General features: G+C 41.1%; 1 protein-coding gene and 1 pseudogene across 1 annotated transcript; one reads left to right on the top strand and one right to left on the bottom strand.

Annotated features, from left to right (window-relative positions):
- Positions 1 to 141,116: 141,116 nt before the first annotated feature.
- On the bottom strand, positions 141,117 to 256,971 carry LOC124616688 (whirlin-like). The gene is made up of 4 exons (XM_047145023.1): positions 256,849 to 256,971; positions 186,467 to 186,598; positions 153,462 to 153,540; positions 141,117 to 141,866 (listed from the first exon to the last, which is right to left on the bottom strand). Exons 1-4 carry the CDS (start codon positions 256,960 to 256,962, stop codon positions 141,724 to 141,726), a joined length of 468 nt encoding a protein of 155 aa, XP_047000979.1. The 5' UTR covers positions 256,963 to 256,971; the 3' UTR covers positions 141,117 to 141,723.
- A 24,694-nt stretch (positions 256,972 to 281,665) lies between these two features.
- Positions 281,666 to 281,783, top strand: LOC124616944 (annotated as a pseudogene).
- Positions 281,784 to 288,358: the final 6,575 nt, after the last annotated feature.

Genomic DNA, 288,358 nt, shown 5'->3' with positions numbered 1-288,358 from the left:
CAGAAGGGACCAGCATAATCGATGTGTAAGCGTTGCCAAGGGGAAGTGGCTTTTGGCCATGCAAAGAATTTCCGCGGTGGTGCGGATTGTTGTTCGGCACACGCCATGCAAGAAGAGCACATATGCGTAATCGCAGCATCGATTCCGAACCAAGTACAGTGCTGACGAGCAAGTTGTTTCGTTCTCACTATACCCCAATGTCCTTGGTGGAGAAGCCGTAAGACAGAGGACTGCAACGAACGTGGGACCACGACCCTGGACTGATCATTATCAGAACGCAACAGCAAAACACCACGTCGTATAAAAAGTCTCTCCTTGTGAGCAAAAAATCTACGAACCAACGGATCCTCGATCCGTGACTTTGACAAGGGCCATTGCGTAGCAACAAAACTCAGAACGGTAGCAAGGACAGGGTCGGCAGCTGTGGCTGTAGCTACACGACGAAAATCAATCGGAAACGATTCGACCACGTCATCGGTTTCCGCATCAATGAACATGCAAGCAAGTTCGGAGGAATCGAATGCTCTATCCTCAGCAACAGGCAAACGGGACAACGCATCGGCGTTGCCGTGCTTAGCAGTGGACCGATACAAGATATCGTAGTGGTACTGCGAGAGGAAAATAGACCAGCGAATGAATTTCTGCGCTGTACGTGGAGGTACAGGCTTGTTCGGATGAAAAAGGGATGTCAAAGGTTTGTGGTCTGTGATGATGGTAAAGTGACGACCATACAAGAAATCATGAAACTTAGTAACACCAAATACGAGAGCCAATGCTTCTTTCTCGATCTGGGAATAATTTCTTTGCGCAGATGAGAGCAATTTGAACGCAAAGGCAATAGGGCGATCGTGCGATCCATCTTTGTGCTCAAGGACAGCACCGATCCCGAAATCCGATGCATCTACCATCAACAAAAGGGGTTTCTGGGGATCGAATGGCGTAAGGCAAGTATGGGAAAGCAACGCCGATTTCAACTGGCGAAAGGCGCGTTCGCATTCCGTCGCCCAGACGAACGGAACACCTTTACGGCGTAAGCGATGAAGCGGAGCTGAAATGGAAGAGGCGTTGTGCACATATTGATGGTAATAATGTCTTTTTCCCAGCACACTCTGTAGCTGCTTCAAATTCTGCGGCGAAGGCAAGTCTTGTGTGGCACGGAGGTGCTCTGGACTGGGATGTATGACTTGGGCATTGAGTACATGTGCCAGGTATGGCAAGTCACGAGCAAAAAACACACATTTGTCCTTCCGCAAGCGAAGACCATTTTGTCGCAAGACCTGAAATAATGTTCTGAGATTGGCTAAATGTTCTTCTTCCGTCTTTCCGGAGATCACAATATCGTCCAGATAGTTTGCAGCAGTAGGGACCGCCGCACAAACAGTTTGTGGATATTGCTGAAACAATGCTGGGGCGGATGCACACCCGAATGGCAATCGTTTGAATCGGTTCAAACCAAGATGCGTGTTAACCACCAAGACGCGCTGGGATTCTTCGTCCACCGGTATTTGCAAGTACGCATCTGCTAGGTCCAACTTCGAAAAATATTTACCCGGGCGCAGTTTGTCAAGAAGATCTTCCGGGCAGAGTAAAGGAAAAGTTGCAATCACTAGTTGGGGATTCACTGTTGCCTTGAAGTCCACACAAAGTCTCAATTTTCCGGAAGGTTTTTGCAAAATTACTAAGGGTAATGCCCAGAGAGAAGTCTGCATATGTTCAATTACACCTTGTGATTCCAGATCGTGTAATGTTCTTGCGACCTCATCACGCAATGCGTGGGGAACATTGCGCGCTCGGAAAAATTTCGGTTGCGCGTTTACTTTCAGTGCCAAATGTGCTTTATAGTTCTTAGCGCAACCAAGGCCCGGTGCAAAAATGTCTGCAAACTCTTCACATAGACGAGAAACACTGGCGGAAGGCACAGTCTGGTTCACTGATAGGACCTGATTCACTATGGACAAGTTAATCAACTGAAATAAATCCAAACCAAACAAGTTCACTGCAGCAGAAGAATGAAGGACGTAAAATGACACAAGTTTTGTTTGTCCCTTGTATGTTGCAAGAAGGCTGCACTGTCCTAACACAGGGAGCCTGTGATCTGAATATGTAGTTAGCTTAACATTTGCGGCACGCAACGGAGGTGTGTCCAGCTGTTTGTACGTGTCGTGATTGATCAATGAAACAGCAGCTCCAGTATCGAGCTGGAATGGGATCATTTTACCGTTAAAGTCCAAGTCCACAAGAAGTTTATTGTCCTGCTGACGACAAGAGCGACTGTCTCGTGCAACGTGAACTGACACTGGTACAGAATCACTTGCGACTTGACGGGATATCCGGCGATGTCAACGCACACTATTTGTGGGACGAACACAGTCACTGTTAGAGAGAGTGGCACTGGTGGAGTGGAATTAACTACATGAATTTCCATGGGCGAAGGTTCACGAGCCTGAGTATTCTGGGTTCGATTCCGATTCCGGCGCAAAGCAAAGGGCCTGGAATGGTTGTGAGTGTCCGTTCTGAGCCTTTTCTGGCAAACACTTTGAACATGTCCTCGTTTATTACAGAAATTGCAAATAGGTTGGCGTGACGGGCAATTCCCACGCGAATGTCTAGTAGCACACCGCGGGCATGATTTCACCGCATTTGCTTGCTTGCGCAGCACACGTGGCGGAGAGCTTGGTGGCAGCTGCGCGGACGGGCGCGAGGGCTGTTTTCTGTTCCGTGCAGCGCGCCCGGCGGGCTGGTTAACCTGACACACGGCTGGCGAAGTTTCAAACGATTCCTGAGCAAAGTCGAGTGTGTCCTACCGATCCAATATGTCTATCACTTGTTGAAGGGAGGGATTGGCCAGTTTCAAAGTCTGTTCTCATATACAAACATCAGAAACGTTCTGTGCAATTGCATCACATACCATAGTACCTGAATAAGGGAGTCCACATTCACACTCAAAAGCACAATCCCTAGTAAGGCCTTGCAAAGTTGCAACCCACTCCCGATTAGTTTGACCATCCGTACATTTTGTACGAAAGAGGGTATACCGTTTGGCAACTACATTGACTGATTCTTTGAAATATGCATCTAATGCAGACAAAATTTCTTCGTAGGACAGAGTAGCTACATCGCGTTGGGGAAATAATTTCACTATCACACGGTACGTCTGGACGCCTACGGTGGAAAGGAGAAAAGGCTGCTGCTCATTACCTTGCATTCTGTAGGCGGCGAGATGGAATCCAAATTGGCGTGACCACTCCGTCCAGCTTTCCAGTGCCGCATCAAAAGGACGAAAAGGTGGTGCAACTGCGTGTTGTGGCTGCGGTAGCGGTGAAGCGGTGGCTGCCGCATCGTTTTGCAGTGCACGTTGACCCTGGACGAGCTGTCCAAGTGCATCCAATAAGGCCTGCGTCTGCTGATTCTGCAAGCGATAAAATTCGGACAGTACATCTGGAGATTGTGGCGAAACCATGACACAAATGATTTAGGCAAGATCAAAACGAACGCAAAATCCTTGTTGTCATTTGTTGTGACTTGGCAAGACAGCCAAGCCACTAGGAGATAGCCGAAAGGCACGCGTTTAAGCTCACGCAGGCTGGCGTGAGGTCTGGAACAGTTAAGGGAATTTATAGTAGCAAAGAACGTAAGTAACTACTGGAATACTTAACTTTAATTCATAATTGGTGGACATCGGTCTTACGGTACATGCATCACAAGATAAATAGCAATTGATAATGGCGCCTTGCTAGGTCGTAGCAAATGACGTAGCTTAAGGCTATGCTAACTATCGCCTCGGCAAATGAGAGCGTAATTTGTCAGTGAATCATCGCTAGCAAAGTCGGCTGTACAACTGGGCCGAGTGCTAGGAAGTCTCCCTAGACCTGCCGTGTGGCAGCGCTAGGTCTGCAATCACTGATAGTGGTGACACGCGGGTCCGACGTATACTACCGGACCGCGGCCGATTTAAAGGCTACCACCTAGCAAGTGTGGTGTCTGGCGGTGACACCACACTTCCAATGTGCGTTCACCGCGATGTCACCAAACAGGGATGCGACCATCATGATGCTGTAAACAGAACCTGGATTCATCCGAAAAAATGACGTTTTTCCATTCGTGCACCCAGGTTCGTCGTTGAGTACACTACCGCAGGCGCTCGTCTGTGATGCAGCGTGAATGGTAACCTCAGCCGTGGTCTCCGAGCTGATAGTCCACGCTGCTGCAAACGTCGTCGAACTGTTCGTGCAGATGGTTATTGTCTTGCTAACGTCCCGATCTGTTGACTCAGGGATCGAGACGTAGCTGCACGATCCGTTACAGCCATGCGGATAAGATGCCTGTCATCTCTACTGATAGTGATACGAGGCCGTTGGGATCCAGCACAGCGTTCCGTATTACCCTCCTGAACCCACCGATTCATATTCTGCTAACAGTCATTGGATTTCGACCAACCCGAGCAGCAGTGTCGCGATATGATAAACCGCAATCCCGATAGGCTACAATCCGACCTTTATCAAAGTCAGAAACGTGATGGTACGTATTTCTCCTCCTTACACGAGGCATCACAACAACGTTTCACCAGGCAACGCCGGTCAACTGCTGTTTGTGTATGAGAAATAGGTTGGAAACCTTCCTCATGTCAGCACTTTGTAGGTGTTGCCACCGGCGCCAACCTTGTGTGAATGCACTGAAAAGCTAATCATTTGCATATCACAGCATCTTCTTGTTGTCGGTTACATTTCGCGTCTGTAGCACGTCATCTTCGTGGTGCAGGAATTTTAATGGCCAGTAGTGTAGTAGAGCTCGAGTGTGGCGCAGACCCCATGAAACCATGGACCTAAATTGTCAACAAGGCACTGAGTAAGCTGGTGGCGGCTCCTCTATGGTGTGGGCTGTGTTATATGGAACGAAATGGATCCTCTGATTCAACTGAACCGGTCATTGACTGGAATGTTTGGCTACTTGGAGAGCATCTGTAGCCATTCATGGGCTTCATGTTCCCAAACAACGATGGAATTTTTATGGGCAACAATGCGCCATATCACTGGACCACAATTGTTCACTCCTAGTTTGAGGAAGATTCTGGACAGTTCGAGCGAATGATTTGGCCACCCATCGAACATTCATAGGACAGAATCGAGAGGTCAGTTCCTGCACGAAATCCTGCACCGGCAACACATCTGCAATTATGAACGGCTATAGAGGCAGCATGGCTCAATATTTCTGCATGGCACTTCCAGCGACTTGTTGTGTCCATGCCACATCGCGTTGCTGCACTACGTCGAGCAAAAGAAAGTACGACACTGTTGAAAGTGTATGAACAATATATTTCGTGTGAGACGGCGGCTAAGTGCACCATGTCAAATATAACAGACCTCTCGCTATTGTTCTCTTATATGTGTGTAAATAATGTTTCTTGGTTGTTGTGTTGGATGTACGAGGGCAGTTCAATAAGTAATGCAACACATTTTTTTCTCGGCCAGTTTTGGTTGAAAAAACCGGAAATTTCTTGTGGAATATTTTCAAACATTCCCGCTTCGTCTCGTATAGTTTCATTGACTTCCGACAGGTTGCAGCGCTGTACGGAGCTGTAACGGATGTGCGTTGCAAACAATGGGCAGTGATCGAGTTTCTTTTGGCGGAAAACCAGGGCATCTCAGATATTCATAGGCGCTTGCAGAATGTCTACGGTGATCTGGCAGTGGACAAAAGCACGGTGAGTCGTTGGGCAAAGCGTGTGTCATCATCGCCGCAAGGTCAAGCAAGACTGTCTGATCTCCCGCGTGCGGGCCGGCCGTGCACAGCTGTGACTCCTGCAATGGCGGAGCGTGCGAACACACTCGTTCGAGATGATCAACGGATCACCATCAAACAACTCAGTGCTCAACTTGATATCTCTGTTGGTAGTGCTGTCACAATTGTTCATCAGTTGGGATATTCAAAGGTTTGTTCCTGCTGGGTCCCTCGTTGTCTAACCGAACACCATAAAGAGCAAAGGAGAACCATCTGTGCGGAATTGCTTGCTCGTCATGTGGCTGAGGGTGACAATTTCTTGTCAAAGATTGTTACAGGCGATGAAACATGGGTTCATCACTTCGAACCTGAAACAAAACGGCAATCAATGGAGTGGCGCCACACCCACTCCCCTACCAAGAAAAAGTTTAAAGCCATACCCTCAGCCGGTAAAGTCATGGTTACAGTCTTCTGGGACGCTGAAGGGGTTATTCTGTTCGATGTCCTTCCCCTTGGTCAAACGATCAACTCTGAAGTGTATTGTGCTACTCTTCAGAAATTGAAGAAACGATTTCAGCGTGTTCGTAGGCACAAAAATCTGAACGAACTTCTCCTTCTTCATGACAACGCAAGACCTCACACAAGTCTTCGCACCCGAGAGGAGCTCACAAAACTTCAGTGTACTGTTCTTCCTCATGCACCCTACAGCCCGATCTCGCACCGTCGGATTTCCATATGTTTGGCCCAATGAAGGACGCAATCCGTGGGAGGCACTACGCGGATGATGAAGGTTATTGATGCAGTACGACGTTGGCTCCGACATCGACCGGTGGAATGGTACCGTGCAGGCATACAGGCCCTCATTTCAAGGTGGCGTAAGGCCGTAGCATTGAATGGAGATTACGTTGAAAAATAGTGTTGTGTAGCTAAAAGATTGGGGAATAACCTGGTGTATTTCGATGCTGAATAAAACAACCCCTGTTTCAGAAAAAAAATGTGTTGCATTACTTATTGAACTGCCCTCGTATTTTACGTGGAAGTGCAAATAAAGTTACCAACACTAAATGTCTTTTACTCACTCTTACTTATTCAACTGTCGACTCTAATAGGCTATGGGCCCAGCAATGCATTTGGAATAAGTATATCCATAGCATAGTAGTGAGAAAGTATTGGAAACGTTCCAAGTAGTGCACTTGCGTTAAGTAAGAGTTATCCTTATAAGACGAACCCAACTTTTCTGTATTATTCTTCGGTATTATTCTTTACGTTAAGAGAGATCAAAGTTACCGTTAAAATGAGCGCGGCACAAATTCCGCAGATTGAAAGACTTGTGGGTCGCGAAAACTATGCAATGTCGAAATTTGCAGGAGAAGGGTATTTACGTTTGGACGACCTACGGGATGTGCTGGATGGGACAAGGAAATCCACAGATCAGAATTATTCAAGTAAGGATAAGAAGGCAAAATCAAAGTTGATATTGCTGATTGACTCAGTGAATTATGTTCACGTTGAAAAAGCTGCGACAGCGAAAGAAGTCTGGGACAAATTAAGAAGTGCATTTGAGGATGGAGGTCTTATAAGGAAAGCAGGATTATTGCGTGAGTTAATTACCACTCAGCTGGACAAATGCAAGAGTGTAGACGGATACGTCAACAAAGTAATAGCCACGTCGAACCGTCTGAGAAACATTGGGTTTGAGATCGCTGTCGAATGAATAGGGACACTACTGTTGGCAGGACTGCCCGAAAGGTATGAGCCTATGATTATGGAGTTGGAACGCTCAGATATGCCGATCACGGGCGACAGCGTTAAAGTGAAAATCCTACAGGATACAAAGAGTACTTCAAGTTGTCATGTATTGGAGATGGAAACTGCACCTGCTCTTTATTCAAAAAACAAAAGGAAGAAATCAGTGAGGTGCTACAGATGTCAGGAGAAGGGGCATATTACATCTCAGTGCAGAGAAAAAGCAAAACCAAAGTCAGACACACAGCAAAAGAGGTATGATGCTGATAGCCCAGAAAGAGGGACTTATAATAAATGTAAGACACTCTCATGTTCTTATTCTTTTGGAGATGTTGGTAATCGTCAACTGGAATGGATTTTAGCCTCAGGTGCATCTGTGCATATTGTTAAAGACAAATCTCTCCTTTATGGTGTTAAAGATAAGACTCAGTTGGGACTATCTACTGTTGATGGCAGCAAGCTCCAGTGTCATTTGGCTAGGAAACTAGACCCACATGTAAGTGTAAATGGTGAACCCGATATGGTTACAGCACATGATGTTTATTATGTAAAAAATGTTGCGACTAACCCACTGTCTGTAGGGGAAATTGTCAAGAAGGGAAATACAGTCACTTTCGACATGCACGGGGCAGAGTAATCAACAAAAATGGTGAATTTATAACAACAGCAAGTAACGAAAGGGGTATTTTTTTTAAGTTGGATACCATTGACAGTAAACACAGAAATGTTAGTCCTTCAGAGAATACTCAGTGAAACGTTTTATATGCCACCGCAGACATGGACACCTAAATAGAAAGAGTGTGTCTTTAATAAAGGATATGATAAAGGGAATACAGAAGTTTTGTGTATCCAAGGACTCTTGTGAGATAAGCATAAGAGGAAAACAAGCGAGCCTATCTTTCAAGACTAGAAAAAGTAAATTTGTAGAGGTCTTACAGTTAATCCATACAGGTGTATGTGGCCCGATGGAGTGCGAAACAAGCGAGCCTACCTTTCGAGACTAGTAAAAGTAAATTTGTAGAGGTCTTACAGTTAATCCATACAGGTGTATGTGGCCCGATGGAGTGCGAATCCATAGGTGGGAGTTATTATTTTCTTATGTTTATAGATGGTTATTCACGATATACTCATGTTTATTTTCTTAGTTCCAAAGACCAAGTGAGTGACACTTTTGAGGAATATCGTAATATGGTCGAAAGGTGGACGGGAAAGAAGATTAAGATCATCCTGCCTGAAAATGGGAGAGAATATATTAACCAGAAATTGAAGATAATTCTGGCAAAAATGGGAAAATGGGGAGGCAGTATCAACGGCCGTATATTTGAACAACAGATCACCTACAAAAGCATTAAGGAATAGAACCCTATATGAGATATAGGGACGAAAGAAACCTGACCTATGCAATGTACGGGTTTTTGGGTGTGATACAACGGCGCACATTCCAAAACAGCTGAGAGGAAACTGGAACCCAAAAATAAAAAGTATATTTTAGTAGGTTATTGTGAGAATTCAAAGGGCTAGCGATTAATGGATCCATTGGATAAAAGGATAGTTACAAGCTGAGATGTAGTATTCTTTGAAAATAGAAAGGACTCTGCAGAGGGCGAGACTACAATGCACCTAGTTCCGAGGGTGAAACCTTATGTGAAGAAATAGAAAGTGAAGAACAGGAAGAGGACCGTCAAAGGCAAATTGAGACTATTTATGATGACAATGAGCTTGAGGACGAACAAAATGAAGAGAACAACGTAAGGTGCTCTTCACGCGTACCGAAACCGAAAAATCCAGATTTTGAGATGTATGCTGCCCAGTCTTTTAATGATGAGCCAGCAACAGCAGAAGAAGCAATGAGCGGCCCGAACTCTCAAGAATGGAAAGAAGAGATGGAGAGGGAATTGGAATCTTTATCTCAGAACGAAACCTCTGAATAGGCAAATATGCCAGCAGATAAGAAACCATTACAGGCAAGATGGGTATTCACTTTGAAGAGCCCCGAAAATTCATCATAAAGATATAAAGCACAAAGAAACTTTATTATCTGTAGTCACCTATGTCTCATTGAACTAACTTTTAGCCTTGGCAGCAAAACGTAATTTAACAATTCATCGCCGCGCGGGATTAGCCGAGCGGTCTGGGCGCTGCAGTTATGGACTGTGCGGCTGATCCCGGCGGAGGTTTGAGTTCTCCCTAGGGCATGGGTGTGTGTGTTTGTCCTTAGGATAATTTAGGTTAAGTAGTGTGTAAGCTTAGGGACTGATGACCCTAGCAGTTAAGTCCCATAAGACTTCACACACATTTGAACATTTTTTGAACAATTCATCATATGGATGTGAAAACAGCATATTTAAATGGGAAATTGGAGGAGGAGATATATGTCATTCAACAAAGAGAAGTCATGAAAACCAGATCGGAAAAGGAACAAATGGTTCAAATGGCTCTGAGCACTATGGGACTCAACTGCTGAGGTCATTAGTCCCCTAGAACTTAGAACTAGTTAAACCTAACTAACCTAAGGACATCACAAACATCCATGCCCGAGGTAGGATTCGAACCTGCGACCGTAGCGGTCTTGCGGTTCCAGACTGCAGCGCCTTTAACCGCACGGCCACTTCGGCCGGCGGAAAAGGAACAGATTTGGCTTTTGCGAAAAAGTATTTATGGATTTAAACAGAGTGGACATTGCTGGACTCGATTCTACATAAAACTCATAATAAATATGAATATGAAGCAATCCAAGGCAGATACCAGTATACGCTATAAAAGGGGAAGGCAATATGGGTGGACGACTTCTTTATCCTGCGTGAAAACGAAAGCCAAATGAGAATTTTTAAGGAACAGCTGTAAACCAAGTTTAATGAGCGTGATTTGGGAGAAGTTAAAGGTTATTTAGGTATGCAGATCACAAATGATGAAGAGAGACAAGATTGAGCATAAATCAATCATTATACACAGAAAAAAATCTTAAAGAAATTTGGCATGAGTTATTGTAAACCCATAACTACTCCAATGGAAGTAGGAGTGAAGTTAAACATAAACGAGGCAGATGTGGAATGTGTTAAGAATGTTCCATATTTAGAAGCAGTAGGGAGTCTGTTATATTTGTCTCAAACGTCACGCTCTGACATTGCTTTTGCCACAAACGCAGTGAGCAGATATTGCACAGACCCAAAGGAAAAGCACTGGAAAGCTGTGAAAAGCGTATTCTGATATCTAAGAGAAACTTCAAACCACGAATTAAGATGTCATAGAGAAGGTAATGCAAAACTAGAAGGCTACAGCGATACAGACTGGGGGCGCAAATTGAGAGATAGGCACTACGCCACTGGCTGCTGCTTTAAATTAATGGGGGGGCCTCATTTCATGGTCCTGTTAAAAGCAAAAAACTGTTGCAGTGAGCACCGTAGAGGCCGAGTATATGATGCTATCTTACACCACACAAAGCATTGTGGCTAAGAACATTAATATGTGAAATAGAACCCAATTTAATCGTGGAACCCATAACGATATCACAAGTCCTAGGGCAAGACATATTGAATAAGGCACAATTTTATTCGGGACCACATAGAGCGACAGATCATCGCCGTGGACTACCTGCGCACAGAAGACATGTTGGATGACCTTCTGACAAAACCCTTGGACAAAGAGAAGTTTGAAAAGATTGTGGAGCTATTTGATTTATCCTGTGAAGGCAAACCACAAAATATATGTTCAAAGGGGGATGCTGGAATTGTGTGAAGAATATACTGTATTTCGTGTGAGACGGCGGCAAAGTGCATCATGTGAAATATAATAGACCTCTCTGGTGCTATTGTACACTCTGAGCTTACGTGTGTAATATAATGTTCTTTGGTTGTTGTGTTCGATGTATTTTACCTGGAAGTGCAAATGTAGTTACTACCACTAAATGCCTTTTACTCACTCTTACTTATTCAGCTGAGTCGACTCTTAATAGACACGATGTTACGAGGTACCCCAGACTTTTGCCAACTCAGAGTACACTCGCAGGCATTGTTCCGGTCGTCTCTGCCTAATTACGCTCTTACTATTATCGCCCAATAGTTTACTCAATTGTGCGGTGACTATTTTCCACGCGTCCTCTTAAACAACATATCGCGGCATGACGTAGTTCTCAACAATACAGCGGTATCTGCGGCGGCAGAGGACGTTGCTTAGCATCAGTTTCAGGAAGGCCGACTTACGAGAAACATAAATGTGTTCGTCTCCAATTAGCAAGATCTTCAGCAAACCATGAAATGCAGTAAGGACATGGAGCAACGATAGCAGTTAGAAGGTGAGCCACCGACGAACACCAGACTTCAATCCGCATCTCCCGAAACAAAGGCGTCAAGTGCACCATACTGCGGGTACTGTCATGTGTATTTAATAAAAATGGAGACATAGCAGTTACCCTCAGGGTGATCTCATTTTGCAAACCAGTCATTCAGATTGTTTGTAAGGTTTGTCTAAGGCAGTTTATGTTGGAAGAGCATGAACGTTGTAAATCTTGCGATTACAGAAAATCGGAATACTACAAGCTATACATTTCTCTACAAAGTTTCGTTTAGATTAGATTAGATTAGTTTTTCGTTCCATAGATCCGTGCTGAGGAGATCCTTGTGGATGTGGAACACGTCAATTTTTTTATTTTTTATTTTTTTTTAAGCTGAAATAACAATACTAATAGTATGAGTATATACAATACATCATTTGTTTTTTTAAAAAATCGTCAGTGGAGTAAAAGGAGTTGGCCACTAGTAAGTCTTTCAGGCTCCTTTTAAACTGATCTTTATTTGTAACTATATTTTTTATGTTTGCTGCCAAATTATTGAAGATGGGTGTTCCTGAGTAGTGGACCCCTTTTTGAACTAAAGTAAGTGCTTTTAAGTCCTTGTGCAGATCATTTGTGTTCCTGGTATTGTATGTATGAACTGAGCTGTTTGTTGGAAAAAGATATATTATTTAGGACAAATTTCATTAAGGAGTAAATATACTGAGAGGCAGCAGTTAGTATACCCAGTTCTTTGAAGAGGTTTCTACAGAACGTCCGTGACTTTACTCCACAGATAATACGTATTACACGCTTTTGGACTCTGAAAACTTTTGTTTGACTTGAAGAGTTACCCCAAAATATTATACCATATGTCATTATGGAATGAAAGTAGGCAAAGTATGCAAGCTTTTTCATTTTTATGTTGCCTATGTCTGCTAACACTCAAATCGCAAATACGGATTTGTTAAGGCGTTTCTGCAGTTCTGTGGTGTGCTCCTCCCAACTGAATTTATTATCAAGTTGTAATCGCAGGAATTTGAGACTGTCAACCTCTTCTATCTGCTCTTCTTCATACTTTATGCATATGCTGGGTGCAAACCTCTTACAGGTTCTGAATTGCATATAGTGAGTCTTTTCGAAGTTTAATGTCAGTGAATTGGCTTCAAACCATTTATTAATATCCATGAAGATATCATTAGCAGATCTTTCCGTCATCTGCAAACAAAACGAACTCTGCTTCTGGCAGTGTCACTGATGAGAGATCATTAATGTACACAAGAAAAAGCAATGGCCCTAAGCTGGATCCTTGTGGGACACCACATGTAATTTCTTCCCATTCTGATGATGACTGATGACTTAATTCACTAGTCCCTTGCACTGACACCCTATTTTTCCTGTTAGCTAGGTTTGTGAAGTGATCTCTGTATTCTCTCATACAGACACTGTTCGACAAGTCGGGAGTGTCACTGTGGAGTCATGAAACTAGTGTCTTACAGGCACACATCGTAAGAATAACACTTTTGTCTAAGAATATCTGATGGTTATTAGAAACTTTCGGTAATTTCCAAGAATGGTTGCCTATCGAAGTCGCTGGGACCAAATGATACATGTCGAACGTGCGATCGGAAATCGATCATGCTATCCCGGCGGCGGGCTTTGTGATCAATTATTTGTGATCGTCATTTTTATCTGTTTTCCGTCGTTCCCTTAATTGATCTAAATTACATACCCCCCCCCCCCCCCCCCCGAATTATTTGTGAGTTGCTAGGGAAATCCAGATGTTTTATGTCTATAGTGAGTGGAATGTCTGGTGTTCTTGACGTATCTTCGGCGGATTCTCTCACATGGAAGAATCTAATCCCATGTTTATGCAGCGTAGAAAATTGTTCGACATTTGTAGCAAATATGGAGTGCTACCTTCGTAAGAACAGTTTCGATGATGAAATACCATTACAATTTCTTTGCGTACAGTGCGAAAAACGAACGAGTATCAGGAAGAATACATGGTTCGACTCTTCCAAATTATCCATCCAGACCACTGTAATGGACTTTCACGGGACGACAACAGCAACGACGAGTAAGGTAAATCGTCTCCTTTGCAATTACAAGTATTTTTGTAACGCTCTTCTTTTGTCGTTGCTGTAGTAACCAACGTAAACATACTCATAACGCCCGCCAGGCTCGCATGATCGATTTACGATCGCACCTTCGATATGTATCGTTTGGACCCAGTGACCTCGCAATCATTCTTGGAAATTTCCCAGCTTTCAAACATTACGCTGTAATTTTTTTTCTCCAGAAAGCTAATTTTCATTTTAAATCACAGAAGACTTATAAACGTAATGAAATGCAATTTGGAACTGTGGTTTCTGCTTTCGTCTTTGTGCTAGTGCATTTTGTATCCTCAGTGGCAATACTGTGCACCGACATTTTCTTGGCCTCTCGTCGCTCTATTAGGTCTGCTGAATCGATAGAGGTCGCTGGAATTAGAGTTGTTAATAAGTGATTCTTCTCGCCTTTCAGTCTGCGATCAAATGATACTGTTCACAATAGGCGAGACACCTTAGTCACCACTGTTTAATGCTAGTTTCATTTCACTCAGAAAAATTTGTACCAGTGTTCATTGTCTGAATATGACCTCTTGCGTCATTGTGTACCCCCTGATCTGGCACAACAATAAATTACTAACATTTCACTCTGAGAAGGCTTAGCGCAGTGGTTGTCGGTAAGCAGCTGTTTCAGCAGTGGTGGCTGTTGTTTAAGAGCACAAGAGCACATGAACACCGCAACTTTTGAGACCTTGCAGATGTACTGGTTATTTTTCTTTGAACTCTGTTAGACGTAATGTAGATGCGGTAATCTAAAATACGTGACACTAAATCTACTGTCCCATGCTACATTGCTACTCCTGTAGATTACGTGAAACTTGGCATCAGGGTCGTGAGCACACCTTCAGTTGTGCTCGGTTTAAGGAGCTTCTGCGCATGTGCAACTGGCTTGACGTAATTGCCTTACAGGCTAAGTACAAACGGATAAACAACGTGATCGGTTTACGGCAGGCAAAGCTAGTCCTTACCACTCAGCTACAAGTTTACGTCAGTGTCATCAGGTGGTAATATACTGCAGCAGATTTTTATCCCTGTTCGATTGGCATAAATCCCGCCAGACGGTAGCTTACTCCTTAGATAAGCCAATTCACGCTCTATGCAGTAAATTAGATCAGACATCGGTATATGTTATATTTGTAGTTATATTGACAGAAAAACGTACTTTGTGGGGTTCTGAATGAGATATGATATACTGAGTTTTGTATTTTATCACATGGTACTCAGTTTGAGGCGCTGAGAACCATAAAGCACATAATGATCGATTGTGAGATTATACCATTTATTCTTGATTCTGACATCTGTTGAATGTTTACATGTAAGGTTTACATTTGCTATAGGCCAAAGTTTCAACATTCACGAGAAGCTGTCTCACTGGTAGAGTGATATTCACTTAAATGTGGAATCGACGACGGTGTGCTTTTGGGCCATCTGGTTCCCAGCGCCTGATTTGTATTCGAGTCAAGTGACCATGTTGGTAGACTTGAATTGTCCGCCCCCGGTAGCTGAGTGGTCAGCGCGACAGAATGTCAATCCTAAGAGCCCGGGGTCGGAGATTTTCTCCGCTCAGGGACTGGGTGTTGTGTTGTCCTAATCATCATAATTTCAAGGACGCGCAAGTCGGCGAAGTGACGTCAGATCGAAAGACTTGCACCCGGCGAATGGTCTGCCCGCCGGGAAGCCCTAGTCACACGACATTACATTACATTACTTGAATTTAATCATTTCCACAAGCGGCAGTTAATATTTGGAGTTGGTTGTTTACTGTGCTCGAATCGGCTGTCGTGTGCAGTGTCTCTCTGTTGAATCTGTTTTAAGCGCTAACAGAAAAATTTAGCCGCAACGAAACTAGGGCATTCCAGACCAGATCCACTGAATGAGAAAGTAATGAAATCAAATAAGCGTGACTACAAGCGAACATTTAACAAAGTTTATTCGCTAACTACTGCATGTTACTAATTTTGTACATTTGTTCGAAAAAATAAAAACCACAAAAACTCCCAATTACACAAAAATGCGGAACGGAGGGTAACAAAAGCTTAAATCTTATTTTGTTTTTTTCCCTAAACTGTACTTAATTATGTACAAAACAACAAAATTCCACAAAAACATTTTTTTTCCAGACAAGTTATGCGTATTACTACTACTGCTACGACTACTACTACCACTACCACCACCACTACTACAGTTATTTTTATTATCATTAGTTGCTGTAGTTGCATAAATATGTTGAAAAGCATGACTGTCGCACAGCAGATGCTGCTAATTTCACACATTTACATGTATCTGAAGTTAGAAATTTGTGAAAATGCAAAATGTATACTCAAGAGCCGCCACTGTGTTAACTCCACATGTTACATCTGCTATCATTTAAGAGCATATAGATGCATAGCGCAGTAAGCGATAACGAATGTTCATAATTTTTCTGCAGTTATGCAACTCGCAACTTCTTCAGTTACTTCACACAAGATTTTCGTATTCTCTTGTTCACTCTGCACAAACTTTTAGTCGTACAGGAAAATGAACAATACTTTTCTGTAGGAAATTTAATGTAGTTAAATTTTGCACTGGTATACGCTTTCACTAGAAGCATAGTTACCGAATTATTCAAGAAAAATGTACAAAAGTGATCTTCAAACGCGTTTTTCTTGAATAACTCAAAAACCGTGGCCTCCAGCGAAAACGTATCCCAATACATGATTTAACTGCATTACATTTCCATACAAAAAGATCCCGTTCATTTTTTTCTGTAGGAATAATCTGTGCGTAGCGAGCTAGAGAATAGCTTCTGTTTTATATGAAGCAAACAAATATGAAATCATTTACATCACCGAATATTGTGGATGTAAGCAGAATAAGCAACATACGGTATTAAAAGTGCATTCAGAGTGCAATACATACAATAAGTTGTAATCACAAATACTGTCTTGATGAAGCCAGCTTCTCTTTACTATGAAACAAAAACAAATATGGAAGACTTTAATCACGCAATAACAAAATCACATGGTGTTATGTGAACTTATGTACTTTTATTACGGCTCACGAATCCCTGTGAGAACAGCTCGATTTAAATGCATTGTAAGTGTACTCCTCATATTCAATTATTCTTGTTCACATCCGTTTTTCGTACTTTTTCGCATTTAATGGACAATGACAGATAAAATGAATTAAGGGTACTGACTAGTGTGGCTCTCTATTTAAATTCCTTATTTATGAATCGTTTCATGTTCTTCAGAAATACCTTTATTGCTAGATCTGTGTTGTTTACCAGCCATGACTGGACAGACTGCGTCAAGATTAATTACATATATGCAGTATGCAGCTCGTGGTCCTGCGGTAGCGTTCTCGCTTCAGGCACGGGGTCCGGGGTTCGATTCCCGGTGGGGTCAGGGAATTTCTTTGCTTCGAGATGACTGTGTGATGTGTGTCTTCCATCATCATGCCGCCGATTCCCGGCGGGGTCAGGGAATTTCTTTGTTTCGAGATGACTTTGTGATGTGTGTCTTCCATCATCATTTCATCCTCATTCACTCTCAAGTCGCCGTAGTGGCGTTAAAGAACTTGTGGAGCGGTGGCCGAACCACCACGCGAGGGGTCTCCCGGCCACCAATGCCATACGCTCATTATTATTACATATATACATTTAAAAAAAAATATTCACAAAATTAAGACATTTATACTTACTAGAAACAATATTTGTTTGTCCATTCACTTTGGTCACTATTAAAGAATTCACCAATGGAGTACAATGGTCGTTCTTTCAGGTCCTGTGCTACTCTCCTTCTGAATGTTCCTAGCGGCAGGGATTGCCCTTCTTGAGGCAGTGAGTTGAACATCTTTAGGGCAACCACTGGAAAGCTGTCTTGCGTTCCCATCAGTCGACAGCTGGGTATTTCAATGCTCCTCTTGTTACAGGTATTGTGATCGTGTATATCTTGCCTCCTGCTGAAGACTCTTTGGTTTTCTTTCACGCTGATGAGACATAAAAACACATACTGGCTGAAGACTGTCATAATTCCTAACTGCTTGATGTGATTATTCTGAGAGCTTCTTTCTGTAGAATTATCACATCCTTACAACCTGCAGAATGTCCCCATAACAGTAGGCCATAATTGATGTGGCTATGGAATAGGGCATAATATACTGTTATGAGATATTGGTCACTCAATACGCCTTTTAACCTCCTCAGAAGGTATATTACACGGGAGAGATTGGAGCACACATACACTGTGAGTTCGTTCATTGTTAGTTTCCTGTCTATCATGAAGCCCAACAGCTTGACAGCCTCCATATTATCATGGCATCCGATGTTGTTAAGGGTGCATACCAGATGTTGTGTTTTTTCTTCATTCATTTTCATTTTATTAATGATGAACCATTCTTTAATGTTTTGGAAGAGTACATCTGTTTCTTGGACTGATTCTGCAGCAGTTCTTCCTTTAGCAAAAAGGGTGGTGTCATCAGCAAACTGTAACATATTGTTGTTATAACCCATATCATTGACATAAATAAGGAACAGGTGAGGCCCTATGATGGACCCTTGGGGTACTCCATATTCCAGCTTTTGTTCTTGTGATGTTGCTCCATGAATTGATACCACTTGTCTCCGGTTTTCCAGATAAGACGGAAAAGTTGCCAGAACAACACCTCCAACAACATAACACTTCAATTTATTGTGCAGTATCTTGTGGGAAATGCAGACAAATGCCTTGCTAAGATCACAGAGCGTCGGTGTCACACTTTCTCTGTCTTCAAATCCTTGCCTTATTTTTCTGGTTAAGTCCAGTGCTGCCGCAAACATTGACTTTCCCATGCGAAAACCATGCTGTGTGTCCTGGAAGAGCTTATTTACTTCAAAATAATTCTGTAACTGGAGTTTCATAACAGACCCCATAACTTTAGCTAGAATAGGAATGATAGAAATCAGTCTGTAGCTGGACACTTCACACGGGTCACCTTTTTTGTAGACTGGTACTGTCCATGCTAGTTTAAGAAATTTTGGGAAGACACCAGAAGATAAGTATTTGCTAATTGCTATAGCTAATGGTTGAGCAAGCTCTAGAATAATTTACTTCAGCATTGTGCAAGACATACCATAGATATCTTCGCTCTCTGAGTTCTTGTATGACTTAACTATTTTTACGATATCCTTAGGGTGCACTTCCTTCCAGTTTTCAAAAGTGCTACTGGTTATGTTTCTCATGTGACTTGTGGGGACTAAGCCTGAGTCAGGTATTTCATTAATAGTATCTTTCACTATCCTAATAAAGTACTGATTGAAGACGTCAGGGCTACCGGAATTTAAGGCTGAGGTGGGCTTTTTTTTTTGCACTCATTTACCAGATTCCAAGCTGCTTTGCATGGATTGTGAGCCTCCTTAATGAACCTGTCATTGTATCTCTTTTTTGACTCCTCCACTTGCTTTCTGTAAATTCGTTTGGCTCTTACATAGTTACAATGAAGCAGGTCTCTAGATGGGAGATCTCTAGCTGCTTTCATACGGTCCTTGAAAATTAGCACAATGCATTTTAATTTGCTTAGCTCATGGGTATACCACATTTTCCCTGTAGTAGGTTTGTCCCTTCCTTTAGCTTTTCCTGCAGGATACTTTTTGTGGATTTCTGGAAATGAATCATCAAATTTAGCTTTTAATGATTGGAACAGACACTCAAATGAGGCACTGGCCCCCATTCCTGCAATTTTTTGCTGACAGTTTACACTTGGCAGGGCTATTTTAAGGTCATTTAGTCTTTCTTCTTTTATGATCCTTTTACTAAATGTGTAACTGGAGTGCCATGAGCTTGGTTGCAGTTGACTTGAGCATTTCATACTTATTTCCATTACCGATGCACTATGGTCAGCAATCATTGGTTCAACTACACTGATATTATAGTCCCAGATATTGAGGTTAGTGATAACTGTGTCTAGGTAGGCATCACTTCTTGTTGGCAGTCGGTTTGCAACTAACAGCCCATAGCTATTTATCAAAGTCTGTTTAGTACTTCCATCACCTATATGTATGTTGAAATCTTCACACAGTGCAATTTTAGATTTAAGACGTGTTAGGTAGGACAAACAGGTTTCCATTTGTGCAATAAAGTTTTCAAAATTACCATCTGGTGAGTGGTACACAGAGACAATAATAAGGTCAATATCTGTTAACACTACTGAAGCTAATTCTAGATCTAGGTCTGTGGAAAAGTTTTTTAAATCTATTTCCTTTACACTAAGAGTCTTGCTTGCATATACAGATACACCACCATGAACTGTAGTAGTTCGATACCATGAATTTACCATGTCCAAATATTCAATGTCTCTGTAATAGTCACCTTCTGCTTCATCTAACCAGTGTTCACAGATATATAAAACATCTGGTTTGACTTCTTCTACAAAGAATGGTAGAAGGTCCACCTTGGTTCTTAAACACTGTATATTAACAACTGCCATAACTACGGGCATATAACTGTCATTTCTACTGTTACTTCTGTGAGATATTATGGGGCCTTGGGTGTTTATTTCAGGCACTATTTTACTGGGGCACTGGTCGATCTCTGGAATAAAAAATGCCTGACAACAATATTCTTTGGCCATAGTGTTGTGTCCATCACCTTGTCCTTTAGATGGAAGTCCACACCAATCTTGAAGCTGCTGTTCACATCCTTTGTTTCAAATTTTTCTACATGAAAGTTGCTATACCCTGGAAAGATTTTCTCAAGGAATTTGGTTACATTTTCAGTTGTTGTGCCGTTTTTCACTTTTCATAAATGAAATCATGCTCTTTTCTCACCATATAGCATTCCTTGTTCTTCACCAGTGCCTATTATCTGATTTTTTTCTTTCTCTAGTACTTGAATTTCTGACTGATGCTATGGCAGATGCTTGAGGTCTTTCTTCCTCTACACTTTTCTTTAGTACAGTTGCATACAGCATTTTTGGTTGTGCAGATGCATTCTGCTTCATTTTGTGTATGTTGTTGGTTTGTTGTTTTTGTGTTGTGAATGATACTTGCTGATCTGTAGATCGTAAAGTTCTTTTCCTACACTGTACATCACGCCAATTTGTATCTGTATTGGGTGAAGGTTTCTCATCTGAAGGTCTGGCAAAGATGTAGGGACTGGTTTCATTTATACGGGTTCCAATTTTCGAATTGTTCAAAGAAGTATTGCTAACACATCGATCTTCTGTCGCTTCATGGACTGTAAGCTCTTTATTGGTTGGCCTATTTGTTTGTTCCAATTTGTTACATGCATCTGTCATTCTTGCAATATTTTCTTGCCCTGTTTTTGTTTTGTAAGAGGAAATACTGGTAGTATTCACCCCAATACTGCTTCACTAGGAAAGAGACCGAGAGTTGTGTGTGGAACCACGCCCACTAATACTGAATAATCAGTCTTTCCTTCTCATCCATACAGTAAGTCTCCCATGACCCTCAGTTCTGGGTGACTTTCCCGAAATATACCCCTTTTCCTAGACCTCTCTAGTCCTTTTCCTTCACTGTTCTTCCTTCCCCTTCAAACCTTCTGCCTGAAGGAGCCACTGGCTCTGAAAGCTTGCCAATTATAACAGTCTTTTGTGTGTGTGTTCTGCCACCACATGGTGAGTAGGTTTTTTGTCTATCCAGTTAAATAATTTTGTCAATAATTATAGTTTCCAAACTTTGGATCTTAGTCTCACAGATGTTTCTCTATTCAGTAACACTGCCAAATGTGCAGTTGGAAGATAGGGATCTGCTTATATGTGTAATACCATCCATCTCCAGCAACCTTGCCCACAGCAAGAAAGTCACCAATATTGCAGGTTGGTCACATGAACTTCTATAGTGGACAAATGTAATACTGCCCAGTGGTCTCTGTCTCTCAGTTACTATTATCTGACTTCACTTCTACAGGTGAAGTACTTGTACAATTGCCACTGCTATTTATCTTGACTTATTTAGGCTTGTGTCGTATAGTGCTTTGACTGATGAGCTTGTGGTTTCCACCACCAAGTTGAAGTGGGACTTAGTTAGGTATTATAAATTCAGTTCACATACATAACAAAGTAGTAGTGTTTACACTTATACCAAATTCAGTCAGGAACTATTACATATTAATTTCAGTCACTAACAATGACTTATATTAACATTCATCAGTAATGACTGTTATTTGATTTTGTTGCTAATAGGCATTTTAATATGTTGTTACAGAAGATTTATTCATGTTGAATAAATATTATTGGCCATAAAGTGAGGGTTACAATATTGGCAATATGGAGGTTCTGGGTTTATTTCACCAAGCACTACCAAGGATACAAAACTGCTTAAGCTTTGATGCAAACTTTTCAGCCAGCTTCAGGAATTGGACAGGCACTTAATTGGTTCTATGCCTGCGGTAGTTACAGATGCTGCCAGCTATCACAGAATTTCACCATTCAGCAAGACTCAAGAAGACTGGGAAGTGCATCAAAATGCCTTCTTTCAGGCAAGTAATATCAAATATCCAGATTGTTGGTAGCCCATTGTAATGGCTATGAAATCACAGTTATATTACTTGGTTCAAAAGTTGGCCCCATTGTCTGAACCATCTGTATTATCATTGTCTGCCATATTCCCTTTATTATTCAACTATTTTCCCAACAAAGTTGATTTGATAGCAAAAAGGCTACATGTCTTATAAAATATCAAGTGTGATACCATAAATTATGCAGCTTGGACTGCAGATTTGCAGAGGTAGAAAATGTAAATTCAGTATGTATGTAACCAGGCACATTCAACAAGTTTGATAAGTGGTGTAGTGATTTGCTTAGTCCTGTGTAAGGAGGTCCATACAGAGGTCTTAAAACAGACTCTTCCCTGGCTGGCATGTTGCAAATTGTGCACGCATTTGAGGTATCATAAGCAGCGTAATGGACTTTTACAGCGGACTTGGCATTACACTTGTGGCCCAAAGTCATAGTGATAAAGTGTAGCAAGTTTCCGAAACAGACTCTAACATAGCAAGCTAGCTCCATTCAGAGGTGGCCAACAGGTCTTGTTCTTCACAGACTGTGGCTACTACCAGGCTTTGTTTGTAGCAAAACACTCTGTTTCCTGTTTGCCTGGACTACTTTTTCTTGTATCCTACATTGGAATGCCACATTATGAGGAGAAGCGTTGTAATGATGGATCCTTCAGTGAAGGATGTTTTTGGCTTAGATGCATATTACACCTTTGGGTTTTCATTACATTGTGAAGCGCACTGCTTCAGTTTGTCTGTACTCTTTGAAGCCACTGATACACTTTGAATATAGTTTATGTTGCTGTTTGAACCAAGTTTGTGAAGAAAATTAACTTTCATTCCCACATTGTCTTAAAGCTAACAACAAATCTGAGATTTTACAAAGCTCACACAATCCTGTTAGCCATTAAAGTTGAGACTACAACTAAACCAGGCAGATTGGAACATCATGTTTTGTCCCCATTGGCCATTTTCAGTAAGCTTTGTTGTTAACAGTGCTTAGAAAGGCTGGAGGCCATCTATGGTTGTTTCAAGACTTTAAGCAAGCCATTAATGCACAAGTAGACACTGATTTATATCTCTTGTCTAACGCAGGTGAACTTTTTTTTTTAACTTGGATGAGTAAAACTCTTTCCTAAAATTATTCTAGTGCAGGTATACTTTCAGTTGCCTCTTGATGAAGACAAAAGGAAAATTTGTCTTGATAACACCATTTGATACTGTATCAATGTAACACATTGCCTTTTGCCATGGCCATGCCTCTGCCAAGTCCCAGATGTTTCTTGAACAGACTATTTCAATTATTCCATATTGTTTGATTTATCTTGATAAGGTTCTGGTCACTGGTCACATGACAGAAGAACATTTGTGCATCTGTGTCTGGGTTTTGTGGCTTTGACACAGAAAGGTCTTGTAAGTGCAAATTTTCCAGATACACTTTCTTTCAATCCATAGGAACTTATTTAGGCTGTATCCTAAGTAAAGAGCGTCTTCAGCTAACCAAAGGATATGTATAGGTTATTCAGAACATGCCTGTGATTAACTCCATACAGGACCTTCAAGTATTTATGAGAAAAGTGAATTACTGTGCCCAATTTTTTTGCACATGCAGCCTCAATATCCCACCTGCTAAATCATTCACATAAAGCTGGAGTCTTCTTATCTATATTTCAAAAAATGTCATTTGGATATTCAGAAGTTGAAATCAGCCCTTTGATAAGCACACTGCCTTGTGACTTATGAACTCCACTTGTCACTGGTATTGATAACAGGTGTGTCCCACAAGATGTCTGAGTTGTCTTCCCTCATAACTTAATAGATGATATGGAGAGGTCAATCACATTTACATCAAAGACATTTAAAGCACCTCAGGAACATTATTCACAGAGTGAAAGGAAAATGTTGAAAATATTTTGCAACATTATTTTGGGAAACAGCAATCTAAATTTATAATTTATTTTGTGAACACAACTATGACTATATTTACTAAATGGAAGGAAAGAATTACCCATCATCTTCAGTGCCCATAAATTTTGTCTTATTGTGTATGGTTATATGTTTTATCTTATCATAAATTGCTCATGTCACTTTTTGTGCTAAGGAAAAATTGCCATACAGCATATCACTTTCATCAATGAGACCATCATTTGACAAATACTCCATTCACTATCACACTTCTACTAATGATTTGAATGTAGATACTCTTTCTCACCTTCTGACAGACCTATATCCTAAATTTTTTTGTCTAACTGAAAACAGTTGCTTGACATATTTCCTACAGATTCCCAAGACAATTTTACAGTATCTAGACTTGATCTGCTTGTTCAACACATCTTGCAATTTCCCTCCATCAGCAGCACTAACTTCAGGTTTGTCAAGATGTCATGCTCATTACAAATTTTGAGAAATGGGGCCAGGTAGTGGTGCCATCTTCCTTACAACATCCGGTTTGCCAACACTTGCATCAGTCCTACTGTGGGATTTCCAGGATGAAGCAACTGGTACACTGCTACATCTATTCACCTTATATGGATAAGGATGTTGTGCAGTGTTTAGAAAGTGTGCTGCTTGCCATGCACTCCAGCTGACTTTACCCCAGACATTCTTTCTGTGTCCAGTGCCGACACAGCCATGCAACTCAGTTCACACCAACTTTACACGCCCTTTCTTGTGGTGCATTTGGTTTCTTCATCTAACTCCGGCAGACATCTGTGACAGTGACAGAGGGAGCATTGGAGTGGATCTTTGCAGTAGAGCGTATGTCTCTCACACTGCTGATCAAAAACAGTATACAGTGCACAACAATCGATTTCAAAAGATTTTGCACCCACAGTGAAACTAAGAATATTACCAAACCCCCTTTCCACCCAGCCTCTTAAGGCTGGCAGAACAGTTTGTTGCTTGTAAATTAAGAGTTCAGATGTAAAAGTCTTAGGGTCTGCTAAATCAGCTTTAGTGCTAAAAGCTTTCCTAGCTTCTTACAGGTTATAATGTAATGGACTGAGACTCACCAATATTAGTACATGATATGTATTTTTTTTATATGCAACATGATACACTGTAACTTTATTGTGTCTACATATACTTGTGCCTGTCATTTTCAGATTATGCTAATCATCATTTAATGAAACTAGGTATTATAATCAGTCAAAACAAATATGTGAAGATGGGGGAACAATAAGACCATCATGTAAAAAATGTTACTTTTGTTGTATTTAGGACTCAGTAGAACACTTTTATTTGTACAAAACAAAATAGATTTAAGAGTGTAGTTAGTACTATTGTAGCTAAATAAAATATCTGTTTATTTTTAGAGAAAACTTATGTATCGTAATATTAATTATTAAAAATATTCATCTTACAAAATGTAGCATTGGAAATTCTGTATTTTACAAACTATTTATGTAAAATATGTCTGTTTTGTTGTGACTCACCACAATGTCAAGAGAGTTCAGCACATGATGTTCCAGTTACCATCTCAAAGGAACCTGACTTATGACACAGCCAACTTGCTGAAGAATCACACATTACATCAACATGCGACAAGTCTCTCATAACAATCCATCAATGTATCAGTTTTCCAACCACTATTGTATTCCTTCATCATTGGATAGTCAAACAAACATGGACTGGAGCATTATTTATAAACATCTTTATAGACATTGTCAGAGCCAGTGACTGTAATCAGTGGGTGCTGTGTTGCTGGGCCGCTACAGCATGTTCTGAACAGCTTTCATCATTCAGCCCGTCACTTGTACATGGAGATCCAAAATCTCAGGTGCTACGCCACCCTGTCCCTGCACCACTGGCCAGAGCTGCTGGCTTCACCAGACAGCACCAGCTGCTGCTGTGGGGGTCTTGACAGTCAAGTGCCAACACTGCTTATGGGCCATTGGCACTGCTGAGCCATGAGACTGCCATCCAGTCAACACACTACAGTGTAGAATTGCTTTGCCACAGGCTGTGAGATTGATTCCGTGAGTCACTGGACAGGGGCATGCACCTGCAATTGCTGTAGCTTGTTAGAGGAATAAAGAATTCTTGTACATATAATTTGTCTTGCTGCAGCCATCTTCACCTCCAGTGGATGTACATAGTCCTTGCTAACCTAACGAATGCACAATTACCATGTTCAAGAACCATTGCGACCCTGACAAGAGGAATAGCTCTTCCACCTCTACATAGCGGTCATTGCACCTACTGCACTGCCACTCAATATGGGGCCAAGTGACCATCCATCTCAGGGCACCACTGTATTTTAGTAACAGCAATTGGATTGGCAGAGGTGCTAAGATCATTAACTAAACAAGTAAGTGTGTGTTTATGGTAGCCATTCATGGTGTGCTTGTTTCAATTCTTCCTGGTTTTGTGTCCTCCCCCTTTTTCCCATTCTGTATAGAATACATTGTGAATTAAGGCAACTTTATGTAGGGGAGGTGTAGGTGAGTGTAAGTAGGAGATAGATGTGTAAATAGTAGGTGAGTGTAGGTACTGTTAATTGTTATCATGTAGGTTGTCGGATTAAGAGTTCCCCACAGTTGTACACTTTTAGATAAGTGGTTTGACGTCCACAGTCTGTCTGAACTGTGCACAGAGCTTTCCCCTTTTTTTTCCTTTTCTGCACAACACTCCTTCTGCTTATTCCATTTTTCTAGTAATGCAGTTGTAAACTGCAGGACAGCACTGACAAGATGAAATGTCGATCAGTGTCCCATCAGTATCTAATGGTTTTGGTTTTTTGTCTTTGTATCATGTGGCGCTGACTCAAAGTGCCTATATGCTGAAGAGATCAGATGGATGTGGGACCAAGATATTGGCCCTGACTTTCTCAATTAAATTGCTCCATGTTTTCCGAAAAGTGGGGCACATGATAGCAAAAACTCTGCCTATGATGTACTGTGAGAATCAGTGTAAGGGAGAACGTAATGGATATGATGAAGTTTTATGGAGGATTAAAGGTGTACTGAGAGACACAGGCTGTAGCTGGGATAGTGCTTATGGTTAAACGAGTCAGTGATGTTGAGAAAAGCATGCAGCGTGATACACTGGACTAGTCTCACAGGTAATTGTGAGTTGCAACATTGAGGTTTATTATGAATTATTGAGATTAATAGTGATGATGATGTATTAGGAGCTTATGAGAAAGAAGGATTATGATGTATTGTTGAGTGGAATACCACTCAACATAAATTATAGCTGATAACACACATGTGGCTAAATGAGTCAGTGATATTGAGGAGCACATGCAGAATGATACACTTTAAGGTTTAAGAAATAATTCTCTAGTTCTTATGGGCATTATAATGTAGTGACTTTGAATGAATGCACTCCATCATTAGGCCACGTGTGGCCTACCAGGACCATCCGATCGTCGTGTCATCCTCAGTGGAGGATGCGGATAGGAGAGGTGTGGGGTCAGCACACCGCTCTCCCGGTCGTTGTGATGGTATTCTTGACTGAAGCCGCTACTATTCAGTCGAGTAGCTCCTCAATTGGCATCACGAGGCTGAGTGCACCCCAAAAAATGGCAACAGTGCACGGCGGCCTGGATGGTCACCCATCCATGTGCCGACCACGCCCGACAGCCCTTAACTTCGGTGATCTCATGGGAACCGGTGTACACACTGCGGCAAGGCCATTGCCATTGTAGTGACCTTAGCATGTATTAATTACATTTTGTGAAGACTTTAGGTTAAACTCATCTTCTGAACATGTGTCTGCTTATGTTATGAGTATGTCTGTGCTGGATTGTACTTAGGACTGATGAAATACAATTCATAGAAGGTGCTTCATTTATGCAAGAGGTTTCCATAGGAGCATAGAGGAAACAATGTACTGTAGTTAAAGTAAGTGGTTAGGTAGTAGGTTAAATGAATGTCTGGGTGAGATATCTGATCACAGAGAATGTGTAAAGGGGAGACTTAGTGTGTTTTTGATTTAATCTGGTAGAGTAGTGCTGAAATTATGTATTGCAATATGTTGATCATTGTATGACGTTTGATAATGAGGCTTAAGAGTATAAGCGCTATTGCTATATTTTTAAGTTTAAATAGAATAGTGTGTGAAGAAGAGTGGGTGCATAGTTTCATAGTGTGATAGTGTGCCTCCTGAATCCCTGCACTCCTATCCTTCAGATGTGGCCTAAAAGTGCAATTGAATGACAAATGAATGTCACTGATTGTAAGTGTTTTATGGACTAGATTTGCCTAGAGTCACTGGTGCAGCATAGAAAATTTCTCAGCAAACAGTGTGTGGCCTCTGGAAAGTGGACCAAAGTATGAATGGTGTGGACACTTACCAACAGAGTCAAGTAAATTAACATATATTAGGTATACTAGTGTCCCTGTAAAGAATTAATGCACGGTTTACAGAACCAGCCAGTCATTAGAACTACGTGAACTATAGAGAGAGTTGTCATTCATAATTGTGTCTGAGTGTTTGTTCCAAATAGCATTTGTTGGACAAGCACTGAGCTTAAGGTGGGACTGAAATTTTTATAAGAAGGAAGATCTTTTGTAGAACACCATGGTGCCAAGGGAATTTGGGACAACATATTCCAATTATCATCCCAAAGGCACGCACCTGACAAAATAGTTGACATGCCAGAGCAGCACCACATGTAGCATCAATGTGTGGCACGCCTCATAACAAGCGCCAAGTGCACTGCATTTCTTCACTGTGAGACAATCAAACAAACAGTTACTGGGGCATTATTTATACTCATTGTTGGAGCTATAAGAGGTATGATCTGGCAACATGTTGATCATTGTATGAAGTTTGATAATGAGGCTTAAGAGTATAAGCGCTATTGCTATATTTTTAAGTTTAAATAGAGTAGTGTGTGAAGAAGAGTGGGCGCACAGTGGCTGCTGTGCTGCCAGACCACTCCAACATCTGCTGGACACCTGTTATCATGATCAGCCTGCCACTCATGTGCCAAAATCCTGAGTCTGGAGTGCCATGCTGCCCTGCCTCTATGCTGTTGCCTACTGCTGTGTGCTCACGATCAGTGCTAGCCACCACTGTGGGAGTAGTGACCACCAGTTGTCAACTCAGCTCCTGGTCCATCAGCATTGCTAAGCTATTACTTTGCCTATGAGCCAATGAACCACAGAACATTGTTGCTCTGCTATGAGCTGTGATATTGACATCCAACCACACCTGTGGGACATGGGTGTCTTGGATCAATGCTGGGCTGTGTCACTGGACAGGAGCACACACCTACAACTGCTGCAGCTTGTTGGAGAAATAAAAAGTTCTCATACACACCACATGTATTCCATCTGTTTTTATGTAGCCATCTTCACCTGGAATGGCTCCCATAGCACTTGCCAACTCAACAAACACAATTCTCAGGTGATAGAGTGATCACCACCCTGACAACTAGAAGAACGTCTCTTCCACTCTACACAGTGGTCATTGCACCCCCAACCTGCAACCAGTTTTCTGCTCACTATGTTGTCATAGATAATTTTAATTTTACAAGTTTCTGTTCATTGTAACTTATAAAAAGTACTGACTTTAAGAATACTGAAAGTATGATGCACTATCAAGATCCTACATAAGGTCTGATGTCAGGCCAGTCAGGGGAATTATTGGGTTGTTGTGGTGAGTGTTGGCTGTAAGAAGTTGCAGTTTGTCTGGCATGAATAAATGAAGAAAATTAATATGGTACATGTGTTGTACCTTTTTATTTCAGACAGTAAAAACCTATAATTTGCATATGAATCCTGCAAAAATCAAAGAAATACCATGCTTGGACTTTTGCAGTGAATGAGTATGATTTAATTGCTTGATAAACAATCATGGACACTGATATGTCAAGGTAATTGTCAACACAGTAGTGTATCATTTCCTGTTCAAAGAACTAGTATTTTCCTGTCCATAATGAATTTTCAGTTTGCAGCAGTGTGTGTACTGATTTTTTAACTCCTTGACAGATCAAAACTTTTGAAAGGTTGGTGGAGGAGGCACTGATGGAAGTTGTGCTGTGAGAGTGAGTTGTAAATTGTGCTTGGAGAGCTCAGTTGGAAGAGCACTTGCCTGGGAAAGTCCCTGATTTAAGTTCCAGTCCTGCATACAGTTTTGGTTTTCCAGGAAGAGTAAAATTTTTCTGTTGTTTTTTGCAGCTAACTCTTTTGCATTTAGAATACAAAGCAATGTCTGAAATGATATTTAAATTTAAGTATTATGTGGAAGCAAGAATGTTGTGTGTAATAGAGGTGAGCTGGGATTACAATTTGGAGATGGCATTCTATTGTATTTCTTTTTCAGTTTTCAGATAGCAAATTATCTGCAGAAATGTTTTGGAACTGCACGCTGGAATTAAACAAAAGTATGGCCACATGGTTTCCTAGCTTACACAAAATGAAATGATATTGTGGCATTGACGGCCGGGAGACGCCATCCGGGGAATTTCAACAACCGAGTTGCACGTCTTATTACAGGTGACACCACATTGTGTGACTTGTGTGTTGATGATGATGAGAAGAACACAACACCCAGCCCACGAGTGGAGAAAATTTCCAACCCTGTCGGGAATCAAACCCAGGCCTGCTTTGTGGTAGGCAGATACGTTACCACTCAGTGAAGCAGGCAGACTGCCTTACACAAAATCAAAAAGATAAGTGCTGAAAGTCTTTATTCATTTATTCTGTGTTTTATGAGGTGAAAACTTCTGGAGAAAAACATTTTATGTGACATTTCAGTCCTTTTGTTGAAGAAACTAAAGATGTTGAAATGATGCATACTGAACTTAAAAGTGAACTAGATGTGGCAACAGTGAGTAGCTAGGGTTGGGATGGGGTGTGGGGATGATGATTCAGGCTTTAATACAAGTTTTGGAAGAATGTTTTAGGGAGGATTTTGTCCATGCAATTGCAGGTTTTGTGGTTGTAGTTCTCAGACGTGCAGCTCTAGTTTTTGAGGAAAATCAGTATGGTCGGTGGATGGCTGCAGTGTTGGTAGAGATGTTCCAACAAAACTGCCACTGTATTGCAGGTGTTCACCAAATACTGGTTGCTCAGGAGAACAGGACAAATCTTGAAACTTCATGGTGGATTAAAACTCTTTACAGAAGAGCTTCTGTGAAGTTTAGAAGGTAGGAGACAAGGTACTGGCAGAATTGAAGCTGTGAGGATGGGTCGTGAGTCGTGCTTGGGTAGCTCAGTTGGTAGAGCACTTGCTCGCGAAAGGCAAAGGTCCCGAGTTTGAGTCTTGGTCCAGCACACAGTTTTAATCCACCAGGAAGTTTCATTTCAGTGCACACTCTGCTGCAGAGTGAAAATCTCATTCAGGACAAATCTTCTTTGACAGACATCGGGAGACCAAGGAGAGCCCATGGCACTGGATCAACCCAAGATTCTATGTGGCATACAAGAACATGTTTAAGTGAGCAATGCATATGCTGCACCATGGCATTACTAGTTGGCTGGTAATTTATGGTATGAATATGGCAGCTACCACTAAGGTTAAGTAGCTCATTGAGTAATAATCCCTCAGACAGAGAGACTTGGTCTGTGGTAATGGTAAGAGAAACCCAATAGTAAGGAAACCAGACATTTATGGGTACTTGGTGGCAGATTCAGTTGTGATTTCTAATAATGGTATGACTTCTGGTCAACTGGTATAATGGTCAGTGGTTATTAGCAGGCCAACGAGATGCAAGTGGAGGTGTGCAGAACTTGCCATCAGTAAAGCAAAAGCCTGAAAGGTTATATGCATACACTTTGAAACTTCACTTTTCTGGCACAAAACACAGGAGCAATCCCATACATGACTGTCTTTCTTGGCTCCGACCAGACCACTTTGCTTGCCACAAGTCCAATGATTGCTTTGATGTCAGTTTGTGACTTGTTGTGAATGGCAATGAAGAATTTTTGACATTGTTTTTGTGGGATGAGAGGCCATAAAAAATTGCTGCTGCAGTCGCACCACATTTCATTTGCAGATCTGTCAATCAGTACAAATATCAGGGGAAGTGAGGTAGGTGCTCCGTCAAGGACACACTGTTGTATGAAAGTGCCCACCAGATAGTGATCTGTAGTCTTCACCCAGTCCACCATTGCTACATTTCTTGAAAGGCAGGTAGCAGGGGTACTGTCTATGCCTTTGATGAGTCAAACATCTGTCATACACTCCTGGAAATGGAAAAAAGAACACATTGAAACCGGTGTGTCAGACCCACCGTACTTGCTCCGGACACTGCGAGAGGGCTGTACAAGCAATGATCACACGCACGGCACAGCGGACACACCAGGAACCGCGGTGTTGGCCGTCGAATGGCGCTAGCTGCGCAGCATTTGTGCACCGCCGCCGTCAGTGTCAGCCAGTTTGCCGTGGCATACGGAGCTCCATCGCAGTCTTTAACACTGGTAGCATGCCGCGACAGCGTGGACGTGAACCGTATGTGCAGTTGACGGACTTTGAGCGAAGGCGTATAGTGGGCATGCGGGAGGCCGGGTGGACGTACCGCCGAATTGCTCAACACGTGGGGCGTGAGGTCTCCACAGTACATCGATGTTGTCGCCAGTGGTCGGCGGAAGATGCACGTGCCCGTCGACCAGGGACCGGGCCGCAGCGATGCACGGATGCACGCCAAGTGCCGTAGGGGACCGCACCGCCACTTCCCAGCAAATTAGGGACACTGTTGCTCCTGGGGTATCGGCGAGGACCATTCGCAACCGTCTCCATGAAGCCGGGCTATGGTCCCGCACACCGTTAGGCCGTCTTCCGCTCACGCCCCAACATCGTGCAGCCCGCCTCCAGTGGTGTCGCGACAGGCGTGAATGGAGGGACGAATGGAGACGTGTCGTCTTCAGCGATGAGAGTCGCTTCTGCCTTGGTGCCAATGATGGTCGTATGCGTGTTTGGCGCCGTGCAGGTGAGCGCCACAATCAGGACTGCATACGACCGAGGCACACAGGGCCAACACCCGGCATCATGGTGTGGGGAGCGATCTCCTACACTGGCCGTACACCACTGTTGATCGTCGAGGGGACACTGAATAGTGCACGGTACATCCAAACCGTCATTGAACCCATCGTTCTACCATTCCTAGACCGGCAAGGGAACTTGCTGTTCCAACAGGACAATGCACGTCCGCATGTATCCCGTGCCACCCAACGTGCTCTACAAGGTGTAAGTCAACTACCCTGGCCAGCAAGATCTCCGGATCTGTCCCCCATTGAGCATGTTTGGGACTGGATGAAGCGTCGTCTCACGCGGTCTGCACGTCCAGCACGAACGCTGGTCCAACTGAGGTGGAAATGGCATGGCAAGCCGTTCCACAGGACTACATCCAGCATCTCTACGATCGTCTCCATGGGAGAATAGCAGCCTGCATTGCTGCGAAAGGTGGATATACACTGTACTAGTGCCGACATTGTGCATGCTCTGTCGCCTGTGTCTATGTGCCTGTGGTTCTGTCAGTGTGATCATGTGATGCATCTGACCCCAGGAATGTGTCAATAAAGTTTCCCCTTCCTGGGACAATGAATTCACGGTGTTCTTATTTCAATTTCCAGGAGTGTAAATTGAGCCACAAATTCTGTATCACCATTGAGGTGGTGAAATAAGTTCAGTTGGCCACTGTGGAATTAGAAGTAAATAGGTGATGGTCCATAAACGCTGCAAACTTTCGGCCCTCTAGAATGAGTCAGAAGTGGTTAATGGTCTGGTACATGTCGAGTGGTTAATGCCCTGGTACATGGCGAGAAGTTCTCTATCTATAACATTCCATTTAGTTTACAGCTCTGTAAGACATCCGGAGAAAAATGCTAGGGGTTGCAAAGATCTGAGAATCTGTTGCCGTAAGACAGTGCCCACTGCTACCTGTCTGGCATCTGCAAAAAGTCTGATCAGTATGCCGGGACTCTGCTGTGTTAGTAAGTTGACTTAGATAGTGCTGTCTTTATATTTTAAAATGCTTTAAATGTTCTGCTGACCCGTCAGTTTTACTGTTTGTGGAAGCATTTTTTTCCAGTTAGAAGCAGATTTAGAGGGTGTTGCACAACTGCAACATGTGGAAAATGGAGGTGATAAAAGTTCACCATGCCAATAAATCACTGAAGGCCCCTGTATGCAAATGGTTTGAAATATTTTGAATAACTGGAATATGTTTTGGTGCCAATTCATGCAGAAGACCTTGTAGCTCAGAAAAGAAATCTCCACTTTTGTAAAACTTTCTGTGCATTAATGAGGATTCCAAAAGGATCAAGGCACTGGAGAGAATTGATGTAAATGTTGTAAGTGTTCTTGTAAGAACTTAGTAAAAATCAAAATACTGTCAAGATAGCAAAGGTAAGATCATTTAAAACATTGTGCATGAATCTCTGCCATGTCTGCACAGCATTTCTTAATCCATACAATATAAAATTGTAGTGATATGGTCTGAATGGTATGGTGATTGCCATTTCCTTTATGTCCTCCTTGACCACTGGAATCTGTGATAAATTAGTACAATTGATGACACTAAACACAGATGTATCACTAATTGCATAATTAGAATTGGTGATGATTGGTACTGGATAGCACTCCAGTATCATTCAAGCACTTAACGCCCAGTAATCACTGTATGATCTCCTTATTCCCTCTTCCTTCCCCATTGCGCAGAGTGGAGATGCCCAATTGCTATCTGACACAAAAACTATGCCTTCTGCTAACATCTTGTTCATTTCTTTTTGTGCTGCTCCAGGTTTATTTTCGAAGTAGGTGACATGCTCAGCAAAATATGGGCTGTCCAGGAATGTTCTTGATCTGATGCTTTTTTTATCTGATGTATGGGATGAAGGAAATATGGGAATGGATCAACTAGAAGCTATTAGTTCAACTAAAGAAGATGATAAAGAATTACAGCAAGCAGTGATGAGTGAGAAAGGCCTGTGGTACCTGGATAATTTAGAGGAAATAGAAAGATTAAGAAAACTTCTCATTCAAGAAAGATTAGAAGAATAAAATGTACACACATCTATAAGCATAAGTGAAAAATTAACTAATGTAGAGGAAGAAACTGGAGTGAAGAGTAAAAGTAGACATGATAATGAGTGAAATATAATTCATGGAGATTAAAATCAGGCAGTGATATTGATTTGGAGAGTAATAGTGATTTAGAAGAAGAAATTTATGGTAATAGTGAAGATGGCTATGTGAAGCTTAAAGGGCACCCAAGTAATGGAACTGGTACCTGAGGAAGATTCAAGTAAGAATTTTTTGTGAAAGAAAGGAACTGGAGGGCAATAATTATCCAGGGTACTAAGGAGCTAAAGAAAAGGAAGGTAACCTAGAATATAATCATAATAAGGAGGTGTCTCAAGTGCTGAAATGAAGAAAGAAGAGGAAACAAGAGATAAGTGTTTCCAAATGACCAGTGCTAATGTTATGTTTGGTGAAGATGAAGGAAAGACAGACTCTATAAAACCTGCAATGAAAGGTGAAACAAACAGAAAGGAAGAATAAATCCTTTAGGACTCAAGCAGTGAGTTGTCAGCACTATTGTAGATATTATTTGTGACTGGAGTGAGAATTGAAGCATTGACAGGGAAGTGAAACAAACTATTAAAGTATCAAGCTTTAACTACTGCTGTAGTAGAAGGAAAAAATGGAAATGGAGTTCTCTGTTGTACCAGAACTATATGCAGACATATTTTGTAAATGTATATTGTGGTGATAATGTTGCAACTAGAGGTGAAGGAGCAAAGGAGCAGATAATGTGATAATATGTGTGTGTGTGTGTGTGTGTGTGTGTGTGTGTGTGTGTGTGTGTGTGTGTGTTCAGAGTTTTAAGAAAATATCCTGGAAGAGTAGTTCAGTGAGAAAATTAAAATTATAACATGCTGGAGAAGATACATAGTGGAAATGTTGTTGTATGGATCTTGATGAAGATGACAAAGAAGCTGAAGAAAAAACCAGAAAAAGGAAATTGGCAACAAATTTCAAAATACTACTGAGGAACAAAGATAAAAGCTGTTAGAGACCTTGTTGAAGATCAAGAAATATTTTCTAACTAGCCTGGTAAGATAATAAATATAGAGTGTAATATCAAAGTGACTGGCAATAATCAGTTCAGAATGAAACTTTATACTGTGTCATTAGCCAGACAAATGACTACTGAGGAGCAGTTGGAGTTGATGTTATATTGGAATTAACTGTTACTTGCTGCTTCACTCATACATCAGTAGTTTTGCTATGATGGGCAATGGTGAGTAAGCAAGCTAGTAATTTTATGAAATGTCTTTGTATATAGTGGTGTAGAGAAGTATGTATAAGTAATGTATGCAGTGCTGGTATGCAGATACATAGTGAATGTATTTATATTAATTTGCTATATATCAAATTTGAAAACTTTCATTGTATTTTCTAAATTATATTTAAAAATGCCTTGATTCATTACATTTGTGCAGGTTTGGGGTTTCTCTGGTTTGCTTAGTACTGGATGTGAAATTTTGCCACCAGAGCAACACATACCAGCTGTTTCTCCCTTCCATTTTAATGTGTTATGATGCCTACATTTTTTTTACCCATTCATCCCCCTTTGATGACTAATTTATGATTGACATAGTCAGTTAATAGATCATAATCAAATGCAGTCACACCAAAAGCATCTCAAATTCCACTGTTTATTGTAAAGCCCTTAAATGACACTGTCATTGTGTCTTCAAGCATCTTGGAAGCTGTAAGAGATGCATGATGCTCAGTGTCTAAAGTGTGATGCGCTTGTGACTGTTCTAATGCCTCTGAAGCTCTTAAGATCATCTGACATTCTGCATCCAAGTTCCAGTGGACGTGAGATGAGGTTTGTTGGATTTGAGTAACTTTTGCAGCTTGAGCTCTCTTACAGCTATGCACCAAATCAGATGTACATTTGTGAGGCTTGTAGTAATAAGTTTTAAGTACAGTTCTCATGCTTACTGTCCAATTTTATTATTGTATCTCCACCAAAACTCTGCAGCTATGCCAGAGGGTGTAGGAACTCAGTATCATACACAGTAACATTGGATTTTCAATGTCACAGTATAATCTATAGACACTAAGAGTCACCTACCATCATGCCCTCTTTGTCTGCATCTCACTCACAAGTACCATTTTTTAAAAGTAGCCTACAATCTACTTGAGGGTTCAAGCTATATCCATACCAAATACCATCAAAATTGGTTGAGCGGTAGAGATGTGAAAATGTAATGAGGGAGTTACTTTTGGAATTATTGTAATAATACTGGTATTAGTTTGGAAGTATGGATTAAACATGTTGAGAATTCAGTAAGAATTGTATTGATTAAGGTGAATCATTTTATGTAGAACATAAAGGTGACAATAATTGAACTATATGAAAAAAAAATTAAATTAGTTACAAACTATGGCCTGCACACACTTTATTCAACATGTAAATGTCACTACAGATATTCAGTTTTAGGTTATGACATGTTTGATATGCCTGCCATCACTGGTGATGATGTGGCACAGATGTATAGTGAAATTCTGCATGACCCGCTGAAGTGTCGGAACATTGATGCTGTCGGTGACCTCACGAATGACTGTTTCCAGCTCAGCAGTGGTTTTGGAGTTATTGCTGTAAATCTTGTATTAAATACAGCCCCACAAACAGGAGTCACATGTGCTCAGATCTGGAGAGTATAGTAGTGACAGTGGCCTCTGGGTAACTCAGAGCTTGAGTGCGGTCCCCAAAGTGCTCCTCCAAGACATCAAACAGTCTCTTGCTTCAATGGGGTTGAGCTCTTTCTTGCATGAACTACATCGTGTTGGAATCAGGGTCACTTTGGATAATGGTGATAAAATCATCTCCCAAAACCTTCACGCACCGTTCAGTAGTCACCATGCCATCAAGGAATATGGCACTAATTATTCCATGACTGGGCACTGCACGCCACACAATCACCTGTTGAGGGTGAAGAGACTTCTTGATTGTGAAATGAGGATTCTCAGACCCCCAAATGCACCAATTTTGCTTATTGACAAACCCATCCAAATGAAAGTGGGCTTTGTTGCTAAACCAAACCATGCATTCGCATACTAATTTCCATGATGCCCTGCGGCCAACTATGCAGTTCTAACATCCAAATGCAAACCTTTCAGGAGGACTGACACTTTTATTTTATACAGTCCAATAATTGTCACCCTGTATCAACCAATAAAAGCATTTTCACAAATATGATAAAGTTCAAAAGTGAAAGAATAAATTGCTGTTTCAAAGAATAATTATTCTCCCATATTACACATTATATTCTTCAGATCAGTAAATATGTTGTACTATTCACTTTGTAAAGTAACCTGTCTTCTTCATCAGGGCTCAATCTGTCTCACAGCAAATTCCATGGATATCTGTTCAGCAGTTTAGTTGTGAAAACATAACACACAGAGTTTCTTTCACATTTAATTTATTATTATGGCAGTGTGGACTGGCATGGATTAAACACATTGAGGACCGTGTAAGCATTGTATCCTAGCTGTTACCCACAGCTGCACTTGTGAGTCAGTAAAATTAAATGTGGCTTTATTGGCTGGGAGACTCTGGTTGGGATATTCAGATGCTTGGTGAAAGTCTTTTCATTTGACATGACTTGGGTGACTTGCATGTCAATGAAGGTAAAATGATGATGGGGACAATGCACATATCCAGAAGTGAGTAGAAAAAAAAAATGACGTGGACAATAATTGAAGCCAGGAACCCATAATCAAGGAAAGCAACAGAAACTGCATGACCATCAGCTGTTCACACAGGTTTAAAAATATCAAAGAAGTTAGGAAGTTATAAGAGATGCATGATGTGCAGCAGCTAAAATGTGATGGGTGTGTGACTTCTGTTGGTATGGATGTATGGATTAAACTTGTAGAGGATTGTATAAACATTGTATTCATTATGTTGAATTGTATTATGCAGAACGTATCAAACAATAAAAGTATTCTCACAAATATGATAAAAGTTCAAAAATCAAAGAGTAAATAGCTCTTTCAAAGAGTAATTATTCTTCCATATTTCATGTAATGTTCTTCAGATCAATAAATAATGTTGTACAACACACTTTCTAAAGTAGTCTATGTTCTTCTTCAGTGTTTAAGCTATCTTCATATAAATTTTATCAAAATCGGTTCAGCAGTTTAGTCATGAAAGCATAACAGCCAGATTTACCTTCATGTTTATAATATTTGTATTGATGGTATCGAAAGAGCATCAAGTCCCTGTAAAATTCCTATTGCCACTGTACCTAACAAGAATGGAAGTGTTACAGCAGTCCTAGATGCCAGGAGACTTAAACAGATTGTTGAAATGGAAACTGACTGACACAGAAATGTACACAAGATTTTGCAGGAGTTTACAGGAGCCGAGTTTGTGAATAATCTTTACTTGACTTGTGGATATTGGCAAGTTCCTGTATCAAAAGAAGGCAGGAAACACACAGCATTTTTATTCACTGGGAACTGTTACCAATAAATGGTGGTTCCATTTGGAAAATTTATGTAAATATCAGTATTTGCCAAGACATTGGAAGTGATGTTGGAAGAGGAATTAAAGCTGAAGTCTACAACTTAACGTGGATGACCTATTGGTACCTACGAGAGTGGTTTGAAAAGTTCTCAGAACAGAATAAAAAAAAGTACTTACATCACTGAAACTTTTTTATTTTTCAATGTATTCTCCTTGTAGGTTAATGCAATTGGTCCAGTAATGTTCCAGTGCCTTGATCCCTTCTCGAAAATGAGTTTCCTCCAGGCCTGCAAAATGGTTGTCAACTCCATCTATAAATTCTTTGTTTGAAGTGAATTTTTGTCCACCAAGAAAAATTTTCAGTTTTAGGAAGAGATGGAATTCTGATGGAACCATATCAGGTGAATCAATTAGAGTAATTTTGCCATGGTTATTGCATGTGCATTGTCATGCATGTCATGCATGTCATGCATTGTCATGATGGAAGATGACTTTCTTCCTTGCTAAACCTGGCCTTTTCTTGCTTATCTTTTGTTGCAATTTCTCCAGGAGATTAGTATAGTATTCTCCAGTAATTGTTTGCCCAGTGGGGAGATAATCTACAAACAGAATCCCTTTCACATCCCAGAATGCTGATGCCATGACCTTTCCTGTCGAAAGAATTGTCTTTGCTTTCTTTGGTGGTAGAGAACCAGCATGTTTCACTGCTTTGACTGTTGTTTTGTCTCTGGGGTATAGTAGTGCACCCAAGTTTCATCTGTGATCAGAAACTGGTGCAAAAAATCTTCTTTACTTCTCCTAAAGCAGGCCAAACATTGTTCTGATATGTCCAATCTCGTGCATTTTTGATCCAGTGTCAAGAGTTGTGGCACCCATCTTGCAGATAATTTTTTCATTTCTAATTCTTCAGTTAAAATGTAATTTAGATGTTATCTGGAAAGTGTGAGCAATTTTATGCACTTTCAATCGGCAATCGGCAATCCTCCATGACCATTTTGTGCACTTTTGCAATGATTTCTGGAGTAGTGACACACCTTGGCCGACCACTACGCGGATCATCATCTAAGCTCTCCCAACCAAATTTAAATTCATTTGTCCACTTGCAAAAGTTTAATATGAAGGAGCAGAGTCCCCCAGTGTGTTCTGGAAATTGGCATGAATGTCCTTTGCTTTCATACCTTTCTTTACGAAGTACTTAATCACTGCTTGAATGTCGATCTTTTGTTTTTTCCATCTTCACAAATCACTACACGGAAACAACAGAGACATGTCACTGCCACAGCTCTCTTCCAAGAGCACTGAGGTGGCATATGTTTACAGGCAACAGTCCAATGAAGATCATGTGAACAACTCATTGCACTAGCACTGACCACTCGTGATCATTCCGAGAACTTTTCAAACCAATCTCTTGCTAAGACAAGGAAAGAACATTTTCAAATTCTTAATGAACTATTTCAAGCCTTGATGAAATGAAGAATATCTTTGAAATAACAAAAACTAAATTTATTAAGAAAGAAGTTAAATGTCTGGGATATATACTGTCTGGTGGTAAAATTTGCTCTGATCCTGAGAAAATAGGAGCAATTAAAGAGCTTCCAAAAACAAAAAAATCAAGAACAGTTCAAATTATTTGTGGGACTGTACGAGTTTTATAGAAAATTTGTACCTGTTGTTCTTGTGGTCCTCAGTCCAAAGACTGGTTTGATGCAGCTGTTGATGCTACTTTATCCTACGCAAGCCACTTCATCTCCGAGTAACTACTGCAACCTATGTTCTTCTGAATCTGCTTGCTGCACTCATCTCCTGGTCTCGCTCTATGATTTTTACCCCCCACGCTTCCCTCCAGTACCGGATTGGTGATCACTTGACACATCAGAATTTGTCCTACCTACCATCCCTTGGTTTAGTCAGGTTGTGCCACAAATTTCTTTTCGCCCCAATTCTGTTCAGTACCTCCTCATTCATTACGTGATCTACCATCTAATCTTCAGCATTCATCTGTAGCACCATATTTCAAAAGCTTCTATTCTCTTCTTATCTAAACTGTTTAGAGTCCCTGTTTTACTTCCATACATGGCTACACTCCATACAGACACTTTCAGAAGACTTCCTGATGCTTAAATCTATACTTGATGTTAACAAATTTCTCTCCTTCAGAAACACTTTTCTTGCCTTTTCCAGTCTACATTTTACATCCTCTCTACTTTGATCATCATCAATTATTTTGCTGACAAAGTAGCTGAACTCATCTACTACTTTCAGTGTTTAATTTCCTAATCTAATTCCCTCTGCATCACCTGATTTAATTTAACTACATTCCATTATCCTCATTGTGCTTTTGTTGATGTTTGTCTTATATCCTTCTTTCAAACCACTGTCCATTCCATTCAGTTGCTCTTCAAAGTCCTTTGCTGGCTCTGACAGAATTACAGTGTCATTGGCAAACCTCAAAGTTTTTATTTCTACTTCCTGGACTTCAATTTGTACTCCAAATTTTTCTTTTGTTTCCTTTACTGCTTGCTCAGTATACATATTGAATAATATTGGGAATAGGCTACAATCCTGTCTCCGTTCTTTGTCAACCACTGTTTCCCTTTCATGTGTATTGAGTCTTATAACTGTAACCTGGGTCTGTGTAAGTTGTAAATAGGCTTCAGCTCCCTGTTCAAAAAATGGTTCAAATGGCTCTGAGCACTATGGGACCTAACTTCTGAGGTCATCAGTCCCATAGAACTTAGAAATACTTAAACCTAACTAACCTAAGGACATCACATACATCATGTCCGAGGCAGGATTCAAACCTGCGACTGTAGCGGTCGCGTGGTTCCAGAGTGTAGCGCCTAGAACTGCTCGGCCACCCCGGCCGGCCAGCTCCCTGTATTTTACCACTCTCACACTTGGAATTTGAAAGAGAATATTCCAGTCAACATTGTCAAAAGCTTTCTCTAAGCCTACAAATGCTATAAATGCAGTTTTGCCTTTCCTCAACCTATCTTCTTAGAGAAATCATAGGCACAATACCTGAACAAGCATTAAATAACCTAAATCAGCATGCCCTCTTAAAGAACAACATTTCTTGGAAAAGGACAGATGAATGTCAATAACAAAAGAATCATTTGATGTAAAAGGAATGTTATTTCATCCAGATATAAACAAACCTTTCTGTCTTTCAACTGACAGTTTTTGGGGCATTGTATCAGAGCTTTTACCAATGGTTATAGTAGATAATGAGATACAACATTGAATCAATTCATTTAGCACCACATTCTGTCCACATGTGAAATGATTACAGCATCTCAGAGGAGGAAGCCTTAAGTATTGTGTGGAGCCTTAAAAAATTGTAATATCATTTCCTTGCTCATAAAAATGAGAGTTGGAACCAATACAAAAGAGTTACATGTTTACACTTGTTACTGTCCTTCAGACTAGTCACTAGCATTATGTAGAACCAGTTGGCAGCGTTGTGGAAGGTGTAGTATACCGTTAGCATAGCCTGTTCTGTTGATGGTGCAAATGGAGCAGTCTACTGCCTGTCAAATCTCTGGAACAGTTCTGAAGCGAATGCCACAAAGTGGTGCCTTCATCTTCAGAATCAGATCAAAGTCACAAGGACTTAAGTCTGGGGAGTGCTGTGGATGGTACAACACATCCCAGTCCCATCGACCGAACAGAGCAGCCACAGCTTGCGCTGTATGCGCCTGCGCATTGTCATGCAAAATGATGGGTGGTTTGCACAGAAAGTGTCACCGCTTCTTTCACAAAGCTGGTCACAAGTGAAGCTCCAAAACAAACAGTAATACTGTGCATTGACAGTCTGCTGTGGAGGAACGTAATGTGTTAAAATAACACCATCACAGTCATACACAAGAATCACCATAACTTTCATACATACTGGATTTCTGATGCACTTTTGACTTTCGTGGTGACCCATAATGCTTTGTGAAAGATGCGGCAACACTTTCTGCGCAACCCACCCATCATTTTGCATGACAATGTGCGGGTGCGTATAGCGCAAGCTGTGGCTGCTCTGTTCGGTCGATGGGACTGGGATGTGCTGTACCATCCACAATACTCCCCAGACTTAAGTCCTTGTGACTTTGATTTAAATCCAAAGATGAAGGAACCACTTCATGGCATTTGCTTCAGAACTGTTTCAGGGATTCAACAGGCAGTAGACCGCTGCATGCACACCATCAACAGAACAGGCTCTGCTAACAGTATACTATGCCTTCCACTTTGCTGGCAACAGGTTCTACACTGCGCTGGTGACTACTTTGAAGGACAGTAACAGGTGCAAACATGTAACTCTTTTGTATTGGTTGTGAATAAATAGTTGCCACTATTTAAGTTCCAACCCTCATGTTATTATGTTTAGAGACCATAAGTCAACTTTCATGATGAAATGTAAATTGAGTGATGGACCATTAATAAGATAGTCAACAATTGGATATTGAAATCTGTCACATGAGATAATCAGAAAATGTATTGGCAAAAGCTTTATTGAGATTACTTTTAGTATTAGCAGAAAGAGCAAAGGAAGCAGAAGTATACATCATGGAAAGGAAATAGTGTATGGTATTCCTTCTTTAAAAAATGCTGTGATATTTTATGTGCTTTCATAATACCTTTATGAGGTTGGTGCATCAGTTCATGCTCTGAAATTAGGAATGTCCTACCTACTATACTTCCCACCCCTGTGGTCTAGAGCCACATTTCTCCCAAACCTTAACACCTTCTCCCCCACTATCCTTCCCACCCCTCACATAGTTGTATATCTCTGCCCACCAAACCTACACAAAATCCTTGTCCATCCTACTCAACCCGTGCTCCCAACCCCTTGCCTGATGGCTCATATACCTGTAATAGACCTAGGTGCAAGACCTGTCCCGTACATCCTCCAATCAACACCTACTTCAGTCCAGTCAGAAGCATCACTTATCCCATCAAAGGCAGGGCTGCCTGTGAAATGATCATGTGATCTACAAGCTAAACTGCAACCACTGTTCTGCATAAATGGGTGTGACAACCAACAAGCTGTCTGTCCACATGAATGGCCACCGACAAACTGTGGCGAAGAAAAAGCTGGATTGCCCTGTTGCTCAGCATACTTCCAACATGACATCCTTCACTTCACTGACTGCTTGACACCCTGTGCCATTTGGATCCTTCCCACCAACATCAGGTTTTTTGAATTGTGCAGATGGGAACTCTCCCTGCAATATATCGTGTGTTCCCATAGCTGTCCTGGCCTCAACCTGTGTCCTGTGTTAGTCATTTTACTTCCTATCTAGCCCCACATTCCAACACTACAAGCCCTCTGTTCCACCATGCACTCAGTCTTTTTACTTCACTCCTTTTAAGCTATCTCCCTCCCCCCCCCCCCCCTTTCCACGGTTCCCCCTGCCCTGCGTCTAAGCTCCTGACTGCATCTTCCTGCCCTATCCTCTCTTCACCCCATCCCTTTAAGCTCCCAAAAGCAGCACTTGACTGGCCCCCACCCCTGCCCTGCTATCCCTCCCACTCCCCGCCTCAGCGACTTCTTTACCCCTTACCCCTTGCTGCTCCAATTAAGTGCTGCTGCTCACAGCCTGGCCTCAGCAGTCAGAGATTGTCAAGTGTGTGTGTGTGTGTGTGTGTGTGTGTGTGTGTGTGTGTGTGTGTGTGTGTGTGTGTGTGTGTGTGTGTGTGTGTTTTGTCTATTTTTGACAAAAGCCCATTGGCCAAAAGCTCACTTTCTCTTTGTGTTGTGTCAATTGGCGACTCAGTGTCTCTGCTATTTGGTGAGGAGCAACTACCCTTTTCATAATATTGTTACATTCCATCTGAGTTTTTTGATTGTTTGATTTTGTTTATAGTGTTTTTATTTTTCATGTTGGTATTCCAGTTGCTACAGGTTTATTTAGTGATTGGCATTTTTTATTTGTAGTTCACTGTTGCTACTTGAGTTTACATATTGCCATTTTATCATTTAGAGATAGTGAGTGGAGCTGTGGATGCAAGAAAATGGAGTGCCAAGTGGAGAAATTGGAACATTTACAATGTATTCTTTCATTTGAGTCCAATAGAAGAGCGACAGCAGTGGAGGCACAGAAACATTTTTGCCATGTATGGGAGTAATACCAGTGGACAGTGCACTACAAGAAAATGGTTTTCTCATTTTCAGGAGAATTGTTTTGGTGTCACTGACTCTCCACATTTAGGAAGACCTTCAGGATCTACAATAATCCAAATCAGTGTACTCGAAAACTGGCAAATGTGTTGAAGTATCATCATAGCACCATTGTGCAGAATTTACATGCAATGGGGAAGGTTAAAAAAAATCAGGTTTATGACTACTGTATTCTCTAAGCCAAAATAGCAAAAATCAGATGGGGGCCATATGTGTATCTCTGCTTGCTCATCATCAATTGGCTTGTGAACGACACTGACCATTCCTATCATGTATCGTTACTGGTGACAAGATATGATGTCTTTATGCTAATATTAGGAAACAAAAGGAATGGTTGAGCCAAAACAAAGCAGCAGCCCCTCATATACAGGCCTGCAGACATCTGCAAAAGACAATGTTGTTCATCTGGCAGGACAGCGATGGTGTGGTGTCCTATGATTTGCTTCCCCGAGGAGTAACCATCACTGCTGACATTTATTGTCAACAACTGAGACATCTTGCAGACACAGTCCAAGAACAACCACCAGCAAGACTGCATAAATTGATGCTGCTCGACAATAATGCCCACTTGCAATCTGCTAAACTGACAGAAAACACTACACAGGAGTTGGTTTGGGAAGTCTTCTGGCATCCACTTTATTCACCTAATCTTATACCCTCAGATTTTCACCTTTTCTGCTCTTTATCAGCCTTCAAGGAACTTCCTTTCCAGATGAAAACATGCTATGAATGTGGCTTGATGAGTTCTTTAGCTCAAAATCACATGACTGCTACAGTTGTGGAATTGAGAAGGTATCCCAGCATTGGTAGATTGTTTTAAATATTGAAGGCGAATATATTATTGACAAGTATGTTATGTGCATACATTGTGTTTATTAAACTTATGGAAAAAACAGTATTAATTTGTATATCCTCTGTGAATAAGGTTCTAGGAACATAAAGTAGCTCTTCATTAATAATAAACACAAGTCACAAAACTGACTTTTAAATTAAGTTGTGGCTGTTTATCATCCTTTGGACAAAGTAGTGTTCTGAGTATGCACTGTGTTACATTTCTCTGGACATAATAATGTTAAGTATGCCAAATTATGTTCACATTAATTATAACACATTTAATATTGGACATCAGATAATAGTGGACCTGGTTCCAAAAGCATTTTCCTGCTCTCAGTGATGAACTGGAAATAACTTATCTGTGATTGTTCCCAGCTATGAAAAGGGGGAGACAAAAGAACATGTGGAGGATGATGTAAAACTTTGCCCTACTTTTGTTGTTGTTTAGTATTCATATATCGAAACAGCTTGTTGCTACATTGGAGACAGAAGGAAAAGACTGAGAGACCACATTGCCCATGGAAAGTTAAACTCATATGGATTATCTGTAAAGTTCTTTAAACTCATTACACAAAAGAGATATTAACTACATTTCTATATTTTAAAAGTCTACACTTTAAATTTCGAGGTTCTTTGGCTATTACTGTTAACATTCAGTCTTTTCAAAAAATTTCATGAGACTCTAAGCTAATACTCGACAAAGACAAATGGAAAATACACTAAAGCCTATAAGAAAGGGAGAGAGTTCAGGACAAAAATCTTTACTTTGAAAACATAACACTAATACTCCATCACTATTGACAGTACGTTAGAGCCTCAGTGTTTCATCCTTACCATTCTGTTTCATTACAAAATGCATCAGACTTGAAAAAATGTTTCTTTACACACGTCACTATGCGCGCTGGCATAAGGATGTTTCTTACTGACACATTAATTGTTTAAAAAAGATTTTTTCAGAAGTAATACATTAGACAAGGAACACACTATGCAAATAGTAGGGAAGTGCACTTACTGACTCATATCTTAAAGTGCATACTCAGTACTACATACATATAGATTTCTTATAGTACACAGTGATTATAAGCTTTGATGTTATGTTTGAATACATTCACTCTCTCTCCCTCCTTCCCTCCCCACCCCTCCCCTCTCTATATCCCCCTGCCATGCCACATAGATGCATATATTATTTGCAATACAGCTTTGACGTTAGACAGGGGGGATGCCTCGGCAACTGCAGTGCAGGATAAAAGGATGAGTTGTCAACAGGAATATGAGTCACTGTCTCTGATGTTGCTCGTCATGGTATACATGTAACAGATTGTTCAACAAATATTAGTTTAATTGATTATAAACAATATATTGGTCCCAGTGACATCTACAGGGACTTGTATTTTGTGACCTACCACAATTTGTGTAGAAAGAAGCACAATAAGAGATAAAATGAGATAAAACTAAAATTCATACCACTATATGTCAGAAAGGATGACAACATTTTGACAAGATGGCGCGTAGAGTCTTTGTTTAACAGATCAGTCCGCTTATTACTTTTTGATCATTAATGTTATTTGCTACATTAACTCTACTGTAATCACACACAGCTCAGTGTATTTACAGGTCACTTTATTTTCAATATTTATGATTTGTAGATCACCTCTCACAGTCACTTTTCTGCTCAGCATTTGACAGAGGCTGGATAAACACATAACGATCATTCCTTCAAATTATTCAACACACATAGCATATCTAGACACTTTGTTAGAGTTTAACTATTTCCTCCTTGGTACAATGGAAACGCATATGTAATTTATGTAGCAAATGATTCATTAAAGCACGTTGGATGGTGATGGTAAGTTCTCCCCCAAATTGCACATCTGCTTTCAGTATGTTTTCAATCCACATATGTCACCCAGCAAAATCATAATGTCCACTGCAAAGTAAGCTTCAAGCATTTTATACTTGCAGTACAATTAAGATGTGACACATGATGTGAGGCACAATGTACACTTCTAAAGTAAACATCACAATCCTTGACATACGTTTGTCCATGCATAACAAAAATCATAATAAATTAACACATTTAGACAATAATACTTCATTATAGTGAACCAGATTCAAGTGTAAGAATTAAATAAGTAAAACGAAACCAACATGGAACCTGTAGTCACACCTCTTGGCACATAGTGTATTTACTTTCAAGAAGAAGACCCACTTTAATTATTTTGTTACATGGTTGCAAGTTGTACCTGAACAATCATTGCCTTTGGTGTTGGTATGATTGTCACTCCTTCACAGGCACACTCTACACTGAAATTTTTCTCAAAATAGGGGAAAGGAAAGACACAATTGTGTCTGATCACGACAAGATAGCAAACTGTTGACATGTAGTACAGAACAGCAATGGATCAGTGTTGCATGCCCATAACAACTGTAAAAGAATTTAAGTATATTGCTCATTAGAACTACAAAAGAATTTTTAAGTATCTTGCCCTTCTATATCCTAATCATAGAGTACAGGTTACTTATGAAACAATATTGTCCACCTAAGCAACATGTGGATTCCATAACTACTACCATAAATTGTTCTTATGTTAACTTGTTACAAAACACCTTACCTGCAAACACAAACACTAAAAATAAAACTATGCTAGACAGTAACTTCTGTTAATTCACTTCACTGAAAGATATTTATGCACCAAACAAGATGTGACCCCATCTCTTGCATTTTTTCCTTTGTAATATGGCTTCATTTCCTGATATGAATATAGCACTTTTATTCTCCCTGAACCAGGAAAGATGAGGAATGACAAACCTGAGTGTCAGATACATATAATTTCAAATGGGCAAGTCCATAATAGTTGCTACTTTTTTAGCTTCTTTCCTCTTAGGGAAGATTTGGGATGAACCAAAACTAAATCACTGACCTTATAGTCACTGATTCATGACTGGGTAACTTGTTATTGTGTTTGCCAGATCATTGACTATTATGTTGAAGCATTCCAAATATCCTACCCACTTAGTTTATGTAGGTTTCATTATATGAATGTTCACATAAACAGTAACTTTGGAGTTACTTCAGTCAACTGGATTCCCTTCCATGCGATGTGTTGAAATCAACACTTGTTTTATTCCATTGTTCCTGCAAAAGTTTTTCCAATTTTTGCCCATGAACTGGGCACCATTGGCTGATGGCAGCACTTCATACTTACCAATTCTCACAGTCTAATCATCTTCTATGCCTATAAACAGAGATATACTAATCATGTTTGTGACTGAATACTGTTGTTCATGTTTACTAAATATGCCACGTAATGCTATGCTATCAGGTAGCAGACTCTACTCTTTTCTCATGAGAGAGGTTTATAACTGTTGCTGGCAGCAAGTTGCAGTGATTTGGTTGTGGTGATAGGGTTAATGAGTTATATGATTCAGTGGTTGCCCGTTATGAAATCCGATTTATTTCTTTTGTAACAGTGGGAATTTTTGCCCATGGGATAGAGTATGAAGGCAAACTGAATCATTGGAGAGGTACAACTTCATGTTTGCACCCATAACAATTAATTGATGCAGTCTTCTCCTCCAAAATGTTGCTGTAATTGGTTACAACACCATGCAGATCAGCTCACTGTTGGTCATTAATATGACTTAATTCAAATACTTTGTCTACAGTGGCTGTTATTGTGTCATTGACATTGGAAGTATGTCAGATATTAAAATGCATGGCTCTAGGTTTGGGTCCTACAATCTGCACCCTTACCTGTGGATGGAACTGGTCATAGCCTTCAACTGAAGCAAATAAATTTACCTCAATGGTAAAGTCTATTAGACATAAAATAAATCTTCCTGTGGAAAAGTCTATTGCAGAATTAATCTCTGTTTGGAAATAAAAAAATGGAAAATCCAGAATGGACTGTAACAATACGAGAGAAGGAAAGTTGCCACTCACCATATAGCGGAGATGCTGAGTCATGATAGGCACAACAAAAAGATTCACACAGTTATAGCTTTCGGCCATTAAGGCCTTTATCAGCCTTCAAAGGAGAAGTAATTGTGGGTGAGGATATAGTTGGTCATGGAGACTAGATGCAAGACTTGTCCCATACATCCTCCTACCACCACCTATTCCAGTCCAGTCACTAGCATCACCTATCCCATCAAAGGCAGGGCTACCTGTGAAACCAGTCATGTGATTTACAAGCTAAGCTGCAACCACTGTGCTGCATTCTATGTAGGCATGATAACCAATGAGCTGTCTGTCTGCATGAATTGCCACCGACAAACTGTGGGCAAAAAACAAATGGACCACCCTGTTGCTGAACATGCTGCCAAACGTATCATCCCTCATCTCAATGACTGCTTCACAGCCTGTGCCATATGGGTCCTTCCCACCAACACCAGCTTTTCTGAATTGTGCATGTGGGTATTTTCCCTGCAATACATCCTATGTTCCCGTAACCATCCTGGCCTCAACCTTCATTAGTCACTGTCCTCACCCATCCAGCCCCTTCCCTGTTCCCATTCCAGCACTACACAGCCATCATTTCACTGCCACACCCAGTCTTTTAATTTCTTTTTATTTCTCTCCTTTCCACTACTTACTGCCTGCCCCCTCCACACCTTCTCTCCTGCCCTCCATCTAATATGCATCACTTCACTGCCTGCCACTCCACCATATTATCCCTCCCCCTCCCCACCCCAGCCTCCTCCTTACCCCCACCCAGTCGTCACTCCCATCATGCAATGGTGCTGCTGCTTGCAGTGTGGTTTCAGTTCTCTGAGACTACAAGCTGCATTTTTGTGTGTTCGTGTGTGTGTGTGTGTGTGTGTGTGTGTGTGTGTGTGTGTGTGTGTGTGTGTGTGTGTGTGTCTACTGCTGAAGGCCTTATGGCCAAAAGCTATAATTGTGTGAATCTTTTTGTTGTGCCTATCATGGCTCAGCATCCCTGCTATATGATGAGTAACAACTTTCCTTCTCTGCTAGGAAATCAACACCTACTATACAATAAGTCACATGACTGTCAGTGGTAATGATAGTGTGACATGTTAACTTCTTTCTTAATTTTTACTTCCATGCAGGCCTGCGGGTTGACTTTGATTACCTAGGTCACCTAATATTCTGCACTGCGAACAAATAGTGTTGGCACCTTCTTTCATTCAGAAATTTGTATGAACAGGGCAGTCAAGGTAAGTGTTATCTCAACTCCAGAATCAATAACTGCCACTGCATTGATGCCTACAGTTGCAATGGTGGTAGCTGATTGCTTCTCATTGGATTTGAACCACCGACAACTTTTGTTGATAGTTTTCAAATTGCTCCAAATGTCCACACCATCATTGTAGCTCAACATGCGAGCATCTAAATCTGTATCCCTCACATCATCTTTGGCCAGCACATTTGAGCTAAAATTTGTGGTTAGAGTTAGTTTTTCTGTATGTTATGATCACTGGGTTCATCCAAAACATGATTCTGACCTTGATGAGCTGTTATTGGTATTGTTTTAACACTCACTGTCCATGTTTACATGCATAGTTAGTGCCTGTCATTCATGAATTCTCATATGAGCCTCATCCATTTTGTTGTCATGTGATGCACAGGCATTATTCTTGACACCACATCTACCTCCCTCAAGTAAATTGATTGTATCAATTGTGGATAAGAGTTCATCCATGACATGATCAGGAATGGTGACCAGTTTTTCCCTAATACTTATTTGGAGTTTTTCCTTTAATATTTTAACTTATTAGTTAGTGTCCTTTTATGATCCCGATACTTTGTTTTAGTTAGATATTTTTCAAAGCAACCATGAAGAGGTTGTTGTGTATTATTGTATTCAGCAGGATTAAATAGTGACTTCTTTACATAATTTTTCTTGGTGACCTTTTGACCATTTCTTGCCAAAATACTTTTTTGAAGCTGTCATACGTTGAGTACTTATCCAATGCTTCAGTGACCCACAATGTGAAATCTCCTTGCGTGTATCCTGCTACAAACTAAATTATTTGTATATCATTCTAGCTAAAAAGAATGATGTCTAAAGATTTTATCAACACCACAGGATGAATTTCATATCATCTCTGTGCAAATTTTGTGAGCTGCAATTGTCGGAGCATGTTTTCCTCTGCCATATAAGCAGTAAAAAATGATATGACTCCCACAGCATGTTGTAAACGGGACATTCTGACTTTTCTTTGTTCATTGGCCCCACATATATTACCATTGTTATTTCTGTTAACATTCTCACCTAAGCTACACACACTGTCTTAATGGAAAATAGACATGGGAGGGTCTAACAATTTAGTGTTATTGTCTAGTTCTGTTATGTAAAGATGAATGGATCTAATCTTTTGCTGATAATTTCATATTTATCATGGTCATTTTAATTATTACTTAACCACATTTTTACAACTTCAGATATGCACACTTCCATATCTTTTGTAAATGATATTGGAGTACAGTCCCAATTTTGCAGTGAGTTAGGTTTTTATGATTGCAGGCAACATCTTACAATACATTTGCTCTGTGTTTGGTCCAAAATGGAGATTTTGTCACTGATTGTTTTGAATATTTCTTTATTGTTTTGTTCAGTTTAATTGGACATTTCGTCTCTCATCACAGAAACGTATTTATCAAGCTTACCATCCCATCAACACGTGTGTGTGTGTGTGTGTGTGTGTGTGTGTGTGTGTGTGTGTGTGTGAGGAATACTATAATTATAATATTTTTGTTCTTGTGGCTTGTTCATTATCCTTTGAGCATAGTGGTTTTCCAAATACACACTGTATTGCATTTCCTTAGTGATTATTTAAGTATGCCAAATAGAATTCATATTAATTGTTTGATTTGTAATGGCAAATAACAGATAATGGTGGACCTGGTTTCAAAAAGTCCCTTCCTGCCCTCAATGATGAATTAGAACTATCATCACTGGCATTGCTCTGTCTTTGAAAAAAGAGAGACAGAAGAATGCGTAGAGAGTAATGTATGAGGGCATGCTGCAAAATAATGCCTCCAATTTTTTTGTGTGAAAACTCTGAAAGCTTTGTATATAAAGCAAACATTAACAACATTTTACAACTTTATTCTTCATTTCTATATATTTATTTCTCAAATTAATGATATGAATTAATAGAGGGAAACATTCCAAGTGGGAAAAATATATCTAAAAACAAAGATGATGTGACTTACCAAACGAAAGCGCTGGCACGTCGATAGACACACAAACAAACACAAACATACACACAAAATTCAAGCTTTCGCAACAAACTGTTGCCTCATCAGGAAAGAGGGAAGGAGAGGGAAAAACGAAAGGATGTGGGTTTTAAGGGAGAGGGTAAGGAGTCATTCCAATCCCGGGAGCGGAAAGACTTACCTTAGGGGGAAAAAAGGATGGGTATACACTCGCACACACACACATATCCATCCACACATATATGTGTCTGTATATGTGTGGATGGATATGTGTGTATGACGAGTGTATAGCCTTCCTTTTTTCCCCATAAGGTAAGTCTTTTCGCTCCCGGGATTGGAATTACTCCTTACCCTCTCCCTTAAAACCCACATCCTTTCGTCTTTCCCTCTCCTTCCCTCTTTCCTGATGAGGCAACAGTTTGTTGTGAAAGCTTGAATTTTGTGTATATGTTTGTGTTTGTTTGTGTGTCTATCGACGTGCCAGCGCTTTCGTTTGGTAAGTCACATCATCTTTGTTTTTAGATATATTTATTTCTCAACATAGCCACCCTGGCAATGAACACATTTCTCCCAACGAGAGACCAGTTTGTTGATACCTTCACTGTTGACTAAGTGACTTTGTTGACCTCTCCTTGCACCATCTCATTGCTCTCAAAGTGAAGTCCTCAAAGGCATTCATTAAGCTATGGGAATAGATGAAAATAGGATGGGGTTCAGTACTGTAGGGAAGATAATCAGTGAACCCAAGGTGAAAGATTGTTGCAGATGTTGCAGCGCTCACGTGCGGTCTAGCATTATCAAGCTGAAATGAGTGTGTTTCATGTGTGGACAAATTCTTCACATTCAAAACACAATTGCAGCATGCTGCTTCTCATGTGCCAACAGTGTTACATTGCAACACTGTGTGTTACATGCTACAATTCATAGTCCTCTAGTGGCGGAGCACTGCAAATTTGTAGACATGAAGAATAACAATTTAGGATATTAATAACATTTGTTTTATTTAAAAAGCTTTAAGAACTTGCACAAAAAAATTCAGAGGCCTTACTTTTCAACATCAATGTGGCTTGCAGCTGTGTTGGAGGCAGAAAAGAAAAACAGAGATACTACAAGTACAAATTTGCAAACAGTTACAATGAAGATGAATTCTTAAGTTATACTTGATGTACTTTCAAAATTTGTTAAATTATATGGTTTAAGGAGAGCTACTGTTAAACAGTTTTATTTATTTATTTATCTGTCTGTAGACAGTGTAAAAGTATATGGATGTTGTCAACACATAAATATATAAAATACAGACACAGAGATACATAAACATACACAATTACACACACAAATAGATTCATACATTTCTTGTCTTACTGAGTTACCCATTTGGACAATGTATTTCGCTGTTGTATTGAATATATTTTAAAATTCCTCTTAACTGCAGTAATTAATCATTAGCACAATTGTCAACAAAATTTACACATTATTTTAGGTAATCCTTTAGAGAATGGTATAAAAACACTTTTCTAACATATAATTTTTTAGGATATTCCTGAAGGCATGTATTTCGCTTTTGTCTTCGATCTCTTGTGGTAGTTTATTGTATAGTTTAATTCCATTATATAGCACACTGTTTTGAGGTTACTTTTTTTCCTATTGCAATGTAAGTGGTGGCTGGATCAGGTTCCACGTTCATGGAGAGACCAGTTCATTGGGTGCTGATCAACGTCTTTTCCAATGTAGACCACTGTTTTCAAAATGTACTCATGTGGAACAGTCAAGATTCCCATAGATTTAAGTAACTCAGTGCAGTAAGTCCTCTTGCCACTTATTGTCATAATTTGTACAGCCCTTTTTTTTTAAGTCTTAAAGAAATTTTGTCTCTTCTGCTCATTTGTTTCCCAGAACATTATCTCACAACTCATCACAGAATGAATATAAGCAAAATATGTTATTTTGGTGCATGAGCTACTACACACAGAATTTTTTATTCTCAATGCAAACCATGCTGAAGCTGTTCATTTCCCAAGGGTGGTAACATGCTCAGTCCATTTTAGTTGTGTATCAACATGCATCCATAGAAACTTAGTTTGTGATACACATTCTGTAAGCATCTTTCACTTTTAAAGAGCCCCACAAAGTAAAGTAAACACACTGTCTATAGGTAAGATCTCAATAGACTCACGTGAATATCCGACTGGCTCGCTGAGCTAGAGGCAGGTGCTTAAACACAGGATAGGGTACATTGCTATTGGCTGCTGGGACCATGTGCACCACCGTGGCGCCCTCACATTATAGACGGGCCAGGAACGCACTCGCAGTTTACTGACAAATGCACAGTGTGGATTTTGAGCATGGCGTTCAGCAGTTGACCATCTCGTTACTTTGTCCACCCATGTCATGAATGGCTTTCTGCAGAAATCCCAGACTGTGGCCATTTTTTTTTTATTTGGAGAAGGCCTACAACACCTGCTGAAGAACTGGTATCCTCCATACCCTTTACATGTGGGGCTTCCGTGGCCATCTGCCATGTTTCCTTTAGGCATTTTTACAAGATCGAGTTTTTAAGGTGTGTGGAGATTCTGCCTTGTTAGACACCTTTATCCATGGAAACAGTGTTCCTCAGGATTCTGTCCAGAGTGTCGTCCTCTTTGCTATCACCATTAACTCTTTCATGGCCTGTCTCCCATTGGGCGTCTCTGGCTCCCATTTTGTTGACGATTTTGCCATCTATTGCAAACTCTCCATGGACCTGCCTCACTGAGCAGTGTCTTCAGTGCTGTCTTGATCACCTTTATTCCTGTAGCATCAACAATGGCTTTCGCTGTTACCCTGACAAAACCATCTGTGTGAATTTCTGGTGTGCAAATGGTTTCTCCCGCCATCTCTACATCTTGGGCCTCTTGCCCTTCTGTTTGTTGAAACTGCAATATTCCTGTGGCTCACACTTGATAGAAAACTCTCTCGGTCCCCCATATGTCTTACCTGGCAGCCCACTGTATGCAGTCCCTCAATGTCCTACATGTCCTCAATGGTACTTCCTGGGGTGCCAATCGAACCAACCTCCTCCATTTGTACCGGTCTCTTGTCCGTTCGAAATTTGACTGTGGGTACTTTGTTTATGCATACGCATGCCCATCCTTCTTACGCCATCTCAACACTATCCACCATTGTGGCATCCGTTTGGCCACGGGTGCCTTTTACACCAGCCTGGTTGAGAGTCTGTATGCTGAAGCTGCTGAACTACCACTGTCCTACCGCTGTGACTTCCTCCCCAGCAGGTATGCATGCCGTTTGTCTGCCATGTGTGGCCACCCCTCCTATGCCCCTTTCTCTGATGATTCCTTAGATTATTAGTATGGGGCTCGTTCCTCTTCTCTGTTACCTCCTGGAGTCTGCTTTCACCACTTGTTATGACGGCTTAACTTCACACTACCTGCAACTTTCCCAGTGGGTGTGAACCCTTTACCAGCTTGGCTTAGTGAAGTGGCCCATGTTAACCTTGGCCTTCATTTGCTTGCTAAGGACACTACTCCAGCCTTGGTCTATCGCATCCAGTTGCACGACCTTCACATGAAACTTGGCGATAGTACCTTTGTCTGCACTGATGGCTCTCAGACTGACTGTGGGGTCGGGTGTGCCTTCGTCATTGGCACCCCTGTATCTTTCGATATCGCCTTCCGGCACACTCCTCAGTATTTACAGCTGAGCTCTTTGCCTTATATCAGGCCGTGGAGCACATCCAGCAACATAGCCTTTCCAATTGTGTCCTCTGCTCAGACTTGCTCAGTGCCCTCCAAAGTCTATGTGTGCTGTATATTGCTCATCCCTTAGTGCAGCGGATCCAGGAAAACTGTCACTCACTCACTCTTTGTGGAGCCAATGTCATATTTCTGTGGGTCTCTGGTCATGTTGGTCTGCCAGGAAATGAAGCTGCTGACACTGCTGCCAAGACTGCAGTCCTTGTACTTCAGCCCGCAAGTACCTATATTCTCTCCGATGATCTATGCATTGCTGTCTGTCAGGAGGTGGTGTCCCTTTGGCATTGCCAATGGTCCTCCCTTCACAGGAATAAGCCTCGGCTCATTAAGTCTCTCCCAGCACCTTGGACGACCTCCTCTCAGCCCTCACGCTGGCAGGAGATTATTTTAACTAGGCTTCATATTGGGCACTGCCTTTTTAGCCATCATCATTTGCTAAGTGGTGCCACCCCTCCACTTTGTACACATTGCGCCCAAGTCGTAACTGTCCACCACTTCCTGCTGGAATGCCCTTCTTTTAACAGTTTACATTTCAACTTGGGTTTGCAGTTTGATTCATCAGCCATTTTAGCAAATGATGCACTGGCTGTTGACCACGTTTTACTTTTTATCTGCCGAAGCAATATGGTGAAGGCCATTTAATTTTTAGTTTTGGACCTCCATTTCTGTATGGTGTTTTTTTGCCCATTTTCCACATGCCTGTTTTTATCTGTCTCCTATTCTGTCCATAAGGAATGACGTATAGTCGTTTAACTCCTCTCTGTGTGCGTATTCTACAGTTTTGACTTGGGAACATATGGCTGCAGTTGTTTTTGTGCCCTAAAGCAAAACAAAACAAAACAAACTTTTAAAGATCTGTTTTTGGGTTTTCTGCTTATGTGAAAACTAACTTTTTTTTAATTAAAATGTTGTTGTCTACCCATGTGCGTACATGTATGAGTGTTTCTTCAGCTTTGTACTGTAGTACACTTGGTGATGTTTCACAGATTATAATGTTACTGTCATCAGAAAACAATACTCTTTCACTGAGTTTGACATTTTGGGGGAAAATCATTGATATATATCAAGAAGAGTATAGGCCCAAGCATGCTTCCTTGGGGAATACCAATATTACTGTATTCTGCACCAGAAAGGTATTTTATGGTATGACTGGAGTTTGTTTGAGAGGTCTCAACCCATTGCATTGTGTTTTTTAGGTATGAATTAAACCATTCATTTGCTACCCTTCTTATGCCTAGAGCTTCCAGTTTATTTAATAGAATTATGTGGTCTACTATATCAAAGGCGTTGTTGAAGTTGAGGAAGATACCTGTTATGATCTCCTTTATCTAGTGCTTCCAGAACATCATTCGTCAAATGAGTTATTGCTGACTGTGTGCTTTTACCAAGCCTGAAACCTAAACTGTTCTTTACACAAAAGATTGTACTTTGTTATGTACTCCATGAGTCTAATTTTCATTATGGTTTCCTTTACTTTTAAAAATGATGAAAATAAAGAGATGAGCCAATAATTTTCTGTATTCTCAGGGTCTTCTTTCTTATGCAGGGGCAGGACCTTTGCATGCTTTAGCGCCTCTGGGAAGCAACCTGTGGTGAATGATTTATTTATGATGTGTGCTAAAAGGTCTTTGATATTGTGGTACAGTCCATTAGCAAGCACATAGGCACTTCATCTATACCTGCTGAGGTTTTATTTTTTATGTTCCAAAGACATTGCTTATTTCTTCTGAAGTGGTGGATCACAGTGTCATTGTGTTTGAATCATAGCTCAGTGTTTGTACAGGCTGTAATTTGTCAAATTTGTGATGTAGCTTTATTATGAAAAGGATAGTTGGTACTCACCATATAGTGGAGATGCTGAGTCGCAGATGAGCACAATTGTCTGTGACTCAGCATCTCCACTATATGGTGAGTACCAAATATCCTTTTCATAATATTGTTACATTCCATTGTGCATTTTCCATTGAACTGTAGCTTGGTAGCTCTTTTGCTGGTACACTGATTTGCAAAGTTTGTAGTTTTTTTTAATCATATATTGTGGTAGCACTGTACTGAAATTGTATGTTTACCTGTTTTGTCTTCGTTGTATTTGTCCCCTATTTTGTGACATTTCAGGCTGCATTTATTTTGTTTTCTGTTTTTTTTATAATCTTATCATTTCTAGACCTTTTTGCTGTTATAAAACTTCTCTGTATATGTTTTTGTATGTTTGGTAGTATGTTTAAGATGCAGGAGAGCTTCTGTAAAGTTTGGAAGGTAGGAGACAAGATACTGGCAGAAGTAAAGCTGTGGGTACCGGGCGTGAGTCGTGCTTTGGTAGCTCAGATGGTAGAGCACTTGCCTGCGAAAGGCAAAGGTCCCGAGTTCGAGCCTCAGTCGGGCACACAGTTTTAATCTGCCAGGAAGTTTCATATCAGCACACACTCCGCTGCAGAGTGAAAATCTCATTCTGGAAACCTCCCCCAGGCTGTGGCTAAGCCATGTCTCTGCAATAACCTTTCTTTCAGGAGCACTAGTTCTGAAAGGTTTGCAGGAGAGCTTCTATAAAGTTTGGAAGGTAGGAGGCGAGATACTGGCAGAAGTAAAGCTGTGGGTACCGGGCCTGATACGTGCTTCGGTCGCTCAGATGGTAGAGCGCTTGCCCGCAAAAGGCAAAGGTCCCGAGTTCGAGTCTCGGTCGGGCACACAGTTTTAATCTGCCAGGAAGTTTCATATCAGCGCACACTCCACTGCAGAGTGAAAATCTCATTCTGGACACCTCCCCCAGGCTGTGGCCAAGCCATGTCTCCGCAATATCCTTTCTTTCAGGAGTGCTAGTTCTGCAAGGTTTGCAGGAGAGCTTCTGTAAAGTTTGGAAGGTAGGAGACGAGATACTGGCAGAAGTAAAGCTGTGGGTACCGGGCGTGAGTCGTGCTTTGGTAGCTCAGATGGTAGAGCACTTGCTCACGAAAGGCAAAGGTCCCAAGTTTGAGTCTCGGTCGGGCACACAGTTTTAATCTGCCAGGAAGTTTCATGTCAGCGCACACTCCACTGCGGAGTGAAAATCTCATTCTGGAAAGCTCCCCCAGGCTGTGGCTAAGCCATGTCTCCACAATATCCTTTCTTTCAGGAGTGCTAGTTTTGCAAGGTTTGCAGGAGAGCTTCTGTGAAGTTTGGAAGGTAGGAGACGAGATACTGGCAGAAGTAAAGCTGTGGGTACCGGGCGTGAGTCGTGCTTCAGTATCTCAGATGGTAGAGTACTTACCCGCGAAAGGCAAAGGTCCCGAGTTCGAGTCTCGGTCGGGCACACAGTTTTAATCTGCCAGGAAGTTTCATATCAGCGCACACTCCGCTGCAGAGAGAAAATCTCATTCTGGAAACCTCCCCCAGGCTGTGGCTAAGCCATGTCTCTGCAATATCCTTTCTTTCAGGAGTGCTAGTTCTGCAAGGTTCGCAGGAGAGCTTCTGTAAAGTTTGGAAGGTAGGAGACGAGATACTGGCAGAAGTAAAGCTGTGGGTGCCGGGCGTGAGTCATGCTTTGGTAGCTCAGATGGTAGAGCACTTGCCCGCGAAAGGCAAAGGTCCCGAGTTCGAGTCTTGGTCGGGCACACAGTTTTAATCTGCCAGGAAGTTTCAGGATCATTTTGATTGTTTTTTATGCTGCTGAAGTGTTAGAGTATTTCCCTATCCTGTTGGTCACCCAGTTACTTTTGTTTTGTTTCTTAGTGACTCTTAGTAATTTTGGGAACACTTCTTCAAACCTGAATTTAAGTTTCAATAGAAATTTCGAAAACTTCCTATCTGTATTAGTCTCCATGTACACTTCTTCCAATGTTTCATTGTTCATTTGCATGGTAAATTCAACCCTTTTTTGCTTAGAGAAGACTCTTTTACATGTGGGTATTTTAGTTTTGTTTTCTATAGCTGTGTTTAACTTTAAGAGCTGACTGGAATGATATGAAAGGCCTAGGTTACCTACAACAATGTCACAATTTCTTTCTCCTAGTCAGTATGTGGTCAATGATTGATGCTGAATGCTTAGTTAGCCTTTTGGCTGTGTTAATCAATGGTGATATTCTAAGCTGTACATAGTATTAAAATATATATTGCAGAACCCAACTGGTTTCAATGTGTTGATGTTTGAATCTCCACAAATGAGAATTTTGCCCTTAGGATTAATAACCATGGTCAGTACTTGGGTTAGTTCTGCTATGAATGTACCTATGTCACCTGTGGGAGAACAGTAAATACTATCTCCATAGATTTCTTTGTGTTTTTCTTCACTTAGTGAAATAAAATCATTTCTAACTTTATATATAATCCCTTCCTTTGCATGTATATATGATCTGCCACCTGTCTTAGTGGTTTTATTATAATGGCACACTAAATTATATGAGCTTAGGGATGTGTAATTTCAGACCTGCTACACCTGTTATGAACACAAGTGAGCTATCAGTAGTCTGCAGTTCCACTTCTAGTTGTTGCACTTTATTTCTTATGGACTGGATATTTTGGTGGGGAACTGAGAGACACTGAGCCCTTCTTACCTTGGAGCCTTCTCGTTTTTCTTGTCTTCATCTAAAAAAATAATTTGGATGTTGAGGAGCTACAGTTTTCTTGTCATTCACTTCACTATTAACTGTTGTTTCTGCTAACTTCTCACTTTTTTTAATATTTAGGTGCTATTGCTGATGGTTCTATCACTTCTAAATTTTTTGAGGCGTTTTTGTTGTTCCTGTTGGGTCTAGTAATGGTGTTGTGACTATGGATTTCGTTTTGAAGTTGTTTTTGTGTTTTTTTATTTTCTTTTTTTATTTCCTCGGTTATCAGATTCATCAGATATTCCTTTACCAAAGCCATTCAGGTGTAGTCCGTGTTGTGTGTGGAACCTACATCCTATATTGTAATTGTAATTTTATTAATCTTGTAGAGCATACATCATGTTTGGAGAAGCACATGATGATATAGAACTTCACATTTTTAAAATGTCTGCAGGCTTCATCAAACTGATTATCAGCACTCTATATCTCTGTATAAACACACGATTGCCTCATAAGATTGTGGCAATACACAGTATTCACAATTAAGACATTTGTATGTGTGAGATTTTTCAGACAGACTTAATTTCACCAAGTGAAGCTCCTGGTTTCTCTATACCACACAAATATATATTAGTTTTTTGTCTTAGTTTATTTGCAAGACTACAACCCCAGCTGTCTGAAGGCACAAACAGCTTACTATTGGATTTTACAGTCAGGAAGTCATTTTGTGTCATTCTACTAAGCACTTCAGTACAACTTTGGGTTGGCAGATTTGCACTGTCCTCATTTCTGCTTGGTTTCTTATTTGTGACTGTCAATAAAGTTTTTTCTCCTGTTTTGTTCACTTTGTCCTATTCCTCTTCAACTCATTCATGAGAACTGTATAAGCCTGCACTTCCACAGTCATCAGTATGAAGTACCTGATATAAGTTTTCTTGTACAAAGCTTTACTTCATAATTTTTTTGAATTTAGCACTTTTTTCTTGCTACTATTGCACATCACTTTTGTCAACTCTTCCATAATGGTCTCACTGTCATGTGGAAATTTCAGCATATTCATTTACTTTAAAGATGGGAAAGGATTATCTTACAAATGCTGCATGAATAGAGCAGTTATGTGTGATGGTGGTGTTCAGTTTACTTCAAGAATATGGGAACATGAATGGAAGACTATGGAGTAGAAGTAAAATATATTTCAACTTACCGACCAGTTAATAGCCCTATGGAAAGATGGATGAGAATGGATTTTTGCGGGACATATTGTAGAGCTAAGCACAATTGAGATGGTACATGAGAACAGTGGCTTTGTGTCATATGAAGTAATGAAGAGAGCACAACTGCCAAATTTATTGACTGGCTAAATTGAGTTTCTGTCTAGAGATGGCCACAGTGTGAATGAAATGAAAGATCAGGTAAGAAAAAAACAGTAAGAATTATGAAAGAAAAGCCCTGATCAAGGTGTAAGACATAGAATATGAAAATGGAGATTTCGTTCCTGTCAAGATGAAGCAAAAGTCTAAGGAAATTGATCAAGAAATATGAAGACTGATCTAGTCCAAACACCTACTGCCTAGTCTATCCAAATTTGAAAAAACTTTTTGCCAGAAACTGTGTAGAACTTCTGAAATCCTGTAAGGTCTACTCCACAAAGACCTCTTTACCAGTAATACTACCCTCACTGCACAGCAGAACTGTGATACACAGTTGCAGCCATGAGCACTGTTGCTCATGCAGCACCACAAGACATTGAGACTGTATGGAGTTCTTTGGTCTGCTCTTTAATATTATATTTTATTTACTTGCAGCAGTTTTACATTTCTAGTAGGTAGGTGTGTAAATTCATAGCATTTTTGCTTTGCATGTTGGTATTCTGGTTGCTATGGGTTTATTTATTGACTGTCATTTTCTATTTGTAGTTCACTTTTGCTGTTTGAGTTTACATATAGTCATTTGGAGCTGTGGATGCTAGAAAATAGAGTGCCAAGTGGACAAATCAGAACACTTCTGACATATTCCTCTGTTTGATTTCAGCAGAAAGGTGACAGCAGCAGAGGCAGCCAGAATTATTTGTGCCTTGTATAGGGATAATAGCATTGGACACAGCATGGCAAGAAAATGGTTTTCTCATTTTAAGGGGGGGGGGGGGGGGGGGTGTTTTGACACTAGGAACTCCATGTTGAGTAAGACCTTCAAGGGTTGATGAAAATCATTTAAATGCATTAATCCACAATGATCCACATCAGGGTATCTGAGAACTGGCCAATCTCATGAACTGTGATCATTCCACCATTATGTGACATTTGCATGCAATGGGGAAGGTTAAAAAAAGGGTGTGTGGGTACTGCATGCTCTAAGCCAAAATCACAGAAACCAACAGGTGGCCATACGTGCACCCCTGCTTGCTTGTCATCAACTGTCTCAAGAGCAACACTGACCATTCCTGTCCTGTAGTACTATTGGTAACAAGAAATGGTATCTTTAAACTAACATAAGTAAAAGAAAGGAATCGTTGAGGTCATCTGATCCAAAAACTCTCCATACAAATACCTTTGTGCATCCACAAAAGATAATGTTACGCATCTTGTGGAACAGCAATGGTGTGGTACACTAAAAACTGTTTCCCCAAGGTGTAACCATCACTGCTGAGTGAGATGTCTTGCAGACACAGTCCAAGGACAACCACCATGAAGACTCCATGAAGTGATGCTACTCCACAATAATGCCAGCCTGCACTCTGCTAGACTGCAAAGAACATTATATTGGAGCTGGGTTGGTAAGTCATTCCACAACCCTCTTATTTACCTGATCTTGCACCCTCAGAGTTTCACCTTTTTGCTCTTTGTTGAAAAACTTTCAATGAACTTTCTTTCCAGATAAAGACATGCTCCAAATGAAGGAGAATATGTTATCGGTGGCTAAAGAGTCTGTTATGTATTTTATGTATTTATTTAACTTACAGGAAAACACTATGAACTTGTGCACCAACTCAATTTTTTAAAGAAAAATATATGAATTTATAAGTTGGAAACTAAATTGTTGTTACATTTTAACAAAAAAAGACACAAAAGAATAGAAATAGATGCCCCTTCACCAATGCCCCATTTGATGCTACCCTTGTTAGTATTACCTGTATGAACATGATGCCTCAGAAATACTTAATTTGTTCAATCCATGTGATTCTAATGTAATTTATTTTGGTGTGGTTTGTTACAATGCTGTGTGTGTTAATGTTGGTAGATTTCAAATTAACTGCTACTGCTATGTTAGTAACAAAACAAATTTTGAATGGCTTTGGAACAACGTCCTCAACATCCTGCCACCACCTAGTCTAATTAATTTATGTACACATCATTTGTGGGTTTAGAAAAAATAACAGCCACAGACTAACCTAATTATTACTCTGTTAATACATGCACACACAAAAATACTAGTTCACTTCTTAGTCTGAATGTATTAAGTAATGTCCGTGCTGTGTTTATGTTGTATAGTTACACTGTCTGAATTACTGTTTGCCTCTGTGGTGAGGCCTGGTGCAGTGTTTCTGAGTGGATATGGTCTGGTCATGGTTCTTCATACTATTACATATACAGCAATGTACATGTTTATGTTATTTTCCAATGGTGTGTACATGTTTAACATTGATTCTAGAAAAACATGTATCCATGGCATATTCTAATTATTTCTACTATTAATTACATGCATATGTAATGAGAAATAAATTTTTATCATTGATTAATATTCATGTTAATTTTGTATATGTTTCATGTGTTTTATGTTGTGTGTGTCTAGTGTATTGTCATATAAGTACTGTAGTTTGCTACTTATCATAAAGAAGACACATTAAGTTGCAGACAGGCACAAGTAAAGGACACTTACATAAAGCTTTCGGCCACAGCCTTCATCAGTAGAACAGAGTGCACACCATTCATACACACAAGCAAGCACACCTCATGCGCACATGACTGCCAACTCCAGCGTTCTGGCCCAATATGCTTGAGTTAGCAGTCATGTGTGTATGAGGTGTGCTTGCTTGTGTGTGTGGATGGTGTGCATCTCTCTTTTGCTGATGATGGCTGTGGCTGAACGCTTTATGTAAGTGTCTTCTTTACGGTAAGTAGCAATCTGTCTTTTCCTACATTGTTGATACTGCTACCTGGAGTTTCCATTGTTTGTTTATGTTGTGTCCATGTTAGTGTCACTCATTTGATCATCAGTACTGGTGGTACTCCAACTATTTAGTCATCATGTCAATGTCTTCTGCACTTTCTGGAATGACGAATCTTTTTATGAATGTCGATTTATGCTTTTGAGATGTTATTAGTCATTGTGTTCTATTCTGTCCATGTATGTGGGCATATCAGTGCATCATATACTAAATTTTCTGTTATGTATTCTATTTGTTATGCTGATGACTGTATCTAATGCATTCCAAAAGGAAGCATTCTGAGGAACCAGTTTTCCTGTCTGTGCACAGATTGCTTTCAGAAAGGGCCATGTCCAACCACAAAATAAACAATGCCTTGGCTGGAATTGACACAGTGCATCCATAACCATTCCCAGATATTGGGGAAAAAGGAATAGACTCAATGGCCATTATTACATTTGGCCCACGCTTTTTGCCAAGTATCCAAACATGAATTTTTTAGTTGTTGTCTAACTTCTATGTTTGGCCCAATGCTCTGCATACACTCTCTCAGGTCTCATCATCGTCAGCCAGTTTGTTGCCAGTATGTCTGATGTTTATATTGACTGGGAATGTTCCAAGCACCATACGTAGCAAATTGACTGATGTGGCACCAAACACCCCAGATACATTAGGTAGCACACTTCGCTGCTCCTGCCTAACAGTGATCCTGTTCATGATGATTGTGAGTCTATGCACCCTTGTACTTGCTGCAGAGCTCATTACTGACGCAAAAAGTAGACATTGGTATATTCATATGTGAGTGAGTGGTGGTCAGTATCATTCCAAATTTGATGTAGCTTGTTTCTGAAGTATACTTTTGAGTTTGTTCATTATTAATCATAAGCATTCATTGAAGATACGTAATTCAACAATATGAACCACCAGTTATCATGTTACTACTATGTGTTGTATGTTTGTGTTGTTGATTTTGATAGCCAGTTGTCTTTGTGGTGTTCCTTTGAGTACTATGTATGCTGTTTTTTCTTCTGCTAATGATAATTTTTTGGTTGCACCATTCTTGTTTTGTGTGTAACATGCCACTAGTATTATTTTCCAACATTGCTCTTGTGTTGGCTGATAGATTTCCTTACAGACTCTCCCAATAAGAACTTATTTGAGTTAGTAACACTATCATTCAACTTAATTCCCACTGTAAAGTTCCCCACTAGGATAGCCAATTGCTCACAAACAGCCATTGATAATACCTTTGTAGAATAGTCCAATGAACAAAATTATGTTACAAAACCAATAGTCAATGGCCTCTCTGACCATGACATGCAGTTCCTTCTGTTAAATGTTAATACTGAACAGGATATAAAATCTGTTAAATCTGAGGTCAAGAGGGTAATCAACAAGCCAAAAATTGATTACTGTGGGACACTCCTCAGAGACAGTCACTGGACTGATGTTTACAGTGCTAATGGCATGAATGAAAAATATAACACTCTTGCTAATAAAGTGCTTTCCTTATTTGAACACTGTTTTCCCCCAAAACTAACCAAGGTTAGAGCAAAGTCTACAAAGAAGCCATGGATTACTCAAGGAATAGGGGTATCTTGTAAAACTAAATGATAACTGTATCTGTCAATCCAAAACAGTTCTGATGTTGATGCTATAGCACATTACAAGAAACACTGCTAAATATTCAGGACTTTAATATGAACATCAGAGCAAATATATTACAAGGAAAAGATAGTCATATCAGATAACAAAATAAAGACAATATGGGATATAGTGAAGGAGGAGACGGGTAGAACCAGACATGAAGAGAGACAAATAGCATTAAGAGTAAATGATACATTGGTGACAGATGTGTGTAGTGTTGCAGAACTTTTCAACAAACATTTTCTAACTGTTACTGAAAAGATGGGGTTGTCAGGTCCTGTAGATGCTGCTATGGAATACCTCAGACCAGACATTTCAAGTAACTTCTATAATATGAATTTGACCCTAACTATCCCAGCAGAAATAATGTCCACCATAAAATCTTTAAAATCAAAAATATCTAGTAGGTAAAATGAAATATCAACAGGGTTGTGTAACATATTAAGCTGTCTCTGTAACCAGTCGTTTATCAGTGGAAAATTTCCTGAATGGTTGAAATATGCTGAAGTTAAGCCACTGTTTAAGAAGGGAGATAAAGAAATAGCATCAAATTTTCATCCAATTTCACTTTTGCCAGCATTCTCAAAAATTTTAGAAAAAGTGATGTACAATCAGCTTTATAACCATCTTATCTCAAATAACATACTGTCAAAGTCGCAGTTCGGATTTCTAAAGGGTTCTGATATTGAGAAGGCTATCTACACTTACAGTGCAAATGTGCCTAATACATTAGACAAAAAATTGCAGGCAACTGGTATATTTTGTGATCTGTCAAAGGCATTTGCCTGTGAAAATCACAATATCCTTTTAAGTAAATTAGAATATTTTGGTGTAACAGGAAATGCTGCAAAATGGTTCAAATCTTATATCTCTCGCAGCAAACAAAGGGTGTTATTAAGAAAGAGACATGTATTAAGCTCTCAAGCATTATCCAACTGGGAACTAATTACATGTGGGGTCCCACAAGGTTCCATTTTAGGGCCCTTACTTATTCCTGTGTATATCAATGACCTTTCATCAGTAACATTACCAGATTCCAGGTTCATTTTGTTTGCCAATGATACAAATGTTGCAATAAATAGCAAATCAAGTGTAGTCTTAGAAAGATCAGCTAATAAAATATTTGTGGACATTAATCACTGGTTCCTAGCCAATTCTTTGTCACTCGACTTTGAAAACACACACTACATGCCATTCAGAACTTGTAAGGGGTGTACCATGAGTATATGCTTAACATACAATGACAAGCAGATAGAAGAAGTGGACAGTGTTAAATACTTGCGATAATAAATTCAACTAGGAGGAGCACACCACAGAATTGCTGAAGCATCTTAACAAATCTCTATTTGCAATGCGAATTGTGTCAGACATAGGGGATATAAAAATGAAAAAGCTGACATACTATGCTTACTTTCATTCCATAATGTCATATGGGATTATTTTTTGGGATAATTCATGAAGCCAAGCTAAAGTTTTCTGGGCACAAAAACATGCAGTAAGAGTTATATGTGGTGTGAACTCAAGAACATCCTGCAGAAGCCTGTTTGGGGAACTAGGGATACTAACTACTGCTTCCCAATACATTCTTTCCTTAATCAAATTTGTCATTAAAAATATATCACTTTTTCAAACCAACAGCTCAATTCATGGAATCAATACTAGAAATAAGAATGATCTTCACAAGGATTTAAAGTCACTTACTCTTATTGTTTTTCTGACATGTTCTACATCCTGGAGGGCCTCCTCACTACTGATCAATTGGAATGAAAGTAAATCTAATCTAATATAATCTGATGGGTCATCAACATACATAATGAACTCATCTGAACATTCTTCTCTTTCAGTTACATTAAGAGGGGTTCAGTTGTGATATCCCAGAAGATGAATCCATACATGGAACCTTGGAGATGTCCTTTGGTAACTCTTTTGACAACCATGTGGTTGTCAGAAACTGCTGTGCAAACATTGCTGGCCACCAAAGATTATCAAAGACATTAGTAATTATGGTAAGAATCACAATTGCATACTTCTGTGGTGTCTGTTCTACTGTTTGGGAAGTTTGATTAATTGTGTTGTCAACTGAGTTTCCCATTCTAAAGCCAGGCTTGTGTTGACTAAGGCCAGGGAGTTAACTATGAACTTTGAGGTGATTATGCATGTGCCTTTCTTGAACCTTATCCAATGTATTTCACAAAAAGATTGATATGTATTGTTTTATTTCTGATGGATCACTCTCCACTATTTTTTAAAATAATTACTGTGTTAGCTGTTTTACAGACTACAGGCATCTCACCCAGTTTCAGGGCATCATTTATTAAATTTGTTAAATATGGCGTTATATGTAGTGCAATCTGGTATAGTATTTCCTGGTTGATATGATCCGATGCTGATGCTTTTTTGTTTTCCAAGTCAGCAATTCCTAGTGCAACCTCCTCTTGCTCAAGCAGGCAAGAGGTAAAGCAATCCCCTTCACTGTATGTCTGAAGTGTGTATGTGCCTATGTATCTGTCCATGGATCATATCATCATAGGTGAGGAGTTTCTCAAGTAGAGATTGTGGAGTTTGTCTCACTCCCCATGTAATAGTTCTGTCGTCCTGCCTTTGTGTAACCAGGACAAGTGAGGACTTAATATTTCCTCAGTTATTATTTTGTTCCCATGTATCACATTGTAAGTGTGTTGTGATACAGTGCTCCAATTACTCTTGTCTAATTTTTATTAGTATGGTTTTGAATGTATTTTTCATGTCCTAGTATTCTTGTAGACAAATTTGCCTGTCCCAGATGGTGACTGCCTTGTGGAAGAGCCTCTCTTATGTCTCATATCCTGTTTCATTCTAGAAAGTTGAGAGCTCCAGGGAGCATCTGTCTTACACTGGTTATTGAAGGTCAATATGTATTTTTGGTGGGCAGTTTCTAATATTTACTGAAGTCTGTGTGACCTTAGGTTTAAACTTTTCTAAACATTTTCTATGTGTTGATCTCTTAGATAATTTTGAATCACCTCCAAATTTGCCCTGCTTACTGTACATTTATGAGACTATCATGTATAGTCTGTTTTTGTCTTTGTGTCAATGATAGTTGCATTACAATCACATGTCATCACATTCAGCTGTACACTCCAATCTGTTTCTGTATTTACAGCTCTATGGTTAATTATGATTATTTATTTATTGCTACTGCCACCAGTATTTCCTACATATGTAGGTGGTTGTCCTTCTTTGTTGATGATGTAGAGGTTGTTCACACTTAGGATGTTATTAACGATATGACCTCAGTCACCAGTCCAACCAAAATGCAAAACCCTGGATCTGGCATTGATGCATACTGCAGTGATTGTCTTTTTCCCTCTTGTATAATGGGCAGTCTGTTGAATAACATATGTGTATGGCTGAATTGTATGGGATTACTGGCCATACAGTGACATCAGAACCCATGTGTCTGTACCCTCTTTGCACACTGTGTGGTCCTTTAGTGGATACAGGAGTAAGGAACAGATGCTTTTCATGATCAGAGAATTCAGATATTAATTTAACAATAGATTTGAATGTAAAAATATATACAGATACAAAAGATTTACAAAACTCTCACTCTTCAATACAATGTCTATTAAGATGATGTTGAGCCCTGACCACTATGAAGGCAGGACGACAGAACTATTACATGAGAAACTCCTCACCTATGATGATATGATCCATGGACAGATACATAGGCACATACACACTTCAGACACCTGTTGGCTCAGTTGTCCAGGGGCAAACATATCACTTTTCCATTTCTTCAGTATGGTTGTTGTGAAGGCACATAAAACCAATGTTTAACTCTTGGATTAGCCTGAGGAGTTCTCCACTCTTAATTCTGCTCCCCATAGCACTGAAATGCAAGCTGTAATGTCATCATATTTTTTTATGTTTGTTTTCCAAGTAGGTATTTTTTCCTACTATTAGTGTAAGTTCAGTTTATTGCAGAATAATGTCTTCCTTTAGAATCTCATGGCAGTGGACAGCACAGTGGAGGCAGATGAGCTGGTGTAGGTAGCCCGGTGGTGTGGTGTGGAAACCTGCCATGGAGGGCTCATACAATGCTTAGTATGGAAAGACCTGCTGGCAGTGGTGTATATCTGCAGGCAGCAGTAGGTTGGACAGACTAGTGCTTACCTGAAGTTCAAACCACTGCAGACCTGTGTAGTGTAGCAGTGTTGTCACTACTAAAGTTTCCATATGACTAAATTTGTGCAATGAGAAAGTGATGAATTTGCGAGATAGCGTATGTACATGAGAAAGTATTCTTCTGAATAGTTTCACATTTCTTGTGCAGCCAAATACCAATTCCAGTTCCAAGTAATTCTTTCATATACTGCTGTAAATTTTGAGAGCTGAATAATTAGTCATTGCTATAGGTTTTAAGTGAGGGTGAACTATTTCAAAATTTATTGAAGTATGTTTTGGTAATTTAAGCATCTTTGTGAATGAAGTAATTATGAATAAATCTGTATGAAGACACATATTACTGCAATTAACTTTATTTGTGTAATTTTTGTTTCCATTCTTATGGTGAATTATTTTAAGATAATGTAAAGATGACGATAGTGAAATCAGATTTTATGTGTCACTGCATCGCAGAAACAAGTGACAGGGAGGCTGCCAACTCTTCTTTATTTAGATATAAGACTAACTTTCCTCTTGCAAATACAGTGTTTCATTTGTACTTATTTCATCTATCTGAGAAGCTGCCATTCTTAAAGTTGTGCCTGTAATTACAGATACTTATTTTCTGAGTGACTTTATTTGTATGTGAATATGATACATTACAAACTGTATAAAAGATGCCTAACAAAAGTGATGAAACTTGAAGAGTCAAGATGAAATTTGGCACAGACTATTGCAGAAGTGTAAATGGAAAGGAGAAAATGAATTGAGTATTTCCACAAATGAACGAAAGTGAGGTTATCATGAAAATAAATGGGCAGATCTTGGTGATGAACTAAAGTTATTGGCTGGTAATTACTGAAAGGTCAATAATGAGTGTACTATGGAGAGGGAGAAAGAAGGAGGTGCATGAGTGATGGGAACCGGAACAAAAGGTTTACCATATTTTACGGACTACAAAATGCTATGGACTATGACACATCTCAGTTTTTAAGCACTTTTTAAAAAATAACATGTTTACCATTTTTATTATTAGACTGTAATGCCAGACTAAAAAGACTTAGTTTGTAAAAATGAACTGACCTTTAAAATCCCTAAAAATTTTCATCTGAACTTTCTCCTTCTTCATCATCATCATAATTGTCCACTTAATATATAAAAAGGTCTTCACTGCCATCTGGAGCATTATTTCTCACTACACTTCTTGAAGGATTTAACAATGTCTTCTCTCACTCAAGCCCAAAACTGTTTATCCACTGACACACTTGTATGATTGTAGGTCATTTTAAAGCTCCCTTTGGCATGAATTCCTGATAGGATTCATCCATTTGTTCAATTTTTCTCTCATATGTACTTTAAGTAGTTTATTTATCAAGACATCAAGAGGTTGCAATTGTGAAATAAATCCTCCTGGAATACCAGCAAGCTCTGTATTTCCCTGTCTCAGTTTCTCTTTCACACAATTTTTCAAATGACTGCTAAACTGATATAGCACAAGAAGAGAACTGTTCTTCAATAAAACAACTTTCCTTCTCTCCCACACTCTGTTAATCCATAATTTAATACCAACCTTGTCCATCGAGTCCTCATCATGTTCATGAACAACACCACCTGGTGGTATTTCAGAAGGTTTCGGCATTGTTTTGTGCTTGAAAATGATCATTGTATTAAGTGTAGTACAATCAGCACATCATGAAAATGCAATGCATCTTTTCATTGCAGATGTCCATTTTTAAAACTAGTGGAAATTTAAATTAAACTCTGGGCATTTTTATAGTAATCTCAAGTATAAAGTGCACCAGAATTTTGGAGGCAATTTTTCTAAGAAAAAAGTGTCTTATAGTCTGTAAAATACGAATATGTGGAATAGAATGTGATGCGTTTTTCATTATTTGATCATGCATGTAGCTATTTGTTTATGTTTTATTAATAGTAGTAATTTGTAAATAAATTTAACTTTTGAACATTGCATATTATGATCAAAATTTGTACACACTGTAAATCATTATTTTTTCCATCTTTCTCCTAAATGAAATCATAGAAATAAAACCATTTATGAATTTAGTTGCTTGCAGGCAGTTGGGAAGATACATTGTGTATTGGATATAGTATTATGTGGTATAGGGTGATAACTAAATATATTTCAGGGAGTTAGTTCATAGTTTTCATTATGGTAAGTGTATTTTTTGTGTATTTGGTTGTGTTTTTTCTGATTAAATGCCTGATTTTTAGGTTTCTTGTTTATTCTGCATAGCAGTATCAGATGTGCTGGGTCCCACTTTGTTACTTGTAAGAAATATTTCAACAAAGTGAATTTTCATACGAGATTGCTTTACTGTCAGTTGGTTGTAGGGATACTGGCTAACACTGGAGTGATGAAAGTCAGTATTTGGGTTTGTGTATCATGTAAGTCTTATGACACTTATTGTGGACACCAATAGATGTCAGTCAATCCATTAATGTGTGTGTTATTGAAATATTCTGACGAATTTTATTATGAAGTTATGAGTAGGGATGAAATGTACACTGTCTGATAAAAAAAAAAAAAAAAAATTGAGCACACAGAAGGGGAGCAGGAAGCAGGATGAAACTTAATGGACTGAGAGAGAATGTGATATTATTTCAGTGATTACAATATCGTGCCACATTTACAAAGAACTTGGCAGTATGAGCTCACCTATCAGTATCATGTTCCAGTGCTTCTGGTCTTTATTATGTGCTAATTCAGTTGGGAATGCTGTTGTATCCTTTCCTGAGCAAACTTGACCACAACTGTTGTAATTGGTCCTTGATATGCTGGATGCTGGTGCCGGGGTGGAATTCATGTCTGAGCTGGTTCTGCACATGCTCTGTAGAGGATGGATCAGGGGGTCTTGCTACCACAAGAGTACTTCAGAATCATGCAAACAGTTCACAGTCACACACCATGTATGGATGAGCATTGTCCTGCTGAAAACAGCACCATTATATTGTCACATGAGAGATAACACATGAGGATGTAGAATGAACGTGAGATACTGTTGTGCCATTAGAATACCCTCAAATGCTATCAGCCATGATCTGACATCATGCCTGTTGGCTGCCCACACCATGACATCAGGTGCAACACAACTGTACTCTCTAAAAAAAAACTGTAAGAATGGGACCTCTCCCCAGGTTGCCAGGTTGTCATCCTGGGTCGTGTAGAACTGTGGTTCATCATTAAACACAATGCAGTGCTATTCATTGGCATACCCTGCTTCCCAGCCATACCAGTACTCCAGTCACAGCGGTAGAGGTGGAAGTGGCATGATCATGGACATGTGCGACAGTCAACCCCCCCCCCCCCCCCCCCTTGCCAAGTGCCATAAGCGAGGACAAGTGATAAGGGCACTGGTAGTATCTTGACATCCATGTCCGACTCTGTTCACTGGGAGGTCATTGACGACCTCCATTCCAGCGATCACTTCCCTATCCACATTCATCTCCTGGATGGTGTTTTGCTGGAGCAGCGGCCACCATCGTGGATGATTGGCAGGGCTAATTGGCCACTGTTCACTCGGTTGGCTGTCTTTGACCACCACAATAACGTACAGGAATGGGTGGATCACATCACGCTTGTGGTCCATCATGCTGCTGACCTGTCCATACCACAGTCTTCTGGCACTCCTAAGCGGCGCCTTGTGCCTTGGTGGACAGAAGAGTGCCGTTCAACCATCCGGGACAGGCGTGCGGCTCTTCGCCGATTTAAATGCCACCCAACAGCGGTCAATCTTACCGCCTTTCAAATCGCGAGAGCCAGGGCATGCCGTGTCATTAAAGAGAGCAAGAAAAGGTCATGACAGGAGTTCCTGGACTCCATCAACCGTTCCGCTTGTTCCACAAGAGTATGGGAAGCCATTTGGAGGATTTCCGGTAAACATAGCCGTTTACCAATAGCTGCTGTCCTGAACCAGGGATGCCTCCAAACGACACCCAGAGCCATTGCTCAGACACTGGCAGAGCATTTTGCACAAAGTACTGCCACTGCAAATCAGGATCCAGCGTTTCGTCGCTACCGTGCGACTGTCGAAAGAGCGACCTTGGACTTTTGGTCGAACAGTTCTGAGGCCTACAATTCCCCTTTCTCCATGTGGGAACTTGAATCAGCACTTACTGAGACTTCTGACACTGCACCAGGTTACGACCGCATCTGGTACTCCGTGCTTCGACATCTGCCAGCGGCGTCAAAGAAAATCCTCCTCGAATGTTTTAATCTCATATGGCAGACAGGAGTGTTCCCCACCCCATGGAGGGAGGCAATTCTCATCCCTCTCCTCAAACCAGGAAAGGACCGCACATGTCCCGGTAGTTATCGTAGTATTGCCTTGACAAGCTGTGTCGGAAAGACCCTGGAATGGATGGTTAACCGGCGTCTGGTCTGGCTGTTAGAGACCAGACAGCTCCTTAGCCGCTTTCAGTGTGGATTCCGAAAATTTCGGTCCACGGTCGACAACCTTACCCTCCTAGAGGTGGCTATTCAGCAGGCTTTTCTCCGTCAGCATCACTGTATCAGTATCTTCTTTGATATCAGTAAGGCATATGATACTACTTGGAGACACTGTATTCTTGCACAAATGCATCAATGGGGCTTTCATGGCCGCCTCCCGATTTTCATTCAGTCTTTCCTGTCTCAGTGGTTTTTTCAGACCCACGTTGGTAACACACTGTCTGATTGCTTTGAGCAAGAGAACGGTGTCCCCCAGGGCAGTGTTTTATGCGTTACCCTCTTTGCCATAGCCATCAACAGTATAACGTCTACAGTGAGGAGTCCAGTACAGTGCTCCTTATTTGTGGACGACTTTGCTGTTTTTTGTTCCTCCTCCAGTGTTGCAACCATGAGCTGTCAGTTGCAGCTAACAGTGCGGCGGTTAGAGGAGTGGGCTGCAAAGACGGGTTTGGGTTTTCTGCCGAAAAGTGTGTTTGTGTTCATTTTAATCGTTCTCGTCATCTTTTTACTTTGCCTGCCTTGCATATGGGGGATACTGTCCTACATTTTAGAGACACAGTGCGGTTTCTGGGCCTAATTTTTGACTCCAGGTTGTCATGGCTGCCACACCTACGTGACTTGAAAGCCAGAATGCTGAAGGCACTGAACATCCTCAAGTGCCTCAGCCACAGGTCTTGGGGCGCGGACAGGGCACATCTCCTACAGTTTTATGGAGCTTTTGTGCGTTCACGGCTGGACTATGGGTGCACAGTATATGGGTGAGCGAGGCCGTCTTATTTGCAGATCCTTGACGCTGTTCACCATGCTGGGATCCGACTGGCCACGGGTGCTTATCGGACCAGTCCCGTACCCAGCCTCTGTGCTGAGTCTGGCGAACCGCCACTTACCATCCGGCGGCAGCTGCTGCTGGTGCGTCAGGCTTGTAAGTTTCTTGCAGCTCCCAGATCGCCTGCTCACCATCTTGTTGCCCATCCACCTCTGGACCACCTTTTTTCCCGCCGTCTGCGGGCTACCTTGCCGTTTGGGATCCGTGTGCAACGTGTACTAGAGTCCCTCAGTGTGGAGTCTGTACAACCCCAAATCCAAGGTTTTAACCACCTGCCACCCTGGTTACTGAAGAGGCCCGGAGTGATTTTAGATTTATTGCAGTACAAGAGAGATTGCACTCCTGCCACCGTTTTTAATGCAGCATTTTCTGCCATTTCATCTGAGCACCACGACTACGTAGCTGTTTTTACGGATGGGTCGAAACAAGGGGATTCTGTTGGTTGCTCAGTTGTTTTTCCATTTCGTGTCCTCAAGGTCCGACTGCCTCAGACTTTTACTGTCTTTGATGCAGAATTGTTTGCAATCTTGCGGGCACTGGAGCACATGAGACATTCTTCCTCTCCTAAATTTCTTGTCTGTTCCGATTCACTCAGTGCCCTTCACTCACTGCAATGTTTGTATGCGGCAGACAAAATTGTCCAGACCATCCAGGATGCCCTCCTCTGACTACAGCGACTGGGGAAAGTTGTAGCTTTCTGCTGGGTTCCGGGGCATGATGGCATTGCTGGGAATGAAAGAGCAGATCTCGCAGCCAAGGAGGCATGTCTCGCCCCACAAGTATCTCAGTGTGCTATCCCCTTGCACGCACTCACCTCGCTGTTGAGCTCACAGGTCATGCGTCGGTGGGAGGATGAGTGGCTGGAAGTGACTGACAATAAGCTCCGTATAGTCAAGCCCACAACGCGTGTGTGGTGTACTTCCTTTCAGCCCCATCGACGGGACGAGGTTCTCCTCACTCGGCTTCAAATAGGCCACAGCCCTATGACGCATGGCTTCCTTATCCGGCGAGAGGACCCTCCAATGTGCTGTGCTTGCGGCGTCCAGGTCACTGTGCGCCACGTTTTATTGGATTGCGTTTTATTTTCTGACCAGCGGGTCACGGCTGACTTGCCAGCGGACCTGCCATCTCTTTTAGGCAACACTCAGACAAATGTGGCTAAAGTTTTAAAGTTCTGTGCCCTGTCAAATGTTTTTACAAAGATTTTAGGGAGGGGATTTTAATTTGCTCACTGTGTGACAAGCTCGCCCATATTTTATGTAAGTGGCCAGCCAATAACAATTTCCTGTGACATTCTTGTCGCTATGTTTCCCCTTTCCTTAGGTTTTACTTTCTTAGGTAGCATTTTCCTTCTTTTCCTGCTTTGTTTGAGTGTGTGCTTTAGTTTTCTTAGGTCTGTCCACATTCGTTCCTTTTAATGTGTGTCAGGGCGCTGATGACCTCAATGTTGAGCGCCCATAAGCCCCAACACACCACCACCACCACCACCACATCCATGTTCTTAGCACAGTGAACTGCTTTGACAGTGAAGGTGCCAATCACTTGGAGAGTGGTGTTGGGGATGCTGGTGATGAAGGATCTGATAGTGCTGGCACAGGCAGCAATGGAAGCACAGGTGGCAGTGATGCATAACAGCAAGGGTTGGCAGCATGCATTGGGGTACTGAACCACAGAGAGGAGGCAGAAGGTGGTGACACCTACAAGGAGGGTGGTCTGTTCCCACAGCAGGGACACACCATGAGATGGAACAGCACGGGGGAGTGAGGCAAAGGCGGTGCTGGCCGACCCTTGGCCTTCACCATTGTGTGAGGACACAGCTGGTGTGTGCCATACAGAAGCAGCGGCCATGGCAACTGTGGGCCAGGGCCAGTTCATGCTGCCATATGTTGGTGGGGTGGCATGAGCATTTGCAGGAGTGTGCAAGGCTGGCAATCATGGAGCATCTCTGCCAGACTCTGATTCCTACCTGTGTAAACCTGTAGGAACTAAAGAAGTGCATCAAGTCATCATCTGTGAAAGAGTTCACAGCATACTTATTCATTTGAACCTTGAACAAGCAAACCATTAGATCGAAGGTGAAAAGGAGGAGCAGTGACATGGTGAATGCCTAGACAGGTGCAGAAAATGTGTAAGGTCAAAGACAAACTGGGTAGTGTTATCCATCACAAGTGTATAGACCATCCTTCAATAGAAAAAGGGCCTGGACCGTAGCCATGACTGACTTGGAAGGACAGCAGATAACATATGGAAATCTCGAGAAAGCATCCACAACCAATAACCAGTAAGAATTTGGGAAGGGGCCTGCAAAATCAACATGGGCTTGTTCCCACAGATGCTGCAGTGCTGGCCATGGAGAAAGCATGGCCAGCAGCGCTGCCTGTTGTGTAACACACTGAGAGCAGGCAATGACAAGATGCTCAATGTCACCATCAACGCCAGGCAAAAACACATGTCAATGGGCCAGGTATGAGAGACCCTTTGATTGTCTCAGATGTAGAGGCTGAAGTGCATCCCTCCACAGGGTGGCAGGAGTCACAGACTTGGGCAGCAGCCCATCTGCAGCTAAGGGAACCATACAATCAAATACCTTAAAGCAGTGATGGAGGACAAAATAGCTACATAAAGAATCAGAAGCCCTGCTGGGTGGCCTGTCTGTCCAACCATCCAACCATGGTGACTGAGGTGAATGACTTGGCACAAAACTTGATCAGCAGCAATAGCGGCTGTGATCCAGGAGCCTATAATAGGAAATGCTTCCACTGTAGGTTCTGCCTCAACATCTAAGTGAAAACAAAAGAGTTCATCCTGATCAAAAGTAGGATCCAGCCACATCAGAAGCTGGGACAGCACATTGGTGTTGGCATGCTGCACACTAGTCTGGAAATTTATTTCATAGGTGTACTGAGATAGAAACAAGGCCCAGTACAGGAACTTAGACCCATACAAGAGTAAATGAAACTTTTTGAGGGCACAGACAATGAGCTGAGCAGAGTTGAGTCTTTTTGATGCATAAGCTGTAGGATGTGGAAACCATCCTCATAACAACATGCCAGAACAGCTTCAAGGCCATACTGAGAGGTGGCTGTAGAGGTGTCAAGTGGTGGCCATGATGGAAGATTGCAGAATGTAATTTAGATTTCATAAACATGAACACGCACTCACAAGCCAGTGTCCACCAAAAGGGAACATCTTTATGAAGCAGTTCATGTACAAGATGGGTCAGCATGTCCACATCTGGAATGAATTTGTGGTAGTAGGCAATTTTCCCTAATAATGCCTAGAGTTCTTTGGCACTAGAAGGACAAGGCAGAGTTGTGACTGTGGCAACATTATGTAAGGGCTTTACAGCTTCCCAAGAAATCTCATACCCAAAATACACAATGCATGGCTGAAAAAAGTAGGTCTTGGCCACATCGCACTTCGACCCTGCAGTATGTAAGATCATGAACAATGATTGTAAGTTGTGTAAATGCTCTTCCATAGATACACCTATTATGATGATGTCATGAAAGTAGTATATGCACCCCAGAACAAACATTGTCAGTTGTTGGAAGTCACTCAGCACTTAGGGCAGCCTTGTTATGTTACACGAAACAATAAAGGTAAGATGGGAGCACTGAGCACTGTTGCTGCTATGGTGGTTGTTATTTGACAAATTATTGTCCTGTGTGGTGTGAAGGCTGCATTTGTGAAGTTACCTCTTCATCCTCATCCTGAAAACTAACTGACACCTGATGACAAGGAACAGCAGCCACTATGACGATAACCACACCAAAGAATTTTCAACATTAAATAATCAGGTTCATAACCATGAAACAAGGAACAGGGATGATTTTCACAGACACACCCACAAAGGAGCACTCTACCAAAAAAGTGTGAACTACCAGCCCAAAATACTTTTTACTGCATTGCCTTCTACGATAAAGAAAATTAAAGAATTTCATAAATTCAATGTAGATCTTAAACAATTTTTACTAACACATAGTTTTTATAGCACTGAAGATTATCTGAATATGGAAAAGTAATATTATTTATATATACTGGTATAAAATATTAGTATTTATTATCCAGGTTTTTGAAATGGATGAATAAAGAGATTGATTGATTGATAAGCTCCAATCTGATTGCCAGCAGTATGAGATATGTCAAAAGATTGAGCAATATTCAACACATCAGCCAAAGATTGATTCTCCCATTGTAGTGTGTGTTGATGCACCTCCTTGTCAGGAGACAAACGAATGATGGTGTCATGGATCACAGAATCAGCATATGAATCATGATAAGCACCAATAACAAACTGACATTTGTGACTGAGACCATTGAGCTCAGCTGCCCTAGCTCAGTAGGACTGGTGGGGCTGTTTATGACAATGATAGAACTCTACACATTCTGGTATGACATTCGTACATTTTGTCAAATGGAAGTGATGTCGGTTCCTGGAACATGGCTAACTGACACAACAAGTGTTAGATCCAAGGGAAATCCAAGGAAGGAACAAAGCCTTACATGTTTGCATCAGTGACACAAAAGGCAAGGGAGTGTTCCCAAAGCTGCTTCTCATAAGCTTCCCAGTCTTTGGCCACATCATCATAAGGGTGAAAAGGTGGCAGGCATTGCCAACAGTGTGGGAACTTGCATAGTTAATCTGGCCAACAAGTTCTTGATAGCAGCTGTGAGACTCTACTGCTGTTCAGTGAAAAATTTGAGCACTGCCTTGATGGACATGAGAATCAATGGACTGGTCAAATAGACTGAGCACAGGAAGCAGAAGTGAACACCACACTCATAGCCAGTTGTGTCATAATGCTTGGCCATAAAATAGGCAGTCACAGTGAACAAGAGTTTATTTATCCACAGTCAAGTAAAGACCAAACACAGACACAGTACAACAAGCAGTAGAACACAGTCTGAAAAAGAGCAAGTGCAGCACTGTCCATGTGTGGAGGAGAGATGTGCCAGATGGCGCGACAGGCACATAAGTCATGTGTGACCTCTGCTGGCCAGCCTGTGCAAATGCCATTGGTGGTATCTCTCCATCTGTAATGTTTCTGCCCCTTTTAATTACAATTTTTCTAATTTTTATTATATTTACAATTATCTCTACAATATATGAGACTTACATAAACATTTCAAGTCATTAATTATTCAGAGTTAAGTTTATAATCCAGATTATTATTTTGATTCTTTAGATTCCATTAGTGTTTGTAGCTTTAATTATCATATTATTAATTAAAATATACAACTCATTGTAGTTAATACCATAGTTTGTCACGTGGAATATGTAGTAAGGCAATTTACATATTAAGTTAAATTAACATATACCGTTAGAATTACTAGCATTTCAATTTCACAGGAAAGCATTTCAGTTCTTGTAAAACTAATTAACTTATGAGATAATTAATGATGAAGTTTCATACCAAACAATTTTCAATTACAGATTTTGCTTGTGTGCTTGGTAGATTCCAAACTTTGACATTGTAGTTTTGTTACCCTAATTGTTATAAATCAGATGATACCTCATGCTGATTAATTAAGCCACTAGTTAAGAATATGCATTAATGATGACAAATTCAAAAATGGTGGCTATACTCATAAGAAGTGTATTCCAAATGTGGATGCATAATATGATTCTACAACTTTTATAAACAACCAAACCATAACATATTTCATAAAATACATTATTGCTTTACCATATAGCCGATTCAGAAGAGAAAAATCTAACATAGCCATTTCTCAATACATTATGTAGTTTCCAAAATTAACAAAAAGCTCTTTGCCAGTCTTTAAATAAGCCATCACACAACAGAATCAGCAGTATGCATATGCAGTTGTCATATTAACATCTCTGTGAAAGTCTGTGACCAGCAATCACTTACACGACATCTACATATCAAGTCACAGTATCTTTAATGAACATCTTAGTATTCTTCTCAGAATAAGTTCAGATTTCAAAACTGTTGCATAAACAACATGAGCATTTATTTATTTGTGATATTCTACCAGATGCGTAATGTGTGTGAAGCCATTTTTGTGGTGTCACTCAAGGTGCACTGTAATTGTTTTGCCACTGCTGTACTGTTTCATAGGGTTAGGTGACTGTCTGCCTGTGATAAACGTTTATGTGAGATGAGAGAATTGTCATCATAGTGTCAAAAGTTATTAAAAAGAGTTAAAATCAGCCAAAACTATTTAAAGTTGTGTTGCATACATTACAGGACACTTTTCCATAAAAACCAGTTTTCAGAAACTAATTGAATTTCCATTGGCGAGAGACTAAGGACCATCATGGGTAAGACAAATTACAAACCTCCATGTCAAGAACAAATTTTTAACAATTGGCTAAAATAAGTTTCAACTACTTCCAGACACCGTCCGTCTGACTGTCTCACAAAGCTGTATTAACCAGCATAGCAGGTTATACTGCAAGTGGGTGAGCACGTAGAGTAAGAATAGTGAAACTTAAAAAAATCTCTATGCATAGTGCAGTGTCTGATAAATAAAATAAATAAAATTGAATCACATGACTGCCTCTCTTGCCATACTGTTAGATTGGCAGCTTTTGAGTACATCGCATTAATGTTTTATGCCAAAGTCAAGAAAATCTGTTTGTGAATAAAAACAGTGTCACTAGTCTGAATTATGATCAAATGTGAATGATGTATCTGGCACTGGTGTACCCATATGTCATGTCTGAAACTGAGTTATGGCTGTGTGCTGCAGCCAAGCATATAAATATTATATTCATCGAACAAAAAAATGCAGTCAGGATCTGTGCAGTCTCAGATACAGTGAGTCATTAAATGATGTTCAAGAGTAACAAATTACTTACACTGCCATCATGTCTAAAAATGTACAACTAATTTTAAGATACATTCCATAAAACAGACTGACTGACACATAAAGGTAACACTTCAATTTCTTAAAAAAAATTATTTTAAATTACAGTCACTTTTATAACACTAATCTAGTATTATCTCATAAAATATTGTGATATGGTCTCAATGGTCACAATAAAAAAATATAAATAAATTAAGGCAGAGATGTGAAAGTAACATGAATGGACCACACTTCAAGCAAATTTTGAGGAAGCTCATGAAGGTAATACAACTGTTTTCACTTTCTACACTTCACTTCACAGGCCTCTCTTCACATATTTAACATCTTGACTGTCACACACTTAGTGATGGGTGTTTCATCACCAGGCCAGGCACGGTGGTAAGCATGAGGCTCTCCTCATGAAAGCAGCAGCCACATGGCAGTCAATGTGTTAAAAGTGTATAGCACCTCCTCTTGCACCGATCATGGCAAAGTGTATTTTAGGCATGTTCCTGATTAATTATGCAATGCCCTCTTGAGAAAAAATTTCCGATTTGATCTTTCCTTAGGTCCTGTAGGGCCTCTGAATAGTGCTGACAGACCCTTCTCTGTAACTTGTTCCTTACATGCTCCGTAGTAATAAATTAGAGCTTCAAGCAGGCCAAGCCATGTGGTTCATCCAGGAACTCTTTCACAATTCTCACAACATGTGGATGTGCATTTGCATTAGTGGAAAACCATTCACAATAAATGGAGTGACATGTATGACATGCTCCAAAAGCATTTTCTCTGCATATTAATGTGATGTAAGGCTGTCATGCTCCATGAAGACCAAATCCGTCTTTGCAGTCATACTGATTCCTGCCCACACCATCAGGAACCACCCAGAACGCATTCTGGATGAGAATGTTCAAAGGGAATACCTTTCCCAAGGCTTCCTCCAGATTCTCTCTCTACCATCAGGTGATTGCAGACCATATCACATGTCATTGGTGAAGAACATTTGTTCCCATTATTGTATTCTCTAGCCTTGTTACTCATTTATGAAATGTGTGATGGTATTTGGTGAGTTCTGGACCTGTAGCAGGTCTTCAGAATTAAAGACTGGCTTCCTCCAGTCTTCTTCAGATGGTCCTCTCACTAAAATTGAGCCATCAAACTTGGTGGAGTAAATATCGCTCTTCAATGACAGTGGTGTAATAGTTCCTGAGAACGAGTTGTAAGAGTCAGTCATCTGTCACTCATGTTCTCTTCTTGGGCCTTATCCTGGTTACTTTGCATAGCCTCCAGTTTTCCTGAATCTTCTTATTGTTCTGTAAATAATGGAAAGTAATGAATGCTGTGACCAGCTTACACCAATGCAACAGCTTTTGTAGCATCTTCAGGGCTTAAGAGCATGTTTAGTCAGAAAGCTAATTATGACTGAAAGGGAAACAAACAATGCAAGGTACAACAGTAAGAGCTGCAAGAGTGAGAAAATATTATTGCCTGACATAGAGCGATAAGTTTTTTATGTTGGGTGGGAGAAAGAAATTAAGGCTAGTGCTTTAAGCAATTGAAATGTCATTGTTTGCTCATAAAACAATGCCAATATCATGTGACATCTAAAAGTATAGGATAAAGTGATATAATGGGTAATTGTGTGTTTGGTTTTTCAAGCTGATTAGTGCAGTTTAAAAAAGTAGATGTGATTATCACCTAGCAAGGCATATCATGAAAAGTCCCCTATCACATGGGGATTAAACTGTTCAAGAAACAGCACATAAAAAGTTTAAAGTGCCTTCATAGGAGTGTGTTATTAATAAATGTCTTAAAGTATTAAAAACTGTTCTCAGAAAGCTAGACTATCTTCAGCTGCACAATATTATTTATAAGTAATTGAGATATATTGTATACCTCTAATTGAACTCAGAAAGTTATGACATGAAATGTAATATGCTCACAATCTGAAACAAATCTAGTATTTACCTATGGAGAATAAATAAATAAATAAATACTACTGAAATTTACAGGTATTTACAGGACCTCTTCTACAGATTCACTGTTCATAGTATTAGGAACAGTAGTATGAAATCAGATAAGACTAATGCAGGAATAACAGTGAATAAGACAAAAAGAATGTGAGTGAGTTATCATACACAGCATAGTAACCATATCATAGCTGAGACAGGTACAAAGCCAGCTCTGATCACTGTAGTGCAAGTTTATATGCCTACTAAATCCAAAGATGAAGAGACTGAAAGAGTGTATGATGAAACAGAAGCAGTTATCCAGATATTTAAAGAGACAAAAGGAAGACAAGGAAAAATAATAGGAGAATATGGACTGGAGGAATTAATCATTATTAACATTTGGTTTAAGAATCATGAAAGAAGGCTGTATACATAGAAGGAACCTGGAGACAACAGAAGGTTTCAGTTAGTTAACATGATGGTAAGGCAGAGATTTTGAAACTAGATAATAAATTGAAAAATCCTCCACAGCAACATGTTGACTCTGACCACAATATATTTATTATGAACTGTAGATCAAAACTGAAGAACTTGCAATAGGCAGAAAGTTAAGGAGAAGGGACCTAAATAAATTCAAATAACCAAATGTTGGTATCAGAGGGAGCATTGGACAATGATTGACTGAAACTGGAGAAAGAAATCCATTAGAACAACAATGGGTAGCTTTGAGTGATGAAATAGTAAAATCAGCAAAAGATAAAATAGGTAAAGCGACAAGGCCCAGTAGAAATTCTTGGACAAAACAAGATATTGAATTTGTGAAAGTAGAATATATAACAGTGCAATACATGAAGTGGGTTAATTGGAACATGGACATCTAAAAACGAATACTGACAGAAAATACAAAATGAAAAATTAAGGGTAACTAGTATAGAAATCTAAAGACACAGAAGCTTGCAAGCCAGTATAAAAGAGAGGTGTCATCTACAGAAAAATTAAAATAGACCTTTGGGGAAAAGATAAGTAGTTACATGAATATCAAGAACTCAGATGGCAAGCCAGTACCAAGCAAAGAATGACAATATAAAACCAAAAGAAATGTATAGAAGGATGTGCAAACGAAACTAATTTGAAAACACTATTATAAAAAAAGGAAGTAGATGAAGATGAGATGGCAGATATGATTCTGTGAGAATAACTTGAGGGAGCAGTAAAAGACCTACACTTAAACAGGGTACCTGAAGTAAACACAGTTCCCCCAAATTACCAAAATCTTGAGCAAGCTTGCCATGCAAAACTATTCCACATAGTGTACAAGATATATGACACAGATAAAATACCCTGAGACTTCAAGAAGAATATAACAATTTCAGTTCCAAAGAAACCAGGTGTGAATATTACTGAACCATCAGTTTAATAAGTCATGGTTACCGAATACTTACATAAACTACTTTTAGATGAATGGAAAAACAAGTATTTGCCAAACTCATTGAAGATTCATTTAGATTCCAGATGAATGTAAGAACATTTCAAGTGACACCTTCCTTATAAATTACCTTAAAAAGACAAATGGAAAAAAGGTAAGTGTGTGTTAATAGCATTTGTGGTTTTTTTAAAAAAAACTTTTGACCTTGTTGATTGGAGTACACTCTTACCTAAAACAGCAGGGATAAAACCACAGGGAGCAAAGTGTTATCTATTTGCACAGAAAACAGATTGTAATTCTAAGAGGTGACAGGAATAAATGATTACTCAATCAAGCTTTATTTATGTTTTGAAACTGTTGGTTGTTCCTTGTCCAATTTGTTATTTGCCTCATTTTATGTTCCTAGCAAGTTTCTAAATAAAAAGTTATCTTAATAATTTCTCCTATATAACTGGTGACCCCAATATAAGATTAGTTCCACTGTGGACAAATACTTTCACACAATATGACTTTGTCACAGAGGACACACAATCACTGTTAATCCATAATCCAGCACCTCATGGAAGATATCAAGGTTTTGGACCTCTCATCAACCACACAGAAATCAGTGATTGCAGTGCAATGCCTGGAAGTTACATCAAACCAAACACAATAAGGTTACTGGTTCCAGTGCTCTGATCCATGTCATAAGTGCACTTAAGTTAAAGACTTTCCAGCCAAATACAACAAACAAACACCAAGTTCACCTGAAGATACAACACCTTACTGTGCTGCCACCATACACTGGCTCTCACAAAGTGTAGCCATAAACCCCAAACTATTTGACAAGGGTCAAATAGTTTTAGACATTACATTTACAGACTGACCATAATAAAAAGTCGTGTTAATAACATTCTTTTGTCTCTCAATGACACTGTCTATTTCAAGCTCCCTCTGCTAACATCATCCGCAGCTTGTGGTCTAGTGGCTAGCGTTGCTGCCTCTAGATCATGGGGTCCCGGGTTTGATTCCCGGCTGGGTTGGGAATCTTCTCTGTCCGGGACTGTATGTGTTGTCTCCATCATTTCATCATCATCATCATCATCATCATCATCATCATCATTTGTGACAGTGTCTAGATTGGACTGTGAAAAAAATACGACTGTGTAAAAACTGGGACTTCGTTTGGGCGCTGATGATTGCACAGTTGAGCACCCAACAAGCCAATCATCGTCTTCATCTACTAACATCTGCTGGTATGTGATGTTTTAGATCTCGATCTACAATGTGCACAAATACTAAAGGCACTCTTGATTATGTGTGACAGACTGTAACAACTACAAACAGTGCCACCAACAGAAGAAGTATCATCTGACAGCTGTCACATATGGCAGCAAAGTGGCAAATACGCCATCTATAGCAGTACAGAACCTGTTCAAATGGCTTGGTTGCTGTTACCTGCAGCATACACTACAGTGCCATGGTGGTTACATATTTCTGAGAAAATTTCTGGTTTGATTTTCTTGATTGAACCAGCTCGAAGGTCTTTACAATACCCCCTGCCTAATACATAGTTGATGTAACATCTATGACCTATACATTTGATGACTGTAAACAACTCTATTATCCGCACTCATGGTCATAAAAATCTGATGATCAATATAAGTTTTGCTTACCATTTCAAGTGAATTTTGTGCTCAGTGACATCTCTCAGCCTATCAGAGGTGCTGATTTTCTTGCACATTTTGTGCTTACTGTGGACTTAATGAATGCTTGTCTAATAAATGGGACCAATAGTTTCAAAGGTCATTCCACTGTTGGCATGGTGAGAAGAGTGCCAATATGGTTGCAGTTTTGGTCGGAGGGTGGCATTCATGTATTGTACAGCCATTACGGCCCCTTCCATGACCACCAGCGGCATACGTCGGCCCCACGTAATGCCACCCCAAAACAGCAGGGAACCTCCATCTTGCTGTACTCACTGAACAGTGTGTCTAAGGCGTTCAGCCTGACTGGGTTGCCTCCAGACACATCTCCGACGATTTTCTGGTTGAAGGCGTATGCAACACTCATCGGTGAAGAGAACATGATCCCAATCTTGAGCAGTGCATTCGGAATGTTGTTGGGCCCATCTGTATCATGCTGCATGGTGTCATGGTTGCAAAGGGGGCCCTTGCCATGGACGTTGGGAGGGAAGTTGGGCATCATGCAGCCTATTGCACACAGTTGGAGTCATAACGTCCTGTGGCTGCACAAAAAGCATTATTGAACATGGTGGCATTGCTGTCAGGGTTCATCTGAGCCATAATCGGTAGGTAGCAATCATCCACTGCAATAATAGCCCTTGGGCAGCCTGAGCGAGGCATGTCATCGACAGTTTGACAGTTTCTGTCTCTCTGTCTCTCCTCCGTGTCCAAACAACATCGCTTTAATTCACTCCGAGATGCCTGGACACTTCCCTTGTTTGGAGCCCTTCCTGGTACAGAGTAACAATGCTGAAGGGATCAAACTGTGGTATTGACTGTCTAGGCATGGTTGAACTACAGACAACATGAGCCGTGTACCTTCTTCCTGATGGAATGACAGAGGTTATACAGCCACAGCATTGTGTAAATGAGGACAAATGCATCACTGACAAAAGTGAAGTAACCTTTTTGCCACAGGATCTCAGTTTATGATATCTACCCATTTCTGGAGATGTTATCCATTTTATGTGACTGTCTGAAGCCAACAGTTTACCAATAATTGAATTGTTCTCTGGGCATGATCATCTTTCGGAGACAACTTCCATTCAAGCACCTCTAACAAATGTACTTTCCAGTTACAACACCAAGGGCAAACAAATACTCAAGTGGTCTCTGGAAATGGACAAGGCTTTCTGGGATCTACAGGTAGGTATCACAGAGGCAGTGTTGCTCAACCACCCTGTACCAGCTACCTCACTGGCAATTGTTGTAGATGCCAGCTAAAGTGCAATTGGTGCCACTCTGCACCCAAAATCCAACAATAATTGGCAACCAGTAAGGTATTCTTTTTTAATCTTGCAGCCAGGACAATGAAACTGGAGTGCTTATGATAGAAAATTGTTTGTGATGTATGAGAGCATGAGGCATTTTCGATCTCAAATCAAAGAGCCTGGCCAGTGACAATCTACACAGACCACAAGACAGTTGTGTCAGCCTTTCATAATGTCAGTTATAACTGTTATCCTTGACCATTCTGGCATGTTCAATTTAACAATCAATTTACCATGAACATACATCATATTAAAGGCATAGGAAAAAACTGCCGACTACTTTTATCACATTTGCAATTTGGTAGATGTTTCGAGGTGAGTGATCTTGAAATGACACAAGCAATGGATTGATAATTGCAACCTTTACTGTACGATCCTTCCATTGGACTGAGAGCAGAGAATGTCAAGGTGCCAGGTGGCAGTTCTAAAATTTGAGCTGATGTTTCACAATGGAAACCAGGACCTTAGATTTTGTTTCAGTTTCACGAAGTGTCATTCAGCACTGCCCACAACCTGGCACACCCAGAGGCAAATGCCATGATTAAATTTTATTAATTGACCATTTTTATGGCTATCAATACAAAAAGACATGCAGACCTGGGCTCATGCCTGCCATCAATGCATGCACTGCATGGTGGGACACCATGTTCATACAAATGTTGGACATTGCCTTGTCTCCAGTGAAGTTCAGTCACATACACATCAGTCTTGGTGGACCCTATCTGCATTCAGAAGGTTACAAGAACCTGCTCATTGGAGTTGATAGATGCATGAGATGGGCAGAAGCTACACCATGCACAGACATGTCTGTCAAGACTACAGCCAATATGTTCATCACAAGTTGGTTAACTCACTTCTGCTGTCCTCTTCACATTAGAACAGACCAGAGGTGGCAGTTTGAGTCCAGTCTTTCAATGAATTACCTATCTGTATGGTTTCCAGGGCCACAACAGTACAAGTTATCATACTGCCCACAATGGAATGGTTGAAAGATGGCATAAAACTTTATAAAGGTCATTTCCATGTGTCACTAAAAGAAGTAGACAGAAATGCTTCCTTTGGATCTTTTAGGAACATGCGTGGCTTACGTCATTAACTTAAGTGGCATGCAGGGAGCCACTGAGAATTCTGGCAGACAACCTCATACCTCCACTAGTGTCAGACAAGGCAAAATTACCACTATTGGCACTGCAAATTGTGGAATAAATCACAAAGTTCTGATGACCACTTACCTTGTGGCAAGGTGTGCACCAGATTTTTATACACAAAACCTTCATGGTCTGCTCTCACATTATGCTCCATACTATTTTAGTGTAGCCTCTCTTCAGCCCTCATACACCAGACCTTTCCAAGCGTTGTGATGTGGAGACCACACATTAGATATTTTGCAAAATGGCAAATACACCTAATGTCTGTCAAATGAGTGAAGTGTGGGTCCTGTTATTGCCAACTTTTGGCAGCATGCCAACATTGCAGTAGCCACCAGAAAGATCGCGGGAGGTGCACATCGGCACGGCGCATCACGGACGGTAGTTGCCGCAAGTAGAGTCCCATCCACCAGAGGGCACGCGAGAATTCGGACGCGACCTCTGCCGGCGTAACAACAACAACAACTCAGGCAGCATGGGCCGTGCCCAGTCAGTTAACATCGGGCATGCCTAGGACACAGTCCCGGTCTATGCTAAGTGAAGTGCTACGTAAACGTGAACAGTGTTACTACAAACATCATGTTTATACAGCACCTTGACACACTCCTGCAGACCCCAACTACATGAACAATGTCCAGTTGCCCACCATCAGCCACTCTATCGTCTACACCTACACCACAGCACAAATTTTAATTCATTTCATCTGCTTCGGTTATTATCGTAGATAATAAAAAATGTCTCAGGGAAACATTTAGTTATAAACAAATATAAATGTTAAGAAGACTCTTCTGAAGGTATTTGTCTGCAGTGTAGCCTCACAGAGAAGTGAAACAGGGATGATAAGCAGTTCAGATGAGAAGTAAATAGAAGATTTTGAAATTTGGTGCTACAGAAAAATGGTTAAGATTAGGTGGATAGGATGAATAACTAATGAAGAGGTAGTGAACTGAATTGAAGAGAGAAGAGAGTTATGGCAAAATTTAACTGAAACAAGAGGTCAGTTTCTAATGTAGCAAAATAGGGCAACATGTAATAAAAACCACAATTATGATAATAACAAAGTAGCCAGTATTAGCTCATGAAGTTTATGCGAAGTTACTTAATTGAAAAAGCTTGCATTGTAAGATTGTTGGATTACTGTATTGATGAAATTAAGTCAACCTGATATGTACTGAGACCAATTAAAAGTGAACAACAAACTGAAAATATGTCAGCAGCCATGTAAACAAAAGCAAAATATATCATTCACAACATTTGTACATAGAAAAGTAACAGTAATTATGATACAGTAACTGCAAAGTCACAGGAAGTACATTGGGAACAAAAACTAACCTGAATGTAAAAAAAGGTATCAATGAAAATAATTAAAACACTCCTGTGAATACATATTTCATGTAATTTTGTCATGAACATTGTAATATTTTGACTTGATAACTAACTCAAAACCATCACAATGATTTATAAAACCACATTCTGCAGTCAATTTGTAGAAGGATTGAAATCTTAACTGTAAACTCAAATAAGTGTGATTGAAACAATGTACAATAAAATTTTGGTAATGTTGGAAGCTATATAAGAAGCTGAAAGGGAGTAGTATGACATCAGTTTTCAGTAACTAAACCCATGTTATTTTTTGTCAGTTTTTGAAGCAATAAACAAATTTTAAAAGTATATTGATTGTTTCAGCTTCATCACTTATTTGAGTAACATGATGTTGACAGTCTGACATATCATACATTAAGTGGATCCAAATAACATTTTAGATGAAGGAACCACAATGAAGCTGAGTGACACACCTCACTAAGGTCACTTATGAGTATTTGAAATGTAGCCATAAAAGCTGTTTGTTTTAAATTGAAAGGAGACATTCTGAGGCAATAAAGAATAGTCAATTTAGTAATGGAGGGGGAAGTATGAAAATAGTAGAGGGAGGTCAAGGCATGGAGACAGTAAGCAGGTTGAAATGGCCTTTGGTTGCAAAAATTATACAGAGATAAAGAAGCTTGCACAGGATGGAGTAGTGTGGAGAACTGCATCAAACCAGCTGTCAAATGAAGACTACGACCACAGGAATATTACACTTAGGCCTGGTGAATAGAAGGAATAAAAGTTATTACACAGTAATGGACTATCTGAATTAAAACATGTAGTGCAATTAAAGTAGCCTGCATTGTAATACATGAGGAAATAATTATGATATGTAATCAAAAATTGTACAGTACTATAAGAAAATTACAAATTACACAAGGATATAAAACTAATTTAAGATACCTCAAAAATGGGTGTAAATACTAATTTTATGTGTATAAGTGTAGGTATATTGTATTGCATATGATTTTGCTGACGAAATCCACACAATGTAAATTGTTACATGGATCAATAAAGAAATCAATCAATCAATCAATAGTGGGTATGAAGAAAAGACTCAGAGAAAATGACAGTGATATCAGGGCAAAGAGCAAACTCTTGCATTATTCAAGACTGGCTGGAGGATTGGAATTCAATTACAATAGGATGAAGAACCTTTGAGTTCTTTCCCAGTGTAACTGAAAGACATCAAATGAACTGCTGCCTGTTTGCAACAGGTGTAGTCAAATTTCTGACAGGATACTGGCCTTGTCCAATATGTCTAAACAGAACAGTTAAGAGTAGTATCCAATAAATTTAATTAGTAATTGGTATTATTGTAGGGATTAAAAGATTAGTTCAGAAACATAATTTTTCTGACGACAATTACTAAACCAAATTAGAGAGTTATGGTCTGCTTTAGTTTCTTGGCAGTTCATCTACATTCACACCACTGACAAATAGAGACTGTAAGTTGTTATTTGTAAAACACAAGTAGTTTACACTTCTAAATTTGGGTTCATTGGAACATCCATATCAGCCAGGATGAACTGAAGCTTTCTGAATGCTGCCCAACTGAGCTGTTTAGTTTTTGGAATTTTACCCATCAAACTGGTTTTTCCTACCAGAAATATACGGCCAAGGTACATGGATTCACCAGCAACTTCAATATGACCAGTAACCCAGAGAAAGCCCTCTGCAACTACGGCCAAAAATTCAATTTTTAATTCATACAATGGCAGTTATTTTACAATGTAACGCAATTCTGTGGCCAGAAAACTTTTATGTTAAACAATTCTGGCCACAGAAGCCTACACAATAACTTTAAAAACTTACTGGTCAGTTGTAACTGGCTGGATGTCTGGACTCAGAAACCACTGAAACTACTTTCAGTTTTTGTGTCATAGTTGTTGGTTCTGTCAGGTGTTAATATGTAAGCATGATGTCATCAACAATAAGATATGTCTTAGGTCCATGTACTGGTCATTGATTTTGATTCCTCCATTGTCCTAGTCCCAGTCTATACACAAACCTTTCACAACTAGGATTGACCAAGCAGGGAATAGATATGTACCTAGCACAACAGATAATGATGGGAGGTACTCCATCTGTACACAAACTTCTAAGTAAACAGTAACCACTGCACAATAGGTGTAAAATAAGGTGTAAGATTGTTGAAAGATCCCTCCCAGAACACAAAGAAATTTTGGTCTTACTTAAAGCCTGCCAGTTGCACCAGCATTAATGTTCAGGCACCCAGGCACCCATGGATGACACAGGGACTGAAAGTGATGCTGGCAAAGCAGATGTGGAAATTATTCAAATGTTAATTGTTGTATCACTGCAAAGATGAGTAATATAGGTATTAAACAGTGGAAAATCCAGAATGGAGTGTAACAATATTATGAAAAGGACAGTTACTATTCACCATGTAGTGGAGATAGGCATGACAAAAGGACTGTCAGAAAGTGAACTTGCAGCCAACAAGGCCTTCATCAAAAACAGAAAACACACACACACACACACACACACACACACACACACACACACACACACACACGACCACAAGTTCTGGCACCTGAAGCCAGATTGCGAGCAGCAGCGCATGATGGGAGAGGCAACAAGGTGGTGGGGGTAAGGAGGAGGCTGGGGTGAGGAGGGGGAGGGATAGCAGGGTAGGGGTTGGGGACAGTAAAGTGTTGCTTGAGGGAGCATAAAGGGATGAAGTGAAGATAGGGTACAGCAACTAAGTGCAGTAGGGAGATTACACAAAGGGTGGTGGGGAAGGGGATTGGGGTGGGGAGCAGAAAAGGAGAGAAGCAAAAAAAGAAAGAAAGAAAGACTGAGGGTTTGTTGGTGGAATAGAGGGCTGTGTAGCGCTGGAATGGGAACAGCAAAGGGGCTAGATGGGAAAGGACAATAGCTAATGAAGTTTCAGGCGAGGATATATTCAGGAAGAGTTCCCACCTGCATAATTCAGAAAAGTTGGTGTTGGTGGGAAGGATCCACATGACACAGGCTGTGAAATAGTCATTGAAATGAAGAATGTTGTGCCGGGCACTGTGCTCAGCAACGGGATGGTCCAGCTGTTTTCTGGCCACGATGGCTATTCATGTGGACAGACAGCTTGTTGGTTGTCATGCCTAAATAGGATGCAGCACAGTGGTGGCAGCTTAGCTTGTAGATCACAAGACTGGTTTCACAGGTAGCCCTGCCTTTCGTGGGTTAGGTGATGTTAGTGACTGGACTGGACTAGATGGTAGTGAGAGGATGTATGGGACAGGTCTTGCCTCAAGGTCTATTACAGGGATATGAGCCATGAGGCAATGGGTTGGAAGCAGGTGTTGTGTAGGGATGGTCGAGGATATTGTGTAGGTTCAGTGGTTGGCGGAATACCACTGTGCGAAGGGTGAGGAAGATAGTGAGTAGAACATTTCTCATTTCAGGGCATGATGAGAGATAGCAGACACCCTGGCAGAGAATGTAATTCTGTTGCTCCAGTCCTGGATGGTAGCGAGTCAGGAGGGGAATACTACTCTGTGGCTAGGTGGTGGGACTTTCGGAGTAATGGGTGACTGCAAAGATAAGGCATGGGAGATCTGTTTTTGTACAAGGTTGAGAGGGTAATTATGGCCTGTGAAGGTCTCAGTGAGACCTTCAGTATATTCTGAAAGGGACTTCTCATCACTACAGATGTGATGATCATGGGTGGTTAGGCTGTTTGGAAGGGACTTCTTGGTATGGAATGGGTGGTAGCTGTTGAAGTGGAGCTATGGCTGGTGGTTGGTAGGATTGATATGGACAGTGGTACTGTTGTAGGTGTCCTTGAGTTGGAGTTCAGCATCGAAGAAGATGGCTTGTTGAGTGGAGTAGGACCAGGTGAAGTGAATGGAGAAGAAGGTGTTGAGGTTCTGGAGGAATCTGGATAGGGTGTCCCCACCCGTAACCCAGATCAAAAAGATGTCACCAATGAATCTGAATCAGGTAAGGGGTTTGGGATTCTGAGTGGTTAGGAAGGATTCTTCTAGATGGCTCATGAATAGGTTGGCAAAGGACAGTGCCATGCTGGTGCCCATACCCACACCCCAGATCTGTTTTTAGGTAATGCCTCCAAAGGAGAAGTAGTCTTGGATGAGGATACAGTTAGTCATGGTGACTAGGAAGGAGGTTGTTGGTTTGGAATCTGTCAAGCATTGGGAAAGTTACTGTTTAACAGCAGCAAGGCCATGGGCATTAGGGATGTTAGTATAAAGGGAGATGACATCAGTAGTGATGATCAGGGCACCATGTGGTGAAGAAACAGGAACTTTGGAGAGATGGTGGAGGAAGTGTTTGGTATCTTTTGTATAGGAGGGTAGGTTTTGGGTAATGGGCTGAAGGTGTTATTCTATGAGAGCAGAGATACTCTTAGTTGGAGTACATTAACCAGCCACAATGGGCATCCTGGGTGGTTGGGTTTATGACCCTTGCAAAGAATGCAGAAGATAGGAGTGTGGGGAGTGGTAGGGGTGAGGAGATGGACTCCAGGGAGAGGTTCTGGGATGGGTCTAAGGATTTAGGGAGAGACTGGAGATCCTGCTGGTTTCTAGAAAAGAGTCATTGTGGCAGGGTTTGTAAGTGGATGAATCTGATAGCTGGTGGAGTCCCTCAGACAGGGAATCCTTGCAGTTCAAAATAATTGTGGTGGTTCCTTTGTCAGCAAATAGGACTATAAGATCAAGATCAGGTGGTGGATTGTGGTTATTTCTGTGGATGTAAGGTTAGATTGTATGTTGAGGGATTTGGGGTATGATGGTGAGGCAAGGTTCAAGGTTAAGAAATTCTGGAAAGTTAACAGGGGTGATGTGGGGGCAGCAGGGTTGGATCATGGTTGGCTGGAGAAGTGAACTGAGTCAGGAATGGTTCAATATTTGTCTTTGGTTGAGTCTGATTGGTAGGATTGGTGGCAAAAAACGAGTCCCACTGTAGGGACCAGGTGAAGGAGAAAGGGTCTTTAACAAGTCCTACATGATTGAATTTGGGAGTGGGGCAAAAGGTGAGGCCTTTGTAAAGGATTGATTCTTCTGCAAGGCTGAGGCTTTTGAAGGAAAGGTTCGTGACAGTTTTGGGTCTGCTTAGGATCTGGGTTCTGTGATGTGGTGGGAGGGAGTTTATGAGAATGGGGTAAATGTAGTAGGTCTGTTAGATGGGTTTTGTCACCTATGAGGGGATGTGGGGGTGGTTTGGAGGTTGTTGTAGAGGTGGTAGATAGTGGTAGTCTGAGGTGGAATAGTAAGAGAACAGAGTGGAGAGTTTTTTTTGAGGTGGTAGTGTGCATGTTGCTCTAGTTACTGGAGGGCAGAAGTTTCAGTGTGTGTTATGGGATCTAGGAATTTGGGATTGCATAGCAGCAGAATTTTGTGGATGGAGAGAAAATATTGCAAGGAGTTTTGGGCCTAATTGATATGATTTTGCAGGACTATGTTAGTGAGGGCTGAGGATTGGTGGAATCTGAGCAGATGGAGGTCATTGTGGAAGGAAGAGTGGGTATATAGTGTACATCCCTTGAACAAAAATTTGTGCCCAGTGGTTGGAAGTAAACTCATGTTGGACCTATCTTCAAGAAGGGCAGCACAAGTAATCTACAAAAGTACCATTTAGTACCACTAACATTCGTTTGCTGTGGTATCTTAGAACATATTCTGAGCTTAATCTTAGTGGTTTACCTCAAAGAAAATAACCACCTGCACACCTACCAGTACACATGCCAAAATATTGGTCATGCAAAAGCCAATTTACACTTTTTTTTTAATATGACACAGAATCAAGCCAATCAGGTAGATACAGATTTCTTCACTTCCAGAACTCTTTTGACTCAATTCTACATGAACAGTATTGAACAACAGTATGATCAAATGGAGATCAATGAAAAATGTGACTGGATCAAGGATAACTTGGTAGGGAGGACGCAACATATTATTTGACATGGAGATATTGTCTTACACTTGCTCATCATGGTATATATTAATTCTGCGACATAAAATACTAAATACTCAGATTTTTGCTTATGTTATATTTTAAAATGCTGCAAAAATACTCAGACAGACCTAGTTCAAATTTCACAATAGTGCAAAGATTGGATAACTGCTTCAAATGTTCAGAAATGTAATATGTGTGCTTCACAAAATGCAAAAAATGTTGTGTCCTATAACTAAAAAATCAATGGGTCATAAATGGAATTACCTCATTGTAAAAATTTGTGGAGATAAGTATTAGAATGATCTCATAGGCTCAGCTGTAGTGGTAAAGCAGCTGGTATAGAGTGTGTCATTGATAAGATACTGGAAAAATGTTTTCAGTGTACAAAAGAAATTGCTTACAAAACATCACTTGACCCATCCTAGAACATTGCTGAAGTCCGTGGTACCATACTAAATTTCTGGAAAACCTCTAATGGCAGATACATGAAGATAAAAGCCAGGTATCCAATGAAATAGCACTTCCAAATTATCAGGAACTGGTATTAAATGAGGAATTTGGGAATAAACTACTGCTCTCTATGTGTCCCTTCTGTAAGGACAGCAAAGACTAGATATACTAATTACAGCATGCCCATGGACATTTAAGGACTAACTTTTGCCATTTTCCAAAAATTTTATGGAATGTGATGAAACCTGAATATGTGGCACAATTGGCAGTACCATCTGTCATGCATTTCACAGTAGTTTATAGAATATGGATATAAATGTATTTGTAGAGTAAACAACTTCAGTGATATAACATCCCAATAGTAACCTCCTTTCCCTAGTGGTATCTTGTCAGTTGTGAGGTCTGTATCCAAACATGAAATATGCATCAGTTAGTCAGAAAATAAGTTTTGTTTCACATAGATCATATGTATGAGTAATTGTAATGATGTGGAACAAGTCATTTTACTTTCAAACAATGGATAGGAAAGTTGCTACTCACCATATAGTGGAGATACCAAGTCACAGATGGGCACAAGAAAAATACTGTCACAAATATAGCTTTCAGTCAGTTAGGCCTTCATCAAAATTAAAACTCTCACACACATGACTGCAGTCTCAGGCAACTGAGGCCACACTGCGAGTAGCAGTATTAGTGTGGGAGTGGCAACTGGGTGAGGGTAAGGAGGAGGCTGGGGCAGGGAGGAGGAGGGATAGTAAGGTAGGAGTGGTAGACAATTATGTGCTGTTGTGGAGCATGCAGCGACAAGGGGACAAGGTGGAAACAGGGTAGGGCAGCTATGTGCAGTCAGGAGATTAGACAGAGAGCTGCAGGGAGGTGGGAAAGGGAAGGGCAGGGGAGGGGGGGAAGTAGTGGAAAAGTAGAGAAGTAAAAAGACTGGGTGTGATGGAGGAATGAGGGCTATGTAGTGCTGGAATGGGAACAGAGAAGGGGCCAGATGGGAGGGGACAATGTCTAACAAAGGTTGAGACCAGGAGGGTTACGGGAACATAGGATATATTGTAGGGAAAGTTCCCACCTGTGCAGTTCAGAAAAGCTTGTTTTTGTGGGGAGGATCCATATGGTACAGACTGTGGAGCACTCATTGAAATGAGGGATGTCATTTTTGGCAGCATGCTCAGCAACATAGTTTCTTGGCCACTGTTTGTTGGTGGGCATTCATGTGAACAGACAGCTTGTTGGTTGTCATGCCCACTCAGAATGCAGCACAGTGGTTGCAACTTAGCCTCTAGGGTTATGGCTGCCTTCACAGGTAGCCCTGCCTTTGATAGATAGGTGACATTTGTGACTGGACTAGAGTAGGTGGTGGTGGGAGGATGTATAGGACAGGTCTTGCATCTTCGTCTATTACAGGGTTATGAGCCGTAAGGTAAGGAATTGTGAGCAAGGATTGTATAGGGATGGACGAGTATATTGTGTAGTTTTGGTGGAAAGTGGAATACCACTGTGGGAGCTGTAGAAAGGATAGTAGGCAGGATATTTCTCATTTTATGGCATGATGAGGGGTTGTCAAACCCTGGCGGAAAATGTAATTCAGTCATTCCAGTCCTGGGTGGTACTGAGTTATGAGCGTGTGTGTGTGTGTTTGAGGTTTACGACTGCTAAACAGCATGGTCATCAGCGCCCAAATGCATAAAAATGGGAACACATGCGGTGAAGGGACTAAGACAGACAGCGAACAGGGAGAACGGCTAAAAGACACAGACCTGACGCGCAGTTTCAAATCCTCACATACAAAGGAAAACATGAGGAGAACAAACGCACTAAAAAAGGAAAGGAAACACAAGGAAAAGAGAACAGAAACCGAAGTGAAACAAGGAGGTAATCGTGACTGGCAGACATCTTACCTAAAACCTGGGTGAGCCAGTCACCCAGCAGCACATTAAAACCCTCTCCCTAAAATCCAAGGCAACAAATTGGACAGGACGCAAAACCGTAAGACCTTAACCACAGTCGTTGCGTCATCTTGTAGAATAGAGGGCAAGCACGGTGGCAAAGAAACCACCACCCTCTGGTCAGAGAATAAAAGACAGTCAAGTAAAATGTGGCGGACAGTAATCTGGACGCCACAAGCACTGCAGATTGGGGGGTCCTCCCACCGGAGTAAAAAACCGTGCGTTAAGGGACTGTGCCCGATGCGGAGGCGAGTGAGGAGGACCTCATCCTGCCTGTATGACTGGTAGGGCGTATGCCTTGGCCGCGTGGTGGCCTTGACCAGGCGCAGCTTATTTTCACCGACTGCCAGCCGCTCCTCTTCCCATTGACGCATAACACAAAAACGCAAGAGGGACGTAACAGCATGGAGGGGGACGGCACATTCAACAACATGAGGGAGGGAACATGCATCTTTGGCAGCCACATCCACCAGTTCATTTCCCCTAATACCCACATGTCCTGGCACCCAGCAGAAAGAAACCTCCTTCCCCTGCCGCTGCAGGTGGAGTAGGGCATCATGGATGTTCTGGACGACCGTATCCGCTGGGTACAAGTGTTGCATGGTCTGAAGGGCACTCAGGCAGTCAGAGCAGATGATAAACTTAAGATTGGGCACACATCTCATCTGCTCCAATGCCCGCAAGATTGCAAACAATTCAGCATCAAAGAGGGTAAACACCGTAGGAAGCCGTAACTTGATGACTTGATGAGGGAAGACAACAGCACAACCAACAGAGTTCCCCTGTTTAGAGCCATCTGTAAATATTGGTACACGGTCAGGATGCTGGTGTAAAATATTGTAAAATAAGGAGGTAAAAACAAACGCAAGAGTGCAGCTCCTTCGGTACTCTGACAAGGCTAAAAGGATGCTAGGCCTCTGGAGCAACCAGCGAGGCAGGCAGGTAAAACCTTGGCCTTGGGGGGCCACACGCTCCACACCAAGGGACTCAAGCAAATGCTTGGCACGAATCCCAAATGGTCTCGTTGCCCTGGGACGACTGGAAAAGAGACATTACATAGGCGGTCGGGCAACAGTAGGGTATGCAGGGGAGGTAGGACAGGCAAGGAATTGACACACCCATCGCACCATGAGGAGTTTCTGCCGGATGGCGAGCGGCGGTTCCCCTGCCTCAGCACACAGGCTGGGGATGGGACTGGTATGGAAGGCACCAGTGGCCAGCCTGATACCCTCATGGTATACTGCGTCAAGAATCTTCAGATATGAAGGCCTCGCTGACCCATACACGGTGCATCCATAGTCAAGACGCGATCGGAGGAAAGCCCTATAAAACTGCAGCAGACGCGCCCGATCTGCTCCCCAGGACCAATGGCTCAGACACTTCAAAATATTCAGTGCCTTCAGGGCCCGCACCTCGAGGTCTTTAAGGTGAGGCAACCACGACAACTTGGAATCAAAAGTGAGGCCCAGGAACCTCACAGTGTCGCTAAAAGGAAGAATGTTGTCCCTCAGATGCAATTCAGGGGAGGTAAAAAGACGTCGAGAATGATTAAAATGAACACACACACATTTGTCTTCAGAAATAGTAAAACCTGTCTTTGCAGTCCATGCCTCTAATCGCTTTATCGTAAGCTGCAACTGACGACTAGCAGTGACAAGACTGGAGGAAGAACAGAAAACAGCAAAATTGTCCACAAACAAGGAGCATTGGGCAGGACTCCGGATAGTGGACGTGATACTGTTAATGGCAACGACAAAGAGGGTGACACTTAAAACGCTTCCCTGAGGAACACTATTCTCCTGCACGTACAATTCAGATAGCACATTACCAACCCGATATCGAAAGAGGCAGTGGGAAAGAGAGGACCAAATGAAGATGGGGAGACAGCCACGAAAGCCCCACTGATGGAGTTGATGGAGGATAAGGCGGCGCCACGTAGTGTCATACGCCTTATTAATGTCAAAGAATACACCTAGACAATGCTGGTTACGCAGGAAGGCCTGCTGGATGGCCGCCTCAAGCAGGGTCAAGTTATCTATAGTTGAACGACATCTCCGAAAGCCACACTGAGAGGAGCTAAGGAGCTACCTGGTCTCAAGCAGCCAAACCGGGTGACGGTTGACCATGCGTTCCAATGTCTTCCCGACACAGCTTGTCAAAGCAATACTTTGATAACTACTGGGATGCGTTCGGTCCTTCCCCAGTTTGAGGAGGGGAATAAAAATCACCTCCCTCCATGAGTCAGGGAATGTGACGGATAACCATATCATATTAAAACAATTCAGGAGAACTTCCTTGGATGGCAGCAACAAGTGCTGCAGCATGCTGTATCGGATTTGATCATGACCAGGCGCAGTATCGTGAGCCACAGACAGCGCTGAATCCAGTTCCCACATTGTGAAAGGGCAGTTGTAGGGTTCAGAATTTGGAGACCGGAAGTCTAAGTGAGCCCTCTCGATGGCAGTGCGGTAGTGGCAGAAATCTGGATCACAGTTAATAGTGGCGGTAGATTCTGCAAAATGCATGGCCAGTGTCTGGGCAATGTCTCTCGGCATCATGAGGAGACATCCCTGATGCAGCAATGCCATGACAGGTAGTTGGCTGAGTTTCCCGGAAATCCTCCTGATGGCTTCCCATACTTTTGTAGAACTAGTGGAGCGGGAGATGGAGTTCAAGAACAATTGCCATGACCGTCATTTGCTCTCTTTAATCACTCGCTGCGCCTTGGCCCTTGCCACCCGAAAGGCCGCAAGATTGTCAGCAGAGGGATGGCACTTGAAGCGGCGCAGAGCTGCACGGCGGGCTCGGATGCCTAAGCGGCACTCAGTGGTCCACCAAGGGACAGGACACCTCTTGGGATGACTGGATGACCGTGGGATTGACAATTCAGCAGCATGGGAGATCACAGCTGTAACATGGTCGACCCATTCGTGGATGCTGGCACAGTGTTCCAAAACAGCCAGTTGGCTGAAAAGTGTCCAGTCAGCTCTGCAGAGGTGCCACCGGGGCGGCACTGGTAATGCCACAGCCTCATCCAGGAGGCGAATCCAAAGGGGGAAGTGGTCACTAGAATGGAGGTCAGCAGCAACCTCCCACAGAGCAGAATCCCTGAGTGCTGGAGAGCAAAAGGAAAGGTCAATAGCTGATGATGACCAGAAGCAGTACAGAAATGAGTGGGAGCACCAGAGTTCAGGATGCACAGTTCTTCAGACATCATGAGGCTTTCCAGAACGCGACCCCTGGGGCAAGTAGTTGGAGAGCCCCATAAGACATTATGAGCATTGAAGTCTCCCAGAAGAAGAAATGGACAGGGGAGCTGGCTAATAAGGTCTGTGAGAGCCTCAGAATCTATTGCATCCTGAGGCGGTAAGTAAACTGAACAGACTGTGAGCCTCCCACCCACAAGAAGGTCAACTGCAACTGCTTGCAAGTCTGTAACGAGAGGGAGCTCAGATAAGTGGTGCATGTCACGGACAAAAACCGCAACACCACCCTTTGCCCTTTCCCCTGTCAGATCATTTTTTCGATGGACGGTATAGCCCCATAAAGAAGGAGCATCAGTGGCCCAAAAATGTGTCTCTTGGAGACATAAGCACAAAGGGCACTCTCGTACAAGGAGTTGTAATTCGGCCACATGCGTCCTGAACCCATTCAGGTTCCACTGTAATATGGGAGCCAGTGATCAGGGTGGCTGAACTTTCACCCTGCCTCTGTGCTTTGGAGGAGAGCCCATACTGGCTGGAGATTTATTCCTGGGGCAAGAAGATCGCCCCCGGTCAACATCAATGTCCATCATCTCCGATGACGACCCAAGGGAGATGTCAGACAGTACGATGGCCTCATCATCGGACCGACCCTGACTAGTCTCCTCAGGTGGCAAAACCTTCACCTTCGGCGTCTTTGTCTTTGGGGGCTTAGAATGCAGAGCCTTGTCAACAGTTGGAGCTTTACTCGCCTGGGCAGAAGGCGCCATATGGGGAGAGGCAAGAAGTACCCCAATGTCAGCAACCACGGCCTTGTCCAACATTGCAGGGAGAGCTGCAGGTTTCAAAACAACCGCAGCAGCACAAGTGCACTGGCATATGCAAGTATTAGTGCTAATACTAGCAACCTCCGTTTGTGTAGCAACAGTGGCCAACTGTACCGTTTTTTTCAGAGCGGAAGCGAAAGATGTTGTAAACACAGGAGGCTGCATGGCCTTAAAGAGCTTCTTGGCCTCACCATAGGGGATGCGCTTAGATGTTTTGATCTCCTGTATCTTCCGTTCCTTGAGATAGATGGGGCAGACCCGGCTCCAGACAGGGTGACTCCCAGAGCAATTCACGCACTTCACAGGCGATGAACAATTGGCTCCTTCATGGGCCGGCTGACCACATTTACCACAAGTGGCTATCCCATTGCACCCCAACGTAGTATGCCCAAAGCGCTGACATTTGAAACAGCGCATTGGGTTGGGGAAATATGGCCATACTGGCAAACGTAAGAAACCCACTTTAACATGCTCTGGGAGTCTCAGGCAACTGAACGTGAGAATAAACGAGTCGGATTTGACTAGGTCCCCATCGACTCGTTTCATAATATGCTGCACGTCAACAATACCTTCGTCAGCCCACTCGGATTTAAACTCGTCTGTGGGGATATCCGCCAAGTCCCTAAATGTCACAACACCCTTACTATAGTTCAAAGTGGAGTGGAGCTCGGTCTCCATAGTGTACTCTCCGAGACAGGTTGCTTTCTGAAGAGAAGCGACTTGATGGGAACTAGAAGTCTCAACTAACAGAGTCCCATTGCGCAGTTGCTTCACAGATTTCAGTGTTCCTGCAATTCCCTCAAGACCCTTGTGGATGTAAAAGAGAGAAACCCTCTCAAAGCTACCCTCTTTCCATTTAACAATCAAAAACACATTCTGATTATCAGCATGTGCTCTGTGATGACAGTCTGATAAATCTCTAGCAACACCAGGTGCTGGAGGACTCACAGCACAAAGTCGCTTTGTGATGGGGTGTATTTTCCTACCAGTGGCCCACCCAATCCACTGGTAGGGGGAAATGTAGAGGTCTAAGGGTCCATTGCGGTCCCACGAGCAGCTAGGGAACTAGGGCTCAGACAGAGCCCCGCGTGCCTGAGTAGGCCTTATGCAACTGGGGTGTGGCAGGTGCCCCAGGGGTTGCCCGTTTGCGACTGTTCCCACCCCAACAGCCATGCGTCTTATAGGCGCGGAGCACACTGTAAGATTGAGGGGTTTTTATAGAGGTTGGCCTTCCTCGCAATCCAGGCGGTCAAGCCAAGATTACCATTTCCCACAGCACACAACATCCCACCGCCACGCCATATGGTGGTCGCTGAAGCATGTCCGGGGGTTACGGTGACAGGAGACTGGCGGCACTGACCAGTCCCCAGCTCAGAACCCCGGGGTCGCCAAGCCTGTACTCAGCAAATGAATGCTGAGCCCCTGGGGGCAGTTATGAGGTGAATGCTCCTATATGGCCAGATGGTGAGACTTTGTGAAATGGTGGGAGACTGGAAAGATAAGGCACAGGAGATTTGTTTTTGTACAAGTTGGATATACTGCTTTTATATGGTGAATGTAAAAGAAATACCATAACAACAATACAGTGGTTTATTGCTGTCCATCCAGATTGTCAATGCCTGACGCGCCAGGCATTTGCATGAATTATTAAGCCACTAATGAGGTCAAGCTGCTTGAATATCAAAAAGAGGACAAGAAAGAAACTACAACTGGCAGAGAACATGAAGAAGCTGTTCTGGCTAATGAATCTGTGCAGTGGTACAAAACATATTGCCAAGGAATGTGAAATCAGCCATATGAGTGTCATTTTGACGCTACATCAACAGAATTTCCATGCCTATCATTTGTCACAACATCAGGCACTCAACAACAGTGATTTTGAACATTGTATGGAGTTTTGATGGCTTGCCCTTCAGTATCTGAGAGATGATGCTATGTTTTTCTGATGTCTGCCCTTAACTGTTTACTGAATTTGCATAACATGCACTACTGGGCACCCGAAAATCCATAATAACTTTGCCCATGTGACATCAATGTCTGTGGAGCATAAAAGTATGGTGCAACATCATAGAAATTATATTGCAGGAACCTGCTGCATCTTAGGCATTCTAAACGGATTTTCGTACACACACTTTCTGACTAACATTCTGTCAGTTCTTCTAGAAGAGATATCACTGGATATTTGACAGTGTATGTAGCTGGAACATAATGATTGTCCAGCTCACTCACCCAATGTTACAACACAAATTCTGAATGAGAACGGTCCTGGACATTGCTTAGGACTAAATTCTGTTGTCCAATGGCCTGCAGGTCCCTCCCGCCCCCCCCCCCCCCCCCCCCTCAATTTGACACCTCTTGATTTCTTTCTTTGAGGGACACTCAAAGGTACAAGGTACAACCTAAGACAAAACCCCAACTACACCAGATGATATGTGTCACCAAATTAGCATGCTCTACCATACCATCTACTGTAATTACATCTATTCAGCATTCTTTCAAATGGCAATTGCATATGTGCCTTTCAATCCATGGTCAACAGTTTGAACACAAGCTTAAATGAAAGATTTTTTTAAGACAAAATGTGTGTTATGTGGTCACTATATCATTTTTAGCAAATTCTTTATTTTATTTACTTGTGTACAAAATTGCACTGAAATGTTAAATAAGCTGACATTGTGTATTGCATGTAGCTGGTAACACTGTCATTACATGCTTACATTCAGCATGAAATGACATTTTGTTAAGAGGAATACTTATTTTGTAGTGTACAAGTGGTCACCTGTGTATCTTTAATAAAATGTTTAGTTCAACATACGTATCCCATATGATATGATTTAGAGCAATGTAGACAGAGAGAGTTGTCCGACAGAATGCCTTTCACCTCTAAGAAGCACACCGCCGCATACTGGTAAAGAGGGGTCAAATCTTGCTTCTAACATTCAGATATTTAACACAGTACTTGCTCTTTGCAGTGTATAAGACCCCTTTACTTTTGAAGAATGAACAGTTGAATTCTCTGTTCAAGCTAACATAAATCTGGGAGGACACACAGAAGTGGACTAGTTTTCCTAAGCCCTTTGCAATACAGTAGATTGTAGCCTATGGCATATTTTCAGATACAACATTCATAGGTAAACCTGCAACCTAGTCATAAGTTGGTTCAAGGAAAAATAAAGCTTGGTAGCGCAGGTCTGTCGTATGGGATACAGGTACACAGCCTGGACCAAGATGCCTGCTTGGCAGTGTCTGCACTGAAAATACTTTTTCCGGCCACCATTCTCTCACATTCTAGGACATTTCTCAAATATTTTTATGACATGTTTCGATGCCAACATTAACAAACACTATATCATTGTAATTGTCTTCTGAAGCACAACTTAATGCAGTTACAATAAGTATACCATTCCACTGTTCGCCTGCTTAGCTGGGTGATAGTGTGCCTCCCATGCAAAGCGGGCCCGGGTTTGATTCTCGGCTGGGTTGGAGATTTTCTCCACTCGTGGACTGGGTGTTGCATTGTCCTCATCACCATTTCATCCTGGTCTCTGGTGCGCAAGTCACCCAATGATGCATCGAATGAAATAAGACTTGCATTTGGCGGCCGAACCTCCCTGAATAGGGGCCTCCTGGCCAACGATGCCATACACTCATTTCATTTTTTTACGATTCCGTTTAAAAAAAGGTACTTTCTTCAGTATCTCAGTTGATACCAGCACTAAAAACATTAACCAAACAAAAACATATGTGCCCCTCAATGCTCTAACATTTGTTAAAAACAGCGTTTTGATATCTGTTACCGTTCAAGAAAGAAAAGGGGTGTTACGTCTTACATGACTGACCCTGTATATGTCTCCAGTCTAAAATTTTTAGGTGTAATTGAAGGTCCAGTTTTTTTTATTTATTTATTAACTGTACTCCTTTAAAATTACACATATGATGACATTAATTGTAAATCTTTTCCCTTATGGTGGGAGAGTTCATTCAGACTTGTCTATATCTGTACATATACGTGAATTAGGTTTCTTGGATTTAGAGTTAATCTGGTGGGAAATTTGGCTACAGGCAATATATTGCAGATGTAAATCACAGTTTGTAGATATCTTTTTACCACTAGTGTGTATTAAGGAGCTGACAAGAATACCTATTTTCTCATGTTCAGGATAAAATGCATGGCATTTCAGATGTTTGCTTCACTACATTCTATGTGTAGCTACAAGAAGGAGGCTAGATACTTAGTGAGAGCATATGTGAGTGATCCCAGAAGACTCATGATTGGCATCAGAGATATATCAATCTTGTAGATTTTGGAGCAGTGAATATCGGACCCCAGGAACCACTAGAAGAGCAAAATCAAAGTAACCAAGCTTTCCAGCCATTTATTCCATAAGTTGCTGATACTAATATCATCTTCAAATCCACTGAAATGATCACTGTTTTTGAGGTAGCCAAAAGATGTTAGTGACCCACTTGCAGCATCAGGTGTTTACCATATTCAATGTTCCTGCGGAAATGCCCACATAACCTGCTAAAAGACTTGGTAATATGAAACTGAGGAGCACAAAAGAAATTGTCACCTTGGAGAAAGAGAAATCACAGTTGTGGTAGGAACACATTCTCAATAACATTCAATACACAATAAAGCTCAGTGAAAACCAAGTCTTACCTGGCATAAGGAGACATAATGCGTGTTAAACTTGGGAAGTCAATTAGATACATCAGCATAACAACTGCCTCAATAGGAAAGCTGAAACACTGTGAATTTATAAGGCATTGATTTTACCACTCATGAAAATGCAGGGCAGCAACAGACAGTACCATACACAACCAATCCAACTAGATGAAAGCCAGATGATCATAAAATACAAAACTGACTAAACATGTTGTGGTATGAAAAAATAAATATAAATTGAAATACAGACCAACAGAGTAATCAGGCTAGAAAACTCTTGAAAATGCTACTGCTACATACTGACAAAACAGTTGGAAATAGAAGAAATAGTGGAGTGCAGGTGAATTGTACAAATACAGCTGCAAAAAACCTGAAGAATTTTGTCAACTGTTTTGATGTTGCAGAAATGATTTTCCTGTTTTGATGCTTTAAAAAAAGGTGTGTATGCTTGATTTCAGATCTTTTATAATTACCTGTTTTGGAAAATGTCTGGTGATTTAGCCTTGCCTTAGGCTCTAATTCTTTTGACAGATAGTCCAGAAAATGCAGTCTCATTTTTTTGATAAGTTTTACATGTAGATGTAACACATGGCCACAAGGGACACTCATAACAACCTTCTAGATTGTAGGTGTGTTTGTACTTGAAGAAGGGCATTTTGCAGTACCCAACATCTCTTCAGTAATGGACGCAGAAATGAAGCAAGCTGAACCATGCAATATATTATTCCTGGTAGAGGATGGGGATAGTGCAAAGTTCTCCTTGCCAGAACATCCAGGAATAAAGTTAACATGCTTGCCACTATACTAATGAACTGAAGTGTCAGAATTTCTAATTAATGTTCAACAAGAGTTTTCATGTAGAAGAGTTTTTCATTCCTAAATAAAATAAATTTAATTTAAGAAATTTGTTTATCAATAAAATGTGTGGCTGAAGTAGTCATTTTTATTGTCTTTTAAAATATTACCACCTTTGACATAGAGTCTGGCATTGGCTCATAAATTTTGAATGTTGTCAAAGTACCAAGTGTTGTTTCCAAGTGCTAGGAATAACAAATTCATAATACAATACACAAAATATGGGAAAGGCAACCACTCACCTTAGTGGACTGATGCGTGGAATGCTCATTTTCCAGAAATAATACACACACACACACACACACACACACACACACACACACACACACACACACACACAATCTCCCATGCCCATGAAAAAACATAATATTCATAATACAAAATTGCCATGTTTCTAACTTATATATCTTCATGCCTATAACAAAAAAACAAAATACATGACTTGAAAATGTCTCTGGTGGACAATGTATAATCATGCACTGCCTTCATTTATTACCTGTTTTTTTCTTTGTTTTGATGATGTCTGTTGAGCACTCTGATCTGAATTTTATTTTGTGGGTAACTTATAAAGGGATAAGAAATAATAGATATATTAAATTATACCATTTGAAAAATGTTTTATTCTTCAAAGTTTTTTGTATAACAGTACATGGATTATATACAGTTTGACAGTGCCCAATATATTATGTAAATCTTGAAAAATAGCCATTTTTCTGGGCCTGTTGGAAAATGTAGTGAGTTACAAATGCTTTCTCAGGATAACAATGCTATATATCACTGTACAAACTTATGAAAACATTAGAATTGAAAACAACATGCCTGCTGCATTGTAACAGCAATACAAAATTAGTAAGGCAATCAATAGATATGTAAATATTTAGATATCTGAAGTTTTTCATTGTAGTACATCCACATCAGTGCATGGTTACTTTACACATCACATGCTAAGATACAAGAATACAAGTTTAGTTCTTTTGCAGGACTGATTTGGCAAAGAAAAAAAATAAATCTTATTTTGCAAAGCAATGGAAAATCCAAAGAAGAATATATTTAGTGGTAGCCTATTCTTGAAATCAATTTTGTACTTTATGCAACAGAATGAGATGCCAATGAATTATGTATCCTCCCTGCTTGATTGTCAGGTTTAAACTTTTTCCATTTAAATTAGTTCTGTAAATAATACTGTATAAATCTGCTCACATGAAAAGTAAAAATAATTTGTATTATTAATGGATTAGTTAGTGAGGAAAATAGAACACAAATATATTTTGTCATGTATTTACTACATGGAATAGTTATCCAATTACTGGGCACTAAGAGATAAGCAGCAATATTCTTTGAGATCTGTGCTCTCAACAATCCTCTATGTCATCATGGTAAGAGGCTTAAAATGAATTTGCCTACTTACATGTTTTTGTTATTTTTAGTGTAAAACTCAAGTAGTCAGAAACATAGAATTTTTTTCAAACAGTTCACTCACAAGCATTTAAAGTTAATACAGTTGTTGTTCACGTGTATTATGTAATACAGTGATATTCACATTCAACAGTCTCTGTTGAGCTTTATCCCATAATCTGTCCAAGGGCACTGTGTTAAATGCAAACTAGCACAGCAGCCGATAGCTGTACTGGTTGTCAAAATGACCAGTAGCTACAGTGCCAAGTGGTGGTTAACAGGTACAAGATGATATCTACAGACAGATTATGGAATCAAACTATTTGAAGATGACTAAGACATCAAAATCAGTTACAGTTTGTAAATCATATGGGATTGTGACTGGTAATATAACTGCTATAAAACAGCTGGCAATATGTATGATGTGTTATCAAATCGAAAACAACTACATATGTGAAATTAGTAAAAACCAGTATCAATCACATGGTCATTCATTACAAATTGTAGTCTCTGCCTCCGGTAGTAGGTCATCTTCAAATAAGGCACTATCTGCCTGATGACAATGACTCTTGGAACAGCTGCGTTGACCCCAGTCTCACAACAGTACTGCGACTGGGGCCAGTACATCTGTTCCAGGCATCATCATCATCATAATCATCATCAGCTGGATGATCCAAAGATGGCCTACTACTACAAGCCAAAACCAGTCATATTTGTGATACGTGATTGTGTGATTAAGACTGTTTTTTGCTAATTATATGTAACTGACAGACTGCTGTTTCCCAATAATGTTGTCTAAAATTATGAATTACATATGTAGCTATTATTTCTGATTTTAGTGCCATTGATATATGAATATTGAGCTTCCAGTTTTACCAAAAAAATAAAAGATATTTCTTAAGACATGTGCCAAGAAAACAAATATGTGCTCTGTCTGACAACAACTTCATGCTGGTAATACTTCAGATTAGTAGAAGAGTGGTAAGTCACAGAGACTCAGTGTGACTGGTGATGTGACACATGATATTTTAGTATCTGGGTCAAGGAAAATGGTAGTATAGAGTAATACATGAAGTAATACAGAAATCCAGAATGAGTTGACTCACACTAATATCAGTGGTCTGGACACACAGTCAGAGTGGAATGAAAATTAATAACAAATTCCTTGAAGTGGGAATTTTCTGCAGCAGTTACATACACTTAAGAAAACATTTATGTGATACCCATAATGGAAGAATATAACAATCAAAACAATTGATTATTGACAAAATTATTTAATTGAATAGATAAAAAACCTACTCACGAAGCAGTGGCAGAACACACACATAAAAGACGATTGTGATTGGCAAGTTTTCAGAGCCTGTGGCTCCTTATTCAGGCAGAAGGGTTGAAGGGCAAGGGAAAGTGGTGAAGGAAAAGGACTGGAGAGGTCTAGGAAAAGGGACAGATTTTGGGAAAGTTACCCAGAACCACGGGTCAGGAGAGACTTACCGTATGGTAAGTTTCTGTTCATCTGCTATTTATGAATCTTACATTACAGCATGACAGTGCAGAAATAGTACCACTAAAAATTCTTATATGGCTAATATTAAAATTTTTCTGAATCATGGAAAATCTCTATGTGAAGCTGATTATCAGTTGGCAAGCTATCTATGTGGATCATCTAAGATAGGCCACACTATTTCTGTCTGGAGATAATAAACTTTTTGTTTGTTATCAATAACAACTACATACAGCACAATCATTCAATACTGAAGACTGACAAGAGCTCTTGCTGAGGCCACCCCTAGTGTGGCAATTGGAATTTACTTGCACATAGTAAACTTATAGTGAAAACATTTTCCTAGATTAGGGGAACACATTATAACACAAACATATTCTGCAAGGTTATTGCACTTCAATTAGTGATTTTGCTTCAGAATGTTTTGCAAGTTTCAGACTCTACATTGTGAGTGAAATAATGCAACAAATACTTTCTTTTCATCTTTCAAATGGTAACAGAAGCTAGTGCTGACACTAGAGAATATAGCATGGTGAGACATGTTTGTAAATAAAAATAATGTGGTGTTTATCACAGAGATGAAATCATGAACAGTGGAAGAAGTAGTTAGGTAATGAAACTGTATCTTTGCCTTTTCACTCTGGTGATTATTTCCTGTCAGTTGTGAGAAAGACAATATTGGAAAGCAAACACTTTCTTATTCATAAGAAGATCCTCACAATGCATGGTGTGACGTAGCAAAATAGAGCACAGAGAATAGGTGCAAAATTTCAAGAAATGATAACTGGTGAACTAATATGTTATACAATCAGTCTCATGTAAACTATTTTTCACATAAATGTTTGAATTTAAAAATAGAAAATATGGATGCAATTAAGCTGTTTCAGGTTATGTTCCCAAAAGATTATTCAGTGGGCTAGATACCTCTGCTATGATGGCTGATATGACTTGTGTTCTCCCTGTTGACAGTTTAATACAGTAGAAAATATAGAAGACACATATCTGTTTAGGTTACACCTTCTCTTCCACAATTTTGCAAACCAAATAATATCTACTGAAATATATAAACATATTTCATTCATTCTAGAAAGCAAAGAAAGTGGATCTTTGTGTGCTGTTCAGTAAGCCACCATAGCTTAAGATACATAACATTTAGAGCATTAAACAATTAACTAAGTTGATTTTAGAATTATGGCATATATCCAGAAATGAAATAAAAGAATATTCACCAGAGTTTTATAAACAAAGGCTAAGTTAACTTTCAGCTGTTTGTAAAGGAAACAGTTATATTATACATACAATAGACTCTTCTCCAGTTTTTTGGCTCATAATTTTTTTACTTATTTTATTACTTTTCAAAACAAATTTACTTGTGTGTAAGGCACAACAAAAAAAAAAAAATGTAGCATTGTAGTGGAAAATGGAAAGTAAATAACCATCTTCTTCGTCATTACATAATATGAAACTATAACTTTCATGCAATTTTACAACAAAAACATTTATCCATCAAATGCCAGCACTGAGAAATATTTGCTGATGGAAATATGTTGATTGTGATTGTACGAATTGGCATTTAATGTGTTTTAACATGAATTTTGCTAAAAACATTAACTGCCAGTACCTTCAGGGTTTTGTAAGAGTTGAAATACAACTGATATCAAGGAAATGTGATTGGATGGGTAAAACAAATCTACTTACCAACTGGTGGCAGGAGAGTGCACACACAAAAAGGTTCAACTTCTGCAAGATTTTGGAGTCAGTGGCTCCTTCTTCTGGCAGAAGATTTGAAGAGGAAGGAAAAGGGGTGAAGGAAAAGGACTGGAGAGGTTTAGGAAAAGGAGTAAAGTCTGGAAACGTCACCCAGGACTCCGGGTTAGGGGAGATTTACTGGACAGGATGAGAAGGAAAGTCTTTCCTTCTCATCCCATCTGGTAAGTCTCCCCCACTCAGGATTTTGGATGACTTTTCAGAAATGTACCCCATCCCCTAAGCCTGTCCAGTCCTTTTCCTTCACCTCCTCCTTTCCATTCAACTCTTCTGGCAGAAGAAGGAGCCACTGGCTCCGAAAGCTTGTGTAAGGTAAACCTTTGTGAGTGTGTGTGTGTGTGTGTGTGTGTGTGTGTGTTCTCCTACTATTGTTTGGTGAATAGATTTTTTTATCTATACAATCACATTATATTGTTCAAAATTGGCTATTTTCATTGATATTGTGAAAAGTATTCCTAAACAAATGAAATATTTCTTTTTGGCATGCACTTAAATACCTTTCATTCTGCACCTAAAACTGTTTATCTTAAAACTTTATTTCCATTATTTTCTCACTGAAAATGTTATTCAAAGTCTCATTTGTCTTTCTGTTATTTTTGGTAAAAGCCATAGATTTTTTCATGAAGACAAAACGATTTAATTCTAATGTAATGGTTGAACTATGGTTAAAATTCATTTATGCTGAACATTCTGAATTAAATACCTCAGTATCCTAGAACACTGCTGTTGTTTAGACAAATAAATAGCTCAATATATGTAAGTGTGGAGAATGATTGAAAAATTTCAAATAAAAAATATATTTAAGTTCAGGTTTATTAATTGAGTCTAATAGTTATTACAACAAATGAATGGAGAAGATAACTGATGAAAAGTCAACAGATTACACAAGAAAGATGTGGTAAAGTTACAGGTAATAGTGAGTTAAATGAAAGAAAGACAATATCATTCAGAGGCATGGTAAGTGGACTACATTCTGTCATACAAGGTAATAATTGCCAATGTAGATACTTTTGTTTTCGTTTTTATGTATGACTCAGTGACTGACAAAAACGGTAAATTACATGGCATTCTTTGCAGACATCGAACAGGGTTGAAACAGGAGCATGGGGTGGTACATAAAGAAATGAAAGAAGTCATTCCATTGCCAGATACAATCTACTGTAGTACCTTGCATTTATCTTTGTAAATTACTTCAGCCTTACCACTAACCAGCGATACATTCACCTTTAGTCCTGGCAGACTGCTACCTTTTTTCTAAGTCCTGTTTCTCAAACATGGCAACCTATTTTTGATTTACTGGACAAAGATATCTCCTTCTGCCACTGTTTATTACATTTTCTTCACTATTCCCATTTTGAAATGTCTAATCTGGTCTGCAGTCACTCCATTTCTGGCTTAATCACTGTATTGCCTCTCATCAGCATGGATATTGTGTGAATTTCATGTCCTTGCCATTCTTCCACACTTCTAGATTTCATAATTTAACAGTTTATACAATGTTTTATTGTGTTTCAATGCCAATTGCTACCATCATCATACATTTCTCTTTGTAGCACTAGTACAGGTAGACTGCCTTTGATATGACATTAAAACTCCCTGAACCAATTACATGGCATTCTTTGCAGAGATCTGTTTTCATAGTATTATGGTATGGGAAGTCCTGATAGAATATAAATATTTAATGAGTAAAAGTAACAACTCTCATAATAGTAGAAGCACTGAGTCATTGAAAGGAACATAGGCAGGACTGGCACATGCACGCATGCATGCCACATTACACACACACACACACACACGCACACACACACACACACACACACACACACACACACACACACACACACACACACACATATGCATGCATGCATGCCAGCACTGTAGCCCTTCCACTTGAGTGGGATGAGGGTGGGAGGAAGCACCAGTAGGTGGATAGGTGGATAGGAATGAAACACAGGCACCTGCTGCGTATCTTCCTTAGAGGAGTGGCTTGGGAGTGTGAGACTGAATAGAGGTATGAGAGACTGCAAGGAAAAGGGTGCAGGTACAGTTCATCCTACACCTGCACTCTCTTCTCTGTAGTTTCCCCCCCTTCCTCTGGTCTGTCTCCTATGTGCCTGATGTTCCAACCCTCCAGGATATCTATCCTACTGTCTCTTCCTCCCAGCCATCAGCCACCCTTCACCAATCCTCCCTACCCATTCCCGGCCTCCTTTCCCCCTTACCAACTCCAATCAACACAGTCCCCTTCCAGTCAAGCAGCAAGCCTACTGGCCCAATACATCTGTTTGTAAGTTGGTGCATCTTTTATGTGTGTGTGTGTGTGTGTGTGTGTGTATTTTTTTGTTTGTTGGTGCATAGCTACATGTATTCTAGTGTGACAAAGGATTCATCTGAAAAATAGTTAAGTTTGTATCTGTGCCTTTCAGCAACTCAGTGCCTCTGCTATTTGGTTGGTTGCTATCTATATTGTCATCATAATAGTACAGATTCAAACAGGGTTGAAACAGGAGCATGGGGTGGTACATAAAGAAATGAAAGAAGTCATTCCATTGCCAGAAACAATCTACTGTAGTACCTTGCATTTATCTTTGTAAATTACTTCAGCCTTACCACTAACCAGCGATACATTCACCTTTAGTCCTGGCAGACTGCTACCTTTTTTCTAAGTCCTGTTTCTCAAACATGGCAACCTATTTTTGATTTACTGGACAAAGATATCTCCTTCTGCCACTGTTTATTACATTTTCTTCACTATTCCCATTTTGAAATGTCTAATCTGGTCTGCAGTCACTCCATTTCTGGCTTAATCACTGTATTGCCTCTCATCAGCATGGATATTGTGTGAATTTCATGTCCTTGCCATTCTTCCACACTTCTAGATTTCATAATTTAACAGTTTATACAATGTTTTATTGTGTTTCAATGCCAATTGCTACCATCATCATACATTTCTCTTTGTAGCACTAGTACAGGTAGACTGCCTTTGATATGACATTAAAACTCCCTGAACCAAACTACAATTTGTTTTGATTTTAAAATGTTATTCTCATTATCTAACTGACCTGCACCACTTGCCCTGTTATGTGTGATGTTTTCTGGCTCGTGTTCATACATTTGACCTGTGTCGCAAGCCCCTTATTAGTTTAAAAGAAAACTCAACTTCTTATATTCCCTAATAATGTTTTGTTGACCTTAGTATATTTGGTTCAAATATACGTAGAGTCTGCCAACTGTATCATTTATCCAAAGATATAACATAATTTAGATGCAGTGTTTTAATCGGTGTACTTGATCTGTTTTCATTTTAGAGGCCAGATATTTTGAATCTAGTATGATGTCATAACAGATTTAGTTCTTCCATTACAGTCTCTCTCTCCCTATTTAAATATGGGGCACATTTTCTCCACCTCCAGTTGGGTGCTCTAACTTTTTCATGCTTTCACAGTGTTACCATAAGCATATGAGAAACACTCGACTTTTGTGTAACTGCAGCCATTGCTCATACACTGAAAATGGAGCATAACTCACAATAAACAGGTTTGCAATTAGTTTATGGTCTCTGCATAAGAATACTACATTTAAAACATGAAAATTTATTAATATTTATTGTAACAGCATTTAATAATGTGGACCATACAACTACTAATGCCCAAATACTCGGAAATTCTGGATAGATGGACAAATGTTTGAATAAAAACATTAAAGAGGATCTCTGGATATATATTTTCCGAACATAAGCTATGTTGGCTTTTGCATTCAGTGTCACCTTCAGGACAACTGCTGTCTCTTTCCCCTAACTTCATGAACATTTACTGGGAAAGAATTAGTAATGTTTGACAAGTAGGCCATTTTATTCCACTTTGTGGATAAATTCTTAACATTTGGTGTAACTTCATTCTTACAATTTTTTCTACAGATTGTAATGATTTTAAATCTTTTTATTTGTGAATTTCATTGTGATACTGAGATTCATGGCTACGTCAAACAAAACAACACATTTTGTAGCATAATGTTAAACTATAAATGTTTAGTTGTTAATGATATTGACAGTATACGATGCTGTGTAGTTACTGGGGAAAAACAGTAGAGTTATATGAAAAGACACCAGCACTGAATTTAAAGTATCATAGCATCTTAAAACTGTTCCTGCATCTGAAAAATTAAGTTTTTAAAGAGTGTACTGATGTACTTTCATTTTCATTAAATGGGTTAATTTTTGTTATGTAGGTCAACAAACAGACTTACACTCTATATAGCAAATAAATTAATTTCATAATTATTATTGTTGTTTTAGTTGCACAGTATGGCTTGCAAGAGAAAATTACAAACTTTTAATTTGTCATGTTTATGGTTATATCCTACAATAAGATTGAGCACAACACAGTTTGACGTAATGTATAACATGAATTCAGAAATTATGATAGACACCTGATGGTATCACATACAGTGCACATATTGTACTTTTAAATTTATGTATTAAAGACAAGATGTGACTCTGAATAATCTGTTGAGAATTAATGACAAGCTTGTTGAACTATGTGTTGCTATTTGAAAGGAGGTATTCTTTCATTGAATATACTTTAACCCTTTTATTTTTTGAAGTTTATATTGGTCCCAGCTGAATCGCCAGTGAAAATTATAAATTCAAGTAATATTTCTTATTGCAATGTTGCAGATTAATTGGAGCAAAAAGGAAGATTAGTGCCTAATGTGTAATTGAAGATAAAGTCATTATAGATACAATGTGAACCTGAAATAAATGAGGATGAGGAAGAAACTTGGCCATATCCTTTAAAAAGAATTAGAACATTTATTTGAAATGACTTATGAAGTATTGGACAATCCAAATCCGGAATTGCACTATTCTCACTCAATGAATTCTTAACATTTCATGTAATATTTGGGTTACCTTGATGTGTAGTTCTTTGTTTCACTTTATTAATCCAGTTTTGTCAGTAGCTATATTAAATTTTATTGCTCTGATTTAGTTAGTATCGTGTAAAAGGGGGGGGGGGGGGAGGGGGAGGAACAAACATTTCCTCTTGACAGCCCTTCATTTGAAGAAAGAAGTGATCTGTAGGCCAGTTAATCATAGTTTATAACATGTCCAAAGAAGGTAAAAGCTCGTTGAAAATACCTGGACAAAAAAGGGAAAATAAGATTTACCTTTTGTGTAGAAGAGCTACACATACCAAAATCTAATGCCAGAAAAGAATATTGAGAAAGATATTTAATTGGAAATTGTGATTTAATGTGTTGTATAGAGTATTTAATGCTCCACAAAAATACATGAAAATATTGACTTTAAATGGTATACATATCAATTAAAAAGAGATATGTTTCAAGCCCTCTTAAAGGTAATTTTTTTAATTCACTTGTTGTCCTTTCCTTGTGTTATTCAAGTCTGAGTAATCTTCAATAATTTAGTCATATACATTTGTTCATTTCTAAATTCAGTGCTGTATTTAGTAGTTTACAGATCACCTGTGTGGTCATCTAACTTTTTCTTTTTCTATGAATTAAGCATTTGCCTGTTACAACATCCATCTTTCCTTCTTGTCTTTTGTCTTCAGGTATGTAAGTTATGAATTTAAGAGGCAATCTTTTCTTTTCATGTCTCTATTAAATTATGTTCTAGTTTCAGGTGATATTATAACCTAAGCTGTGGATATTCAATTCATTCCTAGTATTGTCATTTGTAATGCCCTGTAATCTAATCTCTGCTGCTTGAATTCTACTCCTTATTTTGTATAGCACATGTTTCATGCTTAATTTTTTTCAAAGCTATACTTTCAACTTAGGTAGCACTTTTCTTGAAATTAGGTATTTCCTGCACACAAGAGTTCATACAGAATAAGGCTGTAATCATGCATAGAATGACACTAAACACATGTATTCAAAGTTGCTGTTGGCAAATCCATTAGAATATTTCAAAACTTATATATATATATATATATATATATATATATATATATATATATATATATATATATATATATATATATATTGTGTCATGAGGCTGAAAATTATATGAGTTGACTGCCATTGTAGATGATATGGTTACAGTTTTTCTGTTGATGATTGTAAAGATGCATTTAGTTTTAATCTTCTAACAGAAATCTGCTTCTTGTAATAAAAATGAGAATCCTATAAATGTTTCAGTAGAAATATATGATTATGTGTTCAAGAATCATACTTTTATGTTTTGTTTGTTTTATGCACAAAGAGAACTTTCATAGCATTATTGTTTAAGTTTACTGACATTAGACATGTAAACTATCATTTATGCAGTTAACAGGCAGTTCATATTTTACAATTAAAACTTACAAATGCTGAACACTGAATTACGAAATGTATTATATTTTGCTGTGCATTGTCAAAATGCATGTACTATGTGTTTTAAAAGTGTAGTAATACAAAAGTAGAATGTCTAATTACCACAGTAGAGTTTCAGGTATTTTAATTGGCAGTCTTTCTGCAAAAGCATAAGGGGAAGACACATGAAAAGAGAGTACCCAGGAATTGATCCATGGTCTGTGAATAAGCAGCCAGTAAATTTAAGCTATAGATTACAAACATTCAATTATGGAGAAGACAAGTATTAATAAAGAGAGGACATTACCAGGTTAAGAGGGACAAACAAGTAAGTAATAATATCTAAGAGTGAAAACAGAAAATGTTGGCTGCTGTTTGAAGACCATAACAATAAAAGAAATTAAAAGTAAAGAGTAAAGACTGCTTAACTGACAGATGAGAATGAATGTAAAAATGTGTAATACCGTAACTATAAATTAGCACAAATAATCTAAATTGAAGCTACAATGAAAATGATAACTACAACCAAAATGAAACTACTGAATGGCCCTTTTGTTCACTAAATAAACTAGGAAGGAAATAGAAAAATATGAATACAATAAAAGTGGGGAAATAAATGAAGGATATAAATATAATAGGATAAATAAGGTAAGCAAATGGTCAAGGAATATGTATAAGGGGGGAAGGAGAGGCAGAAAGATGTATAAGAAGGTTGCAAAGAGAAAAGGGTGATAAATTAGGCTACATTAAGTACATATAGATAGTGAGAACAATTATTTGAATTTATTCTCATTAATTATAAAATGTTAAAAATTTTATTACAAAGAATTATACAAAGTCAAGTAGAACCTATTTAATGATAACAATAAAAATTTTATTTTAAGTTTAGATTTATGATGTTATTTAATATTTCTGTGGTTCCACTATCTTTATCACCAACAACAAAATTGCCGTTATAAAAGTGTCATGATATTGTTGAACTACTCAGTACATCATACACTATGGCTGTCACAATATCTCATAATGTTTTGAAACAAGCAATATCTTTCCCAAGTTATTTTCTTATACCTCATAATCAGAATTATGTTGCTCACCTAAATTATGCAATAGGTTTGCATCCACTTTCATGCACAATGGGCAGCTCCTGTGAAAAATAATATAAGGTTGTGTCAAGTATCAGACCTATGATAGATACATGTCATAGCATTAACACATTAAGAAACTGTGAGCATAAAAATACGATAGACCATCTCCATAAAACGGCCAGTCACTTAAAATTGGTGAACTGTTGCTGCCGCCCCACACCAAAGTTATAAGTTAAACTCAGTCATGTAATTATTGAACTAGTTTAATATCATAAGACAATGTATTTCAAAAGTCATATGCTCCTTTTTTTCCCTGACCTCTTGGTGGGAAATATCTCTCCAGCATGTTATGTGGTTCCATAATCCCTTTGATTTGATCCTTAATATTAGTCCCTCCCTTTGCTCCTCTTGTGTCTATTCCTTTACCTTCCTTCTGCTCTGTCACCTCCAGTCTTGATGGCTTCAGTTCCTTTTAATTTTTTGTATTTCTACTTTGTCACTTATTTATATCACTTTCCTGTATATCTGTTATATCCCCCTCATGTCTCATTTTGTAACCCCTCAGTCCTCGCCCCTCCAACTTTACTGACTTTTGTGTACTTTTCACTGGAAGTGTTTAACTGCTTATTTCTCCACTCAGCTCTGATAACTGTGTGCATAACCTTATCCCTGTGTAAACATTCCTCTCACATATGCATTTTGAGCATCCTTCCACTGCCTGTTTCCAATTCTCCTCAAGTGAGTGTGGTTACAAAAATACTCAGTGCTACAATAAATATTGTTCATTAATCAACAAATAATGCCTAGCACCAAAATTAATCCCATAATTTTTTTAACTTCTTGTGCATTACTTTTTGCAGATGAAGACAAAATTGTCTCCTATGCCACCAATGCAGTAAATACATATGTGACAGATTCACATATTCTTAATGTTCCAGACTAGCATATTAGTCTGTTTGGACGTATCTCATAGTTAAAGTCCCTGAGACACAGTCAACCACAAAGATATATTTAAAAAAAATCAATTATGTATTAATAGAATTTAAATTATGAGGCAGCATTTTAAATATTTTAAATATTACTTAAATAACACTATTTAAATAATGAGTCAACATTTTTAGAACTGTGAATACAGAGTAATATATTTCATACAGGCAGTAAACTTAAGGCTGCACCTTGAAACCTCAGATAGTTCTTCATAGCCAGAGGTTTCGGGGGAATGGCTTCTATGAGGTGCAGCTCTTTGTGAGAATCTAGAAGGCTCAAACAATTGATCCTAAATGATTTATACCAATTTATGAATTTCAAATTGCAGTGCTTACAACAATGAGGAACTGACAGTTACTGAATTCATGAGTACCGGTCTCTGTATCTCTCCATTACACTTTGCTCTGCCATTAATCAATGTTTAATATTAATCTAGGGATCATGTTAAAGGTAAGTTTTTGTTTCTGGCTTTAGCAATTCCATCACCTCTAGTAAAGGCATCTGAAGTTCATAAATATCAAATTAGAATATGGTAATGTGACACCACATAGTGAGAGTTTCATGATTTATTAGATGAAATAAGACTGATAAAGGTGCATTTTGATGGGTTTTGCAACATGAACATTAGACACAACTGCCAAAATACATATTTTTGAGATGCAATTGAAGGGAACAAAAAACTGGTAGAATTCTGTGGCACTAGAGAATTTGACCTTAGTGGTAACACATTCACATCCTTCCCCAGTATTTAAAATGTGAGTGACATCTGAGTCAGTTACACAGTACATGCAGGAAAATAAACTAAAATACAAATTAATTATAAGTGCACAACAGTTTCTCCATTCTTGCAAATTTATGGAACTGTAGACAAGGGCTAAATTCCAAGTGATAGTGAATACATGAAACATGTGGTAATATTGCATTTAGTTATCAGCAATAAACAACTTATTCAACAGATTTGAAGACAATAAGCTCATTTAATCAATAATTCTATTGATCAGAATTCTAAAAGACTGATGAGTCCTGATTGTATTGTTACACATGTTACTTTAGTCACTTTGCAAGATTTACTTTGCATGATTTACACAGCCAAAGGTAACATTTCTGACTGCAGTTCTCACAGGGGAATCTCTCTTTTCTCAGCAGCAGGGAAAGTCCTGGCTCACAAATTCAACAACTGGCTAACGCACCTTGCGGAAAAAGTGCTACCAGAGGCCCAGTGTGGCTTTCGCCCGAACAGAGGGACAGTGGATGCCATATTTGTTGCCAAACAAATGCAAGAGAAAAGCTTAGAGCAACATCAGCCTCTGTTCATGTGCTTTTTAGACCAAGAAAAAGCATTTGACCAAGTCCCACAGGAAGTTCTCTGGATTATACTAAAGAAAACCGGCTGCCCTGACAAAATTATTAGCATGATTAGACATGATGGCAAAAAAACGCCATGAAAACGAGCTTTCAGACCAGTTTCCTGTGACATGCAGTATAAAACAAAGTACACTCTTCTCACTTTATTTTGCAGCTGTTAAGAGAGACGCGACCAAAGCCTGCAGTGGTCAAATGGGTCTTGACTCGAGAACAGACAAAAGTGTTTTCAACATCTCTCCCCTCAGAACAAAAAGTCATGTAAATAAAATATCTATCTTAGAAATCCTTTGCACAGATGACATATGCACGATGGCTAATGCTCCTGAATCTCTTCAAACATATGTGAACCTGCTAAATGACTCCTGCAGAAGATTTGGTTTAGTCATAAACATCACCAAGACGCAAGTCCTTCAATGACTGTTTAGGGGTTCCAACACAGATGCCTGCAGTATTAAGTTGGACAACAAACATTTGGAAAATGTGTCACACTTTAAATATCTAGGTAGCCAAATTAGAAGTGACAACAGCCTGACAACAGAAATTGCAGCTTGTATAGCCAATGCAGCCTCAGTTTTTGGCAAACTGAATCACCAAGTGTGGTAATCACATGATCTCAGGCTAAAAACTAAAACTACGGTCTATAACTCCACTGGGCAACTGTATTGCACTTCATGCGAGCGGATCTTCAAAGCAAAGCTTGGTTTTGCAAACCACATCCAAGCCGCCACAATACAGACTAAACGACTGATAGAGTCACTGTTGCCGGACACAGTGAGGAGGACATGATGATGATGATGACTTTAGTCAGAAGGATTAATATGAGTGTACTTGTAAGAATAAACTTTAGAAATATTGGGTCCATATTTTCTAAACATACAGTCTAACACCAACTTCATATTGATACCGTCTTAGCAGTTAGCTGTTAAATGTCTTTAATTTTAAGTACTTCAGCAGACTGAATGTGATGATTGTGTATTGTTGATGCTGATTATGAGAGAATGAAGAGGGTGAAATCCAATGATAGCTTCCAGCCTATTTTGCTGAGGGATAATAAATTTGTCTGCATCCAGTGGATGGATAATAATCAAACACCAATCAGTCTATGAGAGATGGGGGGAGACATTTGTAATTTAATGTAAGACATTGGCACAAAGCCTTGTTACTGAAAACTTGACATTACAAGCTCTCCTCCTTTACTAGTCATATGCAGCTGATGAAAACGTATTTTGAATTGAGAACCATTGCACTAGCAAGTATTAGCAATCGCGAAACTTCCTGGCAGATTAAAACTGTGTGCCGGACCGAGACTTGAACTCGAGACCTTTGCCTTTCACAGGCAAGTGCTCTACCATCTGAGCTACCCAAGCACAACTCATGTCCCATCCTCACAGCTTTACTTCTGCAGGAGAGCTTCTGTAAAGTCTGGAAGGTAGGAGACGAGGTACTGGTGGAAGTAAAGCTGTGAGGATGGGGCATGAGTTGTGCTTGGGTAGCTCAGATGGTAGAGCACTTACCCGCGAAAGGCAAAGGTCTCGAGTTCGAGTCTCGGCCCAGCACACAGTTTTAATCTGCCAGGACGTTTCATATCAGCGCACACTCCGCTGCAGAGTGAAAATCTAATTCTGATTAGCAACCTTGGTTATTTGTCAGTTTCCAAAACTTTAGGAAAGGTCAGACAATGTGTATACTTAGAGAAAGGCAGCACCCCAGGGGAAACTTGAAACATACCTGATGTCTCTCAGAGGCATAAGAAATCTTACACTTTTTAAGTTCAAACTTCTTTAAAGATGAAAAACAAACTGACAGTTCTGAACACACAACAGAAAATATAACCTACTTTGAACAAAGAACTAGTACAGGTTTCTAAGGGCTGAAAAGAAAGCGAAGATAAAACACTGGGCGGTCAAAAAAATGTCAGAAAAGCAGAAAAATTACTGTATTAACACTGGTACACAAGACAGCACATAATTTTCCATTGCTGTCAACATTATTCTAAGGCTAATGTTAATACAGTAACAAATACTCCAGTGTATCAAGTTTGTTGCTCAGTTTTATACAGCATGGTGATTATGAGCACACATAGACACTGTGTGAGCCAAGTCAGGAGTACTTAATTCTCAACTGCAGAGATGGGAATAGTCATTTCAGGACTGACCCAGAAATAGAAAAGCATGAAAATTGCTGAGTATCTGGAATTCAAAGTCAGGACTTTTTATTGAGAACAATAGCTAATTTGATCTCATTTGATATTACAGATGAAGTGACTTCTTCTTTCCTCTCTGTCTTTCCTCCAAGCACTGAAAAACTGATAATCAAGATCTGTATATACCTCTGTTCTGCAGTATTGTTCATATAGGAATAAATATATGTTCACACTCATCATCTGTTTTATTTTCAGTACAATTGCTTATTTGACTTTTTCTATTTATCAGAATATTATTTAAGCATTAATTATTTAGTTCCATTGTTATAATATTTATGTTTTGTTAAATGAGGAATTTTATGTTTTGCAATGCTCCAATTACTTACTCTGAGCATCCATGAGTTGTATATTAAATAAAGAAATAAACATTTGTGAGAAAATATGGAAAACACAATTCATGGTTTATGTAAGACTGTTTAGGACATGAAATTATTCAACTTAGTTCTCAAATGGTTCTCATACACTCAAACCAATGTAATTTCCATTTTAAGAGGAATTTTTAGAAAACTTGGCATAAAATAATGAATAATCGAAAAACTGAGACATGTTTAGTGCAGCATTCACTGTATTTATTTTTGGGACAAAATATGGAAATTTTAAAAATAAAAGGATATCATCACCAACCAATGAAGAAATCAGTAGGAAGGGTGAGAATCAAAAATGTATAAGAGGGAAGTGGAAGCGGCAAACCTTGTCATCAGATAGGTCACAATTCACTGTAATTGGCAGAAAATTATCGAGTAAAACAGAAATAGTATCTGGCATTTCCCAAGGCTCTCTCCCGTTCCTGATCTACATAAATGATTTAGGAGTCAATCTGTGCAGCCCTCTTACATTGTTTGCAGATGATCCTGTCAGTTAGTATCACATGAAGTCATCATCTGATCAAAACCAATTGTAAATTGACTTAGACAAGATATCCATACAGTGCAAAAAGCACCAATTGACTCTAAATAATGAAACGGGTAAAGTCATTCACATAAGTACTAAAAGGAATCTGCTAAATTTTGTTTATGCATTAAATCACACAAAACTATAGGCTTTAAATTCAACTAAATGCTTATGGATTACAATTACAAATAATTTAAACTGGAATAATAACACAGATGATGCTGTGGGGAAAATAATCCAAAGACTGTGATCTATTGGCAGTACACTTAGAAAACACACCAGGTATTGTAAAGAGACTGCATACACTCTGCTTGTTCATCTTCTGGAGTATTGCTGCATGGCAGGGATCTGCATCACATAGTGTGGATGGGTGACAACTTTAAAGAAGAGCAGCTTGTTTTATATTATCACAGAATAGTGAAGAGAGTGCCACAGACATGATATGCAAAGTGGGGTGGCAACCATTAAAACAAAGGCATTTTTTGTTTCTGCAGGAATTTCTCATGAAATTTGAATCACCAACTTTCCCTGCTGAATACGAAAATATTTTACCAGTGCCCACCTACATAGGGAGAAACGATCATATTAATAAAATAAGAGAAATCAGAGCTCACACAATAATTTTAATTATTCATTTTTTCCATACAGTGTAAGAGTGTGGAAAGGTAGAGAATCAGCTTGAAGGTCGTTTGATGAACCCTCTGCCATGCATCTGATTGTGAATTACAGAGTAATCATGAAGATGTAGATGTGGACATAGATATTGTTGTATAAAAGCCAAAATTCTGAGTCAGTCATCATGCAGAAAAGGGAATAGCGCTTATACAGGATGGAATGTGAAAAAGATTGAAAATTTAGGCAGTTAATAACTCACTACATTTGTTATCCTACATACATTAAGAAGTGACCAGTAAGTGGTATTACTTATTTCAAGATATTTTTAAACTGAAATTATATAGTACTCATTGAGCTTTGCTCTCTTTCAAATGTGAAAAAGATTTTAAGATCATGGTCTGTCATTGTAAAAAGTATCAGTCAAAGCATGGTTATTACACACTAAAAGTGAATCCAGTTCCTCAGTCAGCTACACATATTAGCTTCTCTGAAATAATTTATTTCAAGAATCTATCTACAATGTCAAATTTTATGCTCGTTCATTCCATCGATGAATGAGACCAACATAAACGAAGACTATTTAGAATGAGTAAATGAAAACACACCAATGAAATGGGAATTGTGTAACATTCAGTGTACCGTCCATTCTTACTTTCATTATTCTGATGTCCATTCTACTGTAGCAGAATCAATTGCTTTTGACTGTGAGTATTTCAAACGTAAAAGTTTGATTGTTGTCATACATAACACACTTGGAAGAAAAAAAAAAACAGTATTACAGCACATAACTTTAAGAGTGTCATACAATGTACCAACTGCTGGGATTGGTTCACGTATAAACAATCAGCAAAAAACATCAAAATTGCAAGTACAAGATTAACAAAAAATTCAACTGAAAAATGTTTTACTTGTAGAAGTATTAGTAATTTAATTGTTAGATGGCTGATTTTTCTCATTTTTTGTTCTATCAGTAATCTTGTCAAATCATTAAATGACTATGTGAAGCCAAGGCAAGTTAAGAACAGCTACATACATCATGAACTCTCTGTAGCTCATATCCAATGAACTAAGATTAATGAGGGAATATCACAGGCATAATGTAGTATATGATTCAAATAGAGAAATGAACACACTGGTTAGTTTCTCAAGGAACTATGTTCAGAATATTTTAACTAATAAGCTCATTATTATTTTGCTAACAGGTATGAAAAATTGCCTTAACTTATGATTCATCTTCTCTCTCTGCTACAATGCAGATGACTACTAATATATACTGCTTCAAGAACTGAAAAGACCCTTGATACAAAGGATTCATCTTCTCCCTCTGCTACAATGCAGATGACTACTAATATATACTGCTTCAAGAACTGAAAAGACCCTTGATACAAAGGGGTTGTGAAAGCATTTTCAAGTTTTCTCACTGGATCTTCCACAGAGGCCTGTTTAAGGCACTGCAGTTGTTTGCAGTCATATGTTACTGCATGCACATGTTGAAGGTACGTATGGGAAGGCTCAGCCAGCTTCTTCATGGTAGATGTATTAACCACACTCATAAGACAAGTACAAATACATGAAGAGTGACCCTGCAGACTCCCAGAGCCTCTTGTTGTTACAATTTTAAATAGCTTCCCCCTAAGATGAAACAAGGAAATTAACATTCATCCTCCTAATAGTATGCTGATGCCAACCACTACTGATGCCTCTTCCATAAATTACTAGTGATTTTGGTACCATCAGTCCATTTTATGATTACTACAGGTGAAACCCTGAGATTTATCTGTGACATGCAAACATGAACAACACACTACAAAACTGAAATAAAAACCTTAACACATGTAGCAAAATTCACAAGAGACAGATAGGCTGTCTAATCAAGACTTACCTTTGGAAGGCACAACTCACAATGCATCTGATAGAAACATACATAAATGTAAATTTGTCAAATATGCTGGGAACTGAGAATCCAGAGTGTGACAATTGACCAACCCATCTACCTCTTCTGTGAATTTGATGAGTTTCTTCACTGTGTTTTCCTTTTTGTGAATTACAAGTTAAATAGCCAAGGAAGGAAATATCCCTTTAAAAAGAAGCTTCTGATTGCAGTACAATATTTAGGTTTTAGAATAGGAAAGAGGGTTAGAGTTTAACATTGTTCTATGTCAAAACCACTAGGGACAGAGCACAAGCTCTGACTAGACAAAGAAAGAGAACAAAATTCGCTGTGGCTTTAATTAAGAATCCAACCCAGCATTCATCTCAAGTTATCGGGGAAAACCACAGGGATTGAAATCAAAACAGTTAGGCAGGAATTTGGACATAATAGCCCATAAATACGATTCTACTTTTTTATGCATTGCCCCTCAGTTTAATACCAGGAGAGAGGACAGCAGAAATATTTGGATCCATACTACTAATTAACAAAGGTAAGACACATAAATCTCAGATCAAGAATACTATGTAAACACAGTGAATAAAAGTTAAGGAATTTCCATGAAAGACAAAAAGGTTCAAACCACTGGCAGTTAATAACACATAATACTTATTACCCATAAAAAGAAATGCAGATGCTTACAAATGAAAAACGGTCAGATTTATAGTGATACTAGAGGAACATGGAAGGAAAGAAAGACTGCAATTAAAAATCAGTTAAAAGGCTGAAAGCAGGTTCAAAAAGAGAATTAAGTAAAATATAATAAGCCAAACAAAACTATGAGGCAAAACAATGTTATCATGTTTTTCTTTTGTTTTGGTAGTTTGAAATTAGTTGTCTTTCAGCTGTCTAGGCACCAAGCCCTGTAACTTATGATATTTTACCTAGTTCTTTCTCCCCGGTTTAAAATAATGATCAGTTTCATATGAAATAATACAGATTATTTTATGAGGTCTGTGTTATGATTTCAGTACATCTAAATATCCTTATAATGTTTACATTTCCCCAGATATTTCCCTGAACGGCACATTTCCTCCATTCCATTATTGTTATACTTTGATATATAATTCTTGGCAGTAATATAGTTATTTCACTCTATGATTATTATCACATGCAATTTTAATGTCACATAATACTAGTAAGTAAGTGCAGTAAATATAACTCCCATTTTTAATTTAGTTCATCATTCTATATTTATTTCTGTTATTATTTGTACACTGCTCAACATCATTTCTGATCATCCACATTTAAAAAGATGTCCTTTCTAATGTACTCTCATGCTACACAGATCAAGGAAAAGATAAGCACTTTTTGTAAAATACTCATATGAAATAATAGCCTAATGTTACAACATATACTGTGTGTAAACTGCTCATGTTTGCTGTTACTGGAACTACATCAGTAATGGATTATCAGATCACTAGCATATCTGGCAAAAATCTAGAAGAAAAAAACTGTGCAGAGAGCTGCTACCACTTGTAAATTTTTGTCATAACCCTTGTCTGCTATGAAAAAATTACAGATGGTTAGTTAAAAACAGCCAGAAGATTGATTCTTTAAATTTACACAAAAGAAAAAGGATTTTCAGAGATTACTTGTGATCAAAGTGAAAAATAAACTCTATTGGCTCAGGAATGGAAAAGTAAGTTAAATCAGCAAAGAAAAGAACTGCTGAAGACAGAGAGAATTAACAAGACAAAACGAAAATGAGGAAAAAGTAGTAAGGAAAAGAAGGAACAATTCTTTCTTCGTGCCTGGAGGTCTTGGACCTGATGTAACCAGATAATTTCTTGACAACTGCTGACCCAGCTATACCTTCAGGTATGTGCAGGTACTTAATTTTGGACTATTCTTAACCATCCAACAACATGAGACACTTCTTGTACAGTGTTTTGTTTCTAACTGCCATGTATCTGTGCTTCTGTGATTGACTGTTTAAAATTACCAGCTATTATCACGGATTCTTAGTTACTGCTTCACTTTTATGTGGAGTGATATAGGCCTAGTTCCAAATACGGTCCACTCAATGTTGTGATGCAAAGTGAGAAGCTGTAACAATAGTAAATATGAGTAAGTTAGTGAAGAAATAACATATCACATTACATCTCCTAGACTGTGAGCACATGAAGGCATGACTCATACTTATTTGTGGTTACTAGAAACCCCAATGCAAGACACTATCAATCTGAACACTGGCATCTTAATTGATTATTGATTAACTTCTCATAGCTGGGGTCCACAGCTATGCATAAATTTTTAAAAGACATTATATTAACCATGACTATAGAAAGAATTTATTTCCACAATTGCAAATACAGCCTTAAGGCCATTATCAAGTGGTATAATGCAAAGGAGTGTGCTTCAGCACATGTGAAACTTAAAAAATCCTCCAAGATGTAAACATATCACTGCATTTGAGCCTTTTAGCACTTAACATCCTTAAGTCAAATCCCAATAAACCTATCAATGTATTTTCACACCAACTGCCTCGGTTCATATGTAACAAGTTAGTTATTGGGAAATGGGTTAAGGATGTTAACATTGTTAAATGGCTACAATATGATGAGATGTGTACACAATGGAGGATTTATAAAGTTTGACATGTGCTCATGCACAGTCATCTGCAGTATACCACTTGACCTTAAGGCCAAAGGGCTTTCTGCAGTCAGTGGCAAATATAGTGCCCGGTAAAATGTTCACTGATCATTTTAATGTCCTGCAGTACTTCTCTAAATGATAAGAATATCATAAAAGTGTTGTCTGACATACCCAGCTTGGATTTGATTATGCTGATCAGTGATATGCAACATTCCAACCTGACTACCTGTTACTCTTTCATCACTGTTAACCAGTGACTGTGTGTGTGTGTGTGTGTTTTTAGACTTTTTTCAAAACCTTGAAATGTGCCGTCTTTCCTGTATGGTTGTCTACTGATCAGCACCTCTTCTACTAAGTGAATAGTGTCCTCAGAGCATATTGGATATAATTTATTCTGTGTAAAGCATTCACAGAGAATCATTAAGTTCATATACAGTGTCAGATTAATCTTGCAAACTACAACCAGTTTACATGTCCATGAATCCTAAAATATTCGTCAGGTCTAGCCTGGAATGAAAAGGTTACTTTTTCTGTTCATTTTGGAACATCTTACTGAGGAATCAGCAAACTCTGTTACCAAAATGATTAAATTTACTCACAGCCAGTTTGTAAAGATTAAAGTTTTGGGGTGTTATCACCCTTGGGGACTGAGATCTGTCTAGAATCTGTTAAATAATTCTACTTACAGAAATGAGAGCTGTACTTTATGAAGCCACTGAGGAAGAAAAGTGGGAAATAAGTCAATCACGCAACTATATAGAAAATATAGCATCCATATTTTAATCTTACCATTCATGTAAACTGAAATAAAAGAGATACACCAATTGTTTCAGCAATGAAAAGAATAAAAATTAGAGAAACACTAGCAATAACATTTCATGAAGCCGTCATATAATGTTGAGTCATAATAGACATAAAATGCACACTACATTCAGAATTTACTAGACTTGGAGCAAAAAAGAAACTTGTCAGGAAATAATTTAATGGAGCTTCACATCCTCTCCCTTCTAAACACCCAAACATCCAAACCTGTGGATACCCACATACATGCATGCACACACTCCTCTCTCTCTCTCTCTCTCTCTCACATGCATGCACACACACACACACACACACACACACACACACACACACACACACACACACACACACACACACACACACAGGGAGAGTTAATGTCACACAGCAGAAAGGTAACTAGCAGTGTTTCTTCAGTTTTTGTAGAAAGCATTCTGCAAGTGCCGACAACATTTTATCTTTAACAAAATGTGTCTTCTATAGCAGTTCTGAAACACATAATAAATAAGTAAATGAACAGACTTCAGTGGGTAATATTGACATACTTTATGCATCTTTGTTTTTAAATTTGTAGTACTATTAACTGTTGAATATGCAGTTATAATGGAACAAAAGTGTTCTTACAATGAATTCAATTGTGTTCATGGATTATGGAAAAAGTCAGTGAATTGCTTTACAAATTTTCCTGTTCATTGTGATTGAAGTGACACATTTTTTATAATAAGATGTAAAAAATTGTTTAGAAAAATATAGTACAAAATATCTCAGCAACACAACTTAACAGAACATTAATACTTAGCATTCATTGTTGTGGTATCATTATGGGAGTCTTTACGTAGATAACAACTCACTCAGAAAGTTTTTAATTTTCACCATATCTTTGCTGAATCTTTTTAACTGCACCTTCTTAATCTCAGATTAGTAAAGGATGAAAATAATAACATGAATAATTTTTAACATTTAACTGTAAATCATTATTGTTGGGAGAGTTTACTTACTCATGGCTTGCCATAAAAAATTATTTTTATCTCTGTTTGTTGGAAATGTAGATTCCCCCCTCCATAAAGAAATATTATTTAAGTTTTGCTGTCATTTCTAGAATGTCATAATGCTATGAAGAATAAGCTACTGAAGAATTATTGACATTTTGCTGTACAAAAAGGAAAAATGAAATAAACAAATATTTTATACACCTGGTATTGGAACGTTGCTTTAGTTCTGTATCAGAGTTCCATAATTAATTAATTCCATGACAAAAAACCCACATTTTCTTTAAAAAATTATTGGTTCAAGATAGACGAATTTCACATTTTCAAACATAATAGTAGTATTATATGTAATGGCTTTAGTCATATCAAGAAAGCAACAAAATTGCAAGTAATTACAAGAAAGCGCAGCCAGACCAACCATCAGGGAAACATGTAAGCTTTGAGTGCATTAAATATTTTCTGTCAGCAACAATAACGAAGTGTTTACATTACAAGTGTTTAGCTTTAACTCTCAGCATGGCCTAACATCTATTTATTCTAATAACATCACAACAATAGCTTTATGCATATAATTACTGCACCTCACATTGCTTCTCTATATACAAATTAACATGAAAAAATGTTTCATGTTATGACAATGAATTTTTTATTCATCCTTTGATTCATCAGTTGTGTATGTTTTTTATGTAGCTTTTGCCTTTTAAAGTCACCATTTGCAAGCAGAAATTATCTCCATATTATATAAGACTGAGCAAGTTGGTAATATCATGAATGTATAAGTTGCTTTCTTTATTGATCATATTTTACAGTAGTTAATTCACTGTATCAAAGCGTTAACTGAGACCTTCATATGGACTTCCATTCTTGAGCATTTTAACATTAAATGAAAATGTAAAATTTAGATCACGTTTGCCTACATTTGTATTACATCTTATGGTTCCAGTTAATTTCCATGTATGAACTGATCTTGAGCACCGTATTTTTCTATCAAAATACCCAAACTCACTGAATCAGAAGATGAAAATTTTGACTTCAGCAACTTTTGAGTTCAAATGCTATATTTTTCCATAAATAACTGGGCTCTTTTGAAGAGATTTGTGATTTACATTTTTAGTACACAAATAAAATTTAAAAAGTAACATTTTCATTATTCTGAAATACTGATATTGCACCAGTACATAACATTTCACAACATAAAACATTCCTCATGTTAATTAGTATGTTTATTTTCACTCACATTTGTACTAAAATATTCTAGATACTGAAATATATTTTGGCACTCATACTTAACACTTCATAACAATTTGTTCTTTTGTTTACCTGTTGCTACTTCACTAGTCAACAATAGCTGCTTTTTATAGTTCATAACCCTAGATGTAGTACATTTCCTAGAGAAAGCAAGAACTTAATAGCAATCTGAAGATGATTCATTGCTCTCTTCTTTAAAATGTGATCATAATTATATATGATTCTTCAATACTGTCTTGTAAATAAAAATTATCAGTGATGAGCATTTACAGGTGCTGTGTAGCTTACTAGGACAAGCTTAGAGTCTAATGCATATCACATCTCTTAAAACTTGTTATCATGGAAGATACTTACATTTATTTCTGTCTTTCTTTAACAATAATTTTGCACTATCTGCAAAACACATACTTTTAAAATATCTTTGTCAAAGACTTCCCAGAATTGCTTCTCAACATGTATGCAACTGAAATGTAGTTTATAATTGGCCTGGGAACATTTGATAGCTTAATAGGATATGTCCCTTTTCATGTATGCCATTAAATAAGGATCTTAAGAATGCTTGCATCTGAATTATGTAAGAAAGGCACACTTCATACATATAGTCATCAGAAAAAAAAGTGTAACTAATGAATGCTTTTACACTGCCAGATTGCAATAATGACACAGACAAAGAGTATATAAAATGCAGACTGGCAATAGTAAGGAAAGATCTTCTGAAAAAGAAAAAAATGCTGACACTGAATACGGAATTGAGCATTAGGAAGTCTTTTATTAATTTGCCTTGACTAAAGCCTTGTATGATATTGATATGGGGGCAATAAACAGTACAAATTGAAAGAGAATATAAGTTTTTGAAATATGGTGCAAGGTAACAATGTAGAAGATTAGACAGATTGATCAGGTAATATAGTTGAAAAGAAATTTAATGGCGCAACTTGAGTAAAAGAACGGGTACATTGACAGGACATATGCTGAGGCATCAAGGAATAATTAACTTACTAATAAAGAGAAGTGGAGAGAGATACAGTTTTACATGGAGGACGAAGTCTGAATACAGTAAGTGGGTCCAAATAGATAGTGTGCTGTATTTATGTAGATAAGAAAAGACTTTTACAGGATAGACTATTGTGGAGGGCACCCTTCGCCCATTCTTTGGACTGAAGACAATGATGACAACATTTTTAAAATATTTGTAAGTTTTTTCATGATCTCTGACACAGGTCACTTATGACTTTTCTTGTTTTATAGCAGTTTGCCAGTCTCTTTCAGTATGCTTTAACTACATAAAACATTATTTATTTCTTTAGAGGCAACACATTTTCTTACCAATAATTCATACTGCCCATTCAATCAACAACCATCTCCCTGTGAGTCCAGTATTAATTCTGTGGAACACAACTTTATTTGTGTTCTGTGTTTCTTCATCAAAATGTACACATCATATTATTAATTTCTGTGGGTAGCTTATTAGCTTCCATTGTATATAGTGTCTCCCACTTTGTCATCACCATTCAAGATGAACATGTGTTCTTAAAGGATTAGGTGGTAGAACTTCAGTAGTTAATGATCTGTTAATGTCAAGCAGTTAAAAGAAAAAGTTATGGCAGAGTCATGGTAAGGTGACAGAACCAGCTAAGAAAAATTAAATTATTTAGAACATTGAACTAAGAGGGACAGAGAATGTAATCTAATTCACTTTACTAGAAATGTATATCATTTCTGTTTCCTTGCACCTTGGTTAAGAAATGCCTGGTTCAAAGCTTTAATTTTTATCTTCAAGTCTTTTATATGTTGCCTTGCACATTTTAGTTCAATTTTAATATAACAGAAGCCAAATATAAGTATCACATTGAAAAGAGTTTGCATCAGATATTTGATACATGCTATAGCTATTTCTGTTCTCTTTCTCAACATGAGTCTTCAAATTTGCCTCTGTTTTGTTCAAATGGATTAACAAGATGCTTGCAGATATTGGACTCAGTGCCTGAGCTAAGGCATTAAGTTGATTATAAGTCAATAATTTAATTCATTCTTTTAGACATAATATAAAAGTAAGTAACAGCTTTTCATTGCTTGACCATGGTGAAAATAAAGCATACATACAAATTAAGAGGCTCTACAAAATGACCACAATGAGGAAACTTGGACAGGAAAAAATACAAAAATTGATATGACATTCATGAACAGCTGGTTTCTATATAAATAAGTATATCTGCCAGCAAATTTACATAACCAAACTCAAAGGACTATCACCATAATTTTTAGAGGAAAGGGACAATTTGTATAGAGTCACACTGTCTCTGTGATAATGGTAAAAGTATTCAACTGAAAAATTAAAAAAATTTCTTCACATATAAGAAGTCAGCATTATGAGACAATATGCTAAATTTGTGTATGTAAAAGCAGCTTGGAAGAGCATTAGACTTGTCATTTGGCAGGATAAAAAAAGTGTTTGATTAAAGATAAAATTGGATGATGCATCTAAATTGATTCCTACAAATACAAGTAAATGACAAGTCTGTTATCATTGCATCTACATAAAAAAGTATCACAAGTGACATATTACAGTTACGTAAACATGATACCTTCAGATACATGAACATCTTTCTGAATGAGCTAGGTATTGTAACAAAAAGCAAACCTGATAGGGAAATTGTGACTTCTGCTAAAAATACCAATCAAGGTGTTGAACAGGAAATGTTAATATGAGCAGTGAAAGAAGAGCCACTGTTTTGTGTGCAGAAAAGCTGTTTCAGTTTTAAAACAGGTGATAGCAAGGATGGTAAATGTTTTCTTCAGAAAAGTAAAGAGTTAACATTCACCTAGATGATAATAAAGTCTCAAGTTGGGAGACAATGGTGGCTGTGTGTGAATACTTTTCTAAATACCTTATTTCCCACTGGAGGAAAACAAAATAATTGTGCTAAATACAGACATAATATGGCATCTACAACTGTTTTTGTCATTCTGTGACAAAGCACATAAAGGTTGCATGAGAATTTCATGCAATCACTGAATCACTGTAATGTCAAAACTATTAACCTTAACAAAAGTTACCACATTTCTTTTTATGCCTTTTCTAAGAAAGAAATCGGTGGCTGAATTTTCTTTGTCAGTGTTCCTGAAATATGATTAATATGTGATCAATATTTGAACAACAGTGTGACATGAGTATGGTCTGTCATTGAATGTCATTTACCCATCTAAATTTTGATTTATAGATGAACATGTCATCACAAAATAAAATGACAGAATAGGGCATGACGATAATGAATCTTAAAGAAAAAGATTGAATGTGGCTGAGAGTGTATATGTTTGAGGCCATTTGAACAAAAATTACCAAAGAATAATGAAATGCAAGTTTCATCGAACATGAAAGTATATTTATGTTTCAATATTCACTGAAATTTTATTCTTTAAAGAAAAAATCAAAGATTAATAAGGCAACAAACACTACAATTAGGCCCTTTCAAGTTTTAGCTGAATATTCTATGTTACGTGGAGAAAAAAAATTTACAGTGCATGTGAACGTAGAAAAGAAACTTTTCCACAGCAACTTAGGAATTAGTTCTTACTAACGAACACATTTTGTTACTACCTTTTCTGCATTTAAAGCATGCCTTTACAGTTGGTCAGATCCATTTTTAATATGTTGCACACATCACTGATATTTCATTGACTCAAGAATGAAACAAATTTTGTGGGTTTCAGTTTCTGTGGTTTCAGTCAAGCATTAAGTCTCTAATGTGACCCACTAATCTATAAGAAACATTTTCCAAAAATGCTGTGATCATTAGTCTGTTTCAAAATACAAAAATGGCTATTTCAACAAAGATTGTGAAACTGAATTAGGTCAATTCAAATGCAAGCATTTAACAAAATATATCAGCATCTTAAAATCACACACTGACATCACATTTACACAGTAGCAACACCTATCTACAGTTAACAATGCACAGTGAACTGGGTAAGACAAGTGCATCATGGTTCAGTTTGAGGCAGTTAGTAGGCTAGACAAGGATATAAATTTATGTAAGTTCACTGCGTGTGTAATAAATCTGCATCAAAAAGCTCAAAGTTACAATAGATCTTTCACAGTTTTGTTTACTGTCTATTTTGGCACACTTTGTCACATTAGCATACATATAAAATTTGCATACATAAAACAGTTGACAATTATCTGCCATCAACTCTCACAGCATACATACACCAGTAAGTATAGTAACAGCATAAAAAATCTGACCACATATTAACAGTAACTGAAAGAAACACTTCCCATTTTGTTACATTTGATCTTATGCATCTTTTCCTTTCATAATCTGTAGCACTACTCTAAAAAAATACATTTTCTAGGAACTGTTCTAAAGAATGCAGCATCCTAAACTATGTGATTTCTTTCTTTTGTGTATGTCTGTTCTGTTTTTGTGTGCATGTAGATTACAAATGTTTTGTCGAATAATGATTTTGTAATGAATCTAGTTTGTTGCATAGTAAACCTTTGATGTATACAAAATGGGAATATGCAGTTTCAGCTGCACAGTAAGGATTTATTTTTTACTCCCTTCCCTAGAACCATTTTGGAAACTGTGTTACAGTTAACAGATCTACAACAAACAACAGCCATCACCCTTGTAATCCCTCCAAATTTAACACTACTTAAGATTACACAACATAAATTATGTGAAAAACACTCAGACTGACTGCTGGCTGTGTTTACAGGTAGGCACTTGCTGGTCCACTCCTCATAATCTTCCAAGGCTTTCCTTGTCTCTTGATTATTTTACATTCGTAAAGGTGACACATAAAGCAGTTTGCATTCTCTCTGATAGGAAACAGCAGCAGAGTGGGTATGTCCCATGACACACAATATTTACAATGTCAGAGTGCATGGGCCAAGCAAATTCCTGGCAAGATAAGTTCAGCAGTGCTGGAGGGCAGACACAAGGACTAGGAGGTTTGTTGCAGCTCAGGCTCAAGGGAGGGAGAGCAACTGCTAGGCCTCCAGGAAGATCAGTGCTGTCGGCTTTGGCTCTAGGTTCGATTTTTTTGCCTCAACCACAAGGAACTCGATGTCACTCCGCTCCCTTCGGGCAAAAGATTCTGCTATCAGTCTTGCAACATCCTGGTGTTGCATGCCTGTAGAAGAGAAACATAATTAATGATATGTGCATGTAACATTCACATCAACAGTATAATGAAAAGGATAGATTGCTACTCACTGTAAAGATTACATGTTGAGTTGCAGAAAAGCACAGTGAAAAGAAGCTAAATGTGTCTGTCTGCAGCTCAACATGTCATCTGTATGGTGACTACCAGTTTATCCTTTTCATTATATTGTTGATATTACAGCCTGGAGTTTCCATTGTTTAACATTCATGTCAATTTGTTTGTAAGCAATCATGCAGTTATGTCTTTTAGGACACACATTCTTAACAGAATTTACATTTACTGTAATAAATGAGAAAAGCTTTTCCTTTCATTGTATACCTGCTCTTTGTGTAGCTACTTTACACCTACTAAATAAATGTATAAAAATATTTCAAGGAAATTTCTAGTAACTTGTTGCTAGTTGTGGCAGCACAGAAACAACATACAAAATTTACAGTTGTATACCTTAAACACAGGTACAGATAGTGAGGCTGGTACTGGAAATATGTAAATAGTTTTCAACTATACATATTTTTATACTTGTATCTTGTTCTGTGCATAAAGGTTCCAGTTAGCTTATGCCTCAAACATTTGAGCACTATAGAATGCAGGGACCAAATAATAATAATAATAATAATAAAAACTGGCTGAATCTTTCCTGACAAGTGACCAAAGATCTTGTAAAACTAACTAGACTCCCTGAGGACACAGCATGGATGTTTTGAGCTTTTCACTAGATGCTGTTGTTGTGGTAAGAGTCTGGTAATAAATGAGACAGACTGAACATTATACTGTATATTTACTGGGACACATATACAGCACTTGTTGATCATAATTGTAGGGGATATATCTAATGTAGGATAGTGTACCTATGAACAGTTGATGTTTCCTTGGGTGTTTCAATTTTAGAATCACAGGAAGGAATGTGCACTAGAGTCCAACACAAATAGTTTGTGGCAATTTCTACTGTTGCTGTTGTTGGGACACATGATAATGTGTTTTGTGCTGCATTTGTAAATATTATAAGTTCTACATATTGAAGTGCTGTGTAATATATTAAAGCCCTTTTGATGACACTGTTAATTCTTCAGTTACAGAGTTTTATGGTGAGTAAAATTCTGTATATTTTTAAAACCAGTTATATAACATATGGACATTTAAGTGAAACTTCATCAGTCACACACCTTGAAATGGAATAAGTTCCTCTAGCATGGAACACATGATATTTGCAAATGAATCGAGTTTCTTCAATGTCTTAACAATTTTCCCTGTCTTGAAAAATGAAATTTGTCTCAGCTGCCAACAGCTTCTATTTCAAAACATTTTTAACATGTACCTGGTTTTTGCCAATACTATTTCTTACTTTGATTTCACTTACTGATTATTACACAAAATGTATTTGCAGCTGTGAATACAACTGTCAGTATGCTGGACCATAACTCGAACTGAGATTTCCTGCTTTACACGAGCAGTTGCCTTTACAGTTTTGGATATCCTTTAACGACCCACAACCAGACCCAATAATGTCTGAAGGAACAAACACAGACAACTCTCCTCCATTCTCTACTGCCCCCCCCCCCCCCCCCAACTGCTTTCACTGCTGTTTCATCGCAGAAAAAGTTGTGGCCACAGGTTTCCTCCACAATAACAAATCAGTCTATTAAGACTGTTTCATTATTTTTAAAAACTGCTTCAAAATTCATTTTTGTACTAGCTTTCTGTCAATATGTAATGTACATGTCACCCATCTCCCAAAAAGGTTTCAAATAGCTGATTGTTCACGTAGAAAGTACTATACATTCTTTTTATGTATTTCTCTATTTAAGAGGTGTAATCTCACATTTTATAACTGTGGAGTGTAAATTCAGGTAGTCTGTAGCACAGTTGTCATACATTTGTTTGTTTTGATGGACCAGCAACCATTTATTTCAGCCCAGTCACTCAATCAGATTCCAGATGTTGCTTATTATGCTCCACTGGAACAGCTAGTTATGTTTTTAACTTTTTTCTGTTTTCTTAGTAGAGCAGGGATGGAGAGGATATGTGTGTCTTGGAGGAGCTGTTCGCAGTCTGTGAATAGCTCAAGGTGCTTTTGGCTATGGTCAGCCGTCTTCAGCCTGATGTCTGCGGATGTAGCAGTGGTGGACCTTCTTGCACATCCCATGGGACATATTAAGTGTCGCTTGTTTCGTGCACGGCCTCTGCTGCTGAGGCACCTTCTAGAGTACCTGACATGTAGGGTGAGTGGCAGGTAGTAACGTGTTTGCGTTGCTCGAGAAGGAGAGCCAATGTGGAAGCTGGCCATCTGACCTCGGCCATTCACCCTGTGAGTGGATAAGTTGCTGCTCCATCAACTGAGTCTGAGCTAGCAAATAGGGGGAGGGGTTTGCCAGTTATTGGGAGCTCTAACATTAGGTGCATTATGGGGTCTCATAGGGAAACACCATTCAGGGCCAGACTCAGTGTGTCTGTCAGGGGGCCTCATATGAGATGTGAAGGGGCCTTGTCTGCAGCTGTTGAGCTACTGGGTGCAGCCATCTACAAGTTCTAGCTCACACCAGCGCCAACTATTACTGTCACTTGGGTTCTGATGTTGTCCTCAGTTCATACGGATTGTTGGTGCAAGTGGTGTAGGCTGCTGACCTACTGCAAGGGGTGAAAGCAGAGCTTGCAATATACAGCATTGTTCCAAGAGCTGATCGGGGTCCTTTAGTTTGGAGCCAAGTGAAGGGTCTCAAGTCAATGGTTTTGCCGACTGTGTGACAATCTTCGCTACAGATTTCTGGACCTGTGTTATTGGGTGGAGAGTTTTAGGACTCCCCGTGATAGATCAGGTGTACACTACACAAAGGAAGGCTGCCTGGGTAGCAGAATACTTGTGGAGGGCACGAGGTGTTTTTTAGGCTAAGTGGTAGTTCGAAGTGCCCTCACCATTCAATTGTAGTTTGAAATACACTCACCATTCAACACACAGATAATGAAATAAGAACGTGTTCAGAATAAAGACACTTTGACTCTCAAACTTTTATCGGTAAATTGTTCAAGTATTTGTGACAAAGTTCCTGAATTTAATGCCTTCCAGGAAATTTCTTGTGCTCAGATCATTCTCAGGACCAATAGGTGCCTGAACCCGGAAGTAGAAAGCTCTGAATTATTTAGTGAGTCATAGAACATATATTGGAAAGACAGATCACACTCCACAGGAGGGGGAATGTTCATTGCAATTGACAAAAATACTGTCTTTAATGGGGTCAAATCAGAGAGTGACTGTGAAGATATCTGGATACATATAACAGGTCTACATAAAATCAGGTTAATTATTGAATTTTTTCTGTCCACATAATTCTACCATATAGTTCCAGAGTCATTCTAATAAAGCCTATGATCGGTATCAGATTATGAAACATTAGCTGAGTATAGACTGGGATGTCTATGGATCACTGCATGGGATACAGACAGGCAGTTTTATGAAGTGCTTCTGAGTATGTTTTCTGAAAACTGTCCTGAGCAGCTAGTTCGACAGTCCACACACAATGGAAATACACACATCAAAAAAAGTTTTGCATCACAGCAGTTCCAAGAACTCATGAAGAAGGATGTTGACTGTGGATATTGTATCAAAGACACAGTCTCTTTGACTGTTCAGAGACGTCACTAAACCCACCCAAAGATATAAATAACCATGCATGAGCAGCGCCTATTAGACAGAGGGGATCCGACTGTTGATCAGTTCCAGTCATTCCACGAGGAAACAGATACATGGCTCATGTTGTCTGTAGTACAGCCAGGCCTAGATGGTCAATACTGTGGCTCAATCACACCTGGTAAGTGTCCAGGCATCTCGGAGTGAACCAAAGTGATGTTGTTCGGACATGGAGGAAGAACAGGAACCGTCGACAACATGCCTCGCTCAGGACACCCAAGGGCTATTACTGCAGTGGATGCAATAGGCTACATGATGTGCAACTTCACTCCCGACATCCGCGGTGTGGTCCACTTTGCAACTACGACACCATGCAGTGCGGTACAGATGGGCCCAACAACAATCCGAATGGACCGCTCAGGACTGGCATCAAGTTTTCTTCACCGATGAGTGTTGCATATACCTTCAACTTGACAGTTGTCGGAGACGTGTTTGGAGGTAACCTTGTCAGGCTGAACACCTTAGACACACTGTCCAGTGAGTGCAGCAAGGTGGAGTTCCCATGCTGTTTTGGGGTGGCATTATGTGAGCTGACATATGCCACTGGTGGTCATGGAAGGTGCTGTAATGGCTGTATGATATGTGAATGCCATCCTCCGACCGATAGTGCAACCATATTGGCAAGGCATTCATCTTAATGGGTGACAATTCGCACCACCATCATGCACATCCTGCGAATGACTTCCTTCAGGATAACAACATTGTTTGATTAGAGTGGCCAGCATGTTCTCCACACATGAACCTTATTGAATATGACTGGGATAGAGCGAAAAGGCCTGTTTATGGATGACGTGACCCACCAACCACTCTTGAGCGATGTACGCAGATTCTCCATTGAGGAATGGGATAATCTGGACCTATAGTGCCTTGATGAACTTGTGGATAGTATCCCATGATGAATACAAGGATCCATCATACAAGAGGACATGCTACTGGATGTTAGAGGAACCGGTGTGTACAGCAATCTGGACCACCACCTCTGAAGGTCTCGCTGTATGGTGCTACAACATGCAATGTGTGGTTTTCATGAGCAATAAAAAGGACAAAAATGATGTTTATGTTGATCTCTATTCCAATTTTCTATACAGGTTCTGGAACTCTCAGAACCAAGATGATGCAAAACTTTTTTTGACGTATGTATTTTAGACATTACAGCTACAAAAAGGCCTGACCTTATCATTGGTATATGAGTGTAGGGACAAGGATTAGTGATCTCAATGTCACCAAAGAGATAATGGTTACTAATGTTGACAAATCAATTCAGAAGACTAGGAGAGCATTTTTCCTAGAAAGATCAGATAATAAGTTGCTAATATCCCACTTAGTCACTGAATGGACACCATTGAGTTCCAGTATAAGGCTTGTAAAGGAATTATGGGCAAAGTTTAAATGGGTTGTAAGTCACACTCTGGAGTAGTATGTTTCAATTACATGGATTAAGAATGAAGAAGACCCACTGTGGTTTAATAACAAAATCCAGAAAATGTTGAAGAAGTAAAGACTGTAGCATACTCAGTTCAAAAGAGAATGCACAAATGGTAACATGCAGAAGTTAACAGAGATTCACACACCTGTAAAAAGATAGGTGCACAAAGCATGTAACAATTACCACCATCATATCTCTTCAAAACATCTAGGCAAGGATCCAAGAAAATTCTCACTGACCATCTCACCCAGTTCAAGACCTGCGAAAGTGCCTGTCATAGTTCTACAGTCATCATCAGCTGCCACAGATCATCAGTTGCCACATTTATAACCTACTGATATAAACTGGCAATTGTTGGACAGTATTTGCTGAGTCTCACACTCAGGCCTGAAGTTAAATAACTGTTAGTTACAGCAGACCAGACTGAACTTCTGTAGATTAGATAGTTTTCTTTCAGTGTAACGGCTTGACTCGTATGTAGGACATTAACAATTGGTAAGCATCTTATGCCACTCAAAGGTGAATGTATCTAAGCATGTAATTTTAATAAATACTTATAGTGTGTTTCATTTAGTGCTGCCCTTAATACTTGTATTATTGATATAACTGCCCTGTGACCGGTTCAGTTGCTAGAGTGCATGTAACCTACCTTGCTAGAGCAATGACAGAAAATGTGATAGGGGTTTTGCTTTCTGCTACTACCTTGTATGTTGGGCATCCTGACTGTTTTGGAAACACAACACAGAAAATGGTGACGAGGATCTGCAGATTTTCAGAAAGAAACATTGCCCATGCTGCAACAAAGATACTGGAGAGCACAAAAAGATACATGAAAAAATTATAGAAAGACTTTAGAATAAATGTAGCCTTTACTATTACTATTTGCAGACTGCTAAGCCCTTTTCCTTTTCAGGCAGAATTCTAAGAATTTATTATCGTGTTCTGAGTTGTATTTTTCAGACATGGCCCCTACGTGAATTCGATATTCTTGAGCAATCAACTTTTAGCTGCAACAACTATCTGCTACTCGGGAACTGTTGGTGGTGTGCCTGGCTAAACTTGAAGCAAATGAGGAAAATGCCTGAGGAAACTTTAAGATACCTCCACCACCATTTCCAATATTCAGCAGGAGCATCCAAACCTGACCTAACTACATTTCACATGTGTAACAATGTTTTATCAGATAACGATTATCAGGCGACATACAGTGTGACGCTTTCCTTATTGCAAATACTGGGCATGCCATGTTCAAGTTAGTCCAAAAATTGTGTACATTTGGAATCAGGAAAGCCATAAGTGGTTATTCACAAAGGACTTAAACTCAAAGTGCTTCAAATGCTACATCAATGGCACTGGAGCATTGTAAGTACTAAATGTATTGCTGGAGATCATTGTTACTGGAAAAATATAGGAAAGGACATAGAAATGATGCAGGCTGAATGCCATTTAAGCCCAAAATACCAGTTAGTTCCTCTGTGCCAAGATTATCTGCAGTCACATGCATGAGAAACATGATCATGTTTATACATTGACTTTGCTGGACCATTTTTGGCAAGCTACTGGCTCATTGTCATTGATGCTTTTCCAGAGTTTCCATTTGTGATACAAATGTCACAGATTACTTCTATGAAAACAATTCAGCTGTCGTCAAGGATTTTCTCTATTGAGAGGTTGGCAAAATCACTAATTATGGACAATGGTACTTGATATTCATCTCAGGAGTTACAACCTCTTTGTGAAAGTAATGACACTTCACACTTCAAAACCATACCATTTCATCCTGAAGCTAATAGACTTGCTAGACGATTTGCACAGATGTTCAAGTCACACATGACAGAACTCAACAAGAAGTACAGCAAGGATAATACTTTAATAATATTTCTTTCTCAGCACAGATCCATCACAAATGATATAAAATCTCTAATTGAAAAATTACATGGGAGGCCACACCATGCTTTAATATTAATTTTAAAGCCACTTGTGCATCCACAGACCAAGCCTTGACAACAGTTTTTTAAGTCAGTGACCCCGTACTCACCATGTACAAATATGGAAAGGTATCTTGGGTTCCATGCCTAGAAGCATGGCAATGACATGTATAAAACACATATTCGAAATGGTGTCACAGTGTGCATAAAAATCAAATGAAGCCGCAATTTGCTCATGCACATATAGGCAGAATTCCTTGGCTGCTCTCTTTTCCGGACGGACAAGATTTCAATGCAGCCTCCCCCCCCCCCCCCCCCCCCCCTCCTGACTTTGCTACCAGCTGCAGCCAACCAATGATGCGCACATGAGAGTAGACATCACACTTTGCATCACAGATGAGCCTATGGGTATTGACATGGCAAACTGCTTGACCGACCACCCACTCGAAAGATGGCGGTGGCTTCAGGGCAGGCCATTGCCAAGGTAATACCCATCAGACACCTCCCCTTTCATTCTGTTTTGGTGATTATCATACAATTTCATTTGCCTTTGGTGTATCACAATTTTCCCTGAATGATATTAATCTGATTGACTATTAGGGATAGTGTAAACCACTGATTGATCTCACAGTATTTGCATGACTTTAGTAGCAGTATTAAAATTAAACTCAGCTATAGAGGCAGATTTTTGGGCACTGGAGGTGACCATTGCATTAGTGGCAGCTTTAGAACTTCCCCTGAACAGCAAGCCAGTTTGTGGATTCCTTTGGAGTCATCAAAATGGGCAGGGCAGTGGTTTATGGGCTGTCATTTTGGTGGTGGCCTTGTTCCACTAGGGGCCAAGCAAGAGGGCAGGAATGCTGTGGCTGCATACAAAATGACAGTTCTTTAGAAACTAGCACCACCGGGCATCCTGGTGCCAGCCTAATTGCGTTATTAGTGAGTGGACATTGTGTGGGAGCCTAGTCTCCTTATCCTATGTGCAGGTCTAGGAAAAGAGGCATCGAGCTGGCGTCCAGCTAATGTGTTTATTACAAGAACAAGGTAACCTGTGAGACAGGATGATGGATTTCTCCGGATATTGCATTTCTTAGAAGCCACCATGCCCCGCCAAAACAGTGCCCACTACATTGTTTTATGGATGAGATTGAGCTTGTTTTCACTAGTAAGCTTCCCTCATCATGTGAAATGCAAAAGGAGTTTGGCTGCAGGACCTCCAGGCATTGTGGGCTGTTTTTTCGGGGAACAGAATGTGTACTGCACTGCAGGGATTGGTCTCCTTGCTAGAAAACATGATTGGCATGGTAACCACTGTTGGACCATGATAACTTTATTCAAGAACATTGGGGGGACGGCTGTTTTTCTGAAGTTTTTGAGCAATGGGAGAGTCTGGGACTCGCTTCTCACTGTCACGGAGTATAGTCGCTAGAGCTCTTATGGAGAGAGCAGTTAGACATCTGAACAACCGGGCAAAACTTTATATTTTTGCAGATGTGAGACAATCACCAGCAGACGTGGGGTCAACTTCCGCATTATGACACTTCGGCAGTGCCCGCACCCCAACAGCGTCTCATCTTTCACTGGCTATATCAGTAATGTTAAGCAGCTTCAGCAAATTCAGAAGCTTATCAATCATTTTCACAACCGTCTTTTTTCATAGCAAACCTTGTTCTTGCAGTAGTCACTCCCAGTGTCCATTGCATGCTTAATTGTATCTAGATGTGAGAGACCAATCAGTGGAACGATACAGCAGTCCTTGTTTGCCTAGATTGGGATCCTTCCACTCACAGTAGCCAGTCTCATTTACATGTAAATCCCAGTCAGGCTTCCCAGGTCTATTGCCAACCAACCTGGGTTTGTGTTAATGAAATGTTACACAGTTGAAGTTTTTGTTTATTTGTTTGTTCTCTCTAGACCTTGATATTAGTTAATAAATCTCTGTGATACTGTAGGTCCTTGTTATTAATTTTTCAATGACACCCATTCTTATTCCCTCCAATGTCATTTATTTTTGTTGCAGGTTTGAAGTAATTAAATTAATTTTATGTCTAGTTAGCCAACACAGGGGTGATACACAGGGGCCACTGTTTATAGTCAGATTTCCTTGTGCTATTGATAAATGTGGCACCTCTTGGGTATGGTGGTTACGACTTTTTAGTCTGGAACCAGAAAGTTCTGACCAGTCACCACTGAGATGGCACTCATAAATGGGAACCTATTTATATTTTCATTACAAGAGTTACAAATAGTCTGCTCCATCTGTTAATAGCTAAGTCAGCTAGCACAGACACCAGAAACTACTTCCTCCTTCCACAAAATAAATTGCATACAGTTATCTTACCTGCTGTTTACAGATAACTGCATACACCCATCCATACTCACCCAGTACATTATTACCAACAGTTCCTGTCACAGTTCTACATTTATTGTGTTACTGATGGCTGACGAATGATCGTAGACAGTTAATTCCAAATGTGAAAGTGCTATTCAAACTGGAACCAGAACTAAATACCTTAGTTGCAGCAATCCAGAGTGATCTTCTATAGATTACATAGTTCTCTTTCAGTATATTAGGTTAGACTAGTATGTTGTACATTAACAAGTGCCACGCATCATACATCACTCACAGCTGAGTATAACTGGGTATATAATTTTAATAAGTGCTTATTATGTGATCCATTTAGTGTTGCTTGTATTACAAACATAAACACTCTGTGACCAGCTCAGTTGCTAGAGTGTAAGCAAGCTATCTTCATACAGCAATTACTTTTCTCTGGTATGGAGTTTGCTTTCTGCTATCTTCATTGTTGGGCACCAGGCTTGTTTTGGTGACTACAACACTTTTGTAGCTATGACTTTTCACTTATCTACATTCAATTTCTCCTCCACCTGCACTGAGGACAAGCAAGTTCCTCTCATCCTCAGATTTGAGTTACCTGCCTTTCCTTTTTAACCTTTCCCAACCTACACTGTTGTCCTTCCCAAGGAAGGAACTAGTTCCAGAAGATAAGAGAATGTAGTGTAACAGGCCAAGTAACTTATTTTGCAGTATTCAGTATCAAATCGAGTTCACTACCTGAGCAACATTTGTAAATTCTTTGGCTAACAATTATATTTATTTATTTGTGCTATTTGCTGACCAATATTCCATTCTTAAACTCATACTGCATCATTTTTTGTTAAGTGTGTGAAAGTTATACCAGTTTGCAGTGTAAACATTGTCATATTTCCTATTCATAAATAATATCTGACAGAATCAAGAAAATCACATAAAAATATCCAATGTTATATTTTACTGTAATTGGTAGCAAAGAAATCAAAGCATTAATTACGTGTTTAACTGAGATTTCAGATTCCCAGTCATTTTCCTTCACCCCTCTTCTTTCCCCTTCAACTCTTCTGCCAGAAGAAGGAGACATTGGCTCCAAAAGCTTGTAAAAGTTGGACCCTTTTGTGTGTGTGTTTCCCTGCCACCACTTGGTGAGTAGATTTTTTAATCTATCCAATACATTATATTGTCAATAATTGATTATTTTCATTGTTATATTAATAATGTATTTATTAGAACTGAGTGAATTAGGAAAATTGTGAACTTTGAATTTTCAATCAAGCTTGGTAATACCCAGCAGAGTTGTATTATTATAAACTAAAATGTATTTATTGGTTTCATTACCACATAATAGGTATGGCAGTCCACATCTGGTAATCATTTGATCAACATCTTTGTGTTGCAGTTGCCACCTAACAGTTAAAGTGTTAATAACTACCATATTTGCCAGACAATGCCAGTGTAAACATCTTTGTAAATGTTCTCTACGTTTTTGGAACTCACTCTCTTAGGCATCATCATGTGGTCACTGTGTTTCTGTAGCAGTAAAATTGGAACCCACTTGTGAAAGTGCATGTAAAGATATAAACATTGCCTGAATAATTTGTAGTCTGGTAGAAGTATTAATCTATATCAAATCTTACAGACAAATTGATCATCATGTTTTTACAAGGGACAATAAATACATAAAGTTGTAAAGCAAACTAAATGCAGCATTGTGACCATAATTTAAAAACTCTTTATAAAACCCTATTACCGCAAAACGACACACAGTCAACGACCAGCTACCGAGGACCATCAATCACAGATGAGGCTCGTTCCAAGCTGTGGTGTGAAACCGCCATGTCATCATGTTTATAGCTAGTATCTACTAATGAAGATAAGCATATTGCAAGATAGAAGTCAGGTAATGGCAATGTAGAAACATTGTCAAAAACAATGTTCTACAAATGGGTGAATAAAGACATCAGAACGGTTGTACTTCTGAAGTCAGTCTGTGTTCAATATTTTTTCTAGCTTGATTAAATTCATTCAGCACAAATGCCAATGGTTAATAACAAATCTTAATGAACAGTACCAGTTTACATATTTATAGTGCACCAGAATTCATTGGAAAATGTATGTCTACAGACCTGTTTTTCATTCAACTGTCACCTGTTTCAGTAAATCACATAAGCTATATAAATCACTACATTACCTTCCACCTTCTGACCATCCACCTCAAGGATCAGCTGTCCCACTTCAAGACCACCTGCTTCGAAAGCAGCACCATTTTCCTGCACAAAAATACATCATGCTTGAAAAATACTTTTTCCATTTTTGCAAACTACAGTTCCACCACTACATCAAATCTCTATGCTTGTCTACATCCTATATTTATTTTAAAATTTTTGAACAATGAAGTTATTCATTCATTTACTCATTTAAAATGAAAGTCAACAGATTATCCTTTGTTCTGAGCTGACACAGAAAACTAAACCATAACGCAAATCATAATCTGTGGGATCACACAAAAATTATTTGCATCATACAGTAGGGATGTTACATGTGGTTGACTCTAAGCCACTGGCATATTATTTGTTGACACTAAGTTATGTTATTAACGAAATGGTGCATACAGCATAAGAAATCAAGCAACACTGTAATTAAAGTAAAGTAACTTCTGGTGGAGAAAAGTAAGATGAACTGCAAAATCTTGGCTACAAGTTGGAAGTTAGTATGAGGAAAGACAAACATTTCTCATACTGAGGAAGTACTGAGCAGAGGGCTAGAATAGGAAATTAAAGAGGTTATCATTATCATTCAGCAAACTACTTAACAGTCATCGGTGTGTTGTCCCACGTACGCAAGCAAATTCTCAAGCTGTGCTAGTGTTTCCACTGCTTTTTATTTGCTGGTCAGCAATTAAATATGATCAGGTGGCCATTATATTGTTTCGGAATTGATTTTGTAGATGTGACTAAGTTCTTATAATTGAAAAAAAATGAAGCTCTGAATATCCTGACTGCAACTACGAACTCCCATGAATTTTTGCTTCTACAGCACAACTTTCAAAATACTAATGATGGCAAAATATGAGATTGCCAATGTTTTTATATTTGTTTTCTTTCTTAATATACGTGCCAACTCTAGCTTCAACTTCACTTTTCAGAGCGGTTTGTGTTCCGGATAACTACTCCCCATGACTATAAATTCTAGCGTAAAGTTCTTATTCTACGTAGGCATTGAGAAACGAAATAAAACCACACTTAATATTTAGACAAATCAAACGTCGGACGCGATTCATCAAATCGCATTAGAATTCAAAGTGATCTGTAGCCGTAGCGACATTGCGATGGATTGCTGCTATCTGTTCATGATCATGCCAGTAACATCTGCAGAACAGAAATATCTATGGAGCTAGGACAGTGTACTGCGTATTTCCCATCAACCTGGAATTGTTCAGTAACTTCCATGTAATTAAAAAACATCTTGTGCTAAGAGCAAAACTTTAGTACTGCACGCATTTACCCTGTTTTTACACATTTCTTTATTTCAAACAGCAGCGTCGAATTACAGTTACCCGTCGGATGCAAATCAAGGTATGTGGTATGTCAAAGGAGGAAAATTTACTTTTCGTAGGTAAGAACCAAAATGTTTTAACCTCGCTTTATGTGTTAAACATATTTAGACACAGCGTAATAAAGAGCTAATTATCCTGTCATTTCTCTTTTGCGCATGTTCATACATACTACAGCACACTGTTTTATTTACATTAATACATAACATGACAGAAAGATATCAAAGTAATGTAGAACGTTTGACAATGACATGTATATAAAGTTTTGTGGGTGATACATTTGGCATGCGTTATGGGATGAAATACTGCACTTGCAAATTGTTCCAAAGCTGAAATCACGATACTAGTCATAATAAACGTAATTACAATGCAATGTCGAAAACTTGTCATTTGCAGACAATTTCTTGTGCGTATGATGTTAGTACGACGCAATGTGTTTGTATGTAGCAAAGCCATGGGATAAATATGCTGATGTTATTATCAGTAATACTGCGTGTGCTAAAGATCTTTATTCTGCACTGCGTTAGTGTTGAGTGTTTCCGTTACTCGGGAACGATAAAAATCTGGGCAGTTGGTAACTTTAGCGACTGAGTATTCGTAGGAAACTTAGAAGTTGTGCTACCTTTTCCTGGATTCGTCTTTAGTTTTCTGTAAAAATGAACAAGTTCTGAGCAGTTGATTACTATCGATGGCTAATCAACACAGTTTGTTGCGAATTAGATCACAAGTAGAACTTCGATAATCAATGCCTAAGACTTTGTGCAGTATATGTGCATCGAATTCATTTTCCCGAAAAAGGTGTGTCCTACATATCACGCATTGTTGAGCTTGTGGCGTCTCTGGCGCAGAGCGCACTATCATTGGGAAACCTTTTTCTTCGGACTAGCAAGTCTGGCGTGAACTTTCTGCTCGTGATATGTGTAACAGCCGTAATTGTCGTATGTACAAGTGTTCAATAAATGTATATTTCATATCGAAGTGAGTTATCTCTCGACTAGTCTCCCGTGATAACCACAACCTAATTTTTGCTTGCAAGACCAATTGAAATAATATGATCGATGGAAACCAGTGTTGCCAACTCTAAAAAAACCCGAGTCGCTAGATTCAATATCAAAAGTCGCTAGAAAGACGCTAAAACTGATTTTACTAGCGGTTTACTGAAAATTTCGTGCAGTGAATGGTGCAATAAGCCAGTGTGGGGGGGGGGGGGGGAGAGGGGGGAGGGGAATAAAATATTAATAAAAATCGTCTCATACGTAATTGCTATGTCTTAATTAAATGACGCATCGCTTACAATAACATACATATAAAATGCGCTAACGTTTAAGTAAACGTGTTATCATAATTGACGCAACACATAAATTGTTGTTTCAATCACAGTAGTCAAATATACTAGAAATATACAACTATATTTGTAACAAAAGAAAGCAAGAATTCAAATTAGGTTACAAAATATATAAATACCGGTATGTGAGCTATTCATCGTCGTCGCTTAGAAGATCGAACAACTCTTCTGTTTCATGCTCTGACAGAACTGTAGTTTATGTAGAGGGCTGAACTTCGCTCAAAAGATGATGTTGCAGTTCGACTGGTTTTGTCGCAAAAGAGTAACTTTTGTTCGTTGCAATAAGCTCCAATATGTCTCACGGTATGTCAAAAGATGCACAATCTTTATTTTGTTTCTTCAGCTGGTCTCTCAATATGATCAAAGCATTAATTGTCTTTAACGATAATCTGTTACGTTGTTTACTTTTTATAATGTACATACAACTGCATATTCTTTCCACTTCTGCATTTGAATGCGGCAGGCATAGAACAGTCATTGATAGCTGTGAAATCAAAGAAAAAGGATTCTCCCCTGCGGCATTTTTATACTGAAAAACCTCACTCCAAAATCGAATAGTGTTAGTAGTGTTATTCCACCTAATGAAGTTGATATTATGCCATTCTTGCAGCATATCGTCTATGAAATCGCCACTAAAACCCAATTTGTTGGCTACAGCATTATTTTTATTCACTTTGAGTGTTTCTTCAACATTCAGCACTGACATTTTTTTCAGGATCGTGATGTTACTTGGCAGTCTTTGTTGAATTTCTTTTATGATTTTCAGACTAAACTGAATGCATCTCTTCTTCAAATAAACTTTATTTTCTTCAAACTTGACTCAGACAATTTCTGTTCAAACATAAAGGCAAGGTTCGGATTTGCGTACACACATTCTCTTGGAACTGGTATTGTCAACAAATCAACAGTTGGAAAAACTGTTTGTCCGAGTGACTGCATGAGAAATACAAGTGTATCTAGTAATTTAGTGGGGTCATTGTCTTCTTCTTCAAAAGCTTTCATTGCTGTTTGTACGTCTTTTAAAGCATGTTTAAGGCAAAACACGTAAAGATGATTTGAGTCGTCACAATATATCTTTTACAAAAGATCGGCAGTGTAACAATTGTCTTGAACCATGGCAAGTGAAAAATGTAGCTTTAGTTCTTCCCACTGCTCCAGAATTCTTCGTATTGCTGGTTCAATTGAAAGCCAACGTGTTGCACAGACCTTCCAAATTTTAGTGGCTGTTTTCCACAATTTATTGTCTGATAATCCTTTTATATTCCTCTTGTCTTTTGGGTGAAATGGAGAACCAATTGTAAGTTTCACGTACAAGAAACTCTATGTTTCTAGGTATGGTATTCACTGAGGCGTGCGAAACTGCAAGCTGAAGAGAGTGACAAACGCAACGGATTAAAAAAAAAAAAAAAAAAAAAAAAAAAAAAAAAAAAAAAAAAAAAAAAAGCTTCAGATCATATTCTCTCTTGAGTTGTTCGAAAAGCCCATTGTTTATTCCAACCATTGCAGAAGCATTATCTGTGCCAATTCCTACCATACTAGCGATTGGAAGTTTGAGATCTTTCAAAGAATTCACAAGAGCAGCAGCCAGATTTCTTGCATCTGCAGTTTCTACTACAGCGAGTTTGAGAAATGCTGATCTAATGGTTTGGCTGTTTACACTATAGTGCCGTATAACGATACCTAGCATTTTAGATATTGATATATCTGTGGATTCATCTATTAGTACACTGTATTTTTGGTTACCTATATCTTCAACCAATGATTGTGTAAAATATGGAGCCAAAACTTCAGTTATAATGTTAGTGCACTTTTTACGATGTAATAGCATGTTTTTAGCGCCCTCATCACCGGAAAACACCTTCTTGCACAGTATTCCTAAATGATCTACAGCTAAAATAGAACAATCTTCAGCAATAAATAAAGAAAGGGCGTCTTCCGCTCTGCTTGCTATTCTAACTGTAGTTTCCGGAACAATTTTCACAGGTAAGGTGGTTTGTGTTTCTTTTTTTAAATCAATTTTTTGTTTATGCTTAATAGTTTTCTAATGCTTTCTAATATCACACAATTTAGCATAAAACTCTGTTGCACATACTTGACATCTTGCCTTGGATAAGTCTCCAACGACTGGTTTCAGCCACCCATTGAATTCAGGTTCTGCTTCCCACGCATCCCGATATTTTTGAGCGTTCTGCTTCTTCTTCTGTTGTAAATCCATTATGTAAGCCACCACAACATAAGTTTCACCAATTTATAATCAATGAAAATGCATTAAAACCACAGTCTAATATAACAGTCGCGACACTCACTGCTGTAAAAGTTGTTGCCGTTTGACAGATGGAGCGACACTAGCGCTCCAAGCGGTAGGTAAGGTGAACGTCAGACGCGTCGTAAGCATAATGTTTGTTTACATCCATTTCCTACGTAATTTCCGCATTATTTGAGTTATTTTCTTGCCTCCAAGGGTTTGTGTGGTATCAGAAGGCATATATGTTTCTAAAAATGATTCTAAAATAAGCGCCAGCACGGACAAAAATCATGAATAGAGTGGCAAGCTACAACACATTCGTGAAGAAACACTTGTGACATTGGACAGAATTGCAGCTTACCACGTTCATATCAAAAGAATATAAACACACAGATTCACATGTCAGAAGCACAGACATGTACCTCTACTTGCAAAAACGATCGACAGCTCGTTTATCGTTCTGTAGGCCTACTGCGTTTGTTTGTCATTTTCGCCTGTTGCCACAAGTACGACCTTCATCTTTTTATTATTCTAAGTGGGACAAGCAACTGCCAAATAGTGGGAAGAATATGCTGAAAACACTATAATGAGCTGATTACACTACATTTCACGAAAAACCAAATATTTGTATAATTTTCAAACAATCTGTCAGTGAAGAAGCTGCTGACAAAATAATGTCATCACACGAAAGAAGCAAGGGAAATTAAGTGACTAACAACAGAAGTGAACGAAATACATACCAAAGAAATCAGCAGCCCAAATGAGCCAACTTCTTCAGTTTCTTATTTGCTTTCTTGTTGTTAGAAACTACGTCTTGATTCCAATATTTCAGCCTGTAAACGAGTCTCACTTTAACAAATAACTTGATTAACAGCAGTTTCGCTCGAAGTCTAGCGATTTGCACATTCTGACACTTCACACGCTTTTGCAAGACACGAACAGCTGCACTTAATCTAACCACTTCATCGTCAAAGCAGGTCTGTGTTGACGATTCACACGAATCTGGCACTGATACATGGTGAGCTGAACCAGCTGCTTCTGTGTCATAGGACTGTTTTACTGCTTTAGATTGACTGTCGAATCTTTGTGGCAGTTTCCTCTTCATCGTCAGCTGAGGTGGCTTATTTGGAATGTCAAACAGGGTGGGTACTGCATTCCACACGAGTTTGTTGTTGTCTGCGTTCATGAACTGGTTTTGTTCGAAATGTAGCGAACAAAACCTAATATTACTATACAGGTACACTGGGTCTTTCTTCATGAGGTCTTCTCGCCTGCTATTAACAAGCCATTTTCTGCTCCTAAAACGAAACATTCATCATTTATACACATATAGTTTGCAAGTGAATCCTGACGATACAGTTTAGTAACATGATGGTTATACCTCTCAGGATCCTTAGGAAACCTAAAAAAAGACAGCTTTGGTGTCTTCTTTCTGTTGTTGGTGCAATTTATTGCGCTACAAACGCTCCCGCCAGTAAAAGCCACTGTAAAAATCAAAATAAACAACCACTATTCTCCTTCACGATCGCGCCGAACTCACAGTGTAACCTACCAGCCGCTTGGGGCGCTGCTGGCGCTGTAGGCAACAAAATCGAGGCGAAGTGTCGCGACTGTTATATTAGACTGTGTTAAAACTGAGGCGAACTAGAGGTCATGAAACAATCTACTCACTCGTTAACTCGATATCAGTCCTATTGTTCATTGTTTAAAACGTAATAATGTCTGAGATACCCCCACCGAATTGTTCTTGCGTTACCACTGCGCATGTGGTAATAATTTGACTGAAATTCGAAAAATAAAGGGAGTTCAAAAGTTGAAGAATTATAGATCGATACGCTATCGACGATAACAGGCTAGTGGGTAATGAATAATGAATTGTTCTATAGTCAAGGTTCTCTTACTCTGTAGGCAATTCCCACATTCAGGTTTACTAAATGCTAAACAATGCTACATGATCTGCTAAGAATTTAATTTAACTTAGTAAATCTAGAACAATGTCAGTGTAGTGCCCATTCTATAATTAAAATCTTAGTTTTGTTAATGAAAATACTGGCCCAAAATAGTTTTGATTTGTACTCCAAAAGTCGACAGTACTCCAAAAGTCGCCAGATAAGTCGCTAAATTATTTTTGTTGCTAAAAAGTTTTTTTTGTCGCTAAGACGAAGGCAAAAGTCGCCATTTCTAGCGACAAAGTCGCTAAATTGGCAACACTGATGGAAACTAAAACAAAAGTGTGAAGGCAAAGATCTGTTTTAAAAGACATACCCGTACACAGATGTCAGAGTGAGAGAACAGATACCGCAGCACGCTATGTCCTACAAGAAATCACCACCCCAAATATTAGTTTGAAACCGCAATATTTTGCGAAGTATGATCTACCTACATAAGAACCAGTACACACTACTTGTGAAGAGGGGAGGATTTTTTTCGTATGAAAAAGCTACTGCCAGAGACGAAGACGCTAGAAGAAAAATCATTATAATAGGTAGAAACGCTAGTTTTTTCTTGTTCCTTCTCTGTTCATTCAATATACTGCATTAACTAGATAATCTTGTTCATCCACTGGTGCGGAATTTTATCACACTTTTTTGCAGCGGAGTGCCTCTGGGTATGAGGGGCCCTCTGGCGGTCACGTTCCTCTAACCACTTCTCGCCTCCTTAATTCTGGGGTTAGCGCTAACAGAGGGCGCTGATTACATGCAGCAGTATGTTTTCTCTCATTGTGGCTTCTTTTGCTATTTGCTTTATAGTTTTTATATTAATCCGTGCACTATGGAAGCTGTTCATTACTTATGTCATTTTCTAGAATAATGGCACTTGAGCATACGTTAATTACTGTTATTTTAACTCGTCCTCTTTTTAACAAGCAAACTTTTGTCGTGTTCTATTTCATCGCTTTTTATTACTATAATGCCTCGTTCACCTTATAAGCCCATTACAGACTTTACCGATTGTATCCCCCCCCCCCCCCCCCCCCACTTTATTTTACGCTGTTCAATTAATCGTTGAAGTCTTGTGTATGCCTACAGTAGCGCCATCTGGTGAACTGACAACACAAACATCTTGTGGCTACGGCACTACAGTTTGTTTTGAACAGTAGTGCTGCTGACAACATGACTCGTGCATATGCTGTTATTTGTATACATTTGACGATGTTGGTGCTGATTTTGTATTTAACATTTGACGATGCCACTATGGCTGCAGTGCATTAGGACATTGTTTATATAAAACAGGTATGCCTCTTCATACTTAAAGCGCACAAATGTATATATATATATATATATATATATAAGTACTACTGACATATATATATATATATATATATATATGTCAGTAGTACTTTTCGTTATAGTCTATTTTATTGTTTTAAGCTGTAGACAATCTGCTAATGTATTTATGTTTTCCCATATTTTGCTGCAGATCTGAAGATGGTCATTATATACCGAAACCGGTAATCTGTTGACGAAATGTTTGTGACCATAGACGTAAAGTAAAGGAAATTTATAGATAGAAACGCTCAACCTTGGGGCCCATAACTTGACTTCCCCTGCTAAGCTATTGAGCTTAAGTGAACTACGGTCCTCATCATAGTACCGGCACCATTCTGTTAACTCCCAACGCAGGTATTTCTCTTACGATCAATATCAAGCACCACTGAAAGTTTAACCGCCACTACTTTTTCCTGAGAATAGGTCTGCCTACTGCTCGCGTCTCGTGAGCGCCAATATTTACTCACTGTACGTGGATGATCCGAAAAGGTCCTGGCCTGATAATGAATGTTAATGTTTTCAAGATCCTTTTATTTTTCAACATATTCCCCTTTAACATTTATACGAGGCTGATTTAAAAAGTTGTGCACACTGTAAGATATAATTGAAGGAAATAATTTATTTTACGAAATGCCTTTCCAGGCCTTCAATACAATCTCTATTCTTGATTATGACACTTCCCAACATTTTGGCAACATCTGTATTCCGGATAGGGCACCTTTGTTATTGAGCTCGCTGATTACTCAGGTCATCCCACTGGAAGCTTCGTCAGTTATGTCAAAATCTTTCCATTGATCTGTTCCTTCCATTTTGGAAGTAAAAATATTGTGGTCTCATATCAGCGCTAAATGATGGGTGGCGTAGTATTTCCCATCAATTTTTGCCTAGTGTTTCTCTCACTGGTAGGACAGCATGAGGTCTTGGATTATCTTGCAAAATTAGGACATCAGCTACAAACATGTCAGGTCTTCTTTGACGAATTTTTGGGGCAAAACATTTTGCAGAAACAGCTTGTAGTGCGCACCTGTTACAGACGTCCGCAGGGGGACTACATTTATGTCATATGTTAAGATCATCACCAGTTTCACCTTTCATCGTTGGCGGGGGAATTTTTGGGGCGTGGAGATTCGGACAGCGATTAAGACTTCAGTTCTGGCTCAAAATCTCGTATTCAATGCAACAGCCCTTTTCAGAAACTGTTCTCCATCTGTTCGATAACATTGAAGCAATTCTTCTGCGATTCTTTTGCGAAATGTTTTCTGCTCTTCTCTCAGATCATGCGGAACCCGTCGGGTAGCAATTTTGCTAATCTTTAACTTTTCTTTAAACCGAAATTACAGGCATTCTTTCCTCATAACGCAAATTCCCCACATGTTTTGCGTCGACCCTCTCAAAAAATGTCGTTAACAATAGCATGAGAGGTGTAGTCTGTTTCAGCTGATGGTCTTCCATTTCCTAGATTGTCCTCAGTGCTTACCCGAACTTCACGGAAATATGACCACTGTGATCCTGTGCTACGAACCATTACACTATGCCCCAACATCTCTCTTAAAGCGTTGTGAATTTCCGTTGGGTTCATTCCACCTAGGGATTTGATTTGATGCAGGAACACTGGTCACTACGTGTAATCCGACCATACTCGGTTTCAGCTTCTTTTAAACCGAATTACTCATGACACAACCACGCGAACCAGCAAACACATATACGACCGTCATGCCTAAAGTCTCGCTCACAACCGCCATTAATTTCAGCTTGACCACGACACCATAATTGTCGCGCAAGCACAGTGTGGAGGACTTTTGAAATAATATTCGTACATGATGTGCATTTGCAACTTTTCGCCGCGTAATGAATAATCCATTAAATTTCGGGCATCCTACCGCGCAAATAAAATCAGAGGATTCAGCTGAAGAAATCAGACGTGGAAGCTGCCGAGGAATTACGAAACATCGTCCACAAAAAAGTAAAGTTTTCAAGGAAGAGAGATTTGCAATACGAAAACTGCGTGAGTATACTGAAAGTCGTCCTGCGTGCTTATAAAGATAATGCTACCGTCCTTTTGCCTCAGGAAGTCTACAAGGAAAAGATATTTGGTTTACTTAGTTCTGGAGCATACCGGAAGTTCAACAAAGATCCTACTAACAAGGTGACAATAAGGCCTACTGTCTTGCTCAACGCTTCATCACTACCAAAGGAAGCCATAAGAAGTTTAAAAGTGCGAGGTGCAACACCACCGAGATTTTATGGGCTAATTAAAGTCCACAAGATGAGTAAGGATGATTGTCTAGAGGGTCTGTCTATGAGGCCTATAACTGGGACTATTGGTTCAGCACTGTATCTTTCTGCCAAACATTTGTAGTAAAATGTAGTCACCACATTCGTAATTCTATGGATTTTATTCAGAGACTCAGCAATATCAGGCTAAATAGTACGGATGTGTTCGTTAGTTTTGACGTGGTATCATTACATACCAAGGTACCTTTAAAGGACTCTCTATCTCTTATCGGCCAATATTTTGATAAGAACATCACGGCCTTATTTGAAAAAGTGCTTTTGTCATCATATTTTCAGTTTAATGGTGAATTTTGTGAACAGATTGATGGAGTTGCTTTGGGAAGCCCACTCTCCCCTCTGGTAGCTAATTTATTCATAGAGGACTTCGAGGACAAGGCACTGGACTCAGCAACTTTTAAACAAACGGCCTTCTGGAGGTACGTGGACGACACATTTATAGTATGGCCGCACGGGATGGATGAATTACATCGATTTCTTGAGCATTTCAATTCTATTCAAGCTAGTATCACATTTACAATGGAAGTAGGAAAAGGAGGCTGCCTCCACATTTTAGATGTTGTCGTTCGCCGTAAAGTTGATGGCACATTAGGACATGCCGTACATCGTAAACCTACACATACAAATCTATATCTACATACCAGTAGCTGCCATCACCCTTCACAGGCCTTAGGTGTCCTTGAGACCTTAGTGCATATTCGATAAAGATAATTTGCAAAACAGTTCACATACCTCAAGAGCGGATGGATTTTCTCCGCAACAAATTCGTAGAACATTCAATTGAAAACTTAGAATGTAGGTATGTGATGGGGAAGAAGATAGTAATTTCTTTGTGGCCGAGAGGTTCTAGACGCTTCAGTCTGGAAACGCGCGACCGCTACGGTCGCAGGTTCAAATCCTGCCTCGGGTATGGATGTGTGTGATGTCCTTAGGTTTAAGTAGTTGTGAGTTCTAGGGGACTGATGACCTCAGCTGTTAAGTCCCATAGTGCTCAGAGCCATTTGAGTAATTCCTTCAGATCAAGTGCGTTTTTGCCCTATGTGGATGCTCTTTCCTCGAAGTTAGGTCGTATTCTCGAGAAACACTGTGTTAAAGTGATCTTCCGGTCTCCTACGAAGACTGCAGCTTTATCGGCTCTGTAGAGGACGATTTATTGCTTCGTAAGCCTGGTGTGTATCACATTCCTTGCGGAAATTGTCAGAAGTCATACACAGGTTGGACAACACGCACCGTTCATGAGAGATGTGTGGTACATCGAAGATACACACGCTTATCACAGCCAGACAAGCCTGTTGTGGCCGAACACAGCATTTTTAGGGGGATTCCATGAACTACGGTGATGTGAAAATTCTGACATCCATCTCTTCCTTTTGGGATTCTGTCTTCAAGGAAACTATAGAAATTAAATTAGCTAATAATTTAATAAACAGAGATAATGGTTTTCAATTTGACAAAGCATGGAATCCGGCTCTTGGGATAACTGAACAGCAGAGAAGTCGTCATGGTGTCATCGCCGCCTAACATACATCGTTAAGCGAATCGAATCTCTGTACGCCTTTGCCGAGGGCGGCGCGTGTGTAAGCGTATCTCTTGCTGCCGACCAGCGACTGTAACTCGCAGGCGCGTATTGACGCGGTGGGGCATATAACGCCACGCTTGGCATCGTTTTGCTTGATCAGAGTGTTAAGAAGGGTGTACAATACGCGGCTGAAATTCAAGCTTGTACGGCTGCATGACTGAAATCGGATGAACAATTCGCACAGGTCATCAATGGTGTTACAGTGTTACTACCCTAACTTCGGACAACGATGATACAATGTTAGTATTCCAGCTCTGCAATGTTTCTCTGGAAACACTGCAAAATGCAATCACTTCTTGGTTCGTCGAAAAACGCCGACCAGCAAGAAACACTGGGATTTGAGTAGAGATGGAAGCTTGAGGGAGCCAAATCTGGACAGGAGGATGTACCGGGTGATCAAAAAGTCAGTATAAATTTGAAAACTTAATAAACCAACGAATAGTGTAGATAGAGAGGTAAAAATTGACACACATGCTTGGAATGACATGGGGTTTTATTAAAACAAAAAAAAAAAAAAAAACAAAGTTCACAAAATGTCCGACAGATGGCGGTGGACAGCAAAACGTCAGTGACTGCGCATGACAATCGTGTATAAAAGGAGCTGTAATGAGAGAGAGAATCAGATGCGCCAGCAGTCGCAGCATGTTGACGTTACCTGAAAAGGCGCTTTTAGTGAAGCAGTATTTTCAGAATTGGGAATGTGCTAGTTCAGCGTTACGATCCTATCGCCATAGGAAGGGGATTCGAACGGGTAAAGGTCCGTTGACAAATGCAGCTGTGGCGAGAATGATTTCGAAGTTCGAAGCCACGGGTTGTGTAGTGGCCGACCGAGCACAAGGCGTAATGCTGCTGAGACAGTTCAGAAAGAAATGGAGACTGTAGCGGGTTCGTCTATGCACGGGGAAGTCATCGCTCGTGCAGTCGCACCGGCATTCCATACACTACTGTTTGGTTGGCACTGACGCGTACCCTCCGATGCTATCAGTACAAAATCCATCGGCATCATGAACTAAACTGTTACCTGGTGATTTAGTGAAGCGGAGGGCATTTGCGGTGTGGGCGTTCCAAAAGATGGCGGAAGATGACGATTGGTTGAGTAACGTGTTGTGGACCGACGAAGCTCATTTCATGCTCCGAGGGTCTGTCAACGCCCACGACTGCAGAATTTGGGCTACCGAAAATCCTAGAACTGTCTCCGAAACTCCATTGCACGACGAGAAAGTCACGGTATGTGTTGGATTTACCACATCTACCGCTATTGGGCCCTTTTTCTTCGAGGAAATGCATGATTCTGGTTTTGTAACTGCTACCGTGACGGGTGAGAAGTACGCCGATATGTTACAGAATCGTATTATCCCCAGCCTGGCTGATAAACACCTGCTGGAACATACGATGTTTATGCAGGATGGCGCTCCACCCCATATTGCTAGACGCGTGATAGATCTCTTGCGCGCATCATTTGGTGATGATCGTGTGCTCAGCCGCCACTTTCGTCATGCTTGGCCTCCCAGGTCCCCAGACCTCAGTCCTTGCGATTATTGGCTTTGGGGTTACCTGAAGTCGCAAGTGTATCGTGATCGCCGACATCTCTAGGGATTCTGAAAGACAACATCCGACGCCAATGCCTCACCATAATTCCGGACATGGTTTACAGTGCTGTTCACAACATTATTCCTCGACTACAGCTATCGTTGAGGAATGATGGTGGACATATTGAGCATTTCCTGTAAAGAACATCAACTTTGCTTTGTCTTCCTTTGCTGTGCTAATTATTGCTATTCTGATCAGATGAAGCGCCATCTGTCGGACATTTTTTGAACTTTAGTACTTTTTTGGTTCTAATAAAACTCCATGTCATTCCAAGCATGTGTGTCAATTTGTGCCTCTATATCTACATTATTCCGTGATTTATTCAGTTTGCAAATTTATACTGACTTTTTTATCACTCGGTATGTTGTAAAACTTCAAATTGAAAATTCCTCAATTTTGCCATTGCCAAGACACATCTGTGCATTGTCTTGATAAATTATGACGTTTCCTTCCGCAGACCAGGTTTCTTCTCTCAAATTTTTGCATCCAGATCCGCTAGGAGGTTAGCATAATATGTTTTTATTTTTTTGAAGATGTTCAATTCACAAAATTTCTTTCGCAATCAAAAACACTGATTATTTGATCTTTCCCGCAAATGAGAACGTGTCGGCATTCTTTGAAGCTGAGTACCGGCTTCTGTCCACCGTTTTGATTGTTGTTTTGATTCTGGTGTGTGGTTGTGTCTCTGTGTTTCAACCATACTCACATATCGTCGCGGAAAATCATTTTCTTTTGTACGAAAACGGGCCAAACACTGTTCGAAAATTGTCTTCCGAATTCGTTTCTAATCCGCTGTGAGCAAGTGTGGCACTCATCTTCCACAAAGCTTTCTCATCGGCAATTTTTCATGCAAAATGCTGCGACACCTTCTTTTGAAATTCCCGCAATTGCACGCATCTTCGTACGCCCATCTCATAAGATCGTATCGTGCACTTTTTCGATAACTTCTGATGTGGTTTCACTTTTACGGCCTCGTTTAAATTTGGCAACCCATTTCTTCACGGATGAAATCAAAGAAGAAGAATTACCGTATACGTATACGAATCTCCAATGAAATTCGACTGCTGTCAAAACTTAAACAACTTTATCACTTAACGATACTCGATTTTCTCCATTTCCAAAAATTCACGCACCACGCCTTGTTCAGACAGTAGCCACGTAAACGAAGTCAAAACAAGATCGATCAGTGGGAAAAATCGTGTAGTCGTAAGCGTTTTCACTGTGGTAGGAGAGAGTGTCCTAAACAACATAACGAAACATATCCTGACAGGTGGGGTATGAGCGTTGGGGTAGGGGTGGAGGGGCCGCGTTTAAATGGCCCTTCTTTATGCTTTTCTTGAATAACTCGAAAACCACGTCTTATAGCGAAAATGTTTTTCGGTTCAAATTAAAGTACTTTAAATTTGCTACAAAAAAGTCTTATCCAATTTTTCTCCAGGACTAATAGTTTCCGTTTTGCAGGAGATGGAAAAATCGCAAATTATTAAAAAATTGTTTTAATGGTATAAAATTAATGTTTATCTATAAATGAAGTGGGTTAATAATACACTACTGGCCATTAAAATTACTACACCAAGAAGAAATGCAGATGATAAACGGGTATTCATTGGACAAATATATTATACTAGAACTGACATGTGATTACATTTTCACGCAGTTTGGGTGCATAGATCCTGAGAAATCAGTACCCAGAACAACCACCTCTGCCAGTAATAACGGCCTTTATACGCCTGGGCATTGAGTCAAACAGAGCTTGGATGGCGTGTACAGGTACAGCTGCCTATGCAGCTTCAACACGATACCGCAGTTCATCAAGAGTAGTGACTGACGTATTGTGCCAAGCCAGTTGCTCGGCCACCATTGATCAGACGTTTTCAGTTGGTGAGAGATCTGGAGAATGTGCTGGCAAGGGCAGCAGTCGAACTTTTTCTGTATCCAGAAAGGCCCGTACAGGACCTGCAGCATCCTGTCGTGCATTATCCTGCTGAAATGTAGGGTTTCGCAGGCATCGAATGAAGGGTAGAGCCACGGGTCGTAACACATCTGAAATGTAACGTCCACTGTTCAAAGTGCCGTCAATGCGAACAAGAGGTGACGTGTAACCAATGGCACCCCATACCATCACGACGGGTGATACGCCAGTATGGCGATGACGAATACACGCTTCCAATGTGCGTCCACCGCGATGTCGCCAAACACGAATGCGACGATCATGATCGTGTAAAAAACACCTGGATTCATCCGAAAAAATTACGTTTTGCCATTCGTGCACCTAGGGTCGTCGTTGAGTACACCTTCGCAGGCGCTCCTGTCTGAGATGCAGCGTCAAGGGTAACCGCAGCCATGGTCTCCGAGCTGATAGTCCATGCTGCTGCAAACGTCGTCGAACTGTTCGTGCAGATGGTTGTTGACTTGCAAACGTCCCCATCTGCTTCACGATCCGTTACAGCCATGCGGATAAGGTGCCTGTCATCTCGACTGCTAGTGATTCGAGGCCGTTGGGATACGATACGATAAACCGCAATCGCGATAGGCTACAATCCGACCTTTATCAAAGTGGGAAACGTGATGGTACGCATTTCTCCTCCTTATACGAGGCATCACAACGTTTCACCAGGCAACGCCGGCCAACTGCTGTTTGTGTATGAGAAATCGGTTGGAAACTTCCCTCATGCCAGCACATTGTAGGTGTCGCCACCGGCGGCAACCTTGTGTGAATGCTCTGAAAAGCTAATCATTTGCTTATCACAGCATCATCTTCTTGTCGGTTAAATTTCGCGTTTGTAGCACCTCATCTTCGTGGTGTAGCAATTTTAATGGCCAGTAGTGTAAGTATTAAATTTGTGTACCACGTCTAAGTGCAGTAGGACAGTATTAAGGAATAAACTGAGTTCCGGGTTTGTAAGAGGATGAGGGGGCAGATGTTTGGTATAGAAGCGCGAAGGTCGTCGCATTGTGTTCAAGCGCTTCCCTCCTTCATAGGTCTGCAAACTCAAAATGGAGCAGGCGATTTCTGACGCTACCTATCTCACTATATTACAAGGACAGGGTGCTCCACAATGTTATACAGGCAATCCGCAGCGCACCTTACGAATCACTGGCAACACAGTGCGCAAACATGCCCAAGGAGCGTTTATTTTACCAAAAATGCTTTAATATTATGTGGAATGCAGGTATAAGTTACTAATAACCCTAAAGCAAGAAACGAATGTGGACAGAATCTACGTAAATCTCTGTACACTGATCTACATTGCTGCAGGGGAAACTGATTCTCATTCATTCTGTACGGCAGCTGTAATGTCCTTCCGGAAGATGCAGCTTCTCCCACTACGAGCGCTGTTCAGTTTTTAGTTTGCAGACAAACTATATCTCCCTCCATTTCTCCTACGTGACTAGACGAAATAAGTGGGTACTTATTTGCAGTTGCTAAGCCTGCTATTATGTAAAAAAGCTCAACAAATGGTTCAAATGGCTCTGAGCACTATGGGACTTTACATCCGAGGTCGTCAGCCCCCTAGAACGTAGAACTACTTAAACCTAACTAACCTAAGGACATCACACACATCCGTGCCCGAGGAAGGATTCGAACCTGCGACCGTAGTAGCCGCGCTGTTCCGGACTGAAGCGCCTAGAACCACTCGGCCACCGCAGCTGGCAAAGCTCAACAGCTGGCACTGTCAACTGTTTACCACGCCGAAGAGCATATTCCAAATATAACATGTCGTCAATATATATTCGACAATGTCGGCTTCATTGTCTCTACTGCCACTGTCTGGAATAGTTTTCACAGCGTGAGGCATATCGAATGCACCACCACAGCCTTATCTCTCCCAACATCAGAAGAAACCCAGAGGCTTCAATTACAACAGAGGTAGATCACCTGCGTATTAGAAAGCTTCAGATATTTCAACATAAGTCAAGAAATGCATTACAGCAGATTACTGTTCTGGACTTGAACGTGATCAATCGCACTCCATCACCCATCTTGGAAGATATACAGTGGATGTGAGGTTCCGCTCAGTGGAGCACACTCTACACGTGTCAGCAATTCCAGAATGAAAAAGATTTTTGCAGCCTATCACTAACACAGTTAACGGCGAGAAAGTGCAGTAACTTTCTGGTCATTCATTAATTCACCGCTGGCCGGAGTGGCCGAGCGGTTCTAGGCGCTTCAGTCTGGAACCGCGCGACCGCTACGGTCGCAGGTTCGAATCCTGCCTCGGGCATGGATGTGTGTGATGTCCTTAGGTTAGTTAGGTTTAAGTAGTTCTAAGTTCTAGGGGACTGATGACCTCTGATGTTAAGTCCCATAGTGTTCAGAGCCATTAATTCACCACCAATTGACTACAACAAAATTACACGGCTGTACAATCCACTGCCATCGATAGACAACACCAAAGTGTCACATTTAGCCGCGCGTGATTAGCGCGAGCGGTCTAAGGCGGTGCAGTCATGGACTGTGCGGCTGGTCCCGGCGGAGGTTCGAGTTCTCCCTCTGGCAAGGGTGTGTGTGTTTGTCCTTAGGATAACTTAGGTTAAGTGGTGTCCAAGCTTAGGGACTGATGACCTTAGCAGTTAAGTCCCATAAGATTTTACACACACAGTGTCACATTTACCAATCCAATCCCTTTCCCACCAACGCTGCATTGGTCACGGACAGCATCACACTTACAATTTAAACACTTCTCAGTCATCGTTTACAGGAATGTATTTTACATAACAAATGATTTGACTCCTGCAAAAAGTTCTCATTTTATAAACTGAAAATAACTCCACGATAAAGGGTGAATATTAATAAAACCGATAAACTGCGTGGATGTATTCCTGACTGGAAATGGAGGAAAAAAAGGTGCTATGAACGTGTGTCCCGAAATGCATCGTTGTCACGGAAAATGACGCTGACGAATAACAGTTCTTCTGACCACGTGCTGCAGGCTGTGCGGTTGACGAAGAGTACTGTAAACAGCAGATGGTCCGGTATTCATGTCGGGAGCAAGCAGAGATGGTGTTTGCGTACGGCCAAGCACATGGAAACGGTCGAGAGGCAGCACGGCTGTACTAAAACAAGTATCACACAACATTCTGAAACCGTTTTTGCCTGTTTGTGTAATCATGGGTCCTTTCAGACAGATGAACGTGCAGGGAGGCGTTGGACTGTTCGTACATCAGATTTGGAGGACTGGGTTCTGCCTCACGACCGTTTCCATCTGCTTGGCCGTACGCAAACACCATCTCGGCCTGTTCGCAACATGAATACAGGCCTTTCCGCTGCGTCAGTCACACGGCCTGCAGCACACAAGGAACATACGGCACGTGGACAGAGGAAGTGTTATTCGTCTGCGCCACCTATCGTGGCAACGATGCATTTCCGGAGACACGTTCATAGTACCATTTTTCCTCCATTTCCAGTCAGGAACACGTCCCTGCAGTTGTCGGTTTTATAATGTTCACCCTGAATAGTCGGCGCCATCTACTGTGGCAACGATGCATTTCCGGACACATGTTCATAGGACCTTTTTACGTGCGTTTCCAGTCAGGAATACGCCCCTGCAGTTTCTCGCTTTTATTGATGTCTACCCTGTATAAACACGAGCTAAGGGAAGTTATTTTCTCTTCTCATGTAAGGGAACTGGACAGAAAATGCTGGGGAGCTATAGTTTGTTTGTAAACAGAAAATCGAGCAGCTCTGTTAGTGGGGGAAGTTGGCTTTCGCTGAAGAACAACACTGTTGCCGATGACTAAGAAGCAATTTCCCTTGTAGCAGTGTGGATTAGTGTGCAGAAACCTACTCAGTTTCTCTACATACGCGTTATTTGCGTTAACTTTATTAGTATACACACTGCAGAGCCAAAGAAACTGGAAACTGGTACACCTGCATAATACTGTGTAGCCCCCCCCCCCCCCCCCCCCACACCAAGCACGCAGAAGCGCCGCAACACGACGTGGCACGGACTCGACTAATGTCTGAAGTAGTGTGGAGGGAACTGACACCATTAATCCCGCAGGGCTGTCCATTAATCCGTAAGAGAACGAGGAGGGTAGAGATCTCTTCTGAACAGTACGTTACAAGGCATCCCAGATATGCTCAATAATGTTCATGTCTGAGGAGTTTGGTGGCCAGCGATAAGTGTTTAAACTTAGAATAGTGTTTCTGGAGCCACTCTGTAGTAATTCTGGACGTCTGGGGTGTCATAATGTCCTGCTGGAATTGCCGAAGTCGTCGCAATGCGCAATGGACATGAACGGATGCAGGTGATCAGACAAGATGCTTACGTACGTGTCACCTGTTAGTCGTATCTAGACGTATCAGGGGTCCCATATCACTCCAACTGTACACGCCCCACACCATTACAGAGCCTTTACTAGCTTGAACAGTCCCCTCCAGACAAACAGGGTCCCTGGATTCTTGTGGCCATACCCGTACAAGTCCATCCGTTCGATACAATTTGAAACGAGACTTGTTCGACCAGACAACAAGTTTCCAGTCATCAACAGTCCAATGTCGGTGTACACAGACCGAGGCGACGCGTAGAGCTTTGTGTCGTGCAGTCATCTAGGGTAGGCGAGTGTACCTTTGGCTTCGAAAACCCATATCGATGAAGTTACGTTGAATGGTTAGCACGCTGACACTTGTTGATGGCCCAGCACTGAAATCTGCAGCAATCTGCGGAAGGGTTCCGCTTCTGTCACGTTGAACGATTCTCTTCAGTCGTTGTTGGTCCCGTTCTTGCCGGATCTATTTCCGGTCACAGCGATGTGGGAGATTTGATGTTTTTCGGATTCCTGATATTCACGGTACACTCGTGAAATGGTCGTATGGGAAAATCCCCACTTCATCGCTACATCGGAGATGCTGTGTCCCATCGCTCGTGCGCCGACTATAACACCACGTTCAAACTCACTTAAATCTGGATAACATGCCACTGTAACAGCAGTAACTGATCTAACAACTGCGCCAGACACTTGTCTTAACATAGGCGTTGCCGACCGCAGCGCCTTATTCTACCTGTTTACATATCTCTGCATTTGAGTGCGCATGCCTATACCAATTTCTTTGGCGCTTCAGCGTATCTGCACTCCATGTACTGTTAACGCATTTTGTGGAACGAACACCCTTCGGGCGTGCCTGCGCAGTGCCTCACCAGTGCTTCAGAAGAGCGCTGTGAAGTGTCGGCAAAACTTTGTGAAACACCCTGTAACATCGAGGGCGTAAAAAAATTGGGAATCACCCGCTAGAGCTTCAGTTTGTAGAACTGTGAAGGAGAGAAAAGCATGAAATGAGCAAAATTCGGCGATCTAACATTCCTTGCGCTTTTAATTCACATAACCCTCCACCCCCCTCCTTTCCCCCTTCACCTCGTTTCAGCGCCGGAACTCAATTTATCCCTTAGTATGACTCTCCTGCACTCACTCCTGGTACTCAAGTTCGATATTTATTTTTAATCCACTTCCTTTAGAGAGAAACGTTTTATTACGTTAAAGCAATATATTTAATAATATGCGGTTCTTCTATCCTCTGTGACGCGGAAACTATTAATCCTAGAGAAAAAACTGAATAGGACCTTTTTTGTAGCAAATTAATGCAGGTTAATATTGTATTGGGAAACATTTTTGTTAGGCCCCGCGATTTTCGAGCCATTCGAGCAAAAACGATAAAAAGTGACTTTTTTCCCCCCTCTTCCCACTCCAACGCACACACCCTACCGGTTAGAATTTTTAGTATGTTTTTCAGGACACTCGCTTCTACCACAGTGCAAAAATTTTCAGCTGCACGTTTTTTTCCCGTAATTTTCCTTCGTTGACTGTAATACAGAGCACAGGAACTAACGGACGCAGCCCGGTGAAAGTTACACCAGCCTCTGGGGAACAAGAATGAAGTGCCTCGTGTTGCCGTCTATGATGGCGAGGTTGGGATCGGTACAGACCATCTTCGTTGGGTTGGGTTCTTTGGGGAAGAAGACCAGACATCGAGGTCATCGGTCTCATCGGATTAGCGAAGGACGGGGAGGAAGTCGGCCGTGCTCTTTCAAAGGAACCATCCCGGCATTTGCCTGGAGCAATTTAGGGAAATCACGGAAAACCTAAATCAGGATGGCCGGAGGCGGGATTGAACCGTCGTCCTCCCGAATGCGAGTCCAGTGTCTAACCACTGCGCCACCTCGCTCGGTGAGACCATTTTCATATACTGTCTATAAATCCACGTGCACTTGTGTTTCTATGCTTCATTTCTTTTCCGTAAAAAGCTGTATTTCACATTATTCTCTGTTAATATGCATTACTGAGTACCCTTTTTCAAGTTCGTTATCACCTTATCACTTTCCTGTGCACTTTCACTACCAGCTTCAAACATTCTGTTGCGTAAAGTGAAGGAAGCTACGAAAATGAATGACAACAATAAGGTTACCTGCCGCAAGCGTTGTCTCGAATCTGTGAGTTCAGTAATGCCAAACTGGACAATCTATTCTATGAAGTCAAGGCTCGAAACGTGACGTCAAATCCGTCAAGGTAGATCGAGGCAAAATGTGAAATTGACATGCTGAACAAGAGAAGTGAAATTACTGATGCTATGATAACGCAGCCTAGTTTGTAGTTCGCTCACTTGTTGTTGCTACGGTGGCCGTCCAGCAGAAAGCCACTGTAGCTGTCAGTTACTACCTTATTTCAATCCAGGTTTATATAGTTTCTTTATTGTTCACAATACTGCAGGAAGTACAGTCAATGAAGTCAACATCTGCGCTTTGCTTTCTCTTTGTAGAGATAATTACTCTTCTCCGACTTTTGTAATTTAGAAGCAGTCGACTTACTTGACTTCCACATTTTGTACGCATATTTCTCCATACATTTCTACATTTACAACTATATTGTGCAAACCAACAAGGAACAAAGGGCAAATCAGGGGTGGTTTCATGACGTTTTTCCGCACAAGCCGCTCATAATTTGGTGTCAAACATTCCTCCACTTTTCTTCGAATGTTTTCTTCCGTATCAGTTATCGTCACTAAATGTGATACGCAATGTATACAGATCTTGCACACTGGCTCCCCCGAGTCCCCTCTAATCTTGGTGTACCACACGGCCTCTATTAATTCTAAGAAGTCCTGATGGTAGTCTTACATTTGAGGCACTTCTGCTGTCCCTATCAGCTTGGCGCACCGATCGGCCGCTGCTGTATAATGGTAATACGTCCTGTATGGAACTTAACAGTTGTGGTGTCTATAGTGCCCCTCTCAGCATTGATTGCCAAGTGGCTGCTGCTAATTGTGGTAAATCGTGCATAGATCTTTTCAGTTGTGTGAATGCTGGTGCCCATCTCAGCTTGGCGCGGCGGGAAGCCTCTACTGACTGTGATTCGTCCTATGTGGAAATCTTAAAGTTGTGGCGATTCTGATGCCCTTTTAAACTTGGCGCCTCGATCACCCATTTACCAATTGTGATACGTCCTCTATGAAAATGTTATGGCTGTGGCGATTCTGGCGTCCGTGTCGGATTGAGACTCCAAGTGGCCGCTACTAATTGTGATATGTCTTATATGGAAATTTTACGTTGTAGTACTATATAGCCACTACTAGTTGCACGTCATCCTGGCTGGAAATCTCCCTCTCAACATTGCGCATCATGCAGTTGCTACTAATTGTAGTACAATCTTGTATGGCAATATTACAGTTGTTGTGCCTCTACTGCCCACCTTAGCTTGGCACCTCAAACGGATGCTACACTACTGGCCATTAAAATTGCTACACCAAGAAGAAATGCAGATGATAAACGGGTATTCATTGGACAAATATATTATACTAGAACTGACATGTCATTACATTTTCACGCAATTTGGGTGCATAGATCCTGAGAAATCAGTAACCAGAACAACCACCTCTGGCCGTAATAACGGCCCTGATACGCCTGGGCATTGAGTCAAACAGGGCTTGGATGGCGTGTACAGGTACAGCTGCCCATGCAGCTTCAACACGATACCACAGTTCATCAAGAGTAGTGACTGGCGTATTGTGACGAGCCAGTTGCTCGGCCACCATTGACCAGACGTTTTCAATTGGTGAGAGATATGGAGAATGTGCTGGCCAGGGCAGCAGTCGAACATTTTTTGTATCCAGAAAGGCCGGTACAGGACCTGCAACATGCGGTCGTGCATTATCCTGCTGAAATGTAGGGTTTCGCAGGCATCGAATGAAGGGTAGAGCCACGGGTCGTAACACATCTGAAATGTAACGTCCACTGTTCAAAGTGCCGTCAATGCGAACAAGAGGTGACGTGTAACCAATGGCACCCCATACCATCACGACGGGTGATACGCCAGTATGGCGATGACGAATACACGCTTCCAATGTGTGTCCACAGCGATGTCACCAAACACGGATGCGACCATCGTAATGCTGTAAACAGAACCTGGATTCATCCGAAAAAATGACGTTTTGCCATTCGTGCACCCAGGTTCGTCGTTCAGTACACCATCGCAGGCGCTCCTGTCTGTGATGGAGCGTCGAGGGTAACCATAGCCATGGTCTCCGAGCTGATAGTCCATGCTGCTGCAAACGTCGTCGAACTGTTCGTGCAGATGGTTGTTGTCTTGCAAACGTCCCCATCTGTTGACTCAGGGATCGAGACGTGGCTGCACGATCCATTACAGCCATGCGGATAAGGTGCCTGTCATCTCGACTGCTAGTGATACGAGGCCGTTGGGATCTAGCATGGCGTTCCGTATTACCCTCCTGAACCCACCGATTCCATGTTCTGCTAACACATTGGATCTCGACCTACACGAGTAGCAATGTCGCGATACGATAAACTGCAATCGCGATAGGCTACAATCCGACATTTATCAAAGTGGGAAACGTGATGGTACGCATTTCTCCTCCTCACACGAGGCATCACAACAACGTTTCAACAGGCGACACCGGTCAACTGCTGTTTGTGTAATGAGAAATCGGTTGGAAACTTTCCTCATGTCAGCACGTTGTAGGTGTCGCCACCGGCGCCAACCTTGTGTGAATGCTCTGAAAAGCTAATCGTTTTCATATCACAGCATATTCTTCCTGTCGGTTAAATTTCACGTCTGTAGCACGTTATGTTCGTGGTGTAGCAATTTTAATGGCCAGTAGTGTACCTATTATGATACACCTCGGATGGAAACCTTAGAGTTGTGGTCCTCCGGTGTGTCAGCCTGGCTCCTCAGTGGTCGCTACCAATAGTGGTACATCCTGTAAGGAAATCTGACAGTTGTGGCGACTTTGGCGCCCATCTCAGCTTGGCGCTGCAAGTGGCCGTTACTAATTCTGATTTGTCCTATATGGAAATCTTGCACCTGTCACAATTCTGTCACTGGTTGCAGCTTGGTGGACCATGGGGGAGCCACTAATTGCCATACGTTCTGTATGGAAATCTTACAGTTGTGGCGACTGTGGCGTCCTTCGCAGCGTGGCGCATCACGTGGCTGCTGCCACTACTAATTGTGTTACATCGTATATGGGCATCTTACTGTTGTAGCGACTCTGGAGCCACTCTCAGCATGGCGCCCAAGTAGCTCCTACTAAATGTGATACCTCGTGTATGGAAATCTCACGGCTGTGGCCCCTCTGGTGTCCCTCTCAGATTGGCGCCCCGAGTAGCCACTACTAACCGTGATACATCGTGTTCGGAGGCCTTACATTTGATGACCTAGGTGCCCCAACCACCTGCTACGGCTGCTAACTGTGATACGTCCTGTAAAGAAACCTTATAGCTGTAGTGCCTCTGGTATCCCTCTTAGCTTAGCGCTGCAAGCAGTCGCAATTAATTGTGATATATCCTGTACCGAAATCTTGCAGTTGCAACTTCTCTGGCGCTGTCCTTCTTGGTGCCCCATGCAGCCGCTACGCAGTGGGATGCGTCATGTATCGAATCTGACAGTTGTGGCACAGTTGGCGTCCTTGTCAGCTTGGCACCCCACGCGGCTGCTACTAATTGTGAGAAGTTGGTTGGTTTGTGGGATTTAAGGGACCAGACTGCTACAGTCATCGGTCCCAATTGTGAGAAGTCTTTTATGGAAATCTTACAGTTTTGGTGCCTCTGGAAACTCTGTCAGCTTGGTGCCTCAAGGGGCCACTACTAATTGTCATAGGTCCTGTTGAGGTGCCTCTGATGTCCCTCTCAGCTTGGCTTCACAAGTGGCCACTCCTGTTTTTGATATGTCTTGTATGGAAATCTTAGAGTTGTGGTTCCTCTGGCAGTACTGACATTTCGGCGCCCAAGAGGCCGCTATTAATTGTGACCGTCCTGTATGGAAATCTTGCAGTTGCGGCGCTTCTGGCAGGTCTCTCAGCTTGGAGCCCCAGGTGTGGCTTGTGCCACTTGGGCGTTAAATCGATTCTGGGACAGAGAGTGCACCCCATCGCATCAGTTACTGGAGTTCTTCCTGTTCCATCCGCGTGATGATCATAGGAAGAATAATTGTTTAAATACCTCTGCACTTGCCGTGATTATTATAATTGTGTGTTTGAGGCTCTTACGAGAGCGGTACTTGGGCGTTTGTAGTATATCGCTGCATTTCTCAGTCACTGCCGTTTTGTGTACCTTTTTAAGTAGACTCTCGTGGGATAGTTGTTGACTATATTGAAGCATCTGCCAAATCAGATTTCTCAGTATCTCTGATACCCTCGCCCATGGGTGAGACAAACCTGTGACAATACGTGCCATTCTTCTCTGCATACCATCAAGATTCCATGTTTAATCCTATTTTGTTCTACACATCTGAGTAATATTCTTAGATGAGTTGCACAGGTAGATTGTAGCCATTCTCTTTTGCTGACTGGCTGGATTTTACCGGTATCCAAGTACTGAATGAAGTCTGCCACCAGCCTTACCTACGACTGGGCCTATGAAATGAAATGAGCGTATGGCACTGTTGGCCGGGAGGCCCCATCCGGCGAAGTTCGGCCGTCGAGTGCAAGGCTTATTTCAGTCGACGCCACACTGGACGACTTGCGTGCCGCTGATGAGGATGAGGACAACACAACGCCCAGTCCACGAGCGGAGAAAATCCCCAACCCGGCCGGGAATCGAACCCGGGCACGCTGAATGGGAGGCACGCACGTAGCCACCCAGCTAAGCAGGCGGACACTGAGCCCATGTGATCGTACCATTTAATAGCCCCGCAGTCTGCAGTCGGTATTTGAATAATTCCAGTTCATACTGCAGCCATACGTTGTTTTTGTTACTCGTACTGTGCAATTTTACATTTCTGAACACTTAAAGCTGGTTGCCAATCACTGCACCACTTAGAAACCTTACCAAGATCTGACTCAAATCGGTGTGTCTTTTTTTCAAACAATACTACATTAGATATATCTGCATCACCTGTGAAAAGTCTGAAGTTATTGTCAGTATTGTGTACCACGGCATTAAGGTACAACATAAACAGCAATGGTCCAAAAACACTTTCCTGAAGTTACATCTACATTTGACAATACTCTTCGTCCAAGAGCACAGCATTCTCTCCACCAAGAAATCACTGATTTAGTTTCATACTCCGTATGACCATAGTTTCATTGGTAAGCGTTGCTGTGATGGTGAGCTAACTGCTTTTCGAAAGTGATACAATGCTGTAACTATTCGATGGTCCTGGTCCAGGGCTTTCAGGATGTCTTGTTTGCCTTCTCTGTCGGCATTGTTACTCTGTCCTCATTCTCATCTGTACTAATAATTACCTGCAAAACCGTCGTATCTGCCTGTTTGGACATGCTAATCTCCAAACCTACTAGTTAGTTTTCATGGGGTGGTCACAGATAACTTGGAAATTTGTGGTAAGTGACCAAATTGCTAAGGCCATCGGTCCCTAGGCTTACACACTACTTAATCTAACGTACGCCATGGACAACACACACACCCATGCCTGAGGGTGGACTCGAACTTCTGGCGGGGTTAGCCACGCGAACCGTGGCAAGGCGGCTGAGATCGCACAGCTACCCCACGCGGCAAAGGTAACTTGAACACAGTTTGGGGCAGCGTATAATCTTCATTTCATAGAAACTGGATCGCGGATAAAGGATATCGTAACTTAAAGTTTTATCTAAAACCGTGCTGCCTGATCGTTTTTTGTTTGTTTGTTTGTTTGAACGTGCTAATCTCCAGAACTACTACACGAATTTTTATGGGGTTGTCACATGTAACTTGAGCCTACCTTGCGGCAATATAAGGGCATTATTTCAACAAAAGTGGAACATGGAAGGCAAGATACTGTAGTATAGAGTTTCATGTAAAATCGTCTGCTCAGCTTAATAGTTCGAACATTTAACCATTACGTCGTAGTACACTAAAGAACCAATAGATGGCGCTGTAAGTTTTTTAGCTCAGTGACAGATGTATTTTTGGAATTTTATGTCAGTGACAAAATTAAGCTCCCCAATTTTGTCTTTACGAAATGCAAACTAACATTGAATTTACTGAGTTAGGATATACAAATTTACCAGTTCTGCATAGTGTACTAAAAACTTAACAACATTGCTCTGCTTCTTGTGCCTACCTGTATAGTTTGTTTTTTTAATAATCATACGGGTTGAGAACCTCGGCTGTCCCCCTCCCCCCCAAATTCTATAAGTCCCTCCAGATCCTTGAGCACCATGCACTCCGCTTCGCCTTTCATACATGCCTCCCGTCCCCCATGCGGATCCTCTACGACCTGCTCCTATTCCTCAAACATATCTGCATACTCTACATCTACCGCCGCCTTGACCCCCGTCATCCCCTGGTTGCTCCTCTCCTCTCCACCACCCGTCCTCTGCCGCACCTTCACTGTTGTGTCCCCCCTACCCTCCATCTCTACACCCTTCATCTCCTTTCCCAAGGTGGCTTCTGTCAACTCCCCCTGCCAGATGATACCCTCTCTCCCTCCATTTATCCCATCTATCAACTCTGATCCTCATTTCCCCCTCCTTTCCTCTGTCCTTCCCCTGGGCTCCCTCTTTCCCCCTTTCCATCCCGTTTTGTTCCTGCCTACCCTCTCTCTGTCTCTGCCTCCCTCCCCCTCCCCCCCGAGTCCTTTTGCATTCCCCTCCTCTCTGCCTTTCCCCATTCCCTCTTTCATCTGCCCAGCCCCCCCCCCTCTTATGGGTCCTCATCCTCTGTGGACTCCTTTCCCCCTCCCCCCCACTTCGTTTTTTCTCTCCTTCCCCCCTTTTCTTTCCCATCATCTGTCCAGGTTCCCCCCGACTGCCCTCAGCTGTGGTGTGTCATATTTGTGCCAACTTTTTAGTGAAGTGTTCAAGTGAGTGTTCAGTGTTGTGTGTCTTTCCAAAGTGTTGCGAAAAGAAATCATGCTGTCGCTAGGTGTGATTTTTTATATCTCTTGTGAACAGAAACCAGACTGTCGCCGTGTTTTTTAATTCTCTGTCTATTATTTTACCTGTCTGCTTCCTGTGTATTTTATTAGCATCACCAACCGTTTGTTTTATGTTTTAATTTCCGCAATTTTCCGACATTTTACCATTTAAGTCACCGATTTTATCGCCTGCTTTTATTATTTGTTATCTTCATTTTTTTAAAACAAATGCTGTAGGCTGAAGAGCGGCGTCCTAAGCTGATGCCAGCCCATCTCCTTCGGGGGGAATCGAAACTCAATAAAGGGAAAAAAAGAACATCGGCATATTTTTTTGCAGGCGTGAGTGTGACTTACGAATCAGCCAGGAATGTATGAAACAACATCTCCCGTGAGAAACAACAACTAATGCGTTGTGTACTTCCCTCTTTTTCTAACGCTGCGGGGCGAGGTCACAATCCAATATTAGCGGCCTTTTACGAATGACGTGAACGGCAGGAAAGTTTACGACAGGGCATTGCGGAACCGAGTAGGAAAATGGCCGCTTCTCACGAACTCTAAATTTGAAACGTAACAACACGGAGCTCTACTACGCGCCGGATGCAGTGTTCGCAGCCCAGCATGACTTCTGGAATCACGGTGTATTCTCGCAGCACTGCGTGCGTTAACGAGCTCATTACCGGAGGCCCGTTGGCCTCGGGGCTGTTAATTGGCTGAATCATTAACACAGTTGTATCAAACGCTGAGAACAGCCCGTGGAATGATGTCTGCTGCAGCGATGATGAACAGTTCCCTTATTTACGTTGCAATGATTGCTGATTATAGGACCAAACACTGAAATTAAAGAACACTTTACGCAAAACTGGAATTTTCTTAGGTCATACAGACTGTAAGATATTTTGGAAAACTACTGACAGAGACTGAAATTTCGATAACACAAACCAATGAAAAAAAGTATCTGGATATTTTTTGTTGGTTAGTAGTCAATATGATAGTTATTTTGCCATTGAATCCATATGTGGCAGTTTTGTCACAATATGACGTCGTTATAAACTAGAAAATTAGACAAACGCATGTAATTGAAATGTAAACTAATTGATTTATTAAGAGCGAATAAGGGTTTTTTCGAAGCATAAACACTAAAACACGGCCGGCCGGAGTGGCCGTGCTGTTCTAGGAGCTACAGTCTGGAGCCGAGCGACCGCTACGGTCGCAGGTTCGAATCCTGCCTCGGGAATGGATGTGTGTGATGTCCTTAGGTTAGTTAGGTTTAATTAGTTCTAAGTTCTAGGCGACTGATGACCTCAGAGGTTAAGTCGCATAGTGCTCAGAGCCATTTGAACCATTTTTGAACTAAAACACGTCTTTAATAGACAGAATGTCTCTCCGTTGGCTTATATTTCCTTTCTCTCCTCTTCTTAAAGCATCTAATATAGCTCGATGTTCCACAAGTTGCCTGTTCTATGTCCCAATGAAGTGAATAACTGTAGCCCCCAACGTATTGGTATTCCGGTGGCCACGATACCGTTTTCCATCATTTTGGTGTAATTCTGAAATCGCTTACCTTGTTCCTTAGTTTTCACAGAAAAAGTCAAGATGATAAAAAAGTAAATCTTCAGGGTTATCAACCAGTCTAACTTCCCAGCATCTTCTTTGTCGCCTAAGAACTTAGTAATAACGTCATTTAATCGTATACAAGCGTCGCTCCCACTCAGTCAGAGTCAGTTGTAATCGAACATCATTTTTCGAATGTCATATCTAAAGAATATGCCTTCAGTCAATTTCTCTTTGGACGTACGAGTAAACTTTTCGCAGAGATACTTGAAACATTCTCCGTCCTCTTGTAAGGCTTTCCCAAACTGTTTCAGTATTACCAATTTGTTAGCGTGTAGAGACCGTAATAGAATTTCTTTTGGCGCCACGAGGTACTTTCGCAAAAATATGACTTGTCATAGTGGTTGGAATATATACTAAGCAGCGCAAACGCTGCCATAAAAATTTCAAATTCACCTTGTCATTCTTAAGTGAAATACTACAGGAATAATTGCAAATATTCAGCGTTAATTGTAGAAAGTGTTGGGTGATACAGCTTTTTTCTTATCACATTAAAATTTAGCTCAGTAAAAGCAACAAGAGTAAGCGATTTTCAACAAAAAAAAGAAAAAGGTTTTTCCGTCAATGGCCTGTGTAACTGCTATATACCGTCGTTACAATCGCAAGCATCAGTAACTTGAGGGTCAAGAATCATCCACAAACTAGTAACACATATGTTATAATTATCACTTTTGGTTCGTCGCCACAACGGAATGAAACGAATTTTTCGTGCCATACGCGTGTCGCCTCTATTATTTGAAAGGTATCTTCAGTGTCCTGAAATATATAGATACTGTATCTGTATTCCCATTATTTCGTTCTACACACTGGACACTATACATGAGGCTATAAACGGTCCTGGTAATAAAGGTAATCTAGCCACTAAAGTATAAACAATCAAATAAACACTAGCCTGTAAACGCTCAGATTCTCTGATTTTTTCAAAGCGTCTTATTAATTTAAATATCTTCTTACAAATTTCGCAGACGTTGTTCTACACTTTTTTTGTAGCTGTTCTTCTGCTTACTGCCATTCGAAATTTCGTTTGTACAGCACAACACAGCACTGACGTTTTGGAAGTTGCTGCCAACTGTTGAATGTGTATTTGTAGTATCTGTGATGTGTGTGTGTGTCTGTGTGTGTGTGTGTGTGTGTGTGTGTGTGTGTGTGTGTGTGTGTGTGTGTGTGTGTGAGAGAGAGACAGAGACAGAGAGAGACAGAGAGAGAGATGCACTCATACATGCAGAGAGAGAGAGAGAGAGAGACAGTGAGAGAGATGCACACATACATGCAGAGAGAGAGAGAGAGAGAGAGAGAGAGAGAGAGATTTATTTCATTTGTGTGTGTGCGTGTGAATTAGCGCTTGTTTAAGTATTCTTTAGTTTTCACCACTTCCTTTATTAGATGCAAACACAAATATGTACATATTCTAGGCCACTGAAGATGTATTTCAGATACCTGGGTTGCCCAGAAAGTAATGCACTGCATTTTTTTCTTCAACAATTCTTTATTGAACATAATGAGAATTACCAACACGAAAGAATTGTGTTTCATCCACACACCCTATTTTTCTACGTAATGTCCATCCCGTTCTATGGCATTCCTCCAGTGCAAAACAAGGGCGTGTATGCCCTGTCGGTACCAATCCTTGTCCTGGTGGCGGAGCCAGTGCTTCACTGTGTGAATCACCTCCTCATCGTCCTCAAAATGTCTTCCATGAATGGCATCCTTCAATGGCCCAAACAAGTGGAAGTCCGAGGGAGTAGGTCAGGGCTGTCAGGTGTGACAGCCGTGGATGGTCTCCCCGACCGCTGCAAATCGTGGAGCTCCGCCGAAACGCCTTCTGATGACCTCACCCTCCGTGCCCAGCGATTAACTGTACTTCTGCCGACAGCAGACGCTCCATAGTTTTCACAAGCGTTTGTGAATATTTCCCAGTTTCTTTCTCTGCAGTATTCAAAGATGGCACGTTGCTTGTAAAGTGCATCATCTACAGACGCCATTTTGAAACTGTCCTGCAGCTACGCTATCTGCCGGAAGTGACGGAAACTTGTGACTCTCACTTAGGCGACTTCAAATAATACACATCTAACGTTTCGCACTTGGAGCGCTGTTTTCGGCTGAGAAAAGAACTGTTGTGCATTACTTTCTGGGCAGCCCCCGTAACAAAAGTGAAAGGATTATGGCACGAAAAAAAAAAAAAAGCCATTTCACTGAGTTGCAGTCAGACGAATGTAAAGTGATAATTGTTAACAGCATATTACACACAAGTGAGGACGACAGGACAGCAATAGTTAAAGGACAAAGAGATAAACTACATCATAGGTAGGCTAATTCGTTCCTTTCTGTTTTTAATAGTCCTTACAAAATAGACTGTGCTAAGATTCAGGCGACGGCAAATAAGTGAGAATAAGCGAGTGCAGGACGTACGTGTATGTTGATGATGCGCGGCAGCGGGTGCTTGGTGTTGGCGCCTCCCTCGATGGCGATGCCGAGCGTGGGCTTGGTCTTCTTGACGGTGATGCGCAGGTTCCCCTGCTGGTCGGGCACCACCAGCGCGCCCTGCGCACACACCACACACGGCTCCTGTAGTTAGCTCTGCTTCACACCTCGACCGAGGCACATGTAGGCACGGTTTAAGAGTTCGAGGGTTTTTTGATACTGAAAGGTGGATAATCCACCTCTACACGCTATTTACATCGGCTTCTATACTCCGTCAGCTTCTATATCTCAATTAATAAAATGTTCAGGGTTATTATGTGCAGTGGTCGAATGGATTTCACCTTAAAATCCAACGTTTCGTCCTCACCTGCGGAGGACATTTTCAAGGGGGATCGTAGCTACTTTGAATGTCCGTTTCACACCCTGGCTCGCCTAGCAACCATGGTATGGAGACGCACTCGTGCTTCCTACAGCCAACTGAGCGAGTTTGAAAGGGGTCAAACTGTGTTATTCCTAGTGGCGGGATCGTTCTTTCGGAACAGTGCCTCACAAGCTGGACGTGCTGCATCATTTGTGCAGTGGTGCTGGTATCAGTGGCCACGTGAACATTCACACACCAGTAGATGAAGTTCTGGACGCCCCCACAGCACAGATGCCCGCCAGGATCGTCGTATTGTGAGGGCAACAGTGGTAGATCGTATAGCTACCAGAGCACAGACAACAGGGCTTGTGAACAGTGTTACCAACGGTCATAGTGAGCTCCCCACCAGTTTCAAGTGCAAAAACCACCAGCAAACAACTAACAAAAATGCCGCTACTCTCGTAATCGCTAAAATTTCCACTAATATTTTAAGATTATTTTGGAAGATAACAATAAGTTTATTAGTAATTAGTTTCCTTTATTATTAAGTAATCAAATCGGGCAGTTAGGTTAGAAAATTTAAAAAGGGAAATGAACAGGTTAAAGTTAGATATAGTGGGAATTAGTGAAGTTCAGTGACAGGAGGAATAAGACTTCTGGTCAAGTGAATAGAGGACAAATACAAAATCAAGTAAGGGTAATGCAAGAGTAGGTTTAATAATGAATAAAAGAATAGTATCACGGGTAAGCTACTACAAACAGCATAGTGGACGCATTATTGTAGCCAAGACAGACACGACGCCCACACCTACCACAGTAGTACAAGGTTATATACCTACTAACACCGCAAATGATGAAGGGATTGAAGAAATGTATGATGAGATAAAAGAAATTATTCAGATAGTGAAGGGAGACGAAAATTTAGTAGTTATGGGGGACTGGAATTCGGTATTAGGAAAAGGAAGAGAGGGAAAAGTTGTGGCTGAATATGGAATGGGGGTGGGGGTGGGTAAGGAATGAAAGATGAAGCCGCCAGGTAGAATTTTGCACAGGGCAAACCTTAGTCATAGCTAATACTTGGTTTAAGAATCATGAAAGAAGGCTGTATACGTGGAAGAGGCCTGGAGTCTGTGGAAGGTTTCAGATGGATTATATAATGGTAAGACAGGTTTTAAATTGTGAGCTATTTCCAGGGGCAGATGTGGACTCTGACCACAATTTATTGGTTATGAACTGTAGATTAAAACTGAAGAAACTGCAAAAAGATGGGATTTTAAGGAGATGGGACCTCGATAAATTGAAAGAACTAGACGTTGTAGAGAGTATCACAGAGAGCATCAAGGAACGATTGACAGGAACGGGGGAAAGAAATACAGTAGAAGAAGAATGGGTAGCTTTGAGGGATGAAATAGTGAAGGGAGCAGAGGATCAAATAGGTAATAAGATCAGGGACGGTAGAAAACCTTGGGCACTAGTAGAGATATTGAATTTAATTGATGAAAGGAGAAAATATAAAAACGCAGTAAACGAAGCAGCCAAAGAGGAATACAAACGTCTTAAAAATGAGATCGACAGGAAGAGCAAAATGGCTAAGCAGGGATGGCTAGAGGACAAATGTAAGGATGTAGAGGCTTATCTCACTAGGGGTGAGATAGATAGTGCCTACAGGAAAATTAAAGAGATGTTTGGAGAAAAGAAGACCACTTATATGAATATCAAGAGCTCAGATGGAAACCCAGTTCTAAGGAAAAAAGGGAAAGCAGAAAGGTGGAAAGAGTATAGAGAGGGTCTATACAAGGGCGATGTACTTGAGGACAATATTATGGAAATGGAAGAGGATGAAGATGAAGATGAAATGGGATATATGATACTGGGTGAAGAGTTTGATAGACCACTGAAAGACCTAAGTCGAAACAAGGCCCCGGGAGTAGGCAGTATTCCATAATAATTAATATTTAACTAATGAGAGCCTTGGGAAAGCCAGCCCTGACAAAACTCTACCATCTGGTGAGCAGGATGTATGAGTCAGGCGAAATACCCTCAGACTTCAAGAAGAGTATAATAATTCCAATCCCAAAGAAAGCAGGTGTTGACAGATGTGAAAACTGCCGAACTATCAGTTTAATAAGTCACAACTGCAAAATACTAATTCGAATTCTTTACAGACAGATGGAAAAACTGGTAGAAGCCGACCTCGGTGGTGATCAGTTTGGATTCCGTACAAATACTGGAACACGTGAGGCAATACTGACGCTATGACTTATCTTAGAAGATAGATTAAGGAAAGGCAAAGCTACGTTTCTAGCATTTGTAGAGTTAGAGAAAACTTTTGACAATGTAAACTGGAATACTCTTTCACATTCTGAAGGTGGCAGAGGTAAAATGCAGGGAGCGAAAGGCTGTTTACAATTTGTACAGAAACCAGATGGCAGTTATAAGAGTCGAAGGGCATGAAAGGGAAGCAGTGGTTGGTAAGGGAGTGAGACAGAGTTATAGCCTATCCCCGATGTTATTCAATCTATATGTTGAGCAAGCAGTAAAGGAAATAAAAATTTGGAGTAGGAATTAAAATCCATGGAGAAGAAATAAAAACTTTGATTTTTGTCGATGACATTGTAATTCCGTCAGAGACAGCAAAGGACCTGCAAGAGCAGTTTAACGGAAAGGACAGTGTCTTGAAAGGAGGATAAAAGATGAACACTAACAAAAACAAAACGAGGATACTGTAATGTAATCGTTTTAAATCTGGTGATGCTGAAGGAATGGGATTAGGAAATGAGACACTTAAAGACGTAGATGAACTTTGTTATTTGGGGAGCAAAATAACTGATGGTGGTGGAAATAGAGGGGATATAAAATGTAGACTTGCAATGGCAAGGAAAGCGTTTCTGAAGAAGAGAAATTTGTTAACATCGAGTATAGGTTTAGGTGTCAGGAAGTCTTCTCTGAAAGTATTTGTGTGGAGTGTAGGCACGTACGATAGTGAAACATGGACGATAAATAGTTTAGACAAGAAGAGAATAGAAGCTTTCGAAATGTGGTGCTACAGAAGAATACTGAAGATAAAATGGGTAGATCACGTAACTAATGAGGAGGTACTGAATAGAATTTGCCTCGAGATGACTGGGTGTTTGTGTTGTCCTCATCATTGCATCATCATTCATGGAAGTGGCGAGCTTGGTCTGAGCAAAGTTTGGGAATTTGTACGGGCGCTGATAACCGCGCAGTTGGGCACCCTACAAACCAAACGTCATCATCATCATCATCACCTGAATAGAACTGGGGAGGAGAGGAATTTGTGGCACAACTTGACTAGAAGAAGGGACCGGTTCGTAGGACATGTTCTGAAGCATCAAGGGATCACCAGTTTAGTATTGGAGGGCAGTGTGGAGGTTGAAAATCGTAGAGGGAGATCAAGGGATGAATACACTAAGCAGATTCACAAGGATGTAGGTTGCATAGTTACTTGGAGATGAAGAAGCTTGCATGGAGAGCTACATCAAATCAGTCTCTGGACTGAAGACCACAACAACAACAATAAAATATTCACAATCATTAAATGAAAATACAATGAATAAATCAGAAAGTCAAGGTCAGGAAAATACAAAAAGTTCTATAACTCCAACTAATTATATAAATGAATTCGTCTTCTTCAGAGAAATCACTTTTGTCTGCATCATCATCATCGTCGTCGGTTTCAGATTGAAACGATTCTTTGGCACTGATTTATTTTACAACGTTTGTTGGAATTTCATATTCATTGCAGTATTTTCCTTCCAACCTCAAACCACAGCGTATTCTTGATATAGCAGTTAAAAGATTTAATTTCGTTTTATTCCTCTGCTTGTTTTTTATTACAATCATTATTAAATAGTCTCTCAACATCAGCATTGGAATGAGACAGTATTAGGAGAGTAACAGGAAAAGTCACTAATTCCTCAAATCTGGATTCCTCTTGAGCATCTCTGAAATGCAATACTTCATTCCAAAACTTTTTTGTATCTTTGATCTCGTTCCAGTTCAACAAATGAATTAGTCGCCGCTGATCATCCACTCTTGCTGTAAATTCTATACTTTTATTGAACTGAGCCATTTTATATCAGTTAGATATTCTTTGTTGTGATTAAGTGCTTGTTCAACAATTAATCTGGGAATATTTTCATCACCGCCAAATTTTCTGGAAACCTGTTTTTTATTTCTCCAATCAGACTTAATACAAATGTTATGCACCGATTACGCAACATTTCTTCGTCTTCCCATGGTAATCCTTTTTCTCTCATTTAAAGCAACTGCTTTTCAAAGCAGAATCCCGGATAACATCTTTGATCGAAGAAATTACGAATATTATGAGTAAAAGTACTAACTTTATTTGCAGGTAACGTAACATTGCTGAGAAGCGTATCTATCAGGTTTGTCAGCTCATCAAAGAATTTTATGAGATATGTATGTTTCGACTCGAACATTTTATTGACTCTGTTTATTTCAATTAATATTGGATATAAAATGGCTCTGAGCACTATGCGACTTAACTTCTGAGGTCATCATTCGCCTGGAACTTAGAACTAATTAAACCTAACTAACGTAAGGACATCACACACATCCATGCCCGAGGCAGGATTCGAACCTGCGACCGTAGCGGTCGCTCGACTCCAGACTGTAGTGCCCAGAACCGCACGGCCACTCCGGCCGGCTTGGCTATAAAAATGAAATACGAGTATATGCGTAACTTACCTCGTTCGCATACATAGCGTGCAGAAACTCTGACGTGTGACATCTTTCGCGCACTTTAGCTACGGAAAAATGTGTTTTTTATAGTCCGTGAGACGAGTGATTGGTACTGACAGTTCCGGCGGGCAGACGGCGCTGTTGCCGAACGTGGCTCACAGCACGCGGCGCCCTGTCTGCTACACGCATTCTCTAGCAGCAGAAATAAAAGCGAGACACAATACAAGTCGTATTGGTACGCGTGAGTTTATTTAAAGTTGATGCTTGAAATATATTAACTCGAAAACTGATAAGAGCTATTTAGTACAAGGATCTAAGATGCTGAAACATAATAAAGTTATTTGTTAAACTTCACAACTAAAATGAAAACTATTTTCGCAAGTTGCTGAACATTAGCAGTTTTGGTTTCCATTGTTAAGTATTAGCATTATTAATTTGTTCTACTACAAGCTACAGAATAATTGGTCAGTGTAGTAAGAGTTATAATCTGAAGAAAGTACTGACAATATGATGATCTGGTTGTAGATCGATAGCAAACTCCCTCCTTACATTCCTGAATACGTTGTAGTTACTGTAATGTAGAAACACCACTCACATCACTGTCAGAATCTGATTTGACATTGTCTTCCTCAGCACTACTCGAACTATCACTGCTCTCTCCCAGATGTATAATTAAATTTTCGATGCATTCTTCCACAACCCCTTCGGTTTTGGCCGCCTCTCTGATGGCACTTGCAGTGCTGTTTACAATTTTAGCCCACGTCTCGCTTGTCACTTTATTGATAGCTGCTGGAAGGAGAGTTTCCACTTCAGAGATCGTGAATTTTTTATTGTTTGCAGCAATGTAATTTTTTATCTGCGCCCACACTCCTTCAATTGCATTGAAGTGACAGTGGTATGGAGGAAGCCGAACGATTTCATGCCAGTGCCTTTTAGCAATCTCGTCAATTACATATGTTGGAAATTAGGGTTTCTTTTGTGCCACAATTTCGAGCAGTTCCGCCTTCCTTAAATCTTCTCTGAAATCTATTTTTCACCGTTTCAACCACTGAACGATATCGTCTTTTTTTGTTGCCAAGGTTGGTGCCTTATCGTGAACAACGGAATGATAAGGCGCATTGTCCATAACAATCACTGATGGACTTGTCAGATTCGTCATAAGCGATGTCTCGAACCATTCTTGAAATACTACACTGTTCATTTCTTCATGGTAATCTCCCGTCTTTTTTGACCGAAACATTTTCAAGCAGTTTGGCACAAAACCTTTCGATGTTCCTGCATGTAAGACAATAATACGCCCTCCTTTGCCAACAGGCACTGCCATTGTCCCCTCGGGCGTTCCATCATTCCAGCCTCTACGTAAAGAATGGCTGGCATTGACCCAAGTTTCATCTAACCACACTATACTTTCGAATTCCACACCCATGATCCTGCGCAGAAATCTGCACCGCCATGCAACTACATCTGTCCTTTCCATTAATATTTTGCGTCCGTTAAACAGTGAATAGCTGAAGCCTATGTCTTTCAACACTGTACGCAATGAAAATTTGCTCCCTTTAAAAAGATCGTCTTTCTGAAGCGACACCTGTAATTTAGATAGAGTGGGATGTTCCCTTCTCTTATAATAGCTGTATATATGACGACGAATAGCGTCTTTCTGAAAATCGTCCAAAGCTGTCACCTGCTTATTTCTCGGTCGCTTCTTTCCTAGTGTGTGCAGCTTTGTTGTGCCACTCTTGTCACAATCTACACTATACTGTTCTTTCCCTATCTTTACAGCAGTGTTCTTACTTATTTTCAATGCTGCTGCAGTTCTCTTCACAACCTGAACAACAGGAATTAAGGGCCCATCTTTGTCCTTTTCTTTCTCAAAGTAATCCCTCACAGAGCACACGAATTCACGGGCCTGGGTGTGTAGCACACTTTTCTTCCTCCGTTTCACTTCTTGTGTTGGGCTGGTACTACCCGCCGCACTAGACATTGTTTACAACGAAACATAAATAAAGAAACACTAAAAACAACAAAAACGAAATAAACTGCGAATTCAACTTCAGACGAACGACCGCACCGCCTGCACGCGAGACACTGGTAAGTTTCATAAGCGCGCGCGACCGGGTTTCAGAGCGGCAACGCGGCCCTTGCTACCCGCTCAAAGTCAGGCCGTCATTGGTTGCCTGCCTGCGGTCGCTAGGCAACGGAAAGACGATACCGAGCTGTCAATACCAAAGACTCGTCTCCCAGACTATAGCTCTGACCATTACGTGTATATTCTTTATACAGCGGATTCTATTGATAATTACCTTGTCTGACACACTTGAACTATTTTTAACGGTTTCTGACCATCGTTGATGGTTTTATATAGCTCCTTATAAAGAGATTGTCTGGAAGAGGAGTGACTAAAACAATCATATGGGTCTTTAACTAAAAACACGAAATTTCTCGGTAAAAATTCTTATGCAGCAGCTGAAACAACCATTTGCAAGGAATGGCACAAGCAACATACTAAAATCAGGTGTGGTACTTCTCTTCAGTTTTGTAAATACTCCGTTATTTACTCCAAACAACAGAGACACTACCTGTACCAATGCCCATGCAATTTTCAAGTCGTTGAAGTGTCTTGTTTATAGCAGAGACAATAGCTTCAGCATTACCCTCGTGCAGTTCAGCAAAGTCGAGGTATGTAGATAGTATTTTTTGGTATAATTTACTGTAATAAGCTACAATTTACATACAGCAATATCGGTAGATTCATCAGTTCATAAGCTAAATCTTGGTTTAGAACGTCAGTGAAATGCGGTGCTAACACGTATTTGATGGCTGAGTTGCACTTAGTTCGGTGCAGCTGAACGTTTTCGACATCTCTTTGATGTTGTGATTGATTACCTCTCCCAAAAGGTCGACTACACCTATACTAGCAGCATGGCTGTGAATAATGCAAGTCTTGCTTCTTACTTTTTTTTTGATTCCCATTGGTCTCTGACTTAAAAGCAATTTTACGCTGCATAGTTACAACCTGGAACAATTTATTTAGAGAGTTGTCAAAGATGTAAAACCGGTCAATTGAATGACTAATCACTTTTAAAAAAGGTTGCTTATCTTTTTATTTTGTAGATGCTTCTTTGACATCCCATGAAACTTCAAATCTCCATATTGATTCTTTAAAACTGTACCACAAAATTTGCACTTCGCTACCTGACCAGTGGTACTTTCAATAACTTTAGGCCAATCTTTTAAATGTGGGTGTCGAAGCCAAAAATCCCGAAACTTTTGCATATATTGTGGTTTCAGCATAGTTATACACGTGTGAAGTCGTGAAATAACGCCATACACTGGTAATTGCAACGGTGCAGTGCACACCACGAACGACTGCAGTCGAGTTACTTTTTCTACGCATCTAACCTGACGCATCCTGCGCGAGCCAACAAGCGCTCACTGGTTATTCGAAGCGACAATGAAATAGATGAGCACCCATTGTTTGAAACCAGTTGTGCACTCCCTGCGCCTGCGCAAGCAACTAGTTGCTACTAAATACTGTTGACTCTACAGGGAATTCGCGCACGTAGTCTGTCGAATGTGGTGGTTCGTTTGATGTCACATTGTGATACAGCAGTGTTGTCTTCGCAGTAAAAGTCAAATATTCCTGATATCAAATAAAGTAGAAATAACATAATTCGAAACATACAAATAGCTTAGTGGTTAGAGATCACGTTTTCAATAACTGAATTTGAATTCTACTAAACTACTATAAAATCCACCAGCCACTGGAAGAAATATTTCGCCACTAAAATGAGGGTGGAAACCACCAGTTTTAGTGGAAAATCCATGAAGTTGGCAACACTACAGTTGTGAGCCCAGACGTGTCAACACGAACTGTTGCGAACCGGTCATTAGCAATGGGGCTATGGGCACGCACACCTCTACCCCGTCTTCTACTCGCGCCACATCGTTGTGCATGGCTCGAGGATAAGTTGGAAGGCGCGTTCTAGTCTTCAGTGATGAAAACAGATTCTGGCCGCATGCAAGAGATGGTTGTTTGCGTAAAGGAAGTAGACGTGGTGAGCGCTGCCTGGTATAGTGAAACACTGGGCCCACTCCATGCCTTGTGGTTTAGGTTGTGATAAGGTATAACTTACCTGGAGGGGACACTACCAGTGCTCGGTACGCGTAGACTGTCATTAGACCATTTCTTTGCCATTCTTGTAACAGGAAGGTGAACTGTTGTTTCAGTGGGATAATGCTCGCCCAGAAAGACGTGCAGCAACTTCCCAGACCAGCATGATCTCTGGACTTGTCCTCAATCGAGCATGTGTCTGATACGATGGGATGAGGATTGACTCGTGTGACTCGTCAACCGACAACTCTTGCAGAACTACATGAGCAAAGGAACAAAGACGATCTGTGGAAGAATAATTTATTCAATATGGCAGCCAGTATCCCCCATCGCTGTATGACGTCACACCGATGCCCCCCCCCCCCCTGGAAATGGCAGGAAATAGGGCAATTAGGGTACCTTTCCCAAACCTAACTTCTCCACCCCTCCCCCCACTCCTATGTGCCCATCCCTCCTATGATGTCAGCTCCAGAAATGGTAGGAAACAGTTAATCTCTGCCCAGCTGCCGGAGAGGAAGGTTAGATTAGTGTACTTTACTTATTTTTGGTGCAAAAGGGTTATTCTGTGCTGGAGAGGAAGGCACAGAATTTTATTTGTTTATAGCTCAATTGGTCTACCTCCAGTACCCTAACTCAGAGACATGTGTGTGTTTGCCTTGACATGCAGGGACCAACTGAGCTTCGAGTTCGCACTACAACTGTCCGAGGGCGCTGCTGGCCTCCCCACTCCGAGCCTCATGCACTCCCTCCACGCCTATGATGTCATGCGTCCGCCCACCACCACTCCTCCCCAGGAAATGGTAGGAATCCGTCAGTCTCTGCCCAGCCGCCGGAGAGGAATGTTAGGTTAATGTACTTTATTTATTTTTGGTGGGAAACTGAAGTAAAGATAGCTCATAATTACACATCTATGTGCAGATTGCTACATAACGAGTGCCTAAAATCGCAGTAGGGCTCATAACTGACGATGTCGCACAACTGGTGTTATCCTGCTGGGAAAAAGTCCGTGGTACCACTTGAAACTAGTAGCAGGCGAAATCAAAATATAGGACGCTCCCTTCACCTACAAGCCAAAATATATCTCTCTCCTTCACTTGTGAATTGCCGGAAATAAAACTATAAGCTTCAGTCTGTGCTAAGCTCTTGGATACGATGGCAATAGGTCTTTGCAATATGTTCAGCGGAAGAGAAGTTGTTGGTGTCGGACAAAGAAGTGGTTAATGACTATATCAGCTGTAATTATGCAGCTGAGGACCGTGTCCAAAGCTTCCTGGATGTTGGTTGGAAGGCGAAGAAAATGGTGGAGCGTAAGAAGAAGAAGAAAAAGAAGAATATTGTATAAGCACACACGGGAAAATCAGAGCAATTACATATTCCAAAGTTCATATGTATTTCAAAACCCACAACATATCGTGAAAAAGGCGCAGACACACAGCAGATCAGATGTCTAAAATATTCGCCTAGAATCCGAAGGACTGTCCCACAGACGAGACAAATTGTGGTGTCACCGCCAGACACCACACTTGCTAGGTGGTAGCTTAAATCGGCCGCGGTCCATTTAGTGCATGTCGGACCCGCGTGTCGCCACTGTGTGATCGCAGACCGAGCGCCACCACAAGGCAGGTCTCGAGATACGGGATAGCACTCGCCCCAGTTGTACGACGACTTTGCTAGCGACTACACTGACGAAGCCTTTCTCTCCTTTTGCCGAGAGACAGTTAGAATAGCCTTCAGCTAAGTCCATGGCTACGACCTAGCAAGGCGCCATTAGCCTTAAATAGTTTGATAGTTATCGTATGAAATGTCTCATCAAGAACGTTGTAAACCAATGACGGATTAAAAGTTAAGTATTCCCAAAGCAACGTACTTTTCTTTATAGCAATTCATTGAGCGTCCTGTTTCAGACTTCAAGATATTCTGCGTGAGCTTATAGCGTGCCTATCGGCCCCCTCAAAATAACACTGTGTCGGCACTTCTGTCGACACATCACAAATGACTGGAATTTTCAGTGAATTTGTGATGTCGTACAAGTACTGGTCTCTAGAGACTCTAAAGCCACAGCGGCGGGCGGGCAGCATCCCGCCTGTTGAGGCCGGTTTGGCTGGACTTGTCTCTGAACACTCGAACAAAAAGGACATCACGTGACTCTCTGACGTCATGGAACTTTCCGTAGATGCCTTGTTCTACCACTGTCTTGTTCTAACCAGTCTGTAGTGACTTCTATGCTCCATGCAAAAGCTGCCTTGTGACTCTCTGACGTCTAGGAACTTCCTGTGAATGGAGCATCCTGCATGGTTCTTACTGAATGTACCCACCAAAATTCTACTGCTGGTGTGTGAACACTGTCTGCCACTTTCTACAGACGGACAAATTGCGAGAATTTCAGCGATATACTATTTTTGTGCAGATCGAAAAAAAACATGTAGCAGTCATGTTGCACTGACAGTCAAAGCCTGCATGAAATACGTAAACTATTGCCAAAGATACTTAGTCAGTTACGATGCTCCGCTGCTGTCGAAGAAAACTTCAATTTTTCGGGGTGAAACCGATCTCCAACAAGGCTATATCACCACAAACGATTGTACCACCATGCCATGTCGCATGTTCGCAGTTCATATTCAGCACCATACAAGATCATCCTACATATACCTATCGATCACGAGGCCCTACTACATATACTGCGAAGACACACAGATCCCATAAACAGAGGCACATGTGTCGTATACAGTCGCGGTGTTAGATATTCCCCGTTAGGTCGGTCAGTCATCCACAGCGGGGATCTACGACCTCGCTGATTGGTCCCCCGTTTCCCCCCAAATCAACCAACCAACCAACCAACCATCCGCCGTGGCCAACGGTCACGAGGCAACTGACCCCTGCACCTGCTGGTCTGATGCGTGATTGGGGCGCACTCCGTGGATAGTGGTCCCTCCCCAAACTGGTGTACGAAGGCTATGCTGGCTCCTCTGGCACAATGACGTCTGCTGACATTACTGTTACCAGATGGTCCTGCCTATTGCCGTGGTTTCTACAACGAGTTGCACCGTTCTCCAGAATCTGGAATTACAAGAATGTTTACCATCTGAGCTTTGTCGAAGAGAAAGGCTTTCGTCAGTCACGAAATAATTTACCGACCTCGAAACCGGTTTTACACGCCAAAAACCCACGATATTTGCGGCAATTTTATGCTGAAATCGAATAGTAACATACGAAAGTTTCCAGAATTTCATGCATTTTCACATAGTTTTCCGGAATATCGTACCATTTATGCGACTATTCTCGATATCGAACGCATGCCAGTATGATACCGATCGCTTGCAGAGTATAATTCTGAATATAAAAAGTGGATATTATGTCTTTAGAGAGCCGAACATTTAGCGTGGGACATGCTGCAATCCGTTGAGTAACTTGAAACTTATCTTCTTGCGTGAAATCTCGGAAACAGAGGAAATTGGTAGTTCCACTTGTATTTTTTAACGAATACCGATGTCAGTGATATGACAGATTCTTGCAAGTCATTAAAGGTATTTCTCGGAAAGACTAGCCGCCTGGAACAATAGTGAAATACCTGAATATTCGCCGCAAATGAAGAACTGAGCAGTCGACGGTGGTGCGCTTTCAAATGTTCTGGATATGCCGGCACTGTCTAAAAGTGGTCATCAGCTATGTAAAATATGGCTCATGTAGTAAAAACATTAGGCTTGTAAAAAGCTACTCTTTGATGCTTTTCATTGCTGATAGCTCTATTCCACCCTCATACTTATAACTGACGGGTGCGGTTCTAGGCGCTACAGTCCGGAACCGCGAGACCGCTACGGTCGCAGGTTCGAATCTTGCCTCGGCATGGATGTGTGTGATGTCCTTAGGTTAGTTAGGTTTAAGTAGTTCTAAGTTCTAGGGGACTGATGGCCTCAGAAGTTGAGTCCCATTCTAACTGCCGGAAATTTTCAGCACTGGAGTACGGTCTCCTGTGCGTGTTCCCATTCGTCAGACTTAGTATTACGCGTTAAACGAGTGTTATTTACCACAACAGTTTCACTGCATCCCTTCACTTAGTGTGTCAGACTGGTCAAATCTATTCTTTGACACCTTTCATTGCTGATACCTTCATACCTATACCCGCAGGAAGCTTTTATGGTCTGTCGTTCGTTGGATTTAGTATTTTTCAGAGATGTCCACAGTATGACGTATCCGAAAAAATTGACAGAGACACTGCAATGCTGTGTAACCTAGTTCACATTACCTTGACGACGGAGTTCACTCAAAAATCCTTCCTAAATGCACTTACAGATCGTGTGCAAAGACCATAGCGACAGCTGGCAAGCGTGGTCTCAAGTGCCGGGTGAGACGGCATGTTGAGTCCTATTACGGTTTTACAAGACTGACTTGGTCTATTCTGCAGGATCCAAACATAAATATGCACACAGCCTCACATGTATAGATGGATGAGAGCAAACAGAAGCTGTTGTCGATCTAGAACAAAAGCATACTTTCGCAACACGTGTGTGAATGTGTGTGTGTGTGTGTGTGTGTGTGTGTGTGTGTGTGTGTGTGTGTGTGTGCGGGTGGGTGGGTGCATGCGCGTGCGTGTGTTTGTGATTACGCGATATGCGGCTCCTTTCGTAAATAATTGATCCTGTTGGTCATTTTCACATACGACGTCCTTCGTAAGATACATCTCTCTAACCTCCCCACTGTCAAAACTTTCAAGAGCAGCCTCCAATAAGACCGCTATTTCCAGAGCATCCTCCCGTTAACACTAAAAGTTTTCTTAGCAGACAGAGAGGTAACATCTGTCGGAACCAAAAACTTCTTTGTAAACAAAATTCCTCTCTACAAAATCTCACGAACCATACGTTCTCTGGCTTCAAAGACATTCCTGAGTGCCGAAGAGAAACGCTTTCTGCACACCAAAACAAATCCGCTTTGTGAAGAATAGCAAAATACATGTTGCCGGCCAACCCTTGCCAAATGTATATCCCCACCTCGGATTCACAGCAACCGAGCAAACACAGGTTTTCACATTGCTAAAGTGTCGTGAGAATAGAGTCCAACAGTATGTCATAGACTATATATTGTTTCTACGGTTACTGTGCTAGAAATACGACAGTGTAATGGCGCCAGAGTCTTCAAATGGTTCAAAATGGCTCTAAGCACTATGAGACTTATCATTTGAGGTCATCAGTCCCCTAGAACTTACAACTACTTAAACCTAACTAACCTAAGGACATCACACAACACCCAGAGTCTTCGTTGACAGCATAATATTTAGTGTGAATCAGTTACGTTGGTGCAACAACCTCACACCTTCATGCATAATTCGGAGCTACTTCGAGAGTAGGGGGAGATTCAAGACTTAATCACAGAATTACTCATTTTTTACCCCCACGCACTGTTGGATACTGAACCCATCATGATACTGTATTCTGTCTAGAGCAGAGTATATCCACGGGGTGGTTAACTTATGCGTAGTGGTAATTATTTGTTGAGAAGCAAACCTAGTACTTATATAGAATGAGATTTTCAATCTGTAGCGGAGTGTGCGATGATATGAAACTTCCTGGCAGATTAAAACCGAAAGTAGGAGACGAGGTACCGGCAGAATTGAAGCTGTGAGGACGGGTCGTGAGTCGTGCTTGGGTAGCTCAGATGGTAGAGCACTTGCCCACGAAAGGCAAAGGTCCCGAGTTCGAGTTTCGGTTCGGCACACAGTTTTAATCTGCCAGCGCACACTCCGCTACAGAGTGAAAATTCCATTCTGGAAACATCCCCCAGACTGTGGCTAAGCCATGTCTGCGCAATATCCTTTCTTCCAGGAGTGCTAGTCCTGCAAAGTTCGCAGAAGAGCTTTGTGAAGTTTGGAAAGTAGGAGACGAGGTACTGGCAGAACTGAAGCTGTGAGGACGGGTCGTGAGTCGTGCTTGGGTAGCTCAGATGGTAGAGCACTTGCCCGCGAAAGGCAAAGGTCCCGAGTTCGAGTCTCGGTCCGCCACACAGTTTTAATCTGCCAGGAAGTTTCCAGTTCTTATATGCTTATCAAACTGTGGCACATTGAGAGCCCATTAACGAACACGTACAAGCCAGTACAAATCAACGTCAACGTTTCCTGCAGAGACAGCAGTCATCTTACTGCTACTTACACTTCGATCCAGATCGTTGCGCCACAATCTCTAGGTGACACACCGATGTGATCAGCTGTCACTCACCTCCTAGACAGTCACTTCTTAGTGGGTTGATCACGCCCCCTTAAAAATCCATGCTAATGAATTTGGGCCTTACATATTCTTCCGCTTTAGCTCAGCAACTTGTCAGTTCGTAGTGCCTAAGCTGCTTTCCTTAAGATTCCAGCAAATGAATCCGAACCCAACACATTCACTCGTCTTCAGCTCGCTCCAGATGCTTAAAGCTAGGCAGTTTTTGGCAGTGAACGCTTCCGATGACAGTGTACGGGATTTCTAGTGCAATAGATTTAGATACACTCAAGTCAACAACCAATTCCACCCACAGATCTTCCTGCCTTCTTGGAGACACCTCCATCACCGACAAACACCTCACATCTAAAACAAATACACAGCAAGTGACTGTACAATGCAAGGAGGAGCCGGCAGTTGTCGCCGACCGATTCTAGGCGCTTCAGTCCGGAACCGCGCTGCTGCTACGGTCGCAGTTTCGAATCCTGCCTCGGGCATGGATGTGTGTGATGTCCTTTGGTTAGTTAGGTTTAAGTAGTTCTAAGTCTAGGGGATTGATTACCTCAGATGTTAAGTCCCATAGTGCTCAGAGCCATTTGAACCATTTTTTGCAAGGTTCACCAGTACATATCATTTAACCACAAACGGGTCTATATGTGTTAATGTCAGGATAGCAGCTAAAAATGAACTCAAAGTTATAGTGTACATCGAGAATGTATAGTGAGTACGAAGGTGGGACTCGTTCAAACAGACTTGTGGAAACTGTGCAGCAAACTTATATATATGTCGAGGGGCAGTTGACGGCTAAATATGGCACATTCTGTCTCGGCAAGGGTCCCAACAAAACGCCCAGAGGTACGCCTCCATTCAGTTGTACATCTGAGGATCATCCAAGATAACGTTTTGGGTCCGTCCGCATTCCAGTAACGAAAGGTAGCAATTAATAGTAGATAACTGCACCATTTGCAAAAGCCTTAGGTTACTATTAGTATTTGACACTAGTTCATTCGCATACAAAATAAATACCAGGGATCCTAACAAACTTTCCTGGAACACACCGGAAGTCACTTCTACTTAAATTTCGTCACAAATTTCGTTTCACACACCATTGATCGTGCTTTTGATAATAGCCGTTAGTGTTGTATTGAATCGAATGCTTTTTGAAAGACGAAAAATGCAGACACTACCTATCTGCCTTCATCCGTGGCTTTGTCATGTGGCAAAAGCGCGAATTTGGTTTCGAATGGCCAATGTTTTCAGTGCCCATGCTGTTTGGTGTGGAGGAGGCAATTCGTTTCAAGATTTCTCAGTGTACTTGAGCTCAAAATATGTTTTAAGATTCTATAACACATATTCTACGGTAATTTTGTGAATCACTTCTGATAATCTTCTTGTAGATGGGTGTTCAAAATGGCTCTGAGCACTATGGGACTTAACATCTATGGTCATCAGTCCCCTAGAACTTAGAACTAATTAAACCTAACTAACCTAAGGACATCACACAACACCCAGCCATCACGAGGCAGAGAAAATCCCTGACCCCGCCGGGAATCGAACCCGGGAACCCGGGCGTGGGAAGCGAGAACGCTACCGCACGACCACGAGATGCGGGCGTAGATGGCTGTGAAGTGTGATTTCTTCCAGTAACTGGGCACAGTTTTGTGTCTAATGGATCTCCGGAATACTATGGTTAAAAGAGGACTTAAATACAACTCCATCTATATACATACTCCGCAAGCCGCGGAGGGTATCCTGTACCACAACTAGTCTTTTCCTTTCCTGTTCCACTTGCAGATAGAGCGAGGGAAAACCGACTGTAGATGCCTCCGTATGAGCCCCAATTTATCGTATCTTATCTTTTTTTATTTTTATTTACATCTCAAGTTCCGTAGGACCAAATTGAGGAGCAAATCTCCAAGGTCATGGAACGTGTCACTACATGAAATTACAATATAAAAGTAATAACAGATAAAAATAAATGTCCATGAACCCGAAAAAAGTCAGTCCATAACTTTAAGTAAACTCAATCAACAATGCAATAAGAATCCACTTAATTTTTCAAGGAACTCCTCGACAGAATAGGAGGAGTGACCCATGAAGAAACTTTTCAGTTTCGATTTGAAAGCGCGTGGATTACTGCTAAGATTTTTGAATTCGAGTGGTAGCTTATTGAAAATGGATGCAGCAGTATACCGCACAGCTTTTTTCACATGAGTTAAGGAAGCCCGATCCAAATGGAGGTTTGATTTCTGCCGAGTATTAACGGAGTGAAAGCTGCTTATTCTTGGGAATTAACTAATATTGGTAACAAGAAACGACAATAAGAAATATATACATATTGAGAGGCCAATGTCAAAATACCCAGACTTGAGAACAGAGGTCGACAAGAGGTTCGTGAACTCACACCACTTATTGCCCGAACCGCTCGTTTCTGAGCCAAAAATATGCTTTTAGAATGGGAAGAGTTACCCCAAAATATAATACCATACGACATAAGCGAATGAAAATAAGCACAGTAAACTTATTTTCGTTCGAACGATCACTAACTTCTGATACCGTTCGAATAGTAAAAATGGCAGCATTAAGTCTTTGAACAAGACCCTGAACGTGGGCTTTCCACAACGGTTGACTATCTATCTGAACACCTAGAAATTTGAACTGTTCAGTTTCACTAATTATATGCCCATTCTGTGAAATTGAAATGTCAGGTTCTGTTGAATTGTGTGTTATAAACTGCAATAACTGAGTCATACTATGATTTAGCGTTAGTTTATTTACTACAAACCATGAACTTAGGTCATGAACTTCACTATTTGAAACCGAGCCAATGTTGCACACAACATCCTTTACAACCAAGCTAGTGTCATCAGCAAACAGAAATATTTTAGAGTTACCTGTAATACTAGAGGGCATATCATTTATATAAGTTAGGAACAGGAGTGGCCCCAACACTGATCCCTGGGCCACCCCCCACTTGACCGTACCCCACTCAGACCCCACATCACAGCCATTCTCAACATTGTGAATAATTACCTTTTGCTGTCCGTTGCTAAAGTAAGAGGTGAATCAATTGTGACTTACTCCCCATATTCTGTAACGTTCCAACTTCTGGAGCAATATTTTGTAATCAACACAATTACATGCCTTAGTTAGATCAAAAAATATGCCAAGCGTTCGAAACCTTTTTTTAGCCCATCCAGTACCTCACAGAGAAAAAAGAATTTTCAGTTGTTAAACGACTTCTAAAGCTGAACTGTACATTTGATAGCAAATCGTGTGATATGAAATGATCAATTATCCTCACATATACAGCCTTTTCAATAACTTTTGCAAACACTGATGGCATAGAAATAGTTCTAAAGTTATCTACATTATCCCTTTCTCCCTTTTTATAAAGCGGCTTTACTACTGAGTACTTTAATCGCTCAGGAAACTGACCATTCCTAAAGGAAAAATTACAAATATGACTAAATACAGGGCTAACATGTCCAGCACACTACTTTAATGTTCTGCTAGACACTCCGTCATAACCATGAGAGTCCTTAGTCTTCAGTGATTTAATTATTGACTCAATCTCCTTCTTGTCTTTATCACAGAGGAGTATTTCAGACATCAATCTCGGGAAGGTATTTGCCAAGAAAGTTATATGATTTCCTGTAGAAACTGAATTTTTATTTAATTCACCAGCAATGCTCAGAAAATGATTGTTAAAAACTGTACATATATCTGATTTATCAGTAACAGAAATAGTTTTATTGCGAACTGACTTTATATCGTCGACCTTGTGCTGCTGACCAGACACTTCCTTAACAACTGACCATATGGTTTTAATTATATCCTGTGAATTAGCTATTCTATTTGCATACCACATACTCTTTGCCTTCCTAATAACATTTTTAGCACCTTGCAATACTGTTTGTAATGGGCTACTGTAGCTTGATTGTGACTACTTGTAACATTTTGATATAATTCCCGCTTTGTTCTACAAGATATCTTTATCCCACTAGTCAGTCACAAGGGCTGCCTATTACTACTACTACCCCGTTTAGAACGTTCTAATGGAAAGCAACCCTCAAAGAGCATGAGAAATGTGTTAAGGAAAGCACTGTATTTATCATCTATGTTATCGGCACTATGAACATCCTGCCACTCTTGTTCCTTGACTAGGTTTAAAAAAACTGTCTATTGCTGTTGCGTTACCTTTCGTAGATCGTTTTTAATTAAATATGAGATTGGTTTGAGTACAAAAGCCTTTTAGTGTGAAAATATGTGTATCATGGTGTGAAAGGCCATTCGTCCTCTTACTATCAGAATTTCCATCTAGTAATCAAGAATGAATAAAAATATTGTCTATGGCTGTGCTACTGTTCCCCTGCACCCTAGTTGGAGAAAACACAGTCTGTATCAGTTCATATGAATTTAGGAGATCTACCAACATTCTTTTTCTTGCACCGTCATATACAAAATTTATATTGAAGTCACCACATATAACTAGTTTCTGGTACTTCCTGCAAAGTGAATCAAGAACCCTCTCTAGCTTGAGCAGAAATGCTCTGAAGTCAGAGTTAGGGGACCTATAAACAACAACAATTAGAAGTTTAGTTTCACTAAATTCAACTGCCCCTGCACAAGATTCAAATCTCTGTTCAGTGCAGTGTCGTGATACGTCTATGGAATGGAATACTGTTTTTTACGTACATAGCCACTCCCCCACCCCGCAAGGAACTCCTTGAGAAACAGCCAGCTAATCTGTATCCTGGTAAAGGAAGCCTCTGAATTGTCAAATTATTTAAGTGGTGCTCTGATAAATGTATGTCTTCTTCCCCCCCCCCCCCCCACCCCCCCCTCGGAGATTAGCTCCCGAATCATATTCGTAACACTTGCATGCTGATCGAATCTACCGGTAACAAATCTAACAGCTCGCTTCTGAATTGCTTCGATGTCTTCATTGAATCAAGAATAAGTCGCACTAGCGCCCCTTTCACAGATGAACTTCACTTTCCTAAAATTTTCCCAATAAATCGATGTGGATCATTGGCCTTCCCCACCACAATCCTCACAGACTCGTTTCGTGTCATATCGCTTCGCATCGTTACGCACAGATATTTAAATGACGTGACTGTGTCAAGTAAGACACCACTAATGCTGTATCTGAACATTATGGGTTTGTTTTTCCTACTGATCCGCATTAAGTTACATTTTTCTATATTAAGAGCCAGCTGCCATTCACCGGACCGACTAGAAATTTCGTGTGGGTCACCTTGTATCAACCTGCAGTCACTTATCTTAGACAACTTCCTGTACACCACAGCATTATCAGCGAACAATCGCAGATTGTTGCCAAGCCAATCTGCCAAATCATTTACGTATATAGAACATAACAACGGTCCTACCACACTTCCCTGGGGCACTCCTGATGTTATTGCTGTCTCTGATGAACACTCGCCGTCGAGGACTACATACTGGGTTCTGTTACCTAAGAAGTCTTCGAGCCAGTCACATACCTGGGAGCCTATTCCGCATGCCCATATCATCGTTAGTTGTCTGCAGTGGGGTACCGTGTCGAATACTTTTCGGAAATCTAGAAATGTGATATCTGTCTGTTACCCTTCATCAATAGTTCGCAGCATATCATCTGTTGTGTTAATGTTTTTCCTATTTGCTCCGTTTATATTTGTATATTGTTTACCTATTTACTTTTAAAAATGCAGTACCACCACACTCTCAAAGATGGCATTTACTGTATGTTTCCTCACACTCCTCCATTTTTCTGCATCTATTCATTTCTGTTTACCTTACTGATATTGCTAGAGTTCTTCATATATTCTGTAGTTACACTGGTAATTCCTTCTCTTAATTGGTTTGTGTGTCACTCTCCACGTTTTATACCTCCTGAAGTAGCCTTGTAAAATGCTAATTTTATTTATTTTATTAATTTAATCTTACTAATAAATCTAGGGAGGTGCGACGGGAAGTTTCCTTTGTACATTGAGGCACCCTATCGCACCTTCTCTGGCCCGCTAAATCACCAGATCTTAACTCTGTAGAAAATATCTGGGGGTTATGGAGCAGTGGATGAAACGTGGCAATCAACTTTCTTGCGATATGGTAGTTCTGATCACTAGGTGGCTTCATCTTAGTGCGTCATTTCCGAAGAAACTTGTGGACGCTCTCCCTCTCCGAACTGAAGCCGCTACCAATACTAGGGGCCGTGTTACGTGACGTTAGCGGGACCTCTTTGGGAGTGTCGGACTAGCCCATTTATATTAATCAGAGTTGGCGAAGAAAAGTTTTTCCCATGTCCCCATGTTCCTGTGTTTCATTCACGTTAAGCAGAGAAATTGCCATTAACCACAGGAGGGCAACCGATGGCCCGCGGGTTAATTTCAGTCCGGCACGCGGAAGAAATTCGTTGGAGAGAGATCAAGGTGCTCATATTGAACTCCGCCCAGGACGCATTTTTGCATATTGCCACCAACGCTCGGCTCGCCTGAGGTTTCCAGCTCATGACAGACAAATCAAATCACGGAAGTGAAACTCGTAGAGGGCCTTCCAGTGAAAACGACCTTGGTTCGTTGCCACGCCAACTGAAGCATTGCACTATATCAAATATAATGAAATATGTTATTTTGGTTCCTTACCGGGTGATTTACAGACTTGCATATTTGTTCTGGTTTCGTTCAAAGCAAGAGATCGTTTCATAATACTGTGCTCGTGGTTAACGATTTTGAGTGTGTGTTATACTCTTTGAATTACAATGTGATACGTTGCTCTTATTGTGCTTGGTGTTTGCTCGCACTGGTAGTGTTGAGTGGCGTTAATGATTCCATGTTTCTTTTTGTTTCATATAAAACAGAAATTGCTTTCTTCTAATAGTGTCATGGGGACATTTTTTTCTGCCTTACAATCCAATTTAAATTAGTTGTAAGCGTATTTAATGGAGAACTCCAAGTTAGCAGCTTTTGACAGGAGGATAAGTATTCAACTTTTTACACCTTATCAAGGCATGAGTATGTATTGGTTTGGTGCATAAATTCGTAACGTTTTCCATAAGTTTGATAAATACCGGGTGATCAAAAAGTCCGTATAAATTTGAAAACTCAATAAACCACGGAATAATGTAGACAGAGAGGTAAAAATTGACACACATGCTTGGAATGACATGGAGTTTTATTAGAACGAAAAAAAAAGACACCTCATATTGCTAGACGCGTGAAAGATCTCTTGCGCGCGTCGTTCGGTGATGATCGTGTGCTCAGCCGCCACTTTCGTTATGCTTGGCCTCCCAGGTCCCCAGACATCAGTCCGTGCGTTTATTGGCTTTGGGATTACCTGAAGTCGCAAGTGTATCGTGATCGACCGACATCTCTAGGGATGCTAAAAGACAACATCCGACAGCAATGCCTCACCATAACTCCGGACATGGTTTACAGTGCTGTTCACAACATTATTCCTCGACTACAGCTATTGTTGAGAAATGATGGTGGACATATTGAGCATTTCCTGTAAAGAACATCATCTTTGCTTTGTCTTACTTTGTTATGCTAATTATTGCTATTCTGATCAGATGAAGCGCCATCTGTCGGACATTTTTTGAACGTTTGTATTTTTTTGGTTCTAATAAAACCCCATGTCATTCAAGCATGTGTGTCAATTTGTGCCTCTCTATCTACATTATTCCCTGATTTATTCAGTTTTCAAATTTATACTGACTTTTTGATCACCCGGTACAACAGATACACATAACAGAGACGTTAGTCATCAAAATATACTCTTCTTCACTGTTTATAACAGTCTGCCAACGATGGAGCAACTTTTCCATTCCGCGACAGTCAGAAATCACGTGGTTTTGAAGCGAAGAACTCGCCGAGCCATGTTCAGAGCGTATTTTCATATGCAAAGGGAATTTCTTGAAGGTTATTTGAAAGAGAGCGGGAAATGTGAAAATCTGAGGGCGCAAGATCAGATGAAGAAGGTGGGTGCGGGCTGACTTCCCAATGCAACTTCTGTGTAGTATTTTCTGCCAGTCTGGCAGAATACGGGCGGGAGTTATCGTGGAACAGCATCACTTCACGCAGTCTTCCCGACCGTTGTTGCTGGATTGCGTCTGCAAGACGTCTTGGATATTGACAGTAAATGTCTGAAGTGACAGTTACAACTCGGAGAAGCAATTCGTAGAACACCACAGTTCGCTGTACCACCAGATGCATAACATTATCTTTTGTGGAGGCGCGCGGGTTTTTGTACAGGGAGTTACTGCTGTTTTTGTTCTCAGCCATTCCTTTCTTTTCCTTGTGTTAACATAAGCATACAATTTCTCTTTACCAGTAACGATGCAGGACAGGACTGGTCGGTGTTGTTCGCGAGCCAGTTGATGACCCCCAAGCAGAGACACACATATGGCCCACCCGCTGATTTTTGTGATTTTGGTTTACAGTATACGGTGCACATACACCCGATTTTCGAACTTTCCCCATTGCCTGCAAATGTCGCACGATTGTGGGATGATCACAGTTCATCACATCTGCAAGTTCTCGAGTACACTGAAGTGTATCATTGTGAAGTAATGCTTTTAAACGATCTTCATCAAAACCCGAATTTCTCCCTGAACTTGGAGAGTCACTAATGTCAAAGCGATCCTCCCTAAACGACAGAATCATTTTTCGCACTTTTTTCTGGCTACCCCCGTTGCTGTCATCATTCTACTGAACTCTAACAGGAGAATATGCCCGGAATGTTCCGATTTCTCCATTTGACACGCCATTTTCTATCGTTCACAGCTTCACTCACTATCTCCGACTGAAAAAATAATAATATGAAAAGTGAAATAACAGTGAACTAAAAATAAAAAATGGCAATCGATAAATAAACCCATAGCAACCAGAATATCAACATGCAAGACAAAAAAGTTACGATTTTATTCACCGACCTAATACTTCTGCTTTGAATGGGGTTTGGTTCTTGTAACTATGTACGCTTAGTAGTCTTAGTGGCAGAATACGTAGGTATTGTGACAGGTACTATAATGCCGCGAGAATATTCAACATCGAATTGCATATCTGTACATGATATTGTGTGGCATAGTGTTAACGCACGTCTGCTCAACTGAATGCTACTGCATTTAGTACAGTCTAGTAGGTACAATAATGAAAGCGTGACAGTGTATTCTGTTTGCTTACAAATTTTCATTGAAGTGGAAGGTTGATTGCGTACGTTGATTTATGCTACAATGTATTTTTGTAGTACCTCTTAATAACATTTCAACACATCTGCGTAACTACAGTTGATTTTTTAGCATTTGCAATGAGGAATGCCTCAGTCGGTAGGATTACAAACCTCAGTAAGTTGCTAGAAGCATCACCACTCAAAGTAGAAATACATACCCATTTCGTGACAAGATGTAATGAAGCTGAGCACCAATAACATCAAAATCCGCTAACATGAAATCGAAGAAACTACGACAAGCGGATGCAAACTATAAAGTGGGATACGAACAATATACTTATAAGGCATTTGAGTCGAGCAGTTCACACACGAATTCTTAGCCGGATCAAATGTCCACAGAACACTTTATGACGAAACCATATTCTGTTTTATATGAAGCAATAACAAATTTGGATTCACTTGCTCCACCCAATATTATGGATGGACGCAGACATGAAGTAGAATACAAGTAACAGACTGTTGTGTACATAGTTTCGCGTAGCCAGCGCATACACAACTTTCCCACTAGAGCGCGCCCCGCTAAGCACAACAGCGCAGGCGCAGTGCTCGTCCGTCTCCGCACTACGAGATGGCGCTGCCATAGAGACGGACCAAATTCTGCTTCCGCCAATCCGCGTATTAACATGCAACGCAGCCAATGAGATTGCTGCTAATGTAGAACCTTTTCTCCTTGCGGATCACACTCGCACAGTGATACATGAACACGCAAGGTATTATAACGAGTGTACAGACCTCTGATTAGTCAGTCTGCATTTGTCTGTACCAGTCTACATTTGTCTGTACCAGTCTATAGTCAAGTTTCAGTCTGCGCCTAATAAGATTACCGTATTCCTATACATAGCCATGAAGATAAATGTATAGACACTTTTGTCAAGTATCAGAGATATATGTGAGAATAAGATTAATGTACCAATACCAAAGGAACTTCAGATTGTCAATTGTAAATACCATCCAGGACCAAGTTAAGTAATTTTTATGCTTGTTATTATATTAATAAATGTGTGTGAAAATTAATCAAGTTCTGTTTAAAGTTGGTCACCGTCAATCTGCTACTCTAAGCGTGCAAGTGGCATTTCTATCGTCTGACCTAACGGCAGAAGATAAACACGCCACGATAAGACCACGAGACATATTGCTGACATTCTCTACTTCGTTAGAGCGACAAGTCAAATAATCTGATGGTGTGTGTACCGAAGGTCTTACGGTACGCACACCACACAGACTCACAATGCAATTCAGACAGTGCAGTACACACAAGAAGTCATAAAGAGGAACACAGTGCGATGAAAGCAGCTTCACTGTCATGCAACATCAGATGATATTTATGTTTTGACATGTGGTAACGCAGAATTATTTCCACACGGTCGAAATTGTAATATTGGGTTTTACAAATAAATAATTTACAGTGAAAGGCGACGACAACGCGTTTTACAAAATTTTACGTGAGTACCCCAGCTACGACTAGTTAATCTTAGTTTTTGAGTGAGATTTCTCGAATGTATTACTTTGCGAGGACACAAAAACCCTTCGATTTCGAAGCGAGCACTCTTTATGGGTGGGCCTCGAAGTCTATAAGTAAATGAAAAATATTTTCATCTAAATCGCTTATTTCGAAGTGAAAGTACGGATTTCCGCGAAATATTTTCTCGTATTCAAAATTCACTGTCAGGCCACTAGGAGCGCTGCTGTCGTTCTCTGTGTTCCTACTGTAACATGAGCCTCGCACTAGGGATGTTTTGGCTTTCTATGAGTGGGTCATAATGGTGCAAATGACTTTAAGCACTTAACATCAGAGGTCATCAATTCCTTAGACTTAGAACTACTTAAAACTAACTAACCTAAAGACATCACACGAATCCATGGCCGAGGCAGGATTCGAACCTGCGACCGTGGCAGCAGCGCGGTTCCGGAAAGAAGCGCCTAGAACCGCTCGGCCACAGCGGCCGGTTCTGTAAGTGAACATTTTGCTTGTTCCGAGGATGCGCAATGTCATTTCGCCACCGCTTTCGGAAGGAAGCGCCTAGAACCGATCGGCCACAGCGGCTGGTTCTGTAAGTGAACATAGCGTTCTCGCTTCCCGCACCCGGGTTCGATTCCCGGCGGAGTCATGGATTTTCTCTGCCTCGTGATGACTGGGTGTTGTGTGCGGTCCTTAGGTTAGTTAGGTTTAAGTAGTTCTAAGTTCTAGGGGACTAATGACCATAGATGTTAAGTCCCATAGTGCTCAGAGCCATTTGAACCATTTTTTTTTTTTGTAAGTGAACATTTTGCTTGTTCCGAGGATGCGCAATGTCATTTCACCGCCGCTGGATTTGAGCAACAAAGAGGATCACGTTTCCAGTGCGATCAATAATGAATTAGCAGCAACTATTTGGTTGGTGTTTTCCACGATGATACTTCAAAATGCCCGACATCACATTTTATGCTGTTTACCCTTATTTGTGTGTCGTGAACGTTGTTTCTTTACCAACGACGTTGCAGAATTTTACAAAAGAAATTTTTAAAAACAGATATTATAAAACGTGGAAAGTAAAGAAACAATATTCACGATGCGTAAATAAATGTAAACATCTGAAGAAGGGATGAACATAAAATGAATGTACTCTCCAAAACACGTATTTTGAGGCGTAACTTGTTGGCGTGCCGTGTAGACAGAGGGGTGCTATTGTTATCGGCGCGTTACCTGATAAACATTAACGTCACGGACATTATAGTTATGATATTATGCGCTATGAGCGTTGCTGTCGCGTCATGTGACGAGGTGCTTCGCAGGCTTCAATAAGTATGCGAATATGTATAACGACAGGAACAATATGTGTTCTTTATTACTATATGAAATAAATGGTAACTATGGACATCGCAAGGCTCTTGGAATCTTCTGAGAAGAGTTTCGAGGAATTTTAAGTGCCATGCTTAAAATATTTACCGTTTCAGATATGCGAAACATCTGCAGCACTATACTGCTATACGCATGTCACCATTCGCGCTGCTTTTTTTGTATACTGGCAGAATGCACTGTTTTCCTAACAAGAAGAAAAAGGAAGTTAAGATTTAACATCCCGTGGACATCGAAGTCATTCTTACGGATTACAAGTTTGGATTGTTTCAGTGATGGGGAAGTGGTATACAGGATGTTTCAGAAGTGATGGTCAATATTCAGGGATACGACAGAAATGATCTTGAAGGGAGTAAGTTCGTGTATCAGCGAGGTCTACCACTCTCGCCACGTGTGAGCATTCAGCCTCCTTTCCACAGTTACGAAATCAGTCCTGTTGTCATATCCAGTAGCTTCCCGAACTGGAGATGTAGAAGTGTCGAAGAACGCTGATTCCTATGACCTTTCATCAGATAGACTACCGACACACTGTCGTACATTACATGCAGAACCGAGACGCATCGCTAAACATCAAAGACTCTCTCCCAATGTGAAATTCGACTCTGGCTTCACAGCATTCACGTCTCTGTCGTCTGTGGTGGGGTGTAGCGGTAAACTATACATGGTAGCTCAACATCCCAACCAAGCTTCCAGTCGTCTTACTGACAGTTTGTGGTGACGCTCCGCTTGGGACCTCTGCTCAGGTTTCAGCTGGTGTCATTCGTTTATTCGTAGTGGAGGCTCGCGAGTGTACATTCTTTGTGTTAACAAAATTTTAGACTGATAAATTTGAGAGTGTGAAATTAATAGCATCTGCAGTATAACAGTTATGTTTATCAACAAGTTTATAAAACCACAGCCAGTGCCAATAACAGTAATAGTAATAATAATAATAATAATAATAATAATAATAATAATATGCATAACTTGTATAATAAAAGAAAGAATTGTTTTTATCGAATTTTATTGTTTGATACATAATTAAGTACGGTTCAGAGCAAGAATGAAATAATGTGTAAGTTTTCGCTTCTATCCGTTTCGAATTTTTGTGTAAGTGGGGGTTTTCGTGCTTTTTTATTTTTTTCGGGCAAATACACAAGATCCGTAACACATGTATTAGTCTACGAATTAACTTCCAAGCTGAAATTCAGACATTCATACGTTTCATCAGCACAACTTACGCTATTGTACAATTCTTTATTAGCCGTTCTATTGTACTGACGCTTGTTTTTCTCAATCAATCGGTCTGGTCTTGGAGGCCCCAGTTCCTTTGCGGCTGACTTTTTTTGGTAATTTTCTTTTCTGTTAGTATTTAAAAAAGATAAAACAGTGTTCATGTTGACACTGAACACGAAAGCCGATTTCTGCACGTAAACAATCGACTCTGAAAACAAACTGTCGTTAGCGAAAGCGATTAAATTCAAGTAGTAATGCCAACCAACACGGTCACTTGACTAGAATAAAAATGAGGCGCTAAGAACAATAAGCGCCTAAAGCACACCGGCGTCGATCCCACATTTAAGTGAATATAAGAGAAACCAGTGAGACAGCTTTTCGTGAATGTCGTTATACTCAATGTGGGACTACAGCACTGATAAACCTGACCCACCATAAGATAAACAGGTTTCAGAAGCATGAATAAATGCTACAATTTCACAATCGACGGTTGCAGCCTGAAAAGGAATGTAGTATGAAGAAATCCAGAGTAAATATACTACGAGGGCTATCCACAAAGTTCATTACGTTTTGGGATTAAAAATAAATAAAGTATTGGAATTTTTTTAAATTATATGCAGATGAAAGCCACACTTAAATACTACTTTTCTACATAGTTGCCATTTAAATTAAGGCACTTATCGTAGCGATGGACGAGCTTGCAAATTCCTTCGTCGTAAAATTCGGCCGCCTGCGCCTTCAACCACGTGGTTACCTCTTCTTTTGGGACAGAAAAGGTGTGATTTTTGTGGATTTCCTGGAAAGAGGCACTACAATAAACTCTCAAAGGTATTGCTAAACTCTGCACAACCTCAGAAGAGCAATACAAAACAAGCGCAGGGGAAAGTTGGACTCAAAGATATTGCTGATTCACGACAACGCCCGGGCCCACACGGCAAATGCCACTCGTGAAGTTCTCGATTCTTTTAAGTGGGAGTTGTTTCCTCATCCGCCGTACAGTCCCGACCTGGCGCCGAGCGACTTCCACTTATTCCCAGCAATGAAGAAGTGGCTGGCTATGCAGCGTTTTGACGACGACGCACAGCTTCAAGAAGAGGTAACCACGTGGTTGAAGGCGCAGGCGGCCGAATTTTACGACGAAGGAATTTACAAGCTCGTCCATCGCTACGATAAGTGCCTTAATTTAAATAGCAACTAAGTAGGAAAGTAGTATTTAAGTGTGGCTTTCATCTGTATATAATAAAAAAATTTCCAGTACTTTATTTATTTTTAATTTCAAAACGTAATGTATTTTGTGGATAGCCCTCGTATAAGTCATTCACAAAGCCGCAAAATAGGTTTTTCTATTAGTATAACTAAACATATACTGACATCCGATCTAATTTTACTATACAATCAGTGAATTGGCATATCTGAGGAGTGTGGTGCCGTATACCGTGAGTTACGCCGAGGAATGGGGATAAAATTCTGCTGCAGTGTGCTATCACCTAGAGGCAGTGACATGAACTTGTAGTGGAGTGGTTCGGGCTAGCAGTGCTCGCCGTGTTTATCAAACCCGTATGTACTTAACCCATAAGGCAATGACGTCACGCGAGCTGCGCATGCGCAAAATGTCCTTCAAACGTGCAGAGCTGAAGATATGCGCGCGGCCCTCGTGCCAAATTCCACGAAGTCAACAGGAGTAGCAGAACCTAGCGCTGTAGATTTAGTGCCGTGTATTTCAGATTACCTCATCTATGCTACGTTTAACAGCATTCAAAAGAAAAATAACCAACGAATCTGCAAGGTGTCAAACGTTATGTCAGTCACGTGGTATTGTGCTCTTACACAGCAGCCGCCACTCTTTATTCGTCAGGGGCAGTCGAACAGTCCTACGATTTTCTCTTGGTGCACATCTTCTGGAACGATCCGAGTCTACACTTCCGGCCACAGTACCATCCAGCGCCCATCTCGTCACCATATGTCCTGAAGTCATTGCATTATAGTTGTGGGTGCGGTCTGTTAGTATGTTACTCCTCTGTTCCTCATATCACTGATTCGATCTCTCACAAAGTCCGAAATATGACGATAAGCTGCACGTGGACACAGACTGTGCTTGCTGCACTGTGATCTCCACCTAAAAAGTTCCAGTAACGTTAGACACACCGAAGGTGACGCCAGTGTTCATCTGTAGGAATGGCTTATTTCGCTACCGAAAATGCAGAATGTAGCCTCACATCAGGATGAAATTTTAATCAAATATTAATCAGAATCAGTGGACACAGCAACCGCAGCGTCTACAGGAGGAGACCCACACACATGGATCCCCATCTGCACGCTCTCAGTCACCATTGTTGGGCACAAAAACGCGGCGTTCTGAACAGCCTCGTACATCGTTTTAAAGTCGACTCAGACGCCGGAAACCTGCTACTAGAAATAAGGTATCACAGGCCATTTCTGGTGAGACGCGCAGGAAAAAATGCCACCGAAGAAGACAGCAAGAAGCTTCTGTTTTTGTCTTTCTGTGACACAGTGCCGGGATGGATTAGCCGGTTTCTGAAGAAACACATTTCACCAGTGCTCAGGTCCCCTGCAAAAGTACGACAGCTTCTGAGTCCTGTGAAGGACGATCTAGGACTTAAAAAACCTGGAGCGTACAAGATACCATGGCGTGGCTGTTACTACGTCGGTCAAACAGTATGCACTGTGGAGCAACGCCGGACGGAACACGAAGGGTGTTTATACATCTACATCTACATCTACATGGATACTCAGCATATCACACTTAAGTGCTTGGAAGAGAGTTTATCGAACCACCTTCTATTATTCCAATATCGAACAGCGCACGGAAGAAACGAACACCTATATCTCCCCGTGCGCGCTCTGATTTCCCTTATTTTATCATGATGATTGTTTTTCCCTATACATGTCGACGTCAAGAAAATATTTTTGCACTCGGAGGAGAAAGTTGATGACTGAAACTTCTTAGGAAGACTCTGCCGCAACGAAAAATGCCTTTGATTCAATGATTTCCACCCTAAATCCTGTATCATGTTCGTCTTCCCCTGTTTCGCGAAAATACAAACCTTCTTACTCTTCTTTGAACTTTCTCAATATACTTCGTTAATCCCAGAACGCGCAGCAGTATTCCAAAAGAGGAGGAAGAAGCGTAGTGTAGCCAATCTCATTAGTAGATCTGTTGCATTTTCTAAGCGTTCAGCCAATAAAGCAAAGTCTTTGAGTCGCCTTAACCACAACATTTCCTATGTACCGGCGTCGATTCCACATTTAAGTGAATATAAGAGAAACCAGTGAGACAGCTTTTCGTGAATGTCGTTATACTCAATGTATTCAGTTGCATTTACAGCCTTCAGATTCGGCTGATTCATTGTGTAACCGAAATTCAATGGATTCCTTTTAGCATTCATGTGGATGAACTCGCACTTTTCGTTATTCAGGGTCAATTGTTAATTTTCGCACCATACAGATATCTTTTATAAATAATTTTGTAATTTGTTTTGATCTTCTGATGATTTTACTAGTCGATAAACGACAGCGACGTCTGCAAACGACATAAGACGGCTGCTCAGATTGTCTCCTAAATCATTTATATAAGCAAGGAAGAGCAGAGGGCCTGTAACACTACCTTGAGGAACGCCAGAATTTACATCTGTTTTACCCGACGACTTTTCGTCATTTACTACGAACTGTGACCTCTCTGACACGAAATCACCAATCCAGTCACGTAACTGAGACGATACTCCACAAGCACGCAATTTCACTAAAAGTCACTTTTGTGATACAGTGTCAAAAGCCTTCTGGAATTCTAGAAATACGGAATCAATTTGAAATCCCTTGTCAATAGCACTCAACACTTCGCGTGTGTAAAGAGCTAGCTGTGTTTCACAAGAACGATGCTTTCTAAATGCGTGTTGACTGTAAGTCAATAGACCGTTCACTTCGAGGTAATTTATAACGTTCGTAAACAATACATGTTCCAAAACCCTGCTGCATATCGACGTTAATGATATGGGCCTGTAATTTAGTGGATTACTCCTACAACTTTTCTTGAATATTGGTGTGACCTATCCAACTTCCTAATCTTTGAGTACAGATCTTCCGCCGACCGAGCGATTGTATATGATTGTTAAGTATGGAGTTACTGGACCACCATACTCTGAAAGGAACCTAATTGGTATACCCTCTGGGCCGGAAGACTTGCTTTTATTGATTTAAGATGCTTCACAAGTCCCAGGATATCTACTTCTAAGTTACTCATGTTGACTGCTGTTCTTGATTCGAATTCTGGAATACCTACGCTATCTGGAAAGATCAGCTGTGGCAGAACGCGTTGTAGGAAATCGACACTGGATTATGTTCGACGTAACATCTGTGATTATTAGGACGAAGACATTGTGGGATAACGTTATAAAAGAAGCCGTAGAAACGCAAATATCTGGAAACAGCATCAGTAAGGCCGCTGGTTTATAGCTCAACACAGCCTGGAACCCGGCTGTCACGTGTTTGAAGGGGGTGCGGCGGATGTGGGAAGTAGAAACATTGCATATTTGAAGAGGAAGCGAGCACCAGTGACGTCACAGCCAGCAGCGCGACTATATAACGGAGAGGCCACTGCGCCACGGCAGTATTTACCACTTGACAATGGGCTAGTGGAACTCGGTCGTAAGCTCATGGGATTTTAACCACCTGACGTATCCCGTCAACGTATCCACAGACACGAAAATACTCGACTACCAGTTTGGCATCGTTCGGTCAAGATACTCATGGGGTAGGATTCCCATTTCTATCGTGTATACGTAAGATGAATGAATATGAATTACAATTTTTAATTTTTTGTTACAGATCGTAATACACTGCTAAATAGGGAAGATGCTTGGCTTTTTAGCTCAGAATTACAGTGAACAGTCGGGAGCTCGGCGAGCTTAGACGTAGTTACGCTCTGTTAGTTTTGTTTGAAGTGATCTTATTCCCTGGGCGCCCCTCCTGATTAGCCGTCTGCCGTCTGCAGACAAAAACAAAATACGTGGAAGATAACAAAGTTCCGTCCGCCGTCGGGACCGTTTGATCTTCTTCAGTCGCGCGCCGCCTGTTTGTGAGTTGAATCACGTTCCTCGTTAACACGGAAAGGCAGTCGACCGGCACGAGCAGAAATCACAGGTCCGCAAATGCAGCGCAGGGCTCGCGCCAGGCGTTACAATGAACAGGCTCGTACAGTGTTATAAAACGTGCCGACTGTCCCTGTAGCAATCTGAGAAGAGGGGGACATAGCAACACACGCCAGCTGCTTTCGCCGCCCCGCACGGTGGACCGTTACAAGCGATCAACTTCTGCACTCCTGCGGTCTGCGGTCTAGGCGCGCCTTTCGCTCGAAACGGCAGGGACAGGTTCAGCCGAATCGACAAGGCGAGGAGCGCACGCCACAGGAGGCGAGACGAGTTTCGGCAAAACGAAACATGGCTGCCATTCACAACTTTTTTCAACTTCCTAGACTATTCGCGCAACGAGGAAACACTCACGTGCATTCACCGCTTGCAACGTAAGCTTGGATTGCCCACGATACCTAGGCGAGGATGTTGCTGTTCTTGTCTTCACTCCGAAGACTGCTGTGATGCAGCTTTCCATGCTAGTCTATTGTTTGCAAGCCTCTAGGTCTCTGCGTAGACATTAGAACTTAAATCCACTGGAACCGGCATAATATACTACATCGTTGGTCTACTTTTACAGCATTTACCACCTCGTACTATGCAAGATGTGTGAGGCAGACGAAATACCTTCAGACTCCAAGAAGAACGTAATAATTCCAATTCCAAATTAGGTAGGTGCTGACAGATATGGATATTACCCGCTATTAGTTTCATAACTCAAGACTGCAAAATACTAAAATGAATTATTTACAGAAGAATGGAAAAACTGGAAGAAGTCGACCTCTGGGACGGTCAGCTAGGGTTTCGCAGAAATACAGGAACGCGCGAGGAAATACTGACCCTACGAGTTATCGTAGAAGATATATTGCAAAAAGACAAACATACATTTGTAGCCTCTGTAGATTTAGAGAAAGCTTTTGACCATGTCGACTGGACTACACCCTTTGAGGTTTTGACGAAAGCAGGGATACGATAGCAGGGATAAAATACAAGGAGTGAAAGGGTATTTGCAACTTGTACAGAATCAAGACGACAGTTAAAGGAGTTGAGAGATTTGAAAGGAAAGCCATAGTTGAGGAGGGAGTGAGACAGGGCTACAGCCCATCTCCGATACAATTCAGTCTGTATATTCATCACACAGTAAAGAAAACCGAAGACAAATTTTGAGAAGAAATTAAGTTCAGGGAGAAGAAATAAAAAATTTCAGGTTTGCCAATGTAGTAATTCTTTCAGAGACAGCAAAGGACTTGGGAGAAGAGTTGAACGGAATGGACAGTATCTTGAAAAGAAGTTATACGATGAACAAAAGAAAACATGGGTAGTGGAATGCAGACGCATTAAATCAGGCGATGCTGAGAAGATTAGATTAGGGAACGAAACACTGAAGTAATAGAGTTCTGCTACTTGGGCAGTAGAATAACTGATGAATGCCAAAGTAGAGAAAATATAAATTGTAGACTCGAAATAGCAAGATAAGCGTTTGAAGCAAAGAAATTTGTTAACATCGAATGTATATTTAAGTTTTAGGAAGTCTGCTCTGGAAGTATTTGTATCGAGTGTAAACAAATTTGGAAATAAAACATAGTTTTGGCAAGAATAGAATAGAAGCTTTCAAAATGCTACACAAGAATGCTGCACGTTAGATGGGTAGATCATGTAACTAAATGGGAAAGCATTGATTACAAATGGCGAGGAAAGAAATATGTGGCATAACTTGACTAAAAAAGAGATCAGTTGAGAGAACAATTTTTGAGACATCAAGAGATCACCAATTTAGTACTATAGGGAAGTGTGGGGGATAAAAATTATAGAAGAAGACCAAGAGATGAATACAGTAATCAGGTTCAAAAAAATGTAGGTTGTAGTAGTTATTCGGGGATGCAAAGACTTACACAGGATAGAATAACGTGAACCACTTTCCGGACTGAAATACACAACAATAACAACAACACTCCTTCTCATCACCAAACTGACTACTCCTTGACGGTTCACGTTTCGTCGTATCAACCGAGCACTCTTTGAGTCAGCTTCTGCCGCAAATTTGTTTTCGTCTCTGTTCGATTCTGTAACTCCTCATCAGTTACTCGATCTACCTATCGAATTTTCATTCCTCTATAGTATATATATAATGGTAAGACAGAGATTTAAGAACCAGATTTTAAATTGTAAGACATTTCCAGGGGCAGATGTGGACTCTGGCCACAATCTATTGGTTATGACCTGTAGATTAAAACTGAAGAAACCGCAAAAAGGTGGAAATTGAAGGAGATGGGACCTGGAAAAACTGAAAGAACCAGAGGTTGTACAGAGTTTCAGGGAGAGCATAAGGGAACAATTGACAGGAATGGGGGAAAAATACAGTAGAAGAAGAATGGGTAGCTTTGGGGAATGAAATAGTGAAGGCAGCAGAGGATCAAGTAGGTAAAAAGACGAGGGCTAGTAGAAATCCTTGGGTAACAGAAGAGATACTGAATTTAATTGATGAAAGGAGAAAATACAAAAATGCAGCAAGTGAAGCAGGCAAAAAGGAATACAAACGTCTCAAAAATGAGATCGACAGGAAGTGCAAAATGGCTAAGCAGGGATGGCTAGAGGACAAATGTAAGGATGTAGAGGCTTATCTCATGAGGGGTAAGATAGATACCGCCTACAGGAAAATTAAAGAGACCTTTGGAGAAAAGAGAACCACTTGCATGAATATCAAGAGCTCAGATGGAAACCCAGTTCTAAGCAAAGAAGGGAAAGCAGAAAGGTGGAAGGAGTATATAGAGGGTCTATACAGGGGCGATGTTCTTGAGGACAATATTATGGAAATGGAAGAGGAGGTAGGTGAAGATGAAATGGGAGATATGATACTGCGCGAAGAGTTTGACAGAGCACTGAAAGACCTAAGTCGAAACAAGGCCCCGGGATTAGACAACATTCCATTAGAACTACTGACAGTCTTGGGAGAGCCAGTCCTGTCAAAACTCTACCATCTGGTGAGCAAGATGTATGAGACAGGCGAAATTCTCTCAGACTTCAAGAAGAATATAATAATTCCAATCCCAAAGAAAGCAGGTATTGACAGATGTGAAAATTACCGAACTATCAGTTTAATAAGTCACAGCTGCAAAATACTAACGCGAATTCTTTACAGACGAATGGAAAAACTGGTAGAAGCCGACCTCGGGGAAGATCAGTTTGGATTCCGTAGAAATGTTGGAACACGTGAGGCAATACTGACCCTACGACTTATCTTAGAAGAAAGATTAAGGAAAGGCAAACCTACGTTTCTAGCATTTGTAGACTTAGAGAAAGTTTTTGACAATGTTGACTGGAATACTCTCTTTCAAATTCTGAAGGTGGCAGGAGTAAAATACAGGGAGCGAAAGGCTATTTACAATTTGTAGAGAAACCAGATGGCAGTTATAAGAGTCGAGGGACATGAAAGGGAAGCAGTGGTTGGGAAGGGAGTGAGACAGGGTTGTAGCCTCTCCCCGATGCTGTTCAATCTGTATATTGAGCAAGCAGTAAAGGAAACGAAAGAAAACTTCAGAGTAGGTATTAAAATCCACGGAGAAGAAATAAAAACTTTGAGGTTCGCCGATGACATTGTAATTCTGTCAGAGACAGCAAAGGACTTGGAAGAGCAGTTGAACGGAATGGACAGTCTCTTGAAAGGAGGATATAAGATGAACATCAACAAAAGCAAAACGAGGATAATGGAATGTAGTTGAATTAAGTCGGGTGATGATGCGGGAATTAGATTAGGAAATGAGACACTTAAAGTAGTAAAGGAGTTTTGCTATTTGGGGAGCAATATAACTGATGATGGTCGAAGTAGAGAGGATATAAAATGTAGACTTGCAATGGCAAGGAAAGCGTTTCTGAAGAAGAGAAATTTGTTAACGTCCAGTATTGATTTAAGTGTCAGGAAGTCTTTTCTGAAAGTGTTTGTATGGAGTGTAGCCATGTATGGAAGTGAAACATGGACGATAAATAGTTTGGACAAGAAGAGAATAGAAGCTTCCGAAATGTGGAGCTAGGAAGAATGCTAAAGATTAGATGGGTAGATCACATAACTAATGAGGACGTATTGAATAGAACTGGGAAGAAGAGGAGTTTGTGGCACAACTTGACTAGAAGAGGGGATCGGTTGGTAGGACATGTTCTGAGGCATCAAGGGATCACCAATTTAGTACTGGAGGGCAGCGTGGAGGTTAAAAATCGAAGAGGGAGACGAAGAGATGAATACACTAAGCAGATTCAGAAGGATGTAGGCTGCAGTAGGTACTGGGAGATGAAGAGGCTTGCACAGGATAGAGTAGCATGGAGAGCTGCATCAAACCAGTCTCAGGACTGAAGACCACAACAACAAAAACATATAGTTCCACATTTCAGTAGCTTCAGTCTCTTCTAGCCTGTATTGTTTATCATTGATGTTCTACTTCCGGAAAAGGCCACACTCCAGAGAAATATTTTCAGTAATAGTTTTTCTGGTACTTAAATTCATCTAATCCGTAAAAATAGTACCAATTTTTAAAGAACCTTTGCTTGCAGTTTCCAGTATGCGTTGTACATCCTGATTACTTCTGCCATCAGCTGTTATCTTGCTGCGCACAGAATAAAATTCGTGTGCTATTTTTAGTGCCTCATTTCTTGATCTAATTGCTTCACCACCGACTTATTTCATTCGACTACCATCCATTACCCTCATTTTACTTTTTTTATATTAATCTTATAACTTTTTTAAAAGACACTATCAGTTTCGTTCAACTGATCTTCCAAAGTCGTTGCTGTTTCTAACAGAAGTAAGTGTCATAGACAAAAACTTACGTTTTTAAAAACTTAAGTACATATTATTTGATATTCCACAATAAAGTTTACTATATAAAACAAAATATTATTCCCCAACATCAGTATTTGCGTCTTTGTGTTTTTTATGGTATGCGTTCATCCAACTACCAACGGAAAATTCAATAAACAACTAAAGTTTTTATTTCATCGTCCTGAACTTTTTTTAGTTTTATTTCCTATATCACTAGTTTCAGCCAGCGCCTATTTTGCCAGATACAATTATGTCACATATTGATAAAAACAGGATATTTAAGTTTTTAATTCGTCTATGTTCTTCCAAACACTGACAGAATATTCCATAATCGCCCAAATTTTTTCTTTCTCTTCCTCATTTTATTGGTGTCAGGCAATGCCCATTTCACCAGTGACAATTATGTCAAATATTGATACAAACAGGACATTTGTCTGACTTCATTACAAAATAAAAGAACATAACTCTATCAAATAATTATAATACGTACGACAATAATTACAAATTATAATAAGAAAAACCACAATTTTTAATTTAAGATGAAATTATATATTTATGTAATGATACATAACAAAACGTTCCCGAGATTTTTAAGTTCCCTTCTACAAAGGTGAATTAATTAGCAACAATATTTAGCAACGGACCTGTTTCATGGAACTACGAGTTACCCTATGGGAAAAACAATCCTTAGTTTTTAAAATATCGTAGAGCGTAATTGATCTTAGCATATGCACAATGCCTTCGTCAATGAGGCATGAATATCAGTTTGGAAAGGGTATTAATTTTAACACATGTCTCGTTTCATCAGTACTGCTGTAACCTGTTCTTGGCCTGTTAGCAGTAACAGTTTATTTTCTCGTGAACGCCGAGTTGATACACCAGGTGTTGCTGAACCACCCACAGCATCTGTCTTTGATCAGGTTACCTTCCATTGGGAAAGTGGGTGCACTCAGCAACTGTTATGTAATCTATAAATGATAGAGCACAGCAATCAGTCGCCCTTTTTTTTGCAGGTTTTATTACGAAAATCCAGATTTCGGCTAGTGCCTAGCCATTACCAATGCACTATTTTTTAATCTCGATGCATGTTAGTTCCCTGTTGTTCGGGCGTCAGTCACAGTTCTTTGAATACTACTGTATAAAGAAGGTAGGCTGTGTGGAGAACACATCGATTGGTTGCAGGGCGCCATACAACCAATCGATGTTTTCTCCACACAGCCTACCTTCTTTATACAGTAGTATTCAACGAACTGTGACTAACGCCCGAAAAACAGGGAACTAACATGCATCGAGATTAAAAAATAGTGCATTGATAATGGCTAGGCACTAGCCAAAATCTGGATTTGCGTAATAAAACATGCAAAAAAAAAAGAAAAGAAAACAAAGGACAACTGATTGCTGCGCTCTATCATTTGTAAACTGTCTTTGATGTTATTGTCTATGTCCACTAACACTGCACATTCTATTTTTGCTTGATTGACGAGTCTACTCTGAAAATCACTACATGGTAGGCGTATGTCGGTGGGAAGTAGATGTTACACCATTATCGTCATTTAGTCGAACTTTAATTTTTTTTTCAGTCTATAACTCTGTCTCATTCCGTTCCTAATTACTATCGTCCTGTCATATCCTTGGCATTGACCTTGCTACAGCGGTAGCCCCAGTTCTCTTTAGATGACCGTCTAACGCTTGGATGGTTCAAATGGCTCTGAGCACTATGGGACTCAACTGCTGAGGTCATTAGTCCCCTAGAACTTAGAACTAGTTAAACCTAACTAACCTAAGGACATCACAAACATCCATGCCCGAGGCAGGATTCGAACCTGCGACCGTAGCGGTCTTGCGGTTCCAGACTGCAGCGCCTTTAACCGCACGGCCATTTCGGCCGGCTAACGCTTGGATGGGTGACCGTCCGCTTTTGGCGAGCGGTGTTGACAAGCGGGGTGCACTCACTCCTCGTGAGGCCAACTGAGGAGCTAGCTAATGGAAAATTAACGGCTCCGGTAACTAAAACTAATAGCGGCCGGGAGAGTGGTGTGCTGAGCACTTGCCCTTCCGTATCCACATCCAGTAAACGCCTCCCGGCTGAGAATGACACGGCGGTCAGTCGGTACCGTTGGGCCTTCCGAGGCCTGTTCGGACAGAGAGTTTTCGCGTCCTTCGACACCTATAATAGTAATCTAGTTTCTGTACAAGCTCTGGATGTTCCCACGCCCGAGTTCCCGGGTTCGATTCCCGGCGGGGTCAGGGGTTTTCTCTGCCTCGTGATGACTGGGTGTTGTGTGATGTCCTTAGGTTAGTTAGCTTTAAGTAGTTCTAAGTTCTAGGGGACTGATGACCATAGATGTTAAGTCCCATAGTGCTCAGAGCCATTTGAACCATTTTTGAAGAAGTTCTAGATGACCTTTCGATCTCTGTATTTCATCACTATTACCTTCACAATTTTATAGAGTGTGGTCCATTCAGTACGTCAAAAGTACTCTCTAAATCTACAAATGCCTTTCTCTCAACCTATCTTGTTACAATTAGATAAGTCGTAGGGTCCTTATTATGGTTCAAATGGCTCTGAGCACTATGAGACTTAACATCTGAGGTCATCAGTCCCTTAGAATTAGAACTACTTAAACCTAACTAACCTAAGGACATCACACACATCCATGCCTGGATTCGAACCTGCGACCGTAGCGGTCGCGCGGTTCCAGACTGAAGCGCCTAGAACCGCTCGGCTACACCGGCCGCTGTCATTATTAACTCGCGTGTTCTTACATTTCTGCAGAACCCAAGGTGATCTTCCTCGAGTTCGGCTTCTACCAGGATAGGCGAGGACATTTAACGATTATTTTCCTTCGTCCTTCTTTTTGTACCATTTCTTTAGATCGCTCTGTTCCACCAGCAGAAGTATCGTCGTATTCTCTTGGACGCCTCTGCTGAATACACGAGTACATGGCACCTGTACCGGGTGGCTATGACACGGATTTGCGGGTTTGTGAACGTTGCCCTCATTACCTGCGCTTGTGAGTGGCGCATGCGTAGAAGCGCTGTGACTTACGTCACCAAAAGCAGCAACGAGGACATGCTGCCCAGCCACCGCTGCAATTTCATGTTTTGCCCTCTGCTGTCATTTAAATCGTTTAGTAGGGAAGGAGAACAAACGCATCACATATCTCAGCATTTTATAACCGTTATATGTAATTGCAACTCGTTGATGATTTAGGAGCGTAAAATAAATTTAAATTGTCAGGTACACTCATAAACTCTTCAGTCCTACGTAGAAAGGAAGTTCGGGGAACAATGTGAACAGCACCAAACCTAAGGATCAGTAAGCTTTATTGTATATAAGGGCCCTGGCGTTTCACCGTGCAAGGGTCCTCCCACTTGAGCGCGAAGTCGCAAAAGGCCAAAACAATGCAACCATAATATTCGCTACTAATGACAGCTGTGGGAGGGAATGGATGTTTCCGCAGCATAGTATAAAAACAGTTATGAGAACTTTTCGAATAAGTCCGCAGCAATATGAGCGTTTAATGCATAAGAAAAACTACGGATGTTCAACGGAGGACAAGACGCACTTTTTACAGAAACTTGTGTTTACGTGTTTGAAGGATGCTCGATACAATTTACAAGATGTGCATGATAGCGACCTAGTACGTTATTCACACCTAACTGCGCGCGATTTAGATTGTAGCGATTTCAAGGGAACCAGTGGATGGTTGCATAACTTCAAACAGTGCTGCGGAATTGGAAGACGTAAGATAGCAAAATTTCCAACAAACCGTCAACTTGGCGATGCACAGAAAACTGCGGAATCGGCCCGAAAATCTGTAGATGAGATTAAAAAAAACTTACCCCATCGTTCAGTAAGGAATTTGTTTTCAGTTGCGACCAGTTGGGATTTGTAGAGGAAATGCATATGAAAGAAACCGAGAAACTAGAGGTACCAAGAGAGTTGTAGCAAGATCAACAAGCATCATCAAAGCCTTAACCAATTCGTATACAATTACGCTGACTGTTAATCTGGATGGTAAATTGGCTGGGGAGTTATTTATTGTGCTGTGAGAAGTTGGAGGCGCTCTGCCCCCTGAAATTCTTTTTCGTGTGTGTGTTCTTGCAAAGGCAGTAGGGAATATTTATGTCACAGCAAGAAAGAGCGGGAAAATGGGCTAAGAGAACTACAACTTCGGTGTGAGAACTGCTTTCGGCCAATAGCTAGTCAAAACAACTTGCTTTTGCTTTATTTGTGGTCTGCGTGTAAAAATAATACTTCCTTAGAGCAAACTGCCCCTTCTGAAACCGAGCGAGGTGGCGCAGTGGTTAGCACACTGGACTCACATTCGGGAGGACGACGGTTCAATCCCGCGTCCGGCCATCCTGATTTAGGTTTTCCGTGATTTCCCTAAATCGCTTCAGGCAAATGCCGGGGTGGTTCCTCTGACAGCGCACGGCCGATTTCCTTCCCCATCCTTCCCTAATCCAATGAGACCGATGACCTCGCTGTTTGGTCTCTTTCCCCAAATCAACCCCAACCCCCAACCCCTTCTGAAAAGCGTGTGACGCTGCAATTCATACCACCTGGAATCACTGAACTAGGTCCGGCTCTTTATGTTTGTTTTTCCGTACCTATAAAATACAGTATTGCACTCTCCGCAGCTACACGTTAAAGAGTAGCCAATTTCACGATAATCTCCGCGACAGACTGTTTCGCATTCGATTGCATGCCGCCACATTTCATCAGCTCTCATCACCTCGTTACACCAAAATGATTCTGCATGCTTTCCTTAGGAGTGGATACCTAGCTGAATGGCCACCATGGTTTGTAACTCCCAAGGAGTTCGCCTTCGATCTTGATGGTGCGAACCTTTGTGTTCACTGTGGCGCGCCATTTTTCATGCTGTGTTCTTGGTACAAGTTAATAGTTTGTTTCCAAAGTGACTTACGGTTTTTATGCCATTAATAGTCCGTACTATTTTAATGAGCTATTTTCCATAGTAATCTGAGTGAACATTTACTGGTTTTACGTCTGTATTACTCTGCACGTGCATGCGCGCGACCGCCAGCAGAGCTCGCTGCGTCGCTGCCCGCGGTGCCCAGTTACGACTCAGCGCCAGCGGCCCACCTGTCTGGCCCGTTTGTGTGGCCTGTCGGCAAAACATTAGTAGAAGTGACGCAGTTTTATGACTATGTACTGTAGTACTAACATTTTAAGTTTGACAAGGCCAGTATCTGGCAGGTTTAATTTAATTTTATATTGTGACATGTCTGAAGAAGGCTATATTACTATAGTCGAAACCTAGGTAAAGTTTCTTTGCTTATGCAGCTGGAGGCTGAAATTTAATATAATTACATTTTACGGTTGCTGACTCTGCTGCACCATGCTAAAAATATTCATATCTCCAATAGGACCATGTCTAGCAAAGCACTACCTTATTCAACCAACCTTCAGCTTGACGGCAGATTTGCATCCCAGGAATAATACCTCTCGGGGACTGGTGCCGTCCTTCTACAATGAGACTCCTAAAGATGTCGAAGAGTCGCTTTAAAGCTTCCTAAATGTGATGAAACCATAGCACTGAATGTAAAATTACGCAGCTGACCATTAAAATTTCAACACAAGAACGGAAGCAAATAAGAGAGTTTTATTTATTGTTTCTATACAGAGTATTAGGTTATTTTACGTATTCATGGTGCAAAATTTAGCACACGTCTTGCAATAACTCTGACCCGGCTGGGTATCGAGTCAAAATGAACTTGGATGACAATACGGGTGCCTCATTTGATGTCTCTTCAGTTCTATACTAGAGTTCACCATTTGTAGTGGCTGGTGAGTGGTGGTGTGTGATTCTATAAGCAGCCCACGACGATATCATTTCGATTAGTGAGAGATCTGCAGGACATGCTGGCGAGGGAAACTGTCCAACACCCTCTGCACAGAGATAGGTCAGGGCAGCATCAGCAGCATATTGTCTTACAATTTCTTGTTCAAATACAATTTCTTGGAGACTCTGAAGACAGGTTACAGCCACCAGCCTTAACATGTAGGAAAATATAATGCCTGCTTACTAAATTCTCAATTATTCTAACATACCATCTGCTGTGCTGGCCCGTATGGTGACGAAAGTAGTCTATGGGAGAGTCAGAGAAACAAGGTTCGTGACAGCTGTAGTGAATTTCATCTGTCTGTTTCTCACATCTGCCTCACCCAATCATGTAATGCAATTTTGTATGTTTTTCTGTGTCTGTGGCTTAGTATTTTCACCGAACGAGGCGGCGTAGTGGTTAGCAAACTGGACTCGCGTTCGGGAGGACGACAGTTCAAACCCGCGTCCGGCGATCCTGATTTAGGTTTTCCTTGATTTCTCTGAATCACTTCAGACAGATGCTGGGATGGTTTGTTTGAAAGGGCACAACCGATATCCTTCGCCATCCTTCGCTAATCCGATGGGACCGATGACCTCGCTGTTTGGTCCCCTCCCCTCAAAACCAACGCCGGCCGCTGTTGTCGAGCGATCCTAGGCGCTTCAGTCCGGAACCGCGCTGCTGCTACGGTCGCAGGTTCGATTCCTGCCTCGGGCATGAATGTGTGTGATGTCGTTAGGTTAGTTAGCTTTAAGTAGTTCTATGTCTAGGGCACTGATGACCTCAGTTGTTCCATAGTGCTTAGAGCCATTTGAACCCAAAACCAACCAAACAACGAACTTAGTATTGTCACAGCTCTACAGATGACTATTTTTCTCTCCTGCACCTGTTTACTTTCCTCGCTTGAAAACTGGCAACAGTGCTATCAGTGTCAGGGATTCTCTTTTGCTGACACAGCAATATGAATTCTCCTCCAATCCTCCACACACGGATATGCCATCGTTATTCTATACACAGAAGTGGTACTCATCTGAATGATAACAACGTGCCACATAGTATCCAGTGCTGTTATTAGGTACACCACCATCTGTGTGACTCTCTGGTGTCGCATCAAGTGAAGGTTCAAAAATGGTTCAAATGGCTCTGAGCACTATGGGACTTAACATCTGAGGTCATCAGTCCCCTAGAACTTAGAACTACTGAAACCTAACTAACCTAAGGACATCACACACATCCATGCCCGAGACAGGATTCGAACCTGTGACCATAGCGCCTAGAACCGTTCGGCCACTGTGGCCGGCCAAGTGAAAGTGCAACAAGGGGGAGGGTGGCATTTATTTTGGTTTTAGATCCGAGAAAGAGGATAAGTTGTAAGTAGGCTGTTTAGGTCTTTATGTTGGTAACGCCACATAGCGCTCTGTATGAAAATCACTGACTGTGCTGTGTGCAGTCTGTCGCTGGTTTGCATTGTTGGAATATTTGCTATTGTAGTGTTGGGCACTTGGATGTGAACAGCGCGTAGCGTTGCGCAGTTAGAGGTAAGACGCCAGCAGTGGTGGATGTGGGGAGAGAGATGGCAGAGTTTTGAGAGCGGACGATCTGGACGTGTGTCCATTAGAAAAAGGAAGTTTGTAAGACTGGATGTCATGACTTACATATATATTATGACTTTTGAACACTATTAAGGTAAATATATTGTTTGTTCTCTATCAAAATCTTTCATTTGCTAAGTATGCCTATCAGTAGTTAGTGCCTTCAGTAGCTAGAATATTTTATTTAGCTGGCAGTATTGGCGCTCGCTGTATTGCAGTAGTTGGAGTAACGAAGATTTTTGTGAGGTAAGTGATTCATGAAAGGTGTAGGTTATTGTTAGTCAGGGCCACTCTTTTGTAGGGATTATTGAAATTCAGATTGCGTTGCGCTAAAAACATTGTGTGTAAGTTTACTGTTGATCAGAATAAGTAAAGAGATAAATGTCTGAGTACGTTCAGTTCTTCTCAGCTGTTTGAAAATCAGATAACATAGAAGTTTACCAGCACAGTCATTCACAAATTTTCTAAGGGGATGTTTCGAAGTGATCTTCATTTTTATGTCACGCAATTGGCCAAGATGCATAGATGTGGTATCAGACTACATACTGACCTGAAATGTACCACACACAAGTATCTTACAGGATTGAGCGGCAGGATGGGGGAGGGGGACGGGGACATGTGATAAGTACAGGGACCTTAAAATTACATAACGCAATTGCTGTACAGGTGTGGGCAAACACGCGGTGGGGTGGAGGGGTGGGTGGAGAGGGGTCGGGGTGGAACTCCCCATAAGCGTGGGCGTGAACTTGAGATCGTTATCTGTTCCCATACCGGCCCTGATCCTATACTGCCGTCCGTAGTGTTGCATTTTTAACGGCCGGTAGTGTACTTAAGCGGCAGAATATAGAGTAGATGTTAGCGTCCTCAGAACCCCGGTGGACAAACACGTTCTTTCATATAAGGCTGCGGACGACGCAGTAGCAGGATTTGTGCCGCACTCCCTCCCCGGTCGCCTCCCTCCCTGAAGAGGGCAGAGACACGGGAGACCGCCGCCGCAGCAGGCATTACGGCGAACGGCCGGCCGCCACAGCTAATGGGCTTTCTCCGGCCTTTCAGCTCTCAGCAGCCGCCACAGCTAATGACGCGTCCGCACTCCTCCACACGACGGCACTAAGGGCGGCGCTCGGCGGGTCAGCGCCATCATGGCGGCGCCGCGTCTCCCAAACCACTGTGCGCGGCGCGGCGGCGCGCCAACAACCCACGGCGATAACGTCTGATCTGCATAAGGCCTTTGTGTCGTAGCTGGGGTTGCTACTGTCCCCCCCCCCCCTACCCCTAAGTAGTACTACGGGCATTATGAAAAATGAGCATGACTTCAAGTCGTGACGTACAAACATCGTATTAAACTACGCCTTTAGCAGGCGCTGGTGGAGATGTGGTCCAAAGGGCCGTCATGTAGCTAGAGTTGTTAAGCCGCTGAGTATCAGTTCCGTGAGCTCATAGCATCCCTACTTGTATACGAAACGCTTTCACAGTTGCAAATACGGACAATCATCTGCTGTATAACGGAATAACGACATTGAAAATTTATACACGAAATGTATTCGCAGTTGCGGATATGGACTACCATCAGCTGTGTGATGGAACGACAACATTGGAAATTTGTGCGGGACCGGGACTCGGACCCGAATTTCCGACCTATCGCGGGATATCGTGTTACCATTTGGCTACCCCAGCACAACTCACGGCGAGACCCAAGCTTCCGTACGTCATCAGCCACGTGCAACATTCGTGATGTACGAGGCGTGTATTTAAGTAAGTACCGTTTTGAAATTAAAAAAATACATGCCAAGATATTTCAATAATTTTATTTTTACATGAAAGCCTGTACCTTAATCTACTTTTCTACATAATTTGCGTCAATATTGATATACTTGTCATAACGTTGTACCAGTTTTTGAATACCCTCCTCATAGAAGTCTGCCGCCTGACTTGTTAACCACTGCATCACCACTGTTTCGACTTCGTCATCGTCTTGAAGACGCTGACCCCCGAGGTGTTTCTTCAAGTGCAGGAACAGATGGTAGTCACTGGGCGCAAGATAGGGCTGTACGGAGGATGATCTAGAGTTTCCCATCGATAAGATGTGATGAGATCTTTGGTCTGATTCGCCACATGTGGACGGGCATTGTCTTGCAGCAAAACGATGCCCTTGCTCAACTTGCTCAACATGGGTTGTTGCTTTGATTCTGGTGTGACGTAGGCCACCCATGTTTCATCGCCCGTAACAGTTTGGCTTAATTAATCATCACCGTCGTTGTGGTATCGCTCAAGGAAAGTCAATGCACTGTCTAAACGTCTGGTTTTGTGCACATCCGTCAACATTTTCGGTACCCAACGTGTGCACAATTTTCGGTAATTCAAGTTCTCGGTCACAATGCCATACAAAACACTACGAGAAACATTAGGAAAGTCATCCTGCAAGGAGGAAATCGTAAAGCGTCTGTTTTCTCTCACCTTATTGTCCACTTACTGCTTCAAACTTTCATTAACGACCGAAGGACGCCCACTCCGTTGTTCATCATGCACATTTGTGCGGCCATCTTTAAATGCTCTCACCCACTTTCTTACCATTCCATCACTCATAATGTTTTCTCCGTAAACTGCACAGGTCTCACGATGAATATCGAAAGCTTTTACGCCTCTAGCACTAAGAAATCTTATAACAGCCCATACTTCACAGTCGGCGGGTCTCACGATTATCAGAGGCATCTTAAACACTCAGTACACAACGTAAACAAGGAAGAATAAGACTGTAATGGCGTCAGTGCGTAGATTAAGATACAAGCTTTCATGTAAAAATAAAATTATTGAGATATCTTAGCACGTCTTTTTTTTAATTTCAAAACGGTAGTTACTTAAAAAACACGCCTCGTATGTTTCCGTACAGGGGAGACATTTTACTTGAATGTCGCTTTGTGGATAAATACGATATTGCAGTGCCTGTATTATTCAAATTACTACATAAAGTTCCTGCATGCCCGTAGAAACTTTACATCATAATTGGGAATAAAACACGCACTACAAAATTGTACGAAATAGTGTGCCAGACTGGCACTGCAACCAGGACTTCCCGCTTTACGCGAGCGGTCGCCTTCACCGCGTTGGCTATCCATGCACCACACACGGCCAAACCCAAATTTCCATACTCGTACACATTATGTAATTACCGTTCAGAGGAAGTAAATCTTAGTATCGGCGCATCAATACGATATTGCAGTGCTTGTCTTGTTAAGAAAGACGACGCCCTGTTCCTTCGGACATGCGGTTTGGGCTCCGCCGTGAGTCGTGCACGGAGAGACAAAGTGAATGAGGTGGCCGCTTACGAAAGCGGGAAATCCAGGATCGAGTCGTGGTGTGGCACAGATTTTCACTTTCGTCATTCCATTACACAGCTGATGGTTGTTCGCATTCACAGCTGCAAACACTTTTCATGCATTGCATGATGGCTGTAGTAGCCGCAGTGCCCTTTATACCTTGCTATGCTATGCTTTCATGTCGGAAGGAACATTGCTTCTTACTTCATAACAACACGGACATTGCAGTATCGCAATTTGTTTGATCTGCTGAGAGTTTGATCTTCTGTTTTAGGAATCATACTAGTTCGCAAGTACTGCACAGATGAAATGTTAACCTGGATAAATACATTCTTAAAAATTATAACTGTAATAATGTAATACCAGGACATACACACACACACACACACACACACACACACACACACACACACAAATACTCTCCTCTAGCAGATGACCAAATAATTTTGTTTCCAATGGGCCCGCAGCTCGACATAAGTCGTGTAAAGACATTATGAATTAAGTCCAAAAAGCTGCTTCTATTTCTGAGATGTTTATTTAACCACGATAGGCCTGCTTCAGCACTATTGCCATCACAGGCGATCTGAAAGTAATGGTTTTATTATATATTATTTTCTAAGGCAGATGGTAGCCTACTTGTCATAAATGTATGGTTGTCAATATCATATATGACAAGTAGGCTACCATCTGCCCTAGAAAATAGTATATAATAAAACCATTAGTTTCAGATCGCCTGATGATGACAATAGTGCTGAAACAGGCCTGTCGTGATTAAATAAACATCTCAAAATAGAAGCAGCTTATTGTACTTAATTCATAATGATGATCAAATAATTATTTTGGAGACATAAAATGACGTCTAGTGTGTAATACATCTCCTAACTCAAATGTTTGAGAACTATCGTCTCAAAATTACTACAATCAAACTGAAATGATGGCCTTCAAATTGAAATTTCCAGTACAGCCCAGAGCAGTAATAGATGAACTATCAACAGAACGCATGTCACATGAGCATCTTTTACGCTGCTACATTACTGCAAATATGAAAGCGACATCACTAATAATTTAAATAAGTTTCAAAAAACACGTGACACAATGGATCACTGCTGACAAGACAAAGAAGAATGCAATGCTAAAATTTTGGACATTAGCTACGTAAGAAAAAAGAAGAATACAGTCGACTGAAATTAACTTTTCAAGGAACATAGAAGGATGTACCCTCAGAGATCAAATACGTAACAACATTGTGAGAGAAGAACTTAATATATACCGTATAAATCAAAAAGTAGAGCAAGAACGCATAAGGTTAAGCAACACGTCAACAGAATGGAACGGATAGTTAAACAAGTAATCAGTTACAAACCGATAGGAAATAGAGATATAACATGATCGAGGAACAGATGGCTTCAGTGAAAGCTGAACAGGCTGCAAGTTTACTCTGCGGGCCGGCGGGGTGGCCGAGCGGTTCTAGGCGCTTCAGTCCGGAACCGCGCTGCTGCTACGGTCACAGGTTCGATTCCTGCCTCGGGCATGGATGTGTGTGATGTCCTTAGGTTGGTTAGGTTTAAGTAGTTCTAAGTTCTATGGGACTGATGTCTTCAGATGTTAAGTCCCATAGTGCGCAGAGCCATTTACTCTGCGAAGTAAAGAAGAAGAGAAACAAGAAGAATAAGCAGAAGAAATTACATAATTATCGCCTTCTACTACTAAAACCTGTTGACCAGTAGCAGTACACTCCTTCAGTACATTTCAGTTACTGAATGAAATTTATGTTCTCCCTGTTCCTGTTCCAGCTCAGTACTTCCTTATGACTACCTCGATTAATCAGTGTACCTAGTGATAGCATGATCTACGCGTATAATTAGGATCGAGTATGATATTTCAACTATCTAGCTATTGCTCTCATATCACACGCAAGCATAATTTTGCGCTACGTCTTGAACCAGCGCTTGGAGCCATACATTCAGCCTCACATATCCACAGAACAAGAAGATTTTGTTGAACGAAAGGAACTTAAGAACAGATTCCCAACGTACGACAAATAATAGAGAAATCGCGAGAATTCTCTGTTCCTGTCCTCATCTGCTTCATTGACAATATTGACAATAGGAAAGCCTTTGCCTTTGTTGGCCACGTGAAGTTGTGCAGGTGCTTGCAGAGTTTGGTGTACCACCACACTTGACAGCACTGATCAGAGGTCTATGCAACAATCACGTCGCACCCGTAAGGACGAATGCTGGCACGTCTAATCTCTTCAGTGTATCAAAAGGGGTCGGACGGTGTTGTGTTTCATTCCCCCAACAGTACAACATCTATGCAGAACATGTTATTAGTAATGTCTTGATGTTTGGACAAAAGGCATCCCCATGGTGCTATAACTATTAACAACTTCTGATTTGCTGATGACATTGTGCTTTCAGCCAACAGCGAAGATGAACTTGCTGAGTTACTAACAAAAGTAATAAACATTAGCCTATAAAATGGATTGGTTCTCAAGCTGACCGAGTCCAAACGCATTACAATTGATCGAAGAGCTTGGGCTCAACTCACAGTTCGGTTAAAGGAACCGGAAGTCGTGCATTGTTTCATCGCCTGTGGTCAACAGTCTGCGACACGGGAAGCTGTGAAGATGAGATAAGAAGACGGATAACGCTAGAGTGGGTGGATATGAAGAAGCTCACCAAGATATGGCAGAACAGAGTAATAGTGAATACCACAAACGTCCGGCTTGTTGAAACACTTGTGTTTTCCTTCTTCTTTACTGGTTGCAAAACATGGACCCTTAAGGCCAGAGATAAGGAGCATATTGATGCATTTTAGCTTTGGTGCTGGCGCAGGATACTGGGCATAAAATGGACTGAAAGAGCCACAAGTGTGTGCATTATTGAGCAAATAAATATCTCCAGGTGCCATTCTTCTAGTGTCAACCAAAAACATTTTCCATTTCTTTGGCCATGTTGTGAGAAGAGATGGAGAAAACCAAGAGAAGCTGATCGTGGAAGGGAGATCGAGAGCAAGAGACCGAGGGGAAGAGCACCGAGCAGGTAGATAGATCAAATCAAGAAGCCTTCTGGACTACCTCTGCAGCAGGCTTTAAGAATTGCTGGTAACAGTATATGACTGAGATGCTTGATGCATGGGGTCACAACTCGCAGCAGGGAGGACAATAACGTGTGATTATGCTGATGATGATGATGATGATGATGTTTCCAAGCCAAAACGGAAAGTAATCTCTTTCATAGGGTCCCACTTACTAGAGATACTTATGGACAGATTTGGTATATCGCCACGGTATGACCCGATGATTGTGGTTAGAGAATGTGAATAAAAGATGTTGCTTAAACCTCTTTCATGAATGAGAAATGTGGTATAGTTCTTAGTTTTCATTTTTTAGTGGCTTATACTTCCGGGTATCCAGCTGCTTGCCGGCCGGTGTGGCCGTGCGGTTAAAGGCGCTTCAGTCTGGAACCGCGTGACCGCTACGGTCGCAGGTTCGAATCCTGCCTCGGGCATGGATGTGTGTGATGTCCTTAGGTTAGTTAGGTTTAAGTAGTTCTAAGTTCTAGGGGACTTATGACCACAGATGTTGAGTCCCATAATGCTCAGAGCCACTGTTATCCAGCTGCAATGGCAATTCCATTTATAGTATAACACGTCAGACACAAGAAGGAGATCGAAATCAAAGACATGTCGCTAGATTATTACGATCGGCTCAGTCAGTGTGAAAACGTCACAAATATGGTGAAGTATAACATCTGGGGATCAGTCTGAGGGCGTCGAGAGAAACTTGCTGCTGTTGATGACGTGTCGTAACGAACATTCTGAAGCTATGCACGTGTGTCAAGAGATAGGCACGCAGTAAGTGTTGGAGAAACTGCAAGACGCCCCCTACCTCCTTGTGTGCAAGCATCTACGTTTTACTTGCTCAACTGTGGTACATTTGGAGCCAGTAAGGCAGAATAGTTGGTGCTGTTCACATTATTAATCACTTAAAAACCCATATCTTGAATAACTGTAGTCTTCCTTCTTTTATTTTGAAGACTTTTTTTTTAGTCCTGAATTTTTATGGCATCTCCATACCTCTTATCACAGTAATTACTGGATGTGGATAAAACTGTAGTATCGGAGAATGGCATTTGGTAGTCTCCTGGCCCCAGTGTGTGACCAGCCACTCCCTATTTCTCCGTGTTGACCAGGCGATAATTGTTCTTTAAGCCGTGTATCGATGCTTCATGTAGTAGTTCCTGTGTACATTTCATCGTATGTGGAAGGGATTTTCTACACTTTTGCTGTAGGAAGAGGGAGGAGCAGGTCCTTTGAAGTATCCAAATATCCAGGTGCCTTTGACGTCAGTTTCAACGCTGTGTCAATACCGTGCCGTTTCAGCATTCAGGCACACAAAAAGGGCTTAAATAGAAAAGAAGGACAGAAAGTAGTGGTCCTTAGCGCTAAACAAAGGAAAGAGCGCTGATTCGCTATCTTTGGCAACTGTTGGATTTGACCGTTGTGGTTACAGAGAAACAGTTTAGCTCTAGCTGAGCAAATACAGTGTACGGCAGTACTCTTTTTGAGGCAGTTTACTTTGGGAAATTAACTATTGATATCTACATTTCCCCTGAGGCACAGAAATTCATCTAGAGCACGGCTACGAAGAATGGTCACATCGGACGCCAAAGCCGGCTTTGTATGATGGCTGTAGATGAAGTATACGGTACTAGTAATAGAGACAGACTGTAAAGAAATAGAGCTATCCACACAGTATATTTCGTGTTATGACCATAACGACAAGATGGAAGAGAGAGGAACTGCAACGAGATCCTCAGTTATTTTTCCTCTCGCTCCACTCACAGATGGAAAAGGGAAGCAGCCCACTACATAAAATTTAGGTCGCGCTGTTATGTTTCCTGGATCAGACTAGGGAAAGGAGTAAGACAAGGATGCTGTTTATCACCTACTCTTTTCAACCTGTACTTGGAAAATATGATTGACCAATGCTCATTAGATGACAAAGGAGTAGAAATTGGAGGAAGAAGAGTAGGGTGCTTGAGATTTGCTGATGACATGGTCCTTCTAGCCACAGGGGAAAAAGAATTACAGGATTTGGTGGACACCATTGCAACTAACGGAAAAAAATATGGAATGAAAATTAACACAAGTAAAACAAAAGTATTGGCAGTAGGAGGAAATAAGGAAATAAAAATTGTGCTGAATGGTGAAACACTAGAACAGGTGCAAAATTTTAAGTATCTTGGAAGCAGGATAGACACCGACTGGAAGTGCACCACAGAAATTAAAACAAGGATAGCAATGGCAAAAGAGGCGTTTTATAAGAAAAGGAGAATCTTCTGCAGCGGTATGGACAGAGAACTCAGAAAGAGACTCATAAAATGTCTTGTATGGAGTGTTCTTCTATATGGCGCTGAAACATGGACTATGAGGAAAAAAGACAGAGAAAGGCTGGAGGCTTTTGAGATCTGGACATGGCGGAAGATGGAAAGAATAAGTTGGATGGACAGAGTAAAAATGAAGAGGTACTGAGAGTGGGAGAGAAAAGGCAGTTACTAGATGTAATAAAGAGAAGAAAAAGAAATTGGATTGGGCATATATTAAGAAAGAATGACGGACTGATAAAAACAGTTTTAGAAGGTTATGTAGAAGGGAAAAGGAAGCGAGGAAGGAAGAGATTCCAGATACTGGATGACATGATGGACGGTACAACATACAGCAGCCTTAAGAAGGAAGCAATGGATCGCAGAAAATGGAGAGGCAAAGGACCTGCTAATATAGCAGATAACTGATGATGATGTTATGTTTCACTTTTAGTCGTAACTGCAATATACGAGTAAACGCAGTCCTCTTTTTGTGCAAATTAACTTAAGTTTTCAGATAATGGTTAGTAATTATACATTTTTGAGTAACAATTTTGACTGAATGGATATCATTTTCTGTATTTAGAGCATAATTACTGCGTTGGAAGTACTTTCTCCAAACGCTTTATCCTTATTGGCTCACACCTTCAATGAAGAACAGATATTACGTAATTAATCACAGTTGTTCAGCAGGAGACTTCATTAGAGCTTTAGAAGACGAATTTTTGTCGTATAGAGCAACTTAAGACAGCATCAGCAAACAGCACCAAATACTGACCCGGAGTCAGTGACGAGGAGTGTCGCACGCTGTCAAAAGTAATATAGCAACTCTACGGGATCTATCCAATGCCGGGAAAGCCTTGCTGCATTGTAACCTGTAGAGATCAAGCAACGACACATACAACCAGGAAATCTATCAAAACTTCCTGAGACCCCCTAGAAATAATTTTAAGTCTGTACTGCTTGGGGTACAAGCACTCACTATTACTACAAGAGACCAGAAAGACCGTTCTGCTAACTTACATGGCTACAGACGGGCCGCACAACGGGTTGGCATAATCTGGATCAGATGGTCGAGTAGCTGCTGGGATATAGCCTCCCATTATTGCACCAGTGCCTGTCGGAGCTCCTGAAGTGTCCTAGGGGTTTGAAGACGTGCAGTGATACGTCGACCGAGAGCATCCCAGACTTGCTCGATGCGGTTTAGGTCTGGAGAACAGGCAGGCCACTCCATTCGCCTGATATCTTCCGTTTCAATGTACTCCTCCACGATGGCAGCTCGGTGGGGCCGTGCGTTATAATCCATCATGAGGAAGGTGGGACCCACTGCACCCTTGAAAAGGAGGACATACTGGTGCAAAATGGCGTCCCGATACACTCACCTGTTACAATTCCTCTGTCAAAGGCATGCAGAGGTGTACGTACACAAATCATAATCCCACCCCACACCATCAAACCACGACCTCCACATACGTCCCTTTCAAGGACATTAAGTTGTTGTTATCTGGTTCCTGGTTCACGCCAGATGAAAAGCCTGCGAGAATCACTGTTCAGTCTATACATGGGCTCGTCCGTCAACATAACCTGGGACCATTTTTCCAATGACCATGTACTGTGTTCTTGACACCAGTCTTTACGGGCCCTCCTGTGACCAGGGGTCTGTGGAGTGCATCTTGCAGGTCTCCGGGCGAATAAACCATGTCTGTTCAGTCGTCTGTAGACTGTGTGCCTGGAGACAACTGTTCCGTTGGCTGCGGTAAGGTCCCGAGCAAGGCTACCTGCAGTACTCCGTGGCCGTCTGCGGAATTATACCCCTCATAACGTCGTCAATATGTGTTCTTTGAGCCATTTTAAACACACAGTCGCCATTAGCACGTCTGGAAACGTCTGCTCACTTGCTGCACCGACACACCTCTGCGTATGTGGACTGCTGCCAGCGCCACCGTGCGACGACCGCAGGTCAAATGCACCGCATGGTCATACCTGGAGGTGATTTAAACCCGCAAACCGCCCACCAGAGTGTTGTTTCACCATGTATCAGCATTATCCTTAATTTATGAGCATGAGTGTACATTCTGAGCGCTGTATTTAGATCAGGAATGGTTTACAAGATACATTTCCCTTTTCCCTTATATTTATGAAATAGGCGCTACATCAAAACATACTGATAAAAATTCATTAAACAAATAAGCTTTTTATCATCTTACTGAGCCTAGCATATCAAAAGAGATCTGGAGCCATTACATGACGTAGCATCCTCATAGTATTCGCTTTCTTGCTGGTAGTGTCACTACAGGGTTTCTAGCACAGTCCAAACTGTTGTTCAGGTCCATGAATTCGAGATGGCGGTAGCGGGAAATTCAAAAACTGGTCCAGTTGTCCTAAGTTTAAAAGAGTGTGAAATTCAGAAATCCAAGATGGTGGTAGCAGCCCAGCTGCGCTTTTAACTCCCCTAATTTCACATTTCAGGTACCATGTTCGAAAGTATCAAACTACCTGAAATATTTATCAAAACTATATTAAATCATGTAGGTGCCAAGTGTATCTTTGCGCTCTCCCTGTAGCTGACACTTAATTTTACCTAACATGTTTTTGTAGACCAATAATACAAACCGTTTATGTTGTGTCCGACTTCTTGAACGCGGAGGTAGCTAGGTAATTAGAACACTCTGAATAAGTAATACGTTACGAATTACATAAAACTTATCTTTGTTCACCAGGTTTGACTGTAACTATGAAATGGGCTTCATTTTTCCTTGTACCAAAGTTTGCTCGTTTTCCAGAAAAGATTAGCTTGTGAGTTAAATCAGGTATGTATTTTGACAGATTTTCTATAAATGGAAATACTGTAAATTACACCAGTATTGTCAACATCTTTGCATATTTTTGGAAAAAAAAGTTCAGTTAATTTGGATACCACTGAACAATCTGTGTAGGGCGTAGTTAATGCACTCAGAATCTTTCTCAGAATTAGCGATTTCCACAGTTGCTCCCCGTATCTGCTGCAGTAACTGTCGCGGTTGGATGGCTGTGGCCCTTCTGACATATCAGCCGCCAGTTTAGGAAAAAAGTCTTCAGTGACATTTCGACTCTGTTGTATATATAGGTGTGTATGATGCTGCTGGTCTTAACCTTACTTTGAATGTGAACACTTTGCAGTAGTCTTCACTGTTATCATTATGAATATAATTTGAAACTAAAAATTACTGTAAAGAGAGGAAAGATTACTAAATGTGACTGAATACAATAATTTGCAATTTCAAGTGGTTTTAGCCATCGGCAGTATTCGCTCTGGAATGATTATCACAAATATATTTTATTTAATAACTTTCATTTAATAATCTAATTGGTTTTATTCTCGAACTTACTGATCAGCAGGAGTGTATGTTCGGTATTTTATCTACATTATCTACATATGAATCTGTGTCCTGGAAGCTATTTTATATATAGGGAGCTGTTGTATATATAGGAGTGTATGCTGTTACAATATTCTTCTCTCTTCGTTAATGAAAAATCTACTTTGAAAGACGGTTGCTTCTCCACTTTTGTGTGTACCCTGTTTCCTCTGGTTCTATCGTTCTGTTTTCTGAATGATACATACATAAAAAGAGATAATGAGTTTTTACATTCTTCTATGAGCAATTGAAAACTATTCTTTCACTGCTGCTTAAGTATGTGGGACCCGCACCAAATAGGACTAACAAGGGATATTCAGTGGATACAAAGAAGGAAAACAAGGATGGCCATATGTTTGTTTCGCCCTTAGGAGACTGCCATAAGGATGATGCAGGAACTGAACTGGCACATAGACGCCAACTATCCCATGAACGTCTACTTAGAAAGTTTCTAGAACCAACTTTAAGTTATGAATCTGTAAGATGGCAGGATAATATTTACCACATAACACAATTTTTATATCAATAAATCGATTCTACTCATCAAACCAATGAATTTGATACCCCACAAGCCGTACTTTGCTTAGTCACGTTATTTGAATAGTACAGAGAGTAATTAATACATATGTGGCTGACATGAACTCGATACTAACAAAGTCCATCTTATTTGCATGTTGATAGGCAAGTAGCATTGCTGTAGCAGTGGACTGATGTGCAAGTGGGTTTTCCCTACATACCGAAGCACAGTGACATGGAACTCAGGAAAGCCATAAACAAGCGTATCCTCGCCACGGGATATCAACCAGGGACGTTACGCACCAACAGCACCGGACATTTTTGACAGAGATAACGGCACAAAAGTGAGTAACGGTTGGGTGAGTCTTCTGACTCGCACCAGCGCTGAAGTAAACATGTTAACGCAGCAGAGGATTCATTTGGGTTGTCTCAAAGGAGAACACAGCCCTTCCACGTACATGGAAACATACGAATGTAGAAAGTGCGTCATCAACTTGACATAAACAAAAATTCACATGACACTCACATGTACAGGGCGTGAGATTCACATGTGCTCTGCGAAAGCCTTTCAACTTAAGAAAGCCACTTTCGCGATGCAGAAAGGAGCACAGCAGCGTGAGTCACTGGCATTTTTGTAAACATTCAAATATCAAGTGATAGGGGCGTGAACAATGAATAAAGTCCAAGTGCAAAGCTCCTATTTGGGTAGACCTCATGACTAAATGAAAGAATGGCGACCACTCATTGGTCCGGGAAAAATTAGCGTACGTCTCGGTTTGTGCCTAAAACCTCATTGGGCAAAGAAATGACGTAAATTGCAGCAAATGCTCTCATTGGCTGACACTAGTTGTGGCAGGAGGCGAACCCACGCTATGGTGGGGGAAGTCTCCAATAATATAAGCAATTACAAGTGACTTATTCTGGACACTCTTGTCGTAGAAGGACTGTGTGCCGGACGGAATGCATCCCACTCTGTTGTGGTTCCAAAAGACACATCTTGTTGTGAACATTTGCGCGTGCTCACGAGGCTCTGATATTTCGCAGTATCTCCATATTGGAGGTTATGAGCTATGCGATCCGCTAGTTAGGTTCTGCGGAACATTTGAAGGCAACAGTGTACACTTCGCTTAGCCTTAGCGAGTCTTCTCAGCTAGTTGATTTAGCCAAGGAAAAACATACTTTTTTCACCTCACGAAAACTAAGGACAGTTTACGACTCTATATCCAGTCAGGGCCAGAGTAGAATTGTTAGTTCAACAGGTTCGCAAGTTGTCAATGCATCTGCTGCTAGCACACGTCACACGCGACCACGGCCGCCCTTATCGCTGCAGTCTGCACGAGGTAAACACCGTATTGGTCAGGCGCTACCTGAGCGAGTCACTAGAGTACAATCACTTCAGATCTGCTTTAGATTGGAGTTGATTTGATAATTTTTCTCATTCCCTCGGGTCCAAAAATGGTTCAAATGGTTCTGAGCACCATGGGACTTAACACCTGAGGTCACCAGGACATCACACACATCCATGCCCGAGGCAGGATTCAAACCTGCGACCGTAGCAGTGGCGCGGTTCCGGACTGAAGCCCAAACAAGAGGACGGAGTATACATTACAGTGCAAAAGTCTCATTTTTGTTCTTAGAGTTACGTTATGGCTTTTGAAAATGGCACTCATTTTCTGAAACACACTTCTTGCTTTCCCCATGCGAATTTTGATTTCTTGCAAGTTATTCGAATTTTCATTTATAATGGTTCCATGGTATATACACTATTTTACCCTTTCTATAGTTCTTTGGTTTATGACTAAGTTTACTTTTGTAATAATTTCCTCACTTAGGACCACGAGTTTTGTCTTTGTGATGTTTATTTCAAGCCCATACTTACTGCTTACTCTTACACTTCTATTCATTAATAATCGTAACGCTTGAATACTGTCAGTAAATACAATATCATCATAAGCAAGTCGAAGTCGTTTAATCTTATTCCATTTATCACAATTCCTTCTTCTACTTCTTCCAAGAATTCTCCGAATATGAATTCTGAGTATATACAGGGTGAGTCACTTAACGTTACCGCTGGATATATTTCGTAAACCACATCAAATACTGACGAACCGATTCCAGAGACCGAACGTGAGGAAAGGGGCTAGTGTAATTGGCCATACAAAAATGCACGGAAGTATGTTTTTTAACACAAACCTACGTTTTTTTAAATGGAACCACGTTAGTTTTGTTAGCACATCTGAACATATAAACAAATACGTAATCAGTGCCGTTTGTTGCATTGTAAAATGTTAATTACATCCGGAGATATTGTATTTGATGTGGTTTACGAAATATATCCAGCGGTATTGTTAGGTGACTCACCCTGTATATGAAATAGTATGGATGACAAGATTCATTCCTGTCTTACTCCCCTGAGAATTTTGACTGCTCCATCAATATGCAACACCGCTGTTTGTTTTCCTCCATTCAAATACTTCTGAAAATTCCCATCAGTTTGTCGTGTTGACTCTATCAAAAGCCTTCTGGTAATCTATTACGCAACCAAATACATTTTTATTTACATCTCTACACGTCTGAAACAATACTTGTATACTGCACAAGGCTACTCTCGTACTCACGGCATTAACAAACCCAAACTGATTAAGGGCTGTCTGTTCCTTACGTATTCTGTATATTCTTCTGTGTGTTACTCTCTAAACAATTTCAAGATATAGCTCATTACGCTTATCATATTTTACATACATTTTTCGTTTTCTGGTGCTTTGTAGCTACTAAAGGCAGAAGTTATTGCAAAACATCGAACGTTCTTTATAGTAGCATTTAGCCACTATCAAATTTCGAAATTGATTTCATGCAGCTGTCCAAGATTCGGCGACCTATGCTTTCTGTGAACGACGAAGTCATCAGTAGAGGAGGCCAGGTTGGTGTTTACACTGTGCCACCTGTTGAGAGCCGTTACCGAGGCTATGCCAGTAGATGGCGTCTGGTAACTCGTAAGGAGCGCCTGCTGCAGGCCACACCACTCTTACCACAGCTGTTACCTGTCGTAAGACGAATGACTGGCAGTTTCACACAAGGCCACGTGCTTTGGTCCCTACGACTGCTCAGACAGAGCGGGAGCCAGCTGCCATTAAGGGACAGGCTGCTCCACAAACCCTTTGCGGATGCAGTGTGGGGTTTCATGAAGGTCATCTCGCCTCCTACTTTCCACCTCCCTCCTCCAAAAATAATTTTTATTAAAAGTGTTCACATTTTTACATATATCAGTTTCCAAATTTATGAGCTAAGTTTTGATGAATAGAGTAGAAAAACACGAAGCGTCGTGAAAATGGCAAGGAATTCCAGAACCTTCAAACGATGTGTAACATGGGATACTTTTCAGTCGCTAACTCACGTGATTTGTTTGTGGTCTGAGTGGCTGCGCAAGAGATTCCAGGCAGGTAACGGCGGCCGCTCACTGCCAACGACAAACCTGACGTGCTTCGTGAGTAGATACTTGGAACCGGCAAACCGTGGAAAGCTGAGTAAGGCAAGACAGAAAGGGAAAGACCCTCCACCAAGAAAAATATAACGGAAAGCTGACTTTCCCGAACGTACGCGGAAAGAAACAGCACTGGCCCAATATACATGCTCGAAAAGTCGCAGCCTGCAGACCTGACTTTATAATCCTAGTGCAACGTGAAATGCTGATAATGGTATGTATACCGTAGAGAACATTGTTAAAGTTATCTGAATTTTATGCTAATACAGTACTTAAATCAACTGCAAGACACATGTACTTCCCAAGTTTTCGGACGAATGTTTTTCAAATGTTGCAATTCTCTGAACTGCAATTCCTTGAAAGTTATGCTAAGGTGCTAAACTAAGAACTGATGTAAGTAATTTATGTCAAAATTATTCCATTCCATTGTGGCAGGGTGCTACAGCAACCAGTTTCCAATTATTTCCGAATAAAAACAGTTTTGGTTTCGCAAACAAGTAAGTAATTTACTATTATAAGATTAAAACATCTCATATATTTTACTGTTATAACTGGAAGGCGTTATTGGTCCCCATTTCTTATACAGGCTGTTTCCGTAAGAGCGTACTAAAATGTAACAGAACATAGAGAATGCCCCGTTGAACAATTTGAGATAGGGAACCTGGGGTTGCAGAAGCAAGCTTAAGGAGATATGGAAGTAAACCTGGCTACCGCTTTGTCTAGCATTACTGTTTTCCAGCTTATTTGCAACTAACAAGCGTACAAGTTTACAGGTACTGTGCTATTTATTTCCTATATGGAAAAAGTTAGACGAGCCTGATTACCAGGAAATCATGATTCAGGTTTTGTTTACTTTCCTTCCATAAGGTGGCTCTGTTGTATCGTACTTACATTGTCCCATGACAGAACGTGTTATGAATCAACGACAGACCCATTTATTACACATGTTATTCAGAGACATATAGTATAATACGATGGAGCAGTACCGGTACTGTATTTCCTCGGCGCTGGATTGTAAGGGAAGACACTATTCCATGGCCTACGAGGTCACTTGAGTTGAATCTCCTTGGCTATTTCGTACTGGGATATCTATAGCCACTTGTATGAGACGCCAGTCGTACGGAAATAAGATTAGTTGCCAGAATTGTAATTGCCTGTGATCTGATTCGAAACACACCAGGGATATTTGTCAGTGCGCGTCAACATCTTGTTCGTTGATATCATGCTTGCACTGATGTTGTGGCTGTCAGTTTCAGCACATTTTGTAAAACACAGTACAAATAGTACGTTCATTGTGGTTCAAATGGTTCAAATGGCTCTGAGCACTATTGGACTTAACATCTGTGGTCATCAGTCCCCTAGAACTTAGAACTACTTAAACCTAACTAACCTGAGGACATCACACACATCCATGCCCGAGGCAGGATTCGAACCTGCGACCGTAGCAGCCGCGCGGTTCCGGACTGCGCGCCTAGAACCGCTAGACCACCACGGCCGGCTAAGTTCATTGTGTCAAGGATGGTATTCACAGTTAACTAACGTAAACAAAAACGTACACAATAATGTGATTTTATTCCTATTATCTCTTTAAGGGGAGGTTTTGTTTAAAAATTTGATTTTTTTAAAATTGCATTTTTGGATCCATAAAAGTGTTTAGAATCCACCCCTGAAACGGTTTTTCAGAATACGGAACAGAAATGTTTGTTATTCGCGATTGAACAAATAAATGCGCCTGCCTGAAATAGGCCTTATCACGCACCAGTTTTTCTGTTTCGGGGGACGAGTTATTGTACCGGTGCTTTGGAGGAAACACACAAAATTCAAATGAATGTTTGAACGCGTGTGTTTGAAGTTAGCACCCAAGCATTTGCATTCTGGTGCGAAGACTGTGGAGATTGCGACTTTCCTGGCACTGAGCAGCCTCAACGAAGAGTATTCACCAATTATGAAGACCATGACAACGATGGACGTCACCCTGGGACTCTATTCGACGCAGCTCGTCTAGCATTCGGACGACCACCGGATTCAAGGGGCCGAAAACCGTTTGTCACCGGCCGTACGAACGGCTCTGGAGCAGCGCAGGATGGCCCAGATCGAGCAGAACGCCCTCTATGAGGAAGAGGAAGGACTAGTTTATGGAATCTGAATAGCAGACTGAACGTAAGTTGCATAATATTGCATTTATATGTTGTCACAACTTCAAACGCGTTTTTCTCAAAATGGCTTTTTTTTATCGCGCGGTATGGTAACTTCAAATCTACTGAACCTATTGGCATGATTCTTTGTTTCCGACGAAGCTAACTAAATTGTCTAGGAGTTGTACCACTTTTATTCCGATCCATCAACTACAAATATTTGTAATTGGCCAACGAAGTCAAAAAATCGATGAAAAGAACCATATTTTTTTCAAATCTACATCTACATCTACATATACACTCTGCAAATCACATTCAAGTGCCTGGCAGTGGGTTCATCGAACCAGTTTCACAATTCTCTATTATTCCAATCCCGTACAGGGCGCGGAAAGAATGAACACTTGTAATTTTCCGTACGAGCTCTGATTTCCCTTATTTTATCGTGGTGATCGTTCCTCCCTATGTAAGTCGGTGTCAACAAAATATTTTCGCATTCGGAGGAGAAAGTTGGTGACTGGAATTTCGTGAGAAGATTCCGTCGGAACGAAAAACGCCTTTCTTTTAATGGTTTCCAGCCCAAATCCTGTATCATTTCTGTGACACTCTCTCCCATATTTCGCGATAATACAAAACGTGCTGCCTTTCTTTGAACTTTTTCGATGTACTCCGTCAGTGCTATGTGGTAAGGATCCCACACCGCGCAGCAGTATTCTAAAAGAGGACGGACAAGCGTAGTGCAGGCAGTCTCCTTAGTAGGTCTGTTACATTTTCTAAGTGTCCTGCCAATAAAACGCAGTCTTTGGTTAGCAGTCCCCACAACATTTTGTACTCTGGCCACCATTTTGTTTACTGTGGTCCAAATAACTCAAGCGAGGTACAACTCCTAAAGAATCTTATATACTTCGCTAACTTCAACTCAGTTTTGATTTAAGACCAGCCGGATGACCTGTGACATACCGCGCGTGGAGGTCTACATCGAAATTTTGTTTCGTTCCGACGGCACTTCCGCCTTTGCTCTTCGACATTTCCGGTCGAAAAAATTCCAGGTTGTAGAGAAAATATCAATAAACATTTTGACCAAATTTGACATTGATATCTATAACACATCCCAAGAAAAAAATTCTCAAAGAACATGCTTTTTCCGGGCCAAAGATTGTAAACCTCCCCTTAAGCTGGCTTCTCCGACACCAGGTTCCCTACCCCAAATTCTTCAGTGGAGCATCCTCTATGTTCTGTTAAATGTTTGCACGCTCTAACGGAAACAGCCTTTAGAGAGATGGAATGTACCATCTGTGTCTCATGCAAGCGACGCCGTGTAGTTTGCCACGCTAATTTTATCTTGGTGAGACTGCACTAAACCTTTCTGATAGAAAGATGGGACACGTTAGGTACTTTAAGTTCTTCTATTCCTCATTCAACAGGCGACTGCAGTTTGGTGATTGAATGAGTATGTGAGATTAAAGGCATCATCGTAGGAGAGGAGGGACAGGTCCAGCATGGACAGAAGGTTCTAATGGCTCTGAGCACTATGCGACTTAAGTTCTGAGGTCGTCAGTCGCCTAGAACTTAGAACTAATTAAACCTAACCGACCTAAGGACATCACACACATCCATGCCCGAGGCAGGATTCGAACCTGCGACCGTAGCAGTCACGCGGTTCCAGCCTGAACCGCACGGCCACAACGGCCGGCTGGACAGAAGGGCTGGTCTGGGTCTTTCAGATGTTAACGGAAACTTCCCCCACACCGAAAGAGAGCGTTACTTCGAGCGTGACACAGACGTGCCTTGCGTGAGAAAGGTGGCAAACTTTGACGAAACTCTCTTCCGACATCACGAAAGAGAATGTTATTTTTGATGTGAGATAGAGGTTCTGTATAAGGGATATAGCAATAGGCGGAACCGCAAATGGGAGAATAATTGGGTCTTTGAATTCTAACGAAAACTTTTCCCTACCACCATATAGAAAGAGCCAATTTTGAACATCAGAGAGACGTACAGGAGGAAAAAACGGACATAAAAACGCGTGACCTTTGACTGCAATGTTTCAAATCCACCGGTCGTCTTCCCACTCTGCCTGCGGCCGAGAGCCAGTTTGGAGAAGACGGAGACGGTCAAGGGCGAGAGGGAGACGGAGGGACGCTGAATTGTAAGCCTTGGGATGATCGGAAATTTTCAAATCCAGTCAGCTCTTACCTTCTCCCTGTGGAAGCGAGACTAGCACTTGCGAGGGACTGGTTGGTTGGTTGCTTGATTCGGGGAGAGGGGACCAAACACCGAAGTCATCAGTCTCATCCGTTTTAGGGAAGCATGGGGAAGGAAACCGGTCGTGCCCTTTCAAAGGAACCATCCCGACATTTTCCTGAAGCGATTTAGGGAAATCGCGGAAAACCTAAAACAGGATGGTCGGAAGCGGGTTTGAACTGTCGTCCCTCCGACTGCGAGTCCAGTGTGCTAACGACTTCCCTCGGTGAGAGGGTGGGATTGGCAGACGACAGAGTAATGCATAGTTTCAGACGAGGATGGCATAATTGCGACATGAGAGACAGAGTATGACTGGTCACTTTCAAACTCAGCACATTTAACCTTCTCCCACACAGAATGACCTCACTCGCACGAGAGCTTTTCAGGCAGACTACGTGGAGCGACGAGCGAGTGCGCAGGTAGTGTCCGACCGAGAGACATGCGCTGTGTCGGTTACGGTTGGTGTAGTAGGTGCGCCTGGTGGCTGCTCCAGGTCTCCTGCTGTTTTCGGAAGGTAGAAATTCAGCCCGTGTTAGGTCGCGTTCTTTTCGTTGAATTTTGATCACTTGATTCAGTGGAACAAGGGAGACGTTTGGGATTATTCATACCGTCTCATAATGACTTTGGATTCAACAAAAATACCACGGGTGTCCGTTCTCCGCCAGGCTGCTTAATACTACTACCATTGTTTACAATACTCATCGTTAGTTTGCCGAGAAGGATGTTTCTCAAGTTTGTGTGCAAGTTTATATTAAGTTCCACTCTCTACCACCTGAATCGTTGATCTCTTGTTATGCCCTATAATACTGACATTAAATGGGATACCATTTGACTGCATTTGCCGGTATACTGGATCTTATACTACTGCGTATACACTGTGCGCAACTATTTCAACCGACAATGTTAATTTTCCTACAAATATCCCTGCTTTTATACTGATTTCCACCACTGTATAACATTTCATTAAACCTGCCCGCTAAAAACAATTTTACACACTGTGCCGTCTCCTGGCGAATTTTGCCCTGTGAATATACTTGAAAAAACGACTTAAAGAAGACAATATATACTCTGTTAGTTTTCATTTGTCTGATAAAAGAGAAGACATTTTATCATTTCGAGTAGTACGGCTGACCTAGCAAGACGCACTCTTCCTATGTTTCATATTAAGGGGTCTATAATAAGTGTATTAATTGTTAATTTATCCAAATCATTTTCAGAATACCGAATGTTATTTGTTATTATTGAAAACATCTTTCATTTATAGGAAAATTGTGTCCTGCAGCTATTAAAAATTTTATTAGCTGCCATTACGGTCAGTACAACTATTTTTAGTAATTACTGCTCTTCTAGCCCAGATATTATTGAGATAACTAATTTAGATTAGGCGTTTATAAATATATTAAAGTGTGTCAGTCATTATTTTTATATTCTAATGCAAATTTCGCCGTGCTGGGCCACAGATATCGAGTGCGTTATTTTTCACGTAGGCGCCGTTACACAGAAAGCTGTAACTAAATATGCTTCATGCAATGAAAATTAACAAACGAGTGTGCAACTAATAAATGCACATACATACCACCCCTAATTCTTCAGACGTTGAGACCAAAAGAGACAATGTTCATATGTTGTTTTTCCTTTGGTGTGCGATAACTTATCTGCACTATAACGTAACTTCGTTTCTAGCATTTGTAGACTTAGAGAAAGCTTTTGAAAATGTTGACTGGAATACTCTCTTTTAAATTCTACAGGTGGCAGGGGTAAAATACAGGGAGCGAAAGGCTACTTACAATTTGTACAGAAACCAGAGGCAGTTATATGAGGCGAGGGACATGAAAGGGAATCAGTGGATGGGAAGGGAGTGAGACAAGGTTGTAGCCTCTCCCCGATGTTATTCAATCTGTATATTGAGCAAGCAGTAAATGAAACAAAAGAAAAATTCGGAGTAGGTATTAAAATCCATGGAGAAGAAATAAAAACTTTGAGGTTCGCCGATGACATTGTAATTCTGTCAGAGACAGCAAAGGACTTGGAAGAGCAGTTGAACGGAATGGTCAGTGTCTTGAAAGGAGGGTATAAGGTGAACATCAACAAAAGCAAAACAAGGATAATGGAATGTAGTCGAATTAAGTTGGGTGATGATGCGGGAATTAGATTAGGAAATGAGACACTACAAGTAGTAAAGGAGTTTTGCTATTTGGGGAGCAAAATAACTGATGATGGTCGAAGTAGAGAGGATATAAAATGTAGACTGGCAATGGCAAGGAAAGCGTTTCTCAAGAAGAGAAATTTGTTAACATCGAGTAGTGATTTAAGTGTCAGGGAGTCGTTTCTGAAAGAATTTGTATGGAGTGTAGCCATTTATGGAAGTGAAACATGGACGATAAATAATTTGGACAAGAAGAGAATAGAAGCTTTCGAAATGTGGTGCTAAAGAAGAATTCTGAAGATTAGATGGGTAGATCACACAACTAATGAGGAGGTAGTGAATAGAATTGGGGAGAAGAGGAGCTTGTGGCACAACTTGACTAGAAGAGGGGATCGGTTGGTAGGACATGTTCTGAAGCATCAAGGGATCACAAGTTTAGCATTGGAGGGCAGCGTGGAGGGTAAAAATCGTAGAGGGAGACCAAGGGATGAATACAATAAGCAGATACAGACGGATGTAGGTTGCAGTAGGTACTGGGAGATGAAGAAGCTTGCACAGGATAGAGTAGCATGGAGAGCTGCATCAAACCAGTCTCAGGACTGAAGTCCACAACAACAACAACAACGTAACTTCAATAAAAGGAAATAATTGCAATCAGTTATTTAGCACACCGAAGTGTTGAGTGTAATAAGTTTGTGTTAACATTTATAGCGTTTAAAACATTGTAAGAAGAGCCGTGATAAAAATAATTAACCGCTATCTGTTTAAAGGACAATTTCAGACAACACGTTACAGTTACATTAGACACAGATCATTCATTCACACACACACACACACACTCACACACACACACACACACACACACACACACACACACACACACACACACAAAGTATATAATTACAGTACAACACGTTAGATAATCGACTAAGCTACCTCTAGTTATGAAACTTCCTGGCAGATTAAAACTGTGTGTCGGACCGAGACTCGAACTCGGGACCTTTGCCTTTCGTGGGCAAGTGCTCTACCATCTGAGCTACCCAAGCACCACTCACGCCCAATCCTCACAGCTTTACTTCTGCCAGTACCTCGTCTCCTACCTTCCTAGTTCTGCAAGGTTCGCAGGAGAGCTTCTGTAATGTTTGGAAGGTAGGAGACGAGGTACTGGCAGAAGTAAAGCTGTGAGGACGGGCCGTGAGTCGTGCTTGAGTATCTCAGTTGGTAGAGCACTTGCCCGCGAAAGGCAAAGGTCCCGAGTTCGAGTCTCGGTCTTTTAAACAGTTTTAATCTGGCAGGAAGCTTCATATCAGCGCACACTCCGCTGCAGAGTGAAAATCTCATACCACTAGTTAGCTTTCCTACCAGAGCGAGTATTACGGACGGGACGGTGTGCTTTCATTGATAATAAAAGCTTAGGCGTCTGTAGCAGGTAAGTGGAATGCCAACGAGTTATATTTGGGGAGGTTGACAATAACAGACTCTGACCCTTCTCGAGAACCGAACCACAGATCCGCGTATGTTACAGACAGGTGAGGAGGGGGGGTCGGGTGGAGCTTGTTACAGTGCCTGTTGGTCTCCATGCCACAAGGACTGAGCCCTATCTTCGAGGAGTAATTTAGATGCTGCAAGTGAATTATGACGCGTCTAAATGGGCTTGTCCATTACAGTGTTTAGGTCATGTGCAGGGCGGTGTGCGGGGGTACTCACCACGTCTTCGTGGTGCCTGGCGTCGAGCAGGTCGGCCCTGGAGAGGCGCTGCATGGACTGGTGTCTGCGCACGGCGGCCGCCTCGCCCTCCAGCATCTGCTGCTCCTCCTTCATGTCGAAGCTGCGGCTCAGCTTGTGCGCCAGCTCCTGCAACACGCCCGCTCGCACTCCGGCTGCTCGCGCCGACACAGTAACTTGCAAGCGCCGACACAGTGACTCAGAGACTGTACACTGATAAGCCAAAACATTACTACCACGGCCCACCGCGACGTTCGATGCCGCCTGATGGAGTTGCGGGAACGTCATGTGGTAACGAAAGTATGTAAGCGGAGCAGACACGGACGGGGATTTGGGCTCCAATGTGGGAAATCCATTCAGACAAGCGCCTTTGACAAAGGGCGGATTATTAATACGCCGAGATTTTGAACGAGTGTCTCGAAAACGGCGAGGATGGTCGAATGCTCACGTGCTACTGTCGTGAGCATCTACGGAAAAAGGTAGAAGGACAGTGAAACTAACACTAGACACTACATGACTGGACTTTCACGACTCTGCACTGAACTTGAGATTCGGCGGCTTGTCTGCTCTGTAAAGTGGGATAGATGGTGATCTGTGGTATCTCTGCCGAAAGAGCACAACGCTGGTGCATGCACAAGTGTTTCGGAGCACAACGTTCATCATACATTGTTAAACATAGAGCCCCGCAGAAGATCACCCACACGTGTTCACACTTGATCCAGCAACATCGTCAATTACGATTGCAGTGGGCACGTGACCATTGGGATTCGGCCGTCGATTAATGGAAACGTGTGGGCTCTTCGGATGAACCACATTTTTGTTGCTATAGGTTGATGGTCGTCTCCACAAACACCGTCATCGCGGTGAATGGCGGCTAGAAAAATACAACGCCACGGACACAGGCTGGTGGGAGTATTATTATACTACACTCATGCTCATAAATAAATGGCGATACATGGTGAAACAACGCTCTACTGGGCGATTTGCGGGTTTAAATCACCTCGGGGTATGACCGTGCGGTGCAGTGGACCTGCGGTCGTCGCACGGTGGCGCTGGCAGCAGTCCACATAAGCAGAGGTGTGTTGTTGCATGTCAGAGCACGGTGCAACGAGTAAGTGAGCAGACGTTTTCAGACGTGCTAATGGGGGACTGTGTGTTTAAAATGGCTCAAAGGACACGTATTGGTGACGTTATGAGGGGTAGAATACTAGGACGACTGGAGGCTGGTCAAACACGGCAGGTCGTAGCACGGGCCCTCTGTGTGCCACAAAGTGTGATCTCAAGATTGTGGCAACAATTCTAGCAGACAGGGAACGTGTCCAGGCACTACAGTACGGGACGTCCACGGTGTACAGCACCACAAGAAGACCGATATCTCACCAGCAGTGCCCGCAGACGGCCACGGAGTACTGCAGCTTCCACGGTGTACAGCACCACAAGAAGACCGATATCTCACCAGCAGTGCCCGCAGACGGCCACGGAGTACTGCAGCTAGCCTATCTCAGGACCTTACCGCAGCCACTGGAACAGTTGTCTCCAGACACGCAGTCTACAGACGACTGAAGAGACACGGTTTATTCGCCCAGAGACATGCAAGGTTCACCCCACTGACCCCTGGTCACAGGAGAGCCCGTAAAGCCTGGTGTCAAGAACACAGTATATGTTCATTGGAACAGTGGTCCCAGGTCATGTTGACGGACAGATCCAGATATAGTGAGTGTGAACAGTGATTCTCGCCTGGTTTTCATGTGGCATGAACCAGGAACCAGACACCAACCTCTTAATGTCCTTGAAAGGGACCTGTATGGAGGTCGTAGTTTGATGGTGTTGGGTGGGATTATGATTGGTGCACGTACACCCCTGCATGTCTTTGACAGAGGAATTGTAACGGTTCAGGTGTATCGGGACGTCATTTCGCACCAGTAAGTCCGCCTTCTCAGGGGTGCAGTGGGTCCCACCTTCCTCCTGATGGATGATAACGCACGGCCTTACTGAGCTGCCATCGTGGAGGAGTACCTTGAAACAGAAGATATCAGGCCAAGGGAGTGGCCTGCCTGTTTTCCATACCTAAACCCCATCGAGCAGATCTGGGATGCTCTCGGTCGACGTATCGCTGCACGTCTTCAAACCACTACAGCACTTCAGGAGCTCCGACAGGCACTGGTGCAGGAATGGGAGGCTATACCCTAACAGCTGCTCGACCACTTGATTCAGAGTATGGTAACCCGTTGTGCGGCCCGTGGACGTGTGCATAGTGATCATATCCCATATTGATGTTGGGGTACTTGCATAAGAAACAGTGGCGTTTTGCAGCACATGTGTTTGGGGTCGGTTTTCTCAACTTATCGCCAATACCGTGGACTTACAGCTCTGTTTCGTGTGTGTTCCCTATGTGCGTATGCTACTAGCGCCAGCTTTGTGTAGTGCCACGTTGTGTGGCACCAAATTCTGCAATTACCCTTAATTTATGAGCATCAGTGTATGTGAGACGTTCTATTGCGCTTGCGTGGGACCTGTGGTAGTAATCGAAGACACGCTGACAACTGCGAACGACCTGGATCCCTTCATGCTTGATGTCATCCCCGCAGACAATGTCATCTTTCACCAACATAAATTTCTGTGTTTCGGAGCGAGAATCGTGCTACAGCGGTTTGAGGAGCATTATAGAGAACTCACGGTGTTGTCTCGGCGACCAAATTCGCCCGCTCCTATGGAGCCCACGTGGGTCGCTATTAGGCGTCATCACCGCGTACGCAAATCAGCGGCCCGTTATTTGTGCCAATTCCGTGACCTGTGTGTTACACAGATACCTCCGAGCACCTTAGTGATGACTTTATTCCAAAGACTGACAGACAAGCTATTAAGCAGGTGGACATAATGTTTTGGCTCATCACTGTATAAGCGTCGAGGGAGTAACAAAAAGCTACGGCCAAAGTTTCAGGGAACATTCCTCACACACAGATGAACAAAGTATGTTACATGGACATAAGTCTGGATACGCTTTATTTCCTTCTTACAGCTCATTTTCTGCTTTTACTCACAACCATTGATCATGGGAAACAGACAGAAGCAGATTGCACCAGCATTACATGAAATGTTCAAAATACCCTCTGGCTTACGGTTTATTAGAGTAAGCAGTAAGTTGTATTTCGTAGGTTCACTACCAGGGTTAGTTGTTCCAATTGAACGTAGTTAATGTAGACAAGGGACTCCCTTCATTGCTTGTGTTGATATCTGCATCTACATGATTACTCTCCAATTCACAATTACGTGGCTGGCAGAGGATTCATTGAACCACCTTTAAGTTATTTCTCTACCATTCCGCCCTCTATTGTTGCGCGGGAAAACGACAACTTAAATCTTATTGTGCGAACTCTGATTACTCTTATTTTATCGTGATGATCGTTTCTCCCTATGTAGGTGGGCTCCAACAGAATATTTTCGCACTCGAAGGGGAAAGTTGGTGATTGAAATTTCGAGAAGATCCACTCCCAACGAGAAACGGCTTTGTTTTAATGACTGCCACCGCAATTCACGCACCATAACCGTGGAACTCTCTCCACTGTTCCTCGATAATACAAAACGAGCTGCCCTTCTTTGAATTTTTTCGAAGTCCCCGTCAGTCACATCTGATTGGAATCCCACAACGCACAGCAATACTCCAGCAGAGGGTGGACGAGCGTGGTGTAAGCAGTCTCTGTGGCAGACCTGTTGCATTTTCTAAGTGGTCTGCCATTAAATTACAGTCTTTGGTTTGCTTTACTTACAACATTATCTATGTGATCGTCGCAGTTTACATTATTTGAAACTGTAATCATTAATACTTAGCTGAATTTACAGCCTTTAGATTTGTGCCATTTATCGTGTAGCGGATTTCTTTTAGTACTCATATGGATGACTTCACACTTTTCATTATTTAGAGTCAATTTCCACTTTCGCACCATACACACGTCGCGTCTAAATCATTTTGCAATTCGTTTTGATCATCTGATGACTTTACAAGGCGATAAATAACTGCATCATCTGCAAACGATCTAAAAGGCTGCTCGAATTGTTTCCTATGTCACTTATGTAGATCAGGAACGGCAGAGGGCCTGTAACGCTTCCTTTGGGAACGCCAGATATTACTTCCGTTTAATTCGATGACTTTCCCTTAGTTACTACCAACTGTGAACTTTCTAATAGGAAATCACGAATCATACGACTGAGGTGATACTTAATAGACTAACTTCTTTGCTCTACTAGAATCAGGCATGTAGCATCAGTTGTTAACTGTTCATCACGGACTTGATTTTCGCCACAGTGCAATGGAAGTGTACTCAAATGTGGAGTTGCCAGATCCGCATTTGCTGTACGGATCTGGAGATGCTAATAGCCGAGGTGATCATCGTTTGTATCGGGAAAGATTTCTAGGACGACGGTGACCCGACAGGAGAACGTTAGAGGCAAATGATCGTCTTCTTCTGGAACATGGGACGTTTAAGACTCCTACTCACGACGGGGGAGGAGGGCGGGGAGGAGGAGGCCAGGAAGGACGAGGACATCTCAACTGGAACTTCTTTAGCTGCAACAGGTGAAGTTGACCACATAACTGTCTGGAGAGCGCTAATACGGAAATGAAACTTTTCCATTTACATGTCCATGGAACATGCTTTTCCCTCTACATGTGAGGAAAGGTTGGTCTTACCTTTTCATTACTCCATGTATACTGTTCTCACGCTGACATAGTAACTCATGCACCATTCAAATATTGACACAGCAACTTATCGACTGTACTCGCACCGGCGCACTCCTCCACGGCAACTGATGACCTGATGAAAGCCAACTTTTCGTATCCTACCTACGAGACACTTTCCCCAACCTTGACAACCAATTTCAAACGCCCCATGACCCCTTATGTCCACGAACATACTGGCACCACGGCACTCAGCTCGCTCCCAACTTCCAGTACTTGGACTGCAACGATCACAGCACACTATATTAAAGCAACAGTTACAAAAAATCATCACACAGACCTAGCCATGATTCCATTACACACCGCCACATTAAGGAATGAACTTTAGCCTCTCTGTAAATCCTATCATCTCACATCCTACATACCGAATTCTATCCTGAGCCGAGGAGATCTGAAAGGTCCTTCTCTTCCTCAAACACAGTGAACCAACCAACAACATCTCTTCCTTCCGACACATCAGCCTTATCTTAGTCGTCAGTAAGTTTCTTGGATACATCCATATCCAATTTATCTATAAAGATGACCTCCATTTCAATATCACCAAATGTGGCTTCCATCCCAATTTCTCTACGGGCGACCAATTCCTCCATTTTTACCACCTCCACCACCAATGTCGCAATGAGTGCCGGCCTCCCTCTTTCTTTCCTTAGATATTGAGAAAGCTGATTATTATGAATGGTATTCCGTTTTCCTCATCAAATTCCACTGGTATGCACTTACAACCAAATACATCCACCCAAATATCTGCTTTCTCACTAAATGTCGATAAACAACACACCGTCCTGAATTATCCATCCAAATGCAGTCCCCCAAGAATCCATCCGATCACTGTTCATTTAAGCCATAAACACAGCCATTGTCCCAAAACACCCCTCGCGTGTACCTTTGTACCTGCTCTGATTGCTAATGGAATTGCTTACTTCGCCACTCATCCTATCCTTCAACTATTCCAACGACTCCTTCAACTTCACCCACACAACTTCACGGTGTACTTCTGCAACAGTCTCTGAAAAACCACGCCACGATCGTAGAAAAAAACTGCCTCGGCTTTTCATATAAAAGATCTCTACCCCACAGCCCACAACCGTCCAGTCAGCGTAACTAAAACGCTAAATACCTTCCATAATTGTCAGTCTAAAACTAAGATGGAATCCCCACTTATTAACTATCCAGAAGAAGTCCCACAGAAGACTAAAATTACTAACAGGACGAACATGGTGACTAAATCCCCGTACAAATCTCGTTACCTATGCCATTGTTATGTGCATCTCCCCTCTCTCCTATCACTCCCGCCAAAACCTAGATCACCATGCATTCCCCTTGACTTCCATATCCATCTGCCCTTCCGTGTCTGTCTCCTTTATCGTGCAATCAAATTTCTCTGCAGTATTTGGAACACCTGCACCTATCATGCATTGTCTCAACGCCGTGTAGCCTCCCACATCCTTGAGACCCCTGGCCTGCTGGCACGCCTGTGTCAACATGTCCTACTTTCCCTCCAGCTCCATGCACTTCATACTCTTTACAAATATAATTTCAACCGCCTTCCCCTGCCTGAATGTGAACTCATCCCTGAGATCTACTCCTTTCAACCACCACACAACCTATCTGCCACGCTCAAATCTACAGTTTCCTTGCCCAGCTGGCATCTCACTAATACCTAATATCTGCAGCTAATCTCAGTTCTTTCCCACAAAGATATACTTCGTCCTTCTCCATCCAACATCCTCTCCCATACCTCATACATTCCGGTCCTCACGCAAAGTTTCCGGGAGTCCACATCACATCATCATCCTTCTTTTTTTTTTCTTTTACGAACGCTATCAGCTGTATCTTACACTCACTGTTTATTTTAATCTGAGCTATTTTTTCTAAAATACACGGCTAGAGAGCAACAACACGACCGCTGCCACTTTACAATAAATATATCTCACAATGACAGAGTGACTCATATACTGTGACATCCTCACACATTACCTAATTTACATACAGTACTCGCCCCGATCCATGACACAATAAGTTACATACTATAGATGTGCTGAACTTACATACTGTGCTCGCACTGGCACAGTAACTTATTTAGTCAACTCGCGCCAATCGGGTAACTTATATACTCTACCAACACTGTAACTCATAAATTATACTCGTGCCGACAGAGAAACTTATAAAGGAGGTGAGGCAGCTAAGGCGTGCCACCGCAAATACACTGCCTAACGCAATAGTTGAAGCACCCAGAAAGCATGTAACTTCGTACACTCACACACCATCAGTGGATATGTAAATGATAAAGGTTGCAATTCTGTGTAACAGGTAGAACTCCCACCATAGTGCATTACTCTTATTCTAGTTTAGTTTTGTTCCCAGGCCTGGTAGGACACACAAGAGGCGTCAACAGCATCAGATGCTGAGTGATCATTGTTAATTACATACACATGCCACACACTCATGTGAGACAGCGTTATGAGCACCAAACAGAATTTGAAAGAGGCCTCATTGAGAGTCTCCATTTGATCGGTTGATGGACTCGTGCAATACCCAGATTTGTGGGGGCATCCGAATATGACAGTGGCCTAATGCTGGACTGCGAGGGAACATGAGAGCAGGCATACTTGTCGGAAGGTTCCAATCGACAATGTCTGACCAAGACAAGGGAGGATCGCTGTAATGAGCACCAAGTACATTGTAGCCCCTTCACATCTAAGTGTGCCGTCCGACAACATGTAATGGACTCTCTGCAACAATCTGTGGCACACTGTACCGTTGGTCGGGGGGTTGCAGCAGCCAGACTAAGGAATTATCGTCCCATGCTGTCAACACCTCAACACAAACGGCTGCATTTGGACTAGTGCTGTGACCGGGAAGCATGGTTGCTGATCAACAGCGTCACATTGTGTTCAGTGAAGAATTATGGTTTTGCGCTACCATAACTGACCATCATCGATGAGTATGGTGAAGACTTGGGGAGAAGTTCCATTCCTTCAATTATTCCAGGTGTTTTGGTGTGGGGAGCCATTGAGTATGGTTTCAGGTCATGGCTGGTAGTGATTGAGGGAAATATGCACAATGGTATACCACGAACGTACTGCCTTCTCACGTGTTACCTCTCTTGTGGCAGTATAGGGGGTGCCATTTTTCAACACGCAAATGGCCAGCAAGTACTCCAGATCTGTCGCCGACAGAACATGTGTGGGTCCAGCTCGGATGTCAACTTTGTCCCAGTACCAGTTTCCAGGATATCGACAGTTGTGAGCTGTCTTGCCTCAGGAGAGGATACTGTAGTGTTCTGCGGTCGGCGGGAAAGAACTGACAGTCAATTTGAACACAATTGTAATTAAAGAAAAACGCCTTCTTGGAGTGTTAAACGCAAGAACAAACAGAGAAATACCTCAGAACTCTTGTGGTGGCAAACCAGATAAGGAAACAAAACAATGGAAGAAAATACTGACCAAAATCCACACTAAAAAATACAATTTGCTACTACAATGCTACGGCGATTGAATACAATGGGCCGGCGTAAGTACTAGCCGGAGCTGTTCCTAGCGGTTGGTATATACTGCCGGTCGGACAGTCTAGGCATGCTTAATAAACCAGGTCGGCGGAGTATTACATGAGTCATATGAATTCCAATCGGTGGAACACTGTCACACGTTGTCTGGCGAAGTAGTTACATTTTTATATGGAAAGTCTGTTATTGTTTCTGTCCACAGGCGAAGTTTCTCTCCGCGCTCCTGAAAAGAGGCCGGCAACCTATCTTGCGAGTCGGTTGTGCGGGCCCTCTAACAATAAGGGACCGTTACGACAGATACGATGGCTTTAGGACAACCTTTTCAATTGAATCGGTGCATAAATCCAGGCTAGAGTAGGTGAAACGTCGTACTGATAAGGGGTTCACACTAACTACCAAGTTCTTTGCAAATTTCACTCGATTTTGTAATCGCTGAAATAACATCACACATCCTCTCAATCTGTGAAGTTACATTTCATTTCCTCCCCTTCTGGGTGTTTCACTGTGTATGTCCACAATAAGTAAATGTATCGAGCTGCGACTTTCGCCGAGTTATAACAGACAATATCTACAATTTTCTAACGTGCACAAGTAATTTTTAAGGTCTATAGCTGCCGAATTATGTCAATGATTTGTTTGTAACGGAACTACATAAATTTTCCCTTACTAATGTGTAGTAACTAAATATCAGTGAAGCAAACCACTGTTCCACACATGGCTGGCATACAGTACCAAATGTAAGCAAACATGTAATTCAGGTACAGTTCGTTTGATCATCATTACGACTCTGATACGAAGATCATAAAATGTTAATCTTGAGCACTGACACTTTCTGTAAACCGGTTCTTTATTGACAATACTGGACGTTGAATTTCATCTGGAGTCGAAGCACAACAGACTCATGCTACACGGGTTTTGATGTCTTTGGGAGTGGTTAGTGTTGCAGTCTAGGGATGTCAAGTCTCGTGAGAGTGGATGCCGTTTTATATTTCCCGAACGACCAATCCAACAATCTGTAAATGTTCTGTTAACAGTGTCTGCAATTATCTGTACGTAATGGGCGAGACAGCTGTCATGTTGCTGTCTCACGGGTTGCTTTATGTTCAGTGGGATGCCTTCCAACTACTTCACCAGTATTTCTAGTAGGAGTTTATGGATATTTAGAGTACCATCAGTAAAACGGAGACCAATGATACGAGTCCTTAAAAGCCCGCACCAGCCCAAGGTTATTGTTTAACCACTTATTCCTTGAGATGACCAATAACGCGTATTGTGAAGACGGGTTTGCACATGATTTGCGAACGATGATTCATCTATAAACAAAAACTTGCACAGAAATGCCGAATCACTTTGCAATTTTTGTAGCTACCATTAGGAGAACTGTAACCGATTTTGAAAGTCATTAGTATGATGCTGTTGATGGAGCGAATGTGGGAAGAACAAAAAACGTTGCAGTGTGGTATTCGCAGAGCACTCCTTTGTCTTAGGCCTCTTGCACATTAAAGCTTCCCCTTGGAGACATATGGATTGTGTGTTACCTGAACTTTTAGATGCATCTCATTAATGGCTGTCCTTATTCGTTGCTGTGGTTTAGTCTTCACATTTTCAGTATCTTGAAGTCTTATTATGGTGTTTGTAATAACAGATTGTGAGAATTCAGCACGATCATGATAGCTTTCAGCATACTATCGGAACGCTGGTCTAACAGTTTAGCGACATTCCCCATAAAGAAAAACCGTACCCACTTGTTCTAGCTGCGAGAGTGAGTTTCTGAATATGATGATGATGTTTGGTTTGTGGGGCGCTCACCTGCGCGGTTATCAGTGCCCGTACAAATTCCCAACCTTTGCTCTGTCCAATCTCGCCACCTTCATGAATGATGAGGAAATGAAGAGGACAACACAAACACCCAGTCGTCTCGAGGCAGGTGAAATCCCTGACCCCACCGGGAATCGAACCCGGCACCCCGTGCTCTGGAAGCGAGAACGCGACCGCGAGACCACAGTTTCTGAGTAGCTTCACGAAAAAACTGTCTCATCGCTACAACAGCGGAACACAGAACGATGGACTTCATGCGCACAGGTAAACACACGAACTATACCTGTCTTACGTGTTTACCTATATTGTTCTGGATATGCAGGGCGGGCAAAATAAAACTGGCTCGGAATATGCGAAGGGCGTTCAACAAGTAATGGAAAACATTTTCTTTTTCTGAAAACAGGTTGGTTTAATTTAGGATTCAAACACATCATAATATTCTCCACTCATTGGGCTACAAAACCCTACTTTTCAACATAATCTCCGTTCATTGCGACAGCCTTACACCATCTTACGGGAGGAGCTGCACATTACCACTCAGCTGGTCGACGTCGGAGCCAACGTCTCGCTGCATCAATAACCTCCCCATCATCCACGAACTGCTTCCCACGGAGTGCATCCTTCATTGGGACAAGCAGTTGGAAATCGGAAGGCGTGAGGCCCGGGCTGTACGGTGCATGAGAAAGAACAGTCTAATGAAGTTCTGTGAGCTCCTCTGAGGTGTGCAGACTTGTGTGAGGCCTTGCCTTGTCATGGAGATGGAGAAGTTCGTTTGGATTTTTGTGGAGACGATCGCGCTGAACAATTTTCTGAGGGTAGCACAATACACTTCAGAGTTGATCGCTGCACCTTGAGGGAGGGTTTGTTTTCGGTTCAAAGAGATGAACCCATGTTTCGTCGGCTGTATCGATGCTCGACAAGAAACAATCATGATAAGCCTCGTAACGTGCAAGCAACTCTACAGAGACGGACCTTCGTTGCTCTTTATGTTCTTCTCTTAGGCGGCGAGGAAACCAGCGGACACACATCTTTGGGTGGACGACTGTGTTAGCACTACCAACAGAGACGTCCAGCTTTGCAGCGAGATGTTTGACTGTGATCCTACCATCACCTCGAATGAGAGTGTCCGCACGTTCCAGTATTGCACTGTGTGCGGCGGCTGGTACGCGAGAGATCAGATAGTCTTGTGCGACGTTGTTGCAATGATGTCAGGCCCTCGCCCAACGACTCAGAGTGCTTTTGTTCACTGCCAGGCCTCCGTAGACATTCTGCGGTCGCCTATGAATTTCCGCCAAAAGAAACTCAGTGGCAACTCTCTGTTTGGAACGCGTCTCCATTACAGACGCCGCTTTGAAAGCTATGTACAGCGCCGTCACCTATCGGAATTTGATGAAACTATAGGAACTGAAGCGGGAATATTTCACGCTGCCCCACAACAAATTCCGCATTTTTTCATCCGAAACTGGCTGAGAAGAAACATATGTTGCATTAGTTATTGAACGCCCACGTATTTCGGTCACCTTAAGATAGACAAGCCTGCTCGAGGTGCGGAAGGTGTAAGCTGGGTTGCCTTTCTCGTTGTACGAATTATTTTTCCGGACCTTTTATTTTACCCAGCCTGTTCTTGGAGTTGACCTATCTTAAGTGCCCCACGCTGAAAATTCTACACACGCTGGCACAGCAACGTGTGTAGTGTACATGCAATGACACTGTAAAGATCGATGGGATGTCACAGAACAAAAGGGAACAATAAAACGTTCCACAATACATTTCAAATCGCAAAATTCACACACTGTAAACGGAAGGGAACGGTAGGTCACCGTCAACGTTTCTCGGGAAAGAAAAATTTATCGTTGACGGGGTCTGCTGACATTGGAAGGTAATCTAATCTTGCCGCACTGACTCGTGTTACAGTGTTGGGTTTTATACTTATTTTACCACTTGCATTCTCTTCGTGACATATTGCGAAAGTTGCATGAGGACTTAATAATTTTCTCTCCAACGATCTCCCACAAAAGAATCTCAGTACATGAAAGCGAAAAATTATTTAGGATTTACTGTAGGTGGAGACAGCCTACACCATGCCAAAATAACAATCCAAATAGGTCAGGAGGTTTTTTAATAAAAATTGTTTCCGCAGTGAAACAGTCAGTTGCAATGAGCGATTTGTCGTTAATTGGCAACTACAATGAAACAAAGATAGAATGGATAAGGTAAAAAAATAGTATCTGCTGCCTCCTAAACATTTTTTGTTATGTTTGTAAGTATTTATTTTTCTGAACAAGTAAATTTTTATATTTATACGATACTTTATCTGGACTTTCGCCATTAAGAAACTCCGCTACTATTGCTGGTTCCTTAATGCTGTTACTGCAGTGCGACTTTAAGACAATCGGTCCCTCGCAACCTCTTTTCACAGGTCACTACCAGGAGGAGTGACGCATTGCATTGATGTTTCGACTAGTGTGAACACACCGCCATTTGACTGCACAACCCCATTGATGTCCAGAGTAAATGAACCTCTGCTTACTTTCTGCTCGTGCAAACGAAGTACCCACGATGGATCTCTAAAAATATGTATCCTCGAAAGAAAGTGCCGTCAGTACGGTCTGAGCATTTGTGCAGACCCATTGCTACTTCTGAAGATTACGGAAAATTTCTCTCCATGCCACAGCCACCTAAAAAATAGAGTAGATGTCACAGGGGTATTGTGCTCAGGCTTCTTTTTACGAAGAAATTGGTGAATGCAGTGTAGTGCGCAGCTTCTGGTTTTCAGTGTGTGGGTAGTGGTAAGTAACAAAGTAAAATAGAAAGACTACATGTACTTTCTTCAGTTACGGGAACCTTAACGTCTCTGGATTGACTCCCGAGAAGGTGCGAAATACACGACAACAGATTTTGAAATTGCCATTATTATAAATATAAAACTCAGACAGATTATGCCACTTGACTGGGGACGTCTGGTAATGCCTTGATTTCTGTAAGTTATGGAATACTTTTCCTATTCTCAGTGCCCGGATGAGGATTGTGAAAGCGCGTACTGGCATGATGAAGTCAGTCAGTAGGCAGTCAGAAAGCAAGCAGTTTACTGCAGCGCTCTCCTTTGTGATCTGATACTGAATGTCGACTGGACATTTCTTTATTTTTTATTTTACGAAAAACTATTCACCTCCTAATTTATAAGCACAATATACACTGAAGCGCCAAAGAAACTGGTATAGGCATGCGTTTTCAAACACGGAGATATGTAAAGAGGCAGAATACAGCGCTGCGGTCGGCAACGTCTATATAAGACAACAAGTGTCTGGCGCAGTTGTTAGAGTCGGTTACTGCTGCTACAATTGCAGGTTATCAAGCTTTAAGTAAGTTTGAACATGGTGTTATAGTTGGCGCACGAGCGATGGGACACGGCATCTCCGACGTAGCGATGAAGTAGGGATTTTGCCGTACGAGCGTTTCACGAGTGGACCGTGAATATCAGGAATCCGGCGAAACATCAAATCTCCGACATCGCTGCGGCCGGTAAAAGATCCTGCAAGTACTGGACAAACTACTACTGAAGAGAATCGTTCAACGTGACAGAGGTGCAACCCTTCCGCAAATTGCTGCAGATTTCAATTCTGGGCCTTCAACAAGTGTCAGCGTGTGAACTGTTCAATGAAACATCATCGGTATGGGCTTTCGAAGCCGAAGGGCCACGCGTGTGCCCTTTATGACTGCACAACACAAAGTTTTGCGCCTAGCCTGGGCCCGTCAACTCCGACATTGGGCTGTTGATGACTGGAAGCATGTTGCCTGGTCGGACGAGTCTCGTTTCAAATTGTATCGAGTGGATGAACGTCTACGAGTATGGAGACAACCTTATGAATCCATGGACCCTGCATGTCAGCAGGGGACTGTTCTAGCCGGTGAAGGCTCTGTAATGGTGTGGGGTGTGTGCAGTTGGAGTGATATGGGACACCTGATACGTCTAGATACGACTACGACAGGTGACACGTACGTATGCATCCTGTCTGATTTCCTGCATCCGTTCACGTTCATTGTGCATTCCGACGGACTTGAGCAATTCCAGCAGGACAATGCGACACGTCCCGAATTGCTACAAAGTGGCTCCTGGAACACTCTTCTGAGTTTAAACACTGCCGCTGGCCTCCAAACTCCCCAGACATGAACGTTACTGAGCATATCTGGAATGCCTTGCAACGTGCTGTTCAGAAGGAATTTCCACCCCCTCGTACTCTTACGGATTTATGGACAGCCCTGCTGGATTCATGGTGTCAGTTCCTTCCAGCACTGGTTCAGACATTAATCCGGCTCTTCTACGTGCTTACGGAGCACTGCAGGATACGAGGCATGTGTACCACTTTCTTTGACTCGTTAGTGTATAAACACAATATAGACTAAAACAGGGGTTCGTCAAGTAATCAGTACGACTGATGAGATATCTGGGAAGAGCTTAACCCTAGCCATTATGATTTAGGGAGTGACTGACTGTCCATTCACATAGTGCATCCCTATCCCAAATTATAAGGGCGAGAAAAGTGAGGTGACAAGAAAATAAGCCAGGTTTACAACGAACACTTCACACTATCAATGACACCTTCATTGTGTTTGCTTTTTGATATCTTGTGATCTATCCTTAGATCACGTTACCTAATCTGCACTGCTTTATATCATCTCAAAATATTTGATTTTCTTTTAAGGAAATCAGTTATTAATGGCTTCTTAGAACAGGCGAAGCTTAAGATATGGATTCGCATCAGACAGAGTTTATTAACACTGACAGTGGGTAACTGGAATGGTCGGTGTATTGGTTTTCGAATGTTCCCAATTAGAAAATCAGTCGACGTACTCCAACAGAATAAAATAAAGTAAAAGTTAAAGCACCAGGAAAAAAAAATGGAGAACTTTTTCGAAGCAGTTGAAAAATGACCTGTATGACCGAAAGTTAGTGAACCATATCTTCATCCAGAAACACTGTTACACCTACTACGATATGGAAAAAATAAACAAACATTACTTTGGTGAAGACCTGCAGTGTTTGCCTCAAGTGCATATAAACCTCAACAACTAATGCAACAACTTAACTCACCAAGTATGAAAACAGGTCTGAAAAATCAGTCACACTGACACTTAAAACAATGGACATCTTTCATGAAAATGCTTAAGCAAATCAGGACTAATCACCAAGAAAAAAGGCAGGAGCCCTCTTAAAAAATAAAAGGGAAAAAACAGAGGAACAAGACTTGACTGAAATAAAATAGTGTTTTCAGACTAATATAATGGAAAATGCAAGTTCACAGTCATTGTGTATTGCCAGTTCTGAATTACGACGGAGAAACGAAGTTTCAATGAGCAATACCGTTGAGAAACTGAAGGTTGCGCAGTGGGCGATGGCAAGATAAATGTTGGGAAGAGAGGTAGGAGAACAAAAAGAAACTGATCTAATGACAGACGTCATTATGATTGTAATGAAAACGAAATGGAAGTAGGCAGGTAGAACATGGAGCCAGGCGAATGGTTGAGAGATAGGCCACATAAATTCTTTCCAACGAATAAGAAAAGACAGAGAGAAATTACCTCACTGAAGGTGGGTAGCTGAGAATATAAAACGAGTAGGGGTAACATTGATGCGTCAAACTGGAACCGCAATGCATGGAGAAGTGTAGGGGGGGGCCTTTGTCCAGCACTGGATGCCAAATGGCTGAGAACTGATGATGGTGATAACAATGATAATTACAACAATTTAAAAAGTCATCAGTTGCTCAAGGACAGTCCAAGAATCAAGAGAGCGCTATTCTGTCAAATACACTTTCATTGTGATGAGATTATTGTGTTTCTTATTTTTAATGACATCTTATTTCTGTTCATAGCAGCATGTTCCCATTTACCGTTTAGCGTTAAAAGGGACAGTTAAGGGTGTAAGGCGGGGGGGGGGGGGGGAGGGAGGGGACAAGGGATATCAGCGTAACAACGTCCCGTCCAACACCACCTTTGCCTTGATTTATGTGTGGGAAACGGTGCATCAGATCTGGAAACTCACGAAAGGTAAAAACTATTACTGTTTAGGTCAGAGCCTTGGAATCACTACTAGTGATGATCAGGAAGACTTTCAAGTATAGCAGCTGACAGGTGTAATTATGTGACAGAAAATCTGGTATCTAGTTTCATACGGAATTTTGATCCTGTGAGGACTAGGTACGTTGTACTGTTGAAATGTTCCATCCAAAATTGAAAAAGAAATGGTGCTTCAATACGTTTTATGAAGTAATGTCTGTGACACATGATTGAACACCATATTCATTGTAGATAATACGGTAGTTAAGTGCAGGTCAGTTTCTTCAGTGTTTAAGACGCAATATGCTGGTTTCAAATACATGTTATTTAGAAAACAAACCAAGAGTGTTTGTCCATGAAATGCTGAAGAGATGGAAAACGGAACTCGGAAAGATTTCATTTCCTCTATCAATTTCAATAGCTATTGCGGCTGCAACCCACATTGAAACAAGGTAAATTATCGCACACTTTGCATATTTTCCCACACTTGCTCCTATTGGGAAGTTTGGAGCCTGACATAATTAGCTTTGTTTGCTATCAGTCGGCATTTACTACTGCACACAATATCACCGATACTATAAGAAGATCATCACATGAAGCTTATTCGTAAGTATGTTACAAAATTGAAGACCCTGACGTTATATCAAGCTATTTAGGCTTTTCAGTAGGGAGTGGCTGTGAAGATGAAGTTAACATTATTTAATAACGAAGACTGTACTGGACTGAACCAGAGCAATACAAGAACAACTCCTTCTAAGTTCACTAACTTTAACTGGATCTCGGCTACATGTATGGGGTTGGTTTACTTTCGCCAAAAGGACCTTCAGACAGTGTGGAATGATCAGCCCTTCTAAAGTTGCCTGCTTGCAAAAGATTATCGTGATAATGACATTTTTTTTTTAAAGGCCAGGAGTAGGAAACGGAGAGTATCAGAGTTTTTAAATGGTTAGTTTGATGATTTAAGACTACACGTTTTTTTACCTTCACGAAACGAGTAAAAAATAAAACTGTGAAGCAATTCATAGGAATAAATTACAATGGAAGTCGTTGCCTTTGTTTGATAAAGTAGGGCCTCTAGATTTTAAAATTTTCTCTTTTGTGTGAATGTAGACATTCCGAGCATATACTGTTGATGAAGAGCTCTCGGGTTTCGACACGGGTGTTAGTGTTAAAATACTGCGATGGTTCGAAAAGTGTCACGCTTATGCTCTGACGAAGTCAGAATTCTCTTTTTCTTTTCTCAACAGAAGAGTTGGAAGAGGTTTGAGAAGCTACATCTTAAGACAAATATTTGAAATTATTTGCCATCTGCATGACTTCTACACCAAATAAGACAAAACGGAGATTTTCTTGACAAAGTTACATTTCACCTCTTGTTTTCTGCTCCGTAAATGATCTTTCACATAAATGCCTTCGCCAGCAGGAAGGTATTCAAATTTAATTTATATGTATGTAAGCAACCACGGTTGTTAAACAAATTTATTATCACTCGTGGAGAGACAGACGGGGATATTCAAGATCACAGCGAGCTCTAGAGTCATGTGTGTCCTTTATAGATGTTAGTGATAGCTTAGTTTCTATCAATTTCATGAACAGGTTTCTTCGTAATCAGGGCGATGGTCTGTGATCAAAAGCATGCAGACACCTATTATTTGACATTAATAGGGTGTGTGTCCACTCTTCGCCGTTATGTGGGCTTGAATTCTGCCGGGGATACTTGAAATGAGGTATTTCGAAGTCGGAAGAGGAATGGCAGCCCATTTTTCCTCACGAGCCGAAGCCAGAGAAGGTAGTCATGTTGGACGCTTGGGTCTGGAGCCAAATCGACATTGTCGATCATCTGAAAGCTGTTCAGTTGGCTTCAGGTCGGGATTCTATGCAGGGCAATCCATTTCAGAAATGTTTGCTAAACAATGCCTCAAATTAGCTGCTGTATATCAGTGTGCATTCTCCTGTTGACATAAACGTTCACACGCCCTCAAAAATGGCTCTGAGCACTATGGGACTTAACATTTTAGGTCATCAGTCCCCTAGAACTTAGAACTACTTAAACCTAACTAACCTAAGGACATCACACACACCCATGCCCTAGGCAGGATTCGAACCTGCGACCGCAGCAGTCCCGCGGTTCCGGACTGAAGCGCCTAGAACCGCACTGTCACCGCGGCCGGCTCACACGCCCTCAACTGTTCCTCTACTCTAGACAGTACAAAGTACTGTAAACAGTGTTCATCCTTCCTCATTTAGAGTTTTCTTAAGCGCAGTATGGCGAAGGCATCCAGACCACGAAACACAATCTTATACCGTAACAACACATAGTCTGCATGTCACCTTTGGTCCTACGAATTATAGCAGGTCACATTCTCCATGCATTAAAAAAAACTAAACAAAACTCCGTTCGAACAGGCCATGAAGGACCAACGGTACCGACTGCCCGCCGTGTATCCTCAGACAACAGGCATCCCTGGATGCGGATATGGAGGGGCATGCGGTCAGCACACAGCTCTCCCGGCCGTTGTCAGTTTTCGTGACCGGAGCCGCTTTTTCTCAATCAAGTAGCTCCTCAGTTTGCCTTGCAAGGACTGAGTGCACCCTGCTTGCCAACAGCGCTGGACAGACCGGATGGTCACCCATCCAAGTGCTAGCCCAGCCAAACAGCGCTTAACTTCGGTGATCTGACGGGAACCGGCAAAGGCGTTGACTTTCTCCGTGCATTAGCCAAACCGAAACCCTTCCATCGGATTAAAGCAGGCTATAGCATAATTCGTCACTCCAAATCACTCGTTTCCTGTCATCTACTGTTCAGTCACGTCTCCCTTCAGACCAACTGAAACGTCGCTTAGCACTGACTAAAGAAATGTGTGTCTTACGAGGAACTGCGAGGTCACTATACACAGTCACTGTGCTAGCTGATCTGCTGGAACACGTGTTATGTTCGAATATAATGACTTTTCTGGAGACTAGAAATCTACTCTGTAGCCATCAGCATGGGTTTCGAAAAAGACGGTCGTGTGAAACCCAGCTCGCACTATTCGTCCACGTGACTCAGAGGGCCATAGGCACGGGTTCACAGGTAGATGCCGTGTTTCTTGACTTCCGCAAGGCGTTCGATACAGTTCCCCACAGTTGTTTAATGAACAAAGTAAGAGCATATGGACTATCAGACCAATTGTGTGATTGGATTGAAGAGTTCCTAGATAACAGAACGCAGCATGCCATTCTCAATGGAGAGAAGTCATCCGAAGTAAGAGTGATTTCAGGTGTGCCGCAGGGGAGTGTCATAGGACCGTTGCTATTCACAATATACATAAATGACCTTGTGGATGACACCGGAGTTCACTGAGGCTTTTTGCAGATGATGCTGTGTTGTATCGAGAGGTTGTAACAATGGAAAATTGTACTGAAATGCAGGAGGATCTGCAGCGAATTAACGCATGGTTCAGGGATTGGCAATTCAATCTCAAGGTAGACAAGTGTAATGTGCTGCGAATACATAGAAAGATAGATCCCTTATCATTTAGCTACAAAATAGCAGGTCAGCAACTGGAAGCAGTTAATTCCATAAATTGTCTGGGAGTACGTATTAGGAGTGATTTAAAATGGAATGATTATATAAAGTTGATCGTCGGTAAAGCAGATGCCAGACTGAGATTCATTGGAAGAATCCTAAGGACATGCAATCCGAAAACAAAGGAAGTAGGTTACAGTACGCTTTTTCGCCCACTGCTTGAATACTGCTCAGCAGTGTGGGATCCCTACCAGATAGTGTTGATAGAAGAGATAGAGAAGATCCAACGAAGAGCAGCGCGCTTCGTTACAGGATCATTTAGTAACCGCGAAAGCGTTACGGAGATGATAGATAAACTCCAGTGGAAGACTCTGCAGGAGAGACGCTCAGTAGTTCGGTACGGGCTTTTGTTAAAGTTTCGAGAACATACCTGCACCCAAGAGTCAAGGAGTATATTGCTCCCTCCTACGTATATCTCGCGAAGAGACCATGAGGATAAAATCAGAGAGATTAGAGCCCGCACAGAAGCATACCGACAATCCTTATTTCCACGAACAATACGAGACTGGAATAGAAGGGAGAACCGATAGAGGTACTCAGGGTACCCTCCGCCACACACCGTCAGGTGGCTTGCGGAGTATGGATGTAGATGTAGATGTAGATGTAGATCATTTGATGTGATTTTGTACAACCACCCTTCCGAGTGCATAACTGTCTCTTTCCGTCAGTACCTGAGGTTTGTCTAGTCTTTTCTTATTTGTGGTTGTCCATCCACGTTTCCACTTCACAGTCAAATCACCAACAGTCATTTTGGGCAGCTTTAGAAGGGTTTAAATATCGCTGATGGCTTTGTTACTCAGGTAGAATCCAATTACTGGTCCACGTTCGAAGTCGCTGAGCTCTCCCGAGTGTCCCATTCCGCTGTTACTGCTTCCTGTTTAAGTCTCATAGTGCTCAGAGCCAACTACTTCCTGTTGGCAACGCAATATTCCCCGCCTCTTGTTATACTGGCGGGCCGTGAAATCTAATGGTCAACTGTGCATTACACAGGGGTGTACCGATGTTTTTCATCAGATAGCGTAATCATATAACGGTGTTTGCACCAAATTTAGAGGTACTGTTCCACGTCGTTGCCATTTGATCAGATAGTGTACTTAAAAAACTGTGCTTTAGTTGTCTTCAAGTCTCGCAGGCGCTTCATCAGTAAATCTTTCGTGCGTTGTTTTGCACCAGTTTCAGACGTACCATTCCACGTCGTTCGACACAGATCACTTCGATCGAGACTCCACACTAAGTACAGCTATATCCTAGAAGTACAACCAATTAAGAAAAAATGGCATTTCAGAAGGCGTGACTAGCACCGGAAGACTTTGTTAATACCAAGAGCTGCAAAAACTGTATGACTTTTTTCTAGTGCGACGTGGTGTACGTTCGTGGTTGCGTGAAGCGCTCAAGCAACAATTCTGCTGCTAAAGCGAGACCGGGAATACGATTTCTTTTTGTCTATAATGGAATAAATGAAGATTTTTTTTAATTTCTCATTTAACGGCAGCCAAAGTGTAGAAGAACCGAAAAAAAAATTCGTTCCATGTTCCATTGATAGCGGTACGCTAAACAAATTGATTTCTCTGAAGACGACTGGTGGTGAACGGAATGAAACAAATGGTAGAACTAGGTGGTTGTAATTAAACTGACGGTGCTCTGAGTGCTGCAGTGTGGGATGTATACATCGCAGGATGCTGAAACATCGTAGATATATTCATTAATTGGTGTGCCGACCATGTTGAAAAAAATAATAGCTCCACTTTCTGCCACCAGGTGAAAATACAACGCTGTAAGCAGTCAGAATGTGAAATGATTTCTGTTTTGACGGCAGTATGCTGCTTGTCGCTTGGAGATGTTAGCTGATTTCTCTTGTGAAGGAACTGCTGGTGTAAGGGGTCACGAAGATTGAAGTTTTCTGTATGAAACTCAATGGCCGTTGAGAAAAAACGCCGTGCATTGCTGTTAAAGTTGTTTTATCAGAACGGTAGCAATAGCAGCGTTGCTTTGCGGAAACATCGCCCACAGGAGCAGCTGCGAAAAGGTCAATAAACAGGCTAAAGGATAAGATCAAGAAATCAGAATAAACAGGTGAAACTGGTGGATGCTGCAGGGCGAGCGAGAGGGCACATTCACTTGGCAGTTGTTGATGGAGTAACTGTAGCTATAGCCGGCCGCGCAGCACACCTTTCAAAATCTGCAGCCAGTGTTCAAGGCGTGTCACGGGAATTGTCTCACCCTTGGCCAAAAATTCAGAAGATTCTGCGGCGCATTTAACTGGTATTCAGAATGCGCACCAAATGAAGTGCCAAGATCGGCTACAACGCCGTGACTCTGCCTTTCGTTTATTTTGTACGTGTGCAAATGGATGACATGTGACCAGGAAATATTATTTAGAGGAACGAGACACATTCTATTCTGTACGCTGCCGCGAATGCACAGAACTGTCGCATATGGGTTTCTACTCCGCGACATGTTGTGCAGGAACATCCACTGTCCCGCGTCCGGCCATCCTGATTTAGGTTTTCCGTGATTTCACTAAATCGCTCCAGGCAAATGCCAGGATGGTTCCTTTCAAAGGGCACCGACTTCCTTCCCTAATCCGATGAGACCGATGACCTCGCTGTCTGGTCTCCTTCCCCAAAAAACAACCAACAACCACAACAACATCCTCTGTACTCAGCTTATGTGACGGTGTGGTGCGGTCTCAGAAGCTTCTTCGTTCTCAGTCCGTTTTCCTTCGAGGAGGTGACACCTCGCGGGCTGTTAGGTGCGCAGTGACATCTTCATGTTGCAAGGCCCTACTTGTGCAACACGTGATTCCAGCATTGCAAGAACGCAGCTGTGTCCGCAACACTATTTTCATGCAAGATGGGGCAACACCACATTTTACTTGCCAGGTGAAAGTTTTGCTTCGAGAATCCTTCGGAAACGACAGCACATTTCTAGGAAATTTCAAGATGTGTGGTCTTTCACATCCCACGACCTAAATGCACGTGATTTCTGATTTTCGGGATATCTGAAACATAATGTCTATCAGCGACATATCCGGACTGTTCCTGATCCGCAGGTTAGCTTACGACGACATTTCGCTCTGATGACATCGGATGTATTGCGAGCAACTGTCGACCTTGCAGTGTTACGGATACAGGATGTTACTGAGTCAGGATACCATATTAAACACATGTTGTAACTTGTGACGATATCATAATAAACGCGCCAGAACCATCGTTACAATGTGTTTGATCGTTCCTCCCCTTTTCCTGCACCCACATCGCATTCTGACTGCTTACAGCGCCATATTTTCGTCTGGTGGCAGAAGGTGACACTATTATTTTTTCAGTGTCCTCTGCTTGCGCACTGATTAATGAACATATCTACGATGTTTCACTGTCCTTTGTTACACGCAGCACTCGGGACACTGTCGGTTTATTATAACCATCCGTTAGAATGAGTTAGTTATTTCGACTGCGTCTGTGAAATTGGAAAAATCGTATTTACAGCAAGTGCTGTTCTCATAGCTTCCATACAAAAGCGTGCCATAATGGCGAAAAGTCTCAAGCGATGTAGTAACTACACTATTTACACACAGATTCATTCAGTGTGAATTTGACTGCTGCTTTGTGTAAACATCAAGAGAATTTCAGAAAACTACAGAAACTCAGACTTTCAGTGAAGTCCTTTAAATGTCGGAACTTACGAGAGGCACTTAAACGTGAAATCTCATGGTACGAACTGGATCGACAAAGTGGAATGATTTTCGGAAGCTGTTGAGCACAATAATTTGAGCTAGTTGCTAACTTCAGCTTGCAATGCAAAATATCTCAAGATGATTTACTGTATCACAAGCCACCTATCATTGCCAGTTTGGTGTTCATGGTAGGGACACAAATCGATAAACTCATTGAGTGAACTGTGTCGCTAATAAGAGACATTATTTGTGATGTTGCGGTACACATTGTTCATGCAACGTTAATTAGTGGCCAGAGCAGCGAGTTTCATGGAAGGTATATCATAATTCAAATTTAGTCACACACATAGTGTCATTTGAATAAGTGTTGTAAGGTACATATCTATTTGCTGCATTTTCGCAGTTTAGTTATCAGTCTGGTGAGAATGACAAGACATTTATCTCCGTCAGGTCTTAGAACAGACGCCAGTGTTTGAATCTGTGGATAACGTTGCTGAATGCACATGTTAAGGCAAAAATGAACAATCAATTTTCAGAAAATATCAGACATATAACTTTTTAAAGCTAACGATGTTCAATCTAATAGTCACCAGCATTTTACTAGGGCGACATAGAATTACTTACCATATAAATGTATGAACACCGACCTCAAGAAAGGACTGATTGACGAGTACTCACACAATACTCGTAACAGGGTGCTCTCCGCCACGCACCCGTACGGTTGTTTGCGGAGTATCGATGTAGATGGTGAATATGATAATAATGACGATGATGATGTTGACGTTGAATTACAGCTGGTGGAATTTATTTCACAGTAAAATCATCACACCGTTGTGTACAGAGTACTTCAGAATTGATGAAAAGTGATGAGATAGGAAAAATAAGTTAATGCATCTCACGGGAATGCGCCCAAGTCAGAAGTTACGACGCCACGTAATTTTCTGCAGCGAAAAGTATATGAGGACACCACTTGGGCAATGTGAAATATGACATAATGAAGTCTATCACTCAAAAATTCTTCGAGCCGCAGAGTGTAAGTTTTAGCTTAAAATCAACATCACGTTTGTGAACTGTGTGGATGCCTTACAGGGATGAAACGGGTAATTGTCTTTGTAACCATAGGAAACAAAGCATGTTTTAAACTGTTAGGCGTTGTCATCGATGCATAAGTACGGATTAAAGTCTCTAGACTAGCGTTAGAAAATGAGATTGTCTGTCGATAAGGATTAGTTTCATCGTGGGTGTAGGACTGCCGTTATTCATTATTGCACATACGCATATGTCAACTTGTCAGTTTAATAGACACATTCTATCTGCTAATTTACACTGCAACTGCTTTCCAAAAGCTCCTGGAAATACGCAATATTAAACTAAGTTGTGAAAGACAAGACCGAGAGATCAATACCCACAACTGAAAAAACTTTAGAACCCTTTTTTATGACTGGCAACGGCCTTGCCGCAGTGGATACATCGGTTCCCGTCAGATCACCGAAGTTAAGCGCTGTCGGGCGTGGCCGGCACTTGGATGGGTGACCGTCCGGGCCACCATGCGCTGTTGCCATTTTTCGGGGTGCACTCAGCCTCGTGATGCCAACTGAGGAGCTACTCGACCGAATAGTAGCGGCTCCGGTCACAGACAGCCATCGTAACGACCGGGAGAGCGGTGTGCTGACCACACGCCCCTCCTATCCGCATCCTCCACTGAGGCTGACACGGCGGTCGGATGGTCCCGGTGGGCCACTTGTGGCCTGATGACGGAGTGCTTTCTTATGACTGATAAGGCATTGTATTATGTGGAGTAAGTAAAAAACAACAAAAGAAGGAGAAAATGTACACATACTAAGATCATACATCATTTAAAAACTCTTACACCGTTCCTTAGAAGGAAAAGTAAGTTTTCGATTAACTTGCCACATACAGTCGCGCAGAAAGTATGAGACATTTGTAGGAGTACTGAGCAAGCTCTTATCTTTGCTTTGTGGCCGCTAATTGCAACAGTTTGTTCCAACAGGACGTATTCAGTATTTAAGAAATTCTTCCTTTATGCACTAGCCACATTATTTCAGGAAAAATGTTGTGAATATCGTGGCAGGAGAACATTAGACTAATAAACGAAAGAACATAATATTGTCGCGAATAGTAGAAGATAGAATTAAAATCATGTAGGCTGTAGGCTGGAAAATTATTGCTACAGATCAAGCGAGTCGGACATGACCAGACTATCTCATGTGTAATGTGTAATGTGTACTCGACTAACAAGAGCGGAGTATGCAGTATCACGAGGCTCAAGCACAGTTAGTGGCAACCCGTGGACACAGCAAACAGTGGAGAATGGCTAGTTCATCACGTAGGCATCACATGCTGCCGCGTGACTAGCCTACTCATTGCCCAAAGTTCGGGGTGCTAGAACCTTCTAGAACAAGTGGTGCCGGGTGCACTACCCCCTATAAAAGCGGATAGCCGCTAGATCGAAGGAGAGTGATGGAGTGAGGTACTTAGGACGCCGGTCCACGTTAGTCTGCGTCGGGATGCTGCAAGAGTCGCAGGAGAGTATTGAGCACAGCAACAAGTAGGGACTTAAGCTGAATCGACACAGCTGACACTTAGTCTGGTGCGCTCGCCTCTGCTGTAGTAGGACTTAGGTTTGGGAAGTTAGGGATGGCAACTGCATAGCCAGATAGACAATCATTGGAGACTGTATACAGAATCTTATTTAAATCACAAGTGCCAGGGGTACTTCCAGTATAATCGTTCTATACATCGAGTGTTCGTACATGAAAGCTTCCCTAAGATCCTATCCGAGTTCCGTACTCTAGCTCACCTTGCAGCCTACTCTACAACGGAGCAGTGATGAGTTGGCGGCCCACACCACCGAGACCTCATGCCAAGTACGTTCTCTGACGCGCACCAACGCAGTCCTTCCACTCCCTCTCAGGACACGACAATATTTTGCGGAAAATATTCGTGAAAATTTGCACTCACACTACTAAGTTTTAAGACGTACGGAAATATAAATGATTAAATCACGATATGAAAGTGTAAATTTTTTTGTAAAGTATGACAGTACAGATGAATTAATTCCCATAGTTTTCTTCTCAGGTCGATATGACTTGTCACATCGAACTAACATGTTATTAAACAGGACGTAACGGCACGACGTAACGTGAATTCCATGAGATACTTAAATGTACTGGATTTGTGTCGAATAGATAATAGAGACTTGTGAGAGTTCTTGTAAACGCTAGAACAAATAGTTCTATGCGGAAATGAGAAGACTATCTGGAGAACATAGCGCAATGGGGTGAATATCAGAACTGGAGCCATTCATGCTAAAGTGAACAAATAAATGGAAATATGCCAGCTTTCGGCCAAATCAGTGAAAGTCGGAGAAAGACTTCAATGAAATGGCTTACGACTAGAATAGATCAACTGCGTGATTATAGAAAACGCACACCCAGTGAATAACATTTCTTGTAAGAAAGCCGATGAATGTCACCATACGGTACCCTATAGCGGCTATAAAACGGAAAGTCAACTGTTCTGTAATGTAACATGTAAGCGGAGAACGGTTTTGCCCTATGAACGTCAAATCCATCTGAATCTGTTGCAGACACTAATGATCCCCATGTTGTGCGCCACTAGCCATACGTCATCATCATCAAACATCCATCTATCTTGTTAGCCTGTGTCTGCTGCCTCCAGCGATCCGGATTAAAGTGCTGGTAATCAATTCTTCTACACCGATAAACTGGGTCGGCAAACTCATTAAAGAAGGCTGTTAGCCCGTTTACCGGATCAGATTTAGTGGAGCACTAGTATCAACAATTTTTGTCTTAGGAGAAAAGATGACGGGAAATTGTGGGGTTCCAACTAGTATGTAAGTGATGCAGCACGGTAACGGCAGGGATTTAAAAGAGCTCTGCATAACAACCCACAGGGGAGCTCGTGTAGTTGCTGTAGATATAACGTGTCAAATTAACACAGTGTCATAAAAGGTGACGACTTGGCAAACTATAATTCAGCAGCTCACTGAAAATTATGGACCCTTCTGCTTGGTTATAGCATTTAGTCTGAGAGAGCAAAAGGCTAACAGCAGTTATACAGAAATTAGACAACACATCTAATATTCGAAGGACAAGGAAAGGAGGCAACACTTCGGGAGGTAGCGACACAAGCCAATTCACTATGTTGTTCAATCTGTAAATAGGCCAAGCAATAAATATACTGCTGTGCTGAATTATATAATACGTTTCAAGACTAAAAGTCGCTTTACGACAGGCGACAGAAATTGTGCTTGCCACCTGCACACTGGTAGGCAAAGACATAGCAAGAAGATCGATAGTAGCTGCTAGATGAAGTGCGCCTGCCAGCAGAAAGGCCAAAGACAAACTCGCAAGCAACTTACCGCCAACGCCCTCTCGACTGTAGCTATTTAGATTGCCGCCGCTGACCAGAGGGCTCAGTCTGTCGCCAGCTCAGTCGGTCAGTCACAGTCACTAGCTCAGTAACTACTCAGTCACTAGCTCAGTCACTATTCTAGTTGGCGTCTCCAGTTCACATCGCAGGCTACGAAAGTGTTATGCGACCAGAATAATGTTTATAGTGGGGCTTGTAAATCACCAGCAATGAGGCCAACGTGGGATGTTATTTAAAGAGCTTGTACCACAACACATGGACTCTCTTAAATATAAGTAGCTTCCTATTAATGTAAATAAAGAACCATGTTAATACACGTGTGCAGTTGTGTTGAAGAAAGAGAATACTGGCCACCAAACATCCTCTCCCTTGATTCCCATGGTACAAGATTCAACAGTGCTTCTTAAGTAAAACGTTTGAAGGACACGTATGCTCTATTCTGAACAGTTTTCGAGATATCTAATTGGTGGATTGGTCGTGACAATAACATTGTTTGGCTATAGAGATCTCTAGACCTATCGCTGTTAGATATGTGTGTATATGGTTGTACAAAGACAGATGTGTACAGCAGAAAAATATACATTTAAGATCAACTATTTGGTCACATAATGAACATAATGAACACTTCTGAACTTGTGGAGGGACTAGAGATACACCAAAACAAGTAAATGAACATGTTTCCCTGGGAACACAAAAGTATACTATCGTTAGTGGTGCAATTTTCGAATATTCATTGTTGTGTTTATAAGTGATTGTGAACCGTCGTAAATTTGTTGTAAAATAACGAAAATGTAAAGTAAGGGTTTTGAAATTTGACGTGAATTGTTGGAAACTGTTGGAAATGTGTCCTGGCTTGTTGTAAATTTGTTGCCTGTAGATTAGACAAATAACAAAATGAAAACACTTCGTAATGATGATAAATATTTACAAGCCTTCAGCAACCACTCCAAAACAAGACTTTGACTACAAGAACTTTACTGCTTAAAATGACCATTTGCGCAGGAACACCTCTTCTATCAACTCGCTTCGTTTAGTTCGTGAACATTTCCTTTTAGATCCACCAATAGAATATAGATATTCAAATTTGGGAAGCAGTAAGAACAAAAGCCATGAATTCAGATCCACATAATGCGCCTATCTTTCAGTAAATTCACACAGCGAATCTCTTGAAGTTGGGAGGAATGTACGGACAGATATGAGAAGAAGAGGAAGAACTCTCCAGCAATAGCATAATTGAAAGTTTGATAGCGATTAACCACCGGAATTGACGATGGAATCTAGTTGCATTAAATCAGGCTCCGCTAAGGAATTAGATTAAGAAAAGAGACATAAAAAGCGGCAGCTGATGGCCGTAGCAGAGAGAATATTTAGGGTGGGCGAAAACTAACTACCTATTGAAATTTTTTTATAATTTTTTAATACTTAAAAATTTTCATGGAACAAAAAACATTTTGTTTCATACAATGGCCGAAGTTATTAGACTACATCTCATGTCACTGCAGATATCAATGGCGCTCCACGGCCCAAGTATAACTTGCGTTAGCGAACTCTTCTTAAGAGCGACGAACCATGGTACAACTTCAGAGATCTGGCGAGGTGTTAAAGGTCCTCGAGCATCGGCAGGTGCAAAGAACCAGAAGGAATATCCACTCGAGGCTAATGAACTCAATATACAGGACGGAGCAAAATGTCCAGGTGCTCCAGGAAATGTTCACTCTAAGTCCTCAGGAATCTAAAAGACAGGCATCACATGAAAGTTGTTTAACCCGACGCAAAATCCAAACTTTTCTGAAGAAAGAGTTGAATTTTCGTCCATGGAAACCACACTACTGCCTGGGATTATCGCCGGACGGCTGTGATCATCGGTTGGAGTATGGGGAGACGATGCTTCCTGGGTATGAAGACTGGTCCGACATTTTCGGAAATATTCTGTGGTCAGATGAAGCTCTGTTTCATTTTGGGGGGATTGTTAACCGCAAAATTGTTATTGTTGGGAAACAGAGAATCCGAGGGTGGTGTGGTAAGACATCCACAATAGTTGTGGATCCGTATCTCATTCGGGAGACAATGAATACTGAACAGGACTTGGTATCCTTGAAAATTATTTTCTCGATATTTTATCCACATGGAAGAATTCCAAGGACCTAATCTTTCGCAAGGTAAGGCCCCGCCTCACTTAACAAATCTGTCGGCGCATGGCTCGACGTCCATTTTGCACGATGTTGGCTGCGATATCATGAGCCGCTTCAATGGACAGCCAAGAGTCCTGACCTAGCGGCCTGGGATTGATTCATCTGGGGGCGTGGACGAAACAGGAAGTTTAGCGTACCAAAACAAATACTCTTGATGAATTGGAAACGTACCGCTGGATTAAAAGCAGAAGTCTGTTGCAAACACGCACATTCGTTTACGAAAATGTGTAGATAATGCTGATGCTTGGGTGAATTTTAGCGATGCATAGCGACACTATCATAGTAAGGAACAAAAAACTGCGTAAGTATCAAAAAGCTATAAACAATTTTCCTAGAGAGTTAATTCTCAGCTAGGACTGCAGAGTGACAACAGCAAGAACAACGTTCCAAAGGAAGGTTAATTTATTAACATATAATACAGTATAAACTTCATTACTAGAGTCTTTTCTCGAGGTATTTTCCTGGAGTACAGCCTTGTTCGAAAATGAAACATGGGCGATAAACGATGCCGAGAAGAAGAGAACAGAAGCTTTTGAAATATGGTGTAAGGGAAGAATGCCGAAGAGTAGATTGATAGATAAATAGATAACTAATGAAGAGGTGCTGAAGAGAATAGGGGAAAAAGAGGTTTATTGCTTAAATAAAGGGTCGGTTAATAGGGCACGTCGCAAAATGTCAAAAAGTCATCAGTCAGGTAATGGAGGGAAATATGAGATGTAAATTATGCGGAGGGAGAGCTATGCTTGAATACCAAAGACAAGATCAAATGGATATAGGTTGCAGAAGTTATGGAGTGATGAAAATCCTTGCACAGGATGGACTAGTATGGAGAGCTGCATCAAACAGTCTTCGAACTCAAGACCTCAACAATATACAGCAGCATCAGCAGCAACGACAAATCTCAAATACACGTCTTTTCTGGAAGGCAACAGGAATACTAACGAAATCTGAGTCGAAGAAGATCTGCAGTACAGCTAGTACCACTTTCAGTTAAAAAGAGCATTAAATAGAAGGAAATAGTAAAGACTAATGGATGGAGGCACTCTAAAATTAGTACGAGGGAAAAGTAGGTGCGGCCTGTTCGGAAAAGACAATTCAGATTCCAAGCGCACAGAAAAAATGGGTGTTGTTGACTGACGACGAAATTTAACCAAACACTTGACAACATCGGGTCGGTATTTTGCGTCTAGATGAAGTACAAGACCGACAGTTTAGACATTTCGCCGGAAAGAGAAACTGGACTCTGGAGAAATGAGGTGACGGAAAGACGAATAAACAAAAAGGAGTCAGCCATGAGAAATATCAGCCGACATAATTGCAATGCACACATCATGTCGGATAATTTTGAGCCCTTTAGAGAATCATAGAATTTGGGAGGCTGAGCGGGATATGGAAAACACAATCAGCGCTGAGCCGCTCAGCGGAAGGCACAGTCTCAGAAGTCATACAGGTCATTGTTGAAGTGATACTTCACACAATGTATGATGGATTGAAGAGTCTTTCTATTGAATGTGTGATTCGACGTTAG

The sequence above is a fragment of the Schistocerca americana genome, chromosome 5 (assembly GCF_021461395.2).
Source record: "Schistocerca americana isolate TAMUIC-IGC-003095 chromosome 5, iqSchAmer2.1, whole genome shotgun sequence".
Lineage (NCBI taxonomy): Eukaryota > Metazoa > Arthropoda > Insecta > Orthoptera > Acrididae > Schistocerca > Schistocerca americana.
Note: the sequence above shows the minus strand (reverse complement) of the source record. Positions and strands in the feature narration are given on the sequence as shown.

Excerpts from the sequence above, each read along its gene's own strand:
- LOC124616688 (XM_047145023.1), bottom strand. The coding sequence starts at position 256,962 with ATGAAGGAGGAGCAGCAGATGCTGGAGGGCGAGGCGGCCGCCGTGCGC. Across the intron at positions 186,599-256,848 it reads CCAGGCACCACGAAGACGTG|GGCGCGCTGGTGGTGCCCGA; the intron begins GTGAGTACCCCC and ends GTGTGTGCGCAG. Across the intron at positions 141,867-153,461 it reads GGATGGTCAGAAGGTGGAAG|GCATGCAACACCAGGATGTT; the intron begins GTAATGTAGTGA and ends TCTCTTCTACAG.